This window comes from Dermochelys coriacea, chromosome 3 (genome assembly GCF_009764565.3).
Source record: "Dermochelys coriacea isolate rDerCor1 chromosome 3, rDerCor1.pri.v4, whole genome shotgun sequence".
NCBI lineage: Eukaryota > Metazoa > Chordata > Testudines > Dermochelyidae > Dermochelys > Dermochelys coriacea.
In genome coordinates, this window is record NC_050070.1 from 204,993,587 (window position 1) to 205,249,004 (window position 255,418).

Consider the following 255,418-nt stretch of genomic DNA (forward strand, 5'->3'; position numbering starts at 1 on the left):
AGTCTCCCCTGCTGCATGCCCAGGCCCATCTGCTTGGCCCCACTGCGGCCATGACACCAGTCCCACCTGGCAGGGACCTGCACTGCCCCCAGAGACCACCACTGTCACCCTGGGGCCTGGCTCCCTCCCAATTTAACATCAACGGCAGGCTGCTCCATTGCCCTGCGGGGGGGGGGGGGGGGGAGGGGAGGAATTTGCCGCTGTTCCTATGGGCCTTGCATGGAGAGATGCTTTGCTGGGGTTGTTGCTGCTGCTGGAAAAACCCTGATCCCTGCACCTCCTTTACTTCTCGCCTTGCACTGCACACCTGCCCAGAGAGGGATGCTTGGTCTCTGGGGAAACCTGAGATTCCATACCAAGGATTCCCATTATTGCCCTGCTGCAAGAGAGCCCTTCAGGGAGGGGGTGCCACCGGGATTGATTCTACCCCACCACTAACACTGCTGCATCTTGATCGGATGTTACCTGCCTGTTTAACTATTGGCATGCAGGCAGGTGTACCTCTTGGCGATGCCAGCTTGTGGCAAGCTCAGGCACCTGGAGTCACCTGCCCATTACAGCAGCCATGACCCAGGCTTCCATGTAGTCTCATGCTGAGGGAGCAACTGAAGCAGTGCAACCCCCTAACGAAGATGCAAATGGGGATCATGCTGGGATAAGTTATACCCATGCAAGTCCTGTTTTGAACCAGTGCAGCACATCTTTGTGCTAGGTTTGGAGTGCTGTAGCTCCAGCCGTGCAAATGTCTCCAGTGCAGATAGGGCTTAAAAAAACAGACTCCAAAAGGAAGGACTGGAAGAAGGAGAGTGAAGTTATGCAATTCACGGGATCAGGGAGGAGATTCCAGTCAGGGGGGCAATATGAGAAAAGGCCCAATCACTTGTGAAGGGAGCAGAGGAGGGGTGTAACCAGGGGGGCTTAGATGGAAACAGAAGGCACAAGGAGTGCAAGGGAAATTAAAACAAGGAGTAGCAGAGTTGACTCTTCAGATGTGGTTTGTGTGTTTTGCATGAATATCAGCACAAATAACAAACTGCACTTATCTGTTACTGTTCCTCCCTTGTAAGTGAACCTACTAAAGGGGTAGGTGGCCAAGCATGGTACCCCCTCGAGACAATGCACATGAGAGCATAGGAAGGTGTTGATGAGATGCACTTGGCTTTGAGGTGATGTTGGTGACAGCCCGAGGACTTAAGAACCGTCCCCGACAAGTCCCCTTCCCACAGACAGATGCAGCACTCCGTGGAGAGGCCCATGGCGATCCAAGCACTGAGCTCCCACAACATCACTCGGCCCAGCAGAAAGCTAGGGAGCTGGTGTGGGAGCAGGAGAAGAGGTGGCCAGTGCCACCTGTAGAGAGAGGCAGGCGGGGGAAGACAGGAGATGACAGGAAGGCCCAAGGTGGGGAGAAGGTAGCAGCAGGTACCCTGCCCAAGGCACAGGAGCTGGAGCGTGCTGTGGGGTGCGTCTGCACCTTAGCAGGCCCACTCCATATCATGGGGCTGTAACATCGCTGAGGGATGGTGGGGATCGCTCTCCCCTCATCCCTGGGTTCGGAGTGGCTGAGGCTCACCCAGGGGAAGAGGCCAACGGCAGAGCAGAGGAGTGCTGGGGAGGACGGCTAAGGGGTGGGGGCGAGGGCTGACAGCCCCCCTGAATGTACCAGTGCAAGGGCCCAGCCCCCGCCCCCGCCCTGCAGCCCCCTCCCCCTCCATGCACAGGGGCAATGGCCCAGCATCCCTGGCACAGTGACAGCCCCCTCCGCTCGTACCAGGGCAATGGCCCAGCACCCAGTTCAGCCCCCTCCAGCATCCCCTGCCCAGGGCAAAGAGCAAGACTCCCTCTCCTGCCGAGCTCCAGCCCTTCCCCAATCCCTTTCTCGGGTTTCGATTATTTTGGGCTGGGCGGAGCGGAGGGATCGGTGCTCTCCGCGTCCTATGTATTGAGCGAGTCCGCGCACGCGCGCGCGCGGCCCGTACAGAGAGTCCCGCCCCCGGCAGCCGCGGGGGGCTGGCACGCACGCGCATGCCCTGGCCGCTCGAGCTGTGCGGCTCGCGCTCCGCAACGGCCGCGTAGGGGGAGGGGATGTCGACGGCCTCCAAGGTGGCGCTGGGCGTCTCCGTGCTGCTCTCGGCCGGGACGGTGGCCGCCGTCCACATCCAGCAGAGACGCGTCAAGGAGGTGAGTGAGCGTCACCTGCCGCCGCCCTGGCTGAGGGACTGGGGGGGAGAGGGGCGGCCCCCCGTCACTTGCTCCTCCGCAGCCCCGCCCCCGGCCTACGACCCTGTCCCTCACTCAGAGCCCCGCCCCTTCACGTCTGGCCCCGCCCCACTCGCACGGTCCGCCCTTACTCAGCCCCACCCCCCACGAGGTTCTGGCCACGCCCCTCACTGAGAGCGACTCCCCCCTCCTGTCCTGCTCCCTCACTCAGAGCACCGCCCCTCGCTCATAGTCACGCCCCTTACATTTGGCCCCGCCCCTTCACGTCTGGCCCCGCCCCACTCACACGGTCCGCCATTACTCAGCCCCACCCCCCACGAGGTTCTGGCCATGCCCCTCACTGAGAGCGACTCCCCCCTCCTGTCCTGCTCCCTCACTCAGAGCACCGCCCCTCGCTCATAGTCACGCCCCTTACATTTGGCCCCGCCCCTTCACGTCTGGCCCTGCCCCACTCACACGGTCCGCCCTTGCTCAGCCCCACCCCCCACGAGGTTCTGGCCACGCCCCTCACTGAGAGCGACTCCCCCCTCCTGTCCTGCTCCCTCACTCAGAGCACCGCCCCTCACTCATAGTCACGCCCCTTACATTTGGCCCCGCCCCTTCACGTCTGGCCCCGCCCCACTCACACGGTCCGCCCTTGCTCAGCCCCACCCCCCACGAGGTCCTGGCCACGCCCCTCACTGAGAGCGACTCCCCCTCCTGTCCTGCTCTCTTACTAAGAGCACCGCCCCTCACTCATAGTCACGCCCCTTACATTTGGCCCCGCCCCTTCACGTCTGGCCCCGCCCCACTCACACGGTCCGCCATTACTCAGCCCCACCCCCCACGAGGTTCTGGCCATGCCCCTCACTGAGAGCGACTCCCCCCTCCTGTCCTGCTCCCTCACTCAGAGCACCGCCCCTCGCTCATAGTCATGCCCCTTACATTTGGCCCCGCCCCTTCACGTCTGGCCCCGCCCCACTCACACGGTCCGCCATTACTCAGCCCCACCCCCCACGAGGTTCTGGCCATGCCCCTCACTGAGAGCGACTCCCCCTCCTGTCCTGCTCTCTTACTCAGAGCACCGCCCCTCACTCATAGTCACACCCCTTACATTTGGCCCCGCCCCTTCACGTCTGGCCCCGCCCCACTCACACGGTCCGCCCTTGCTCAGCCCCACCCCCCACGAGGTTCTGGCCACGCCCCTTACTGAGAGCGACTCCCCCCTCCTGTCCTGCTCCCTCACTCAGAGCACCGCCCCTCGCTCATAGTCACGCCCCTTACATTTGGCCCCGCCCCTTCACGTCTGGCCCCGCCCCACTCACACGGTCCGCCATTACTCAGCCCCACCCCCCACGAGGTTCTGGCCACGCCCCTCACTGAGAGCGACTCCCCCTCCTGTCCTGCTCCCTCACTCAGAGCACCGCCCCTCACTCATAGCCACGCCCCTTACATTTGGCTCCGCCCACACATGGTTCTGGCCATGAGCCTCAAGTAGAGGGACCCCCCTCCTGTCCCACCCATCACTGAGTCCTGCCCCCTCATAGTCCAAGCTCCACCCAGCACGCTGCTCTTCTGCCCAGTGCCCTCCAAAAGTGTCATCGAGTGCCTGTCCTGCAAGCCTCCCCTCTCCCCCCCCATATCCAGCTGGTCTGTTTCCATAGGGTGCCCAGAATGCTGGGGCCACTAGTTGGAATCTCGTGGGGCCCTGGGTAGCGATCTCAGACTCTCCTCATGCTCATGCTCCATGCCATCCCCTTCCTCCAAGGCGTGCTGAGAGTGTCTGTACCTGATCATGCTCCATGCCATCCCCTTCCTTCGAGCTGTGCGGAGAGCGTCTGTACGCACTCGTGTTCCATGGCATCGCCTTCCTCCCAGCTGTGCCAAGAGCATCTGAACCCACTCGTGCTTCACGCCATTCCCCTTCTCTGAGCTATGCTGAGAGATTCTGTATGTGGGACCTCCTCGTCAGCCTCCTCCTGGAATGGCCAAGATGGCCATCGGAAGCTGAAAAGTGGGGTGCTCTGTTTTTGTGGGGCCTATTTCTGTTCCCTTGTTTGATCACGTCTCTTTGCAGAGTTCCTCTGGGCAGTGTCCACTGAGTCCTTAGATGCCTTTGAGATGCAATGTGTGCTGTCCACGGTTCTCTGCTTGGGGTCCCATTCTGGTTCCTTGATTTTCAACCTTTGACCTCACTTCTGTTCCTGTTTTTTCATTTGTTGCCCTATTTACTCACTTGTGGCCTGGGCTAGCAGTTCCTCGCCGTGAAGGCCTTTGGTTTTGGGCGGGCGTAGACCTGTCTGTCCCATATCCAAATAATACCCTTTCTCCCAGTCTTGCCTGTTCCCCCTGCCTCTTCCCTTCTGGAGTCCTGCCCATTCCTGTGGCTTCCCCTTAACTGCATCCACCCCGTTCTGTGCCCAGCCCTTCTTCTTTCATGGCCCTCCTCTTTTAGTTCATATCAGCATTAGGCTAGTAAGTTTGACTGTTTGGCTAGTATATGTCCAGTAAATTTTCCAAGCGCCTATCACATTCTCAATCTCATCTCCTAGAAGGGCTGTATATAGGCACTCAGGTATTAAATTGATATGGGGGTAGACTTCTGTCTTGTTTAAGGTTGCACATTGGTTGCTGATCTGGGTGAAGTTCCGGGAGGTGGTTGAGGAAAGGAGTTCATGGGAGATGGGGCATTGACTGACTTAACCGCTTGTTCCTTTGCTTTTCACGGTTTGCACTGATGGATATGCAGTCTAGCAATCCAATCTCATAGCTGACAAAGATTTTGCATATGCTTTAAACTTGAGAAGGTTCTTGCCTTCTACATGAATATCTGAAAGCTGCTGGTGAACTCCAACCCTGAAGGTAGTTTCCTACAAGCTATGAAGTGCCACTTGAGAAGATGCTGAGTCCTTGTATGGAGGAACCTGACTAAAAGTGTTCTAATTCTGAATGAAATACTTTCTTGTAGGTGGGACTGGGAACACCGCCTATAGTTAGGGTTGTCCAACAGTTCCCATTATAGGATCCCGTTTTCAGTTCCTTATAACTTTGCCAAACTGTAATTGTTCAGATTGAAATTTTCAATGCTGGTTGTATGTCTTAGTCTGGTGGTTTTTTTTTTGAGCTAAAATCATTCAGCCATTTTCAAGGACAACAATGGGGAAAATGCATTGTTTTGTCCATGTTAAAATAATTCTTTCAAACAGTTTATTGAGAAGCACAAGCATCTCCTTGCTTGGGAGCAAAGAGTTGGCCTTTGGCCTTTGTATCATGGATGTACCTTTCTGCTGTACTGTGAAAAACTGGCCAAATTATAACCCTCTGAAATATTTCATTTTGCACATGCTCAGTAGAGAGTTGGTGGCGTTTAGCAGCTAATTTAAGTGAAGATTCAGTCTGCGCTGAGTATGCTCCATCGTGGGGCTGTAGATTAGAAGCTAAGCAGAACTTTCGCTGCAATTGCTGCTCCCCACTGCTTTGTGCTGGGGTGGGGTCGGGCACCAGAACTGAGAACAGGGCGACTGTCTTGTGCTCTCATTCCTCACGCTGCTTCATCACCAAACAGTGTGGAGGAGGAAGCTGCCTGACTTGTATGCAGAAGGTACAAGAGCCTGACTAGGAATAGGGTTGTTAAGGGAATTGGATTGAGACAATCCAATCCAATCCTGGTGGCTGTGCAAAGAAATAGGATTGGGATGAGAAGGTAGGGGTAGGGTGAAACTAGGACTTGGATGGGAAACCCAGAAGGGAAGATGGACTGGGTAGGGCATGAGACTTGGACTGGATGGGGGAGACAGGACTGGGACAGGAATCACACGTGCGGAGAAAAGGTGTTCATTAAGTCAGCACTATCCATTCTGTGCACAGGGGATGCTGTGAGGAAAAATAGTATGTGATCATGTAATTAAAGGCTGTATCATATTGTGTCCACAAGGGGCTGAATTCAGGTGGTACATCTGGCATTTCCTCTCTCTTGAGTGCTTAACTATGCAAACTTAGTGTTCTTCTAATGCAATTTGTGCATGTATGTGTATGTAAAAGGGGAACTGTGTAGTGGATAAATTCATGTGGTTAGTCCCTCAAGATGGCTCATATATTTTTTTAAAGTTACAAAAAGTATGGGGACATAGCCTGATTCCAAAGAGCCCTGTCCCCATCTTTCTCTGTATCATTTCCAATGCCCGTTCCCTTTCTATAAGTTTCCGTAGCCCCAGGCCACAATTCCTCCTTTAGACTTTCTCTGTTGACCGTAAGGCTTCTCTCCCCAGTCCCGTTCCTTAAAACTGTGAAGTTTCCTGTAGGTTCAGCAGTGTTTCTGCTTCAACTTCAGCTCCAATCACAGAATAGTATTGTGTCTTTGGTCAGGCACATTCAAGATTGCCACTGTACTTCTAACTGGAAATCCCAGAGGATGACTAATTGAAACAGTTGTCCAGCTGCCTAGCAGACGTACTGTATTGCCAGATCTGATGGACTGAGTGAAACCCTCTAAAGGTGGAGGTTATAGAGGAGCTTGTTGCTTAGCTGGGAAAATCTGTCTTGTGGAGTACAGTCAGCATTAGCATTTTGTTGAGTGGCCTGCAAAACAATGTTATGTCCCCATCCCTTTCCACCCAAATTGTAGTCTTTTCCTCCATCCATCAAGATCACACTACTTTAGGCACAGACAGCTGGCCTAGAGATTTTAGGGAGGGTTAGTGAGATGATTCTTCGGGATACACCCCAAACTTAACTGAATTTTACATGAAATGATTGTGTGCACTGGGTGATATTTAGCATTCCCCAGAGCCCTGATGCAGAAATGGGTTCCAGCTGCTTGATCCTTTCAGCCCTAGTGATCAGCTTAAATTGGTTCACATTTTCAAGGCTCTGTTCACAAGCAATAGGGCCAAAAACTTATCATTCTTAAATGAAAGGTGAGATTCTCCATTACATTTCTAGTTACCCCAAATCCAGGGACTGATGACCACAGGCTTTATGGGGACCTAAAGATTACAAGGAGAGCAGAGTCCCTGGTTAGGGCTATGAGGGAAAGCAGAGGCATGAAATGAAAAAGATGGTGTAGAGTGGGATGGAGGGGTGGATGGATATAGCCTTCAAAGGTTCACATAGATTCCCTAGTTTCTTAGCTATAACTAAGGCCTTGTCTGTACTTAAAAGTTAGGTCAGCATAGCTATGGTACTCAAGGGTCTGAAGCATGCTTCCGTCGACCTAGCTACTGTTGTTTGGGGAGGTGGTGTCCTGCAGCAATGGAAAAACACCTCCTGTCGCTGTAGAAAGCATCTACGCTATGATGCTACAGTGGCATTGTTACGACACTGTAACTGTGCTGTTGTAATGCCCATAGTGTAGACATGGCTGAAACCTTGCACATCTGTGTACTCTTCATCCAGTTCTCCTGCACTATATAAGCAAAAATGGCCTGTCTAATCCAGGGCCTGATACTCAGCATTTACTAATGCTTCATCTATGCTCAAAAGTGCACCAGTTTATCTAGATTCATAGATACTAAGGTCAGAAGGGACCATTCTGATCATCTAGTCCGACCTCCTGCACAACGCAGGCCACAGAATCTCATCCACCTACTCCTATGAAAAACCTCACCTATGTCTGAGCGATTGAAGTCCTCAAATCATGGTTTAAAGACTTCAAGGAGCAGAGAATCCTCCCTCAAGTGACCCTTGCCCCATGCTACAGAGGAAGGTGAAAAACCTCCAGGGCCTCTTCCAATCTGCCCTGGAGGAAAATTCCTTCGCGACCCCAAATATGGCGATCAGCTAAACCCTGAGCATATGGGCAAGATTCACCAGCCAGATACAGATCTAAATTGTTTTAAAAATTAATTTAGTTAAACCAAGGCAGACCCCCGAATGTGGACACTTTAATTCAGTTCATGTCTGGTTTATGTTGATTTAATTTAAGAAATTTTTGGCCTTAATGAACTAATTTTTCAAATAAATGATTTGCCAATGCATTTTTAGTTCTATTCAGCCAGCCCTACATCGTATCAGATGATATTAATCAAATAAAGTATTCATCTTTTTTGTCATATGGCTATTAATTTATTCATAAATTATTTTTTCCAGTATTCAGCCAGTCAGCTGTAGTGCCTGTGAATACATTTGTGTCCTGATGATCATAGAATCATAGCACTGGAAGGGACCTCGAGAGATCATCTAGTCCAGTCCCCTGCACTCAAGGCAGGACTAAATATTATCTAGACCATCCCTGACAGGTGTTTGTCCAACCTGCTCTTAAAAATCCCCAATGATGGAGATTCCACCAGCTCCCTAGGCAATTTATTCCAGTGCTTAACCACTCTGACAGTTTTTCCTAATATCCGACATACACCGCCCTTGCTGCAATTTAAGCCCTTTGCTTCTTGTCCTATCCTCAGAGGTTAAGAAAAACAATTTTTCTTCCTCCTCCTTGTAACAACCTTTTATGTAGTTGAAAACTGTTATGTCCCCTCAGTCTTCTCTTCTCCAGACTAAATAAACCCAGTTTTTTCAATCTTTCCTCATAGGTGATGTTTTCTAGACCTTCAGTCATTTTGACAGGTTTCAGAGTACGTTTCAATCATTTTTGTTGCTCTTCTCTGGACTTTCTCCAATTTGTCCACATCTTTCCTGAAATGTGGCGCCCAGAACTGGACACAATACTCCAGTTGAGGCCTAATCAGTGCGGAATAGAGCAGAAGAATTACTTCTTGTGTCTTGCTTACAATGCTCCTGCTCATATGTCCCAGAATGATGTTTGCTTTTTTTGCAACAGTGCTACACTGTTGATTCATATTTAGCTTAGGATCCACTATGACCCCCAGATCCCTTTCCCCAGTACTCCTTCCTAGGCAGCCATTTCCCATTTTGTATGTGTGCAAGTGATTGTTCCTTCTTGAGTAGAGTACTTTGCATTTGTCCTTACTGAATTTCATCCTATTTATTTCAGACCATTTCTTCAGTTGGTCCAGATCATTTTGAATTTTAATTCTATCTTCCAAAGCACTTGCCACCCCTCCCAGCTTGGTATCGTCCGCAAACTTTATAAATGTACTCTCTATGCCATTATCTAAATATTTGATGAAGATATTGAACAGAACCAGACCCAGAACTGATCCCTGTGGGACCCCACTCTTTATGCCCTTCCAGCATGACTGTGAACCACTGATAACTACTCTCTGGGAACGATTTTCCAACCGGTTACGTACCCACCTTATAGTAGCTCCATCTAGGTTGTATTTGCCTAGTTTGTTTATGAGAATGTCGTGCAACCTGGTATGAAAAGTGTTACTGAAGATATACCATTTCTACTGCTTTTTCCCATCCACAAGGCTTGTTACCCTGTCAAAGAAAGCTATCAGGTTGGTTTGACATGATTTGTTCTTGACAAATCCATACTCATTGTTATTTATCACCTTATTATCTTCTAGGTATTTGCAAATTGATTGCTTAATTATTTGCTCCATTATCTTTCTGGGTTCAGAAGTTAAGATAACTTATATATTCTATAATTCCCTGGGTTGTCCTTATTTCCCTTTTTATAGATGGGCACTATATTAGCCATTTTCCAATCTTATGGAATCTCTCCAGTCTTCCATGACTTCTCAAAGATAATCACTAATGGCTCAGATATCTCCTCAGTCAGCTCCTTGAGTATTCTAGGATGCATTTCATCAGGCCCTGGTGATTTGAAGACATCTAACTTGTCTAAGTAATTTTTGACATGTTCTGTACCTATTTTAGACTCTGACCCTACCGCATTTTCACTGGCATTCACTATTTTAGACATCCCATCGCCATGAACCTTTTTGGTGAAAACCAAAACAAAGAAGTCGTTAAGCACTTTCTGCCATTTCCACATTTTCTGTTATTGTCTTTCCCCCTTCATTGAGTAAGAGGCCTACTCTGTCCTTGGTCTTCCTCTTGCTTCTAATGTATTTGTAGAATGTTTTCTTGTTTTTATGTCCCTAGCTAGTTTGATCTCAGTTTGTGCCTTGGCTTTTCTAATTTTGTCCCTACATACTTGTGTTATTTGTTTATATTCATCCTTTGTAGTTTGACCGAGTTTCCACTTTTTATAGGACTCTTTTTTGATTTTTAGATCATTGAAGATTTCCTGGTTAAGCCAGGGTGGTCTCTTGCCATACTTCCTATCTTTCCTACACAGTGGGATAGTTTGCTCTTGTGCCCTTAATAATGTTTTTTTGGAAAATTGCCAACTGTCTTCAATTGTTTTTCCCCTTAGACTTGCTTCCTGTGGGATTTTACCTACCAACTCCCTGAGTTTGCTAAAGTCTGCCTTCTTGAAATCCATTATCTTGATTGTGCTGTTCTTCCTCCTACCATTCCTTAGAATCATGAACTCTACCATTTCATGATCACTTTCACCCAAGTTGCCTTCCACTTTCAAATTCTCAACCAGTTCTTCCGTATTTTGTCAAAATCAAATCTAGAATAGTTTCCCCTCTACTAGCTTTCTCCACCTTTTTAAATAAAAAATTGTCTCCAATACATTCCAAGAACCTGCTGGATAATCTGTGCCCTGCTGTTATTTTCCCACAGATGTCAAAGTAGTTGAAGTCCCCATCACTACTAAGTCCTGTGCTTTGGATGATTTTGTTCATTGTTTAAAAAAACCCTCATCCATGATGCAAAGCTTAACTTTACATATATCAGTTAGTAAATTAGGTGGGCATATGAGCCTTTCAAGGATCAAGATCATACATAGATAGTAAAAAATATGGCCCTGATCCTGAAATTGGATCCATGTGGACAGAACCCTGTGTTTGTTACAGTATTGGCTTCCATGCAACCATTCATGTGTTTTCCTAATCAAATATCATATTTTAATATCTTCTGTTAAATATGCCACCATCAGCTTGAAATCTACTAGGGGTTATAAACAGTTTCAGGAGTTATAAACAGTTTCCTGCCACATAGTTCCTTTGCCAACTTTCATGGTTTTGCAGATGTATTTTCTTGTTTTCAATATGCCTTTCTTTCCCCTATTGTTGTGCAAAATACCCACATAAACAAAAAAGGAAATTGGCAAAGGCCCAGATTCAGCAGTTGGATCCACTTGCAGGGATCCAGTTTCAGGATCAAGGTCTGACTGACTATACAGGGAAAACAGTTAAATTGACTATATACAAAGTATTGTGAGCTCTGTGTGGGTGGACCCCATCTGTGCATTGGAATCCCCACTGAAGTCTGGGGGCTCTGCATGGGTGCAGAGGTCTGTCCCTGGGATTAGGACCAAAATGCTGTCAAGTGCACAAAATAAAAAAGTGGAAAAACTGTTTCTCTTTCAGTTATAGTAATCCTATTAAATTTTCATTTAAAAAAAAAGTAGCCTCCATGTTGTGTATACCAATGTCTATTTAACTTTAATAAACATTTTGAAGAAAAGATGCAATTCTTCAAATACATCCTACTTTTTCAAGAGCCCACAATAAACGAGCTGTGGAACCTCCAGTGGAACTCCCGCAAAACCAGGGAAGACTTTACACATGAGAGATTTTTAAGTTTAAAAAAAAAAACAAGCTGAAATAAACTTTTTCAGCCAGCTTTTATACATCATAAAGAAGCAGAAAAGTTCTTCTTAACATTTTTTTCAGGTCACCTTAAAAATTCTTCGCAAGCAGAGGAACATGGGTTGAGAAATTTGGGGCAGATTAGTTGAGTTCTGGTAAGGATGGGGGAGAAGTCAATCTTCTATGGAGAGATTGCTGTCTCTCCATAATATTTTAGAGCTTATCAAGATACAGTATTTACAGTAGTCCAACACTTTATCATTATATTAAGATCATACAGCTAAGCCAACAAATACAGTATTCCTGGCATACAACCAGTAGTTTATCAACATCCACACATGAGATCTCAGCTCTTGTAATTTTAGACTCCAAAAGTAGCTCAGGTCGCTAACAGAGAATTAAAGGTTTGTAACAGTTATACACTTGGCAGAGCTGTGACAGAGGTTGGAATGCAAATGGGCATTAGTCCTACGCAACCCAGGACACACTATAATGAACCGTCTCTTGTATTTTCAGAGGCTGCACGAAGGAGTAATCAGAGACCTTGAGAGACAAAGCCGTAAACTGGAAAACATTCGTCTTTTACAAGAACAGATTACTCTGACCAAGCAACTTGAAGCAGAAAGAGACAAGATATTAATGGAAAAGGGGTCCCCACAATCCTAGACCTAGAACTGAAGTATTAGAGTTTGGACTGAGGAGCACAGCAAGGATTTGTATTTGACTGTTCCCAGGTGTTTGAGTAAACAGAAGTCATTTCTGAAAGTCCATCTCTTTTAGATACATTTTAATCAAGTCCAGGAAATTGTATACATTAAGAAGTGCAAACACAAAGTTTTTTCTCTAGCTTCTGTATTTTCACTTGTGCAGAACTATTGTGTAGGAGGCTTCATACCTGGCTGGCTCACCTTATATGGATAGTATTTTAAATGCTGGGTGGGAGAGCCCTATGTAATGTAAAAAAAATTTTCCTCTACTTACCAAGAAGGGATGGATAATAACGTTCACATGAGTGGGCTGATGAGTCGTCATGATGACGAAGCTACAAGGACATCAACTTCAGAAGGGCTGGAGGAGGGTGAGGTGGAAGGGGAGACTCTCTTGATTGTTGAATCTGAGGATCAGGCTTCAGTGGATTTATCCCATGATCAGAGTGGGGACTCCTTGAACAGTGATGAGGGGGATGCATCCTGGATGGAGGAGATGTCCTATTACTGTGAGAAGTGTCAGAAGTGGATACCAGCAAGTAAGAGTCAAGATTTTCCTGTTATCTTTGTCACTTTCCTTTTCTGGGTTTACTTGTTCTTTTCCTCCCAGAAAATAATGCATGTTCTTTTCCTGAATGTATGGGAGGCAGGGATGCCTAGTGGATAGAGCACTGGTCTGTGACTCAGGAGATCTGTGTTATATTCCTAGCTCTGCCACTGGCCTACCGTGTGACCTTGGGCAAGTCAGTTCCCCTCTCTGTGCCTCAGTTTCCCCATCTGTAAAACAGGGATATTGACAATTCCTTTGTAAAGATCTACCAATGAAAAGTGCTACGTAAGAGGTAACTATTATTATTTTCCTGATTGGTTTGTCATTTCAGTGGGATATATGAATAAATTTCAGCCTTCCATATATAGGAATGGTTCCGTGGTATCCTGAACTTAGATTAGCATTCACAGAACAATATAAAACCAGTAGCAGCAGCCCTGAGAAGAAGGTATTTTGTGCTAAATAGCTAAAATGATCTTTCCAATATCTCCATTTAACATTATATAAACTCTTTTAGCTTTCTTCATATTCTAGTACAGCAGTTTTTCCTTTCCAAAATCAAGATCTACCTGAGCAGTGTTCATTTTGTGGCAGGAAGTACTGAATTCTTCTGGTTTGCTCCACACCTGTCAGTTAGTTCAACTGCCCAGTTTGCCAAAAGCTGTAGCATGAAATCCTTTCTCCAATGAAGTCATTGGGAGTTTTGCCATTGATTTTACTAGAGCCAGGATTTCACATTTGGTGTTCAGTAGGAAGAAGTTAAAGGGACATAGTCAACTTGAAATCTAGTCTGTTTAGGTACTACATCTTATCCTGTGTCCTTCTGCCAGTTATTGTGGTTTGACAATCAGTTTTTATGTTTAAATTGTTTGAAAGACCCAAACAAGGGAAATTGATCACTAGAATGATCAGTGAAAGTGACTAGACACAAAGTGCTGTCAAATGCACAATGTAAACAAGCTGAAAAAAATGGAAATATATTTTTTCTAATCTCTTTCAGTTAGTGTTTCAATTACAGTCTGAGAAAGGTACTGCGTGTGTCAGTGTCAGTACCTTTCCCAGACTTGAGAAGAGCTCTGTGTGGCTCAAAAGCTTGTCTTTCTCATCAACAGAAGTTGGTCCAATAAAAGTTAATAGCTCACACGCTTTGTGTCTCTAATATCCTGGGACTGACTTGGCTCCAATCACACTGCATGTATTACAATCTTTGCCTTTTTACGTGTATTCAAGTATTAGGTAGGAAAGCCCCTCTTTAATGTGTGGTTTTGTTTGCTATTGATCCCTTGTTGACTTCTGTAACTGTAAATTAAGCATCACACTGAGTTTCTATACTTCTGTTATGGAATTATCAGGGTTGCTGATCTCTTGCTCAGCTGATAAACACTGTTCTGAATCCAAATTTACTTTGCTCCATTTTTCCTATAAAAGGACTGAGGCATATATCCCTTTTGCTTGTTTGTTTTAGGTCAGCTGAGAGAACAACTCAGCTACCTCAAGGGAGATAACTTTTTCAGGTTTACTTGCTCTGATTGCTCAGAAGATGGGAAGGAGCAGTTTGAACGGCTGAGACTAACCTGGCAGCAAGTAAGTAAAAGCATTCACTCAGGCATAAAACCAACAATACCTTCAAAAGTTGCTGTGTGTACAATGTACATAACACCTAGAAATTCGGAGTTAGTCACAGGTGGTGAAGAAATTTACCTGTGAGTTTTTTGTGGATTGCTATGTACCTGCTTATCAGGAAGTGGGACTTTTGTGAGTAAATTGAAAAGATTGTCTTAATGTGTTGTAAAAAAGCCAAATTCCCCATTTTTCATCAATACTGTGCATTGCTCAATACAACTGAACACAATTTTAGAAAAGCAAAGAGAATGTGATTTAGCTGCTGTGCATTTAACAATTTTTTGGCATATGGGCATTGTTGGAAAAGTAATACAGCAAAACACAAAATGTCCAGTAAATTCTTGGAATGTTTGGGGACAACCATTTGTTTCAGATAATAGAGGGAGTAACCAGGGGGCAGCCATTTTAAATTTGATTCTAACAGGGAGGAATAGGTTGCGAATCTACTGGTGGAAGGCAGTTTGGGTGAAAGTGATCATGAAATGTTAGTATTCGTGATCCTAAGGAAAGGAAGAAGTGAGAGCCACAGGGTAAGAACAATGGATTTTAAAAAAACAGACTTTAACAAACTCAGAGAACTGGTAGGTAAGGTCTCATGAGAAAAAAATTCTAAAGGGAACAAGGAATTCAGGAGACCTGTTAGTTTCTCAAAGTGACAATATTAACATGACAACAGCAAACTATCTTTCTGCAAGGATAGGAAGAATAGTAATGGGCCAATATGGCTGCATCAGGAGGTCTTTAATGACCTGAAAATCAAAAAGGAATCCTACAAAAAGTGGAAACATGGACAAATAGTTAAGGATGCGTACAAAAGAATAGCATAAGCAGGTAGGGACAAAATCAGAAAGGCTAAGGAACACAAACAGAGGTATACCTAGCAGGGGATGTAAAAGGCAATAAGGAGAGGTTCTATACATATATTAGGAACAAGAGAAAGATGAAGGACAGTGTAGGTTCACTACTTAGCAGGGAAGGATAGCTAATAAAGGAGGATGACAACCAAGCAGGTTGAGGTGTTTAATGCCTATTTTGCTTCAGGCTTCACTAAAAAGATTAATTGTGACCAGATGCTTAACCCTGTTTAACAAGGGGGAAGTAACACAAGGCAGAATAGGGAAAGTGCAGGTTAAAGAATATTTAGATAAATTAGATGTATTCAAATCAGCAGGGTACTAGGGTACTTAAGGAACTAGCTGAAGAAATTTTGGATTTATTAGCAATTATCTTGGAGAACTCATGAAGGACGGGTGAGGTCTTAGAGAACTGGAAAAAGGCAAATATAATACCTGTCTTTAAAAAGGAAAACAAATGGGACCTGGGGAATTATGGATGAGTCGGCCTAATTTTGATACCTGGAAAGATATTCGAACAAATTATTAAACAATCAGTCTGTAAGCACCTAGAGGATAATAGGGTAATAAGTAATAGCCAGCATGGATTTGGCAAGAACAAATCATGCCAAACTAACCAAATTTCCTTCTTGGACAGGGCTACTGAGAGGGGAAACTGATAACAGCCCTCAAATACATTAAGGGCTACTATTAAGAGGAGGGTGATCAATTTTTCTTCATGTTCACTGAAGGTAGGACAAGAAGTAATGGGCTTAATCTGTAGTCAGGGAGATTTAGATTAGATATTAGGAAAATCTTTCAAGTATAAAGATAGTTAAGTACTGGGTAGATTACCTAGAGAGGTTGTGTGATCCCTATCATTGAAGTTTTAAAGAACAGATTAGACAAATGCTGATCTAGCTATACTTGGTCCTGACTTTGGGAATGGACTAAATGACTTCTTCCAAACTTATGATTCTTTGATTTGGCTATGATTTAAAGCTAGTGGGATGTCTATGTACAAACCAAAGGGCTGTTGGGTCCCTGAAAACAAAGAAATCTCTGCTCCACACAGCTAAGAAAAGCGCCAGATTGGCTGCATGCATATTAGTAATAGTCTTTGTGGGATTTACTGTTTTAGCCGGTCATGAAGCCACAACCTCAGATAATCTCTAATTTATGTAGCAGTAACTTTGGCCCTACAGTGACATCTCTCTGAAGGATTCCTTACATGATATGCAGCTCAGTTTTGATTGCAGTTGCAACCAAGAGTCCCAGTTGTCCTCATTGCAGGACTTCAAGAGTTTAGTAAATCTGACAGACTTTAAGGCGTTTCCCCAGTTTCACTTTTGTTTTTAGGCAAGGTTGGGATATTCACTCAGCTGGAATAGGACTGAGTCTGACTGAGGTACATCATCTGAGTATAACAGTTAGAATGTTTGTCTCACCTTTCCATTAGGGAAACGGAAGAGAAGGATTTAGCCAACTTAGACATGCTGCCCCAAATCCGTGTATGCATCGCAGAACGGTGAATCTGATCCAGCCATGGTGACTGCTGCAGTTCAGATTTATTTCAGATACAACATCCCAGCCAATATATAAAGTGCTGTGGTGCTGAGGCATATGTTTGTGCCCTCTGAGCAGTAGTGATGCTTTGTCTTGGCATGGATCATTAGAAATGTCCACTTCACTGTCCATTGCTACTGCTCATGGGCCCAACGTTTTGTGTGTGCACATCTTCTAAATGAAGTTAGGAATAATACTCGATGCCCCAGAGTACTAGAGCTGCTTTGTGCTACTTCGGCTGGCACTAAGCAGACACATAGCTGGCAGATCTAGCCACTTGAGGATTTGTCCTCCTTCAGGTGGTTTAGAGCTTCTGTAGTAACTTCTATGTCACCCTCTTCTAGCAACCAGCATGGGCCTATGGCCTGGTGAAAAGGGCTACAGACAGGGCATCTTGAGACCCCCGTGATCATCAGCAATCCCTGGATCCAGAAAAGCCTCTAGGGATCATTGGCAGCAGGTGGAAAATAGAGCAGCCTGACAGCTGAATTTATGCCAGGGATTGGGCTGGTGCCAGGAAATCATAGGATCTTGGGGATGCACAGGTGCCCCCCCTCCCCACCTCTCCTGCTCTAAACGTGCACTGAGCTCAGCTTGGTCAGTTTGGAGTTTCTGTCCAATAAATGCTACTAGCATTAGACTACATCGGTTTCTACGATAGCAGAAGAAGAGTGACAAAGGGGAGAGAGAAAAAGTCAGAGGTAACAAGGAAGAAAGAGGAGAGAAGACAAAGAAAATGCAACTTCTCAGAGGCAGTTAGGCAAGAAACAACGCCTCCAGGATAGCCAAGTCTGGTGTTGGGAAGTGGCAGAATCACCTTAGCTCGCATATGAAAAAACCCAGATTCCTTGATCTTAAAGTGAGATTCCTTGGATTCCTTCAGCTTAAGGTGAGAAGGGACTATTGTGACCATCTAATTTCACCTGTTGAAAGGAGCAGCATTTTTAAAATTCTGACCTGTGTTTTGTCATTGGTGGGACACACTCCTACCTAGCTGTTTGTGCAGTCACCTTGGGGCAGTGTGTAAAGTTCTAGAGCAGCAGTTAACAAACATGGAAAGAATTTTTGGAAAAAACGTAAAGAGTGTATGTATTCTCCCATTAGCATTAGTGGGAGTGAAGCCTCGAAATCCACAGTACTTGGTTAGGAGACCATATCCTGCCAAAGTAGGTTCCAGAGCCCTAAGAAAGAAGAGAATAAGACTCTGTAGGAGACAGCCTCCACAAGTGTTGAGTGGTTGTCAGCAGGAGCTCCAAACCTATCTGCACCATTAATATTTGTATTCCAGGCTGAAGTGGTTCAGTGTAATTGATAGTTTGTCCTCTTAGATTTATTCACAAACAGACAGATTTCCAAAACTTTAATTTAGGCTCTTAGTGAGTCAGTTGAGTTTATTTATGATGTATGTAAATGTGCTCTAAAAGGACTGTGTTCAATAAAGACAAAGCAAAAGCAGAGTGATCCATGGGACGCAATGTATCTTTATAGACTGCTCTGCTTTTATTGGATTCTAAGTGGAAAGAAGACATTAAGCAAATAAAAACACCCGAAGAGTCTGTCCTTGTGCACACATTTCTACAAGATTAGCAAACTGAAGCATTTGCTACCCATCCTTTCTAGAGAGAGAAGACATCTTGTTCCCAATCTGGATCCTCACCCCCTGCTATAGCTCTTTTATGCCACTCAAGCTGTGCAAGGGGGCTGTAAAGCAGCATCACCAGATAACTGAGGATTCTCCTGGCATGAGAGAGTACCTGGGTGAATAAAGCAGGTGAGTGTGACAAACAATAGGAAGGAAGAAAGGATGAGTACAATTAACAAGATCATGGGTTACATAGATTGGCTGTGTGGTTGTGAATTAATTGGAAGCTTTACATAAATAGGTCAAATCAGCAAAGAGTGGAGGGGGTGTTTCCCCGCCAGATAAAATGGTAATGGACCATTTGAATCCATTCCCTTTTGTGTTCCAGGTTGTCATGCTGGCGATGTACAACCTGTCTCTGGAAGGAACTGGCCGTCAAGGATACTTCAGATGGAAAGAAGATATTTGTGCTTTTATTGAGAAACACTGGACTTTCCTATTAGGGAACAGGTAAAGCCAATATTTCCCTGAAACTCGGAATGGAGATCACAGAGGGAAGAAATTGTGTTACTCAGTTAGGAAACAGGAATTCCAGATTATTCAGAGATTTCTCTCTCAATTCAATTCAGGGCGGACAAAAAGGAAGAAAATGGAGGGTTTGATCTGCAGAGCTCAAACAGGGATACGAAGCGATTTCTCAGGAATAAACCTGTTACACAGTGAAAGAGAGTTAGTGTTGTACAGAACTGGACACAGAGCTTTGTACTTTTGTGGGAATTTCCCAGATTCCGTTCAGTGTAACCCTCCAAAATCATAACCCTAAAATCTCACTTAATTGCCTCTGAACACATAGGGCCTGATTCTAATCTCATTTACGCAGGTGTAAATAAGGGAGGATGCCATCAAAATGAATAGAATTACACTGACACAAAATTGATGTGGGATCAGAACCCACAGAGAAAGAAACTAATTTTTCCTATTTCATCTTATTTTGGATCTTTTCTTAATGAAATCTCTTGTTTACTAGTCACTACAAAACACTGTGGTGTTTTTCACAGTATATGTAGGGCCCTACCAAATTCCCGGTCAACAGCTGCCTCTCTCCAGCTGCCCAGCTCTGAAGGCAGTGTCGCCAGCAGCAGCGCAGAAGTAAGGGTAGCAGTACCGCAGTCCACTCTCTCCCTCCCCCCCCCGCCAAATAACCTTGCGACCCCTTTCCCCCCAACTCAGTTTTTGGGTTAGGACCCCTACAATTACAACACCATGAAATTTCAGATTTAAATTGCTGAAATCATGAAATTTATGATTTTTAAAATCTTTTGACCGTGAAATTGACCAAAATGGACTATGAAGTAGGTCTATGGTAGGGCCCTAAGTATATGTTTTAGCTATAAATTCAGGGGGTTAAATAAAAGTGGCTCACTTTACAATTTTTAACCACTCTGGGATAGCCTACAAATTTCAGGGATGTACACCAAAGGTTGCTTATACCATGTGTGACGTTTGGATGCGTGTGATAAGGAGAGAGTCAATATAAGATTTTCCTTCAGCAGCAGGGATCATTCTATTTTCTAATTGATTTAATGGTGTCAGGAAAGTAGCTAACAGAATAAAAGGTCCTGTTCAAAATTGATAACGCTTTTCTCTCTCAGCACAGTAGTTTGACATTGTTAGACACGCAGAGCATGGAATGTGTTTTTCTAAGTGTGCCCTGCAACTCACAGAATCTGTTCTGATTCTGATGGAAAGGGACACGCATATGCCAGTGGGGACACAAGGGAGACAAAACAAGCCTCTGGAGTCATAGTTTGGATTGACAGAATGGACATAAGTATCTGGCCTTTCTGTCTAATTGGAATGTATTTCTTTTGCGTTATTGTTTCTGTTTAAAACACAGGTACCTGATTTCTGTGTTACCCTGACCACCGCCATTGATGGTACCAATAAAACAGGATTCAAATGAGGCAGCTGTCCCACCAGGCTCTGCTTCTAGAGGTTTTAGGACTGACTTCTTTGCACGCAGCAGCATCATGATAGGAAGACAGCTGATGGCTCATTCTCCTCACTGTGAAATCCATCACTTCCTGTGTGTGCTACTCGCTTCTGGGACGCGTTGCATGCACTTTTCTCCTTTCCTTGTTACACCTAGCCTCCAGCAGGAATGCTTCCTGTCCTCCATGCATGCGCCCCTGTGGGAGAATGGAGGATGGTTCCTCTTGCTTGGAGGAGAGAAACCAGAACAGTCTCCTGCAAAATGACTTCTGCCCTGCATGTTGTCCCAGAGCTTGGTGGTGCAGCTGCTTCATTTGAATCTAATCACAGGTGAGGCTGAACCCAGAACTCTCTTAAATGGCTGGCTTGCCCTGTGGCAGCCTACAACAAAAACTCAACACCGTCTGACCTGCTGTCACAGGGTGAGGTGGCCATTTAAAGGGAGTCCTGGATTCAGTCTCACATGTGACTAGGTTACTTCTCCGTCCACTAGATCATGTGATGAGAGCATGTGACTCAAAAGCAGGCCTGCTGGGAAATGCAAAGGCAGCCTGAGAGAGAGCACTCAGAGAGAGTTCAGGGAGTCTGCTGGAAGAGGGCAGATTGGTAACAACTCTCCAGTGCTCCCAGGCAGAAGGCCTGAGAGAGAGAGAGACAGACAGACAGACAGACAGACCTGCAGGGAGCAAGAGCCTATTGAGGAACAAGTCTTAGCTGAGGGACTTGCAGGAGCGGCTGCTGCTGGGGGAGAAGCCACAGCTTGGAGGTCTGCAAAGGATTGTGAGCCTGAGGAGAACAGCTGTAGCATGCTCAGAACTAAGTACCATGTATGAAAGGTGGGAGCCAGCTAGAAAGGGCTGGATGGAAGATTTGTGTTGTTGTGAACTTCGTGTTCATCATGCCAATTCCCCCAAAAAGGGGAATTAGCGAGAAAATGCCCACAGGGTGAAGTTGGATTAACTGGGGAAGAAGGGGAAACCGAGGAAGTGATAGTGCCTCAAGCCCGAATGGGGTAAGCCCTGATACACAGGCAAAGAGCGCATACTCTTCACAAGTGCAGAAACAAAAGCAAAAAGGCAGTTTAAAAAAAAAAATCCCACCAGCGGTAATACTCAGTGGAAGCAAAGCAAAGGAAGGAGAAGTTCTGCTCCTTTCCTCCTCCTTGTTCTTTGTCCTCACCATGTCTCATTGCTTCCCCCTTGCCTGACTCCTGCTTCAAAATACTACGGAGGTGACTGCCATTTCATCTTGAAGTGGCACATTCCCCAAGAGCAGAGGGGGGCGAGGGCAGGGTCGGGAGAGAGCATCCCCACTACCTTTCCTCAAACAGCATCATTGTGCAGCCACCCCTCAACCAGCACCTGCCTCCTCCACCTAGAACCAGCTATGGGCTCTCGCTGTGCCATCAAGCCCACACTCCCTGCTGCTTTTTTCAAGTGCCCACGGAGCATAAACAGACGAGGGGGCCTGTGCTATACCCATAGAAAACTTTCGCCAAATACACTGAAATCCAGGTTCTCAGAGCAGTTTTGTCAGGAGTTTAAATTAGGGGGAAGATGTAAAACGGGTCGACAACCTATGGTATGCGTGCCAAAGATGGCACGCGAGCCAATTTTTAATGGCATGCTGCTGTCTGCAGGAGACTGCAGCATACAATTAAAAATCCGGCCCGGCCTGGCCCACTCTTCTCAGCCCCTGCCCACCGCTCTCTCCTTGCAGGGCAGGCAAGCTTCCCCCGCCTCTTCCCCCAGTGTGCAGGGTTCCTGCCCCTCCTTCTCTCCCTCCCTGCGGCTGATCAACTTGACAGCCCTTGCTACGGAGGGGGAGAGGGAAAAGCAGAGCCGCAGCACGCTCTCTGCTCTGGGGACCTTGGGGAAGGGAGTGGAATTGGCATATCCCCTCCAGCCTCCTTCTGTGAGCCGCTCAGGGCAGGGGACTGGAAGCACATCCATGACCCCAGCCCACACCCCCAACCCTCTGCCTTGACCCCTCCACCCCCCTTACACAGCCCCAGCCCTCTGCCCTGACCCCTGCACCTCCTTCACACACCCACAGCCCTCTGCCCTGACCCCTGCACCTCCTTCACACACCTACAGCCCTCTGCCCTCACCCCTACAACCCCCTGCCCTGACTTCTGCACCCTCCTCACACACCCCCTGCCCAGACTCTTGCAACCCTCACACAAACCCAGCCCCCTCACACCCCATGCCCTGACTCTTGCACCCCCCACATCCACATCCCCACCCTGAGCACCAAATGGCAGCTCCTGCACACACCCCCCACATTCCCACCTGCACCCCTCGCACCAAATGGGAGCTGCCCAGGTAAGTGCTCCACACCCAAGCCTCCTCCCTCATTCTAGCTCCTGGCCAGACCCTGCACCCCAATCCCCAGCCTGCTTCTCCACTCTGTTCTCAGTGCACTCCCACCCTCATCTCAGTGCAGAGAGAGGAAGAGAATGGGCCAGAACCAGGGAGAAAGTAGGTACCTACTCTATGTGGACAGGGCTGGGACCCCAGACCAGCAGCAGGCTGAGCGGGGCCAGCAGCCGGGACCCTGGCTGGCAGGAGCTGGCGGACGGAACCCCAGACCATCAGCGGGCTGAGCCGCTCAGCCCACTGCTGGTCTGGGGTCCCAGCCGCCGACCCCACTCAGCCCGCTGCTGGTCTGGGGTTGTGGCTGCCAGCCGGGGTCCCGGCCGCAGGTCCCGCTCAGCCTGCTGCCGGCGTAGGTGAACGGAACCCCAGGCCGGCAGTGGGCTGAGCAGGCCGGTGGTGTAAGATCAGCATTTTCATTTAATTTTAAATGAAGCTGCTTCAACATTTTGAAAACCTTGTTTACATACAACAATAGTTTAGTTATATAATATATAGACTTATAGAGAGAGACCTTCTAAAAACGTTAAAATGTAGTATTGGCATGCAAAATCTTAAATTAAAGTGAATAAATGAAGACTTGGCACACCATTTCTAAAAGGTTGCCGACCCCTGATGTAAAATGACACCTTCTTACTCAGTAGATCTCTCCCTTCTCTCTCTCCCCCTTCCAATACCCCTCTCCCTTATGTATCTTGAGTCCTATCTACTGACTTTAACAACAGAATAAGTTTTTACTCTTCTTAGCACTGTTAAGTTAGCACAGCTACTGGAGAGTGAGCTGGATTCTGTTCTGGCTCTTGTATTGTCAATAGAACTGTTGATTAAGACCCAACTGCAGAATCTTTATAGTTGGTGATGTGAAAGCCGGAATAAACAAAGCACCAGCGGTTAGGAAAACCATCTCTTTACTTGTAAACTCCGCATATTTGATTTTGCGAGTCCCTGAGAGAGAATCAAAATGGAATCACTTTTCAGAGCAGAATCTAGTTGTTAATTCATAGCTGGGTCTTGGAACTTGGTGCCCCAGATTCCAGCTGGAAGTCACCCAGTGGAAATTAGAAAGAGTAGCACGGCTGAAATGCTTCAAGTCTGGAGGTCAAGTGAACTACTACATCAGAGTAAATGGCACAAGCATTCACCCTAGTCTTTTTGGCAAAGAAGAATAAAGTCTAACTAAAAATGTTCTTGGTGTCTCATTTTTCCCTCTCTTGATTTAGGAAGAAGACTTCAACTTGGTGGAGCACTGTTGCTGGTTGTCTTTCTGTAGGGAGCCCCTTGTTTTTCCGCTCAGGGGCACAGGAATTCGGAGAACCAGGATGGTGGAAACTTGTTCACAATAAGCCTCCTACGATGAAACCTGAAGCAGAGAAGCTCTCTGCATCTGCACTGAAAGCAAAAGGTAACTGTCATGATGACAACACACAGAATGGAATGGCACAGCTGTGGATGGGGTGGGTGGGGTTACAAGGCCTGATTCTGCTCTCATTTGCACTAGTTTTACACTGGTGTAAATCCACTGACTTCAGAGGAGTTTCTCCAGATTTATACCACTGTGAGAAGAGGTCTGTAGTATTTTACACCCTCTTTGTAGTGTACATACACGTATTGTCATTTAAATGATCCAAGTGCTTTTGTATTTTGTATTGCTTTCCTGTCTCTCTGATTACCACAATTTTTCTACTCCCTGTTACCTTGATGTTCTTCTCTTTTTAAAGCATCTTTTGTCGGTTTAGTCACAAGGAGTGAAATTCACTCCTGTGCAAGGGGCCAATGTTGGACTTCAGTGGTGCCTAATCTTTATGCTGGATGCTCTGCACAGGGGAGAATTTCAACCATGGCTTGAAGGCCCATCTTAAAAGACTACTATCAAAACTTGCTCATGTGGATACAAATGATGAGTAAAGGGGCATCAAAAGTTCAGTGCCTTTTAGAATAAATAAGCTATTTATTCTCTAGCAGCTTCAAAACCACCTCTGGATCCCATCATTACAGTGGAGGGGCTGAGGAAGCGGGTGAGCCGCAATCCTGTAGAGTCAGCCATGGAGCTGAAGGAGAAGAGGTCTCGCACTCAAGAAGCCAAGGACATTAGGAGAGCCCAGAAGGAGGCAGCTGGCTTCCTGGACCGAAGCACCTCCTCCACTCCTGTCAAATTCACCAGCCGAGGCCGTCGCCCTGACATGGTCCTGGAGAAGGGAGAGGTGATTGACTTCTCATCTTTGAGCTCCTCGGATCGAACTCCTCTGACAAGCCCGTCTCCTTCCCCATCTCTGGACTTCTCTGCTCCTGGGACGCCAGCTTCCCATTCAGCTACTCCCAGTCTGCTCTCAGAAGCAGATCTCATCCCGGATGTAATGCCGCCACAGGCCTTGTTTCATGGTAAGAGATGCCCTGTGTTTTGTTTAATAGGAAGTGACAAGCAGTTTCTAACAATAGGGTTGACATAGTTACCTTGACAAAAGAATACCGTTTGCTTTACTTCAAGGCATGATGGAAAATAACTGGCAAAGCGCAGTTTTCTTCCTAATTACATGACAATCTAAATTAGATTTTCACAGACAGATGTAGTCATAGATTCTAAGGCAGGAAGGGACCACTTGGTCATCTAGTGTGACATCTTTTATAACACAGGGCAGACAGTTTCACCCAGTAATTCCTGCATAAAACAATATGACAGGTAATAGTGTTGCAGGGTCAGGTCAAGGCAAAATTAGAGAGCTCTCTTAAAGGAAAGAGTCTTTCAGATCAGTAAAGTATTGAGGTTTTTTTGTTTGTTTGTTTTCTAGTGCTTTCATTTGTCTGAGTACAGACATGTAACATTCCCTAATCAAAGAGATGAATTCTGGGTCAGGTTGTGAGATGCTTACTGAAGCTGAATAATATTTTATACCATGAGTAGTCCATTGAAATGAATAGGGGGAGCACATGGAATAAGCACTACTCACTGTAAGTAAGGACATCACATCAGCTTTGCTCCATTAACTTAAGCGGAACTTGTCCAGTTTACAGCAGCTGAACATCTGGCCAGTAATCTGTAAGGCTTCAGCTCAACCCTGCCATTTTATTGCATCAGTTTTCATGCTCTTAAGGAATTTTTAAGGAAGCCATTAAGTAAAGAACAATTTTAAAAAGTGTTCCTTTAAAATAGGGGGGAAAAAAAAGAGTCTACATTTTGAAGGGACTATTGGTTTCGGTTGCCCCTGTTTTAAGGGGCCAAACTTTAAAGGGACCTTAAATGGCAGGTGCTCAGCACTTCCTGAAATCAGGATCCTTTCAGATTTCTCAAGTTGGGCATCCAAAATCACTAGTTACTTTTGAAAATGTAGGCCTAGGAGTGTCTGGCAGGCAGGATATTACAGGTAAACGCCACATTATATTTCCTTCACACTTAAACCACAAACCCCCTGGGCTGATGATGATCTTGCTATGCTGGGTTTGCATTTGTGTGTGTCTACTGAGTTATTTTGGTCTTCTGTACAGATGATGAAGAGATGGAAGGGGATGGAGTCATAGATCCAGGAATAGAGTACATTCCCCCTCCTAGTGGGCCAGTGGGTGCTGGGCCTATGATAGTGAGCCGAAAGAAAGTGAAAACGCCTGAGCAGATCAAGCAAGAGGTGGAGAGTGAAGAAGAGAAAGCAGAGAGGATGGAAGGTGACAGCGAAGACCCTGAAGATTCAAATGCATCCCTACAGGCCAGGGGACGAGACAAGAGGAAGCCACAGGTGGAGAAGGACAGTAAGCCCAAAGCTCCCAAGTACACATCTGTTAGCATCTATGAGGAAAAGCTACTTCTGAAGAGGCTGGAGGCCTGTCCCAATGCCGTGAGCATGACCCCAGAGGCCCGGAGGTTGAGGCGCAAGCTGATAGTCCGGCAGGCCAAGAGGGAAAGGGGACTGCCACTCTTTGACTTGGACCAGGTTGTGAATGCTGCTCTGCTTTTGGTTGATGGGATCTATGGAGCCAAAGAAAGAGGCATTTCCAGGCTGCCAGCAGGGCATGCAACATACAGAACAACTAGCCAGGACTTCAGGATCCTGGACAGGTACCAGGTGAGTGCTTTCAATTCCAAGTTATCTCCTGGGGCCAGCTGTATCAGGGTTTCTGTTACATGCAGTAGACAACAAACTGAGGAAATCTGGCTCCCAAAGTAAAAAGGATTACAAGAATGAGCTTCATTTTTTAAAGGACTTGTATCCACACCAACACACTTCCCAGCTCCATTCTACAGTCGGTTAATACTCTATAACAGGGGTAGCCAACCTGAGCCTGAGGAGGAGCCAAAGAGCCACAGTAATATGTCAGCAGTCCCCCATCAGCTCCCCCACCGCTCCCAGCACCTCCCACCCACCGGCAGCCCTGCTGATCAGCACCTCCCCATCCCTTCCCGCACCTCCCAGTCAGCTATTTTGTGGCGTGCAGGAGGCTCTGGGGGGGAGGGAAGAGGAGCAAGGGCATGGCAGGCTGAGAGAAGGGGGCGGGAAGGGGTGGAGTGGGGGCAGGGCCTGCAGCAGAGCCAGGGGTTGAGCAGTGAGCACCCCCTGGCACATTGGAAAGTTGGCGCCTGTAGCTCCAGCCCCAGAGTCGGTGCCTATACAAGGAGCCGCATATTAACTTCTGAAGAGCCGTATGTGATTCCGGAACCACACGCTGGCCACCCCTGCTCTATAAAATACAAACACGTGTAGATGCCACCGTTGCTAAGTTCCAGTTGCTCATGCTCCTTCTACTCTCAAACACTATGGTGATGGAGCCTGTGTAAGTACCTTGACAAATTGCATTACTTTCTTGCCATCCAGGACCATGGGCACTCCCAAGATGACAGTGAGTGATGGGTGCATTCAGAACCTTGCAGGATCAGGCTCTGAAATTGGGGGGAGCTGTGAAGTCACTATAGGCAGGAGCACTGGACTGTAGGTGCCAGACTCCCTGGTTGGACAGGTGGAAACCCTGACTGTGAGAAGTCTTTTCCCCCTGTAGCTTTGGGTTCCAAACATTAGGCTGTTGGCAGCTCCCCTGACATGACCGTTTATTTTTGTCCTGCCATGTAGACAATGCTGCCTGCTATGAAGGGATATAGGCACCAGACAACAAAATTTCTGTACCGACTGGTAGGCTCAGAAGACTTGGTGACAGACCACAGCATCGTCAGTCCCTACACGTCTCGCGTCCTGAAACCTTACATCAGGTACAGACTCCTAGAGTCTGAATCTCACTTCTGTCATTCTCTCCTCCCATTCTTAGGGGCAGACTGGTGCAGGATGCTCAGGATTGCAAAAGCATCCTGGCTTCTGGTGAATAGCTTGTATTTTTGCCTGGTTGGGCGCAAGTTTCCACATGAATGAATGGAACACAACATCCTCTTGTAGCACTTGTAGTATATCAGAGAAATATTTCCTGTGCAGCAAACATTTAGCAGCAGTGGCAGTTATTGTTACCAACTTGTCTTTCACATTGTTGATTGTTTTTGTGGTACTGGCAGGCGTGACCATGAGACGAAGCCTCCTAAACTCCAGCTGCTGGCAGAAATCTGTGCCCATCCACACAAGAACGATCCCGACTGGAAGGCTGAGCCTGAAGCACCCATCGATTACTGCTATGTTCGCCCGAACCACATCCCCACGATCAACTCCATGTGCCATGAATTCTTCTGGCCTGGTAGGATTCCCTCAGTACTTGGTTTTCTAGGAAGGAAAAGGTTTTGTTTCAAAAATTATTTTTGGAGCAGGTCTGTTTCCTCAGTGGGTATTTGTTTGGCTCAGTTATTCTAGAAATATTTATTTAAGAGGAATTCTGTCAGATGGTCTGTGCTGGAATGACATGTCAGCCTCTACATTTCTGAGACCAAACCGTACTGGGCAATTGGGCCTTGAGTCAGCAAAGCACTTAAGCATGTACTGTGCTTGTAGCGTGTGAGCTAAGAGGACTACTTGCATGCCTAAAGTTAAGCACCCGCTTAAGTGTTTTGCTGAATCAGGGCCCTATCATAGTAAACAGAGGTTTTACCAGACACTGTTCCTAACTGGTGTGAGAAGAAAGTTTCTTCCCAGTAAGCACACAGCCACAACGCACTGGACTGGAACTCAGGCGATCTGGGTAGGATTACTGCCTCTGCCACATGCTCCCTATGTGACCATGGGCAAGGTCCTTAATCTCTCTGGGCCACAGTTTCCCTTTGGTAAAATAGGGATTATAGTATTTATTTGTCTGTGTTGCTTTTTATTTATTTTTTATTGTAAGCTCTTTGGGGCAGGAGCTGTGTCTTACTATGTGCACGTCACATTCAGCCCTGATCTTGGGTGTGGTTCCTAGGCAGTAGAGACTTAGTAATGATGATCTGCTATGTAGTTCAGCATCTCTAACACTGCAAACTAAGTTTTTCATAACACACAAGCAAGCAGTCCTCACCTATATTTTAAAATCAATATTTGCACTACACTTGGCAGATTATTATTATTAGATATTATTTGTATTGCAATAGCACCAGTAAGTCCTAAATTGGCATGTCTGTCTTTACACATGCCACTTTGGAAAGCATGAGACACCCTCTGGTTCTCACAGAAACTGAACACCTTTATCACAACTCTCCCCCACGTCCCTCCAAATCCCTCAATCCCCCATCCACTCAGTGCCTATCCTTATGGCACAGACAGGAATTTGTGATAAGCACCAAGGCCCAAATACACAAAATTATTTAGGCTCCTAGTGGAAACACATCTATCTAGTTTTAATTTAGCTAGCTCATGTACCAGAGCACTGAAGATGCAACAGAGTGGGCTAGCCCTGTGAGTAATTACCCAGGGTTTTGGTCAGTCCTTTGCCCTGGCTTCCCTGCTCTGGTACCTAAGCTAATGAGATTAAAGATAGCTTGAGTATGTGTAGCCAAACTGCAGTCACACTGGGTGTCAGTTAAAGGTGTGATTTTCTACTGAAATAGTTATACCAGTACAGCCCTTAGTGTGGATACAATTATACTGGTATAAAGGAGCCTGATACTGATACAAGAACCTCCAGAAATAAGGCTTGTCTACATGAGGAAATTATACCAGTATAAGGAAGGGTGTGAATTTAAAGTGCTCTAATTATACCAGTGTGACTCCCTATGTGGACTATAAGGTAGATAGAAAGCTGGCTAGAGCATCAGGTTCAATGGGTAGTGATCAATGGTTCCACGTCTAGTTGGCAGCCAGTATCAAGTGGAGTACCCCAAGGGTTGGTGCTGGGGCCAGTTTTGTTGAATTCTTCATTAATGATCTGGAGGATGGCGTGGATTGCACCCTCAGCAAGTTTGCAGATGACACTAAACTGGGAGGAGTGGTAGGGATAGGTTTGCTGGAGGGTAGGGATAGGATACAGAGGGACCTAGACAAATTAGAGGATTGGGCCAAAAGAAATCTGATGAGGTTCAACAAGGACAAGTGCAGAATCCTGCATTTAGGAAGGAAGAATCCCATGCACCGCTACAGACGAGGGACTGCGTGGCTAGGCAGCAGTTCTGCAGAAAAGGACCCAGGGGTTACAGTGGACGAGAAGCTGGATATGAGTCAGCAGTGTGCCGTTAGCCTACTTGGCAACAAGGGCATTTTGGGCTGTATAAGTAGGAACATTGCCAGCAGATCAAGGGACGTGATCGTTCCCCTCTATTTGGCAGTGGTGAAGCCTCTTCTGGAGTACTGTGTCCCGTTTTGGGCCCCACACTACAAGAGGGATGTGGAAAAATTGGAAAGAGGCAAAAGTGGAGGACAACAAAAATGATTAGAGGGCTGGGACACATGATTTATGGGGCGAGGCTGAGGGTACTGGGATTATTTAGTCTGCAGAAGAGAAGAATGAGGAGGGATTTGATATCTGCTTTCAGCTACCTGAAAGGGGGTTCCAAAGAGGATGGATCTAGACTGTTCTCATGGTAGTGGATGACAGAACAAGGAGTAAAAAGAAAAGGAGCACTTGTGGCACCTTAGAGACTAATAAATTTATTTGAGCATAAGCTTTCGTGAGCTACAGCTCACTGCATCCGATGACGTGAGCTATAGCTCACGAAAGCTTATGCTCAAATAAATTTGTTAGTCTCTAAGGTGCCACAAGTACTCCTTTTCTTTTTGCGAATACAGACTAACATGGCTGCTACTCTGAAACCTGTGATTCTGTGTGGAGCTGAAGTTATGGCATAAGAGTGGCTTTTTTCTGGTTTAGCTTATGTAGCTTTGGAAGCAGTTTAAACAGCCTAAAAAAGTTACTCATTCTGGAATGTGTGTGTCTAAACAGGAGAGTTATACCAGTATAATGTACAGTGCTTTAACCATACTGGTATAATTATACTAGCATAAGTGAAACACCTCCCATGTAGATGAGCCCTAAACTGTACTATATAAAGCCAGTATACACGCCATGTTGGGGGTTGTACTGCTTTATAACCAGTACAGTCAAAGCCATACAACTTTGTGTACAGACAAGCTCTGAGTCATTTCACAGTAGACTGCAGCCCTGAGATAATTAACACTTCTCCTTATCACTGATTCCTCTCCACCCAGCTCTTTCTCAAACAAGAGATTGGTTAATTCCACTGTTTGCTCCCAGTGTTCCATGAAGTTTTAAATCTCAAGAATAATACGTGTTACAGAAAAACCATATGCTGTTACTCTGTTATTCCACCTTTGGAAATACATCCATTGTTGGCATTTTTGTGATGGTTTTAATGAGCATATGAGGAAACAAGAAGGGTCTGATTCTTTCCTGCCTTGCATCTTGCTTAGGAATTTCCATCTGTGGAAAATGGGTGTAAAATATTACCAAATTAGAATGGTAATGGCTTACATGTACTGGACACTACTTTTGCCCAGGTGTAATGGAGAGTCTGGCCCTTATATTTATTATTAATTATTTCTGTTACCATAGTGCTTAGGAGCCCCAGGCATGGCCCAGTATCCCATTGCACTAAGGACTGTACAGACACTGATCAAGTGCACTGTTCTACTCTGAAAAGTGACTTAAAGGATAAGTCTATTGCCACTTAATTAAAAGGTAGTTCGGGCCTTTGTAAAGGCTCAGAGAATTAAAATTTTTTGTTTACAGGCTAGGAGGGATCAGCAGAGGGTAAACCAAAAACATGTGAGGAGTGTCCAAACTAGCTTTTACAAAGGCTATGTCTTCACTGCAAAAGGTTTGGGTTTTTTACACAGAGATAATAAAATCCTACTAGAGATAAGGCAATATAGTTTTCCCCCTTGAGGTACTAGTTGAAGTAAACCCCAGGTGGGGATTGTAGGGCTGATTAACTGACTATGCTAAGATAAAAACTACAATGCCTTGTCTCCACTAAGATTGTGCATCAACAAAACTAACTTAAGTTAAAAGAAAAGGAGTACTTGTGGCACCTTAGAGACTAACAAATTTATTAGAGCATAAGCTTTCGTGAGCTACAGCTCACTTCATCGGAGCTGTAGCTCACGAAAGCTTATGCTCTAATAAATTTGTTAGTCTCTAAGGTGCCACAAGTACTCCTTTTCTTTTTGCGAATATAGACTAACACGGCTGCTACTCTGAAACCTAACTTAAGTTAGTTATCTTGCCATAACTTTTTTTTTTCCAATGAAGACATAACCAAAGATACTCACTTCCTCTATTTAACTGATGCAAAAAATCTCTAGTGAATCTAAACTCCATAAATCAGATTTAAATTTGGGCAGGATCATCTTAATTTCTGTACTTCATTTCAAAACCTATGAACCCTTTCTTGCATGTGCAAAAAGTCCAGTGTTACTCTCTCATCCTTCTTCATGAAAAGAGGTCTCATCTGCAGAAGAAAGGAGGTGGCTTCCTTACACATGGCTTCTTGAGGTTCCACATTGATTGTATCTCCCTGGCTCTAGACCGGATCTGACCAGTGTACAAATACAAATACAGTTTTTCAGTCTGCAGCCCTGGAATCTCAACCTGAGATCTGAAATTCTTTTGGAGTCGCATATTGCCAGCAATACAATCCTGTTGATGAGCAAGCTGTAACAGAATCCATTACACTGTCCCATAGCTTTATTGGCTATGCAGGACAGAAGTACTATCAGAAGTAAAGAGCAGTACAAACACGTTTAGGACCCAGTCCAGCTACCATTTACACATGTAACTTTATTCGTGTGTGTGTTTGGAATTGGGCCCTTTATGAATTCAGTAGCTGTGGCTCTGAATACACACGATAAGATCATCAGTTGGGTAACAAGATGCCATTTTTACCATCACTTTTTAGAACAGAACCACATTTTAAGTTAGTTTTTTGTCTTTATTTTCATACCGTTTGGGTGTGAATCAGTGTTGTTAATTTCTTAGCACCGGCTGCTGTAGAGTCTGTTTTTAAGGATTTTTTTCTTCTGTACGTGGGCTAAATGCTGCTCCCGTTGACTTCAACAGTAAGACTTCTTTTTTGGCCCTATAGACTGATAGCATCTTTTTATGCATAAGAGTTTGAAAATGACAACAAAAAGTAGTAGTTGAGCAGATTCTCCTGAAAAACATGCTTTTTAACACTCTTTAAGCTGTTAATTTCCCTTAAATTCCATCATGCCCTGACTGTATGATACTGTATGAACTGTTTTGTATTGAATTAACATTTCCCTTTGGTTTGCAGTGCTTTATAGCTGTGCTCTTCTCACACCCTGTAGGAATTGATTTGTCAGAATGCTTGCAGTATCCAGACTTCAGCGTTGTTGTCCTTTACAAAAAAGTCATAATTGCCTTTGGCTTCATGGTGCCAGATGTGAAATACAATGAAGCTTACATCTCTTTTCTGTTTGTTCACCCTGAGTGGAGAAGAGCAGGGATTGCAACCTTTATGATCTACCATCTTATTCAGGTAGCTGCAAGATTCTTCTCCTTGATAAGGAGCCAGTATTGTCCCCATCTTTATGTATGGATGCAAACAGTGCTGAGTCAATACCGCTTGTTTTTATCCTCTCTCTCTCCGCTTCCCATCCTTTGTTATCTTGTTTGTGTATTTACATGAGTGATGTGCTACCATGTGTGAATTTTTATTGTGAAAATCATTATACTCAAACAGAATTTTTTAATGGATTCAAAAGGACATTGTCAAATAGGGTAGGCTATGGGGGATTGGATGGCTAGGAGATTAACCGAGTGATATAGGCCTTGTCTGTATTTGGGTTTGGCTCTAATTCATCCATCAGCAGCCAGTAACTGTGCAGCAGCAACACTGCAAACCGCAAGCGTAGAGAAGAAAAGTTGCGATCTACACTGGATGAGCTAATCCCAGTTTCAAGCAGGGGAAGGCTCAATCAGTACCAGTATAGCTTTCCTTACCTATAACTCAGCTACACCAGTCACTGGCCACTGATGACTAGATCACAAGCAGAGTTAATGCCATAGACTCTGACATGTAGGGTGCTTGTTCAAATGTATCTCGGTTTAGGTAAAGAACAAATGTTTGTCACCTGGATCAAACGTGAGGAATGCCCACATTTTACAAACATGTTAACTGCCTCGAGTTCACTGGCATCAGTGAACTCAAGGTACAAAAGTCTAGTGAGGACACATCCTTAGAAGAGATGCCAAAATTCAAAGGGGCATGAAAACTGAATTAGGTCTCCTCTATGGCAGAGTTTCGGCCCATTGTGGAAAATTACCACTACTGTTTGCAGGATCTAAAATAAACAGTTCACCAAATTCTGCTCACAGTTACACTGGGATAAAACCAAAGTAGTACCATCAAGTTCAATAGAGCTAACCAGGATTTGCACTGGGGTCCCACAAACCGACGCCAGTCATACGAGAGATTGCCACTTCACATTAGGCTTCTGTTTGACTGCCACTGATCTGCTGTGTATTTGTGTCTATGGTGGGAGGCAGGTTATATTCAGTTTGAGATGAACTGCTGGCAGTAGCATAATCTACAATAGACTAGATTCCATCCTCTGATGCAAGCAGCACACTGTGAATTGTGTGAATGCAATTCCAAAAGATACACATTTCACTGGGGGCAAGGCAGCATATTTCTAATGTTCTGGTTCTAATTTTTCTTTTTCAAAAATGTCCCCTAATTTTGATTGCTTTATTCTGGCCTCATACAGGTGGGAGTCTTATTACTAGCTTCTGAAAACAAGAATTAATTTTTCTGCACGCCAAGATTCAAATGCTCTGTCATTAAAATTCTTTAATGGCTGTGTCCTGCTCCATCCTTGTACTTACCATTTGGATGTAATGGATGCAAAATGCTTTCAGAGCATGGCATGAAAGGAGTTCTAAAAGTCAGAAGAATGATTATATTAAACATATTGGAGAGTTTTTATGAATAATCTGATTGCTAAATAACAAGGAACCTCCAAGTTAATGTCAGAATTGCCACTTACTATCTGCACACAGATATTTAGCTGGGCTTCTCAGGCTGTGAGCCCGGGGGCTCAAGGATGGGAGTGGATCAGGCTGGGATCTACTGGAATTCCAATGTGACACACCTGGAGGTAACCCAGTGGTGCCAGTGTGATTCTAGCAAGTCTAGGTGTATTTGATGACAGAGGTGTGTCTCTAGTCCCATCCTACTCTTTTGGATGTTTGTTCTTCAGGTGACTGTTAAGTTGTTGAGATTATTTTAATTAACAATTACACTGAAAAAGGAGATAGAAAATTGATAAATTACAGTCTAGTTTCTGTTCCTGACCTCAGACTGCTGATTACTCAATCACAAAGGTTTTTGATAACCATAGGTTCCCATCTGATTTCAGCTGTTGCTATGTGTTGTAATTTCTCTGTTCAAGGCCTCTGCTTTCTCACATTTCCCTAACTAGTTAAATTCTAGATTTAAGAGTTCTTCACCTCCTCCTTTTCCCTGGAGGCTCTCTCATTGTCTGGCTGTTTTTTTCTTGGCAGACTTGCATGGGCAAAGATGTTACTCTTCACGTCTCTGCAAGCAAACTCCGCTATGCTGCTGTATCAAAAATTTGGATTAAGACTGAAGAATACATTTTGGATTTTTACGACAAATATACCCCTTAGATAGCAAGGAGTGCAAGCATGCATTCTTTCTGAGATTGCGACGATAATATACCACGGATACACAGAGCTCTGTGGAAAACCTGACAGGCTGTATTAAGAGTTGCCATGGATTTCAGCTCAGGAGGTTGGCTGTTAGGGTGCAGTGATGCCTTTATCGCTAACATCAGCAGTGATATACTGTATGCTTAATTTGCAATCTGAGATTGATTTATAGCCTCCATGGGGGTGTCAAGCAACAGGCCTGAGAGTATGAACTGGGACACAATGGAAGGGGAATTTCCTGCCTCTTTTTGGTGAGCCCTTGACAAACAATTAGACTTCAAAGGGGCTGGAGGACATTAAATTCTCAAAACTAACAGTGTGTTGCAGTGGTTGTGTGTTCAGTATGAAGTTGTGCAGTGCACAGTATTCTGTAGCAGGAACAGGATGTCAGGTGTGTTCGTAGCTAGGTGAGGTTAGCTACACAAGCTGCTAAGTCAGCTCTTTGAAATCTTTAAAATCCATCTATCAGTTTCTGAAGGCTATAAAGCACCCCTCCAACCATGGGCCCAGCCTTGCTGGCTCCAGCACCCCACCCCCTTATGCCATAGGCACTCTGGCTGGAGGAATCTTAGCACAAGAGCTGAGGCAGTTGTGAAATTTGAAATCTGATCCTTGCTTTATGGCATTAATCTATTGTAACCTAGCGGGAACAGGGGGCAAAGATGAGGCAGTAACTTTCCTCAGAAGAACCCAGTCTGTGATTGCAAGGCTCTAAATGTTATCGGGTATGCCAAGAAAAGTGTTAAGGCAACAAAAGAAGCAAACACGGGGCTTGCCTCACACTGAGGACTAGTCCTTTTCCTATATAGTTTAGCAACTCCTACTCCCCTTTTACTGCAGGTGAACAGTAGCTTGCCAGGTTGTTTTACAGTTTAGCCGGTTGTAGATACGGCAGTCTGTGCATCTGGAACATGAGCCACACCTTCTGCATAGTCTTAATGTCAAGGCCACATAGCTGCAGAGAACAGATATGGTTTTTTAAATCCACCTTGTATACATTTCAGGTGCCTAAGTATGGTAGTTGTTGCCTTAATGGAGTCTGCATTCTAATCTGGGCAGAGAGACAGACACTGTGTCTGTTTTTGTACAGCCAAGGTAAGCCCTCCCTGAGACACGCATGTAATTGGTACTAGAAAAAACTCATGACTTTTGAAACCATTTGAGAACTATCTGCCCTGCCATCTGTGCACATTTCCAAATATTTTATGACTGTATGTGAAAATCCTTGATGTTACTGATGTTAAGAGTTAGCTGTTTCTGGAAAGTTCTGTCCTCAAGTGAAATTAAAGACCTTCTCTTGGACAAGCCCAGCTGCAGTCATATAGTGTGTTCATTTATTTTTCCCATCATTCACTTCTACCGTCTTTTTTTGATGTCGGGGGCTCCGTACACTCGCCTCTATTGCGCAACTGCATAAGGGCCATAGAGGATCTTGCCTTAACAGGCCCTTTCCACACTCTCCAGAAGACAACATAAGTGTTTGATTATGATATCAAGCAGTATCTTAAATAATCCATGGAAATGAAACTGTTTTTTGGATTTTAAGACAAAATATGCAGTGAGATTAATTTTCAAGACACCCTTAACTTTGTATGTGCACAACTGTGCCCCATCCAAGAAAGGAAGGACGGGCCAGCGATTAGGGCACTAGCCTTGGACTTGAAGATCCAGCTTCAATTCCCTGCTCTACCAGACTCCTGGTGTGACTGTGAGCAAGTCACCTAGCGTCTCTGTGCCTCAGTTCCCCATCTGTAAAATGGGGGGAATGGCACTTCCATACCTCACAGGGGTGGTGTTAAACAAAATATATTAACGATTGTGAAGTGTTCTGACACAATGCCGATAGAGGACAAATAAGTTAAATAGAGTCCTCTGCAGTTTTGTGGGCAAGTGAAATGTAGGCACAAGTGACAATACAGAGATGGCTACATTCTCTGACTTGTAAATATTGCTTGTCCATGTAAAGTCAGCCAGTTAGCTGTCTAAATTCTGTGCCTGGTTCCTACAGTTTACTGTACTCCCAGAACTGTGGGGTTAAAATGAGATACCTGATTACCATGATTAATATACTCTGCAGCATGCTATTGTGCTGCCTACGCATACACAAAATCCCTTTCACATAGTGCTACCTTGTTGAGGTCCTTTGGAAATGTGGTTCTCATCTACTGCATCATAATGTTCTTCTGGTGTGAAAGCAGGATGCCACCAGAACTGGCAGTAAAATCGCTCTCGCAGGCAGTCTAGCAAGACATCGCTAGCACTGAATGGCCATGGAAATGAAAGCACCCTTGAGCCCCGTGAAAGTCCTTCCGAGTTGAGTCTGAAGTACGTGGGTGGGGCTATGCTGCTCGTGTTGTACCTGTCCAGGGATTCATGGCTCTATAGGATATGGAGTTTGTTTTCACTTGTGACTCAAAACTGCTATAGTGTCTCAAAATTCAGCTGCTTCTATTTTTTCAGCTAACCAGGCAGAATGCAGAAAAGCTCATTAAACTGAAGTTTCCTTTAGAGATGATGGGCTGGGCTGTCCCCACTATGAGAGATCAGGGTCAGGTCCTTAGGCTGGTAGCACTGAGGAGGCAGCATGTCCAGTCCTGGGGAAGGACTTCCTTCTCTATGGTGCAGTTTTGATGGGTTCCAAGGGAGCTGTGCACAGCCTTTCCCCATTAGACAGTCACCACACCATGAGGCCTTTGAGGGGGTGGGAGTCCAATGTGGGAATTCTTTGTGCTCAGAGGACCCACCTGAAGAGGTAAAAAGGAAGTTTTATATCCCAGAATGTTAACCGTTTGTCTCCCCAACCACCAGCTATGGTTGTACTATGGGGTGACTCCAGTCTCCTTTCCTCTCACACATTGAATCTATTGTAGACCTTGTCTACGCTATACAGTTTTGTCCATAAAAGTTATGCCGCCTTAATTAAAGCCACTGTTCCATGTCCACCCTAACTCCTTGAGGTGGCAGAGCACATACACACTAACAACTCTTGCATCAGACCCAGAGAGCAGTGCACTGTGGTACCTATCCCACTGTGCAACTGGCCGCAGGGGGCTTTGGGAAGGGTTTCCAATGCCTCATTGGGCAGGTACAGCATCACATGATGTAGGTTTCTCAATCCCATCCTTGTCAGCCGCTTTTCAACTGAAGTGTGGTGGGGGAGGGAGAGGAGAGCAGTGTGTCTGGGGTGTGGGAGACAGCAGACTGACTGACCGACCTACCCTGCAGCAAGGTGCGGGGGACACCCTCCCATGTCACCCCCCAGCTCTGCTTGGCCCAGCAGTCTCTCCCGAAACAACTCGCTCTGCCTGTCTGCGTACCTATGGGTCTGTGATTCCTGCCGAGGCCTCCCCTAGCCGCCCCAGCTGCTGGGAGCTGCATCCTGAGCAGCTCCATGAGCTCAGCTCTCCCTGCTGAGGAATGTCAGAGCAGCACAGCAGTCCCCTCTCCTGTCCTCCCCCACCCCCGCCCCCTGCAGCAGCAGCCTGCCTGCCCCTGTGTTCCCAGCGCGGGGCAGAACAGCAGCATTCCCCGGTAATTATTTGCTCTTTGTTCCCCAAAGGGAGCAGCAGGCTCAGCTGTCAGATGCTTTCCAGAGTTTTGAAGGAGAGGGGCGCGTGCCTGCAGGGCAGCAGAGATCAAAACACTGAGCAGAGCGGTCACCGCAGGCATTGTGGGATACTGGTGGAAGCCAGTTATGTCAACAATACAAACAGCAGTGTCTACACTGATGCTTTGTTGCTTTAATTTTGCTATAAAAAGCTCTATGCCTCTCCCGGAGGTAGTTTTATTTTGTCGGGAAAACAGCAGATTTTTGACCCCTAAAGTAGCTTTGTAGTGTGTACACGTCCCCTGTTTTGTCAGCAAAAGGCAGCTTTTGCTGATAAAACTTTGTTGTGTAGAAAAGGCCTTACAAAAATGGAAAAAAGGGACCCAGAACTCTGAACTTCCAATTGGCTCTGCCATTCAAGGCCACTAGTATGAAAACAAGCACACACCCAAATCTCCATGGGGCAGCTGACTCTCTCTGGAATAGCTAGAGCCCTCTGGTAGAGTGTAAGTAGAGCATGCTATTCACTACTGAGTTTTCCTTTCGTTTCCTTTGTGCCTCAGCCATTTGACTGCCAAGCAATCTTATCACTGATTAAAAAACAACACCCCATCAACTTGAATTATGTTGCAGCTCCACTGAGCTGTACAGTGACTGTGCAATTCCAGTTGCTAAACCAGCATCTTGGCACAGCCAAATTCAGCTGAGCAATCTTACCTTTGTGACTAATAACTGAATTTCACCTTCCTCCTACGGGACAAAAATCAATCTAAGGGGCCTTACCTGTGTATGTTAATATTATGTGATAGGGAAGCTGCCTGTGCCAGCAATGCCCCTCTGCTATGTACATTGGACAGTCTCTACGTAAAAGAATAAATGGACACAAATCAGACGTCAAGAATTATAACATTCAAAAAACAGTCAGAGAACACTTCAAGCTCTTTGGTCACTTGATCACAGACCTGAAAGTTGCACTTCTTCAACAAAAAAACTTCAAAAACAGACTCCAATGAAAAAAGAAAAGGAGTACTTGTGGCACCTTAAAGACTAACAAATTTATTTGAGCATAAGCTTTCGTGAGCTACAGCTCAATTCATTGGTGCATCCGATGAAGTGAGCTGTAGCTCACGAAAGCTTATGCTCAAATAAATTTGTTAGCTTCTAAGGTGCCACAAGTACTCCTTTTCTTTTTGCAAATACAGACTAACACGGCTGCTACTCTGAAACCCGAAATATTTCATTGGGGTCATCTTGCATCTAAATCTGCAACATAAGATGAGCAGGATAGGCAAAAGAGATTGTTTTATAATTATCTGAACATTAATAATTTGGGCAAAATCATGCTTGGCACTTCACCTTGACAGAGGAATCTAATTACTTTTCGGATAAAACAAGGCTGGGAACTGGCAAAGTCTGGTACAGATACTTGCACTGGTTCTCAAACTCCTGTATTGGTGACCCCTTTCACATAGCAAGCCTCTGAGTACGACCTCCCCTTATAAATTAAAAACACTTTTTAATATATTTAACACCATTATAAATACTGGAGGCAAAGCGCGGATTGGGGTAGAGGCTGACAGCTTGCGACCCCCTATGTAATAGCCTCAGAACCCCCAGTTTGAAGACCCCTGATATAATGCTACAATCTTTTGTGTGTATATGTACTTACACAACTACAAACATACATGGTGGAGCGTTCTGACTGTTTGCAGACTAACAGGATAAATTGCCATCACCCATCTCACGTGCACTATGGTCACTCATCCCTCTCCACCAAGACTAATAATATTCCAGACCAATGAGCAGCTTCTAATAGCTGTCATTTAAAAAAATATCAACCTGACACAAAAAAATGTTTCCTCCTTTCCCCACAAAACTGGATTTGTGCCTGTTTTCATTCGGCTGTAGGAAGCACTGAATGGCCTAAGGACAAACACAGAGCATCACAAGCAACATATAAAGTAACATGCCATGGGATGTCCTACTACAAAGAGCTGGGGCAAAGAAGGATGACTGTCCAAACCCATTACACAGGCAGTTAGGGGACCTGTCCGTATCACACAAAAGCAGCATGCTGAACTGGTTACAGAGACAACCATATGGCAGCCAAGGCCTGTGACAGGAGCAAAACACCATGAGCACTTGAGGGCTACACAGAATGTTAGTCATGTTCTGTGCTGTCACAAAAATCATGTTTAGAGCCAGCCATACCATTAACTGGCTACAAATTCCATGAGATGTTATTGTATAGGTAAGGCCTTAGTACTTGAGCCACAAAATTCTTATTCACTAATCCGTACTCATGGGAGAAAGGGCTTGCATGATTCGGCCTGTACAGTGCACCTATCATTGTGTAATCAGAGACAGCTTTTCAAAGCCAACTAGGTGATTTTGCCACACAAATACCATTGAGTTATGTGGCTAAATGCCCCAGTCGGCTTTGAACATTTCAACCTTGGTGTAAAACACTAAGTTAATGTATAGTTAAGGTTCCACAGGGAAGCACTCCAAAGTCAGGAAATGAGAAAGCTAAGGTTTAACATGCAACTTTCATTCTATCATTTTGCATGCAGGCATTTATAACGGGATTTTTAGTCATGTGAGCACATAGGATTTCAAATACCATTTTCCTTACAGCCTTACATACACTCACAAATCTAAAATAACATATGGGCGTGTATTTAAAGGCTAATTTGATACATACATACAAGTAGCATGATTAACCCTAACATTTGTATTTTCCAACTTTTGGCTGCATTTTGAGTTACACAGGAAGTGCTTTGCAACTTGATCTGCAGCAATGGCTGCTGGTAGAAGCACTATGTCTTTTTGTATTGAATAAGAGTAAATAATTAGCTTTCCCCATAAGATAAGCATACAATTGTGCAAAGTGCTGTAAAAAGTTCTTCAACCCAGCTGTATAAAACTCTTCTTTTTCTTTTTGTTACATTCATTCAAAAATGTTAAACTTTTCCCTAAATATGCTTTTAATAGTCCGTGTTATTTCTGGGTTTGATATTATTTCTATTGCAGTAGCATTGAGAGGCCCCAGCTGAGACTGCAGTCCCATTATGCTGGACTCTGTAAAAACACTTAGGACTTGTCTGTACACAGATGTTGCACCAGTTTAATTAAAAATGTGATGTTAAATCAACTTAGTTAAACCAGTGCAAAAGTCCTTGAGGACACTCTTATTTTGGTATGGCTTCAATCAATTACTTATTGACTGAAGTTAACCAAAATAAGACTGCTCACTATTATAGTTGCACATACAACTGTCGTCACATAGAAGTCACATTTAGAAGTTGTACTGGTTTAACTAATGGAGTTCACTGCTCCACCCACCAGATAACACTGCCTTGATAGGATTTGTACTACATTTTTTTAATGCCTATTTTCCTTTATAATATTTTCTGTGATATATAATGTATTCATAAGAACAATGTCTATACAGGAACTCATCTATTCCTAACTGAGTAAGCCAGATTCTCACCTAGTAACAAAAAAATGTTCCCAGCCAGTTTATTGCTTGGCCTGGAGGTAAATACAGTTGGCAGGAAACTTCTTCATCTCTCCTGAGAATACAATTACAGATTGTTAATGTCTAGTTTGTAAGGGATATTAAAAGAAACATGTTCAAGTTTTGTACTCAGATCCTTGCATCTATTGAAGTGGACAGGAAAAAAACACCTCTTTAGGAGACTTTTAAGTTACACAGTTCTATTCAGACCCTTATAGTGTGATCACAGTAATCATTCTCAATTATTGTGGATTCTTGCTACTGAAGTACTATAATCTTATAGGAGATCTTTTTATTCAGTTGAAAGGCATGGGCTTTATCATGGTATTCCAAAAGAAACCTTTCCACATGTATTGAAACACACATGCTGTTGACTCAGATTATACTTATATCTTGATGACTGATAAGTATAAAATCTTGGATGGCCAATCAGAAAGTTCTGTGACCGAGCCCTGTTCATGATTTTTAAAAAAATCACTTTAAATATGAAGTTAAATGATCACATTTTGGGTTTAACTGACAGCAGGCATCCCTGAATGCTGTCTTTGTGGTAGCACACACCCATACCCGTAGAGAGTATTCATGCCAGCAACAGAAATAGTCCTCAGAACAGGGGTATGTGGGGCTACAACAACATCAACCAGGCCTCACAATGTGACCACTAAACCCCACCAGGCTTCCCTTGTCCTTTCAAGAGAACTAAGAAACTTCAACATTCTTGTGTGCCTGGCTGCTGCCGACTGAACTTCACCACACTTTCATCATGAGTACACCAATTCTTATGTAATTTTTCCCATAAAATCAAGAAGGGACAACAATCCTAGCACTCCGCCATAATCCCACCCTACAGAGCAAGCTTTCCTAGAGTGTGACTATTGTGGAAGTGACATTGTAATAACCACACTGGGGAGGTTCTATGTCTGATATGTCTTCATGATTTCCTGACCAAACTTGTTCAGTTTACAAGTAAAACAATGGATTTTTAACTGCCAGTCCTGCAGACTCAGCCTGGCATCTAAAACTCAAGGATGTTTTTTTCTGCCTCATGTATTACCAACCATAAAAATTCTGCAATCAAAATTTAGCTAAATTGTTGTACTGATTATGCACAAACAAAAATACAATCCAGCTTACTCTCTTGGCTCTGGAACGTTTACAGGAATAAAAAGTAGCATAAACTTATTGATAGTCAGTAAGGTCAGCAGCTTTGACTACAAATGGGAACATGTTTTTAAGTAAGATAGCACCACTTTTACAGAGTTGCTTTTAAGATTGGAGTTGCCCTTTAAGAACTTCTCCATCTTTGCTGTTTCTGAAGCTGGAAAACAAATTTATATGGGAAAAATATGAGGCCTGCACAATCAGCACAAAAACTGAAGCCTGAAGGAGGACAGACTCAGAGACCACCTTCAAAGGGCCGATGTCTTCACTGCAGAATTAGCCCAGGCTCTTACTTGGTGTTGCCTCTCTAACCCCTTTCCCGACCACACAGAAACTTCTCATACAAATTTAGTTATACTTTCAGTCTGACACAGCTGGGAATTTAGAGTAGCATGTTAGTCTGTATTCACAAAAAGAAAAGAAGTACTTGTGGCACCTTAGAGACTAACAAATTTATTTGAGCATAAGCTTTTGTGAGCTAATCGAACGCATCCGATGAAGTGAGCTGTAGCTCACGAAAGCTTATGCTCAAATAAATTTGTTAGTCTCTAAGGTGCCACAAGTACTCCTTTTCTACAGCTGGGGATGTGGATTAAAGGCCGGGTTCCACTTTCAGTTGGGCTGGCAACCAGCCCACTTTGAATTGAAGACACAGGTAACCCACTTTTGTTCAGACAGTTCTCCAATGCCTTCCCACACGCCCCCCATGTTCTCAAAAAGACACGCAAGTTCTCACACAATTCACTGGGAAATAATAAAAGAGCAGCTGACCTTACTGCAGCACAAAGAACCACGGGCAGTCAGTCCCCGCAGTTCTAGCCACACACATGGGTGAGCGTAGCACCAGTGAGGGTGCAGTAACTGGGGTATGGGTTTGAGGTGTGGCAACTCAGGCATTGGCCAGGCTAACCCAGCTGCTGATCACCTGGGCTAACTCTGCAGTGAAGAGCTGCTGAAGCGCATAGATGAGGAAATATCCACAATTACTGCAATGGGTTCTGTGCCAAGAGCACAGCCTTTCCAAATGCCAATGCATTATCCAAGTAATGGTATACCAGAGAACCCCCTCTTCCTCCACAGCAGAATGGCCAGCTGATAAGTAGAATAATTCCAAACCTTGATTGTGCCATCATTCACTCATTATTGGGGGGGACAAACAAGGCAGTTTCTTCCATGTGATTGGCATCTGAGTTCAAAAACAGTGCAGCCTGCTTTAAAATAGATCTATTTCCATTTACAGGAAATAATGTTGAGAATCTGGATTACAGACATATTCTTTCTGACACAGGGATGAGGAGGACAAAGCAGTTTTGATTTCTTTGCAGAAATAACAATTTTATTGAAAGTTAAGGCCTACATTTGCAGCAGTAATCTCTGATTTTCGATACATGTTTTGAGACACCTATAGTCTGATTTTCAGAGGCGCTAAACATGCCCACAGCTCCATCTGAAGCTAATGGTGTTACACCTCTAAAAATCCTGGCCTTTGGGTCTCAAGTTGGGTACCCAAAAACTGAGGCACCTAAAATTAGTGAATATTTCTAAAAATTTGGGCTGGATGCTGGATGCCATCTGGATGCCAGATATTCCACTTACTTAAGGAGAAATATCAAGGGCTACTACCTGGGTACTACCTGGCTATAATATTAATTCGCAAGTTCAGTGCACTATGAATTATGCACACACTACGGAACAAGTTTTTAAACACGAAGACTTAAAGTCCATAGGTAAAAATGTGTACCCAGTTGCACTTCTATGTTTGTATGTGCAATCATTGTAACTGAAGGCACAACCTGGGTATCTGCTCAGAAAAATGGTCATTTAGGAATCAATAATACAATTTAAAGGTCAAATAATCAAGTACTCAAAAATTCCAAAGGCTGAGCAACAGTGCTCCCTTGTGCATCTGCCTCAAGGCTCCCCCAGCACCTCCACAGCATCAATGAGCAGCTCTAGCTGAAATGGACACACTACTTGGCATTTATCCCCAAGACACTGCTCTGTTTCAGCAGCAGGAGATATCACTCAGATCCACCGTGAGCTATTATCTGCAGTGTAACATGAATACTCTTCCCAGTGAGAAAAATTCAACCCCCCCAAATCAAATAAATGATTAACCAACCTTTTAATCACCTGGAAGAGTTCTGCAGTGTGTAACTGTGGACACTATAATGGGAAAAAAGATGCCTTCCTTCCCCTTCACCATAACAAGATCCAATGGCAATTAATTAAGGCCTGTGTTGTGCAGCAGATCAGATTTCAGGGGTCTGCAACCTTTGAGAAGTGGCATGCCAACTCTTCATTAAGGTTTCACGTGCCAATAATAAATTTTACATTTACAGGGGTCCCCCGGCAGAACCTCAGACTGGCAGCAGGCTGAGCGGTGCCGGCGGCCAGGACCCCAGCTGGCAGGGGCCGGCAGCAGGAACCCCAGACCGGCAGCGCGGGCGGCAGACAGAACCCCAGACCGGCAGCGGGCTGAGCTGCTCAGCCCGTTGCCGGTCTGGGATTCTATCTGCCGGCCCCTGCCAGCCAGGGACCCGGCCGCTGGCCCCGCTCAGCCCGCTGCCAGCCCAGGGTTCTGTCCATCCAGGCAGCAGCTCGCCAACCCGTTTGATTAGATGGTCCCATCTGGTGTGGTAACCTGCAACCCTAGAGTTTTGAACATCAAAAGCTCTTTATTCTGCAGATCAGTCAGACTCGCCACAAGACTTCCACCAGGAATATTCTCTCTCCACTGTTGCAGGGAATTAGTCTACCATCATGACCTATGAAGGTGAAGCTAGTATAGAAAGTGTCTGAAGCCCACCATATCAATAGCAGAAGACAAAAGATCACTATAAAATCTTACCACGCCACTGATAGAGCAGTCATTCAGCTGAACAATATTCTCCCTCATGGTGGTCTGAAAACAGAACCAGCAAAAAAGGTTCATTGCCCTGACAGAATAAAAAAGATAATGGTCAGCCCATGACAAAGAAATAATATTTTCCTGCTCAGCTTTCAGGCTGGAGCCAAACACCAGGAGTGAACTATTGGCCTTATGAAGGCAATGGAAGTTTTGTCATTGATTTCAAAGGGGCCAGGATTTCATCCTGATTTGAGCGTGTCCAACACTATGAGTAAAGATGGCAACTGTCTACATGACATGTGATGGCAGCCATAAAATCTTGAGACGATCCGGAACAAACATCATGTAAATTACATTGAAAGTTTTCGTCAAAATAGTTGTGTAATAGCTAGGTGTATTTATAATGAGTTTCAGTGGAACTGAGAAACAGGGTTTGACTAATTCCCTGAAAATAGCGACAGCATAACCTTTGATTTCTTGTGAATTAAAGACACCCACACAGGGCTGTTATTCATCTGTCAATTGTGGCAAACATTCACAAAACAGAACTCCCTTTGGACTGGGTTGTTAAGGATTAGCCTAAGGGGTTGAGTGCCCCACAGTACCTGTTATTAAAGTTACAGAATATTTTCCATAAAAGCTTGTTTTCACATTAAATAAGGAGTTAAGCAGAACATACCAGTAAGAGCTAATTTACTATGCGAATTCAGTACTGATTTTAGCAGGCAGTTATTACACTTGGACAGCTACAGCTTGTATTGTTCTTTTTCAAACCAGTAGCAACACCACCATCTTTCGCAGTGTTATTCTGTGAGAACCAGCACATATGAATTAATACACAAAAGCACCACGTTGTGCATCAGATAAGGTTGCTCTGTACATAGCATATCTAACAGAAGGAAATAAGTTAAGACATCAGAAGTATATATCCCAAGATCCCTACTCAAAGACACACCTCATCTTTAGCATAACCATCATATACTTCAGAATATTAATCAAGCCTCAGTCGGGATGCCAGCCTATCAGCAACCTTTCCCCAAACGGGCCACAATTCTCCACCCCCTCCAACCCCGAGTTCTGTGGTCTGAGGTCAGTCTTTATTGTTGATGCTGTTTGGAGCTCCCTGGACTGTATAGAAGAGGGAGACTAGCAACTACAAGCTATACAAGGGTTTCACTCCCGCCTCAATTATAATATAAAAAGTTCATCTTTAGGTAGCAGTAAACAAAACTGGCTTTCATGATTAGATCATAAGCCTCTTGGGGTGGGGACTGTCTTTTTTTTCTGTTTGTACAGTGCCAAACATAATGAGGTCCTGGTTTGTAAAGGGCTCCTAGGCATGATGGTAAAACAAATAATAATAGTGCTCAATTAAATCCAAGAAGCAGTGAAACCTGAATCAACTGAGGTTACACCTGTTTGTGTCCGTTCCCTATAAGGGCCCAATCTCTGCTCCGAGCACAGACCCAAACCCATCCTCTCACTCCAGCCTTTCATTTTCTGGCTACAGGCTCAGACGGACGGGTAGGGGTTGCGATTTACCACCTCAAGTATTAGGGAGTAGCCGTGTTAGTCTGTATCCACAAAAACAACAAGGAGTCTGGTGGCACCTTAAAGACTAACAGATTTATTTGGGCATAAGCTTTTGTGGGGAAAACACCACTTCTTCAGATTCACCACCTGTGTCACTGCTCATGCCCCGTTCCCGGGATGGGGTGAGCTCTGTCCTGCTCCCCAAACTACCAAGCAGCAGGGCTGGGGCAAAGAAAGGTAACACCACCACTCAGGGCAGAGTGCCTCAGCCCCTCCCCTGACACCCCAAACATCCCCCCTTGGCCCCAATGCCCCCCCACAGGTCAACAATCCCACAGCCCTAAAAAGCCCTAATATCCCCCATGGCCCCAACATCCCCCCAGAACCCCTCCCTCAGCTCAAGATTTCCACAGCCCTGATAGCCCCCACATCCCCCATGCCTCCCCCCTACAGCCCCTCCCTCAGGTCAACACCCCCACAGCCCTGACACCCCCATGTCCCCAACATCCCCGCAGAGCCCCTCCCTCAGCTCAAGATTTCCACAGCCCTGACACCCCCATGTCCCCAACATCCCCCCCACAGCCCCTCCCTCAGCTCAAGATTTCCACAGCCCTGACACCCCCCACATCCCCCATGCCTCCCCCTACAGCCCCTCCCTCAGGTCAACCCCCCCCACAGCCCTGACACCCCCATGTCCCCAACATCCCCCTCACAGCCCCTCCCTCAGGTCAACCTCCCCACAGCCCTGATACCCCCATGTCCCCAACATCCCCCTCACAGCCCCTCCCTCAGGTCAACCCCCCCCACAGCCCTGACACCCCCATGTCCCCAACATCCCCCCCACAGCCCCTCTCTCAGCTCAAGATTTCCACAGCCCTGACACCCCCCACATCCCCCATGCCTCCCCCTACAGCCCCTCCCTCAGGTCAACCCCCCCACAGCCCTGACACCCCCATGTCCCCAACATCCCCCTCACAGCCCCTCCCTCAGGTCAACCCCCCCCACAGCCCTGACACCCCCATGTCCCCAGCATCCCCCTCACAGCCCCTCCCTCAGCTCAACCCCCCCACAGCCCTGACACCCCCACACCTGCGCATGGCCCCTCCCTCAGGCCAACATCCCCCCACGGTCCCGCTCTCGTCTAAACACCCCCACAGTCCCTCCCTCACGTCAACCCCCCCCCATCCTCCCTCCCGCGCTCCCCCAGGCCCCGCCCCGTCCCTCTGTGACGCGCTATTCACGCACGAGGGGGCAGCCGCTATAACGGCCTTCCCCGCGCAGCCCCTCCCTCCGCAAACTACAGCTCCCAGGGTGCCCCGCGCGTGCGGCCGCGCCCCGTCCCGGCAGCCCCCGCGCCCCCGCCGGGATTTGAAGATGAAGCGCCCCGCGGCCGCCGCGCTCCTGCCCGCCGAGTGGCAGCTCTACCTGAGCGAGGCCCGCCTGGCCACCTACCGCAGCTGGCCCTTCACCGAGGGCTGCGCCTGCACCCCGGAGCGGGTGAGGCTGGGAGCCGCCCCCCCCCCACCCCCACCCGCGCCGCGAGCGGGCGGCGACTCCTCCAGGACCCCGGAGCCTGCGGGACTGGGGCCCCGCCCTCTCCCCGGGCCCCTGCTGTCTCCGCCTGCCGCCCCCGCGGGGTGGGGGGGGTCACTCCCCCCCCCGGCGGGAAGGAGCGCGGTGGTCTTGCTAATCCGTCTTTCTCCCCCCCCCCCCCCCCAGATGGCAGAAGCCGGATTCGTCCACTGCCCCAGTGAGAATGGGCCAGATGTGGTTCAGTGCTTCTTCTGCTTCAAGGAGCTGGAAGGCTGGGAGCCTGAGGATGACCCCATGTAAGTATCCCACTCCACGGGGGCCACCATCGCCCTGCACTCTGCCCCCCACAGGGCCCTCTTCAGAGAGAAGCTGCCTGTAACAGGGGAGACTAGACCCCCTGCAAACCAGGATGCTGATAAGGTCCCATGTTTCAGAGTAGCAGCTGTGTTAGCCTGTATTTGCAAAAAGAAAAGGAGGACTTGTGGCACCTTAGAGACTAACAAATTTATTTGAGCATAAGCTTATTTGAGCTCACTGTAGCTCACAAAAACTTATGCTCAGATAAACTTGTTAGTCTCTAAGGTGCCACAAGTCCTCCTTTTCTTTTTGATAAGGTCCCATGGCAGCATTCATTTTCTTGGCCATGTGGTACATTGTCCAATTACACGTCACCGAAGCTACCCAGCATGTGCCTCTTGGGTGGTGGTGTCTCCTGATTATTGCAGGAATACAGGATTATGTTTTGAATTTATGCTCCTCAGAGGAGAATAAGGAGCTTTTGCTGCCCCAGGCCTGCTTTGGTAGTGGGGCCTAACGTTCTTCTAAGTATCACAAGGAAAACGAATGTCCTTTGTGTGTCCTCAGTAAGTAACTTGAATTTTTACTCTGGAGTGGAGCCAGTCTCTTGGACCTCCTCCATAGAAGGAGTTCCACTGTAGGAACCACAATAGCTTTTCTGCTCTGGGGGCGTGTGAAAGTCACAAACACAGAGGTCAGCTAAATATGGGAGTGAAGCCAGAGTACCATACTATGCAAGACAGCATGTCACTGAGCAGCAACGGGAACACTCCTGTCTTTAACCTCCTCTAGGACCTTGTTCTTCACTCATGCCAAGTGAGACATGGTTATGTTTTACTTTTCTTAACTAATAGCAATCAGAACAGAGGACTAGGATCCTTTAAATAGTTCCCTTAACCCACAGCCCAGTTGCTATGGGTTTGGGACTGAGCCCTAAGGAGACTGAAATGGCTGAGAGTGAGGAAAGTACTTTAGGATTGAAATGCCAGCTGAACCTCAATGGTGGAGTGTTTTAGCAAAATACCAGTAACTTGCTATCTTCTCAGTATTGCAGGGTGTGGGGTTGGGGAGTGACTCACTTGTGGCTCTGTGACTAGTGGACATATGGTAGAGCAGAGGTTCTCAAACTTTTTGTTGACAGACCCCTTTTCAAATGTAATGTTAATCAGACTCCCAACTGATTGACAAAAGTATGTATACTTCATATAAACATGTACTGTTAGTAATGCTTTAAGAAAAAGTGTAAGATCTGTGAGGTGGGTGTGTCTGCTTCTTACTGCAGCCTCTATCCAGAGGCAATGGGTGTGTGTGTGTGCGCGCACAGATGTGCCCTGCCAAATTTCTGTCTTCCTTTTGGCCCTGCTACCTGAAGAGCTGATGTAGCAGGGCAGAACAGTGGTGTCTCTCCTTGGCTAGCTGCTGCCTGCTCATGCAGACAGTAGTTGTGAGGCAACTCCTTCTGATGGCAGGGGGAGATCTCTCTTTTGCAGTGACACTGCAATTTTTAGTTGCGTGACAAGTGAGGTGGAGGTGGCGCTCCCTCCCTGGGCCCATGAACATTTTGATGGCTCCCCCTGCCATCAGAAGGGGTTGCCCCACACCATTGACTCCACAAGCAGGACCCCACGTGGCCCCCCAGACATCGCCTCTGCTCATAACATTTTGTGGAGACCATGTGCAGTCTCTGAGGACCCCAGTTTGAGAACTGTTGTGGTGGAGGATGGGGTGAAAGCAAGTAACTATTTGTGCCTTTAACATGAGCCTGGTCTCCCTTTCCTAGGGATGAGCACAGGAAACACTCCTCTGGCTGTGCTTTTCTCTCCCTCCGTAAGAGCCCTGTTGACCTGACACTGCAGGAGTTCCTGAAACTGGACAAGGAACGAACAAGAAATGTGATTGTACGTACAGTTCAGAATTGGGTTGTGTTAGATCTCTATTCCAAAAGGCTAATGTAGTCTCCAGTCCTAGGACCTGTTGGGCCAGCCAACATGTCATCTTGCCCTGGGAGGAGTGCCGAGCTGTAATACCTTGTCCTTTTCCCCCAAGCTGAGTGTGATACTGCCTGTACTAAGCTGAAGGAATTTTATTTTTGATCTTTCCAGAAAAAGCAAATCTCTCAGAAAGTGACGGAGTTTAAGGAAGAATCAGAGCGTGCACGTCGTGATATTGAGAAGCTGGTCTCCTAGGCCCCTGCGACTTGCCTATGTGCAGTGTCTGACTTGTATATATGTTCTCTAGAGTTTCCTCTTTGTGCCTGCATGGTGGTAGTAGTTCAGGTCCCTTTCCTGCAAGGATTAAAGGGATGTATACTTGTAAACAAAGGGGGAGATTTTCAAAATCATCTAAGGCATTTAGGATGGCAACTACCATTGATGTTTGTGTTCCTAAATCTCTTACATGACTCTGCAAACCTCTTTTGAAATTATTTTGTCTCGTGTTGATATATAAATGTCTCAAGGAAACAACGCACAATGATACACTTCACTAGAGAATACTCAGTTTGAGCAATAAAATAAATCTCTCCTATTAGAATAGTTCACATTTTATTTTAAAATGTAAGTTAATCACAGTAATTGCTGTCTTAAGGGCACCACTGCAAAAGTGGTGAATGATCCATTTAAGATATTTCCAACAGCACCCTATCTTAAAGGCACAATTACTCTCCTTGAGCTCAATCCTGTAGTTCTTGCAAGTATAAGAAGATTACTTGTGATTTTGATATCACAAGGTGTCAGTTACTTGCTTGATTCAAAGTCCCTGAGTCAGTTTTAAAAATAAAAAGCAAGCCTTGGTGATGCAGTCTTTTAAAAATAAAAAAAAACCACTTTCTTCCTCGCACAGTATCTAGCTCTACCTTGGATAAGAGAGCTCCCATCAAGCCATGGCCAGACTGATATTCTTGGGCTTGGTCAGTCTGTCCAGCATTCCCTGTCCAAGTTTACTAGCAAACAATGAAATTATTTCCTCATTCCCAGTCTTCAGGGCCAAGTCATATGCTGATAAGCCTTTTCCATTCTTCTTTTTAATGTTTGCATTACAGCTGTAAATAAAGAACAGGCTGCTTAAGCTAATCTAGAAAAGGAATCTGTTTCAATTTACTACAACTCAAAAGTAAATCACAGAGGGTCAGATTCTGATGCTTACCCATGTTACAATGTAAGTGATATCTCAGTCTGGCCCTGGGTCCTGTTGTACATGTACAGCACAATATTAAGTCCAACATAAGTTGAGGGCACTCAGCTCCTTGCAGGATGAAGCCCATACCTGTTACTGATTACTTCTGTGTGATGCACGTAGATTACATGTAGCCCAGAGTTGCACTGGATGCCACAATAGCAGAACTTACCCTAACAAGACTTTGATGCATTTCTTTCCCTCTAATCCAAGCAAAGCTGCCTCATGAAGAGCAGTGTTGTTATGCCTGTATAGGTGGGAAACAGGGTGTACTCAAATTCATATTATTTAAAAAAAGTCATGACTTTATTTAAAGGAATGTTTTATCTCTACTAGTATATCAACTGCCTCAAACTAGATAGGAAAATCAAGGACCAACAAATATATCCTCTGGTGAGATGGCTATCATCTTCTTTTTGATAGGGAGAAGACTGTGGCGGGGGGGAGGGAGAGAAACAAGGAAGGTACCAGTGACGGGAAGGGTTTAGGAGGAGGATTGAGGCTTTGTAGAGCTAAAATGTGGGGCCACATTTTCAAAGATGGCCAATTAAAGTGAAGCATTAAAAGGGGGAGTTGTCTATTGATTGACCTGTTTTCAGCGGTGGGTGGGTGTGGTTTTGAAAATTTGATTCATAGTCACTTGAGGAGATTTTAGTCCCTTTTGGTGAAATATAAATCTCAAGTCCTCCTGCTGGTCAAGCTCTATAGAGGATTCTTGTTAGAAATTGCTCACTTACGGTCCTGACTGCTGGTCAATATCAGCACCTTTCTGGACAAGAACTGGAACCACGTCATCATGTCTGTTTAGGACAGCAACTGTTAAAGCAGGTCGGTCTTCGCTGTTGGTGCAGTTTGGGTCAGCTCCCTGTAATGTGCAGAAAAGGTCTAGCTCTTACAAGCTATACAATGCATCCAATGAAGTGAGCTGTAGCTCAGGAAAGCTAATGCTCAAATAAATTTGTTAGTCTCTAAGGTGCCACAAGTGGCCACATGCCACAAATACATGTTTCAACTTGCCTCCCCTGATTTAATATAACAAATTCAGCTTTAGTTGTCACATGTACTGTCACAGTCTCTCTCAAATCTGTTTTAACATTCCGAACACTAAAGAAACAGCCAAACCTGGAAAATTCAACTTTCATGTATTTGTCTTTTTTCTGTCAAGCCCTTGTAGTTGTGCCTGGCACAAAACCAGAGTAATCGCATGGGAGGGAGAGAGGGTCAAAGGCTTCCCCACCCATTTGGAGGAGAGACATTGCGGCTGCTTTGTGGCCACAACTCCAGGCAGAGGTGGTGGTAGTGCTGTGATGATGGATTTGGCCAATGGAGAACTCCCCAATCTGCTTTCACCTCAGAGCTCTTGCTCTTCTTACATTATACTGTGCAGTATATCAACATGCAGTTAAGGTGCATGCCCTACTTTAGGGCAGGCTTGTGGCAGTTCTTCTAAGGATTTGACCGTAACCCATAAAATGGTTACAGAAAAGGTTACCTTTTTCCTTACTATAATGCTGTTGGTGGGACCAGGGCGAACTTCTCATGTATCTGTTCATTATCAATTTTGGAAGAGGATATATGCAAATAGATTTTACTATTTCTTTTTATTTAAACATTCATTTTCTTTAATACTAGGGGCAGTAAGGCCAACAGCCTCAAAAATATTTAGGGCTGGTCTACAGTACACAGTTAGGCTGACTTAACTACATCGGTTAGGGCTGTGTAAAACATCATGCCATGTGTAATGTAATTAAGCTGCTCTAAGCCCCAGTGTATCACTGCTTGGATGATGGAAGAATTAATCCGTTGATTTAGCTACAGCATCTTGGAGAGGTGGATTTTCTATACTGACAGAAGAACCCCTTCCATTGCTGTAGTAAGTGCCTATGCTACAGTGGCACAGCTGTAGGTTCCCTTAGGCTTCTAACTTCCATTGAAATCAGTGGAAGTTAGAAGCCCGAGTACTTTTGAGGATCTAGGCCGAAAAGCTCTATTGCAGTGATCTGCTCTGGGAACAATTGTGTCGGGTTATGTTTATTATTTTTCTTATTAAAAGTCATGACGGCAGGACTAAAGTTTTAAAAAAAGTAATTTCTAGTTCAGGTTTTCAAGACACAGATCCAGGCCCATTGTCCATTTACTTTATGAACTTACTTCATCAAGCAATTGTTCTACCAATGAAATTTTTCCTTCCCCTTCTGGACCCACTTCTTCCAGGAGCTGTCTAGCCTCAGGCTGTGAAAATACAGAAATCAACAACACTCGACAACATTTCACAGAGTAGAAATATGATCATAGGGAACTCACACTGGCAGAGTAGTGCAAATGTAGCTGAGGGCAGAATTTGGTCTTATGTATGTTAGGCATTTGAACCTCACTAATCCACACACAATTTCTACAAAAAAAAGGCTGTCTCTTCCTACTTCTGAGCAGATATTGAACAGCAGGGTGCTATCGTCAACGGTCATATTACTAAGGTCCTAATCCTGTAATCGCTTATACATGAGCTTAATATTACTACCATGAGTAGTCCTATTGAAATAAAATAAAACACAAAATAATAAGGTTAAGCATATGCATATCTTTGACAATTCAGGGCCTTCGACTTCCTGTTTTTACAAAATACACTGCATAATATTTACTAGCATACTATGAAGTTTTATCAAATAAAACTAAACTCCAATTGCCAAAACACTTTAAAAAAATACACTTTGTGATTTGCTAGCCTTGCTTTTTAATTGTGTTTGTTCACTTAAGCCAAACTCCAGCATCCAGCTTGAAAATCTGGGCTGTACATGGGTGACACGAGGACAGAAAGAGGTGGGAAATGCAACTAGGCCTCGGAGTCACTCTCTGGCATGCAAACTCAAGCCATGGCGGGATTAGCCTATACAAATATTTTCACCCTACATTTCCCTAGATCTATGTCCTAGTGGCTTTCGGCTGAGCCTGAGTGTGTGCTAAGTCCAGGAGAGACTATAAATTAGCAGGGAGTGAGGGAAGCACTTCAGCATGTAAAACGCATACTGTGGCCCCATCATATTGCCACACAGAGGTTCCTGTGAAGTACGGCTTGCAGAAATGTGATCTTTTATTCGGGGTGTAATTCACTGGAAGTGTTTTTATTTTTGCACTGAAAATCAGTTATCTGGTTTTTTGTTCGTTTATTTTTTTAAAAGCCATGAAAATTCAAGTACTCAAGTTATATTTCTTACAATGTAACATGGAAAGTCTCTTCTTGTCCCCACTAGATAGACGATGTAACCGTACGTCCATGGTACCTTGTCTTTAAAGGTTTCCATAACACATTTTCTGTAGCATTAACACTCCCAATTAGTAATGGTGACAAAGATTCTGGACCTGATCCTGTTCCAATGGGAGTGCTACCATTCACTTCAAAGGGAGAAGAATGGGTCCAAAATACTTTAATTAAGCTACTTGCATACTGTCCAGACAGAAATGCTGTCATTAAAAAACGAAAGCTATCTAGTTAAAAAAAAACTTTTTCAGGGAGTAGGGAAAAATTTGGTTAAATCCAACTTCTACAAAAATATATACATGCCAACCAACCGTTCCTGTTTAGGAAAGAGAGTCATTTTTTAAACAAAATTTGACTATGTTCCACCTTTTCCTTCCAAAATGTTCTCCTAGACCAATGCATTTAGAAGGTGTTAAAAAATAAAGCAGCCCAGGTTCCCATTGGATGTGTTGATTAGCATTAGCACTTTGGCAGTCCCAGTACCCTTCCTACACTCACAGGTTGTACATATACATACAGAGAGCTTATCTTCTTTTTCTAACACTTTTCTTGTCTTCTTTGTTCTTTTTACTTTTTCTCTGGGGCTCGTGATGCTGTGACCCTCTTCACACACTAAAATGGGAAAATCCAGAGTTAAAACTAAAAGTCATATTAGTGGTGTAGCAAGAACTCAGGAGCCGTATGTGGTACATACATTTATAGGTTGTTGTGGCAGCATAAAATCAACCCCTATCCAGAGTGCCAGCATGAAGCCTAAACCCCATTTAAGTGGCCCCTTGTGCTGGCCATTTGCACTGGAAATGAACTTCAATTGGAGTGTTTCGGATTTGAATAGCATTGAAAATGGGTTAACTCCACAGACCACGCCACATCCCAAATCTCAAGAGACTTGGTGTACAACAGCTCTAATAAGGAAAATTGACAGGAATGTGTAAATGCAGTGCTGTTGTAATCGTGTTGGTCCCAGGATATTAGAGAGACAAGGTGGGTGAGGTAACATCTTTTACTGGACCAACTTCTGCCGCTGAGAGAGAGAAGCTTTCGAGTTTACACAGAGCTCTTCTTCAGGTGCACGCTTGAAAGCTTGTGTCTCTTACCAACAGAAGCTGGTCCAATAAATGATATTACCTCACCCATCTTGTGTCTCTAGGTATATATAAAAGCATTTAGAAATAAATAAGGCACCATGATAATTCACATGCATGTGCATTTATAAGACTAGTGTTAGTAAATGGCAATAAAGCCAGAGTCCAATAACAGGTGGCCTGATTTTCACATATGTTGAGCATTCACACCTCCTACTGAAGCCCATCGGTGGTACAAGTGCTCAGCCCCTTGGAAAATTGAGCCCTAGGATTATACATGTAATCAGTTCTGTTTCATTTGTCAAAAGTAGTAAAACCAAAACCCCGCAAACAACAGCTCAAAAACCTAGAAGTTGTGGCTTTCAGATATTAAACAAACACCTGTCAGGGATGGTCTAGATACACTTAGTCCTGCCTCAGTGCAGGGGGTAGGACTTGATGACCACTTGAGATCCCTTCCAGCCCTACATTTCTATGATTCTATTACTGCCCAATTAGAGCCATATAGTGTCACTGTGCATGGATTTTACAACTAGGATTCAAAAAACTGAGCTTCAGCTGCACTTACATGATCTTTTCAGCTATTCTCTGAAGATGTAATTCAGTGTCTGTGAGCACTCAACACAGCCTGCACAATGCCTATAAATCACTTAGGCCCAGATCCACAAAGATATTGAAGCACCTAAACCCCAGACTTGCTTGGTGCCTGTATTTCACCCTCTGGGCATGCACACTGCTGCCTACCGTTAGGTGTTCAGACTCCTGTCTCTCCACTTAAGCCCTACAGTGAGTCACAAGATTGGTGTATGGACGCCTAACCTTCATGCAGGGCTCAATCCAGTAGGCATACTCGGAGGCCCCTGACTAGATCAGGTCCCATTCAAAAACTAGAGTGGGTGACAGTGGTGCCTGCCTTATAACTTTTAGTCCAGTGGTCAAAGCACTTGCCTGGGATGGGGGAAAGAGGATTTGGACAAAGGTCTCCCGCCGCTCAGGAGAGTGTGCTAACCACTGAGCTATGGATATTCTGAGGAGGGTAGGGTCCCTCAGTCTGTCCTGCTGAAGCTCTTACCCTGTGAATAAATAATGAAAGAGTGAGTGGAGCCCAGTGGCTAGAGACTCTGGGTAACACAACTCCCAGGTGAATGCCCTAATCACTGAACCACAGAGTCATTCCCTCTGTGGCCCAATGGCTATATAAGAATTTATCCACAGTGGAAAAGCTCCAACATGAGAGCTCAGGGATTACAGCATTCCTGTGAGAGGCAGGAATTGAACCTGGGTCTCCCACATCTCACAGGAGTGCTCTAACCATTAGGATAAAAGTTATAAGGTGGGTACCAGCAGCACCACCTCCTTCTCCAGCTATTTTGTGTGGAGAAAGGCAGGCCTAATTCATTCCCTCAAGAAACACTTCAGGAGCCTAAGCCACCTTACTCCAGGAGAGAGGTTCCTGGTCGTACACCACTAAGTAAAGACAGGTGCTTCTCTGCAGCCCTTAAATCTCTAGGATTTAGGTGCCTACATCTTTGAGAGGGATGGAATTTAGCACAGCCCCCTCTCGTTGGCATCTCCCATTGGCTCCCTGCCTAGCATGCTGGATTTTGTGGATTGCATTCTACGACACCGCTCTCTTCCCATTCCTAGGCACCTAACTAGGCTTTATGGATTCCGTTGTTGTTGTTTTGTTTTTTCTAGGCACCTAAGAATTAGGTGCCACAATGCTTAAGTCCCTCTGTGCATCCCACCTCTAAATACCACTTACACCCTATTTTGAGGTTTTAAATGTTACAGGCTGTCTGCACAGTGATAAATTTCCCTGTTTGAGCATCTAACATGTTATTCATAGGAGACAGGTTCCTATTCTTGAGTGCTGTAGTTAGGTCAGATTATAAAGATATAGGAAAACTCACCCAAACTAGCCTGACTATCATACCGTCCATCTCTGCCTTCTGTCACAGTGCTCAGATAATGATTGTCAAACTTCATTGGTTTACCAGTGAGAATATTCTGGGGAATCATAACATGTAGACATTTAATCAGATGATCACATAATTCAGTAATATCCTCAGTGGCATGAAATGGGAGGAAGTTATATATACGAAAAGATATACAGCTATTTAAAGTCTTCAATCTTAGTTAATCCTGTTTCAACACAGGCAAAGAAAACAGGTTTTTAAAGCACCTCATTATTCAAAACTTGTTTTAACACAAAAACTTGAACATCACCTCAATATTGTGAAATGAAGATACACATCCAAGGAAAAGCATTATATATATTGATTAAGAAAACCTCTTAACGTATTGCTTGTCAAATGAGATACAGCAATAAGAAGCCAAATGATACACCTTCTGAAACACTTTTCATCAGGGTGCCGTCCAAAAGAAATAATCTCTGAGTTGAACTGGATTCCTTGAAAGGATTGGGAACGTGGGTAAACAAGGTAATATTGCAGGAACATGCAGAGCCTCAGAGCAAAATTAGAAAAAGCTCTGGCATGTGCTGCCTCTGACCTGTATTTAGAATTAGAAAACCTGTGCTACAAGACAACCAGTTGCAGTTTGGAGAGTAGGAAGATTTGAGAGCAGGAGGAAAGTGGTATTAAGGCTATTAAAAATCTTCTCAGTTGAAAGAAGAATGTTAATATGAATAGCATACTTTATAAGATGCCTTGGCAATGAATACAAGATAACAGCAACATGACCATGAAGCCTGGTTTGATCAATAGGGATTCCTGTTTACTTAGCTCAAACAGAAAAAGAAAAGACTTTCACTTTAGAAAGGAGTAACACTCTCCCAACAAGAGTCATTCTGGAATAGGGTTAGAGATGCATATTAGTGCTGAGCTGTCAAGCAATGGCTATTGGCTCAGTAGGTCAACTTCTCCAATGATTAGCCTAAACTGACCTTGTTTATGGCAAGAGTATAATTTAATCTGAGACTGACTTCATAACCATCTTCATGGACTGTAGCAGAAATAATCTATAAGGAAAAAAGCACAAGTTAGCATCTCTTCTTATAAAAGTACAGGAAGACAGTTTCAGTAATGCTAAGTAGTCCTGATGTGGGCTGAAAGTGTTTATCAACTGAACCAATACATTCATAAATAAATAATACAGTAATAATAATAATTAATAATTCACACTTTACTTCTTTACAGCACTGTATGCACATTAACTAATAATCTTTCCATGTAACTGAGTGAAGGGGTAAGAATTTATAACAGGTGATATTTTGAGATAAGTAGAGAAACCTGAATGACTGAAAATGCCAAATGTCTAAAAATGATATTAATGATTCCTTATACTCTTATCCCAAAATGTTGTACATGCCATGAAACAGATTCACACCCATGGCTGCAGATGGCATTTACATACACACACACCCTGCACCCAGAGGGGCAGCTATGTGCAAATACTACGGTGCACAGTGCTCCATAAATACAGTACATGCAACGGATATGATAAATAGAGATGCTTTACCATGAAGGAGGGCTGGTGCTAAGTAAGCATATTTCTCAGCTGACTTGGCCTCTCTCCCACTTACTTTTGGGCTGCACCATATGGCTACAGAATCCCAGTGGAGCATAAGTTATGGACAGCTTGTGCCACCCTGCTCCAGGAAGACTTATCACCAGTGGACAATTGCCACCTGAATTGTGTCAGTTTGCGCCAGCTCATGAGCAGAGTAATGTACATACAGGGCTAACTTCACCCACTACTGAAATGCAGTGTGCTGTGGGGAGGAAACGGCACCATTACTTATGTTCCACTGGGATTCTGTAGCCATATGGTGCAGCCCAAAAGTAAGTGGGAGAGAGGCCAAGTCAGCTGAGAAATATGCTTACTTAGCACCAGCCCTCCTTCATGGCAAAGCATATAACACTCTATGAAAATTATTTCAAGAGGAGAAATGATGTTATTTATAAAATTGAAACTACAGGGAAATTTTAGACAAGTGGCACATAGCTGGTTGGCTTATGAAAGCTGATAAGATTACAATGCAGGTTGGCATCACTGTAGGCTAAGAACTTTGATTTTTATACATTTATATATAGATATATATGTATATATATATTCTTCATGAAACATGAAAAAGCATTAATAAAAGACCAAATATTGGCATTTGCCTTGAATCAGCACTGATACTTTTCTTGGCAGAGATGATGATAGAGGCCTCGAAATTGCAGGAACATTGCTCCTGGAGATGTTTTCCATATCTTTCCACACTGCATATGCCTGAACCTTCTCTCAAAGAAAACAAATGGTAATGGGCCTGAGTCTCATTTCACTGAAGTCACTTTACACCTCTCTGGCAGTGTAAAAAGGCTTTAAAATAGACACCGCTCACATTTACACTCATATGCAGGACCCTGCGCAATACCAGAGGGGTAATAAGGACGTGATGGAATGCCACACCTCAAAAGAGTGGCAAATGGCCATGCCATTCCTGCTCCCAGCCACCTGCATTTCCAACTGTTTCTGTTTGATATGATTTTTGCATTTGTGCCATTGAGAGCAGTCATGGCACGTAGACGGAACCTCAAATTTCCATCTCCCCAGTATGGCCATTTTAGCCATCAATACAGGCACAGCTAACCATTTTTTAGTAAAAAGAAAAGGAGTACTTGTGGCACCTTAGAGACTAACAAATTTATTAGAGCATAAGCTTTCGTGAGCTACAGCTCACTTCATCGGATGCATTTGGTGGAAAAAACAGAGGAGAGATTTATATACACACACACAGAGAACATGAAACAATGGGTTTATCATACACACTGTAAGGAGAGTGATCACTTAAGATAAGCCATCACCCACAGCAGGGGGGGGAAAGGAGGAAAACCTTCCATGGTGACAAGCAAGGTAGGCTAATTTCAGCAGTTAACAAGAATATCAGAGGAACAGTGGGGGGTGGGGTGGGGGGGAGAAATACCATGGGGAAATAGTTTTACTTTGTGTAATGACTCCTCCATTCCCAGTCTCTATTCAAGCCTAAGTTAATTGTATCCAGTTTGCAAATTAATTCCAATTCAGCAGTCTCTCGTTGGAGTCTGTTTTTGAAGCTTTTTTGTTGAAGTATAGCCACTCTTAGGTCTGTGATCGAGTGACCAGAGAGATTGAAGTGTTCTCCAACTGGTTATTGAATGTTATAATTCTTGACGTCTGATTTGTGTCCATTCATTCTTTTACGTAGAGACTGTCCAGTTTGGCCAATGTACATGGCAGAGGGGCATTGCTGGCACATGATGGCATATATCACATTGGTAGATGCGCAGGTGAACGAGCCTCTGATAGTGTGGCTGATGTGATTAGGCCCTATGATGGTATCCCCTGAATAGATATGTGGACAGAGTTGGCAACGGGCTTTGTTGCAAGGATAGGTTCCTGGGTTAGTGGTTCTGTTGTGTGGTGTGTGGTTGCTGGTGAGTATTTGCTTCAGATTGGGGGGCTGTCTGTAAGCAAGGACTGGTCTATCTCCCAAGATCTGAGAGAGCGATGGCTCGTCCTTCAGGATAGGTTGTAGATCCTTGATGATGCGTTGGAGGGGTTTTAGTTGGGGGCTGAAGGTGATGGCTAGTGGCGTTCTGTTGTTTTCTTTGTTGGGCCTGTCCTGTAGTAGGTGACTTCTGGGTAGTCTTCTGGCTCTGTCAATCTGTTTCTTCACTTCAGCAGGTGGGTATTGTAGTTGTAGGAATGCATGATAGAGATCTTGTAGGTGTTTGTCTCTGTCTGAGGGGTTGGAGCAAGTGCGGTTATATCGTAGAGCTTGGCTGTAGACAATGGATCGAGTGGTATGATCTGGATGAAAGCTAGAGGCATGTAGGTAGGAATAGCGGTCAGTAGGTTTCCGATATAGGGTGGTGTTTATGTGACCATCGCTTTTTAGCACCGTAGTGTCCAGGAAGTGGATCTCTTGTGTGGACTGGTCCAGGCTGAGGTTGATGGTGGGATGGAAATTGTTGAAATCATGGTGGAATTCCTCAAGAGCTTCTTTTCCATGGGTCCAGATGATGAAGATGTCATCAATGTAGCGCAAGTAGAGTAGGGGCATTAGGGGACGAGAGCTGAGGAAGCGTTGTTCTAAGTCAGCCATAAAAATGTTGGCATACTGTGGGGCCATGCGGGTACCCATCGCAGTGCCGCTGCAGTGCCAACATTCCACACAAAGATGGACTACAAGCCGTCAGGAACAGTATCCCCGATACTGTCACGGCTAACCTGGTGGCAGAACTTTGTGACTTTGTCCTGACCCATAACTATTTCACATTTGGTGACAATGTATACCTTCAAATCAGCGGCACTGCGATGGGTACCCGCATGGCCCCACAGTATGCCAACATTTTTATGGCTGACTTAGAACAACGCTTCCTCAGCTCTCGTCCCCTAATGCCCCTACTCTGCTTGCGCTACATTGATGACATCTTCATCATCTGGACCCATGGAAAAGAAGCTCTTGAGGAATTCCACCATGATTTCAACAATTTCCATCCCACCATCAACCTCAGCCTGGACCAGTCCACACAAGAGATCCACTTCCTGGACACTACGGTGCTAATAAGCGATGGTCACATAAACACCACCCTATATCGGAAACCTACTGACCGCTATTCCTACCTACATGCCTCTAGCTTTCATCCAGATCATACCACTCGATCCATTGTCTACAGCCAAGCGCTACGATATAACCGCATTTGCTCCAACCCCTCAGACAGAGACAAACACCTACAAGATCTCTATCATGCATTCCTACAACTACAATACCCACCTGCTGAAGTGAAGAAACAGATTGACAGAGCCAGAAGAGTACCCAGAAGTCACCTACTACAGGACAGGCCCAACAAAGAAAACAACAGAACGCCACTAGCCATCACCTTCAGCCCCCAACTAAAACCTCTCCAACGCATCATCAAGGATCTACAACCTATCCTGAAGGACGACCCATCACTCTCACAGATCTTGGGAGACAGACCAGTCCTTGCTTACAGACAGCCCCCCAATCTGAAGCAAATACTCACCAGCAACCACACACCACACAACAGAACCACTAACCCAGGAACCTATCCTTGCAACAAAGCCCGTTGCCAACTCTGTCCACATATCTATTCAGGGGATACCATCATAGGGCCTAATCACATCAGCCACACTATCAGAGGCTCGTTCACCTGCGCATCTACCAATGTGATATATGCCATCATGTGCCAGCAATGCCCCTCTGCCATGTACATTGGCCAAACTGGACAGTCTCTACGTAAAAGAATGAATGGACACAAATCAGACGTCAAGAATTATAACATTCAAAAACCAGTTGGAGAACACTTCAATCTCTCTGGTCACTCGATCACAGACCTAAGAGTGGCTATACTTCAACAAAAAAGCTTCAAAAACAGACTCCAACGAGAGACTGCTGAATTGGAATTAATTTGCAAACTGGATACAATTAACTTAGGCTTGAATAGAGACTGGGAATGGAGGAGTCATTACACAAAGTAAAACTATTTCCCCATGGTATTTCTCCCCCCCACCCCACCCCCCACTGTTCCTCTGATATTCTTGTTAACTGCTGAAATTAGCCTACCTTGCTTGTCACCATGGAAGGTTTTCCTCCTTTCCCCCCCCTGCTGTGGGTGATGGCTTATCTTAAGTGATCACTCTCCCTACAGTGTGTATGATAAACCCATTGTTTCATGTTCTCTGTGTGTGTGTATATAAATCTCTCCTCTGTTTTTTCCACCAAATGCATCCGATGAAGTGAGCTGTAGCTCACGAAAGCTTATGCTCTAATAAATTTGTTAGTCTCTAAGGTGCCACAAGTACTCCTTTTCTTTTTGCGAATACAGACTAACACGGCTGCTACTCTGAAACCTGTCATTTTTTAGTGTTGGCTGGTGACATTAAGTCAGCTAATATCCCTAATATGCACAAGCCAAGTGACTGAGGTAAGAACACATTGTTCCAATAATGGCATAGTTTGTGGCAGAAATAAAGTATATGACACAAAGTGACTTGCTGCTGTCTACTGGGGAAATTCATCCCTGTGCAGAGGGCCAGCCCAAGGCAAATGCAGTACTTATAAATAGGACTTAAATAGTGCATTGGCCTTGTGCTGACCCAGGGCACAGGGATGAACATCTGCTCTGGGATATAATAAAATCAGCTGAACAACACCTCTGCTCTGATAGGTCAGCAAGGCCTTTAAGGTTGTTGTGACCATCTCCCCTAACTTCAGGGGTGGTTCCAAAGAGAATATGTGAGCGAAGGAAGGAAATTATAACTAGAGAGAAAGCAGAAAGAACTCAATAGCAAACTAAGAAGAAAAAACTGCAATAGAATGAAAGAAGTGAGAAAGAGAGAACAAAAGGGAATTAGAAAGAGCAAGCAGGAAAAAACGTAGGACAGAAATAAAACACAGGTAGATGAATCAAGACAATAATTGGCACAGTTATTTAGGCAAGGTCTATACTACAGACTTTTGCTGTGTAGCTATGTCAGTCAGGGCCAGAAGAGGTGTGTGATCCCTGAACAACACAGCTGTGCCAGCAGAACCCCCTAATGTAGATGTAGCTCTACTAGCAAAGCAGCACTTTAACCGGTGTAGCTTGTTTCATTCATGGGGGGTGGTTTTACTATACCCATACAAAGTGCTGCTTTGTTGGTATGGCTGCATCCACACTAGGAGCACTGTGCTGGTATAGTGCACAGGTATCCCTATACTGGTAAGTTTCAGAGTAGCAGCCGTGTTAGTCTGTATTCGCAAAAAGAAAAGGAGTACTTGTGGCACCTTAGAGACTAACACATTTATTTGAGCATAAGCTTTCGTGAGCTACAGCTCACTTCATCGGATGCATTTGGTGGAAAATACAGAGGGGAGATGCTTTCGTGAGCTACAGCTCACTTCATCGGATGCATTTGGTGGAAAATACAGAGGGGAGATCTCCCCTCTGTATTTTCCACCAAATGCATCCGATGAAGTGAGCTGTAGCTCACGAAAGCTTATGCTCAAATAAAATTGTTAGTCTCTAAGGTGCCACAAGTACTCCTTTTCTATACTGGTAAAGCGCTCCTAGTGTAGACATGGCCTAAGGGGCTAATTTTCTAGAAAATAAAAAAGTATTTTGATCAGATTTATTTGCTCTTCAATTGTTCCTTGATACATCACAAGAAAAATGCTAGGTGCATAAACTATTTCTTACCTTTCCCATTCGAGGTTCTCCAATCAAAGCCCTGAACTCTGGGCTGTTCTGAGCATAGCTTCTAAGATGAGCACAGACATGATCTAACTGTTTTCTCCAGTACCCTAAAAAGTAGGAGTTATGAAAATGAAAATACCCTGTAATTGTCATCAATAAATCTTCCAGCGATGTGGTGGAGTAAGTAAAGAATTGTAGATTTTGACCAGGACAAAGAACACACGCGTTTTTCTGTAGCAAATCCAGCTTACCACGGAGGAGGAAGAGAAGCAAGCTGCACCCCATAAAGGGGTGAAATAATACACTTCCTCTCAGATCAAAAGTGGAGCACTGAGTCATTCCTTCCCAGTGCTCCTCTTGGGATGGAAAAGCTATGTGCTGGCCCATATTCAGTGTTGAGCCTAAAGACTCATGCTAGCCCTATGTGACAGAGAATATAAAACAATTTCAGGGGGAAAAAAGTTAGCGTTAGTGCAATATTAAGCTGGAGTTATCAGGCAAGACTGAACTGATTTTCAGGAAATTTGGCTTGCTTTGTAGATCTCACAGAGAGTTAAAAACAAAGCCAGGTCTGAAAGCTGCATACACTGTAACAGCATAAAAGGGTTTCCAGTTTGTATTATAGACTGTATTATTGGACAAATACTTTATAATTTCCTAAAGAGAAAGTATATTTTAAGGCATAAACAGAAAGAAGTACAGATAAGGTTGAGTTTTGACACGCAATTTGTGGGGAATGGGAGGAGTTCTAACAAATCAATATTGGCTCATTAACTCCAGATGAAACTGTCTCTGTATTTCCTTCCATGGGGCCCCTCCATTTGAAATGGACTGAGCTGATACAACTGACAATTGCCTTCTCATCTTTCGGAGCCTTTTTCCAGACCCACTTCTGAGACAACACCTACGAGAAATTAGCCAATTGCTAGGTAGCATCTAGGGGGTAGCTGGAGACAGTTTATGCATATAATGTGGAGCTGCCATTAGATGTTCCAGTCCTAACACTGATCTCTCTGCTTGTATATCGCAGGGGTGGCCAACCTGGGGCTCTAGAGCCACATGTGGCTCTTCAGAAGTTAATATGCAACTCCTTGTATAGGCACCGACTCCAGGGCTGGAGCTACAGGCACCAACTTTCCAGTGTGCTGGGGGGTGCTCACTGCTCAATTCCTGGCTCTGCGACAGGCCCTGCCCCCACTCCACCCCCTCCCCTGAGCCTGCTGTGCCCTCGCTTCTCCCCCCTCCCCTCCAGAGCTAGATGTTATTCACCCCTTCCTCAAAGAGCTTGTAGTCTGATAGACGAAGAGCAGACAGAAAACTGGGAAAAGAGATACAATATACCAGGGGTGGCTAACCTGAGCCTGAGAAGGAGCCAGAATTTACCAGTGTACATTGCCAAAGAGCTACCGTAATACATCAGCAGTCCTCCATCAGCTCCCGCACCGCTCCCAGTGCCTCCTGCCCACCAGCAGCCCTGCTGATCAGCACCTCCCTGTACTTCCTGATCCGTGTTTCATGGTGTGCAGGAGGCTCTGGAGGGGAGGGGGGGAGAAGCGAGGGCACAGCAGGCTCAGGGGATTGAGCAGTGAGTACCCCCCAGCATATTGACTCCGGGGCTGGAGCTACAGGCACCAACTTTCCAATGTGCTGGGGGGTGCTCACTGCTCAACCCCTGGCTCTGCCACAGGCCCTGCCCCCACTCCACCCCCTACCCCAGGAGGCACTGGGAGCGGTGGGGGAGCTGATGGAGGACTGCTGACGTATTACTGTGGCTCTTTGGCAATGTACATTGGTAAATTCTGGCTCCTTCTCAGGCTCAGGTTAGCCACCCTGGTATATTGTATCTCTTTCCCCAGTTTTCTGTCTGTTCTTCGTCTATCAGACTACAAGCTCTTTGAGGTAGGGATGAATAACATCTAGCACATTTTGGGTGCTGCCACAATCTAAATAATTAATAAGAAGTCAGAGTAGGATTTATTTTAAATTCTTTTGCAATCTGAATCCATTAATTCCAATGCAATATTCTGTGTTTAGTGGACAAAGGGATGGAAGGACTTGTTTTAAACCTTAAGTGGCTGTGTGTTAGGATCCAGCCAACTTTACTGTAGAGTGCACTTATAGAAAGTACAGAGAGTAAATAAACTGTGGAGACAGAGAGTAAAATAAGCTGTTATATACTTAGATAAAAAACAGTTGTCCCTGATTTAATATCAGTATGTACAATGGAGCCCAACCCAACGGGGGCCTCTGGACACTACTGCCATATAAATGTTATTTTATTATATATATATATATATATATATATATATATAAAAAAAGGTCAAAGTATAAACAAAGAAATGATTCTCTAAACATCTTTGCCCTTGAGGAAATCAAGCTAAGGAAGCTTAGAAGAAAAATCAACAAGTTCAAAGGTTGGCCATGTAGAAACTATGGTAAAGCAAAATGACAGACTTCTAGGTTATTGATCATCAAGATAAGCTTTAAAGAAACAAACTAAGAGGGGGTACTCATCTCCACAATACCCAAAATTGTTCCCCTAATGGCTTCCAAAACAGAGGCATTTTGCTTTAAACTAAATCACAGACTGAAATAAATACTAATTTAAAGTAACAATTAAACGTTACAACTGGGCTACTACTTTGTGGATGCAACGCCCAGTGAAGTCAGTGATAGTTGCACCAGGTAAGGCCAGGGTTAAATTGAGCCAGGGGCTCGTGACATAAAAATCAAGATGTAAAACCAGGACGCCAGAAATACACTTGTGCGTGCTTGGCTTTACGCTACTTATGTTTGTTACGTATCTTAAAGGATTTCTGGCAGCCTTGACTGAATATCTGAACTCATGTTGTCATTAACTGGTTACACCTAGATCGGACCGATTTACTGTATATTACAGTAAAAAAAAAGGGATGGCTTCCCTGTGATATTTACTTTGCAAATGCTTTTGGCTCCTGTTCAGAACCAACTGAAAGTACAACAGAAAAAATAGAGCTCAGATCAGAAAACCGACACTTCTATTTTGTTGTTATTTCTCTCTCTCTAAATTGTCCTATACTTGTACATTTTTCCCTGGAAGCATGATTGTATATTTAGTGCAGGAGGCTTATTTGTTTAGGGAGGAAACAATTACCTTAATTATTTAGCTTTTTAATTTAGCAATAATGTCATAAATCAAATACAGTTGCACTGAAGAAATGATGTATGTATGTGGCCAGTATAACTGAGACCAGCCTGGGTGTCACTAAATGGCTGTGGTTGATACAAGTGTCTCTGGCCTACGTAGCTTAGCATGAAGCAAGAGTGATGATGTGGAAGGCTGAGACCTGTGGGCTAACAAACAAACTGTTATGGATGTGTGGGACAAAGCCTAGGGGATTCTAATGGAGAACAACCTGCCAGCCCCCCCCACTCTATAGTCAGAAAAGGCCTCTGGGGACTCTAACCCTATGTCAGTTGGTGAGCTTCAACTGTAATACAAAGCAATTCAAAGCTTCTCCTCAACTTGCCCCTGTGAAGGGAGTTTTCACATGGTGAAAGCTGCACTTCTGATGCACAGACACAGAAGTCTTTAGAGTTAAATATTTTCTCAGCCCTATTTTGGGCCAATCTCTTACCATTATCTGATAACTTATTTGACATGTTGAGTCAAGTACTCTATTCACTGCAGTGATGGAACTATGAGGAGATTCCTCACTGCAAGGCAGTGTAAAGAGTTATTCCCCAAGTACTGTAATAGGTTAAAAATAAAAAAGCCTTGCCTAGATTTTTACAAAAAATTTAGGAAGGCCTGAAAGATGCATTAGCCCCTTTTTTTTACACTACAGACATATACATCATTCTAACCAGTCCTTTGGCTGGCACACTGAAAAACACCAGTGTTCTAAGAGTTAGGTACTCTACTGAATGGGAGAATAGCTACAGATGGGTGAGCCAGCTGGGTCAAAAATCAACCCACCGAACCACTGCCCATTAGTTGTACTGAGGCTCTAGCTCTTTAAAAGTTAAAATATCCTCTGGGCTGACAGACTGGAACACATCATGAGATAATGAGGTCAGTGGGAGCTGCTCGTGCTCAGCAGTTTTGAAAATTAAGCCACTTACTTAGGTGCTCAAATATAGCTATAGGAGTCTATCTTAAGGCTTCTTTTGGCCCTAAACAGGAATTTTGCCAGGACACGGGGGCTACGATCCCTAATCGTAAAGGATTTTTAATGACCACAAACAGTCAAGATGTTGGATTTAGGCTTGTCTATATAGGGAAATTGACCAGAATAGTTACTGCAGAATAATCTATTCTGCAATAGTTATTCCAGAAGAGCTTCCTGTGTGGACACTTTATTCTGGAATAACAGTGTCTTTTTCCAATTTAGTTTAATCTGTTTCCACAGTTTATTCTGCAATAGCTATTCAGGTCAATGTTCCTGTGCAGATAAGCCCTTATATGTTTTCCAAAAGACAGCACCTCGAGCAGCACTAAATGCCACTATTGCCAGAAAGAATAATAACACTGATTACGTGAACACCACTTTCAGACAAAACCTGAGTTTTCCTTGGTAGTCTCCAATCCAAATACTGACCAAGTCTGACACTTCGCTTGTGAGATTTGATGACATCACAGTCAAATGGTAAGGCTGCACAAAGGCCTTATAATGTAATTCTCGTGCATTCTGTGAAGGCTTGCTGTGCTTTAGAGAATGGCTGGGGTCTCAGATCAAAGCACCAGACACAGGGTGTACAGTTATTAGTGGGAAGAAAGACCAGAGTAATGACGTAAAAGAGTGACCTTTAAGGGATTATTCCACAGAGGACCTGTTTTAAAAGAATACAAGGTAAAATACTGTAGTTTTCTTTCAGAACCAGAGGAAGTTTTTCTTGCTGACCATGTGCAATCATGAACTATTTCTAACCTCTTCCAGGACTAATGGCTGTGCGCAGGGGCTTGCGATCACTCATCTTATCCTGTTTTTCTTTTTGAGAAACCAGCTCAAGTTCCTTCTTCTCCAAGAGTGTGCTGGATGGGTAGAACAGGCCAATGGTTTGGGTTCCTTTGTCTTTTCTTTCTGTTATATCTAGTCTTGACTTTGGTAATGAAACAACCAAAGGCTCCCAGGCAGCTCGAGCCTGTAATCCTTTATCCTATTGGGAACGAACAGTGCCCGGATGACAAAAGTGATAATAAAGTGTAATTAATAGTTATATAACTTTATACAAGAAAAAAGAATCACCAAAAAAGGAAAGAAACTATGTCTGTAAAAACAATCCTAGAATGAAAAAAAGTCATCAGAGATGCAAACTGTTTAAAGGAGGAATTTTAATAATGCCCAATTACAGTTAACATTTGGGAAAAATGTCACCCTCACATATCACAAATACTCAGAAAAACCCATGCAACCTATTTCTTGTAAATAGAAATTGACTTCTGTTCTGATACCTTACATTTGTGCTTGCTAAGTATTATGGTCTTCTCTTAAAATATAGTTTTTTAAAACAATGTGGCATATGAATTCATCAAAGAAAACCTTAAATTAGCCAGATATAATTTGTGAGTGATTGTGTCAGAATAAAAAGTACTTAAAGAGCAAACACTGTAAGAAGAGATGGATTGCTTCTCATGTTGCTCTATGTAATAATGATTAGGGATGAGTAAATATCCACAGCAAACAATTCCCTCAATGAATGTGTGTAACCTCTTTTTCTGCTCACAGAATGCTTGCGAGCAGAACGGTATCCTCAGATGGAAGAAGTCTATGGAGTTACATCAATTTATACTAGCTGAGGATACCAGTCTCTCTACTGTGTCTCAGCCTCGTTTGTGACGTTATGTGACTTACCTCAGAAAACACAAAGGTATCTCCAGCACCCAAAAGCATGCTATTCTGAGAGCCCAGTCTTGATGGAGGCTCAATATAAACACCACAAGATCCACAGAATCTAGCATATGGGTGGTTGCTTGCACCACACTTGAAGCAAGTAAAGTAGCTTGGAGGAGGACCTGGCTGAAAAGTACAATGAAACTGTTGTCACCATAGGAGCACATGAATATGTAGCACAATGGAGATCTATCTTCTTGTACTCCCAGAAATAAAGCTACTAATCAGACCAACCAGCATGAATTTAGAAAAACCAGAGTAATAGTGGTTACAATTGTTAGGCTGGTGACTTAGTTGCCAGTTCTAAACCAGGCTCACACCCTGACAAAAGCCAGACCAAATGTACAGCTCATCACCGTCAACTGTGACTGAACCAGGCCATGCAGAGGTAAGGCTTTGCAGATGGAATCAGCAACTACATAGGTTAATTTTTAGGCCTATCAACCTTAAAATATTGATATCAAATGCACTTTTAAAATATTTTTCTCCTCTTGGAAACCCTGTCATCAGTACTGCAGAGCTCTGGAACGTCAAAGCATCTCAGTTAATATTCTGTTCAACGGTACTCCTCCCCAAGCCCTCTCTCTATGAAGACCCATGATTTCACTTTCACCTTGCATCCGACGAAGTGGGTATTCACCCACGAAAGCTCATGCTCCAATATGTCTGTTAGTCTCTAAGGTGCCACAGGACTCTTTGCCGCTTTCACAGATCCAGACTAACACGGCTACCCCTCTGAAGCACGATTTCACTGGCATATATAGCAAAGTTTCTAATTGTTATAAAAAAACAACAAGGAGTCCTTGTGGCACCTTAGAGACTACCGCATTTATTTGGGCATAAGCTTTTGTAAGCTTATGCCCAAATAAATGTGTTAGTCTCCAAGGTGCCACAAGGACTCCTCATTGTTTTTGCTGATACAGACTAACAGGCTACCACTCTGAAACCTGTCTAATTTGTATGTGGCCCTAGAAGATACAGTTTGAACTTCCCTATCCTGGTAGAGGTGAATCTAGCACAAGAAGTTGTAGAAATACATAGAAATATGGTTGCAGAAATACATTACATGGAGACATCTTTACATTGACTATTTTAGGTAAAAGCTCCTCTGGTCAGGGAACATGGGTGAAATTCTGGCCTCTGCAAGGCAATGGGAGTTTGGCCATTGACTTTAATGGGATCACAATTTCATCCTATGTCTTTAATTTCTCTTTACTGAGCTCTGCACATCTATAGCACTTTATACAAACATTAAATAATAACAATATAAAAACTTGCCCTAACCCACAAGATTCCTGGGAATGGAGCTATGTAATTGCTTCAGGTCACAGATGAGTAAAACCAGGCTTGTCAACACAAACACCAAATGCCAATGAAACAGAAAAAGAAAACAGTCTTTACAGAAGCCTGAGCCTAAAAGCATACCTTGGCTCCACACCAGTCACAGAAACGAGCATCACAGTGGTTATCACGGCCACATTTTGAGCAGGATATTGTTCTCCCCAGATGACTAGATAAAGGTGGCGGTGTATCTCCATTGAGTGCAGGCTAGTAAAGCAAAACAAGAATTTCATAGGCTACAGTAAAAGAAAACCAAACAGGAAATAAGAGGAGTGCGAAAGCAAGCCAATTTGAAAGTACAAAGCAATGTTCAATCTAAGGGAATGCTCAGTCTAAAGCTATGCTTTCAGCAGTGAATTAACACTGGGTTTACTCTGATCTAATGTGGAATTTTCTTATTAAAAGGATACAATAAAATATGTTTTTAAATAGGTTTTTGTGCATCTAACTTTCCATTATTCATCCTTTGAGAAATCTGACCACAAAACCTTATTTCCTAACATATTTTGTCCTTTCTTAATAGTGCAATTATTTAGGTAGAAACATGGCAGCATAAGGAAAATCTGAAATTAAAACAGGCTATGTTGAAAAAATTACATTCCACAATGTAAAATGTGACCAATATTTTTCTTATTTGTTTGCAAGATTCGTGTACATCTTAAAATGTTGGCGTGAGTGGAGGGCCAGGGGGGATTAGATCACTTGTTTCACATTTATTTTGAGCCCTCATTTTCTATAGTTGTTTCACTGCCAGTGAGTCAGCTCCTCAGTGTAACCCTATTACAATGAACCAGTGAGAGTGCACAATGTGCTTAATTTAAAGCTTGTGAGTAGTCCCACTGAAATTTCAAGATTACAGGGATAGTCCAGGAAACCTCTATACCCAGGTCCCGGTAGTTTTAGCTAAGATTTAGCATTGTTGTCATAGTGACCAGTAGGAAATGAGATCCTAACTATTACTGTCTTCTCTCATCTCTGTATCTCTCCCTGCTTAGCAAAAGGAAATCTCTCCTTGGGCATGTAGAAGAGATTTTGCCTAAGGGGTAGAAATTAAAAATTACTCCACCCAGCCAAATGAACACAGCTAAACTGGAAGATGACACAGACAGCAATCTTAGAGGGAAAATTCACTGTTGTTTCTCTCACCTCTGGACAGAGTCACTGCCAAAAACAAGGATAGTAGTTGTACGCTGATGGGGAATGCAGGAAGTGGAGATAACAAAAATAATTAAAAGATCACTAATACACAAAATTTTAAATTGATATGAGTGGTCTTTCCTGCTGCAATTACCCATCATTGTTGTCAAGATTTATAGTTTTTAATTGCAATTTAAAAAGAGAACTGAACACACACAAGCTTCACTAAATTCAGGAAACTTTGAGTCAAGACCATCACCTTTAACAGACATTTTCAAAGCACCTTTTGGCAGAGATAGTAGCACTGTACAATTGTGGCTCCCACGGGAGAAACAAGAAGGTGTATGATGGGATTTCCAGTATTCTTGCAGAGCTCGGAGCAGGGTATTTCAAAGGGAGAGCTGCTAGGTGCCAGAATTCTGTCTTAGGCTATGCAAGAGAAAGCATAGTCCCCAGCACAGAACCAGATTTGGCCCCATGTTTTCAAGAATAAGAAAATTAAGTTCATTCACTGATCTCATGTAACCAAGTATGACTGTTTTGTACATGAACCTTACCGTCTGTATTTCAGGCAGTCTGCTTTCACAGGTCACACACTGTTTTATGTGAATAGGATTTCCTGTGCCACACACCCGACAGATTACTTTGCCCTTTAAAATACAGAAAAAACAGACTAATCACTGGATAATTTTAAATTGCAGCCAACAGGATGGTAAGGATAAACCATCTGCTCAACAGGGATTTGAGCCTGCAGAGGTACGAGTAGCTTAATCCTATAGATGAAGGAACTCCCTCAAGTGTGCACACACAGCGCTCAAATAACTCCTGTAATGTGGGCTTTAATAAAGTTAAACTACCATGCCCAGCTGCCATGCAGATCTGCAGCTGATGGCAGTGTTGTTGAATTGGCAAGATATTTGCCTCAGGGGCTCCAACATCAGTGTTCCCTTCAGGCTGTTTATACACTAATGCCAATTTGCTTAGTTGTACACACAGTTCCTTGCAAACAGTCTATTATTTGCAGGGAAAATCAAAAGAAAGCCACCTTTACCTTTGGGCTACTCTTCCTGGGGAGATCTCACTGGCCAGCCCTGGTTACTGCTACGGAGTGTAAGTTTCCACTGGTGCTAGGAATTATGAGTATGACAAATTCTAGTGTCGACAAGCGTGTCCACACTAGCCATGCTCAACTGGTTTAGGATTGCCGCTCTACCTAATTAGGGCTGATGTCTATGACAAATGTAAAAACAACAACGAGGAGTCCTCAGCCAGTGAACATCCTCAGTTCACTTTCTGACGATCCCCATTCCCACAGTTCCTCCTTCAGCAGCCTCCTCCCTTTCCCAGAAATGCCTCTGCAGCCCATCATACCCCACGATAACACGCTAGCTGAGAATCACCAGCTGAGACTGCATTCTGCATCCCACCGTACATCCCACAGGAACCCCCCGGAACCTGTCTCCCCCTCACCCCATCTCCACCAACTGCTCCAGCTGTGCCATTCTCATAGAATAAGTAATATTTCACAATCAAAAGAGGCAAATAGAATTGTGAGGACAGATTTATTAGAGTTAAAATAGCTATGAGTAAGGTATGAATGCCTAGACAGATCAAATTAACGTACTCTATACTGTGCAGAAGAAATGTATCCCTACCTCACTCAAATAGATATTTCTGACATACTGTGCTCTGTCATGCTTTGTCATGCTACTGAGGTCTATCTTTAATGACAGCTACTGTTCAATAAATATTTTAAATCCTACTAACTCAAAGTTGCAGCAAGGTAAAGACCCAAAGCCAAATGGAATCAAAACATCTGTTACAAAAAATCATCTATAGGAAACATACAAAGTTCTAGGTAATTTACTTATTAGTTACATTGATTCTTAATTACCTTTAAGCAGATGCTGGCCTGAGGCTGCAGCTGTGGAGCTATAGGGGCCTCACATACAATACAAGTTGCTGTGTTCATTGGTACCATAGTTCTGCATTCTACACATAGTCCCATCTGTACAAAAGACAACATGATGTTTCTTTATAATGGAAAATTGCACTATCACGAAAGTTAATATCAGACTTTACGATATTATCACTTAGCAGAGGGTAAAGCAGTAGGCACAGGGACCTGAAATTAGGAAGCACCTACCCTACATATTATTCCTGCTACAAACGGTAAAATGTTGTCATTACTAGGGTTCTTTATAAGCCAAATCCTGTAATCCTTAGTCTTTACTCAGGAAAAAAGCCTCACACTGATTCCAGTGGGACATTTACTCAGCATTGAGTCAGAACACACTCACAACGGACTGGCTCCTTTCCTCTGAGATATGGTGTCAGGGAATGCTAAGGAAAGTACACACTGCAGCACATGGAGCATTACAATGAAATATCTATGGCAATTCACACTGCAGGAAAGTGGAATGAAATTAAAAACAAAAGAACAACCATACTGGTTTAGACCAATGGCCCATCTAGCCCAGTATCCTGTCTTCTGACAGTGGCCAATGCCAGGTGCCCCAGAGAGAATGAACGGAACAGGGAATCATCAAGTGATCCATCCCCGGTCGCCCATTCCCAATTTCTGGCAATTGCTTCCTAAACACCTAAATCCTGGGTTATGCCCTGAGCAGATAAACCTTAGGCAATCCTTGGAGTAGCCCTCATGGTTGTGCTAGGGAAGGATTCCTTTCCCCTGACAACATCCTGCCTCTGTAGAGAAGCTTCACAGCTGCTATTATGGCTGCAACAGTAACACAGTGGGGAAAGGGAGGAGGAAGTGAACATCAGGGATCTCTGACCTCACCCTCACTTAAGCCCCCCTTCCCCCGCCCCAGCTGGAGTTTACATTGCACAGGGGTACACCCAGAACATCTATGGGTGCTTCAGGAGAAGGGAAAAGAATCTTCCCTCCAGACTGCAGAGTGCCATTCTGCAGCACTTATTGCTGCTTTAAGGTTCCAGTAGGCCAGGGAGATGATATGTGCCAAGGGCCACTTGCACAAGGAGAACTACAGTTTCTGCATATTTCCACACATCAGCTGCTCTTGCCACGCCCATAAATTACACCTCTGCCATGAGCCTCGTAGAAATGCGCCCTGTGCCAGACAGGATCTGCTGCAATCCACCCACCATTCAAGGAACCATGTGAGTTCCAAAGCTTTCTACAGCCATGCAATAGATGGGGCAAGATTTTCCTCAATAATCATAACCACCAGTGTATAATACACAGTGAATACTAAAAAGTGTCATGAACCATAGCTGTCAAAAGGAACTATTCCCATTAGACAAGTGCTCTGCTAAAAAGTGGATTCTAAGCTCCTTGGGGCAGAGGCTGGTCTTCCTATGCCTAGCACAAAGCACCTAGCACAAAGTCCTGATCAAGCCCTCTGGCACCACTACAGTGCAAATAATAAAGATTATTGTTACTTTAGCTGGGGGGAAAGGGGAGACAAAGTAGAGACTGGAAACCAGTGCAGGGACGGTTTTTCAGAGTCCTGTAAAACTAAGAAAACAAAAACAAAGGCCAAACTCATACAAGGTAAGTTTTGCTCAAAAAATAGATGCCGGAGTGGAAATTTGTAACTTCGTCAACCCATTTATATGCATTTTAGAGCTAAATTTTACCCCCCTCAAAATAGTTTTTTCATTGGAACTGATGATGAACTCTAATGTTTCCATTATAAGAGTGAATTCCAGAGTAACGCTGCCATTCAAAAACAAGTCAATTCACATTCTCGTCTAGATACACATCTCAGCAGATTAAATAAGGAGGCTGTTGCTGTTCTGAAGGCCTGGTGTTTATTTACTATTATTAGAGGAAAACAAGTCCAACATAAGCACTGTACTGACATGTAAGACAATGTTTGAGGGAGAATATTCTCATTTGTTTCAAACAATCTCTCTCTCCTCATATGTGATCTCAGAGATTATAGGATGGGTTCTTACCAGAAAATACCAGTTGCTTTTCTGTGTCTGTCATTCAGCATTACCCCACTATGAATGATTTTTTTAGGATAATGGGACAAGTGATTTGAATCCCACAACATTACTTATTTTGATCCATGCAGTCTTAACACAGCAGAATCAATGTTACCCATGCAATTATGGTATACTTATTCCATAGATATACCATATCATTCAAGGTCCCTAAAGTTCTTCTCTTTCCTACTACTGTAACTCTTGTCCAGGCCTTGGTCAGCTCTCAACTGATATAACCTCCTATTTCCTGTTCTCACTGCTTCTTATTTCAACCCCTACAGTCTATCCAAAATGCCACTGCCAAACTTGTTTTTCTTCTGTCACTCTGACCATGCCACCCCTTTCACTGGCTTTCCACTGGCATTCATGTCAGATTCAAACTTCGCATCTTTCCCTTCATTCAAGTTGGGCACTGCCTACATCTCTACTCTTATCTCCCACAAAATGTCCCTGTATGTCACACTTTTGTCTTTGCACTTTCTTCTATGCTTCCCCTTGTGCTTGGAACTCCTTCTTCTTCATCAAATCATCTCTACCACAAAGTAATAAGGGTCAAATCCTGGCCCCATTGAAGTCAATGGCCAAACTCTCACTGATCTCAGTGGGGCCAAAAGTTCATGCTAAGTGTCTAATGTAACATTTAAAAGAAAGTGAAATCTACACTTTGTCCATCATCAGGCATGTGTCTGCATGGTCTAATTATGGCCTCAATATTGCAAACACACACCTAAGTAGCTTTAAGTATGTGACCAGTCTCATTGAAATCAATGGGACTGCTTACATGTGTGAAATTACTTGAGTGTTTTCAGGATCAGGGACGTAGACTATTACTTGTGGCAATGACTATCTCTGTGTTTTGTACAGGACCAAACATCCTGATTATGCTTAATAGATAAGAAATAGCTATACAGAGCTCTAGGCTAAGATTTTAAAGCCACCTAGGGGATTTAGACACACAATTCCCATTAATTCCAATGACCATATGGGAATTGTGCATCTAAATCAGCCTCATTTTGTTATTGTGACTATTATATGTGTGAGCAAAATCCTAAAACTGTGACAGAGTGCTAGGAATCAGCACCTATTGAAGCACTATGATCACTGTTTAATCAATTAGGCCTAGGGGATTAAGAAGAGGAATTCCTGATGTTCTGATGGGGGCTGGGGAGCTAATGAGCTAATTAGCACATTACGGAGACTGGATAAAAGAGCACAGGAAGGAAGCAAAAGAAAAAGCAAAGCAAGAAAGAGTGCAGAAGAAGGAGTTCTCTGGGAGGAGGGAGACAACTTCTCCCCTACCCTTTGTAACGGGATAGTAAAGCTGGATAACACAAAATGTTGTGACTGCACTCGTATACAGAAGGTGGTGGAGTAAAACACTATAAATGAACTGTACAGTGGTATCTACATGGTGTCCCTCGCCTCTATTTGCCAGAAGCTGGGAATGGGCAACAGGGGATGGATCACGTAACAATTACCTGTTCTGTTCATTCCTTCTGGGGCACCTGGCAATGGCTACTGTCAGAAGACAGGATACTGGGCTAGATGGACCTTTGGTCTCTTCCAGTATGGCCTTTCTTATGACTCTCTTAGCAGCTTATGCAAAGCAAAGAGGATGGGAGAAGGGGGTGCCCAATCAGAGAAATAATTAAACCATATATGCAGTCCATCAAAAGCATAATATTCATTTTCAACTGCAACAAGTTCAATGTGAATGATACTGCAGCAATGTCAAAACCTAACTATTGCTAACGGTGTGTGCTCCAGCTATAGTTAAAGTTACCTAAGTAGTTTCATTTTAAAGGCTGTTTCTTAATTACTGACAACTGTCTCAAACTTTCACTTTTCAGGCTGAAATTGTCCAGATCCCGTCTCTGCCTGAAGGCAGAAAGTTAAGCAACAGTTCTGAGAACTAAAAGAGTAAAAAAAATACACTTTTGCAATGATAAAATTATTCTTGGAACTCAGTGACCCTGGCTGAGTTATAATCACCTAACAGCACGTGCATGCTTGGTCCATTTTTAATAACAACACTTTAAAAAAAATAACAAGCTCACAAAATTCTAAAGGAAGGGGGCTGCACTATACTTTGTATCACCCTGTATTTTGTATTGTATTAAAATGGATCAGCATTAACTCCCAGGTTTATTTATCCTCAGAAATCCGCTGGGCTCAGTGGGAACTATACAGTAGCTGATCCTCCATTTTAGCTCCTCCTGTCTGATATATTACCTTGAGACCTGTAGAGGTCAAAACCCAAGATAGTACCTGAAGAGGGGTTTCTTGGGCATAGCGAGTTTCTTGGGCATAGCGGGAGCGTGATGAAGATCCGTTACTCTCTAGTTAAGTCCGTTACTCTCTAGTTAAGTCACACTCCCTTGTCCAGTCCCACTGACTTTTGTTCCCCATCATGAGCACAAGGGAAGGGTTACAACTGATCCTATAGCATTCCACTTTCAGTATCAGTTTGCTGATAGATTTATGTGTGGACTCTAGTCATTGCATTTGCTTTTCAAGTAGGAGCCATTTATAGAGCTGAAATAAACGAGACCTACTCTTCCCATGGTATTTAACACTATACATTGCTCACTGAGGCAAAAAAGCTCATGAATAAGCAAAATCTGAAATTGGTTTTGCTAATTCAGTCAGATTTCTGCAGAACCCAAGAGTACAATCCTGGGTGCAGATACCTTCTTGTGGAAGTTACACAGTTTGTTGGCCTGACCAGCTCATGACTGGATACTGCCCCTGTATGAGACAGAAGGAGCAAAAGCGTTAGTTGCAAAAGCAATTTATTTTCCAATCAGAGCCTGACAGTGCTCTCAGTGAAGCCAGTAGAAATGTAAGCATTTGTAACTTTACAGTTTCTGAAGATTTGTTGGTCACTGCAACTCTAATTGGAATCTATATTGTTGCTCTTTTCTGGCACAGATGAAGAGAAAATAATTTATTTTTCCAGAATATGCTTATAAGAACAGATCCCATTAGAAACTTGCCCTGGTTAGCTGAAAGCCACAGGCAAAACAAACCAGAAAGAATTATTGTTGTCCCTCCTGCCAAAGTTACTGACCGATATGAAGAATTGCAGAGAGCAGGATTTTCCAACGGAAAGTGTGATGAAAACACATTTCGCTCAGCAGTAACTTATATAATTTGTGGAGGCTGATTCTCGAAATAGGAGGGAGTTGGTTACAATTTTTTTGCTGACCTGAGCTCCTTCAGGGGGTGGAAGGCGACACCCTGGAACTGGCAGGATAGGAGAACCACATTCTTGACAGAAGCGAGCAAAGGGATCAGATGGGCGAGGAGCTAAGCAATATGCACACCTAGAAATAACAGCAAACTGGTTGAACACGTTCTCAATTTGTGCTGCTAAATCCTGCAACCTCCTGTAGTGAAACCCAGCGCAGGGTATCAAAGAGCCTAGACTGGTGGGCACTTACTCACACTCACTGTCTGGGACTACTCCTGGGCAAATGCTCACCAACACGAGAAAGGGCTACAAACTGGAATTTTAAACCCAATTCCTCCCCCTCCCCATTCCTTGGGCTGTCAGATCATTAATTAAGTTGACATCTCACTATAATAAGACACTGTCAGTAAGATACAGTAACATTAAAACAATATGACAACAGCAGTCCCCTTTTATTAATCAATGTCCACACTTACCTGCCTCATTTTAGTTTAACAATTGAAGGGACAATGCTGTTAAATTAAAGCAATTTCTCTGTGATTCCCCTACCACAAACAGCATGGGGGAAAAAACATCTTACTTGAGGAAGTCTGTTTCCCTCTGGATTCTCATTGTCTGGGTGCTTGTTAGACTTTTTCTGCTACACACTGCGGAACTAATGAGCTGAAATAAAGATGGTTCTTTAAGGTAGTGAAACATGCACTGTAAAAATATTAATTTGATTATAAATGACTTATTACCTATAGCCTGATCTACACTGAAAAGTTAGATTGGCATAGCTACTTTGGCAAGGGATGTAAGAAACCACACCCCTGACCAATGTAGCCAAGCCAACCTAACCCGCGGAATAGATGCAGCTATGGCAATGGAAGAGAGCTGTCAACACAGCTGACTTCGTTTGGGGAGGTGGGGTTCCGACACTGACAGAAAAACCTCTTCTCTCAGTACAGGCTGTGTGTACGCTGCATTAGTCTCCAAGTACATTTACAATTAAGAGACTATGCCAGCATAACCCCAAAGTGTATATGCAGCCTACTCCAATGAAAGGGTTTTTTCCCATCAGTGTAGGAAGTCCACCGCCCTGAACTAAGTTAAGTACGTCGATGGAGGTATTTTTCCATTGACATAGTTGAGTCTGCACTTGAGTTTAAGTCAGCATAGCTATGTCTGAGGAGTATGTCTTTTCCACACCCCTGACCAATGTAGCTATGTCCACCTAACTTTTCAGTGTAGAACAAAGGGCTGGTCTACACTGAAAAGTTAGGTTGACCCAGCTACATCCCCATATGAATGCTTATTGTTCAAGATAAAACTCACTGCAATTCAGAGGCTTCAGGTAAGGCCTGCTAAACCAGTGAATTTCATCTGTGATCCACAATAAGACCTCCAGCTCCTGATAAAATAAATGTGAGTCTTACTATTTACTTTAATGAGAGCAGGATCAGATCCTCCATTTTAACAATTTCACCTGTATTTAACAAACAGAAACTACTACTGCTGCGGGTCTATCAATCACTAACGAGTTAGAAAGAGAAACAGTAAGAGTCAGTCATCAATAATGTGCTCTGCCTCATCAGTCTTTACTGATGGCTGAGTTCTGCTTTGGACGTTCCTAGAATTGTGTATTACAGGCCTGTCACAACCAGCTTGTTTAAATCAGTACTGTACAGTATAGGCAGCGAAGTGAACTAGATGGAAAAAGGAATGAGGATGACTACGAAAGCTTCAAATATTTTTAATTGTTTAGGGCTCAGTTCTCATCCAGTCCTGCATGGCTGTGCAGGAGATCAGGTCTATGGGCTTTACTGTTCCCTCAGGTCACCCTGCAGGGCTCACTCATCATAAATCGTGACCTGGGGGAACAGTAAAGCCCATAGACCTGATATTGACCCCAGCAAGCGAGTGCATGGGGAGCGAGAAGGGCCCTCAACCTGCACCCTTTATACACCAGCCAGCAACCATGCTGGTTCTGGAAATGGGCCAACCCAACCAACTTCCCCTGCCTCCAACTGGCTGCAGGGCAGGAGCTCTGGAGGAACTGTGATTCATAGGGCTGTCTCTGACTCACAGCTCCTTTCTGGAGCTATTCCCTCACACTGGGCTGAGAGTCAACTCTCAGCCTAACCCTTATTGTTTCCCCTAGGTAACTGTTTCACTTACCTGGGACTGGTGTGTTGGTGGTGATGAGATGGACTTTTCTCCATAACCTTGTGTTTCCGAATGACCACTCACGAACCGTGGCCCTTTCAAAGACTTGTGTACAGTTCTTCTCTCTACCTCCAAGTCTAAAATTAGAGGAAAATTTCATCCCATCATTCCTCTATCATGCACTTCAGAAAAACATGGGATTTGGTTAACATTGTGCCATGTTATCCCAGGATCACATCCCAATATCTAAGAACAGTTCTAGCCATTTTGGAAAAGGTTATTTGGCAAACAGTTTTCTGGTAGTGGAAATCTATCACAAGTTCCTCACTAACGAAGTGTTTCCTTTTGCATTTTCCCCTAAATTAAGATTTTCTCCTTTCCTAAAACCTCCATCCAAAAGTAAATTAGTGAGCGATGGCATTAGGATCTTATGCTCTTAAGCAGGCTCATTTATCATAGCTATGGAACAATCAGCTTTATTTATAGCATGAATAAAATCTGAGTTAAGTTTTCATTTTTGCCTTGTGGTATAATCCTGCACTCCTTATGCAGGCAAAACTCTGAAGGCCCTTGACACAATTGTGTCTAAGACATCTGAAACTCCCATTAACTTAAATGTCTGTAGTGTTATTGTGGCTGTGTTGGTCCCAGGATATAAGAAAGATAAGACAGGTGAGGTGATAACTATTATTGGACCAACTTCTGTTGGTGGATGGTACAAACTTTCAAGCTTCAAAGAGCTCTTCTTCAGGTCTGGGGAAGGTAAACAGAGTGTCTAAGCTAAATACAAGTTGGGACAGATTGCTAAGCATAAGGGGTTCTACAGCACATGGGAACTCACAGAGAATGCTCAGTCTCTGAGATATCTGTGAGATTATCTGCAGTTTCCTGCAGAGAACAGTAAAATACACTCCTACCAACTACTTTCAGTGGGGTTAAGGTCCAATTTGGCTTTAATGCAGTCATACCTTGAAACTCTTGGGCTGTATCATTCCAGCTGGATTTGCTTTCCACATTCACTCCTTTCTTTTTTAATTTTGTGACAGACAGTCCACCTTCCAGCTCCTATGTATACAAAGATTACCTGTCTATAGTCACACATGCACACTCCTTAAAACACTGAATTCAAACACGTGCCTGTGCTCAGTCTAGTCATCACTCGCCTCAATTATTGTCGCCTCATCTCCTTCGGCTTCCCTGACAACAATATCATTTCCCTCCAGTATGCCTTAGGTTATGTCTACACTACAGCGCTATTGTAAAGTATCTCATGTAGCTCCTCTATGCTGATGGGAGAGAGGTCTCCAGTCGGCTTAATTAAACCACCCCCAAAAAGTGGCACTAGCTATGTTAGCGAGAGAACGTGTCTCGCCGACATAGCACTGTCTGCACCAGTGCTTCTGTCAGTGAAATTTCTGTTGGTCAGGAGGTGATTTTTTTCACACCCATGACCGACAAAAGTTTTACCAACAAAACTGTGTAGACATAGCCTAAAACACAGATGCTAAAATGATCATCCTTCCCTTACCCTAACTACATGAAAACTCCCCTGAAGTGACTTAGGAGGTGTCCAGGACTTTGGGTTGGGAAAGGAAAGGTATGGAAGGAGGAGGGTTGTCACTGCACTACCAGACCACCCTCAAAGTATAAATTTCTTCCTAACCAATGAGATTTGTACCCTGTGGAGATAGAAAGTGGGTGCAATCTCAGCATGTGGTGGAGTGCAAGAACTATAGTAGTGCCAAGCAGTTGCACTTGGTGGTGGTGGTGTACAAGTGGGACCAGATTTCTTGTGCACATTCCCCCCTTGCACACCCAAGCAGCAGGGCACAACCAGGCTCTGAGTAAGAATTTCAAGATTTGGCCCTTTCTGGACGTCTCGTTTTCAGATGGTTAAATTTTTCTAATGAGATCAGAACAATCCCAGAGAAAACATTACTGGATACGTTGAAGTATTATTTCCAAACAAAGTTTCTGTATAAACCTTTCAGTTAAACACAACATTCCCTGAGCAGGATGAATGGCAAATGTAAGTTACTAGCAACTGAAACAAAACCATTCTTGCATAATATCAGCAGCTCATAAGTAAAAGAGATGTATCACAATAGTTTTAATTGGCTGTCCCAATAAAGAACCAACCATTTGAACTTTCATAGATTTCAATACCAGAAAAGGCTGAAAACAACAAAGCTGGGCAGATAAAGAAATAAAAGTAATGAAACTATCCAGCTACCTGGATTTTGTCTCTCTGTAATAGAATACAAAATGTTATGGTTAAACAGGGATTTACCATTGCTGTAACTTGCCTGGTTGGTGAGGTCTTTCAGAAAATTCTCATCATTATCTTCATCAGCAAAGAGTATGTTTGGAGGCTCATATTCTACCAGAAATACCTTTGTTACAATGGCACTCTCCCTGCAGTCTCTGAAAGTTAATAATCAAAAGGCTATAGATAGCTATAGCACAAAATTATGGGTACTATTAGAAAGGAAATCAGTGGTGAAAATGGGTCTTTTATTGAAACTCCTCCCGCTAGCCAGATTACTATTTCACCAAGCTGCCATGATACCTTCATACTCCCAATCAATCTGTGCTTTTAAAAAACGATAGGAATTCTATTTATGATGAAAAATTACCAGTTTAAAATGATGAAAATATGGATAATTTTAATACCTGGTTCCCTTTCACATAAGATATTCCTGATATACCTTAAACCATGTCTCCTTCTGTCCTTGTTACTGTACAACTCCCTTGTGCAGGGGGGAAAGGTGATATGCTCCACATTATACATAATGCCACATGAAATGGGAGCACTTACCTCCAAAGAAGAAAAGGAGTACTTGTGGCACCTTAGAGACTAACAAATTTATCTGAGCATAAGCTTTCGTGAGCTACAGCTCACTTCATCAGATGCCATCGGACGCATCCGATGAAGTGAGCTGTAGCTCACGAAAGCTTATGCTCAAACAAATTTGTTAGTCTCTAAGGTGCCACAAGTACTCCTTTTCTTTTTTGCGAATACAGACTAACACGGCTGCTACTCTGAAACCTCTTAACTCCAAAGCTGAACCACATTTAGCTTGCCATTCCATACCATTCATTATATGTCATTGCTGACACTTGATACCACAGACATTCACTGTCCATGCCATTCATTTAGCAGGGAATGAAGAGCTGAGAATGTGTCTTTTCACAATCACAACAATAAAAAAAAAATGTATGGTCTGGACAGCAATACCAAGAACTATATATAAGCCTTGATTCTGCATGTCCTTGCACAGGGAATGCACGGTAGTTTCACTCCAGGGCAAGTATAAGCAAAGGCAATTTGTCCCTGATCCATGGTTGGGGCCCTAAGCACACTGCAATACAAGTAATTACTATATGATAATAATAATAAATGTTCTGGCATAGAAGATACTGATGTCCATACAGAGGAATACATGAATATTAATTAGATTGTAAGCTCTTTGGAGTAGGGGCTGTCTTTCTGTTCTGTGTTTATACAGCACCTAACACAATGGGGTTCTGGCCCATGACTGGGACTCCTAGGCACTACAGTAATGCAAAAAAATTACAATAATTATAATGCAATATAGACAGTGCTGCTTACTTGGTGACTGCCAAAGCTTTTACTGTTATTTTCCCATCAGGTAATGTGATAGGTCCTTTATACTTAAAAGTGTTATGTTCTCCATAGCCAGGTCTCCTAAAGAGTTCTGGTTTACTTCCATCTAAAGTGTAATATATAGTGACATCAGGAGTATCTGAAAGACATGAATAAGATAATTACCAAAACTTTATTAGAACTGTTCAAAAATAAGCCTCACTCCTGCAAATGCCTTCACATATGCTTAATATACTCACATGAGCAACATAAGGATGTGAGTAAGGGATTGCAAGATTAGGGCCATAAAGTGTGTTTTGTTTTTTTCCTTTCCCTCTCTCCTCACAAAATTTGGTGACAAAATAATCACAATTTCATTACAGGCCATTCATCTTCTCACAAAAAAGTTGCAAAAAGGGTATGTGAAAATATGCACAGGTTCTACATGTGGCATGTTCGGATATGAAAAATGATCATGGTTGAAATATAAAAGTTGGAATTTCAAAACTGAGACTCTTGCTAACAGATAGGACCTTTTCAGTGAAACTGACCCATGCTATTTTCAAGTACCAGTTTTGCAAAATCACAAAACGCAAAATTATCAAATTCTAAGGTTTTCATATTTCATTGTGAATATGGAACAGACACAATAGCACAGAAATATAAGGCCCGGATCCTGCAAACACTGACACATTTGAGTTACGTTACACACGAGTAGCCCTATTAGCTTCAATGGGACTAGTCACATGAATGAAGTTAAGCATGTGCACGTTTGCAGAATAGAGATGTAAAGGATTAATTTATGCAAGGTATTTATGAAAATACATACTCATCAAAATCACAATAAAATGTGAACGCAAACACAGTATCAAAAAGTGAGAGTGAAATGACAAAATAAAAAGAACAGGGTTTATAGAACAGATTTAAAGCTGTTGTTTATACCTGATTTTATTTCTACATGTGTATTTGTGTCTATTTCATGTTTAGCCTTCCCTGGCAGAGGGAGTCGAAGTGGTATAATTTGAGGCACTGACACTGAACCAGCAGTCATTTTTCTTTGTAGTGATCTGAAAAAATAGCATATGTTTCTTTTAAAACGTAAGAGTAAAGCAGAATGAATCTTCATGCAATTCCACACTCCTATTCCACCTCCCTGAAAAGAGAGAACATTAGATGCAGTAAATTGTTAATCCATATAACAACAACATTCTTATTTGTTTTGCTGTCCATTGAAAATTTTTCCTATTGAACCCATCTGAACATGCTAAAAGCTAATCAAAATTTTGACCAGTTCTGCAACTCTGGAATTTTGGACAGAGTGTGAGAAAAGTACCACTACTTTCATTTCAATCTGATCTTCATTGCACGAGTTTAATTGATCTCTGCATACACAGCTGAAACCAGTTTTGCCAAGCTCAGCCCAGTCCATGAGGTGTCAGTGATACATGCTGGATCTGAGTGACAGTTCATGAGATAATCATGAAGAGTGTTGGCCTTGTTTATAATAGATGTGGCTCCATCCATCCGATATCTCATGCAGGAGAAATCAGCTACTTATTTCACTATGTCTATATGAGTGCCTACATGGAACCCAAGATTATTTGCTGAAGAGGACTAAAATAAGGCACTCTCTGCTATTCCTGAGTGGTGTCTCGCCTGCAGTATATTAGGACAAATGATGCTGAACATGATTTTGTCCTGGTTTACAATGGCCAGCACTGTGTCAATGAACTTAATAGCGAACAACTGTGCTTAGAGATGATAAAAGTGTATAATATAGACAAGCCCCTAATGTAGGTCTTGGGTGGTTATGTTCACAGCCAAAGGCATTGTCTACACTAGCAAGTTCTGGTTTTACAATCAACTTTCTAACCCCCCAACATGTGTGTAACATGTCACACATAAAACTACTACCCATTCTGCACAGACATTCATTCATTCATGAGAACACTGGGACTGCACTTGTTCCGATCAAGGGTAACTATAATGTAAATCTGCACTTTTGTATTGCCTGTACAGATAGCAAGCACTGTTATAGCAATTTCCAGCAGTGCCATTACTCCTCCCACCAGATTCGCCCTGGTGCAGCACATTTGCCGGAATCTGCCACCTCTAGCACAGGATTAACAGATGGCAGAATCTTTCCGATTGGTTTTCTACTATCCGCAGGTGGCCAGCTGACCACGCTGGTTTATTTGAATAGCTGGATGGCTCTTATGCACCTGAGGGAGGCAGAACCAAAAATTGTAATTGTGTTGGCGTACCGAGTAGGTTATTTTACCGCATTCAGAATAAATGCCAAAGCCAGGCAGCCACCCGCACCCCCTGGCTCTGGTTGTTCTACACGGCTCCCCACGCCCCCGACTTCCCCCACAACTGTTCCCGCCTTGCCCCGGACTCTGGATCCCCCTGCCCCGCATCAGGCTCCCTGGGCTCTGGACCCCCCAAACTGCGCCCACCCCATTCCGGGCTCTGGATACACCCCCACCAGGCTCCCCGGGCTCCGGACCCCCCAAACTGCGCCCGCCCCATTCTGGGCTCTGGATCACCCCCCCACCAGGCTCCCCGGGCTCCGGACCCCCCAAACTGCGCCCGCCCCATTCTGGGCTCTGGATCACCCCCCACCAGGCTCCCCGGGCTCCGGACCCCCCAAACTGCGCCCGCCCCATTCCGGGCTCTGGATCACCCCCCCACCAGGCTCCCCGGGCTCCGGACCCCCCAAACTGCGCCCGCCCCATTCTGGGCTCTGGATCACCCCCCCACCAGGCTCCCCGGGCTCCGGACCCCCCAAACTGCGCCCGCCCCATTCCGGGCTCTGGATCACCCCCCCACCAGGCTCCCCGGGCTCCGGACCCCCCAAACTGCGCCCGCCCCATTCCGGGCTCTGGATCACCCCCCCACCAGGCTCCCCGGGCTCCGGACCCCCCAAACTGCGCCCGCCCCATTCCGGGCTCTGGATCCCGCCCCACTCCGGGCTCGTCACCCCGGCTCCCACCCCAGACTCCAGTCACCCGCCACGCGGCTCCCTCCCCGTTACTCACCCGGCTCCCCCCGCCTCAGCCCCCGTTACCAGAGACGCTGTAACACCGGCAAGAAGACGGCCCCGGATTGGTCCACCTCCTGCGGCGCCATGGCAACCGGGTCCCCTCTGTGACGTCATCTCCCCTCGACCCGGTTGCGGGAACTGGCTGGGGTTCGCGCCGCCGGGGCAGCGTATTGCCCCGCGTCACTGCGGGCTGCCCCCCTCCCCCCGCCCGGGTCCCGGCTGCCATGGCCGAGGTGAAGGTGAAGCCGGAGGTCCCGGACCCGCTGGAGATAGAGAGCAGGTGCGGCCGAGGGGCCGGGGCCGGGGCCGGTCTGGGTGGGGTGCGGGCCCCCAGCGCCCGGGGAGTGGCCTGGGACGGAGCTGGGGGGCAGGGACGGTAGGGGGATGGGCAGAGATGGGGGCAGGGCTGGAGTGCAGCTGGGGTTAGGGTTGGGGTTCGGGGGCAGGCCTGAGAGGGGTTGTGGTGGGGCTGTGTGTTGTGATCTGACTCTGCTCCTCCTCTTCTCGCCTCCAGGATCATCGAGCTCTGCCACCAGTTCCCTCACGGCATCACCGACCAAGTGATCCAGAATGACATGCCCCACATGGAACCCCAGCAGCGGGCCATGGCTATCAACAGGCTGCTCTCCGTGGTAGGGTTCACCTCCCCATCAGTACAGCCCGTTCTGCGGTGCTGGAGGGATCGCACTGCCCTTCCATATGCATGCAGGCCATGGACTTCATCAGCCATTACCAGCGTAGAGCAGCTGCAGGGTTGGGCGTTGTGTATTAATCTTCTGTGATTTAGCAAAGTAATATGAGTGCATTTCTGTTAGCAACTGTAACTGCATCTCAAACCGCATTGGTATTGTTCTGTAATATAGGGATAACATGAAAGAACCATAGATTTACCTACCATTATTGAATCCTGTTGGTATCTGCTTTTAGAGGGAGGGTGCATCCTGGCCCCATGGAAGTCAAAGGAAGTTTTGCCATTGACTACAGGATTTCACCCAGTGTTTATTAGATTCCAGCTTTTAGGTCAAAGTGTATGGGATTATCTCATATCTTTTGATTTACTGTAGTTTTAGTTGCACATATTATAAGGCACATGTAACATATTATAAGGCACATGTAACCAATATAACTGAGTGCCATTCATATGCGAGCATGGAACCAACCAATATATTGCCCAAAATGGCGACAATGTTTCCTGCATTTCTCTACAGTAGCCTACTCAGCATCCCTGTGAGGATTTGAAGTGGTGATTAACAATTTCGCAGACCATCAGGGAAGTCCAAGCCTTGCTGTTATAGTTAAAGCCTTAATAACAAGACATAGAATCATAGAATCATAGAATCATAGAATCATAGAATATCAGGGTTGGAAGGGACCCCAGAAGGTCATCTAGTCCAACCCCCTGCTCAAAGCAGGACCAAGTCCCAGTTAAATCATCCCAGCTAGGGCTTTGTCAAGCCTGACCTTAAAAACCTCTAAGGAAGGAGATTCTACCACCTCCCTAGGTAACGCATTCCAGTGTTTCACCACCCTCTTAGTGAAAAAGTTTTTCCTAATATCCAATCTAAACCTCCCCCATTGCAACTTGAGACCATTACTCCTCGTTCTGTCATCTGCTACCATTGAGAACAGTCTAGAGCCATCCTCTTTGAAACCCCCTTTCAGGTAGTTGAAAGCAGCTATCAAATCCCCCTCATTCTTCTCTTCTCCAGACTAAACAATCCCAGCTCCCTCAGCCTCTCCTCATAAGTCATGTGCTCTAGACCCCTAATCATTTTCGTTGCCCTTCGTTGTACTCTTTCCAATTTATCCACATCCTTCCTGTAGTGTGGGGCCCAAAACTGGACACAGTACTCCAGATGAGGCCTCACCAGTGTCGAATAGAGGGGAACGATCACGTCCCTCGATCTGCTCGCTATGCCCCTACTTATACAACCCAAAATGCCATTGGCCTTCTTGGCAACAAGGGCACACTGCTGACTCATATCCAGCTTCTCGTCCACTGTCACCCCTAGGTCCTTTTCCGCAGAACTGCTGCCGAGCCATTCGGTCCCTAGTCTGTAGCGGTGCATTGGATTCTTCCATCCTAAGTGCAGGACCCTGCATTTATCCTTATTGAACCTCATTAGATTTCTTTTGGCCCAATCCTCCAATTTGTCTAGGTCCTTCTGTATCCTATCCCTCCCCTCCAGCGTATCTACCACTCCTCCCAGTTTAGTATCATCCGCAAATTTGCTGAGAGTGCAATCCACACCATCCTCCAGATCATTTATGAAGATATTGAACAAAACGGGCCCCAGGACCGACCCCTGGGGCACTCCACTTGACACCGGCTGCCAACTAGACATGGAGCCATTGATCACTACCCGTTGAGCCCGACAATCTAGCCAGCTTTCTACCCACCTTATAGTGCATTCATCCAGCCCATACTTCCTTAACTTGCTGACAAGAATGCTGTGGGAGACCGTGTCAAAAGCTTTGCTAAAGTCAAGAAACAATACATCCACTGCTTTCCCTTCATCCACAGAACCAGTAATCTCATCATAAAAGGCGATTAGATTAGTCAGGCATGACCTTCCCTTGGTGAATCCATGCTGACTGTTCCTGATCACTTTCCTCTCCTCTAAGTGCTTCAGGATTGATTCTTTGAGGACCTGCTCCATGATTTTTCCAGGGACTGAGGTGAGGCTGACCGGCCTGTAGTTCCCAGGATCCTCCTTCTTCCCTTTTTTAAAGATGGGCACTACATTAGCCTTTTTCCAGTCATCCGGGACTTCCCCCGTTCGCCACGAGTTTTCAAAGATAATGGCTAAGGGCTCTGCAATCACAGCCGCCAATTCCTTCAGCACTCTCGGATGCAATTCGTCCGGCCCCATGGACTTGTGCACGTCCAGCTTTTCTAAATAGTCCCTAACCACCTCTATCTCTACAGAGGGCTGGCCATCTCTTCCCCATTTTGTGTTGCCCAGCACAGCAGTCTGGGAGCTGACCTTGTTAGTGAAAACAGAGGCAAAAAAAGCATTGAGTACATTAGCTTTTTCCACATCCTCTGTCACTAGCTTGCCTCCCTCATTCAGTAAGGGGCCCACACTTTCCTTGGCTTTCTTCTTGTTGCCAACATACCTGAAGAAACCCTTCTTGTTACTCTTGACATCTCTTGCTAGCTGCAGCTCCAGGTGCGATTTGGCCCTCCTGATATCTTTCCTACATGCCCGAGCAATATTTTTATACTCTTCCCTGGTCATATGTCCAACCTTCCACTTCTTGTAAGCTTCTTTTTTATGTTTAAGATCCGCTAGGATTTCACCATTAAGCCAAGCTGGTCGCCTGCCATATTTACTATTCTTTCGACTCATCGGGATGGTTTGTCCCTGTAACCTCAACAGGGATTCCTTGAAATACAGCCAGCTCTCCTGGACTCCCTTCCCTTTCATGTTAGTCCCCCAGGGGATCCTGGCCATCTGTTCCCTGAGGGAGTCAAAGTCTGCTTTCCTGAAGTCCAGGGTCCGTATCCTGCTGCTTACCTTTCTTCCCTGCGTCAGGATCCTGAACTCAACCAACTCATCTTGAATCTTGCTCTAAAAGTGACCAGGCCTGAGTCCTAATATAGATGTATATGTCAGAATTGAAGTCCAGATGCAAGAAGCCACCACTGAGAACACTCTGCACTTATCTCTCACATGCTTCATGCTTGGGATATACAGCAGGTGTTCCCTCTGAGCACAGTTATGTGGCACATGGGAAGAGCATTCTTTGAGATAACTGGGAGCCTAGAGTATTTAGGTTTCCACCTGTAAATTAATTGGCAGGCAATGTAGAAAATTATGCACTGGTGTAGTATTCTTCCGTCAGTTTGCCCTACCTAAAAAGGTAGATCTTCAAAGTTAGTCCAAGTTAGACCATCTTGAACTTTTCCTGCCTTGAGGTAACAGACATAGGTAATCATGGCAAAGCCTGCCACCATCTCTTGGCCAGCTGAAGATGAAAGAATGTGTTCTTACTCACAGCTGTTATATGGAAGTCTGGGAATGATAAGGAGGAGAATCTAGCAGTATCCTGAGAATGTGAATTATTCTGACAGTAGGTGGGTAAATTTACTCAACTGAAGGAACTGTCACAATTTTTACTGCAGTTTAGAACTCTTTTTCATACGTATGGCATCACCTCCATCTTACCTGAGCTGAGCCTAAGTAATTTTTTTTTACATTGACTTATGTTTTCAGGCTAACTGTTGGCTATGTAAATGAGCAATTAAAAAAATGATTCAAGGGACATGTTACTGCAGACTGAGAGAGGTGCATGCTGGAGCTTTACATTCTTTGTGCCATGTTGGAAGACGAAAGAGTAGATTTCTACATTTTAGTTAATGACACGTGTTGCAGAAAGAGACCAGGAGCAATGTCAATAACCTCTAGCAGCTGGATGATAAATGGACAGGATATTTCCTGAGCAGAGCTGTCTAAAATGGCCTTGTGTTTCCAAAGGATAAAAATGTATTTTGGTCTGTTTTTTATTTAGGCAAAACTAAATGAGATTTCATGTTTAAAAGGTAAATGTCAAGCTCTTAATAATAGTATTTGTGCCTGTCTCTTTCAGGGACAGCTAGATCTTCTCAGGAGCAACACTGGCCTTCTCTACAGGATCAAAGAGTCTCAAAATGCTGGGTAAGCTTTATTTTGTTGAAGGGTCAGGCATTTGATCATAGTTCTCATGCACTCTCCCAGTGCAATCGTGGTGATGGTAGTAATCATCAAGTGAAGTGTTATTCAGCCATTCATTCCAAGATGGCACATTTACTTGCTTTGGGCCCTATCTTGTAAATGCTCTTGGAGGTCATGCTTCCCACTGTGAATAGTTGCATTGAAGTGGGATTACATGGTGTGGGAAGCACTATTGCTGGTAGTAAAGCCCCCCATCAGGTGATCTGATCCATGCAGGCAGTCCTGTATGCCCAAGTGGAGTCCCACTGAAATCAGTGGGGCTCTGCTGTAGGTCCAGGGGTCTGCCTAGATGGAGCAGAGTGCAGGATCAGGCCCTATATTTGTAACAGTCATCCAACCCCAAGTATATTACTCTGCATACTAAATGGAGGTTTTATTTGGTTCATAAAATGTGCCTGTACAAAACTGAATAAAGACATACTCTGTTTGCTTCAAAGAAGGAAAATCCCTCAAACCTAACAGTCTTCCCCACTCCACCACCACCCTCAAATGCGCACACACCTAATCCACCCTTTCAAATGCTTCAAAAAAGAGATGAACCTCCCACTGTGGCCTGGAGCTTGGCAGAATCAGGCTGTCTTAGACCAGTGGGGAAAGCAAACTTCAGAGCTGAGAGCACTTTGCTGCACCTTCCCAGATGTTCCATCCAGAGGCTGCTTATTTTGGGTAAGATTTTATTCGGGATTGAGCTACTGCAGTTGTAGGTGAGCAATTGGTGGTCGTGGTAGTGGTGGGGAAACCAGAGTACTGCACCAACAAAATGCTGACAGTTACTTTGGCTGACTTGCCATGACATGTAAGAAACAATAAAAGCTGTCTGTAATAACAAGGAACTGCAATAACCAGCTAGTGCCAGCTGCTTTCTTTTTATGTAATTGAATTCATTTTATAGTTTTGCTTTCCACAGTTTAAAACAAATCTAGTTTACTTCTGTCCAACCTGCTGGACATTCACAATAACTAACACCTATCCCTTTTGTAATCTGTCCTTTACAGTAAAATGAAGGGATCTGACAATCAAGAGAAGCTGGTCTATCAAATTATAGAGGATGCAGCCAACAAAGGTGACTTATTCAAGGGCTATTATAATTTTATTCATAACTAGTTGCTTAGCATGTATTTGGGGAAAACTGTGTGTACTATTTCTCAATACTCAAGAATTAAAGGCATGGTAATAAACAACGAAAGCATTACTAACTCTAGCTTCTTTACTATAGTTGTTTTAAAAGCATCTGTTTGAGGTGTTACATGCTTAACTAAAGCTAAAAATAAACAAGTAAAGTATCAGTATCCACATTAGGACTTGAGTCAATTCCTCTCCCGGCTCCTTCTGTGACTAAAAAGTACAAATTCCCTATAAAATACGCTCCCCTGCTGGACTGTTTCATATCCCAAACTCTCTGAGAGAGCCTAGGAAAACAGATGAGCCTTGCAGCATACGAAGGCCAAGAAACTGGGATTCTATCAGACTGAGGAGTGAAGGGATGAGAGTTCCAGAACCAAGACAAAATGTTTTCCCCATTTTTTGGCCAAGTCTATTGACAAAATAGAACTCACCTGTATGAGCTCTCAGAGCAGGCAAGCTTTTGTTATAACAACTGTAGGGAGATGTTTGAATAATACGCTACACAGTGCATCCTATTTAGGTAGTGTTCAAGCAACATTGTGATGCTAATTCTGAATCGGAAAGGAACAGCTCGAGCCTTGGCTTGAACATAAGAACAAATGTAATGTGCCTGACACTTGTAATGCTCTATTCATATTCATTTGAATTCAGCTTTCCTTTTTTTTCATTTTAAACAGGTATTTGGAGCAGGGATATTAGATACAAAAGTAATCTACCTTTAACAGAGATCAACAAGATACTGAAAAACTTGGAGAGCAAGAAACTTATTAAAGCTGTTAAGTCTGTGGCGGTGAGTAATCTATAGTTTTAAATACTTGAAATACTGTATATACTGCAAAGTATGTTTGTTAGATCAGGTGACTGGCAGTCAAGAAACTTGGGTTATTCTCCCAGCTATGACACTGACTCTCTGTGACCTTGAGAAGATCATTTAACTTCTCTGTACCTCAGTTTGCTCCTCTATAAAATGGAGCCAATACTTTAACTATGTTGTAAAGCACTGATGGTCTCAGATATAAGGCATTATCTAAGTTCAAATATTAGAGAAGAGTAGAGGTGCAATAACTTTAGCAAAGCGTTGCTGGTATCCTTTATTCAAAACAGTAGGAATCATAATAACCCTTATCACAATTGTCTCTTCTGCTATTAGAGTGCACTGCTTAGGCCAAACTAAAACTTCTGTGCTTTGCTCTTTCCAGACTATCCCACAGTCAAAATTTTCTTTGGACATAATTTCTCTTAAGTGGGGGAGAGTTTTTAACCTGCTGATTATTATAACTGTGATTCAGGAAAACATTCCTATTCAGGACAGACTTAAAAGACATGCCTAAGTGCTTTCCTGAATCAAAGCCTATACTAATAACATGACTTCAATGGAGTTGAAAAAGCATCTAATCCAGTTTATAAATACTTGATTTGGAATATGTAAGCCATTTATGAGATGGCTTTGTGAAGTGTCTTCATCCTTCATTTATTGCAGAATCCAGGGGCTTTATTGGGGCTGCTGCATGTTCTGAGTTTTTTTTCATGTCTTGTCATAGTTAATGAAGCTTCAGAAATGCTCACTTTCAAATGTGTTCATTAGGCACTTGTGTTTTAGTGCAGTGTTGCTACAGCCTTCTTGTCAGTCCCAGGATATTAGAGAGACAAGGTGGGTTAGGTAATATATTTTACTGGACCAACTTCTGGTGAAGAGAGAGAGAAGCTTTCAAGCTACACAGAGCTCTACGTGAGGTCTGTGACTGAAGCAGAGCTCTGTGTAGCTTGAAAGCTTCTCTCTCTCGTCACCAGAAGTTAGTCCAGTAAAATATATTACCTAACCTACTGTTCTGGGCCGAGGTGCTCAAAGCACCACAGGCCTGGCAGGAGTACTCTGAAAACATGAGGCTTACACACAGCTGTGAGTTATTGGCTTTACTGAAGGTTAGTGACCCACCCGCAACAGGGACTCCAAGCGTTGCAGTCATGGAGGCAGGGAACCTAGCACACCAGAGCTCTGCCTGAGACGGAGTCCGACGGAGGGGCAGACGGTCAGCGTTAATAACACTACATAAAAACAGCTAATGAATATAGAATTAGGTACTTCCAAAAAGGGGGTTTCCGCTACCTGGTGAAAGGCCACGCAAAGCAACTGGAATCGGTCAACGGCCGGTTCCAGCTGGTTTCCTGTGTCCTGCAGTAACTTTCTATGTCCTACAATAACCTCTCAGCTGGAGAAAGTGGAAGTTCCCTAGCTAGGCCGTAACAAAGTCTTCCGCAGTCCCTTACACCTACGTTGTCTTTCTAACTTGTTTAGTGTAATAAAACCCTTTTCCTGTTCATAGTACTGAATTCATGTTCACCATCCTGTGCAAAACCTTGGGTACCGCTTATTGCCTACAGCATAATACATTGCTCTGGAATTACCAGAGCAAGATTTATAATTTATAGCTAAAGGTACACGTTTATATTTAAAAATCTTAAGATTAACTTCTCTAATTTAAAGATGCCATTGTATAACTTCAAGAATCAACCCTCTGAAGTTTTATAGTCCCACTGTATTGTATGTGTAAAGTTACCTGACTCTGTATTTCATCTCAGACAATGTCCCGTCGTAGCTGCCATGAGTCAAAAAGCAGAATGAGTGTCCTTTCCACAAAGAGTAAACTCTCAGAAGTGATTTTAAACTGGAGCTGATTTAACTGGGAAATGTTCATAGTGGGCCAAAACTGCTGTTTTGGCTATGTCTAGGACTAGTTCTGCATTAAACAATTTTAAAAGCGGTTTCTCATCCCCTTTAGACTAGGTCATCAGGCATGCTTAATCATCATACTATTATAGGAGGGATAGCTGAACCGCATTCTGACCTGAAGGAGGGCCAAAATCAGGCTCAGAACTTGGAAGGACATTAGATAACAGGCTAAATTCAGATCTTTTGCAGTTTCATTGAAATGAAGTTGTAGCGATTCACATCCGAGCCTGAATCTGTCCCATTTTCTTTAAAACCCTTTATCTTTGTGTAGTTTTGTTTCCCTTTGCCAGCCCTGCTCCATAAAACAATTTTGAGAGTCAGAATCCAAAAATACGACCTCCTCTTTAACCCCGGTATTCTTGGAGTGCAGATAGTGTTCATAATAGTTTGCTGCAGCTATGCACTTCCCCATGTTTCAGGGCATATGGCACTACATGGATTGTTCCTATGCATGTTTAAATAAAATTTTCCCTTCATGGAAGATTTTCAGCTATTAAAAAAAAGTGTGTATTGTTCAATAGGCCTCAAAGAAGAAGGTGTACATGTTATATAATCTGCAGCCTGACCGGTCCGTGACTGGTGGGGCCTGGTACAGCGACCAAGACTTTGAATCTGAATTTGTGGAGGTGTTAAACCAACAGTGTTGTAAATTCTTACAGACTAAGGTGAGGGATTGTTACAGATTAACCTATCTTTGATTGTTTTTACAAGTAATTGCTTTTCCTTTAAAAACTGGTGGAAGAAAAGTTTGTATACAGTTGTTAATATAAAAATAGGTGGACTTTGTTATGTAGTTGCTGGACCATAATTCTTTATTGGCATTTTTCTAATTTAATTGCCACTGCAAATGCATGCAATGGATCATTCATCTTAATAAACCCATAATTTGTAACTTTTAAAAGAAAAGAAGCATCATTCCCCCAGATTCATATCTCAAACTGAGTATCGAAGAATGTAGAAACAAATTAGCAAAGGTCAACTTTCCCATACTACCTCAGTTGTGCAAAAAAGTTGTCAGCCCTGATTATTGTGGACTGTGCCTAGAAAGTGTTACTCCCTATCCATTCTACAGGGAAAGCCCAACCTCCATCCTCTGAGTCCTAGTTAGATCGTGTCAATTTCCCTTTCCCTCCAAAATATACATTACAGGCCACTGGCTATGGCTGAGGCTTTTCCATAGTCGGGAAGCTCATAATGATGGTGCCTACGTTCTAACTCCTCATGTCAATATAGTGTTTCATGTTACTGTATATAGTGTTAACTTGTAATTTGCCACTTACTGTTCATTGTGCAATATGTATCTAGGATTATTCCATTTGTTGACAATCATCTGCTTAAAACAGCAGCGGGGAACCTTTTTTCTATCAGGGGCCATTGATCCCCAGAAAAAATCAATTATGGGCCACAAACAGCCCCGCTGGTGGTGGGGAAGGTGCGCGCGGAGGCTCTGGGCTTCCCCTAGGGTTGGCAACTTTCTAATTGCACAAAACCGAACACCCCCCCCCCACACACACACACACACTTCTTTTAGACCCCACCCCACACTCACTCAAGCCCCCCCTCCCTTAGTTGCTCCCTCTCCTCCACCTTCACTCATTTTCACTGGGCTGGGGCAGGGGGTTGGAGTGCGGGTGGGGGTGAGGTTTCCAGCTCGGAGTTCCGGGGTGGGGCCAGAAATGAGGGGTTCAGGGTGTGAGAGGGGGTTCTGGGATGAGGACAGGTGGTTTGAAGTGCGGGAGCGGGCTCAGGGCTGGGGCAGGGGCAGGGGTTTGAGGTGCGGGCTCCAGCCAGGCGGTGCTTACTTCAGGCAGTTCCCGGTCAGTGGCGCAGCGGGCCTAAGGCAGGCTCCCTGCCTGTCCTGGCTCCGCGTTGCTCCTGGAAGCAGCTGCTGTGTCCAGCCCCTAGGCAGAGGCGGAGCCAGGCAGCTCTGTGCAGTGTGCACTGTAGGCACTGACCCCGCAGCTCCCACTGGCCGCGGTTCCCAGCCAATGGGAGCTGCGGAGCCAGCACTGGGGGTAGGGGCAGCACACAGAGCTTCTCTGATCACCCATGCACCTAGGGGCCGCAGGTACATGCAGTCCACTTCGGAAGATGTGCGGAGCCAGGACCGGCAGGGAGCCTGCCTTAGCCCCGCTGTGCCACCGACCAGACTTTTAATGGCCTGGCAACCCTAGTTTCCCCCCGCAGTGGGGTGAGCCGGTGCTCGCAGCTCCAGCCCCGCGGGGCAGTGTGGAGGCTTAGGGTTTCTTGCCCATGGCGCCAAGACTTGCCACAGGCTGGATGAAATTAAGCGGGGGGCCAGATTCCCCTCCCGGCTTAAAACTTGGCAGAGATTGTCTGGAAATTGCCTCTACAATGGTTTAAAAGCAGCTTGTTGTATACCTAGAGACATTCTCTTCACAGGGAGCACTGACTGCGTATGTCGCACTCTCCCCTCCATGCTTTCCCAGGCAGAAGCAGCTCGCGACAGCAAACAGAACCCTATGATACAGAGAAACAGTTCGTTTGCATCATCCCATGAGGTGTGGAAATACATTTGCGAGCTGGGCATCAGTAAGGTCAGAATGGCGTTTAATTTACCACCTTTCAAGTTGCTGCCGAATGGCTAACCTTTGGAATTGGGCCCCAAGATCTAGTTTTGGTGCCTGACTTGATGCATCCAAGTTTGCACATTGGGCTCTTATATTGCAGTGTGTATGAAGTAGGGGGTTCGTGCTGCATTACAGCCCAGAGTCAATATAGGCTGGGATTTCCAAAGGCACCTAAGGGAGTTAGGTATCCAGTGCCCAGTCAATGCGAGTTGGGACCCATTTTCTTTTGGCAATCCCAACCACAGGGAATTTTATAATTGCTCTGTTGGAATTTTCCTATGAACATAAACTGAGATTCTTGAAGTCAGCTAGGAATTTAGCCACACAATTTTAATGGGAGATGGGTAACAAATTCCTAGCTGCCTTCAAAAACCTCCACCATAATAATGTAAGAGCAAGAAAACAGCCATGGGTTCCCTGTTAAGTAAAGATCTGGCACAGCCCTGGTCAAGCTTCCCCTGCTGGCCACTCACCAGGCTGCTGTGTTCGGACTCACACTGGATCTATATGCTCTAAAGCTCCCGTTGCTCACTGGGTAGGCTCTAGTTTAGCCGCACTCTCTGGCACCCTTCCTGGGTGCAGACTCTGTCTGGTGCCCTTTCTGGAAGTGGGACCCTATGGCCCTTCTGTCCTGGCCCTAGGACCGGTGCTGACCCCCAAGATATCTCAGTTGCTTTAGCATGCCCATTCCCAGAGCTTTTGCTTTGTGAACACTCTAGTTTACAGGCGTCACCTTCAGGGACGCATGATAGTTGAAGCGACTAGACACAGACTTTGTAAAAGGACTTCTAAAAAAGGACTTCTAGACAGTATGGAATATACAGATCCATAACAACAACAAATGCCTGTGTGCCATTCCCTGCCTCAGTTTCCTCACCACTCTTGAGAGTTCTATGGGATTTGGATCAGTGTCTCTTCAGGGTCCAAGTGCTCTCTGTTGAACTGCAATCCTCCAGCTCAAGGCTTCTCTAAATCATGGTGTGTGTGTTTCTCTCTCTCTCTCCCCTTCAGTGTCCTTCAGCTCCAGCTCATCTGACAGTCAACAAGGTTCCCTCTAGCTTATGACACCTGGCCCTTTATTCCTCTGTCTCCCTCTAAGTCCTCCTTCAACTTCTCACCCTTGTGTTTTTAAGTTTCTGCCCTGATACCTCTCTTTGTCCCCTTTTTGGGGATTTTCCACTCCTTAAAACCTTAACTATGTACAGACAAACGAGAAAAGTTGTTTCTCTGAGCATACAGCCATCCTGTTCTGTTTGGGCAAGATTATATTCAGGTGTTGATGGTCTCTAAAGGCCCTCCTAGTCAGAAATAGAGACTTGGCACTCCTCCCTGTTTCCTTAGAGGCAAGAACATCACAATGATAATCATAAGGGCTTAAACATTATGATTGAACATTAGATCATAATCTCAAACAGAATTCATAACCTGTACTTAGATATCCCAAATCATCAGAGGGTTATTGCATTGTATCTGAATTGTTGCAGACACTTGAGGAGTATGGGTGAATTCCACTTGGCAAATGTATCTGAAAGCTCAGCATTATTTTAAAAGAACTGTAAGAAAAACAGTGAAAACCTCACTCCTTGCTCTCCTCTTTTCCGCATAACTGCCATTCAGTATCCATGATTCAGTGAATTCTGTGCCTGTATCAAGGCTACACCAGACCTCGAAAGTCTTAGCAATGAGGAACGAACATCATCATTCATAAATGAGAGTTTATTTTCCTTTCTGCAGGAGTTATTGCTACACCTTTTCTCTAGTTGTTACCAATATTTTTTGTTATATTTTTACAAAACTGCCTTTAGGTCGAATTGTCAATGGAGGATATCGAAACTATTTTAAACACACTAATATATGATGGAAAGGTGGAGATGACCATCATTGCTGCAAAAGAAGGGACAGTTGGCAGTGTGGATGGACACATGAAATTGTACAGATCTGTCAATCCAATCATCCAACCCACTGGGTTAATCCGAACACCCTGTGGACTCTGCCCAGTAAGTTACTTAGTGAGTATGTGGAGGAAGAAGTACTTACTAATGTAGACCCGGGTCCGGCAAACACTTAGTCACATGCTTAATATTACACACAGGAGTAGTCCCGTTGACTTCAAAAAGTCAGTGGAGGTCACAAATGCTTTGGCTATGGAGTAAATAAAAGACTGATACTTTTATTTAGCCCATGATGTTTCCTATTTACACATTGCATCTCATCCCTTGATCGCATGGTAAAAGGACACTGTTAAGTCAAACATGCTCCAAAATGTAGTTTTTTATAAACAAATATCTGGGAGATCTAAGACCAGTAGAAACTGTTTTAATAATGTTTTGTTTTGTTTGATTTTTAATTCCAGTGGGAAGCTTATACAAGCACATGTCCTAGCTGAGTGACAGCCCAAACATTGTTGCATTGTTATAATGCATGTGAACCGAAAAGTGACACTACCTGGTTTATTTTCACTGTCCAAGATCAGAAATATAAAAAGCCTTGCCATAAGAAAGCAGAAATAAACACTAAATGGTTCTAAAACTCTTTAACTGTAATAATCGAAGGCTTTGAAAACATGAGTAGGAAATGTTTTCAAACCAGGGTTTTAACCGGACAATGTCCATTTAGCTTCTTTCAAGCCCCTCTCTCATTTTTAATATCTTTACCCTCATCCTACTCATTTATTAGTATAATGTTGAATGGAGTTTTTACAATGGGCTGTTTGTATTGATGTAATGATTTCTTGCACATCAAAGCCCCAGCATAGCTGTTGATTATTCCTGTTCTTTGCGATGGCACTGTGGTCTTGCCTAGTGGATAGGGAACTGAATGGGGAGTCCTAAAATGGGTTCTAATCCCAGCACTGTTCCCCTGTTGTATGCCCTTGGGCAAGTTATTTCACCTTTCTGTACCCCTTTGTCTTGTGTGCTAATTTATAAACTGTCCAAGGCTAGGACAGTAAATCACTGTGTGTACAGTCCCTGGGACAGTGGGGCCCTGATCCTGAGTGGGGCCTCTGGTGCTAGTGTAATATAAATAATAATCTCTATCAGGGTTGGGATTAGATGATCTCCTGGATCCCAGTCTTGTGTTCGTTTTACTCCTCCATGGAGCAAACAGTTCAGTTTTTTACTTCCAATTGTGTTGTGCTCACCACGTGTAAGGAAGTCTACTTACACCTGGTTTCATTTTACCACAGGTCTTTGATGACTGCCATGAAGGTGGTGAGATTTCTCCATCAAACTGCATTTATATGGCAGAGTGGCTAGAATTTTGATGGCAAGATAAGAACCATGGATTGTACCACTCTTTGCAGCCTACCTTGATGAACCAGTTTGCTTTTTAATCGTGGACTTGATTTTTTTTGTGAGTGACTTCAGGACATGATGTTAATTTTTTTTAACTACATGCAGAGAAGCAACACTTTGGTTTGTTAGCAGTCCTGATAATGGACCAAAAGTGATGCACTACTTGAGGTCAGGTCATTGATGGCAACCTATTCCCATTCTCGCACCAAAAAGGCATAGTGACTTGACAAACATGACAAAAGGACTGGGATGTAATAGAAAATCTGGGAGGGTTATGTATAGCTCTGTACTGAAAGTTATATTTTGAACATGAGAAAAGAAGTTGCTAGCTCTGATGTTTACAAAGAACTCTGATGTTCAAAGTGGTAATACCAAGCTGAGAGCACAGTCCGAAAGGCAGCACCTTACTCCAGTGGTAACGAAAGTCTGGTTGGAGACAAACATTGCATAACAAAGGCTCTGAGCACATTGGAAAGCATCACTCATTGATTCTTCCTTCTCCTCCTCTAGTGTTATAAATAAAACGCTATTTTAATATCAACAGGTATATTTGGTCTTAGTTTTCTTTATTACTTCTATTACAGTAGGACAATGGAACAGACTGCCTCGGGAGGTTGTGGAAGCTTCTTCGCTGGAGGTTTTCAAAAGGAGGCTGGATTGCCATCTGTCTCAGATGATTTAGACACACCAAATCCTGCATCTTGACTGGGGGTTAGACTAGATGACTCTTGCGGTCCCTTCTAGCCCTATGATTCTACAGTAGAACCTGGCAGTGGGTACCCAGGATTGAGGGTCATTTAAGATTTTCATTTCACTCAACAAACATCCAGAGACATACTTTGTTAATCTTTGTGAGTGCATTCTGGGGATTAAAATCACATAACTGAGAGATAAGGCAAAGTCTTTGAATAGAATAACAGTGAGATTTTAAAAAATCTACACAGTCTAGTCTTACAGGTAGGAGAGTGTATTTCACATTGCTGGGTTACCATGGATTAATGTAAAATCACGTCCTCCAGAAATTTACACACATCCTTTAGCAAAGGCTTTTCTGTGGGATTGGGATAGAACTAGAAATAAGATAAGATCTTTTCCTTCGCCAGTGACACCCATTGCAAATGATCCAGCTCTTCACCCAAATCACGAACCAAAGATTGGGAGAGCCGTGGAATACTCACAATTGGCCAGCTATTCAGTAAAGAAACTTTTCTAACTTCTTTAGAGATGTTGTCATGATTGCTTTGTTGCTGATATTTACATAGGGGTGAGGGAGATGGGGGTGCAGATGGTGTTCTCATCGATCCTTTCAGCCAAGGGGAGGGACCCAGGCACAGACAGTCACACCCTGGTGGTGAACACATGGCTCCACAGATGGTGTTGCCAGGATGACTGGCTTCCTTGACCGCAGGATGCTGTTCTGAGAAGGACTGCTGAACAGAGATGGAGTCCACCTATCAAGGAAAGGGAAGAGTATCTTTAGATGCAGATCTGTTAATCTAGTGGGGCAGCAGACAAAAGCCCACAGGTGAGTCTGTAACATGGAGACCAGGGTGAAGGATTGGAATCTGGGAGGAACATGGGCAATCAAAATGTAAAAGGCTGTTCTAAAGAGGAGGGTGACAAATTGTTCTCCGTATTCACTGATAGAAAAGTAATGGGCTTAAATTGCACAAAGGATGGTTTAGGTTGGACGTTAGGAAAAAATTCCTAATTGTCAGGGTGGTTAAGCACTGGAATAAATTGCCTAGGGAGGCTGTGGAATCTCCATCACTGTAGGTTTTTAAGAGCAGGTTAGACAACCACCTGTTCAGGGATGGTCTAGATAATACTTCAGTGCAGGCCCTGAGCAATGTAACACAGTTGATCTAATTTTTAAGAGTAGACCAGATCACAGTTGCAGCGCAAGTTTCCAGGCAGATGAGCTGTACGTAGTGGAGGGATACTTGTCTTTCAGACTAATTTACCGTCATCTCAGGGTGTTGAGAGGATAACAGGAATGTTGATTCAGGAAACCTGAGCTACTCTAATCCTTGCTTGAGGATCCATTGTCTACTCAAAGAAAGATAATTAGCATTAAAGTACAAGGGAGAGACTTTTTGTTCTGTGTTTGTGCAGCAACTAGCACAATGGGGTCTAGTGAGTAGGGCAGTGAAAGGGGAGTCATAAGACTGGAGTCTCATGACTTCCAGTTTGTCATTTCTGCTATGTATGTTTGTGCAAGTTATTTCACCTCTCTGTACCCTTTGTCTTGTCTACTCAGGTTAACTGTCCAAGGTAGATTGTGAATGACCAGTGGGGTCCTGGTCTGAGACTGGGGCTCCTGTAATGAAAGGTTTTTTCAAACTAGAGCTAGAAACTGATTTGCCAAGAAATAACAAGTACCAGAAGCTGAAATTTCAGCATATTCTTGTTATGTGTGCAATATTATGAATGGATGGCACTGGAAATGAGAGAGACCTCCTGGTATGTGAATGTATTTTGGAAGTCTTGGAGCACATCACCAATGAAGAACTGGTTTATTAAGCAGTTCAAGTTGGCATCTGTCTACCTGTGTCTCTAAAGTGCCTAGCACAATGGGGCCCTGATTCTCATGGGAACCTGGGGTGCTACTAATTTTATTTTACTGTCTCTGAAATCAAACTCCTGCTGGGTGTAGCAAAAATGTGTTTGAGTAAATAAAGAAATGAAGAACAAGCTTTCTACCATTTGGGCCTTTCTGAACTTGGTTTTTGTTGCCTTGCTGTAGCTCACGAAAGCTTATGCTCTAATAAATTTGTTAGTCTCTAAGGTGCCACAAGTACTCCTTTTCTTTTTGCGAATACAGACTAACACGGCTGCTACTCTGAAAAAAGACTAAACACTGTCAGTATTCTTTTTCAAATTCCTTCAGTTTCCTCGGTCTGACTGAGAAAATGGACTCCAGTGTGGCAATGTATGGCTGTGCTTGCATTCACTAGTGGTTTATAATTATATGGTAAAAATGAGAAACTGGAAAATAGTGAGCTGTGACACTTTTTTGTATTTTTGTCTGATTTTGTAAGGAAGTAGTCTTTAAGTGAGGAGTAACTTGGGGGTACACAACACAAATCAGACCCCTGAAAGGGGTACAGTAGTCTGGAAAGGTTGAGAGACACTGGTTTAGAAGGAACCACAATTCTGGATTTTGTACTGAAAATGGAATATCTTATTCATATAAACTTTAGATCTTTGAGCAGCTTTAAGGAGGTCAGACCCTTTGAGGAGGTCAGACCCAATGATCACAGAGGTGCCTGCTGACCTTTAAATCTAGAATCTGACTGGATTTAAACTTCGCCTCCAAAGAAAAAATGTCTGAGCAGACTGTTTCTGAATCCTTTATCTAGCTGAGTAAAACCCGTGCTGATTTTAAAGCAGTTAGAAGAGTCAAACTTTAAGCAAAAAGAAAAGGAGTACTTGTGGCACCTTAGAGACTAACAAATTTATTAGAGCATAAGCTTTCATGAGCTACAGCTCACTTCATCGGATGCATTTGGTGGAAAAAACAGAGGAGAGATTTATATATACACACACACACACACAGAGAACATGAAACAATGGGTTTATCATACACACTGTAAGGAGAGTGATCACTTAAGATAAGCCATCACCAGCAGCAGGGGGGGGAAAGGAGGAAAACCTTTCATGGTGACAAGCAAGGTAGGCTAATTCCAGCAGTTAACAAGAATATCAGAGGTTTCAGAGTAGCAGCCGTGTTAGTCTGTATTCGCAAAAAGAAAAGGAGTACTTGTGGCACCTTAGAGACTAACAAATTTATTAGAGCATAAGCTTTCGTGAGCTACAGCTCACTTCATCGGATGCATTTGGTGGAAAAAACAGAGGAGAGATTTATATACACACACACAGAGAACATGAAACAATGGGTTTATCATACACACTGTAAGGAGAGTGATCACTTAAGATAAGCCATCACCAACAGCAGGGGGGGGAAGGAGGAAAACCTTTCATGGTGACAAGCAGGTAGGCTAATTCCAGCAGTTAACAAGAATATCAGAGGAACAGTGGGGGGTGGGGTGGGAGGGAGAAATACCATGGGGAAATAGTTTTACTTTGTGTAATGACTCATCCATTCCCAGTCTCTATTCAAGCCTAAGTTAATTGTATCCAGTTTGCAAATTAATTCCAATTCAGCAGTCTCTCGTTGGAGTCTGTTTTTGAAGCTTTTTTGTTGAAGTATAGCCACTCTTAGGTCTGTGATCGAGTGACCAGAGAGATTGAAGTGTTCTCCAACTGGTTTTTGAATGTTATAATTCTTGACGTCTGATTTGTGTCCATTCATTCTTTTACGTAGAGACTGTCCAGTTTGGCCAATGTACATGGCAGAGGGGCATTGCTGGCACATGATGGCATATATCACATTGGTAGATGCGCAGGTGAACGAGCCTCTGATAGTGTGGCTGATGTGATTAGGCCCTATGATGGTATCCCCTGAATAGATATGTGGACAGAGTTGGCAACGGGCTTTGTTGCAAGGATAGGTTCCTGGGTTAGTGGTTCTGTTGTGTGGTGTGTGGTTGCTGGTGAGTATTTGCTTCAGATTGGGGGGCTGTCTGTAAGCAAGGACTGGTCTGTCTCCCAAGATCTGAGAGAGCGATGGCCGCTATTCCTACCTACATGCCTCTAGCTTTCATCCAGATCATACCACTCGATCCATTGTCTACAGCCAAGCGCTACGATATAACCGCATTTGCTCCAACCCCTCAGACAGAGACAAACACCTACAAGATCTCTATCATGCATTCCTACAACTACAGTACCCACCTGCTGAAGTGAAGAAACAGATTGACAGAGCCAGAAGAGTACCCAGAAGTCACCTACTACAGGACAGGCCCAACAAAGAAAACAACAGAACGCCACTAGCCATCACCTTCAGCCCCCAACTAAAACCCCTCCAACGCATCATCAAGGATCTACAACCTATCCTGAAGGACGAGCCATCGCTCTCTCAGATCTTGGGAGACAGACCAGTCCTTGCTTACAGACAGCCCCCCAATCTGAAGCAAATACTCACCAGCAACCACACACCACACAACAGAACCACTAACCCAGGAACCTATCCTTGCAACAAAGCCCGTTGCCAACTCTGTCCACATATCTATTCAGGGGATACCATCATAGGGCCTAATCACATCAGCCACACTATCAGAGGCTCGTTCACCTGCGCATCTACCAATGTGATATATGCCATCATGTGCCAGCAATGCCCCTCTGCCATGTACATTGGCCAAACTGGACAGTCTCTACGTAAAAGAATGAATGGACACAAATCAGACGTCAAGAATTATAACATTCAAAAACCAGTTGGAGAACACTTCAATCTCTCTGGTCACTCGATCACAGACCTAAGAGTGGCTATACTTCAACAAAAAAGCTTCAAAAACAGACTCCAACGAGAGACTGCTGAATTGGAATTAATTTGCAAACTGGATACAATTAACTTAGGCTTGAATAGAGACTGGGAATGGATGAGTCATTACACAAAGTAAAACTATTTCCCCATGGTATTTCTCCCTCCCACCCCACCCCCCACTGTTCCTCTGATATTCTTAGAGACTAACAAATTTAATTTGTTAGTCTCTAAGGTGCCACAAGTACTCCTTTTCTTTTTGCGAATACAGACTAACAGGGCTGCTACTCTGAAATCTGATATTCTTGTTAACTGCTGGAATTAGCCTACCTTGCTTGTCACAATGAAAGGTTTTCCTCCTTTCCCCCCCCTGCTGCTGGTGATGGCTTATCTTAAGTGATCACTCTCCTTACAGTGTGTATGATAAACCCATTGTTTCATGTTCTCTGTGTGTGTGTATATAAATCTCTCCTCTGTTTTTTCCACCAAATGCATCCGATGAAGTGAGCTGTAGCTCACGAAAGCTTATGCTCTAATAAATTTGTTAGTCTCTAAGGTGCCACAAGTACTCCTTTTCTTTTTGCGAATACAGACTAACACGGCTGCTACTCTGAAACTTTAAGCAGAATGCTGGTCTAAACCTTAACTATAGTAGACCTGGAGAGGTTCACTATCATTCAAACCCTCAAGAGACCGAAGTTCAAACAACAGAAATTCATTGGCCAGAAGGCCCTATAAAAGCAGGCTGGGGATCTGAAACTAACAGTCCAAATGCAAGCTGATGATAGTCACACCCAAATACTGTTCTTATCTGGGAAATCAGACACAAGATCTGCTTTAGTTCCCGGTAGAAAAAATTAACTCCAGTAGCCAGGTTGCGTGGCATCTACTGATAGCACAGAGCTAACAGGTGCTCTTTAACAATGCCTACCACAGCCACCTTTCCATAGAAAAGTCCAAAGGTTACAGACTGTATCAATAATGATATACCAGGATCTTTGATAGAGAAACCACTTTCCCTGTGATTCTCAGGCTCTTTTCATTGTTACATTTGACTGGAAATAGTGAAGGGCTAGTTAGGTTTATCTGCAGCTCCTAGAGCACCATCTGCTGCCTACTCTGGGTAGTCCTGCATTTGTATCCAATGTCTTCCCTTTGGAGAATAGGGTGGGTCTTTAGCATCCAGTCTTAAGATTATTAATTGTATTATCATAGTGCCTTGAAGCCCCAGTCATGGACCGTGAACCCATTGTGCTAAGCTGTAGCCTTCAAAATGATTTTTTTTTAAAAAAAATCTTTTCCCCCTTTTCTACTGCAAGGTCTATTTCCGTCCATTTCATTACCAGCAGGAGCAGAGGTTTGGCACAGCCGTGACTTCTGCAGCACAAGCAAGACAAAAAGAAAAGAGATTGATATCCCCTCTGTATTTTCCACCAAATGCATCCGATGAAGTGAGCTGTAGCTCACGAAAGCTTATGCTCAAATAAATTTGTTAGTCTCTAAGGTGCCACAAGTACTCCTTTTCTTTTTGCGAATACAGACTAACACGGCTGCTACTCTGAAACAAGCAAGACAGGAAGCTCTTAAAAGAAAAACCCCATCCCCATTTGATGATGCTGCTCCCTGGCAATTCGGGCGGCCTTAGGCCAGAGCCTGCATAGGGGCAGTTGGGGGGGTGTAAAATGCCTGTGATGCGCTGGACCAATCTGCAAATCAAATTATTGACCCGGTGAAGTCTGCACTGGGAGTCTCCATTATGACAGTGAGACGGTGCTCAGTTTAATGAACAGTGCTTCTGCAGAGGGCTCGTCCCCGCTACAGACACAGCGCCTCGTTGTTTCTGCTCGACACAAGGCACACGCAGTAGAATGGCAGAGAGGTGCCTCAACGGGTGACAGGAGATCCATAAAACCCTCTGTTGTGCTGAGCCCTCCCCTGAGCTGACATCTCAAAGTGCGTGAAAAGCGGGAAGCAAGTCAGTGGGACTAGCTGGGATGTTACAATTCTCGTTGACAGGACGCCCAAAAGGGAGACAAAGAAATGATGTGACGCAAAGGGAGTTTGAACTAAAAGATCTACTGACTACGGGGCTCAGGCAGCTTGTGAGGCTACCCAAGCGAACGGGCAAATCGTTTCAAGATGAGGGAAAGTTTGTACATGGACCATCAAAAATGTGCTTTGATTGGGTCATTTAGATGAGACCAGCTTCCTAACCCTTCTGGGCAATGCACATAGCTCAGTGGGGCAGCGGCATCAGTCTCGCAGGGGCCGTTCTCTTCACTGTGGTCATCACTACGGCCACTCATGCTAGGACCTGGGGCTTTACCTGTAGCCTTTCTTGCTGACCCTGAAATGGATATTTGTTTCTTTGTTCAGACAAAGAAAGGCAAGCCAATGACATCACCAGGGCCATGGTGATGCCCTGTATGAAGGTTCTTATCTCCCCCTCCTAGCATGAGAGTTTGCACCCTCTGTCTTATTCCTTCTTCCGACATCTTGTCTTTTTGCCAGCACAGCTCTAACCTTGCAAGGCTTTGGGGCCAGTTCTCCAAGCAAAAAGCTGTCCTGGGCAGCCCAACCTCAGTGAAAAAGATTGGTCTCCCCCAAATTGGCCAGAGGAAATTAAATGTAGATCAGCCAGACACTTCTCAGAGCGGCGGATTAAAGCCAGATCCTGGGGTGTTGGACTGAGTCTTGGGACATGTACTTTGTTTGTAGCTTTCCAGCAACTGAACTGCCACCCAAGCAGGAGACAAAGCAGCATTTACCGAACTTCTTTTATCCCTCCCCTGTTGTTAATTCTATGTACTGCACACCAGGACCCCATTGTTGTGCTAGGCACTGTACAAACACAGAACAAAAGGACAGCACCGGCTTCAAAAGGTATGTCTACATAGCAACTAAACACCCGCAACTGACCCTGGTCAAGACATTAGGGCTCACTCGAGCTCTGGGACCCCATGGCGGGGGGGATGATCCCAGAGCCTGGGTTTCAGCCTGAGCCCAAAGTCTACAGAGCAATTTTTAGTCCCACAGCCCGAGCCCCAGTGTAGACATACCCCAAAAGCTGACGCTCTCAGTAACCGTGTGTGTTTATCCTGTTTTGAGAGGAGACACCACAAGAGTTTAACATCAGGGCCTGAGTGCTAACACCTCAAAATGATACTTCCTCACCAAGGACAATTGATGGCCTCTGAGAAACTTTCAAGCAACAGTTATTGTTTTTGAAAAACTTCAGACTCTAAAGTTTAGAGGCATATGCTTGGGCCTATGTGTGCATGCAGGCCTGTACACACGCACATATAGTGAAGAGGAAATTACGCACAGTGATACACAGATTAATTTGATCATTTTTATGTAAAATGTTTAATGTATTTTTTTTCTTTTAAAGCATTTAATAAAAGTTTGCATTGTCCCGTATACAGCAAGACAAACCGCCACCGTGGCAACAACACCCTGAACCCACATCCCGACTCATGTGAAGTTGGAAGAGCAGTAAATAGGTAACCGAAAGAATGCCCTCACATCTCCGAACTAATGCAAGAGGGACCTTTTAGTGCTGCACTATGACAGGTTTGCATAGCAAATAGAAAAGGAGACTATTTGAAGTACAAAGCAGTATCTGAGATTTTTATTCCATACCCTTTTTCTTGCACAGCCTGTGATTTTTTCCCCCAAAATATCCATGCCTATGCTATAGTTTTAATTACCAGTATTAGTTGTCTGGTCTGGAGTAATAGCTCTTTGTGACTGGTGTAACTTCATTGACTTTAATGGCGTGGCAGCTACTTAGTTACATTGCCAATTTTCAGACCAACCTGTCAATATTTTATCGGAAACAATAATATTAAATAACAGCCTGACAGCAATAATGCAGAAGATGTTCCTTTAAAGCACACCATCACAGGGTGTTAGGGGATGAGGTTCTTTGGTCTGTGTTCTGCCAGAGATCCCTTCTGACGTTAAAATCTGTGGCTCTATCTCCATACCTTGAGCCACAGGTATTGGAATAGACCCACATAACAGCCTAAACTCCTTCAAAGAAACAATACGCATTTTGTGTAACAAAAGCCATGTTATTGTGAGATTGTAAAGGCTTTGATTTTTTTTTTTTAAGTATGCAAAAATTATCATCACCCTTGAAACCGTGAATCTAATCAGCGCAAAAAGACAGGGCTAAAGAATTGGCATGTCCTACAAGCTGCACAGCAAAACTGAACTGGGAAAGAGAACACATGGAAGTATGGTCACTACGCTATAGGAGGTCCTGATTCAAAGCCCCTTGGCATTAATGGAAAGGCGCCCATTGACTTCAATGGCTTTTGGCTCTGGTCCTTAAAGCAGAGTGAGGACTTCCCAAACAGTATCCATCCAGCCCTTGGATTAGCTGTTCTCTTTCAGATTTCATTTTCTTCCCACTGCATTTCCTTACACATTCCATCCCTCTGTAACCTTTACATGAACAGTCAATTCTTTCTTAGTTCCCGACAGTGTGGGGGCTGAGCCTGCTGCCAGAGAACAGGCAAGCTGATGATTCAAGCTTTGCTCACATGGTACATGGTCTTAATCATGCTTTGTGACTGCGAGTGCTCTAGATCAGCGTTTTTCAAACTTTGGGTCATGGCATGTCAGGCACCGGGTCGCTCTGGTCAGCAATGCTGACTAGGACGTTAAAAGTCCCATTGGAGGTGCTGCCTAGCTAAGGCAGGCTAGTGCCTACCCGTTTCGACACCGCGCTGTGCCCTGGAAGCAGCCAGCAGCGGGTCCAGCTTCTAGACGGGGGGGTCACAAGGCTCTGCGTGCTGCCCCTGCCCTGAGCACCAGCTCCGCACTCCCATTGGCTGGGAACCGGCCAATGGGAACGGCGGTGCCTGCAGGCGAGAGTCACATGAAGCCACTTGCGCACCTCCACCTAGGAGCTCGACCTTCTGCTGGCTGCTTCCACGGCGCAGCGTGGTCCACGGTGCCAGGACAGGCGGGAAGCCTGCCTTCGCACCCCAGCTGCGCCGCTGACCGGGAGCTGCCTCAGGTAAGTCCGCACCCCAACCCTGCACCCCTGCCCCAGTCCTGAACCCCCCCAACCTGGAACCACTTCCTGTACCCCAAAGCTCTCATCCCCAGCCCCACCCCAGAGCATCCCCAGCCCAGAGCCCCCTCCCACACCCTGAACCCCTCATCCCTGTACCTCTGCCCCAGCCCTGAGCCCTTCCTACAGCCCAAACCCCTCATCCCCAACTCCGTTGGGTTGTGGGTATCAACAATTTTCTTCAACTGGGTCTCCAAAAAAAAAAAAAAGTTTGAAAGCCACTGCTCTAGATCTTTCCTGTCGAATTGCTCGGAAGGAAATACAGCCTGCACCTCCTGCCCCCAAGGTAAGGAAATACACAATGAACAGGTTTCAGAGTAGCAGCCGTGTTAGTCTGTATCCGCAAAAAGAAAAGGAGGACTTGTGGCACCTTCGAGACTAACTAATTTATTGGCACATTATGCTCAAATAAATTTGTTAGTCTCTAAGGTGCCACAAGTACTCCTTTTCTTTTTACACAATGAACAGGCCCTGCTTTAAGCAGCCATGTTGAGTATTCCCTGGACCACACTGATTAGCTCATTGAATTCACTGCTCTGAAAATGGCCTCTGTCTGTGAACTTGTAAAGCTCTGCATTGAGCTCATTGGCCACTGCCTGCTGCTCACTCCAGGGAAGAAAAGGATCATCTGTGGAAGCAAACTGCACAATCCGATTGCAGTTAGCCTTGATCTTCTCCCATTGCCAAGGCCGGTTAAAGTATCCTGAAGGGCACAAAAACAATCATCATGAAACTGACTCTAATTTCTCTGTAGTATCTTCAATGTCCTGTTTACTTCCTTATAAATTTCCAATGCAAATAAATTTCTTCTTGGGACCAGATGCAAACTGAGAGCAGTCACGGATTTAGAAGATTTCTGACTGCCCAGTGTCAAGCAAGAAGTCTCCGATTTGGCAGCAGGCATATGTGAAAGGACAGGACTCTCCTTTCAAATTATAGTGAATGTCATGCTAGTAATTTTATTGGTTCAAGAGAATGCCACACGTAGATCAGATGAGATCAACTTACCGCTCTCTCTTTCATTCTCATCTCCCAAGTCGGAAACGTAAGCAGACACTAAAATAATTGCATACACCTTGTGAGTTTCTGCAAACCTGAGAAAAAAAGGAGCCAGGTGACTAAGCCGGCTGTATATCATTCTCGTACACAATACATAGTTCCTGTCATTTTAAGCAGTTTGCACCTTTGGGAGATGGTTTTTACCTTCTAATCTATCATTTAAGAACATGAAAAAAATCCAGATTGTTTTTACATTTAAAGGAGAACAAGAAGCAGGGAACAGCAGAAGCCAAGACAGAGTAACTGATTGAATCTGACAGCAGGGCTTTACAATGTCCTTTCTGCAAAGATGAGGTGATGTTCATGTCAAAGATTTGGACAGGTTACAGCTACAGGCATGTCACCCAAGGATTTTCAGATGGATCATGCAATGCCATAGCACCCAAACTATTACATTCGATTGAGGTGGGGGTGTTTTATAGTGGTATTCCGTCCCCATTGTTACACATCCAGTTCTTCAATGGCAGATAAGAGGCCCAATACAGAGCCAATCCTGAATCCCTTATGCATGGTTCTAATCCCATTAAAAGGATTCTACTCACACTGATGTTGGGGGGGTAGTTTTGCCATTGATCTCAAGTCAAGCAGAACTGGGATAATTAGCTTAAATTGGCCTGATCACCTTAGAGTGTGAAACATGCAGCTCTGTGCAATGTCCCCTGTACTGTACCTCATGGCAGCAGCAGCACCAGAACTGTGTCCAATAATGATAGTCTGCTCATCGCAATGGAGTTCTGATTCCATGAAAGGCAGCCAGATTCTTTCTCGAGCTGTAACTGATTTTTAGAGAAGCGATTCAATTGCTTTGTGCTTCCTTATCTGGCAAAGAATGAACTCTTCCCCTCCTCCCCACCGCGGCTAGCATGTTCTGTGTGCATCTCTTTCAGGGATTTTCTCTCTCTTTAATTCTGAGTGTACTTATTGCTTGGGAAAGGGGTTAGGTTAGCAGCCCTGGAGACCAAAGGCCTCTGTTTATCCCCACTATGCATCAAGTATACACTGCAGCTATGCAAATTCCAACCATGCTACCCCACCAAAAAGTGCTTCCACATGGAGCTGGAGGTGCCAGGTGTAAGAGTCAGTGTGTAGTTTAACCTTCAAGGTTCAGTCTTTGGCCTCTTGGCTGAGATTGCCAACAAAGACACCAGTCCTGATGGTGGTGTAGTGTTGTGGACACTGATCTGCTGGAAACTGGGCTGAGACAGTGACTATTTGTCTAGAACTACTGGCAGAAATAGCGATCTGGAATGTCAGCCTTCATGAACACTTCCCCACCGAGCTCCCCAGTTTGCTCCAGCTCCTCCGGGGCCCCGTGGAATCTCTGGGGCTTGCAGGTCTTAGTCAAGCATAAACTGTCTGTGCATGAGCAATGTTTTGCATCACAGTATGTGCACGTAGCGTTCAGATGAGCATCCCAAGCCCTCTCCCGATTAAAGCATGTGAGCAGGCTATGCACTATGGATCTCCTTGTGGGCTGGGGGTGCACCAACTCCCCAAGCATGAAGACAGCCACAGAGATAGTGCATGCTCATATTCATTTTCTGGAAATATTGAGCATGGAATAAGGCAAAATAAGGGGACAAGAAAAAACAGACTTACTTGGATCAGGCATATTTCGAAGTATACACTGGAATCCAGGTATCTGTGTGGAGAATACCAATGATTGCACTGTCAAAGGTTGTCTCTTAGCAAGCAAAGTTAGACAACTACTGCATTGCTCACTTTCCTCCAAAGGGTCTTAAGGATTATAAAGATGGGCCTTGCTACAGTGTGTCAGGTTGAAAGGTTAAATGTTTGAGGTGCACTGGGGAACACAGAGAAGAGTGAGTAGCTAGTATTTACCTAGTCCTTTGAAAATGTAAAGCACTGTACACACTGTGAATTATTATACCCTGGGTGGAGGGAGATTGCTGATTCTACAAATATTCCTCATTTGAATTATCAAGAATCTCTCTCAAACATACCTTGGGGGACCAATCACTGTACTCTTGTGCTTGCATCTCACTAAGAGCAATCCCTTATTTCTGTGCTAACTTTCTCCTCCATATGATGTCAAGTGGCTGAACGTCATAACAGAAATACCTGAGTGGAATTACAGGGAACCGGGTGAGAGTCCCTAGAGGAGCAATAAAGCATCATACACTGCATCCTTCATGCATCATTCAAATCAGCGTGCTGGATCTTCCCCCAAAAGGGAGCTCTGAACAAGCCTGAGGGGAGTGGGGGGATGTTATATGACAAAGACAAGAATCACAGAGAAAGTCGCTTACTTCTAATGTTGAGCAAGGAACTTTATTAGAATAAGAAAAACTATATGATCTCTCTCTCTCTCATTCACTGCAGAAGTTCTGCCTAGACCAGAGATTCTCAAACTGTGGTCCGTGGACCAAGCTCCATTCAGATAGTCTGCGGATAGGTCCCTCTAAGGTGCGCACCTGGGCGGCCACATGTGAGAGAATGAAGGGCCACCCACCTATTTAGTGGAGCTCCGCAGGCAAGGGGTAGGTGGGAGGCGGCAGTGGGGTGAGAAGTGGGGGTGGGGAGAATTTGGGACGTGCAGGGCTGTGGCTGCCAGGGAGAAACACCCCCCCCCTTCCCAGCCCCAGCTTGGGGGCTGCCCCGGTGCGGGAGAGAGGGCACATCCATCGCATTCCAAAGGTAAGACTACTGATATTAAAATATGAGTTGTGTGCTTTTATTTGTAGAACAAAAAAAGTTTTATTATTATTATTATTATTATTATTATTATTATTATTAAGGTTTTTTTTATATAGCACTTTCATGCAAAGCGTGACAATAGTTAGCTAACGGTACAAACACCATCTGGAAAGATCATTAAGTGGTCGGCCGAGACCCTCAGCAATTTTCAAGTAGTCGGCGAAAATAAAAAAGTTTGAGAACCACTGGCCTAGACCCTTCCCCAGTCCCCCTCCTGCTTGCCAGCTATGGATTTAAAGAAAGGGAACATAGATACTAAACCTCACAAAAGGGAAGCAGAGACTGGGGCACGCAGCTTGACAAGGAAAAGAAGCCAGGTGCCTGATCCCGGGTGTTCCAAACAGCTGGTGGGGAGAAGAGTAAATAAATACAGTCAGATCAAACCTTTTGTCATCACCATGCCTCACCTCCTCTAGTCTTTCCCGCACCCATCTGTACCAGTTGGATTGCTCGATATCGCCTGACCCGTTCCCAGGCACGATAACGGCTTTAGTGGCAGGAAGCTTCTGCCGCACCTGGGACATGCTGCCGCCACACAGCAGCAGGAGGAGCAGATGCTTTTGCTGAAACAGACTAACAGGGCTACCACTCTGAAGCCAAGAAGAGGGGATCCTGGGATGGCTGGGAAATGGAGGCAGAAAGGAGGCATCTTGGGAGTTGAAGTTTTCTTGGTAGAAAAATTATTCAAAGTGTGGTCGTTGCTGTCATTTGTGGCTCTCTGAAATGAGCTAATTTAGAAACCCCAAAGAACAAGTTAATGAGACAAAAGCAACACGACAAAGACCTGAAAATCACAATGGGAGCTAGCGCCTTATCTGCTACTTGTCAATTTTGTTTGCAGTGTTGTAGTCATGTTGGTCCCAACTCCCAGGATATTAGAGAGACGAGGTGGGTGAGGTAACACCTTTTACTGGACCAACTTCTGTTGGCGAGAGAGACAAACTTTCAAGCTACACAGAGTTCTTCTTCTTGTTAATTTTGTTATTTCCATCTTTTTGTTGGATGTTTGTATAGTGCCTAGCACAATGGGGCCCGTCCTGGTCCACAATTGGGGGTCCGCAGACACTAATGCAATGCAAATTACTATTAATTATTATTTTCAGTAGAGAATATTATCAATATACTTAAGTGTGTATGCATAAATTTTAATAAGGTTTGTGTATGGTTTTGTTTAGCAGAGTGTATTGGATAGCTAATATAATTTTTGAAAGATGTAGTATAAATATATTACATAGTACAGGCTTATATTTTTGAGAATGTAATCAGCCTTTGGGGTCTCTGTCTGTATGTGAAGGTGCTAATATTGTCTTTCTTTAGATGATTAAATAAACTAGGTTGGAATGTCAAAGTTAAGGTTGCAAATTATAGTGTAATTCTGAGTTCTTTGATAAAAGCACTGAGTTGAATTGAATGTGTTAGAGACGGTGTTAACCTCATGGTATAGCTACCTATACCATTGGTGGCAGCGGGCAGATTGTTATTGTGCAGGTGTGAATGTTGCTTTAACATATGCTTTTCTTGCTTTATAGTGTTTGCATTGATGTGAGGAAATACAATTGAGCAACTTTATCTTTAAGATTTTAGTGTGGGAGTGACTATAAGGAACAGTATCGCAATGTTTCAAATATACTACCATACCCCCTGAAGACATATCTACACTGGGTGTGCTAGTCCACTTTCCTTTTGTTGCTGCCATTGTTTCAGCTCCACTTGTGGAAGCAATAACATGTATTATCTGCACCATATATATGTATTTTCTATGCATTAAGCATAAATAGTATTAAGCACAAATATAATAGCAATTATATAGCTAACATTGGCCTTTGCTTTTTATATAACCCTATTTACTTATGCTGAAGCAACGAAGCTGTCAAAATCAGGACTGATGAATCCTTTAGCACAGCACCAGAATGGGAGTTATTCTCACAGGCCAGTTCTGGAATGTTCAAAAGGAAGAAGACAAGACATATGACTATTTTACCCTGGTACAAACCTAGGAGGTACCTTCATATGCCCTTGGTACATGGAATGCATGTGTTCAGAACAAAGAGGTAAGCAGTACACCCCGGAACCAGAAAAACAAGGTAGAAAGCTGATTGTTTAATCTAGTTTCAGATGATGTACACAGTACCTTTTACTTGTAAACAGGGTACAAAAAGATGGCTTTAGGGGTGTAACTTGGGGAGAACATCTGCTGTGTAACGTGAATGTAACCATGTTGCATGAGACGGCTTCCTGGAGACTGTTATCATATAGGACTTTTTCCTGTACTGTATTCTTTTTGTCTTATAGCAATAAAACTTATTGATGTTGGTTATTTGGTCACTTGAATACATTTCATAATGAATCAAAGTGTGGTCAAGCAATTGACTATACAATTTATCAACAGGACTAATGTTCTAAGCCCTGTGCAATCTAACTCTGCTCATGTCAAGGCTACATGACACAATGTTTAAAGTACCACCAGACACCACTGCCCTGTCTATGCTATGGCTCCCAGTGTTGCTGCCACTGATGGTAGTAATGGCTGGGAAAAAAATCTTAGGGCATGGCTACACTTGCAGATGTAGAGCTCTTTGAGTTAAACCAGCCTTCGTAGAGCACAGTAGGGAAAGTGCTGCAATCTGTCCATGCTGACAGCTTCAAGCGCACTGGTGTGGCCACATTTGCAGCACTTGCAGAAGCATTGGGATTGGTGCATTATGGGCAGCTATCCCAGCATGCAAGTGGCTGCAATGTGCTTTTCAAATGGGGGTGGGGAGGGGTGGGGTGGAGTGTGACAGGGAGTGTGTTGTGTGTATGTGGGGGGAGAGAGCATGTTAGCATGCTGTCTTGTAAGTTCAGACAGCAGCAGACCCCCCTCACCTCCCCGCTCCTCTCTCTCACACACAGCATTCCACACTAATGGTTGCTTTGTCTCGGAGCAGATAAGCAGCCGGCTGTCAGAAACGGAGCTTTCAAAGGGCATATCCACATTCCTACAGCCAATTCCAAACAATGACAAGAGTGGCCACTTGATTTAAGGGGATTATGGGATGTTTCCGGAGGCTGATCAGAGCACAGTAAAGCAACACCTCATTCACACTGGCGCTGCGGGGCTCCAGCAAGGGCGCAGCAAACGTTATTCCACTCACCGAGGTGGAGTCCCAGCAGCTGTAGCCGTGGAGTCAGAGTGCTCTACGTGCCTTGCCAGTGTGGATGGGTAGTGAACTAGTGTGCCTATGGCTCCTTTATTGCACTGTAACTTGCAAGTGTAGCCAAGCCCCTTAGTATAGACTGGTCATAGAGAGTGTCACGCTGTCTGGAATGGCTCACGACTGAGAGTGCTAATCTTGGAGCAGACTGTCAAAAGCAGGGCAGATACCCCAAGCTGGTGGTATGTTCTATAATTAGATTTCACCAACCCAGTAACAAATGTGAACTAGATCACGGTAACAGTCTTACCATGGAATTCAAGACAGTCCCCTTGGGCTCTCCAGACTTTCATGCCACCCAGGAAAGCTGAACTTAGTGATAAATGGTCACTTGCACCAAAAATCACAAAATATTCAGGTTGCTTCTAGTCGCAAGAGACCAGTCACTTACCCCAGATCAATTTGTACCTTAGATCTCTCACCAAAGACAATACCTGTAACCAATCCTGTAACGAACTAACCAAAGGTTTATTAACTGGGAAAAAGAAAAGGAGTACTTGTGGCACCTTAGAGACTAACAAATTTATTTGAGCATAAGCTTTCGTGAGCTACAGCTCACTTGCTCAAATAAATTTATTAGTCTCTAAGGTGCCACAAGTACTCCTTTTCTTTTTTGCGAATACAGACTAACAGGGCTGCTACTCTGAAACCTGGGAAAAAGAAATGAGTCATTCATAGGTTAAAGCAAGCAAGCACATACACAGATGAATTTCAGTCTGTGATTCAAAAGGTGACAGAGATGTAGTAATCTGTTAGCATGCCACTGAATGTCTTTTTAGGGCTTAACCCAGGTCGACCCTGGGGATCTCTGCTTTTTGTTTCTTAGCTCCAGCCCTTGTGAGGGAGGAAAAATCTCCATGTCCATTATTTTTATATCCCTCTTCCAGCATCCAAACGGATGGGACAAGGCCTTCTGTACTACTTCTCCATCCGTGTGTACAGCAATTAACAAAGCTTTTGTCCTATGATGGCCCACTTAATTTTTGATAGTCCTGCTGGGTGGGCGTGGGTGTGTGTGGGGGGGAGTCTGAGTTCACAAGTCAGGCATTTTTACAATTATAAAACAAATTTATATTTTACCTTGTAGGAAGGAATACAGACAAGTGAGGTTAATGCATGCAGAAATTTTCAAGCATTTAATAGAGTCTAAACACTAAATACGTTCTTATGAGACTAATACCTATTTTGAACAAAATTAACACAGGTGAGCTGGCTTGGTTTCCAGCTATGAGTTTTGTCAGTTCTTAGCTAATGCATATGACCTTGGGAAGAGCTGGCACCTGGTTTACCAGCACTACAGAGAGCCTTACCCCTTTGTATACAAACAGTATTGGGATTATTTAGTGGTCGCATAGTCCATTAAATATTATTTCTAAAATAGTGAAAAATTCTCCTCCTACATCAGGTCTTGAGTCTCCAAAACTGGGTTCAGCCACTTATCCCAGTTGTGAGCTTGGCCCTTAGTCTTCCTGCAGACACCCACCATCACTGCGTGTGTTTTTTTTCATATTCATAGATATTCATAGAATATCAGGGTTGGAAGGGACCTCAGGAGGTCATCTAGTCCAACCCCCTGCTCAAAGCGGGACCAATCCCCAATTTTTGCCCTGGATCCCTAAACGGCACCCTCAAGGATTGAACTCACAACCCTGTGTTTAGCAGGCCAGTGCTCAAGCCACTGAGGGTTAAACATGACTTCTCCGTTGTTTTATAGCCATCTCTATAGCATCTACTGACATGGTGTCAGAATATTTATTCCACCCCACAAGTTTCCCATTTGTCTTGGTGTTTGTGCTGACTTTGTCTGGGCCACCCCACATCGCCTGGATCCTCCGTTCAGTGTCAGGGCCTGGGGCAATTTGTGGGGTGACATTTTGTTGCCACGGAAGGATGCTTTGGTACAAGACGGGGGCACACGTTTTGACGTGAGAAAGGGGCCCTTGAATGCGCTGCTTCTTTTAACGCCCCATAGGCCCAGGCCGAAGGAGGCTTTTGGGCGCCACGGGGCGGCGAGGCTTTGATGCGACTGTTGGGTGTCACTGCACTCTGAGTGGGGGGGGATGGTTTGTGCCAGGAGGCGGGCCCCCTCGGCGCTGGCACGGCGGGCTGGCGAGGTGAGCACGTTCGCCGGGTGGTCTCCACCTCCGGGGGGCGAAGGGAGAGGCGGCTCGGTGAGGGAACCTCAGGGGAGCCGCACCCATGCCCAGGGCGCAGAGAGCTGGCTGGCTGGCTGGGGGATGCCCCCCATCACCAGGACTCTCAGCTGCCCCGCCCGCCGCCAGCGCCCTCTGGAAGGGCGAGTCAGAGCTAACCCCGCAAGGCCCCGCCCCAGGGCGGGCCTTGCCCGCGACCGGGGGCCTCGTTGAGGCCGCCATATTGGATGCGGGCGGAAGCCCGTAAACGAGGCGCGGGTGCCCTCCTCTGAGACGGCGACAGCAGCCGCGCAATGGCGCCGCCATGTTGGGCAAGGGCAAGGTAGCCGGCGAGGCGCCCGCGCCGCCATCTTGCTGTCGGGCAGCCCCGCCGCTGAGCTGGCCTTTCGGGCGCGGGCGCTGCCGGGACAGGGACCGTCGGGCGCTGCGAAGCGGAGCCGGCAGAGCGACAGCACCGCGGGCAGGTGGGTGCTCGGGGGCGACGGGAGGGCAGGGCCCCCGGTGCTGAGGCTGGGGAGGGGGGTCCCCCAGGGCGGGAGGGTTCCCCGGGGGAGGGCGACGGCTCCCCCCGGGTCAGGGGAGGGGGTCCCCCAGTGGGGGATGGGAAGAAGGGGGTCCCCCGGCTCAGGGGAGGGGGTCCCCCAGTGGGGGATGGGGCGAAGGGAGTCCCCCGGCTCAGGGGAGGGGGTCCCCCAGTGGGGGATGGGGCGAAGGGAGTCCCCCGGCTCAGGGGAGGGGGGGTCCCCCAGTGGGGGATGGGGCGAAGGGGGTCCCCCGGGTCAGGGGAGGGGGGGTCCCCCAGTGGGGGATGGGGCGAAGGGGGTCTCCCGGGTCAGGGGAGGGGGTACCTTTCCAGTGGGGGATGGGGTGAGAAGGTCCCCCGGTGGGGGAAGGGGTGAGGGGGTCCTGTGGGTCAGGAAAGGGGCTTCCCCCAGTAGGGGATGGGGCGAGGGGGGTCCCCTGGGTCAGGGGAGGAAGTCCCCCCAAGTGGGCGATGGGGCAAGAGAGTCTCGTGGGTCAGGGGAGGGAGTCCCGCCAGTCGGGGGACGGGGTCCCCCAGTGGGGGATGGGGTCAGTTTCCCCAGGCCACTGTAGGAGGGGAAAGGGCCCCACTGTTGCTTTTGGGGGCCACCTCCTCTACGATTTGGGACCTGAGCAGGGCTGCTAGACTGCTAGTATTGTCCCTTTTCTGAGGTCACTGCCCTGGGAATCTGTCGGGGTGTTCAGTGCTCGCTGCCCAGCTTGATGTGCTCAGGATCATCCTGAATATTGTGGGGGTTTTGTACTTTGGAGGCGGCAACCCTAGGGCTCAGAGAATGGGGAGAGGATCCCCTGGGCCGCTGTTGTGGGCAGTGAAGGAGGGACAAGGTGGGGTTGGTGTGAGGCCACTGTGTTGCTGTTGGAGTGGGATGGGGGAGTCTCCCCCAGTATGGGGTTGGCATGAGGGGCCCTGCCTCATTATTGCATTTTCTGTGTAATTTTTGGTAAACTTTTACTCTCTTTCACAGAGGAAACAGCTAAAATTTCTCCTTTTTAAAAAATGTTGCCCTGATCTCCTCACTCTCTAACTAACACCCACAGTTCAACAAACTTCACAAAGACCTTCTGAGAACATCTTGGATACAGGCCACATTTAAAACTAAAGAGGCAAGGCATTCCTCTATTAACCCAGGATAAGCTAACTTCTTTTACGTCAGGTTTCCTCAATTCCGTCAGCTCCTGTTTTGTGATGCTGTCAGCCTGCCTATCTGACTCACAGGCTCTGCTCAGCACAGGGACCCTGGTGAGGGTGTCATGATGTTTAGATGCAGCTGAGTGGCTCACGGGAGAGAGCTCTGAACCCTGGGGATGCGGGTGTGTGTTGAGCACTGAGAGGAAGTAGTACTGTGTAGATGGTTTGAGGATTCCTCCTCACATCCTCAACCGTAAGACCGATGCAAAGAATTTATTTAGTTTCTCTGCAATTGCCTTATCGTCCTTGAATGCTCCTTTAGCATCTCGATTGTCCAGTGGCCCCACTGGTTGTTTAGCAGGCTTCCTGCTTCTGATTTACTTAAAATTTTTTTTTGCTATTATTTTTTTGAGTCTTTGGTTAGCTGTTCTTCATATTCTTTTTCGGCCATCCTAATTATATTTGTATACTTCATTAGCTAGAGTTTATGCTCCTTTCTATTTTCCTCATTAAGATTTAACTTTCACTTTTTAAAGGATGCCTTTTTGCCTCTCACTGTTTCTTTTACTTTGTTGTTTAGCCACGGTGGCTCTTTTTTGGTTCTCTTACTATGTTCTTTAATTTGGGGCACACATTTAAGTTGAGCCTATATTATGGTGTCTTTAAAAAGTTTTCATGCAGCTTGCAGGGATTTTATTTTTGGTGCTGTACCTTTTAATTTCTGTTTAACTAACCTTATTTTTGTGTAGTTCCTCTTTCTGAAATTAAATGCTACGTTGGCCATTGACCATTAACATGTATATGGATCCTAACAGGGACTGATATGGTCTTGCTTTTGAGTGGGTCTGTATTTTCTGGGATGCCTCAAGGATGGTGGGCAGTTTCTTATGTGTCGTGAAGGTGCTCTCATATAGGGTTCCCCAGGATTTCATCTTGTCTTGTCTTGTTCAGTGTGTATGTGGTGCTGCTAGAGAGTTTGGTAAGGCAGCAGGAATGAGGATTTCTTCAGTATGCTAAAGGAACTTAGCTCTCTTTCCATGCCATGTCTTCTGTAAGATGTCATCAGACAAATTATACTCTGACGGAGATTGGGACATGGATTCACATTAGGGTGACTGACACGCAACCCAGCTGTGACTGAGAGAATGCTTACACTGAGTATGAGGGAGACATTTCATCTATCTGCATCTCTGCTTAATGTTTGTTTGTGGTTGGTTTGTCAGGGCACCTGAGAATCTTTTTATCTCCACCACTGCTACTGGAGTCCCAGACTGCAGTGGTGGTCAAATGTATTTCCTTCCTGCCCTTGGTGAGGATGTTGTGTTCTTTTCCTTTTGGATACAGACTTTGGCCTGATTAGCCATGCTTGTGTCACCTGTAGGATCGATTATTGCAATGCACTTTACATGGGTCTTCTCCTTGCAACCCTTTAGAAATTGCAGCCTTGCAGAATCTCACATAGGGATTTCACATAGGGACCATGTTACATGATGCTCCATGATCTGCATGGCAACCAGTGATTTCCAAGTGAAAAAGCACCTTACAATTTCTACCTTGAAAGCCCTAAATAGTTTGGGATCTTTTTGTCTCTTGCTGCCACAGAGCAGAGATCATCTGAAGTGCTCAGGCTAACAGCTCCCCTTCCTGCTACAAACAGGGGAGGGCTGGCAGCAAGATGTCCTCTGTGAAAGGTCCTGTGTTCTACAACTTGCTTCTTCCTTTGGTCCACACACATTCTCATTTGGTGACTTTCAGGCTGTATTGCAAGCCTCATCAGTTTTCTGCAAGCCTTCCATGGGGTGGCTTGCAGCCCAGTCAGCACACAGCTGCAGCCCATGTGACATTCTCAGGGCCATACAGGTAGTATATATACTGTGTGAATGCAGCCCACATAACACATAGAGAGCTGCATACGTGGCCCACGGTAGTAAATGGGTTGAGAACCACTGGTCTGGAAGCTGTGAGGCTGAGGTCGGCAACAGAGTTGTGGAACTGGGATGTTTACTGCAAAGAGATACTCATACTTAATGGGGAGTAATCTTGTGTGAGGGTGAGGTCTACCTGCAGCATTTGGGATCTGCTGATTTCAGTTGGCCCTTAAATGTTGATAGCTTGGCTAGAGCACTGGGTGAGAGCTTAATAGGTGTGGATGTACTCATACTGGCTCATTTTATTGTGGGATTGGCTAATTTTATCATGTAGGGTCTGATCCTGCAGTGGCTTGTGTATGTGTGTATCTTACTCGTGTGAGTAGTCCCACTGATGGGTGTCCATCTTTGCAGAAATTCCGACTTTTGATGGTATTCTCTTTAGGTCTGGAATCTCATCATCTTGTGTTTATCTGCCAAGTGATAACTCCCTTGTTGTGCTGTCGCTTAAGTGAGTGGTTCCTGAATGAACATGTATCATATCAGTTGTCCTTTCTTTCAGAACCTTGAAGATTCCATGGCGACATATCTGGAGTTCATTCAGCAAAATGAAGAGCGAGACGGGGTGCGTTTCAGCTGGAACGTGTGGCCTTCCAGCAGGTTGGAGGCTACAAGAATGGTCGTACCCTTGGCCTGTCTACTGACTCCCCTGAAAGAACGTCTAGACCTGCCGCCTGTACAATATGAACCAGTGCTTTGCAGCAGGCAGACTTGCAAATCAGTGCTCAACCCGCTTTGGTATGAATTTCTAACTTAACTCTAACCTCTGAATGTTAACATTGGATGGAAATAGAGCTTATCACAATCTATTTTCCCTGATCTACATCATTTTCCTTCCCCGTCTCTCAGCCCAGGGCCTGTCCCAAGAGACCCTTCAAATTAGGTGTTCTGAAATTTTTCAAACACTTGCGCACGTAGTGATAAGTAAAGAATGCCAGCCTGTTAGTCAGGGCTGCCAGAATGAAAAGGAAGCAAAAATGGGGTGCAGAGGCAAATGGTTATCTGAGCTCAGGGGGCAATGATTCAAGGGAAGCCAGCATTGATGTGTAAATAGCTACGTTCTAATCACTGAGACATTGCCCTTGTGTAATGTTAGTATGCTATGCACCTTAAACTAAATGAAAAGCCTGCTTAGCGCCTAGAGGCTGCAATGATGGGCATATTAGTAGAGCCCTGCGCAGATACAAAATTTGTCTCTGCATCCAATCCAAAAGCCACAAAAATGGTCCATGGATATCCACATCTGCGGATATAAAGCGGTTATCTGTGGATTTGCAGGGCTCTACGTATTAATTAGGGCCAGGAATGTCTGAAGAGACTGGTCTCTGTGCTTTTGGTGGCAAAGTGGGATTTTGAATCAACGCTGTAGTCCTCCTGAATGTAGGTGAGGTTTGATGTAAGTAGAAAGGTTTTGTTTGTGGGTGTGCTTTTATTTTATGGGAGGAAACACTTTCTGTGTTCTCAAACTCCCATGATGATCTTATGAACATGCATGTCTTCTGACAAGTATTGGGAGGAAGATGTTGCCAATGAGATCAATAGGAAGTGTGATTGTAAAGGAAGGCTAGAGCGGGATAGGCAACCTATGGCACGGGTGCCAAAGGCGGCACGTGAGCTAATTTTCAGTGGTACTCACAATGCCCGGGTCCTGGCCACTGGTCTGGGGGGCTCTGCATTTTAATTTAATTTTAAATGAAGCTTCTTAAACATTTAAAAAACCTAATTTACTTTACATACAACAATAGTTTAGTTATATATTATAGACTTATAGAAAGTGACCTTCTAAAGACGTTAAAATGTATTACTGGCCCTCAAAACCTTAAATTAAAGTGAATAAATGAAGACTCGGCACACCACTTCTGAAAGGTTGCCGACCCCTGAGCTAGAGGAAGGAAAGTACATCCAAGTGTTACTGCACTAGCCTTCACCCTATAAAATTACAGGAGCTAAGGGGGCCAAGCTTTTTGGAGCAGGGAACCATCATTTTGTTTGTACATCCCTTGCACATTAGAGTCTTGCTCCAAGACTGTGGGTCCTAGATCCTGCTGCAATACAAATAATAAAAAATAGTAATATTCCACTGACTTGTGGCATCTGTTAACTATCAGCTAGTTACATGTTGGGAGCAAAAACACCAACCCCAAAACACAGGCTGAAAATTGAGAGGTGACTTTTTTCCGGTGTAAGGACCTTCCTGGGGAGAAAACACTGGGTACTAAAAGGCTCTTTAACCTAGTGGAGAAAGGCAGAACAGGAACCCGAAGTCAGACAAATTCAAATTAGAAGTAAGGCACAGATTTTTAACAGTGAGAGTGGTTAACCATTGGAACAAACTACCGGGTGAAATGGTGGTGCCTTTCTGAACTAGATGCGTTATGTTCTCTTGATGTCTTCAAATCAAACCTTGATGTCTTTCTGGCAGATATGCTGGTAGTCAGACACAAGTTATTGAGCTCAGTATAGGGGTAACTGGATGACATGCTGTGATCTACAGAAAGTTGGACTAGATCTACTGGTTCCTTCTGGCTTTAAAATCTGTGAATCTGAGGTCCTTTAACTCGGTCATTAGAATTAAGAAAATATATTGAGTGTTTTTATTTTCTTTCTTCTCAACTGTAAAGCCTGGTAGGTGTTTGGCTATAAAATTGAAACCTTTGTACTAAATGTCCCACCTTTCCTTTCTTATAGCCAGGTTGATTATCGTGCCAAGCTCTGGGCCTGTAACTTCTGTTTTCAGAGAAACCAGGTAGGTTGGGAAAGTGCTTCACTTTCTCATTATCTTCTCTATCCACTTCGTGCTCTCTTCATTGAGTATTCAATTGATAGCATTCTCTAGCGAAGGATAGTAAAATAAGTAGAAATTTCTGTTAATGAGACCCTTCCCCATGGCCTCTTTCTCTTGGTGCACCCAGTTCAGCATTTCTTTTTAATCAGTGTGATGTGAAAGCAGTGGAATCTCATCTCTTCTAGTCTTGGTTCAGTTTTGCCAGTGGCTGTTTGACAGCGCATGTGCTACAGGCAGCTGATCTGTAGTTATTTTTGTGCCTTACATTTTCATCATATTCTTTGTGCATGTTGAGGCCAGGGCTCATCATTGTCTTTTGTTCTTCTGAGTATGAAACTTGCTGTGCTGGAAGTGGATGTCTGCTGTCAGAAACATTGTGTATCATCTGATTAAACGATTCTCAGTTGCTTTCTAATTGAATTATGCTTCAGACCTATACACATGCTGCTGACCACCACTGCTATCCATTCATAATGAAAAGCAGTGAAGAACCAATGCTGCATTTTATTCAGGTAAAAGAGTTTGCTGCTGTATCAGGAAATAAGCAATTGAGCAACACATACTTGAATTTGAAAGCTTTCCTCCCTTGTACATCATCCAGCCTTCATAATGCAGGAGATATCCCTGCTGTTATTCATTTCTTCAAATAACCTGCACAGTTAACTTGCTTTTTCTCATCCTTGTTTCTCATTTTCAGTTCCCTCCAGCGTATGCAGGCATATCTGAAATAAATCAGCCAGCAGAACTTATGCCTCAGTTTTCCACAATCGAATACATAGTGCAGGTAAGTGCATCATGGTCATGCTTGGGATTCTCAGAAAACATTTGAAACACATATGTATGCTGTAAGATTATTCAAGATAACTTGAATAAAGTCTTTTCATGAGCAAAGTGCAATTGATCTTTAGGTTAATTAAGCACAGTTTAAACTCCCTGCTGTTTGTCTGATCTCTTGGGTTAAGCCATTCATTTTTAGCTTTTTAATTTAAATAGGTTTCCTCTAAATATCTGTGTATACAATTTTCATGTGAAGACTGGAGAGTGGAAATGGATGCAGTTTCTTACAGTTAGCATCCAGGTTCTCTATTTTAATTAAATAGAAGCCAAACAAGCCATATTCTAAGCATTTGTGTACACTTGGAAATTGACCGGAATAGTTATTCTGCAATAGCTGTTCCTGAATAACTCCATGTTCAGACATCCTTATTCCAGGACAAGAGTGCCTTGTTCTGGTTTAGTTTAACCCATTTCAGAGTTAATCTGTGTGTAGACAAGCCCTTAGTCTTGTTGTTATAGACTGTGGCCCAATCCTGCCAACCCAATGAGCAGTGGGACTCTAAAACCAATTTCATAGTTCAAATAAGTCAATGGAGAGGTAAGTGTCTCCCAGGTCATTGTCCTGCCTGCATTGTGCTTTGTTCTTGATGCCTCCAGTCATAAGAAAAGGTGACCATCTTTTGCTGATCCAGTTGCGGATCTGTTTTGGCTGTTCTCTATCGTTCAGGAGGAGCGCTGTGATATTCCCGAAACAAGATATTTTAACTTGCTGACTTTTTTAATAAATATTTGTGAGTGAAAGACATAAGTTTTCTTATTTCTATAACCATTGTGATTAAAATATTTTGTTTCATTATGATAATTCCCAGCCCAAGGAGGGTGGGCAGTATGTGTCACTGATAGCATATACAGATTCATAGTAAACCTTTTTCTTTCCACAACAGAGAGGTTCCCCAACCCCACTGATCTTCCTTTATGTTGTTGACACGTGTCTGGAAGAGGAAGACTTGCAAGCATTGAAGGAATCCCTGCAGATGTCCTTGAGTCTGCTGCCTCCAGATGCACTGGTGGGGCTGATCACATTTGGCAGAATGGTCCAGGTTCATGAACTGAGCTGTGAAGGAATCTCCAAGAGCTATGTTTTCAGAGGGACCAAGGACCTGACAGCTAAGCAAATACAGGTGTGTTCTGCCTTCTCTTCCTACGCTTAATCCAACATGTAATTCCATTTAGGTCTCTTATCACATTCCCCACTTTTCAAACTCTTGGCTTGTAGAGAGTAAATAGGAAGGATGGTCTAGTGATTAGGGTACTAACCTTAGGGAGACCTGGGTTCAATTTCTTGCCCTGCTGTAGACTTGCTGTGTGACCTTGGGCAAGTCACTTAACCTGTCTGTGCCTTGGTTTCCCCTGTCTGTTAAATGGGGAGAATAGCAAACTCACAGAGGTGTATGAAGATAAATGCATTAAAGATTGTGAAGCAGTTAGATACTAGGGGAAGAGGGGCTAGATAAGTACCTAGGATTGATAGCTAGATAGTAAATAATAGATCTGATGTTTAAGTAATCAAGTTTATCCTTCCCACTGCTTCCCTCTGTCTTGTAGGATATGCTGGGTCTTACAAGGCCTGTGGTACCCGTTCAGCAGGGAAGACCTCTTCAGCCTCAGGAACAGCCACCTATTTCAAGCAGGTAAGTGGCTCAGTGAAACACACTATCCCAGAAGGGCAGGACAGAGCCCATGTTCACATTATGACTTGTAGGACCCAAGCCCCTAAATTCGGGTTTCTTAAAGGGGATCCTTTGTAAGATGGCTTGAGTTCTCTAATTGCAATAACTTGTTTATAATTGTAGATCTATATTGATGGGGTTTATTTGAGCAGCCTATAGAGCTTTCATAGTGTCTGTTTCTTACAGACTTCAAAAATAGTGCCATCCAGGCTGGATTTCTATTTGGAGCCAGCATTTGAACACTTATTACTTAAAGTGTAAGCAGAGACTGCCTTTTTATTCTGTGTTTGTACAGTGCCTAGCACAATGGGGCCGTGGTCTGTGACTGGGTGTCCTAGGCACTCATGAAATACAAATAATAATATTGTAAAAGTCGAGCAGAATAATGAATTATTAGAAAACAACGGGACTTTGTTTCCAGATTAAACTGTTTTTCCCTGTGTTGGGTCCTAGTTCATGTGCTCTCTGTCACTCACTCACTCATAAAGCTCTCGTTCCGTGGCCAGCTCTCTTGTGCAGCTTTTCTAAGTCCTCATGCTATGTGCTCTTTGTATCTTGCTCTGATCAAATTGTTTATCTGTTACTTGTGCCTGTTGCTTTGAAAACTTCAGGTGTAAGAGGTGCATTACTTTGATACAGTTTTTGGCAGCAAAGACCAAACTAATAGGATTTATAATTGTTCATTTTGAATTCTTGCAGGTTCCTGCAGCCTGTACACAAGATTGACATGAACCTGACAGATCTTCTTGGGGAACTACAGAGGGACCCGTGGCCAGTGACTCAGGGAAAGCGACCCTTGCGATCAACTGGAGTAGCTTTGTCGATTGCTGTTGGTTTATTGGAGGTAATCCTAATTCACTCTTAATGTGAGATTACCTGGTAAAATTAAAATCTTACGGAATTATGCTGTGCTTGGCCAGTATGTCTCAGTATTTGAAAGACTTGGTCTGTGGCCTGATTGTGTATCAATAGGGTTCATGGTCCATTTTGGTCAATTTCACGGCCAGAGGGTTTTAAAATTAGTTAATTTCATGTTTTCAGATGGTTACATCTGAAATTTCATGGTGGTGTAATCATGGGAGTCTCTCCCAAAAGATGGTCAGGGTGGGGGTGGGTCGCAAGGCTATTGTAGGGGGGTCATGGGATTGCCACCCTTACTTCACAGCCAGAGAGGAGAGGACGCGTTTTTTACGGCCGTGAATTTGGCAGGGCGTTACATATCAGACATGAGTGTAGTTTGTCACATCCCTTAACTTTTGAAATACCTACTCAACTTTCAGAGTAGCAGCCGTGTTAGTCTGTATTCGCAAAAAGAAAAGGAGTACTTGTGGCACCTTAGAGACTAACAAATTTATTAGAGCATAAGCTTTCGTGAGCTACAGCTCACTTTATCGGATGCATTTGGTGGAAAAAACAGAGGAGAGATTTATATACACACACACAGAGAACATGAAACAATGGGTTTATCATACACACTGTAAGGAGAGTGATCACTTAAGATAAGCCATCACTAGCAGCAGGGGGGGGAAAGGAGGAAAACCTTTCATGGTGACAAGCAAGGTAGGCTAATTCCAGCAGTTAACAAGAATATCAGAGGAACAGTGGGGGGTGGGGTGGGAGGGAGAAATACCATGGGGAAATAGAAAAGGAGTACTTGTGGCACCTTAGAGACTAACAAATTTTTTAGAGCATAAGCTTTCGTGAGCTACAGCTCACTTCATCGGATGCACCGATGAAGTGAGCTGTAGCTCACAAAAGCTTATGCTCTAATAAATTTGTTAGTCTCTAAGGTGCCACAAGTACTCCTTTTCTTTTTGCGAATACAGACTAATACGGCTGCTACTCTGAAACCTGTCATGGGGAAATAGTTTTACTTTGTGTAATGACTCATCCATTCCCAGTCTCTATTCAAGCCTAAGTTAATTGTATCCAGTTTGCAAATTAATTCCAATTCAGCAGTCTCTCGTTGGAGTCTGTTTTTGAAGCTTTTTTGTTGAAGTATAGCCACTCTTAGGTCTGTGATCGAGTGACCAGAGAGATTGAAGTGTTCTCCAACTGGTTTTTGGATGCATCCGATGAAGTGAGCTGTAGCTCACGAAAGCTTATGCTCTAATAAATTTGTTAGTCTCTAAGGTGCCACAAGTACTCCTTTTCTTTCTGATATTCTTGTTAACTGCTGGAATTAGCCTACCTTGCTTGTCACCATGAAAGGTTTTCCTCCTTTCCCCCCCCTGCTGCTGGTGATGGCTTATCTTAAGTGATCACTCTCCTTACAGTGTGTATGATAAACCCATTGTTTCATGTTCTCTGTGTGTGTATATAAATCTCTCCTCTGTTTTTTCCACCAAATGCATCCGATGAAGTGAGCTGTAGCTCACGAAAGCTTATGCTCTAATAAATTTGTTAGTCTCTAAGGTGCCACAAGTACTCCTTTTCTTTTTACTCAACTTTGTTATGGGAAAATGACCCTACTTGACGCCTCCTGGGGTGTGATGCCAGGGATAGTTATGCTTCAATAATATTTGAAAGATGCTTTGCATGAGGGCATTCAGGAATCTCAGAGATATTTACAAACAATATTTGGCTTTCAGATGCATCAGGGCCTCACTGCATCTCTGTGGAATCATACATTGGTTTTGTGGATAGATCACCTGAGGCATAGGGGGGAAGATGGGAGCAGATACAATCCTGCTTCCTGAGGTGGGAGCATGAAATCTGACCTCCCCTGTTTTAGAAATTGACAGCGGTGCATCAGTCCCCACTATTCCATGTCAAGAAGGCAGGAATTAGTTTTTAAAGGAGCACCCAAACACCCCCATCAGAATCAGCCCCTTGATGTGCTAAGTGCTGTACACAGAGGTACACAGACCTTGCCCCAAAAAGTATATTAAAAGTATTGCTGTCCTTTAATCTGCCCACCTCTAAAATAAGGCTTTAATTTTATTTTAGGGCACATTTCCAAACACAGGGGCCAGAATAATGTTGTTTACAGGTGGGCCACCAACACAAGGGCCCGGCATGGTGGTAGGAGACGAACTGAAAACCCCCATTCGTTCCTGGCATGACATAGAGAAGGACAATGCACGGTATATGAAAAAGGCCACAAAGGTAGGTCTTGCTGTCTGCTAAAGCAAAGACACTGCTTCTGCTGCACAAACGATGTCGTGGACTTGCTGGGTATAACTGGTTTCGGTGTTACGGTGTATGTGGTGGCAACACAGTTTTGCCAGCTCATGGCTCTAAGCCATCCCTAGGGAACCAATAGCTAATCCTAGGTCTGTATTGGTGAGCTGCGCTTCACCTTACTAACCCCTTTGTGTGACTTTACTAGTGACAAGCACGCTGCTTCTTTGTGGTCCTGAGGCCTGTATGCCCAGACATGGACCTGGGGCTCCCTCAGATACAGGTGCTGCTTTTATTACCTAGGTCAAGGTATAAGGCTGGGTTCTGTTCTACCAAGTCCCAAACAAGGCTAAGTCCCTCAGTCCTAGTCTGCATCCAGCACAGGTCTTTCTCCAGAGAGCAAGAAGGTATTTTAGCATCTCTTCCTCAGCCATTCGGGGGGCAGAAGGATCCGACCCTCAGTTCCAGGAGTATCCTAACCCCTCTTCTCTTCCCAGCAAGAGAGTGAGTTTGCGTCTCCTGTTGAGAACCAGTTAGTCTCCAAATGCCTCCTGGGTCTTCTTGACACGTAGCTAAGTGGTTAAAATGTGCTGCATTTACTCTGAATGTACAGTGCAGTTTGGAGATGGTAGCAAAGGTCATAGCAGTGAAACACAAGCTCTAATGCAGTGCTCGTTGTGTATTGTGGCTCTGGGATTTGGGGTCCTTACTTTAGGGGTGGTATGTCACCATTAAAATAGAATATGCTTTCCCCAGGGGCAAATTCCTGCTTTGGCCCCAGCTGTAGAACCCAAGGAAATCCTTACCTGCCTGTTGGAATGTTTTAAAAACTCTGCGTGCTCTTTGTCTCCACAGCACTACGAGATTCTAGCTAATCGCACAGCAGCCAACGGCCACTGCATTGATATCTACGCCTGTGCTCTCGATCAGACTGGCCTTTTGGAGATGAAGTGTTGTGCAAACCTCACTGGGTATGTCCTCAGCCCTGAGCAATGAGCAAGCATGGCCCTGTCTTTTGGGGGGGGAGGAGTGGGATAGGAAATAATTAGTTTGATATAAAAGTATGGAGGGGAAAATTGTTGTCATTTCCCTGATTCTAAGCATTAGCAGTCTGATCTTGTGTCTGTTGTATTCAATGGCAAAGCTTCCCTTGACTTCAGTAGCGCAGGGTTGTACTTCAGGGCAGCTTGTATGGGATGAATTTTGATGCAGTCAGTGGCAAAGCAGATATCCTGTTTAGAGAAGGGTGATTTAATGTTTTAACCAACTCCTAAACCCTGGATGCTGTCTTTTTCTACAAACACGATTTATTTCACTGAGACTTAGCAAGGACGCTTCCAGAGAGGAGAGCTGAAAAACAGATTAAGCAGTCACATGATGAGCAGTGGCATTATGAGCATAATGTTAAATGCTTGTTAATCCTGCACTGTGTCCTGCAAAATGAAATGTTCTACAGGGACCAGGAGGGCTTGGTTATGGACTTGGTGCTAAGGCACTGGATTGAATTTGCTTCAGGGTAGTAGCAGAATTATAATTTCTTACGGATGCTTGGCCTCTCTTGAGTCAAGAAGCCAGTGCCAAGAGTCATTTCAGTCCCTAGTGGGCATGTATCCCCAATCCAACCATCATAATTTGCACTGAGTAGCACCCTTGCTGGTGGCATTTGCAGAGGTGCCAACCACTACATGGATTATTGTAGGGACTGCCTGTCTCTTTAATCTGCCAGTTGAGATCTACTGGGCCAGTTATCTGGAAAGTCCCTATGCTAGTCTTTCTGGAGGCAAGGTGTTTTTGATAGAAGACTCTTAGCTCTAGAATTGCCTTCCCTTTCTTGGTGTGATAGACCTTCAGTCTGCGCTGTCCATTTACTCGGGCTTTTTCTGAGGAGGTAAGTTAATTAGAAGAGGATTTAGTTGGTGGTTGGTTGTGGGTTGGGGAGTTCTGTAATGTGTCAAGCATCATCACTGCTAGGTCATCAAGTAGTTTGAGTTACGTGCACTGCATGCATTGGAAAATAAACAGATCAAGACAGAACTACCCTCCAGCCCTAGAATTAGGTTCCCCCAATCTCCATTCTAGCACACAGATGGGGAAGACTGCACTGCCATTGCAAGAACTGTTCTGTGGCCAAACAGACAACTCCCTGGCTGTCAATCTAACCCCTTTCATAAACACTTACTGTACTTTGCATTTTTGTGTTAACCCAGAACTTGCTGCTTTGTGCCCTGCCCCTGGGGGTGGTGCCAGCATGTTCAGATTTGAGGATTGGAATGCATCCATCCTGTAGCTAGTTCCTTACTTTGCACTTCGCCATGGAAACTTTTAAAAAGTGTGTGTCTGTCTGTGGTGGGAGAAGGGTAGGAGAGAGACATCCTTTGCAATTCTGTTCCAGTTACTTGTTGTTTAGTTCCCTTGTCATTTTCCCTTCCCAGGGGTCACATGGTGATGGGAGACTCTTTCAACACTTCTCTGTTCAAGCAGACGTTCCAGCGGGTGTTTAGCAAAGACTTCAATGGAGAATTCCGAATGGCATTTGGTGCTACGTTAGAAGTGAAGGTGAGAGATAGGGCTGATTAAACAGAATGAACAGATAAATCAGTAAAGAGCACTCTGTTGTAACAGGTTGTTAAATAGTTGGTTCTGTGTAGGATATAAACAATGAAATACTTAAGCTTACTTTGCAACATATAACATTTTAGTGAGTTATTTTAAATTTCCAGTGGCTCTCAGTGATGGAAGCAGCAACCAGAGAGAATGTATGTTTTGAAGCCAAGCCTGTTTGGAGGGAATTCTAAGATCCTGACACTTAGTATCTAACCTAACTCCTCAGCCCTCGAAGCTGTTCCATGCAGGCAGATCCCTGCGCTTGGTGCTGAGCCCCACTGACTTGAAGCATCCATGTCCCTTGGGCTGCTGAAAGGGAGGAGCTTTCTCTCTGGTCCCATCTTGGAGTCTGTTGAATAGTGAATGGCTTGGGCTTTGCTGCTCTCCCCTTCCCCTGCCTCCATATTTGGTGTTGTCCTCCCCACGCTGAATAGCTCCAGTGCCTGCCCAGGCTATTGCAGCCATGCAGCAGGAGAAAGAAATTGACCAGATTTTTGTCTCTTTCACAGACAATGGATATTTTGGGGTGTTTTTCCTTAGGGAAAGCTTAATCTTTGCAGAGATGAATGGCTTGGCCCTACTTGCCCTAACTTGTCAAGGACAATTTCCTACTCCCATAGGTAATTGTGGGCTTGTGGTTTTTGTCTGAAATCTGATTATGTAGATCAGAGGTTCTCAAACTCTAATCGTGGTGCGGCGTTCAGAGATAGTCACGTGGGCTACATTTCCTCCCCTTCACGATTGCACAACATCCCTGTGACAACTGCAACAATAGCTGCCGTGGAAAATTAGTGGATGTGGTTTAGCTGTCTTTTAATGTAACTTAGCAGCTGGAAAGGAGGAGGAGAAGGCAGCCCCATGTGACCTGCCAGGTTTCTGCAGAGCAGTTTGGGAACCTCTGATCATCAATGTCTTTTCTGATTAAAGCTGAGCGGTTGTGTACTTTATTTGACTGATTTGATTTTCAGACTTTTCTGACCGTATTTTAGACTTCTAGGGAGCTGAAAATCTCAGGGGCTATTGGACCATGCGTCTCACTAAACGCTAAAGGACCATGCGTCTCTGAAAACGTAAGTTACCAACATGGAAAATCTTTCATAAAGAAGCAAATAAACAGTGCAAAGCCTTTTGGCTAGCCCTGTGATCTGACAGCAATGCTGGGTTCTGTCAAGGAGGAGAGACTGGTTTGGGAGTGTCTTTAGAGTTCATCTCCCCAGGCTAGAGGTAAATTGGGTGCATTGTGGAGGTGACGTTCTCGGTCTTTGAATGAGGGGTGGGGTCTCCTGCAGGGCTGCTCTTAATGTGTTCCACGGATGGCTGACCAGTGGAAAAAGATGACTGGTGTCCTTGGAGAAGACAGCTGAATCTGGCTTCAGCTGTTACACAGTAAAGCTTTCATTTAATTATTTGTTTTCAAGTTCATTTTTGGACCTTAACGTGTATCTAGAAAGTGTGAGATCCAGTAGAAGGCACGTGCTGAGTCTTACCTTTGGTCAGAATTTAAAGTGATCTTAATTTATCTTGCACTAGAGAAAAGATCACCACTTTCTTTTTCTTTTCTTTGAACCCTCTCCAGGAACTTGGTATTGGAGGTACATGTCAGTGGAAAATCTGTAGCCTGGATCCCAGCTCAACGCTTGCCATATATTTTGAAGTGGTGAATCAGGTCAGTCCAGTTTTTTTCCTCATTCATGTAGAGTTACTGAATACTGTTGTCTATAGTAGCCATCACCTGCTTAGCAGATCCCCGAAGAGTAATTACAATGGTCCCTTTGTAACATATGAGATACCAATTAACAAGCGTCATATCTAGAAAAAACAGTATCACACAGATTGCATTCATGCTCCTACTTGCTCTGCTGATGAAAAGCACGATATAAGAGCTAAGTGATAAATGTTTTTACCTTGCACAATGACGCTGTTGTTTCTCTTTTCTCTTCCCTACCTGTTATACTTATTCAATCCTGCCAACTCCTTCCATGTGCTATTTTTCCACTGTTGTAGGGATGATAAACTGCTCCCATCCTTTATTGCCCAACTGATGTAGAGCCTGTTAGCAAAGTATCTAATTAACTTGCCACCCCCATTCTTACTCTGGGGTTGCTTAATACTCCTTATATTTTCCAGCAGCCCTGAAAAGTGACCTTCTTGAGCAGCGGGACTGAAGCTTGCAATTATACTCAGGCCTGACGTATAATGCACTGCAGTTCTTTTGCTGTTCTGTAACTCTACCCTATAAACTCTTCATGAGAGTAACACTTTATTCCTCTGTTTTGCAGCACAATGCACCAATACCTCAGGGTGGCAGAGGCGCCGTGCAGTTTGTCACTCAGTATCAGCACTCCAGTACACAGAGACGCATTCGAGTAACCACCATTGCCAGAAAGTGAGCTCCATAGGCCAATCCCTACTGTATTGTTCTTTGATGGCAGAAGCGCTAGTATAATCCGTATTTCTGAATTTTTCCAGCGGTCAGGGTGGATTGGACGCAGGGTGTTTTGCCTGTACAGCATGATCCAGTTTTTTATACTTGATAAAGATGAATGTATGTAGCACTAACTTTGCTGTTATCAGTTGGGCAGATGCACAGAGTCAGCTCCAACATATAGAAGCGGCGTTTGACCAGGAAGCAGCTGCAGTGCTAATGGCTCGTCTGGGGGTCTACAGAGCTGAGTCAGAGGAGGGACCTGATGTACTGCGATGGCTAGACAGGCAGCTAATCAGATTGGTAAATGTGATGGGCGAATCTTGGTGGGTTAAATCTGAAATAATGTAAACTACTAGGCTCTGTCTACACCTAAAACGCTACAGCTGCGCTGCTGTAGCTCTTCAATGTAGACACTCACTGCAGCGACGGGAGAGGAGGATATTGCTGTAGTTCTCCACCGCCCCAAGATGTAGTACTTAGATCAATGGAAGAATTCTTCCATCAGCTTAGTGCTGTGTATGCTGGGGATTAGCCACAACTACAACTCTCAGGGATAGAGATTTTTTTCACACCCCTGAGAGACATAGCTGTGCCAATGTAAGTTTCCAGTGTAGACCAGCCCATAAACATCAACTACTCCACTATTGATCGTTTCAGCAGAATCCTCCAGCTGACGTGATTATATTACAACTCCAGACTGCCTCCAACTCTTCTACAGGTGCCAAAAGTCCCAGCTGCTGAAATCTCCAGCTATGCCCCAACGGCTTTTAGGGCTGATCTATGCTAACAAATTAAATTGACCCAGCTACATTGCTCATGGGTATGAAAAATCTACACCCGGAGTGATGGAGTTAAGCCAACCTAAGTCCCCGGCATAGATGGTGTTAGGTTGACGGAAGAATTATTCTTTCAATCTAGCTACCCCCTCCTCGGGAGGTGGATTAACTACAGCGATAGGAGAACCCCTCCTGTCACTCTGGTAAGTGTCTATCCTGAAGTGCTACAGCAGTCCATCAGCAGTGCTGAAGCTGTGCTGCTGTGGCATTTTAAGTGTAGACATAGCCTACAATGCTGCTATGTTGTGTTCGTACAAAAGCCTGTGGCATGTCCAGTACTGAAAATATGGGGTCAGTGTAAAATAAAAGTGAATTGAATACTAAACAAATGCAGGGGCTGGCTACTGCTCTTATTTGCAGCGTTCATTTGCATATTTCAGGCATTAAAACCATCAATTTTCAATGACGCTGCTGCAGAATTTCCAGTCTGCTGTCGCAAAGCCAAGGAATATTGGGCCAGCCAGTGTTTCGTAGCATACAAGACACTTGGGCCATAATGAAGCCTAAGTGATGTGATATACAAAGCATTAAATGAGAGCCAGCTATCAGATCATAACTGATCCAATAAAAAACATTAATTTCTTGGAAGCAATTTTTTTCCCCTTTAGTTATTTTGAATCTGACCTTTGTACTAAGCTTGTGATACGTATTTACATGTTAAAATATGATAAGTGAAGATGGAGTCCAATCATTATTCCAGCAACAGCCCCACACATTAATGACTTAATTAATAATGTGAAAAGAACATAAGAACGCCCATACTAGGTCAGATCAAAGTCCATCTAGCTCAGTATCCTGTCTTCCAACAGTGGCCAGTGCCAGGTACTTCTGAGGGAATGAACGGAACAGGTTAATTATCAAGTGATCCATCCCGTGTCATCCAGTCCCAGCTACTAGCAGTGAGAGGGTTAGAGACACCACATTGTGTTATGTTTCTCTGTATTACCCATTGGTAATATGCATTCCTTTCAACAGTGTCAGAAGTTTGGACAATATAACAAGGATGATCCGAATTCCTTCAGACTGTCAGATTCATTTTCTCTGTATCCCCAGGTAAGGACTCCACTTTGCATAGACATGGAGATGTGGAAAAAGGCAGTTACAGGCAGAAATGTCAATAAAACACACAATTACGATTGTCTGATGATTTTTAAATTTGTTGTGATGCAAGTCAACACCCTGGCATGTAGTTAAATGCTGTAAATGATTGGTAGATGAAGCTTACAAAGAGTTAATTAGAGGAAAGACTTTGGCAGTAACTTATTGTACATTCAGACTGGACTTGTGAATAGGGAGATTGTTTTAAAAAAAAAAATCCATTTTTTTTTCTTTTCTCATTCATCTTTCTATCTAAATGTAGTTTATGTTCCACTTGCGACGATCTCCATTTCTTCAAGTGTTTAATAACAGCCCGGATGAATCTTCCTATTACCGTCATCACTTTGCCAGACAAGATCTGACCCAGTCCCTCATCATGATCCAGCCCATCCTTTATTCCTATTCTTTCTCTGGACCACCTGAGGTAAGTCACTGACTTGCTGTGTTGAGCAGAGAGCTTTGGAACAATCTGTAATGGTGTCTAGTCAGTCATCAAAATGGTACTGTTTTATACAAATGGTCCAGCTTGTAGTATGGTCTGCCTTTAATTAAGATAATTATTCAGAAAAATATTTGTATTTCAAAGACAAGGATATTCTTTTAAAATTCTAAAGTTGTGAACATATAGTAAACATAGTATTCTTTCTATGAGAGATTCTTGTCCAAGATCATTTCAAATCAAACTCATGTAGTTGAAAAATAGCTTTTCTACACATTATATTTCCTGCAGCAGCTGGTATCTTGATGATTCGTTCCGCGATACTTGTGTCGTTGGCTACACTCTGAAATTTGCTTATTCAGACTGATTGGCACTCTATTGATTCTGTTGTGTACCGCTGTAGAACAGTGATCTACTGCACTGAACTTGAAGTTTAATAAAGTTCTGAGGGCATCATGGTGACTGACTTCTCATTTCATCTTTCCCAGCCTGTACTTTTGGACAGCAGCAGCATTCTTGCTGACAGAATTCTGCTGATGGATACTTTCTTCCAGATTGTAATCTACCTTGGTGAGGTACAGTGGAAATCATGTGTCTGTCTTTTGTTACCCTACACCATTACAGTGTGTGTAAAATGAATTGTTTGAAAAGCTTGGGCTAGTGTAATGACACCAGTGTTAATTCCCCTGCAATATTGCCTCTAAAGGCATGTCAGTTTGCAATGGCTCAGTTATCTGCTTCCTGTTTTTCGAAGAGATTTGGTCTCCGCGAGAGATATGCACATAGATCTAATTAATGTGAATGAGAGTTGTATGTACACCTGAGTCAAGCAGGAGGAATCATCACCTTCCTGTAATGTTGCAATTTGAGCCAATCAGCTGTTTTGGTGAAATCTGTTGAGGGAAGGGATAAATTTGTATGTGAGTGGAGCAGTTGTCAGGTCTCTGTACCCTTATAAACACTACAAGAAAATGACTACTGCCATGGTATTTAAGTCTTAGTTAAACTCAGAAATAGCAGTTTTTAACAATGCTTGCATATCCCTCATAAATGTATATTTTGATGAACTTTAAACTATTCGTTATTTTCAACAAATTGCTCTTGCAGCTCTACAGAAATAAATGTCGATATTTGGCTGAGTTTCTCATCTTGTTAGCATGTTCTTTATTTGAATTCAGGATTAGGCAAATACAAAGTAATTGACTAAATAATAAAAATGTGTTTCCTGTAACATTCTAGTGTTTTAAAGCAAAGACACAAAAGTTACAAAGTGAGGGGTAACATGGAGACTTCTCTCCTACTTTCTCTCTTTTCCTCCAATAGACGATTGCACAGTGGCAGAAAGCTGGCTACCAAGACATGCCTGAATATGAAAACTTCAAGCATTTACTGCAAGCCCCATTGGACGATGCCCAGGAAATATTGCAGACTAGATTCCCAATGCCGCGTTATATTAACACTGAACATGGAGGCAGTCAGGTACGGCAAAGCCTTATCCAGGAGCACATGTCTATTAGTTTTGATTGAAGCAAGTTCATAGGTTTAGTAATAAGCTGATTCTGTAGACTAAATAACTTTGCAGTAATTCAACCCTCAAAGCGTACAGCCTATATATCTTTCCTTGTGAGCCCTTACCACTAATAGTCTGTTTTAAAAACGTAATTTAGAAATTGTTCATGGGACAGGCCTTTGAAATAAAAGGGTGCAAAAAAGAAAATGGTCAGAACACATACTGCATGGAGAATAAATGATTGTTACATATCAAAACGTATTTAGCTTAGGTAAAACATTCAGTGCAACTTTGTTTCTGAGTCACACTGGATTTGGAGCCTAGTCATGGCATTCTCTCTTCCGAAGCCTATGGCAGCATTCATAACTAGCAACAAGTGGGAACACTTGTGCCTCCAAAAAAAAACAAACAAAAAAACACAACAAAAATTGGTATAATCCATATGCCGCTGCTAATAAGAAGCTATTTAGCTTTATCTTCCTCTTATTCCCTTCTCTGCTTACCACACCCCCTATAAAAGCGGCATAACTGCTACATCAGTTAGCAGCAGTAACTGATGTCCAAAAATATTGGTCAAATGTTAGCTATTACAGTGATCAAGAGATGAAAACCATTGCATCATGTGGTTATCATAGTGATATCCATAATAGCTATTGCACTGGAACTTTAGTGGGACATCAGTTCAAGTTAAATGAGAAAAAAATATTCTCTAGACAAGGGCCTGAAAGCAAAGGCTAGCCAGACTGCTGTGGTAACCTGAGGTGTGGTGTTAAGTCCTGAGGGAGTTGATGTTTTTTATTTATTATTTTTGTAATATTTTGTTTGTTTTTTATAGGCCCGCTTCCTCTTGTCTAAAGTGAATCCCTCTCAGACTCACAATAACCTTTATGCGTGGGGACAGGTGAGTTATGGAGGAGTTACTGCTGTTGGAGGAAGGACAGAAGCATGCATATATAAGATACACACATTTTTTAATTTATATTTTCCTTCCCCATTCTATTTGCTTTCTAATCACATAGCATTAGACTATGAACAATGGCTTGCTTAGTTCCTGTGGTTTGCTTTAAACCTCTCATGCTTCTCCCCTGGCTAGCAACTTTCACAGACATTGATGCCTTGATGATTTGAAATTCTGTCATGTTTTGTGAGGGGAGAAAACATCTCCCTGTAACAATGGAGCTAACAGTGGAACTTCTGGGTGTTGGCTCTGATAGTCACAGTATTTAAAAACTGAGAAATGTACAACTCAGTTCTGAGGAGCCAGATTTTCTTTATAACCTAGACATATCTCATATGTGCATTACAGTAAATATCAATTGATTAGAATATACTAGCTAAACTAGATGAACAGGGAACAATTAGATGAACAAAAATAACTTGCACATTCAGGATAACATTTTCAAACCTGGATGTCTAAAGTTAAGCTCCTAATTTTTTTTTAAATTTAAGATCCTAAATAAAGGTAATGTGATAATTAGTGGGAACAGTAATCTGCTTGTTGGGTCCTGAGCAACTCTGAAAACAAAGCTACTTTGATTTAGGCTGCACTTCCAAAGCTTCAGGCAGTAAGGTTTGAAAATGTTGGCCACAATATCTTCTTGATCTACCCTTCACTAACTGGTCTGATACCATTAGATCACAGCTGGTTTACATTAGTACTCTGGTACTATAGAGTAAAAATATTAATAATAAATGAATCAACCCACCAGGTATAAGTGTACTGCATCTGAATATACAATGTGCTTGTTTTTGTGTCTATTCATTCTTCCTCTACCTTTATGTTGTCTACGTAAACTCTCCGGGGCAGGGATACATAGGTTGTTTCATGAATAAAAAATATTTCACTATTATGTGTTCTTTTGGGAGTCCACAATATGGAATGTTGTTGCTTTTGTTACCAAGCAGCTTCTTCCCAATATATCCATATGCAATTGATTTAGCAGGCAATTAGGGTAGAGCACTGAAGCCTGACATCCTTTCAGAACAGTCCTAGTGGTAACCATGTTTGCTTTGTTCTTACAGTTATTTACTAATTTATTTTATATTATTGTAGGAATCAGGATCTCCCATCCTAACAGATGATGTTAGTCTCCAGGTGTTCATGGATCATCTGAAAAAGTTGGCAGTGTCAAGTGCATCATAACGTTGACTTAACAAGGAAATGACCCCCAAAAAAAGCAAAGAATTACTGGGATCATGGTAACAATTAGTGTGGAAAAATGTATTACATTCCTTTCCCTCTTTGAGATTAAGGCTTTTAAATATTATGCAAAAATGAATATTCAAGGGGAGTTTTGTACTTAGTTCTTTTAGTTTTTAATTTATTTGTATTCCCTTTTTTATGTGATCTCTCTGATCTTTATTTTTTTCATACATTGCAGTCCAAGGATGTTTTAGCTGATATAGATATTAATACATTTTTAGATTAATTTTAATGGCCTGTGTGTAAAATAATTAAAAAACAGTAACTTGCCTTTCAGCAGCTACATCAGGTATCAGGGGGACTATATTGATGAAAAATAAAAGTGGAGGAGGAGAGCATTAATATTTAGTGCTGGACTGAACTTGTGTGTGTACGCTGAGAGGTTGCCTTTATCACACAATAAAGTACACTATGAACTTGAACTTTTTCTTTGTTCTTGAAATCTTAGAATGCTTTATCTTGTTACTTCATTATGTTATGGCTCAGACCTGCTCCTGTATATAGGGTTATGTTGATGGAAAAACATAAGGACTCTATCTAAATTACCTTTATTAATTTCCAGTTCTGTTGACTTGCATTGACTTGACTAAATTGACTTGCATTGACTTGTAATTACAGGCATTTTAATATTGGCTTTGTTGAATGTAACACTTACTTTATATAGACCAAAAATAACATTTCTTGCCCATAATTGTCATAGATTTTGAGGGTTTTTTTCCAGACTTGTTAATACAACAAGATTTTCTGCATTTCATTTTCCGTCTTCAAAACTGCTGATATGAGTCAAGAATGAAGAATGTGTCTGTAGCTAGATTTCACGTCACAAGTGTGTCGCTAATGGTAAAATGCTTTGTATAGCTCTGTGTGTAACATCTAATTTTAACACGTGCCACACCCTTGAAATGCAGTCTGCAGACCCCAACAACCCCTCCCCCCCAGAGCCCAGCCCTGATGCCTCCCAGCCAATACAGCCGCCCCCTTCCCTCCCAGAGCCGAGCCACAGGGCCCTCCTGGCCCGATACCCACACTCTCTCCCCCCTGAACCCAGCTGTGCCCCCCCGTTTTGCTGAGGTACCCACATCCTTTCCCCCCCAGAGCCCAGGGCTTCAGAGGGGTTCTGACCTGGGGCAGGGGGTTGGGGTGCAGGGTCTGGGAAGGAGTTTGGGTGCAGAAGGGGGCTCTGAGCTGGGACAGAGGGTTGGGGTACAAGAATGGGTGCAGGGTCCGGAAGGGAGTTTGGGGGCAGGAGGGGGCTCTGAGCTGGGGCAGGGGTATAGGGTCTGGGAGGGAGTTTGGGGGCAGGAGGGGGCTCTGAGCTGGGGTAGGGGTACAGGAGGGAGGTGCAGGGTCTGGGATGGAATTTGGGGGCAGGGGGATGGGCTACAGGGTCTGGGAGGGAGTTTGGGGGCTCGGCTGGGGCAGGAGGTGGGGGTTCAGAGTCTGGGAGGGAGTTTGGGGGCTCGGCTGGGGCAGGGGGTGGGGGTTCAGAGTCTGGGAGGGAGTTTGGGGGCTCGGCTGGGGCAGGGGGTGGGGGTTCAGAGTCTGGGAGGGAGTTTGGGGGCTCGGCTGGGGCAGGAGGTGGGGGTTCAGAGTCTGGGAGGGAGTTTGGGGGCTCGGCTGGGGCAGGGGGTGGGGGTTCAGAGTCTGGGAGGGAGTTTGGGGACTCGGCTGGGGCAGGGGGTGGGAGTACAGGGTCTGGGAGGGAATTTGGGGGCAGGAGGGGGCTCTGGGCTGGGGCGGGGTCTGGGGGGGAGTTTGGGGGCAGGAGGGGGCTCTGAGCTGGGGCAGGGGGTTGGGGTACAGGGTCTGGGAGGGAGTTTGGGGGCAGGGGCTGGCCCAGGGGAGCTGCGGGGATGGTGCTGGGGGGGGATTAGTTTTGCTGGGCCCCCCTTGAGCCGGGGCCCTCGGCTGCAGCCCCTAAAGCCCCGGCCCACGCCGCGCGCGGGGGCGGGGTCTCTGGGGCGGGCCGGCCCCGGGGCGGGGCTACGGCCGCCCCGCCCCTCCTCGCCTCAGCGGCCAGGGCAGTGCGCCTGCGCGAGGCCGCGTCTGCTGCTGGAAGGACCCCGCCTGCCCGTCACGCACTCTCGCAGCCTTGGGGTGAGGTCGCACCCGCTGGGTTCGCAGCGCGCCGCCAATAGGAGCGGGCGTTGCTGGCCGGCGCCCCGCCGCGCCGCCAATAGGAGCGGGCGTTGGTAGCCCGCGGCGCGGCGGGGGCCGGACGATGTTCTCGCAGCAGGCGTTGCGCTGGAAGGCGCGCTTCGCCGCCCTCTACGCCGTGGGCACCTGGAGCCTTCTAGGCTGCGTCTTCTACTACTACTGGCGCGACCGCCCGGAGCAGCTGCCGCCCGGTACGGGCAGGGCCCGCCTGAGGCCTCGCACAGCCGGGCCCCTCCCCCGCCGCGCCTGCCTGGGCCGGATGCGCCTCTGGGTGTGCGGGGGTTGATCCTGGGGGGCCTGGGACGCAGCGTGGCGCCCATCCCTGCCGCTGCGGCCTCCTGGGCAAGGGCTTCTCCTGCCCTGGCATTGCCCCGTGCTTTGTGTGAGGCTCGGTGCCGGGAGACTGACCCAGGGCGTCCCCCTGGCGAGCGCGAAGGCCCCAGGCCGCTCCCTGTTACGGGTGCCTGGCTTGTGTGTCCACAATTGAACGTCGGAGAGATCAGTGGAGGCTGGAAGTGCTGGCGTTCAGAAACGTGCAGAGCCCGTGCTCCCATGGGTGGTGGGCCTCCCGTTTTGCACCCGCGCTTGATTGTGCTTGTGTGTAACGGTGCCCGCAACATGAGAGGGGTCCAGTGGAAGCTCAGTAAATATTTAGGCCCCAGCTCAGTCGGTGAGTTGCCCTTGACTTGTAACTTGAAGGTGATCTACAAAGGGCATAAGATGGAGAGAAGCTTGCACCCATATTTGCTGCTGGATGATATATAAAGAAGTCTTGACAGTTTTGTTTCAAAAATGTTTCCTGTTTGCTACAAAAGCTGACTAAAAATACAGTTCTTACAGTATCCAGATACAATTGTGTTGGCAGCCATAAGCAGGGAAACAAAAGAATGCTGAAGAATAACTCCCCCCCCCCCTTTTTTTTTTACGTAGGTGAAGAAAGAACACCTCCAAGGGAGACACCAGCAGATGTCTTTTTCACATCAACAATAACATATAAACAGAATGCTGTACATCCTACAAGTGGACTGCATGATTATGTGAAATCCATCTTTGCAACCAGTGATGACCCTGGTCCAGAAGAGTAACTGATTCTGGAAATTAGGAATTTGATACGTATGCAAGAGAAATGACTTTCATCACGATGGCTTGCTTGGACATGAAAAGTCTTTAGTTGAAGTGCAGGTTTCATTCTATTTCAGGTCCCCCCCCGCAAACATACACACACTCTTTTCCTCCCTCTTCCCCCCCCCCCCCATATACCAAACAAACAAACCCCAGAATAATTTGCAAAGCCTAGTAAACCTTTTCAACTCTGTTAAAGGCAGCGTTTTCTCAAAAATTCTTAAAGGGCTGAAATATTAAGTTACAAATTATTAAACTTCCTATAATTTACATCTGTGTAGTTTGAAGTTTATTTTAATGATATTGCACACCATGTAGTGTCTACTAAATTAACATAATTCCCTCCACTAGAGCTTTATCTTTGATCAGGTAATAAGAAATTGCACAGAGTCAGTTTAGGGATTGTGAATGTGAGACAGTCTTGGACACCAACTGCTCTTCCAGTAAAGTGAATTATATTTTACTTTGTTGGATTTTGAGAGAGTCCTCATGTTATTTACTTCCCTTCCCAAAAACAAAATTAAGTGACTCAAGTGTACACCACTCACTAGGAGTAACTCATCTGTTTCATCTTTTCCTAAAGGAGTGAAGTTAAAGGTGTAAATAGTGCCCAATATTAACTGCACTCTCACCAACAGCTGTGTTCATTTTCATGACTCAACTGTTCTACCAGGCCACTTTCTTGAAGCAATTTTTATGTGTAAAGTTGCAGTAGCAACAACTTAAAAGTGTGACTCCCATCTGAAGAGCACATCGGTGAGAATGGCACTACTTTACTCCACAGATTGGTTCACTATGTGTATTCAGAGTCATCTCTGTGTGTATAGCGTTACTGTACTGGTAAATGTATTTTTTTTATCTTAGCATTGCAGAGACAACAGATATGGGAGTCTGAGTTGGTCTGTTTTCTGGCTGGAATTTCAGCAAGAGAATTGTTAAGAAGCACTACTATAAAAATCAAAATTATGCCTGGACATTTATTTTATTTATTACTGATATTGTAACACTTGCCTGGCATTCACCATATTCAAAGTACTGTGCAAACATTGACTAGCTGCCTTGTATTAAAAGTAACATCTGAGATCACTAACTGAAAAGAGTAGAGAAATATCTCTGTTTTCAGTTTGCTCATCTAGTGCTTTGACAGTTTTCCTTATGTTTGTTGCTCTTTCATACAGCAGTGGAGGAGAGATGCATACTAACTGCAAACATGGGGCAGGTGTACCTGAAGTTACTTAGGTTAGACTTAAAGTTGATCATGTCTTTTTACAAAGTACCATTTACAGAATCTTTACTAATGAGGCGTTTGCCATAATTACACCGTCACTACCACTATATTACATCTCATGTGGGTTAGGGAAGATCAGTAAACTGGAAATAACAGTTTGATTTTCAGAGCTCAGCAGGATTTTATAGTAGTAGCAGCTGTGGAAGCAATTTTTTTTTAAATTTATTAACTGAACACACATGATGTGGAAATTATAGACCAGTAAATATGAAATGCTACCTTTAGAATAACTTTTCAGATTGGGAACACAGTAAAATCTTTAATCTCTCAAATCTTGATTGTTTTGCAGTACTTAAAAAATCTTAAAATTATAATGGGTGGAGGGGAGAGAACATGATCTGGATTAATTGCAAAACTAGAAAATTTTAAAAGGCAGGTGCTTAAGAGCTGTTTTGTGCTTCCTCTGCTGGATTTATAGTATTAAGTAACTAATCAGTATTCCCAAATCCATGTTGACAGTAGTGATGCTAATCCACAAGTAATGCATTTTTATTACAGTTAGGCATTGTTTAAAGTGAAGTAGATTTAAAAAAAACTACAAGAAAAGCCATGAATTGATCAGTATTTGAAAAACAAGACAAAAAATCAACTTTGTTTAGGGAAAGAAATTTCTGCTTGAGGTATTTCCAAGGACTTCAAAACAAAAAACACCTAAGTGTGTACTATCTTCAGGATAGTCAAACTCCATAACACAGAAGCCTTATATGTGACCATTGACAGCTGCTAGTATGTAGTGTAGGTAAGGGATAAGTCCAGATAAGGGATAAGTGGAGATACTTGCATTTATTTTGAAAGGAGTGTCTGCTTCTCTGTGAAATGGTGAATGAATAGTCAAAGAAAGCTTTTAGTAAGGGAGTGGAGGTGTAGTTTACTGAATGAAACAATCTTATTTTGCAACCAAAGGCAGATTTCCATAAATACCTTTTAAATTGAAGTCTGTATTTAAAAAAGCATGTAGGTCTAGTTAGGGAGTAATTGTGGAGGGGAAATGGGTCTTTCTATTTAGCCTGCTAATCAAATGGATCTTCTTTCTTTAAATTATAAACCAGGTGAAGTCAGCATTCACTTTTTTTTTCTTTAAAATGAACACCATCAACTTGAAATCTAGTCATTTAAAAAAGAATTACAAGTAGTTTCAGGTACACCACCTGACCCTGAGTTCTGCTGCCAGTTTTTGCAGGCTGATATATTTTTTTTCTATTTGTACATGGTTTTTCTCTCTCTGTTAGCTGCCTGAAAAACCATGTGAACAAGGGAAACTGAACGTAAGAACAGTCATACTGAGTCAGACCAAAGGTCCATCTAGCCCAGTATCCTGTCTTCCAACAGTGGCCAATGCCAGATTCCCCCGAGGAAATGAACAGAACAGGTAATCATCACGTGATCCATCTCCTGTTTCCCATTCCCAGTAGACAAAGTGCTATCAAAAGCACAAGACATTTTTCAGATAGAAGTGTGATGGCAAAGCTTTACCACAGCCTTCCCTCCAATATTCTACCTCAGTTGTCATTGTCATCTTACCGGGTGTGGAGCTTGCCAAACCAATTTGCAGCAGGCTCAGTGAAGGTTAGATACGACTTTCCCTTGAAGAAATTATTCCCCATCTTCTGATCACACACAATTTATTAGTTCCATGCTATTTCCCAGGCCCTGCCCCTACCTACTCAAATCCACCACCAAGAATTAATTAGTTAATATTTCTAGCACCTCATACTTCCTCCCTTCTCAACACTTCGGACTCTTCAGAGTGACTCCTGCCTGTCAGTTGCTCCTTGCTTTAGTGGTGGTACCATCACCAATGTTATGCAGTCTTTGGTTGGGTAGAAGATGGGTCCTGGTGGTGGACTAGGTGGTCAGCTGGAGAATGAAATTTCTTGGTTTTTGAGATGGAGAGGTCTCTCCTGGAAGATGGGAGAACAGGTTTCCTCCCAGGTGGTTGGAATGGCTTTAGTATGTAGCTGGGCAGGTACAGCAGGGAGGAAGCCAGGAGGCAGTAGTGAGGGGATTACTACTTACTGTAGCAGCATCTTGATTCTGCCTCCATATGGTGCTATTAGAGTGGGGTGAGGTGTGGGGCTTACAAGAACTATCTCGTGTCTCCCCAATACACACCTAGTGGCACTAGTGAGGAACACAAGAAGGGACTTCCTCTGGCAATAGTGACTGCTTCCTAGAGAGGGTTGACCGCTAATAAGCGGAGCTGGCCTTGGCTGTTTGGGTAGATTGTGAATAATTTTTTTACTGCTTTTCCTTTCCCAAATTTACCCAGATTATATGATTATCCCACTACTTTGCACATGGCAGGTCTGCTGATCTAGGGTGGGTAGTAAAAATTATTCTTTAGGATACTCTCCAATCATGACTAATTGTGTGGGTGGGTACTTTAGGTCCTTTAAACCTTACTTCTTTCCCTTAGCATAGTGGGTTCATGTTTTCAAGGCTGACTTCTTAGGGGAAAAATCATGTCTCTTTCTTTTTTGTTTAACAAAGCTGAGATTCAGCTTTACAGGGCCCAAGGATGGCTCAGTTATCAGTGGTCTTGAACTACGATGGCTTATGATAGGGTAGTCGCACTCTTTTTTGGCCGACATTTTGTATTCCAGAATCTAGCCAAAGTCAGAGAAGACCATCCCAATTTCTCCAAGGGCAGGTCCACTGTGGGGCTAGGTGGCATACTTGGTATCATCCTTAAAAGATCAGAGCTGTGCTGAACTTGAGGCTCACCACCTCAATGCCTTCTGCTCTGTCTTTAAAACCACCCTTAGCGTATACTGTCAAGTGGGCAAGCTAAAGGCCACAGGGAAGTGGCGACAAAATGACTCTTAGGAATTTTGTGCTGAAACTGGCCATTTCTGTGGCAACAGAATAGCGGCTTGCACAGAGGGCTGTTTAATGTGGTCACGTGAGTGGTGGTAACATAAATGTGGAGGAAAACCAATCACAAAGCTAAAACCAGGACCTCTCGCCTGTATAGATTTCCTTTACATTAAAAACAGCCAGGATCTGTAGCAGCCTTTCTGCTGACTGTCGGAGCATCAGCGCCTGCTCGCTTGTGTCCAAGTCTGGCTTTGTAGCCCTGAAGAAGATCCTCTGCCGACCCTTGTACCTGAGCAAACCTCCTGACTTCATTTTCAAGGAAGAGATTAGTATTTCCCACTCCCATAAGGAGTGTCCCCCATTCTCTCTATGGGGACTGCCCCCCATTTCCCAGTCCTTTGGGAGTGTCCCCCATTCTCTCCATGGGGACTGCCCCCCATTTCCTAGTCCTTTGGGGAGGGTCCCCCATTCTCTCCTTGGGGACTGCCCCCCATTTCCTAGTCCTTTGGGGAGTGTCCCCCATTCTCTCTAGGGGGACTGCCCCCCATTTCCCATCCTTTGGGGAGTGTCCCCCATTCTCTCTAGGGGGACTGCCCCCCATTTCCCATCCTTGGGGGAATGTCCCCCATTCTCTCCATGGGGACTGCCCCCCATTTCCCAGTCCTTTGGGGAGTGTCCCCCATTCTCTCTGTGGGGACTGCCCCCCATTTCCCAGTCCTTTGGGGAGTGTCCCCCATTCTCTCTATGGGGACTACCTCCCATTTCCCAGTCCTTTGGGGAGTGTCCCCCATTTCCCAGTCCTTTGGGGAGTGTCCCCCATTCTCTCTATGGGGGACTACCCCCCATTTCCTAGTCCTTTGGGGAGTGTCCCCCATTCTCTGCATGGGGACTGCCCCCCATTTCCTAGTCCTTTGGGAGTGTCCCCCATTCTCTCTAGGGGGACTCTCCCCCATTTCCCATCCTTTGGGGAGTGTCCCCCATTCTCTCTATGGGTTCTGCTCCAATTCCTCCCCTATCTGGCCCGTCCCCTTCTATCCCTCTTTCTATAGGGACTGCTGCTCCCCACCCGGGCCTGTTCCTCCCCTACGGGAGTGTCCCCCGTTCTCTCCACAGGGGCGGTCCCGTTCCCCTCCCTCCAGCGGGGGCAGAGCTCAGCCCCGCCCCCCGCGATGGCTCCCGGCCGGGAGGCTGCAGCGCCCGCCGGGGCCTGGAGGGGGCGGCCGCGGCCGCTGAGTCCCGGATCCCGGCGCTGTCCGCGCCGCCGCCGATCCCCGGCCGGGCCCTGGCTCCGCCACCGCGGCGCCATGAAGGCGATAATCCAGCGGGTCACCCAGGCCAGCGTGACAGGTCAGTGCCGGGCCCGCCTCCGCCCCCGCCCTCCTGCCCGCGGTCATCGCCCCTCTGCCCCCCGGGCCCCTCCCCCCCCGTCCTTCCTCCCCCTGCACCCCGGACCCTCCCCGGACCCCTCCCCCCTCGTCCTTCCTCCCCCTGCACCCCGGACCCCGCCCGTCCTTCCTCCCCCTGCACCCCGGACCCCCCCGTCCTTCCTTCCCCTGCACCCCGGACCCCCCCCGTCCTTCCTTCCCCCCGGACCCCCCCCGTCCTTCCTTCCCCTGCACCCCGGACCCCCCCGTCCTTCCTCCCCCTGCACCCCGGACCCTCCCCGGACCCCTCCCCCCTCGTCCTTCCTCCCCCTGCACCCCGGACCCCCCCGTCCTTCCTCCCCCTGCACCCCGGACCCTCCCCGGACCCCTCCCCCCTCGTCCTTCCTTCCCCTGCACCCCGGACCCCCCCCGTCCTTCCTCCCCCCCGGACCCCCCCCGTCCTTCCTCCCCCTGCACCCCGGACCCTCCCCGGACCCCTCCCCCCCCGTCCTTCCTCCCCCTGCACCCCGGACCCTCCCCGGACCCCTCCCCCCTCGTCCTTCCTCCCCCTGCACCCCGGACCCCCCCCGTCCTTCCTCCCCCCCGGACCCCCCCGTCCTTCCTCCCCCTGCACCCCGGACCCTCCCCGGACCCCTCCCCCCTCGTCCTTCCTCCCCCTGCACCCCGGACCCCCCCCGTCCTTCCTCCCCCCGGACCCCCCCGTCCTTCCTTCCCCTGCACCCCGGACCCCCCCGTCCTTCCTCCCCCCCGGACCCCCCCCGTCCTTCCTCCCCCTCCCCCCCGGACCCCCCGTCCTTCCTCCCCCCCGGACCCCCCCGTCCTTCCTCCCCCTGCACCCCCCCCGTCCTTCCTTCCCCCTGCACCCCGGACCCCCCCCCGTCCTTCCTTCCCCTCCCCCCCGGACCCCCCCGTCCTTCCTCCCCCCCGGACCCCCCCGTCCTTCCTCCCCCTGCACCCCGGACCCCCCGTCCTTCCTCCCCCCCGGACCCCCCCCGTCCTTCCTCCCCCTGCACCCCCCCCGTCCTTCCTTCCCCCTGCACCCCCCCCGTCCTTCCTCCCCCTGCACCCCGGACCCTCCCCGGACCCCTCCCCCCTCGTCCTTCCTCCCCCTGCACCCCGGACCCCCCCGTCCTTCCTCCCCCCGGACCCCGCCCGTCCTTCCTCCCCCTGCACCCTGGACCCCGCCCGTCCTTCCTCCCCCTGCACCCCGGACCCCCCTGTCCTTCCTCCCCCTGCACCCCGGACCCCCCCCGTCCTTCCTTCCCCCCGGACCCCCCCCGTCCTTCCTTCCTTCCCCTGCACCCCGGACCCCCCCCGTCCTTCCTTCCCCTGCACCCCGGACCCCCCCGTCCTTCCTTCCCCTGCACCCCGGACCCCCCCGTCCTTCCTCCCCCCCGGACCCCCCCCGTCCTTCCTCCCCCTGCACCCCGGACCCCCCCCGTCCTTCCTCCCCCCTGGACCCCCCCCGTCCTTCCTTCCCCCTGCACCCCGGACCCCCCCCGTCCTTCCTCCCCCCGCACTCCGGACCCCCCCGTCCTTCCTTCCCCCCGGACCCCCACCGTCCTTCCTTCCCCCTGCACCCCGGACCCCCACCGTCCTTCCTTCCCCCTGCACCCCGGACCCCCCCGTCCTTCCTTCCCCCTGCACCCCGGACCCCCCCGTCCTTCCTTCCCCCCGGACCCCCCCCGTCCTTCCTCCCCCTGCACCCCGGACCCTCCCCAGACCCCCCCCGTCCTTCCTCCCCCTGCACCCCGGACCCCCCCATCCTTCCTTCCCCCCGGACCCTCCCCGGCCCCCTCCCCCCCGTCCTTCCTCCCCCTGCACCCCGGACCCCTCCCCGTCCTTCCTCCCCCCCGGACTCCCATCCTCCTCTGTCCTTCCTCCCCACCCCGACCTTCCTCTCCCGTCCTCCCCCTGCACCCCGGACCCCCCCGTCCTTCCTGCCCCCAGACTCCCCTCCCCCATCGTCCCCCTGAACCCCAGAAACCCCCCGTCCTTCGTCCCCCCCGGACTCCCCTCCCCCATCATCCCCCTGCACCCAGGACCCCCCCGGACTCCCCTCCCCCTACACCCCAGACCCCCGTCCTCCCTCCCCCGTCCTTCCCATGCACCCCTTTCCCCCTCTGTCCTTCCTCCCCACCCCAACCTTCCTCCCCTGTCCTTCCCTTGCACCCTGGACCCCCGTCTTCTCCCCCAGACTCCCCTCCCCCATCCTTCCCTTGCACCCTCTCCTCCTCTGTCCTTCCTCCCCCCTCGACCTTCCTCCCCCATCCTCCCCCTGCACCCCAGACCCCCCCGTCCTTCCCTTGCACGCCCCTCCCCCCGACTCCCCTCCCCCGACACCCCAGACCCCCCGTCCTCCCTCCCCCGTCCTTCCCTTGCACCTTCCTCCCCCTCTGTCCTTCCTGCCTCTGACCTTCCTCCCCCTGCACCCCGGACCCCCATCCTCCCCCCGGATCCCCCTCCCCCATCCTTCCCTTGCACCCCTTCCCCCTGTCCCCCCGTTCTCCCCTGTCTCCCTGTCCTTCCTCCCCTCCTCCGGACCCTTCTCCCCCGTTCTTCCCCTTGTATCCTATCATTCCCCTGCACCCCCCTCCCCTTGCACCCTCTGCTGTTCCCCTCCTTCCCCTTGCACCCCATCATTCCCCTTGCACCCCCAGCCCTTCCCCCTTCCCTTGTACCCCTGACACTGCACCCCTGGCCTTCCTTCTCCCCTTGCACGTCCTGTCCTTATCTCTCCCCTTGCACCCTGCCCTTCCCTGGTGTTTTTCCCACCCTCCACAGCACCCCGTGTCCTACCCTCCCCCAGCACCCTCACCCCTGGCACCTTGTGTCCTTCCCACCCCCTGCATCTGCTTTTCTACCCACATGCTGCCCCTGGCCCCCACCTTTCTATGCATCCACTGACCTTCCCATCCACATACCTGCAAATGCTGCCCCTGCACACCCACACACTGTTCCACCTCTGCACCCACCCACACTCCCCAGTACCCACCTATCCATGCACCCAGTGTTCCTCCTGCCCCTTCACCCACTATCCTACCCTCTCCCACTGTCCTTCTCATCCACATACCCATTCCCACATTCCCTGTACCCACCATTCATCCCACCTACTGGCCCCCTCAGCCCACGTACCCACATCCCACCCTCCCACTTCTCTTATGCATCTACAATCCGTGCCACCCAACTTTTCTCCCCACCCACCCATTCTCTTTACTAAACCTTGAGTAAACCACTACGAAGCTTTCCCAGAAGAGCCCCATCACCTTGTGCTGAGTCAAAGCTTTAATTCAAAATCTCCTTCAAGATTAAAAGCAAAACAAAACCCTTCTAAATGTTAGTGCTGCCTTCCCGAGCCTGCAGCCAGCCCCAGTGCCTCTGCTGCTGCTCAGTGCTTTGTTGAGTTGTGCCACAAAGAGAACAGACCAGGGCCCCATTGGTTCTCTCTGCTGATGTTTAGGACCTTTGGACAGCCACGGAGCTCAAAGCACTAAAGTGAAAACCATTCTGTTGCAGTTGGGTAATCTCAGAGCATCTGTGGGAGCAGGCACTATAGCTATTCACTGGGGAGAAGGACTCAAAGAAAAGGATGAGTAGTGGAGAGAGCACTGGACAGGGACTTGTGAGTCCTGGGTTCTATTCCTAGCTCTGCCCTTGGGTTGCTGGGTGACCCTGGGCAAGTTATTTCACTTCTACATGCCTCAGTTTCTCCGTCTGTAAAACAGAGATAATGATTTGTAACTCCTGTATATAGTGCTTTGAGATCTACCGATGAAAAGCGTTATATGTATTATCATTATTCTCCCGTTGCTACGTTTGGCTACGCTTGCTGTTTGGGAGCCTCCCAATTAAGTTCAAATTTTGTCATTGGTGTAGATTGTTAAAAGGCCCCTTTCAGAGAAGGAGCTGATTGATGTGTACTTCCAGCATACCTGCTACATTTGATTTGACTTGACCTGCTCATAACCTATCTCTTTCAGTTTGCATAGTCCAGAGGGCAGGTTGTCTGTCTTCTATTTGGTGGAATTCCCCCTGCAAATTAATTATTTTCTGTTTACTTTTAGTCTTAGTTGTTCAGCACACTTCTGTCTTTTGTGTCTTTACTGTTATTCACTGATACAAGGGAATATTGCTGCATAAATCAATCACAATAACATGACTGTAATTGCATGTTGGATTAACTGCTGACTGTTATTGATGGCAGTAGGGCTTTGCTGATCTGCATCTGGCCAAGAGGTGGCAGCTATCTCCTCTGGATGCAGACCTCACTACTGTGATCCATGCCTTTGTCACTTTTTGTTCTGTGTTTGTACAGCACCTATGACAGCAGGGCACTGGTACATGACTAGGAATCCTAGATGCTCCCTCAGGACAGATAACAATAATAGTGCAATACATTCAATTTGGGGCTCCCCTTAAATCCACCTGGAAACTGAAGCAGACCGTCAATACAGCAGCCCACTTATTAATCGGAGTATCTTACGTTGAGCATGGCACCAGTGCTCTGCGATCCACGCTGATGACATGCTGATTTGTGGATGGGATTTAAGGTGTTGGCTTTGACCCATAAAGCCCTAAGTGGCTTGGGACATGCCTATCTGAGGGAAATATAGTTGAGATAAGCAGAGGTGCTTTACTGGTGACCTCTCAGTATCAATCAGAAATGGCTGGGGACAAGAAGACCCTTCAACTCTATAATTTGCTCCTTCCAAACCCTCATTGGAAATTGTCCAAATCTATTGACCCTTCAGGTGCCTACGCAGCCAATCACTTGTAGGTTTTTGAGCGAGGACCTGCTGTAGGGTGTGTAAGGTTCTGTTTATGGCTTTGACTCTCATCTTTCATGGCAGTTTATATTCTGTTCCGTGGGTGGCCGCTGGCTTTTTTTCTTGTTCGTACAGGTATGGTTGTGTTTTTTAACAAATATTAAAATGCACTTATCTCAGTGGGTTTTCTTTAGATGTTGTATAAATCTAAATAAAATAATCCTAGCCATGGCCATGGGTTCTCATTAAAATCACTTTTTATCTCTTTCAGCATATTACAGTGGGCCTAGAGGGACATATTTTGTTTTAGATTTCATGAAACTGATATTCGTTTTCATGTGGTTGGATAGAATTGGCCCATTTATACCAAGATCTGTTTTTGTAGTCAGATTTGAAGGCCAGAAGGGACCGTTGTGATCATCTCATCTGACTTGCTGCATAACAAGGTCACAGGGTGTCCCTGTATTCATTCTTGCTTTGAGTTCAATAGCTGTGCTTGTGTTAGAGCATTACGTTTAGAAAAACACTCAAAAAGCTCGACATGTTAACATGACTGGGATATGAACCCATGCCTCCAGGGGAAACTATAGTCTCCCCGTAGCCTGCTCAGCCAACCTGAGAGCTGTAGAGAACACAGGTCTTGGTCTCAGCTTAGGGCCTTAGCCACTGCACCATAATGTACGTCTCTTCGCAAATCTTGAAAAACCAAAACATTGAATGCAACTTATTTTTTGCAGGGTGGAAACTACAAAAAAAAAAATCAATCTTTTAAAAATGTTAATTTTTTTAGGGACTGCTGCAATGCAGAAATCAAATGAGTTTATAGATTTCATACAGTTGGATAAATTTTCAAAGAATTTTTTCACGTTCTTAACCACATGACTCGCATTGACTCTAATGAGAATTGCAGTACTAAAACTCTTCATGCAATGTTTTGAAACGCTGGAGCAAGCATATTGAGCTGCCAGATCACCTCTTAATTTAGCAAATCAATTTCACGAGAGGCAAGGGGCTGATATTTTGTAACTCACAAAAAAAAAAAAAAACCAACGGTGCCACTACATATTGCCTTTAAATGGATGATAGAAATGTAAACATAGGGAGTAAACATTTGGAATGCTGGTATGGCATGTGTACATGTTCTGATTTTTCTTACAGCATTGCAAGATGCTAAAATTACTTGTAAGGTAATTTTCCTTTCACAGAAATGACTTTCAGTCCTCTCTGTAAAATTGAATTGGTGTACCTGAGCCAACATGCTGTGGGCAGCTAGTTAACTCTTTAAGTTCAAGTGACGTTTCCAGAAAGTGTTTATTGTACCATTACCTGTTAGAATTAATGCTTGCATGTGACATAAAACCAGATAGGTTGTTTAATTTCACTCTTTTTGTTGTTGTCCTGCAGTGAGTGGGGAACAAATAAGTTCCATTGGACGCGGTATCTGTGTGTTGCTGGGTATTTCTTTGGAAGATACGCACAAAGAGCTGGAACACATGTAAGTCATGACATGCATTGAGTGTTTCCTTGTAATTCCTGTTTATTCATATGCTACTAACTCCAAATCAGTAATATCAGAACTATCTTCAGAAAGTGGGGCCTCTTGCTGTAGGAAAATGTGAGCTTCTCCATGTTCTTTTTTTTATGTTACACTTTGCGTGTGGGCCTCCTAGTTATAGTTTAGCTTCATTTTATGCAGCACTGTGGAAAAGTCTCCCCAAAATAAATAAAGCAACCACTACATGTTTTTCCCAGAAAATAATCTCCCATTGTTTTTTTTTTCTTGGGTGTTTTAAAAATTTCTATCTATGTCACTATAAACTGTTTACATTAACATACAACATATTTGAAGGGTTCTGTGATACTAGAAATCTTAGGATCTCTTTTCAATCTGCACATGAAAACTTTAGCGCTTCTGAAAAGTTAAAAGGGACGTGAGGGGACCATCAAGGTTTTTGTTAAGTTGACAAGAAAGAGTAAGAAAACTAAAGACATGTCTAGAGAGGGAAGGGGAATGAAATAGGTGGAGTCATAGGTGATTAGAGAGAAGAGTGGAGAATGGGTGGAATCAATTGTAATTAGATGCTGAAGAGAGAAAGTGCGTGGAATTGTGAACTGTACCGGGGCTTGACTTGTTAGAATCCAAATTTCTTAGAAGATGGGCAGGAAATTTGAAAATGTGCTTCTGTGTAAAGCTGGGCTATCTTATGTCACTTTTCTGATCTTCACAGTGTGTTCAATTCACTGAGTCACTGTATCTCATATTTGCTTTAGTATCTGTGAAAGCTGGTGATCAATACTGCACATGGGTGATTAGAATGTACAGATTCCCAAACTCCGAGGGATTAATTTATCTGACTCAACATATATGAAGTTGAATAAAGAGTCAGGAAATAAACAATTGAATGGACTGAGCTATTGAAGAGAGAGAAAAAAGAAAAGGAATACTTGTGGCACCTTAGAGACTAACAAATTTGTTAGTCTCTAAGGTGCCACAAGTACTCCTTTTCTTTTTGCGAATACAGACTAACACGGCTGCTACTCTGAAACCTGAAGAGAGAGAATTATTCTTAAATAAAATATAAACATGGTCCAGAATTGCTAAGGAGAAAAAATGACACACTGGTTTAACCAGTTTCTTCAAGTGCCATTGAATGAAACTTTCTCTGTTGCTCCTGCAAATGAGACAATTTCAATGCTGTCATCGTCTGCAAAGTGCAGCAGTGATGGTGATGATTTAAGTCCCTGCCTCAGGCCTTTCAGCAGCCTTTAATCAGCAGCTCGATTCAGGAGCAGTTTCTGTTTCTTTGACACCCAGAGGTTCTTGAACATCAATATATGACTGTGCCATAAAAACAGCTGAAAGGCAAAGACTTATGCTTGATGATAAGTGCATTCTAAGTTTAGGCTAATAACATCCTCTTCAATGTGGGACAAAATGATCAATTTAAAGTGATGACTGTAGCGTTTTTCCCTGGATGTACTCCTCCAGACAACTTAAACTCGCAGGACTCATTACTAGGTGCCGCAAGTGATGAAACAGAGGAAAAGTTAAAGGAAGGACTTAAAAGAATCAAGATGGATGGGAATGGAGTATTATTATTGATTGAACACTAGAAGTGATCCAACAATGCATTATATAGAGGGAGCAATTGCATCTCTGCTTATGACTATTGTTGGGCCCAGTTTATAGTTGCTCGGTGGCCCATTTGTGTGTCCAGTCCAGGCAGTTGGTTCTGTTTTCTAAATCAGTTTTAACCCCTCAAATAAATAATTGTCCTCCCCAATCAATTAATTTTCATCCAAATTATTTATCCCCAAATCACCAATTTGATTCCCCAAATAATTTTGCCCTCCCCTAACTCCACTGCCCCTGTTTCTGCTGCTTTCATGGACTCTCAGCCTTCCAGCTTACCCGCTCCTCTCTCCCCGCTCCCTTCCTGTGCAAAGCACAGTACTCCCTGCTCCCTTCCTTCCTTCCTTCCTTCCTCCTTGCTATGTTATCGAAGCCCTGACCCCTGATGACTTGTTGTCCTCCCAGGGACTCACTGCACCTGTGCAAGGGGGCAGAGCTCACGTTGTGTGTGGCCATTTCCTGACTTTTGAGATCTTCCTTTTCTAATCTAAATTTTCTTGTAATAAGTCTAATTTCTCTACGCAGTGAGAGGATCATAGTCCTCAATGTCTGTTTACATCTTAAACCAGACAGTCCTGTCTTGATTTAGCCAGTGAAAGGCAAGCTTTCAGAATTTGGGGTTTTCTCATGGTACTCTCTGGCCTATTGTTTTATTCCCATCCCAATCCCACATTCTGTAGCAGGATGTTTAAGAGAAGCTTTTATACAAATAGTGTGATGAGTTTGTAAGGGCTTTCATGCCTATGGTTCTGTATGTGTGATATTGATAAGATCCCCCCTTTTTAGGGGAAGGGATGAATGAATGGCTTGTAACTTTGCCATTTGAGATCAAATACCTGTACAGATATATTATAATATATATCTTGCTACCTGTGCTTATATCAATACTTGTGTGCCATTCACATCTGTTAACCTTATGCATGATGATTAGGAACGAGCCGAGGTCATGCAAGTAGCCTTCCTTGTTCTATTTCTCCTCACAGGGTTCGCAAGATTTTAAACTTGCGTGTGTTTGAAGACGAAAGCGGGAAACACTGGTCTAAAAGTGTGATGGATAAACAGTATGAGGTGCTTTGTGTCAGCCAGTTTACTCTGCAGTGCATCCTGAAAGGAAACAAACCAGACTATCACATGGCTATGCCTGCAGAGCAAGCAGAGTCTTTCTACAACAACTTCCTAGAACAACTTAAAAAAGCCTACAAACCAGAGCTTATTAAAGGTAAGGTAGACCCGATATGTTTGAAAAAGGGGTACTTTAAAAATGTTGTGGGTGACTTTTGTCTTTCCCATTTAGGGTAGAACTGAGTCCTTTCTGGGACTTAAGCTCCAGTTTTTAATGTCCCAAGCAAAAGCTGCTTACATAGACAGCTCCCTAAGAGTTGCCATCTTCTCTTTGCCACTTCGTAACGTTGATGCTTTGCTCCATAGACGATGCCTCAGTCTTTCTTCCCAGGTGTGGCCATGCATGGTGCTATCCCCAGACAGCTAGACCAAACCAGAATCTTCTCTCCTTAAGGTTTTTCTACTAGTTTCACTTAAAAGTGAATGGGGTAGTGAACATTATGACTTTCACTTTTTACTCCTTCATTTCCCACCATGTCACATGTTGATGATGGTAATAGGATATGCTTTATGTTGCTGATACTAGGATCTTATCTAATCAGTCTGTTCTCTGCTCCATTCATAGTTACTAAACAGCAGTCTTCTCTTGGCTAAAGGAAACATGGTGGGTGCCATTCTTCCTTGTTCTCAGGCCTCTGTTCATCTTTTCTCTCTGCTTCCTATGGTCCTCTCCTAATTTGTATTGAATTTTTAGTATAATTGTATAGCAAACAAGTGTATACAGAAAGAACATTGGTGTCAATATTGCTATCATTAATAAGGTAGATTGAAGTATAAAAATATAACTCGTATTATACAGGTCTGCTTCATCCTGCTTAAGAGTAAAGCAGTAAAGTAAGGAGAAGAATGGTAGATAGGGAAAGGTTTAAGGGTTAATCTCCTGATTGACAGTATATGAACCGTAATTATCCCAGATACTTGTGTATCGTATAGACTTTCAAAAGAGATCGTGTCTGCTAGTGATGAAATCCATTCCTGAAATGTCAATCTCGTGTCAGCTTTCCAATGTCTTAGTATAATATTTTTTGCAGTTAATATGCTGATAATGATCTAAGTAATGTTGTTCTCATAGACATTTCAGTTTTGACACATAATATAGGAAACCTAAATCTGATGAAATTGCAGAGTTCTTGCGTCCTGAAATTTTAAACTGTAGCTTTCAGACTGCTTCTTATCCACCATTGTTATAGCCTAAATCACATATTTTCTTTTATGTGTATGTCAAGTTATTACTAAGTTAGGGGCCTGTTTTTGTTCTCACTGAAGGCAGTAACAAACCTTCCCTTGAAGTCAACGAGACCAGAATCTGGTCCAGTACTGACTTTGTTTGGTTGAATCCTCATCTCTCGGTGAAATTAAACTGAAAAACATAAGTGTGTTTTCCCCCAAAGAATGAAATATAGAAGGTTTGGCATATCTAGCCTTGTTTTCTGGCTTTGTGGAATATTCTATTTCATTGTTTCTGAATTCTCATACCACAGCGCTTCACTTTGAGGCTTCTTATATTTTGACAGCCATATTTTAAATGCTCTCTCTTTCTCTCCCCCCTGTTCCCAAGTAACATAATAGTTGAAATAAAATAGTAGTCACCACTGTCTCTTGAATGTCTGTTTTTACTTTAAAAATAGCTTTAATTTCTGCTCTGTCTTGCTGCAAATGTATGTTTAAAAATGCACACTGTCTGTAATACTGTTGTGTGATGAGTTGGGAATTGCTGTCCTCACTACCGTGCCAGGTAATACACATTTCAAACTAGCTCAGTTAAAAGAGCCATCTACTAATTTATACTTTCAGGAGGCTGTTCCAGTCTGTGTCCTATTGAGTCTAATTCTGCTGATGGATATTAAAATCTCCTCCATCAGTTTGTGGCTTACAAAGTGCTATGCCTTTGCCAGAATATTTGTAAACTTTCTGAAGTTTGTAAACAGTCTGTGAACTGCCCCAGCTCTGTGCAGACAGCCGGCACCACAGACATTGAGTGAACCACCCAATGACCAAAAGATCTGTTAAGGTATGAAGGCACCAGGCCAGGTTTATTGTCAACAAAGCACGGTAATAGCACCTGGCAGACTCTACGAGGATACTAAGACACGAATGCTTGTGACAAAGGACGTAGCTCAGTGAATGGCGGGACTTTCCATCCCCCCCTTGGTTGGACAAAGATACTCCCTCTGAGATACATCTTTATACCCTGATACAACAAATTATGTGCTGCCTCTGACATAGTTATTGCCTCCAGATATGGCTAGTTATCACCCGCCACCTTGTACATGTTGGTTCGATCGAAACATTTCTATTATGTACTGTCATCCTGACCTTATCTTTTAGGAGGTCAGTGTGTTCCTGTTATCCTTGGGGAATGTTTTTGTACCATCCTCGATATTGGGATGTTTTGGTACCACTTGATATTGGGGTATGTTTGCATGAATGCTCTGTCCTTAGCACTTCTTAGAAATGTGTATTTCTGCAATATTAGCCCTGTTTTTGCTAGATTCTATGAGCAGGTCCTGCCTCATACCAGGCCTCTGATGCAAGGGCTTATGTCTCAGGCTTTCTTCCTACTACACCCGGTAGTTTGGCTGATGGCGGTCGCAAACTGTAATAATCTTGCTGAGCTGGAGCACTGTAGCTAATGGAGCTTTCATATTCAGTGAAGCCATATACCAGTGGGACTTGTGGAGCTCACCAGACCTTTGGCAAAGTTGTAATAACCAGTCTAGGACCTGATGGAGCATTCAAACATCCTGACATCAGTACTGAAAACTTCCAAAAGTCAGCAGCCTACATTGCCAGAAATTATTCTGTGCCTTAGATTTTATGAAGGTTAATCGGAGGAATGGTCTACTGGCCAGAAAACTAGTTGGGGACCCAGGTTCCTCGAATATATTACGGAAATGAGGGCCAAGGGAGGAGATAATTACCTAAGACTATGTCTACACTACCCAGTTAACCCATGTGATTGGAATTCAGGTTAGCTTAGCCCAGATATGAGCGTGCCCACTGCAAAGCAATACTTGAGTTACTGAGGCCTCGCTGTTTCTGCACTTCCCCCATCTGGGGGCATAGCCTATGGTTCTTTGAGAAGCTCTAAGATTCTTTTTCAGTTGTTGGTGCCAATTCCAAGAGAACTTGTCTGTCCTTTGGGAGGGAGAGAATTGTGGGAAGGGTATTGGAGGGCTATTAGCACTTGAATGATTTAGCCTGAAGGTTACAGCCAAAGTCAAACTGGAACCCAGGCTCTAGCCCACATCCCCAGCTAAGCCAGCAAGCCTGGGCTTAAAACACCTCCAAACCCAGGTCAGAGGTCTTTGTGTGGACAGTAGGGTAGTTTAAGGCCAAAACCTGGATGAGAACTTGGGTTTAATTGTGCAGTGCAGATATATCCTTAGATAGATTTATGAATAAAACAAATATGAAGTTTCTAGGCCATGCTGTCTGAGAGATGTGTCCAAAGAATATTCTAAAACGAAATTACTTCTATTTTTAAAGTCTCATATCTCAGAAATGGCTTGTTTGTTTCACCTTAAATACAGAAAAGAAACAAAAAAAATTCCATGTCCCTGGAGGTACCACACATACAAACCTCTAAAGGAAAAGGATTTTAAAAAACTAAGAGGGTGATGATGTAAGCAAAAATGAACTTGTGATTTTAATTAAATTTTTACATATAGACTAATGCCTGTAAGCTTATTGTATCAAAGAGAAAGTGGAAAGGTATTTTGGTCAATTGATAAGTGCATAGGCAGGGAGAAGGTATTTGATGAGAGGGCTCCTAAATCTAACAGATATAGGCATACCAAGATCCAATGGCTGGAAGTTGACGTAAAAATATTCAAAAGGAAATAGATGTATATTTGTTACAGAAAAGGAAATTAACCATTGGAATAGCTTGCCAAGGGATGTAGTACACTCTGCGTGACTTGGAGTCTGCAAATCAAGACTGGCTGTTTTTCTAAAACAGTGTTTCCCAAACTAGAGATGCCGCTTGTTCAGGGAAAGCCTCTGGCGGGCCGGGCCGGTTAGTTTACAGGCCGCATCCGCAGGTTCGGCCGATTGCGGCTCCCACTGGCCGCGGTTCATTGCTCCAGGCCAATGGGGGCTGCGGAAAGCAGCGGCCAGTACGTCTCTCAGCTCGTGCCGCTTCCCACAGCCCCCATTGGCCTGCAGCGGTGAATTGCGGCCGGTGGGAGCCGCGATCGGCCGAACCTGCAGACGCGGCAGGTAAATAAACCGCCCGGGCCTGCCAGGGGCTTTCCCTGAACAAGGGGCGTCCCTAGTATGGGAAACACTGCTCTAAAACATTCACTAGCTCAGCTACAAGTTTTTGTGTTTGATGCAGGAATCACTGGATGTGGTCTGTGTTACGTAGGAGGTCAGATTAGATGGTCATCATGGTTCCTTCTGGACTAAAAATCTTGTTACCTCGTCAGCTGTCTCAACAGGCAGACCTGAGAGCACAAGGGAAGCTAGGCACTGCCTTCACAACTCCCTCTTCCTTCATTCCTGGTGCAGCCCCAAAGTGCTAAAGTGGGTTATGCTGACTCTGAGCAGACAAGCTAGTTTTCTCCCTCTAGCTGTAGCCACTCCACAGCTATCCTTTCCCAAGCCCTGGTCAGGATTATTACCCAGCAATCCCTTGGTGCTTCACAACACTTCAGAAGACTGAGGGAACTGCCTCCCCCTAGAAAGGCCTTGTCCAAGAAATAGCACCTAGATCGTCTTGTCTCCATGTTTTCTATGGACAATACAAGAAGTCCACCAAAAACATAAAAGAAATCCAGGAAGCATCGCAGGGATTTGGACTCTTCCACAGAATCTTATGCTTCCCTCCCTTGTCAAAGGAAGAAAGGAATTATCAGAACTCAAGAAGTCATATGCAGGGTCAGAGAACAGTCTGTTCTCCGTTGTCTAGCTTGGCACTGTGTCCAGGTGTGTTGGTACCGTGTTATGCAAACAGCTGGCAAGATGGAGAGAAGTACTGCTGTCAGGCAAGTATTTTTCCCTCCTCTTGTCTTGCCTCTCAACTCACACCTTCAGGAATCATTACATCTGAATGAGAAGCACCCGCTAAGAGCGGATATCTGAACTGACAGGTAAGGAAATATCTCAGCTTTTGCTAAAAGGAGCAACTTCTGGTACAGGTACCCAAAACGGAGGCAGCAGTTGCCACATGTATGAAGAAAATGGTGACTCCTGCTGAAGGAGAATACGTGCCTTAGAAACAGGTAGAGAGAACAAAACAAAACAAGTCTGTCTGTGAAGGCTGTAGTGAACTCGTAGTTCCTTCATCTTTCACTTGCTCTTCCAGAGCAGTATTGTTGAGGTGCAAGGAAGTGATAGAAATCCCATCCCTTCTGAAGCACCATGCTATCCAGTGCAGCTGCCAGAGCATGGTCTGTGACCGAGTACTTGGAAAGCTGACTTGCAAGCCAAATAGCTGCTAGCAACTTCCCCCGGGAGGGATGACAGACTCTCTGGAGACTTTCTAGCTAAGGTGGTCTTCCTCCTCACTTTGTCTGTGAGATCCCATGAGAGAGTGTAGCTGCATAGAACGAAAGCTGGCTTTCCTTTCATTATTATGCCATTTTGAAGTACCACTCTGACCTTTCTAGAAACGGAGGCTCCAGGGCAGGGAGATATAGACAGTTAGGGCAGTTATATAGACCAGCAGCATTACAGCGGTGCAGCTGCACCGGTGCGGTGCATCTGGTAAAGACACACCATGCCAATGGGAGAAGCTCTCCCACCGATGTAGCACTGTCCACACCCGCGCTTAGGTCGGTGTTACTTACGTCACTCAGGGATGTGGATTATTCACACGGTGTAAGTCATACCGAAGTAAGCTCTAGTGTAGATCAAGTCTTAATGTATAAGGAGCCAGAGCACTAGCAGCAAGTGTTTCCATTTTAAGATGATGTTTTCAGTAGCTCTTATCTTTTCTAATTCTGTATATCTTTTGGACTGAAATTGGCCAAGCTTGGCTTCTGCCTGAGGTGAATGTTGTTTGAATCAAAACAATTCATCCAATTTTAAGTATGGGGCTGTAAACCTGGTGCCATCTGTGTAGTATGGGAGTATGTAATATACAAATAATAATCACCTTTTTGGTACAAGTTCATCCAGAGTTTATAGTCATTTCCTGGGGAAGCTATGTAAACATGTAACCACTTTGCATACTTTTTTGGGTATTAGTGTGGACCATCCCTGCTAGCCTATGTTTAATGCTAGAGTTCCAGATTTAATGTGTTTATCAGAAACAGGAAGCTCTCCCTCTGAGTGGGAACCAAACCTGTAAGATGTACTGTGCCATAATCCATATAAATGCAAAGAGATTTTCCCTAAACATTTGAATAGGTATTTAAACTTTAGGTCTGTGAACATGGCTATTGGTTAACCATTGTTAAATTCAGTGTTCTGAAACTTATTTTTCATCTGTGAATCATTTATAATAATCCCAGAAAACATTTGCCCATGTGATTCACCAGCAAACCTCTGGGCCACAAATATAGAAAAACAATCTGGGGTTTCTCTGTGGGTTTTAATCTGTTGTGGGTGGCAAAGAGTTTAAGAAATGTGCAAAAGAATTATAATGACTGTGGCTTTTTGATTGCTCTGACGTCATTTCCCTGTGGGGGACCCCTTTCATGTTCCAGTCTCCTGCAAGTTTGCAAATTGAGATAGGGGCAGTACAAGGGAGATCAGGTCTGTTTTTCGCTTGCTTGGTAGCAATTCAGTCTCTTAAATTGTTTTATTTTCCATTATTACTTGGTATTTTTGCTGCATAGCTAGTTAGCAATTGAGAATAGAATGGCATTTCCTCAGGATAGTGAATAGTTCATGACAGGTTTCAGAGTAGCAGCCGTGTTAGTCTGTATTCGCAAAAAGAAAAGGAGTACCCGTGGCACCTTAGAGACTAACAAATTTATTAGAGCATAAGCTTTCGTGAGCTACAGCTCACTTCATCGGATGCATTTGGTGGAAAAATGCATCCGATGAAGTGAGCTGTAGCTCACGAAAGCTTATGCTCTAATAAATTTGTTAGTCTCTAAGGTGCCACGGGTACTGAATATTTCATGGTATCTTTTTTTTTGAATGGGAAATAAGGTTTGTCATAGCTTTTTTTTTAAAGCAGTAATTCTTCATAATTGTCAGTCCTTAGGGAAGTCATTAGTGAGTTTCCATTGCAAGAAATCTTTTTGCTTTGTGTTTTGGAACGTTGTGACTTTTAGCTCCCAAAAGAGCAGCAGTGCATTGTTACATCTTTGATCATCAGAAAGAAACTAGCAGCTTCGGTACTTATCTGGTTACCATTGTTCAAAGTAAGTTGCTCCAATCTGTGTGGAAAGATTTGGCCAAATCCCCATCTGCAGTTCAGAGCCCAAGCAAAGGACTGGGGAACAATATGGGAGTTTGGGAGGGCGAGTGTAATCTTCAGCTTCTCGGCCTGAAGGGGGGATGTGAAACACTGTGCATGCTGGCTTCAGCCACTGCTACAGAATGTGCAATAAAGGCAGTTGTGTTCTGAAGACCCTCTTCCCATGCACACACAGGGTGGGACCTGCTGTGGACAAGCCCATGCCACTCCTCTGCCTCACAGGTAGCCCCTTGCACTTTCTCGGAGAGCTGTCTTGGAGCTGGGCTCTACATGACACAGGACCGCGCGGTACCGTTGGATGGACTGTTTGTGGGGTGGCCTGCTGAGCAACAGAAACATGGTATTTCTGCTGAGATTCCGAACGTATGTGCCTGCAATGGGCCGGTTGGGATTCATATTCGTAGCGAAACTCAGCTTTTATCTGGCAAACAGAAAATGGGTCTCAGAACATTTCTTCAGGTATATTATGCAGTCAGAAATGGGGCTTTCCCACGTCACCTCTACTGTCCGCTAACTTCTGATCTATTAGATGTGGCTTAATGCACATCTGTGCTGGGAACACTAATCCAAGGTCAGGGGAAATATTTCCCCCCCAGGGTTTTTCACCACTTTGCTTTGAAGAATGGAAGAAGCCCTTGTGCTTGGGCAGCTTTAACTCATTTTAGACTGTAATTTTGAGGATGCACTTGCTTGGCATCAGAAGTTCTGTCAGAGACTGGCTCAGCATGCGCAAAAACTTGGAGTAGCGAATTTTGACATATGGCTATTTCCTATCTGCTGAAAATCCTTTTCAAGCATTATCTAAAATAGCACAACGTTTTTGCAGATGTTCTTCACCAAAACAATTAAGCTCTGGTAGCATTGACATAAGGCAGCGCGTCAGTGATCTGTCTCAGCGTAGGGGTGCTCCAGGCTACTTAAGGGGTTTCCAGCTACCCGTGTTCAGTGGTAAAGAAGCCTCTGGGTAACTGTTCCTCTCTATCTGTCTTGTATCCTCTTCCCTCTCCCATGAGGCATTACACAGAATTTTTCTCTCTGTGTTGCCACCTGCTGTCTCTACGGCAGGACTAAAAAAGGAGATTGAAGCTCATGCATTGGGAGAGGGAATGTGTTGAGCCTAGCATAGGAGCAGTCTGAACTGCATAGGAAGGAAGGGAGACAAGGAGAGCACGGGGGGCAGGGGGACAAAGTTGGGATGGAGGAAGCTGAAGAAATGTAAAGAGCTGCAGGAGAAATAAAGAAGGGACGAGAAGGAAAAGGAACAGGTAGAAAAAGACAGGAGAAAACGTGTACAGAGAAAAACCTGAAACTGCAGCGACTCTTTTTGAGACCAAGTTTGGTGGGAAATGGAGTGCCCAGGCACCAATCCATGGTGTAGTGGGCACCCTAGGAAAAAATGCTGTAAATAGATAAAAGAAAAGGAGGACTTGTGGCACCTTAGAGACTAAAAAATTTATTTGAGCAGAAGCTTTCGTGAGCTATAGCTCACTTCATGAAAGCTTCTGCTCAAATAAATTTGTTAGTCTCTAAGGTGCCACATGTCCTCCTTTTCTTTTTGCAAATACAGACTAACACGGCTGCTGCTCTGAAACCTGTAAATAGATAGTGTCAAAACTGTGCCAAAAAAAAAAAGCGTCAGTTGAGGTAATTCATTATTGAGGCTTACTCGAGCACTTTGGCCTCTCTGGCCCCACCCTGTTGCAAGCTAACGTCTACCCCCCCCCACTGCCTCCTATATCTTTCCAATATGAGCGATGAACCTTTATCCAGCCACCCCATAAAGCCTGTATGCCACCCTCCATTTTAGATGTTTATTATTGTTAAATACTGTGTTCTTGCCTCTTATCCTCCAAATACAGACCAGAAACATGGCCCTCTACCACCCTCACTTCCTGGCATGGTTTCAAAAACACAAACACATGCTGCATCTTTATTCTCTGACCGAAAGAACACTGTCTCTTGTCTGCCATTCTAGCATGAACGAAGAGCTCAGTCCACCCATCCAGTTTCTCTTTCTGTATTGGAAGCTCTTTTATACTTTCAGCATTCACCTAGCTGTGTGACTAGCAGACCCCCTCGGTCGTAAACCACATCCCTACCTTTTTCCACTTCATGCAATGTGTATATCAGAGGCCACAGACTTCAGAGAGCCCTCATTTACCAAAACAGGCTATGAAACTATTTATTGTATTATCATAGTGCCTTGGAACTATTCCAAGAACTCCATTCAAACACAGAACAAAAAAATGGTCCCTTCCCCAAATTACATTGCATTACATTTTTATTAGATGAAAGCATGAGTGTTTATTTCTGCTTAATTTATTTATAAGCATTTAAGTTCTAGGAAGTTGCTGGATGCTCAACACTCTTGAAAGTCAGGCCTTTTATCTAGGCACCTACATATAGGAATAAAGGCTTAACATAAAAAGCCATTTAAAAAAAATGTCGACCCCACTTTTTCCATAGTGTGAACCCTCAGGGCGCAGCCTTCTTTCAAGAGTCTTGTGACATTTTTTTTCTTTTCATTTTCAGATGGCAAGTTTGGAGCCTACATGCAGGTAAACATCCACAATGATGGTCCTGTGACTATAGAACTAGAATCCCCTGCTGCCACGACAGACCCGAAGCAGGTAAGCCATTAGAAGGCTCTAATTCAGAGTGAGGGGAAACACTTGTACAGTTCTCAGGGTGGACGTGCCCTGCTGACAGTTGGGTGGCTTGGGGCTTTACTTTGTTCTGTATCACACGGTACAGCTGATTTTTGTCATAAAGTCTTAATGCTTTCTGAATTGTCCCTGCAAAGTTAAATAATTTTTCTTCAGTTCCCTGGCTTCTTGGAAGCTGCCTACCGTCTTGCTAAAGGTCACGTATGTGTCATGTGGAGCAGCATTTATAGTACATTCTTCTTCATCATTAAGGCTGCCTTTTAATCATGAGTCATAGATCTTTTTTTTTTTAATGTATTTGGCTTTTTATTTTACAATCAAGACTTTTGACATTTTGGGGCTATTGTACATTGGTGGGTGCATGGGTGATCAACAAGCGAACTAGTTTTTCTGAGAAACTAGAGTGCTGCCAGATTAAACCCTGAGCAGCATGGGAGGCTAATGAGAAGTAGGGGCAACACTGCTGTGTTGCATTGGATCAGACTAGAGAACTCTGAGAATTTAATTCCTCTCAGGTGATGAGGTTTCCCTACCCTCTAGGATAAAAATAATTATTTGTAGAGTTATGTTGGGGTTTTCAGTTTCATGCTAGAATGACAATTGCTGTTGCATATTCATATCAGTCCTCTTGTATTATGGAACTGACACGGTCTAACATCTCTGGAATACAAATGGTGGCTGTAATACCTGATGTTTTTTTACTATTGTATACTATTATAATTCTCTCCCTTATCACCATGATGACTCTTTGACTGTTCCTAAAAATTGGCATGGTAAAGCAGCACTGTTTTAGTAAAACTGTTCTACACTTCAGAGCATTAATGAGACAGTGCATGTTGAGTCTGTTTTTTAGCACACAGGCTGATTTTCCAGCATTACAGACTTGACCTGCAAAAGGCAAGCAGCAGGCTTTTATTTCATGATGAGCTGGGTAAAATGTATCCAGTAATATGACTTTCAGTATTTTATTCAATAGCACTTTTAGATTTATAGGCTCAAATATTGTATTGTTGTTTGGAGCATATTTTTCTAACTCTCTTCTTCCCAGTTCAAAATAATTTGGTATTGCAGTAGCATATTTATATTTAAATATATTTTAATACTTATTAGCAATTGTCTTTACTTATAAGATTTTTTTTTTCTAGGTAGAAACTTTTATCTTTCAATTTATTTGTACAAATGCGAACATAATTCTTCACACGTCTAGGAAGGGTTTTCTAGGAAGGGAAAAGGGATGGCCTTTTAAATAATATTGAAAAGTGTGTAATATAAAACCTATAGATAGGCTTGGAAGGATTAGATTTTTATTGATAAATGTCAGTGAACATCGATTTCACCGAACACGCACAAAGAAAAAATATTTCCATCAATAATCATCGAAATTCACGATAGGCCAGGTAAGAAAAATGCTGCTTGAGATGTCATGAAATAATTATTGTCTAACGTGCTCATAGTCTGAGCCTCCCATATCTTTCCACAACTGTGAAAATTTAAATGGATAAAAATAGCAAAAAAAAAAAAAAAAGCTCAAATGTAACTATCAGTATCTGTTGAAATGATGATAAATAAAATTGAATTTGGCTAAGCCTACCTATAGAGTTAAGTTGAACAGTTATTAGCTGCCTTTTGTACCATTAACACGAGGTGGCTGTTTTTGCTAAGCCGTTTCAAAATGGAGTGCTGGCTCTCACGTGGTTCTTCACAGTTCCATCTTGTCTCCCCTTTTCTTTCACATGCATATAAGGCCACCGGGAGGGGTTAGTGAGGATATGTGGGTTGTTGTGTCGTCAGCTTGCTGATGACCCCCAGCTCTGTAGCCCAGATGCAGCAAGATACTTAAGCATGTGAGTAGTCCCCCTGGAGAACCATGCTGTATTGGGACTTGCTTCTCATTCTCCTCTGATTTAGCCATAGTAGATTATATCTTAGCCAGGCCTTGTCTACATAACAGTGCTTTGCCTGTATACCAATCCCAGCAGAGGCCTCTAATGTAGACGCATCTTATGCTGATCAAAGGGGTTTTTCTGTCAATATAACACCATACTAATGCTATATTATTACGGTGGTTACTACTACACTTCTGGTGGCACAGCTATGTTGAACTTTGTCATGTAGACCTGGCCTTGGTGTGTGTTTGAGATTTCGGTATGGCACGTAAATAAAGTCAAATACTACAGTTGACACTTACATTTTCTGATTTGGTACTTTCAGCAGAGTGGTCAAGGATGGAAAAAGCTTAGAGGCTGAACTTCCCCCTAATCTTTCTAGTTAGCCCCTGTTAGATCAGGATTCAGGTACGATAGCCAGACAGTGTGAGGAAGGTCATACTACTACCATTTCCAGACTAACCCAGGTCTGCGGATTGAGTACTGCAGTCTACATAGTACAAAGTCCACTTCCTAGAGCATCTGGGTTTTTTAATTAACATAAAAAAATAAAGTACTAAAACAAAAATGTGATCAGTAAACACATTTCATGTTTGTTTTGTTTATAAATATATTGTTAGCAAAGCTGAAAAAATCTGTGTCCCAGATGATGCATATCAATTTATAAAAGTCAGAGAATAATAAAGAAAAAATAGATTCTCCTTATTTGGGAAGAGGTTTTCATGGCTTGAAGTTGATGTATAATTTATGAAATGTAAATATGAGATTAGAAGATGCTCACTCTTGAGGCCAAGTGGGGATTTCTCAGTGCACAGAGCTAAAATTGGAGTGCCTTTATGGAAATTGCATAAGGTCAAAGCTTTTTAGTAGCCCTTTCATACCTAACTTGTTACACACCCTTCTTGTTTTTATTGTTATTAATACAACATATTGAGGCATTTGCCAGAACTCTTTTGAGTATTTAGCATGAAAGTGTGTTGTTTTTCTTCCATTTTAATCATAGACGTGCAGCCCTAGTTTTCTCTGTCCTAAGGAGATTCTCTAATGTTGTAAAGCACATGTGTGAAATATTTCTTCAATAGTTGAAACAATACCTGATGACACAACATATGAGCCCTGAGCATTAGAACCATAAGAGATCCAAAATCAGTCCCATAAGTTCAAATAAGTAGCTGTTCCAGTTTGGAAAACAGAATGACAAAGTTCTTATTTCAAATGCATGGAAATAAATGTCCTGACTGTTCCAGATATTTGTGATATTTGGGAAGGAAATAATTCGGGATTTACTGCTGTAATAGGACACTTGAGGTATGGAGAACTGAATCTGTTGTTTACTAGGTCCGGGGACCACATCTTACATTAAAGAAATCTGTGTTACTCCATGAGGAATTCCCTAGGAAACCTTTCTCCTGATGGCTTATTCAAGTTACAGTAGCTAATTTGAGAGCTCGTCTACACATCTAAACAGAACAGTCTATACCTAATGCAATATCTGGTTGACTTTGTTCATTTTGCGTGGCCAGTGTCAGCGTCTATCAAGACAAGCATGGGAGGATAGGGAACTTCCAGTGTACAATGGACAACATCTAAAATCACATCTTTGTCTGCCTTCCATGCACTAATGAAAAAGAATCCAAGTTGGGGTTGCACATGGACCATTATTCCATTCTCTCTTATTCTAGGCATTTAAACTGTGCCTATCGCCATAGTACCTGAGTGCATTACAACTTCTAAAAGTTAGATTGAATACATTTCTGTTTTTCTCCCTCTCCCCTTCTCTACTCCATCCTTTTGGTTTGGTTTGTTGTGGGGAAATGACACTAAAGCCATGAGATGTTTGTTTTGAATATGGCAAGGTCTGTGGCCATTCTGATCTCTTGCAGAAGCAAGTTCCTCAGTTGGTTACCAAGTTATTTCACCTACCATTGCAAGGTAGGCTGTTTCATTGCTTCTGAGGTATGTTGCTGTTGTGGGAGGTCATGACTGCAGCGGAGAGAGGTGCCCATCTCCATGGAGGGCCTTGAACATCAGGATTGAAATCTTAAATGTGACTCTTCCTCCCTTTCCCTGGGGAGTTAGTGAAGCAAGTGAGCTCCAAGGAGAGAGGTTGACTGACCTGTATCGTTAAGGTGGGGGGCTGCATTCTGAACTAAATGGAATCTCTTTTCAGGGCTGGTGTCTGCATTCCTAGGTACAGTACATTAAGATTGTGGGACCTGGAGCTCACAAATGCATGGACCAGAATGACTAGGTTGGAGCTGGGAAAAGGGGAAATAAGTTACTTACACAGACTGATAGATGTGGGGTATAAAAAAAAAACAAAAACAAAAATATAAATACCACAAAGCAAAAGTTCTGTCCCGAAGAACTTAAAATCTAAGGGTATTCAGCTAACTTCTGCCCTTGGTTAGAGTGGTTCTGCTGGGGTTCAACTGATGTAAATGAGAACACAGGTCAGCCTATTACGCTGTAGTTTCATTATTAATCTTGGCAGCTCAACTTTTGAGGTGTGCTTGGTGTAGTGAGCCTTGGATTTCCAGATGTGTGGTGTAGTGTTATATTTTCTTTGAACTTTTCAGAGCACTTGACTTCTGAAGTGTCACTGATCTGTCTGCCAGCATCCTGGCAGACCTTGGAGTGGTGTTGATTCCAGTTTAATGAGTAGGAAATAGCATCTGGCAACAATACACTTGAGAGAGACCCAGCGGAAAATAGCCACTCCCTGGGGACCATAGGCTGGGGAAATCAAATCTTTCTGACTGTACCTCAGATAGTGTCTAGCCTGTAGTTAAAAATTGGGTACGAGATAATTAATCTTCTTTGGCCGTTAATACCAGACACGCTGAGAAATACCTGTGCAGCCTTGCCCCCAGCACTCGGATGGAATGAAAGTGTCATGTGCTGTGTTAATTAGTACCTTATTGTCAGAACAACTTTCCCTTTTAATAAAACATGTAAAATGTTGCTTGCGAATGGCAGGGAGGCAGTGAGGACAAACAGATAGTATTTTTTGGCTGCAGCTTTGTTGAACCATAATACAGGAGCTCTGCTAAAAACAACCTGTCCTGGCAGCAATGAAGGGAGTGGGGGGGCAGGCCTCAGCCCCCCATTTTCTGTGCTGTAACTGGGTCTCCTAATGAGCCTGCCGTATTCCCAGGCTTGGCAAAGACCAGAGACCCTTTTGCAGCGATGGCGACTGGATCAAAACAAGGAACACTCCAGCTGTGGCTCCCTCGTTGACAAGCTAATCCCAGCTCCTGGAAGAAGTGCTGGGCACGAAGCAATAGCAGTTTCCTTAACAGAGGGATGCCATTTGCCAACAGCCATTGTCAATCTTTCATGGGGGTGACACTGCCCCTCCTCTCCACCCTGCATTCTGGGCAGGCCAGGAAGGACCAGCCTGCTTCACTACTTCTCTGGCTTTTATATTTTCTTTCCCTTTCTGCTACTCAAATATGAGACTTGAAAACTTTGCCAAACACCCAGTAGGCACTAAGATGAGCCACACTCCAGAGGCAATGCCCAATTCAGAAATCAAGCCCTTCCCACACTCATCTGCAAGGAAAGGGTAGCTATTGGGATTCCTGCAAGGATGCTGTCCTTGGACCCTTTTCAGTGGCTCCCTCTTTTGTAGCCTCAGACTACAAGCTTCAAACATCTACATCATCTACCTCTGGTTGCTGGATGGGATATTAAATGGTTTCAGAGTAGCAGCCGTGTTAGTCTGTATTCGCAAAAAGAAAAGGAGTACTTGTGGCACCTTAGAGACTAACAAATTTATTTGAGCATAAGCTTTCGTGAGCTACAACTCATGATGAAGTGAGCTGTAGCTCACGAAAGCTTATGCTCAAATAAATTTGTTAGTCTCTAAGGTGCCACAAGTACTCCTTTTCTTTTTGGGGATATTAAATGTTCACATGCTCTCTCCTCCCCTCTCACATTGTGCAGGCTCCTGGCTTCTACAAGGGAGGATCTCTACTAATTCATCCTTCTCCCAACCTCCATTGTGGGTCCCCCTCCCCCCATCCCCATATAGCCCAAGTTCCTGCCTCTCCGGTTGCTCAGAGCTTTCCCAAGATGCAGGAGGATGCAGCTGTCTTGAATCTGGTTGGTTTTACTGCTGCTTATGAGGTTCAAACAGCAGCACTAAAAACGGACCAGACAGTTCTGTTTTCCCTCTATTGCAGCAGAATCACCGGAGGCGTGTGCAGACGTAAGAAGACTCTCAGGTTTTTTCTGCACAATTACTGGAACCATACTGGATGGAATCTCTCTTTTTTTTTTTTCTTTTTTTTAAATGAAAGCCTACATTCTGCAAAAATTGATGGCACTTGAAAAGGGAAAGCTCCTCTTTACTGTGGATGATTGGATTTTTCAGCCTCAGATGCCCTATATTTTAAAGAGCTAAGCTCCTGTTACTCCTAAGTTGCCACTTAAAAAGAAATAATCATAACTATTGACGGGGGAGAAGTGACATTATATAAAATTGCAGTATGTTCATTTTTCTTTTAATAACTATTTTCTTGTTTTGTCCATGTGGCTGTTTAAAACCCCCGAAAACATTCAAAATGTTGATTAAAAAAATTAGACCTGTTTATCTGCTGCAGAAAGTTGTACCTGGATTCATGCTTATATTTGTGACTGAGCAATTGGAAAGATTCTTTGCTGATTCAGTCTGCTGAGGATATAATGTTTCCGTTATTTTTCATTCCCAATGTTTTATTTTAAAATCTTTCCAGATGACACGCTATTGATATTGTGTCAGTATTGCTTTGTGCCATACTTAAGAACTCAAGTCCTTGCAGTTCTGTTTGCACTTTTATCAGCCAAAGCCATGGAAATCTCAATTTATAATCTCCACAGTCTGTCATATTTTATTAGTTCCAAGCAGCTTTTTGATGAGTGGAAAAAATGGTAATATCTGTTTAATAAAATGTTCTGTGCAATTAGGCTAATAAGAGACATTCAGCGTTATGGTTGCAATAGAGAGAAGCTGATTTTGGTGGTTTTCAGTTTTTCTGAATACTAGTTGATGCTACATGCATTAGCTCTTCAGTGAAATTAAATTCTTTATATCAAAACATAAAGGGCCATTTTATATCTGAAAACAAACATCTCTGGAGAATAGACTTGCACAAGGAGTAAGCATTGTTTTGTAATGGCTCTTTATCTAAAATGTAAATTAAAAAAAAAAGTAAGCTACCAATAGTTTAGATAGAATATTCCAGTCTAAATATCTGTATTACAGTTGTACTGTACAGTAGAACCAAACTAGTTTGTGCTTCGGTGAGCTGCAAACTGGCAGATCTGCACTGAAAACTTTCAGGTGAATCAGATTCTAATGCCATGCTCTGGGCCAAACCCGTATGGGCCATATCATGCTGTTTGTGGGTTGATAGGGGAATGCTATGTAACCTGTCCTGGGCCAGGGCTCAGTAATGTCCAGAAATGGAATAAGAACATTTGAATACTGCATGCACATCTGGTTGCCCCATCTCAAAAAAGACATATTGGAATTGGAAAAAGGACAGAAAAGGGCAACAAAAATTATTAGGGATATGGAACGGCTTCCGTATGAGGAGAGATTAATAATACTGGGACTTTTCAGCTTGGAAAAGAGACGACTAAGGTGAGGGTATGATAGAGGTCTATAAAATCATGACGGGTGTGGAGAAAGTAAATAAGGACGTGTTATTTACTCCTTCTCATTGCACAAGAACTAGGGGGTCACCAAATGAAATTAATAGGCAGCAGATTTAACACAAACAAAAAGAAGTATTTCTGCACACAACACACAATCAACCTGTGGAACTCTTTGCCAGAGGATGTTGTCAAGGCCAAGACTATAACAGGGCTCAAAAAAGAACTAGATAAGTTCATGGAGGATAGCTCCTTCAATGGCTATTACCCAGGATGGGCAGAGATGCAAAACCTGTGTGCCAGAAGCTGGGAATGGGCAACAGGGGATGCGTCACTTGATGATTACCTGTTCTGTTCATTCCCTCTGAAGTACCTGGCATTGGCTACTGTCAGAAGACAGGATGCTGGACTAGATAGACAAGACCAACAGTTCTTATGAAATAAGTTGGTGATGCTGATCTTTCTCCTTATGAGTTGTGGAATTTCCATATTGGATCAGATTGATGGCACATCTAGCTCAGATATCCTGACTCTACCGTTATGCAGTAGGTTTTCTATTTGTGATATTTCAAAGGAAGCTATGCAGTAATATGCCGATGGGTTTTCTTTCGCTCTGAAGCATGAGGGCTGGTGCCTCTTACACATTCTAGTCCTAGCCAGTGTAGCTGTAGACGATATACTTAGTATGCAGATAAATGTTTTCCATCTTTTTATAATCATTCTCAGTACTTTGCCTCAATATTTTGTGACAATGAGTTCCACATTTTTATGAAATTAAACTGTGGATCGCCTTTTGTCAATTTTCAGAGTGCTGCCTTTTAATTTTGCTGGATGTTACCATGCTCTAGGATCGTGCAGCAAGGTAAATGGGAGTATCTGACTGATCTTCCAAAGACTGATTATTTTATTCAGCTTCAGCATGCTGCTACCTATTTGTTACCTACCCAAATTAAATACACTCTCCTCCATATGCAAGTCTCTCCATGATTTTTCTGGGCTTTGTTGATTTCTGCTGTATCCTTTTTGAAATGGAGTGATCAAAATTGAACACAGTACTCAAGACTTGCCTGTACTTAGCATTGGAATTTCAGTGATGGGTTTTTTGCTACCAAGCCAGTGCTATAGTATGAACAGATTTCTCAGAGTTTTGCAATTTGTTCTAAAGAACGTGTATTAAATAAAGCCATAGCATATATGCTGGTTTCTACAAAGGCTGTAATGTCATCTGCCTTCCAATGATGAAGAATCACATTGTCAGCAATGACAGGTTTCGGAGTAGCAGCCATGTTAGTCTGTATTCGCAAAAAGAAAAGGAGTACTTGTGGCACCTTAGAGACTAACAAATTTATTTGAGCATAAGCTTTTGTGATCTACAGCATCTGATGAAGTGAGCTGTGGCTCACGAAAGCTTATGCTCAAATAAATTTGTTAGCCTCTAAGGTGCCACAAGTACTCCTTTTCTTATTGTCAGCAATGTCTTCTAGGCATACCTCTGTCTTCTGTATAGTTCCTGAGCATTGACCCAGACTGGGGTGACTCCCCCTCATGTATAAATGTATTTCTTCCACAAAATGAGACCTAGCTAGAACCAAATATCCCAGGGTGCTATTTAAAGTGTGTGATTTGACTGAAGTAGGACACTGTATTGGCAAATGATGTATAAAGTGGACTCCAGAGACTCCAAGCAGCTTTCATTCCAGTATACCTTCATCCCTTATTTCACTAGAAAAGTTTTAAATGATCACTAGTGCTGTAAGGCAACAGAGTTTTCCACTGAACTCATTATGTGGCAGGAGATGAGGAGCCTCTTTGCATTTCCCATCTATTTGGGTGTGTAAATTTCTGTCAATTTCTGATGTAGCTGACATACAGTTTCCCCTAACTGGCAACTACCCTTTTCAGCACTGTCTTACTTTTTACCTATGCATACCTATGCATTCTTTTGAACAGTGCAAACTTTTAAAATTTGGGAAACTGAAGGAATTGAATACAGGTCTGCAAGGAAAGAACACCCACATCCTTCAGCAAGTGATCAACTCACAGGATTCATGAAGCAAATTGTTTTCTGGAAAAATAATCTATTGAGGGCAAACTATGAATCCTTCCCACAGCTTTGCAAGTTCCTGGCTGACAGTGAAATTATTTAGCTTTCTACATAATTGATGGCTGAGCGCATCTCAGCTAGATGGAGGAACAGTTTGCATCCTTTTTCCCAGACTTGGACATGACAAAGTATAACTGGGTGCAAAGCCCCTTTGCGTGCAAGCCTGAGGCCATGGATTTGCCAGCAGCTGAAATTGAACAGCTCATTGAAATTTCATAAGAACGGCCATACTGGGTCAGACCAAAGGTCCATCTAGCCCAGTATCCTGTCTTCTGACAGTGACCAATGCCAGATGCCCCAGAGGGAATGAACAGAACAGGTAATCATCAAGTGATCCATCCTGTCGCCCATTCCCAGCTTCTGGCAAATAGAGGCTAGGGACACCATCCCTGCCCATTTTGGCTAATAGCCATTGATGGACCTACTCTCCATGAACTTACCTAGTTCTTGTTTGAACCCTGTTGTAGTTGATGTGATCGATTCTTTCAGGGAACATGTGCTCAACTTTCTCTCCCGGAGTTCTGGTTCAATGTCAAGAATGAATATCCTGCACACTCAACACATGCCTTGAAACTGATGCTACCATTCGCGAGCACATATTTGTCTGAAGCTGGATTCAGCGCCCTTGTGTCCATTAAGTCTCAGTATCAATCTACCATTGATGTCACATCGGAGATTAGATGTGTAATTTCTCCCACACAGCTGGACTTCGAGAAGCTGTGTTGCAACATTCAAGCCCATGTGTCACATTAGAGGCATTAAATAACATACTTAATGTGTAAATTTGTTGGTCACTGTGTTGCTTCATTGCTGTCTGGGGTCACCGGAAACAGTCTCCAAGTGGGGTCATGCAGGCAAAAAGTTTGGGAACCCCTGGATTAAATAAATGCATAGCTAGAGTCTCTTCCTGATTAGCAAAAAAGAAGCATCAAATTTAGTGGTAACTAAATGTGCAACTATGTCTAGTTGCAAATCAACATGTTTTAATGGTTACCAACCAATGAGAATCAACCTTTCTTTAGCATTTGTACTTTTAGTTATTTTCCTAAACACGATTCAAATCGATGGTTTAAATCAAGGTTTCCTGCTTGCTGATTTAAATGATTAAAATTGGTGATGTAAATCACTTCAATTTAAATCAATCCACCGTATGGTAAAGTATGGTAATGTCAGGATCTGAACAAGGGTAGACAGGAGCAAGGATCAGAGCAGGGTCAAACCTGAGGCTGGGAGTAGCAGAGGAGTTCGTAGTCAGCTTCTAGGTCAGGGTCAATACCAAGGGTCAGAGTCCAAGCCAGGTTTCTGGGTCAGGAGGCGAAATCTAAATCAAGCTGAGGTCGAAGTCACGAGTTCAAGAGCCAGAATGGTCTTTGCTGCTACAGGAAATCGGCAATTACCTTTGCTTGGATACTTCCTGGAACACCCCTTTGGTTCACCCAGCATGGGAGCCAATCAGGAGTCATGAGGCTGTAGCCTGTCAGACCCCTGAGGTGGGACTTCCCATGGTCTCTGTCCACAGTGCGTCATGAGTAGTGGAGAACAAACTGGTTGTGGCTGCCACTGGGTGGCAGCCTGGAGATGTCTGCAGGCCCGTGTTCTAGACCTGCTGGGCCTTATAGCTAGACCTGATCCAGTGGTATGAAGAGATACAAAATAATCCTGGTGCTTGAGGAGTTCACATTTGATATTTGGTTGTCGAAATGTTGTTATAGAATACACAATCAGTTTTGGCCCAATGTCTTAACAGTCTCCCTGCAGTTGGCATTCACGATCGTGAGCCACTCTAGACAACCTGACACACACTCTCTTGACTTCTGCAGCAAAGCTGTTGACCATGTTGTCCAGATAGTGGTATCCGACACATGGGCTCCTGCCTGACAAGGATTGGCAAGGAGGCCTGTTAAACTCTTTGTGACTGGTGGGGGTGGGGGTGGGGGACTACTGGGGGTGGGGGCAGAACCCACCAAACAAGAGGCAGGAGAGTGACGATGACTGATTCTCAAGGTCAAGTGGCTAGTGCTTGCAGCTGGGCAGACAAGGATATGGAGGCTGAATTCTGGGTGATGTGGGAATCCACAAATAACCCCTCTGTGGTGTTCAATAAAGGATGAAATTAAGATATTATCTGTCTAAAAGCTCTGTTTTAATGGGCTGTCATAGTAAAAAATTAGGCAAAGGAGGAGTTCCCCAGGAATCACAGATTGCTGAATAAATGTAATTTTGTGTGTGTGTTAGGGAGTAGAGGGTCAGGAAGAGCAGAAGATAGTATATATATTTTTTTCAACAGGCCTTGGCTGCTGAGACAAGAGAGAGCCATTTCATGCAGAACTTGGCAATACTGACTAGCTCCTGTTTGCTTAAGCTCCTTCACTTTTCCTGCAGGTGTGAAGGAATACCAAATAAGAAGATGCGGAATTGGAGTGAGCTCTTGGTAGAGGTGTTTGGTGGAGAGGGAGATGATTTGATACACTTCAGCTTTACGAGAAAAGCAGGCCTGTTGTTGTTCCCTTGACATGGGCCTATCCTATCCAGATGAAGTTCTTTTCCATTAAAGAAGCAATTCTAATACAGCAATTATCTTTTGTAGTTGGCTTTCAGCTGGTGCCCATCAAATCAATGCCTGCTTCTCATCAGCAGCTTGTGTTCTATGAAACATCAGGGAATCGAAACTTCCAAGATTCCTCACTTCATCCTAGGGGAGAAACAAATGACCCTCCACAAGCACAGAGGCTAACCTTTCCAGAGGCAGAGATGCAATTGGCCTCATTAAACACAGGCTGTTAGATCCCAAACAAGACTTGTGGAGTACTGAACACTTTCATTTGTAAAGACTTTTGAGAGTCTAATAACAATGCTGCAATCGTAATACTAGTGAAACCCTTTTGAAATTTCATTTATAAGAAGAGTAGTGCTAGAAATAATACATATTAAGGCATATGGTAGGGAGCTCATGAGGTATATCGTTATTCCAAAGTGTTCTAACACCATTGTGGAGTGGTACTTTCCAGTGAATTTCATATAATTTAAAAACATCTGTTCTCTTTGATGACAGTTATTTTCTGACTTTAGTTTATATTTTTGTAAACTTGTTAAGATATAGCTTGGTGATATGGGAGCCCTTAAGAGGAGGATTAATACTCCTAAAAAAACAAAACAAAAAGAGGGGTAGGAATGAAGAAAAAGATCTGTTCCTTTGTCAATGCATCCATAATTCCAATTCACATAAATGTTATTACCTTTAAAAAAAAAAAAAAAAGGCAACACTCTGCAGTTGTGTACTGGGTATTAACTCTAGACTAGGTTATTACCAAGTTATCAGAAAAGATACTCAAATTTTATTATTTTATTATTATGCTTATACGTTTTGCAACATAATTTGGGTTGAAGTATGTTTTTGAACTGAAAGAAAAGCTATGATAAAAAGTTAGCCAAGTTTATATCTGTGGACATACGGATATTCAGTTGTGACCACATTAGCAAATCAGAATTCAAGGATTTGCATACTCTAGTTACAAAAAGATTGTAAATCCGTAATTATGGGGGTGGGGGGATCCGTATTCTCTGACTAGCTCAGACTGTAATTTACATCAGTGACTTAACTTACATGTGCATCAAGGGGAGTAAAGATGCCTTAGTGTTCAGATGCTTTTTAGTGCTTATAATTTTTTTTTATTCATAATATAAGTGAAAAGCTTTCAGTTCAATAACTGCAATTACGTGCTGGAAAATAAAATTGGCATTTATTTTTTCCAGTGCAATGGTTAAAGCTAAAATCTCTGATGGAAAATATATTTTGAAAAGTAACTTTGTAAAAACACCATAGGGTTCCACGTATGTTTTCTTGGTAATTGTTTCATATTAAATCCTTTTGTTAACAAGTATAAAATTATATTTTTAACTTTAGCCCTGTGGGTTGAATTAGGAGATTTGAAAGTTGGACTGGTTAAAAGTTCTGTTGCCAAAGATCAAACCATAATAGAATCCAGCATGCTCTCTCCCTATTTTGTAGCTGTGGTGGTGCATTAGCATTGTCAGTATTTTTTTTAAGTTTATTTTTGTCAGTAAAGTAAGACTGTTTATAACTCTGAATATTCATAGGGAGCAAAGCCCTTCATTATGAAGGTGATATTTTAAAATAGGGCCAGGTATTTATCTCCTGAACAAATACACGTGGAGGAGGAAGAAAGCTAATACAAAAAGTCTGGCTTTTGAATAGCTGTAGAATCAACACATGATCTCTTCTCCCCCGACTAATCTAAGGGATTCACAGTGGCAGGACCACACCAGGGTACTATGGAATTCTAAGGATCCTGGACAGCTGCATGGAAGGTCCCTCAGTCACAGCAGTGTGGCCAGGCCAACAGCCATGCTGCCATTGGCTTGATGGCTTGCATTTCATTGTGTCTGTGTCTATGCTAGGGAATTCCCATTGGGGCTACCACCTGTTAAGATGCACTGATTGTAAGCTCTTGGGTGCAGGGGAAGTTTTTTTGTTCTGTGTACAGCACCTAGCACAATGGGGCCTGGTGCATCACTGGGGATACTGGCGCTACTGCAATATATGTAATAATAGGAGCCCTAGGATGGACAAAGATCTGACGACTTCCAGTATTTTTGCCACCATCTCATTTAAACCTGCTGAGCAGCACACCTTCTGAGTGGGCTCAAAGCCACATTAGCAGCCTTTATATTTTACTGTTGAAGGCATGAAGTTCTTGATAGCAGAGAGCTTGAATTCAGTTATTCCTCTTCATCCCAGACATGCAGAGTCTTTCTACTGTGTGGATCTTTCGTGGAGGGTCGTATGGCTGCAATAGGGAAGGGAAAGATAATCCCATGGTCATCTTTTCAACGAGGGCTTTTTCCATAGATTCGGTCCCCTCTGTATCATAGTCAGTTATCTGACTGTAACCACACTTTCATAGATTTAAGTCCAGAAGTGCGCATTATGATCATCTAATCTGACCTCCTGCATAGTGCAGGCCAAAGATCTTCACCCAGGGACTTGTGTATCAAACTCATAACTTCGGTTTGAACAACAGCATTTGTTTTGGAAAGACCTCCCCTTTAACTGTAGACTTTTTGTACACCTAGTTAACTTAGTATTCTTAAGTAAACTACTCTGCTTTCTTCTAAGGCAGTTTTTTGGCTTTGCCAAAGTTATCACGAAGAAAGATCTTGGCACTGATCCTTTCATCTTGACATACAGTCTAGTAAGCAGCACTTTAAACAGGCAGTTGGTCTGGGCAGTCAGATGTGAGACAAATAACAGGTTGGATAGCATCATGGTAGTTTGCTGAGTTATAGGAACATATTGCATAGCAATTGCTGAATTCCAGAGAATTGCTAAGGAAATATCAGCTCAGAATCAAGCAATTTGTTTGACAGTTTCTGTCAGAAGATAAATGACGTCTATTTAGAGTATGAGTACTTTTTTCTTCCCCCTGTGAAGCATGTTTTGAAACTAAAAAGCACAAAGGGTATTGCTGTAGAAGGGAACGCCATGTTCAGGATAGTTGTAGCATAAATTGTGGTACATTATATCTTTAGATCTTGATTATTATAGAATGGTTGATGAACCAGCACACTCAGTCATCCGCATCACTGTAGTATCTGAGCACCTCCCAGATATTTAAAAATAGATATAATAATTTCTCCTTTCCTTCCTTCCCTCCCAATCTAGTCTGACCTCCCGCATAGTGCAGGCCAAAGAATGTTACCCAATAATTTCTGCTTGATGAGTTTTATATGGTTATTTTGCTTGCATGCTTGCTTTGTTGTTTGTGAGTGTGCTGAGCATCTCTGTTTTGAAGAAATTTACTAAGGAAAGCTAGGGCAAAGAGATGAGTTTTGAATTTAACTGTGGAAGTGTCAAGGTCCATGGTGGTTCTTATCTCTTGAGGTTGTGAGTTCCATAGCCTCGCTCCAGCTCCTCTAAAAGGTCTGTCTCCTCTGTTTGCAAGCCCCCTTGTAGGTGGTGGATGTTTTTTCCATTGTTCTGGTAGAATGTAATTATTGCAGGAGTTCATGGCCTTGGAGGCTTTGTCTATACTAGAAACACTACAGCATTACAGCTGCACTGCTGTAGTGTAGACCAGGGGTTCTCAAACTGGGGTCCACAAAGGTACTCCAGGGAGTTTACAAGTCATGTCCGGCTCTAGGGGATCATGTCTGGGACCACTGGCCCCACTGATCAACTCCTCCCCCTCCTTTCCAGTGCCTCCTGCTCACCACGGAACAGCTGTTCAGCGGCTTGCAGGAAGCACTGGGAGGTAGGGGGAAAGAGCAGAGATGGGGCATGCTCAGGGGACGGGGCAGAAAGATGCAGGGAAGAGGAGGGGCGGGGATGGGAAGAGGTGGGGCAGGGGTGGGGTCTTGGGGGGAAGGGATAGAGTGGGGGCAGGGCCTGGGGCTGAGTGGGGGTTGAGCACCCTCAGAGAAAATTAGAAGTTGGATTGAGGGTCCGAGAAAAAATTTAAATCAAAATGAGGGTCCTCAGGTTGCTAAAGTTTGAGAATCACGAGTCTAGACATTAACTACAGCAGCAGAAGGGGTTCTTCCGTAAATGTAGTGCTGTCTTTAGGTTAGCTTGATTACATCTCTCAGGGGTGTAAAAAAGTCACACCCCTTGAGCAGCATAGCTGGATCAACCTACCTTTCTAGTGTAGATCAGTCTGGAGAAAGAGATGATTTCTCTGGTAATTGGGGCCAGAATGAAGGAGGCATGAGGAGTTCGGAACATCTGAACAGAGACCTTGACTTGAACTTTATGCACTGAGGAGCATTTGCAGAGAGTAGAACACAAGGTGACATTCATGGAAATTGGTGTTGCTAAGCAAATAGGCTGTTGCAGTTTGAACCTACTGGGAGTTTTTTGAGATATAATTAGAGCTGTAAATATCACCAAGATTAGTAGCTTAGGTCTGTCTCTCAAACATCACATTTGTATCTAGGAATTGATATTTGTAAGAGGAAAATCCAAATTGTATTTATTTACTGCACTTTAATCAAGCTGTGCCAAAACTCAGTTATGTAATTTTTTTGATCTGAGGGCCCAAATGCAGATCTGTGGTTTCCCCTTTTGCTTATGGGACAAGTTTATACGACTGTCTCTCAATGTACACAAAATATGAGTTGTGACAGGCCAAAACAGGCTTTTATCCATTAAATGTTGACTGGTCTTTTTATCTAGGATTTTCTGACACTCCTATTATTGTATCTTTAGGTCTTTTATCTGTTGTAACCAATGTCCACATTGTTGTCAGTGGCAATTGATAATTGTTGTCAGTGGTAAATGTGGAAGTCACCAAGTACAATACATTTTGATTACCCCAGTGCTAGAGTCAACAAGATCTCAAATGGTAGCAGGAATCTAGGGGAGAGGATGAATGACCTGTACACCACCACAGCTATGTTAATATCATGTAGAGGGTTAGCCAAAGTAGACACGTCACATCTGAACAAATGCCACTTTTGGATAGCACACATCTTACATCTCAGATGGAAATCCACAGTCACTTCCTCTCCTTTGCCCATTCTAGGTGCATGCTAAACTGAGTACCCATGCAAGCGAAGTTAGCGATCTTACGCACAATTGAACCCAGACCTGCATTGCATAGCACTGTCCTAAGGGGAAGGTGTCAGTCTCTTACTTGAGTCATGACTACTGCATGTGGAATATGGACAGATTAGTAACTGATTTGTGCTTGCCTGTTAAATTTATAATCCCTAATATCTCCTGGTTTGTTACTACAAAAATCTGAGGACACTGATGCTCCAGATTAATCAATCTTCCAAACTCCGATTCAATCCTCCTGGCTATCCTGATATGGCCCTCAAAAATTCACATCTTCCTTAAGGCGAAGGCCCAAAATCAACCTCACAGCAGAGCACCAAGGCCAAATGTCTTGGATTGACGATATCTCAACATGTAGCTGGGTCATCAGAGGGTGTCTTCAATATCCTCTCTTTACCCAAACCCCAAGTCTCCACCATTAATTGACAATCACATATTTGCTCTGTTGGGTGATATAGAATTCCCATTTAGTCTCCCTTTCAGTACTGAAAAGTTGTATCTAACCTCTGAGTAGATTTCAGAATCCCTGTCTGACATGGGCTGTTCCAAGTTCACCTTCACCTCCTGCGTTATCGCCAAAGTCAACTGGGGAACCTCATCCACAAGGTGGTGGAGGCTGTGCCAATGATCCAGGAGACCTAGTTTTACAGTAACTTTTGCTCTTTAGGTTCGCTTGTATTTACAAATTGTATTGTCATTACCATCACTTTAATAAAAAAAAAAAAAGAGAGAAAGAGAGGAGAAAATGAGAAGGAGAGGAAAGCTGCCAGTTCATTTATAAATCTTTCTGTAATAGAAGTCTTTATGATGCTTCTGCTGTGATTAATTTTTCTGCAGCTTGGCAGTTCTTGCCCTGGAATATAAATTTTAATCACATTTGAATTCTCTTTTCTTTTAATCACATTTAAATTCTCTTTCCTTTGTAGCCTGTTCATGCTAGAATCTGCCTTCTCCAATCAAAAGTCTTTTATTAAAAAACAAAAGAAATCTGACTAATAAAACATAATATGAAATGTCAGAGTATTTAACACCTTCCCATAATAAATGTAATTGATTAGTAAAGAACTGTTTTTATAATTTCTTGACTCTGTTACGCTATATTGAGCAAGACAAATTCAGCTTGCTTTTTTGGCTGAGTAGACTCCATGCTATGCAATTTTTAAAGCATCACTCTTCCTAACCTTATTCCTATAGCCAAGAATAAGAGCAATAAGGTATCCTTGTACTGTTTATTACATAGTGTAAAGTACTGAAGCGGTTTTCTGTCTGACTTCTAGTGGGCTTTGTCATCACACTTTAACTTGTTTGTTGGAAGAGGTGTTAAAATATTTTTGACTTTTGTCTGTTTTATGTCTCTGCCTGCCTGTCTGTCTGTCTTGCAATTTCTTCAGAACTGAAATAAAATTAAGAACCATACCTATCCATGCCTGATTTGGTCAAATTTATTACTGGATTACGTAGAAAAGAAACAAGCCCGTTGGAATAAGCTTCCAGTAGAGAAGAAGGTCGGGAAAAATACTCCATTGAATTGTTTAATGTTTAGTTAGGCCCTTGTCTACACCAAGGGTATGTTTACACTTAATATGCTACAGCAGCACAGTGGCAGCTCCGCAGCTGCTCCGCTATAGCACTTCAGTGTAGACACTCACTGCAGAGGCAGAAGGGGTTTTCCGATTGCTACAGCTAATCCACCTCCCGAAGAGCTGGTAGCTAAGTTGATGGAAGAATTCTTCCATCAACCTAGCACTGCCTAGGCTGGGGCGGGTCTGTAGGTCCGCACCCTAAGCTATACCGATGTAAGTTTTCAGTGTAGAACAGCTCTGAGATGTGTAAGCATTAGCACCATTTTAGAAAGCCTTATTAAAACACGTTTCTCCAGAAAGGTGCTAATGTGGTATCCCTCATCATCATAGATGATACTAAAGTGCCTTTATAAAACTGTCAACAGATAGTCTTTAACCTAGGTAGGGATCTCAGGTCTGGTCTACCCTACAGATCTATATCGGTATAACTACATTGCTCAGGGATGTGAAAAATCCACACCCCTGAGCAATGTAGTTATGCTGACCTAACCACCCATCTAGACAGCATTATGTCAGTGGTAGAGCTTCTCCCGCCAACATAACTACTGCCTTTCAGGGCGGTGGATTAACTACGCAATGCAGGGTTTTTCATGTAGACATGCCCTAGGTAGCGGGGGGGGGAGGGGAGAAATGTTGGCTAATGGTTAGTACAGGGAGCTAGGAGTAAGGACATCTCAGGGTTTCTTCTGAGTGTTGCTGATTGACTGTATGACTTTGGGGAAGCCAGTGAATATTTATGTATTCATTAATGGTATTTACCAACCCTCCTTGCCACCCTGAGATTCTTGTGTGAAAAGCGCTTTATAGGTGGAGTAGTCCAGAATTAAGTCACATCTGCATTTTTTTTCTAGTGAAGGAAGCCTGAATAAGTGATGGATTTTCAAGACCAATAAAAACCTTAACAGCAAATATTCAATATGTTGGTTCCCCAGCTATAGTCTGATGGATTAGTAGTTTTAGAATTTTTGTAGGTTTTGTAAAGAAAAACAGTGCAATGATTAGATATTATTAATTGCAAAATATTTGTTGCATATATACTGGAACATTTCATGACTCTAATAGGTGGACTGTTATGTAACAAGTTATTTTGCAATTTCAGAAAATAGTATTTATAAAAGAATACAAATAAAGTCATTTAAGAATAAGTACTTCTTTCTGGTAAACCTAATAATTCAAGGTTCATAGACTAGAAGTTTGCTGATAATACATGGATATGGACCATCTGAGCACTCGGGCCAGATTATGCTTTATGTGGGAGTAGCCTGTGTCACAGTCTGGAAGCTTGCCGAGTTTCTCCTCATGGAATGTTTCTGGAACTGTTGCCTCAAAAGTGGCCAGGACTGGCTGGGTTTTGCCTCTTTAAATAAGATCTGTGTGGGGCACAGGGTTATCTGTGGGGGGACAGTCTGTCCCCTGCAGCCTTAGTGGTATCATGGCTCCAGTTGCAGTATGAATACAGTGTCTGGTGCTCTCAAAGAGCTTGACAAACATTAATAAGTGACGTGTGTCAACACCTTTGTGAGCAAGGGAGATCTCAGCCCCAATTTACAGACAGGGAAATGGGCCCAGAGATGGAGTGGACGAGACTGGGATGGAACCCAGGTGGGCTGAGTCCCACTCCTGTACTTATTTAGAAACAGGGATGATTCCGGAATGAATGAGTACTGAGCATTTTTTACTCACTGAAGCCTATTGTGATTTACGTTTTCTTTGGCTTTGGCTTGAAAGACCAATTATCTTGGTAACAGTTGCTATGGGAAACATGCTGTACTGTTACATTAATAGCTGTAAATTACTGAACTTCATGATCTAAATTCTCTGCTTGTTTGGTTTTTAAAAAAGATCTTGTTTTGTATTTCCTGACTCATAATTCTGTACATTATTGCTCTCAAAGTTGCTTTTTATTGCTTTTATAATAGCTGCTTTTTATGAGGGATTTATAGCTTATTATACTTTCACTCCACTTCTAGAGATGCAGTCGGTCAATGAAATATCTACCTTTGAAATAAGGTAAACAGTTCTGTAGGCGGCTGTGTTGTGTTTGGTTAAATTCTCCATTATCCAGTACTGCTGAAATGAAGAACAAAATAAAGCATAGACCTGAATATATTTTAGAAGAATCATCCCTAGGTTCTAGATGTTTGAGAACTGTACTAATGGAAACCCCAAAGGCTTTCAGCTTTAAGCTCAGTCCAGTGTGACCTCCCAGAGGCCTTGTGCCCAATGAATGTACAGGTTTCAGAGTAGCAGCCATGTTAGTCTGTATTCTCAAAAAGAAAAGGGGGACTTGTGGCACCTTAGAGACTAACAAATTTATTAGAGCATAAGCTTTCGTGAGCTACAGCTCACTTCATCGGATGCATTTGGTGAAAAAAACAGAGGGGAGATTGATATACACACATGAATGTACAGTCTCAGGAAGATTAGCTGCTGCCATAGCCTTTGGAAAGCTAAGTACATGCTCCGCACACAGGACCAGCTCTGTATGAGCTTCTTGTGCTCCCTGAATGCAAGGACAGATATTGTGTCAAGTTCCTGCCCATGGATGAGTGAATGGAAGGGTAGCCTTGTGGCTAAGGCATTGGACTGTGTATTGACAAGTCTGAATACGCTCCCCAGCCCGAAAACAGACTTCCTGTGTGACTGCAGGAAAGTTGCATATGGCCTGATTTTTTTTTAGAGGTGTTGCACAACCATAGTTCTCATCACCTTCTGTGGGAGTTGTAAGTGGTCAGCACCTATGAAAATTAGGTCATTCATTTCTCTGTCCCTCAGTTTCTCCATCTGTAAAATTGAAGTAATAACATTTCCCTGCCTCACAGGGGTGTTGGGAGGCTTAATTCATGTTGGGTTGGTCAGATACTGCAATGATGAGCACCAAAGAAAAGCCTGTAAAAATCAAATGGTAGGAAGAGAGAGGTGAAAGCTTTTTTTGCACCTTCTTCTACCCATTGCCCTTGCACACCTATATATGGCGAGATGTGGTTTGGCCCCAAACCTGTTCCTTTTAGTTCAAACTGAGGTCAGGTTGGGGGCACCTACTGAGCAAAACTAGTTACTATCTGAACCTCTTTAATGGCCTCTCTGAAAATGAATTGGTGGCCTTCATCCAGGTCCTAGTGCATAGATGTTCACAGTGCAAAACCTACCACAATTGACACTAAGTTGCACACTTGTTAGCAGACACTTACAATAGTTGCGCCAGTGAGTGCCAGTCTTGGCTGACAGGCCAAGAAGGAATGGGCACGCTTACCAAGTTTATTCTTTTTCATTATTGCATGTTAAAGCCCTTAGCAGATTTAGAGAATTTGTTGAATAAAATCTCTTTGCATATAATCTTGGATAACATTTGTTCTAACATCAATATTTCACCAGGGGAAAAAAGTTAAGGCAAACTTTGGAAAGAACAACGTTAGTCCAGGGTACCAGAATTTCCTTCAAATTGCTCCAAGAATGAACTGTTACATGTAAACTTTAAATTTTAAAAAGGTCTGAGAGCTTATCAGCAGACAGAGTAATCTCTCTAAAACAGAATGTACATCTAAAGCCAGTGGAAAGAGAATGCTTGAGAATTAAAACTATATAAATAAACTAACAAGCTTAAATAATATGTAGCTGATACTTCTGCTGGCATAATGTTTGTTTGTATCCAGTACCCTCAGCATTTTTATTCTGTGTCTTTTGCGTGACCATTTCCCCCCCAGCAGCTGCATCATAGCTTTGGTCTCTGTTTGCTTAGCATTTATGGTAGAATATAGGATTGTCAAGACTGGGACTTTAATGTAGAGAGCCATTGTGGCGAAGGGGGCATTTTGAGCTTTGTCCTACTCTTTGGAAAACTCAGGAAGGGAAAACTTCTTCTGCATACTAGCTAGTAGTCATGTAAACTTGAAAGTGTCTTGAATATCTTAAGTTCACGAAAGATCTTTGCAGAGGAAATAAAGCTCCAGTAGCATCCACATCTGCATGTGTGTTTGCTATATTTTTGCTTTGTTCAGCCTTGGTATTCACCATCAGATATAGTTTAAAGGGAATTCCTCTGTAGCTTGTACTGAGATTTCAACGCACGTTGTCAGAGGCACTGTCACTTAGGCTCTCTTCATCATAATATTGTTTGATGTATCTGCTGTCACTTAGGATTGGTTGTAGGGGAGGTGAAGAGATGTTAGATAAAGAAGAATTATGGGTATTTTATGTTTGTCACCCTTGTCTTCCCTCAACATCCTAACACCGTGTTCTTCTCTGCTATAATATAGTCTGGTGGCATGTTTGTAGCATGGGAAATGTTGTAACTGCAAGTGAAAGGCAAGTGCTCCTTGCTTCCTGTTCAGCAAGTAGAGACAAATTGCTCGATAATGTGTGATTGTAAGATGGGCAAAAGGAGATTAAAACAATTGCTGAGAAGTAATTCATTCATGTCTTTATGTATATTTCACTATCACTTAATTTTTAAAAGGGAGTGGCTATTTCAGATTATAAATGGTAATTCTAATCTTTATAATTCTTTTGTAATGCTGATTTAATCTAATTCGGCTATTTAAATATACTTCATATTTCTCTGGACTACACTGTTATAAATAAATCAGTTAAAAATTAAACTAAGGGCAATAAGTGTCTTCTGAGAGGTTGTATAATAAAAATTAGAAGATGGAAGTGGCCCAGTTGTAGATGAAACACTAGAAAAAGCAGTAGTCAGAATAACTTTTAGTTTTAAAATGCCAATCTCTTTTTCTGATATTGTTAGAAGGATGGTATCTTTAGTACGAGGTAAGTCGGTTGAAACAATACGTAAAAAATAAAATTAGAAAATACCTATGTGATCATGAGAGAAAAGAACTAACCGCTGGCTTTTACAGAGAAAAAGTCATGACTCACTAATGTACTAGAATTCTATGGACATGTCAGTAGAGTAGGACATAAAGGAGAGCTGACTGACAGTTTATTTGCACCTTCGAAAAAACCTTTTGAAAATGTCCCTCAGGAGAGGCCATTGAGAAAACTAGGTAGTCATGGGATGAGAGGCAAAGTACTGTCATGAATCAGAAACTGACTCAGAGACAGAAAACAGAATAGGAATAAAAGGCGTTTTTTCATAAGAGCAAGAGGTTAACAGAGGGATGATGGAACAATACTAGGAGCAGTGTTTAATATGTTTAAGAATTTGGAAAAATTTGACAAAATTATTTCAGTTTTCTCAAAACCAGAGAAGAGGATGAGGTAGTTCAGAGGGACTTAACCATATCAGGTGCCTGTTGACAAGTGCAAGGTAAAGCACATTAGAAGGAACCATTTGAATACTTGCACACCTTACTAGGATATAAATTAACTGTAACCACTTTGGTGTGTGGTGGAGAGAGAGACCCAAGGATCATTGCAGAGAGATCAATGGAGATTGCTGCTCAATGTGAATCGCCAATCAAAAAAGCAAATAAAATTTTAGGATTCTTAGGGAATTTGGAAAGTGCTTAGTGCATAGTGGGCACAACCACAGAAAAAATAACACTATAAATTATTACAATGTCACTATATAAATCAGTTGCACATTGTCTGGAATACTGTGTTCAGTCTTTGTCAACCTATCTCAAAAAAGGATGTAGCAAAATGGAAAGTGGTGGTGGTGGGTATCCAAACAACAAAAATGATTTGACACATAGAAAAACTTCCATAGAAAAGGTTTTTAAAACAGTTCCAGTGTTTCACTTAAGACATGTTTACAAAGGCATTCAAATTAATAAATGTTCTAGAAAAGGTAGATCAGGGATTTCTGTTCATGCTTGCTCATGATACAAAAGCAAAAGGATGTGCAACAAAATTGAAAGTTACAAATTTAAAGCTGATAATGCTTTGTGTGAAAAGTTCTTTCATTTGCTTGTGGAACTTACTGCTCCAAGCCATCTTTTGAGGCCAAGAGCATAGCAGAATTTAAAAAAATAAAATAAGTTGGACGTATCTCCATGTACAAAAAAAGTCACAATTAGAATCAACACTGATGTCTCCAGGCATAAGCAAGCGACTGACTAATGGGGCTTAGATAGAAACTTTACCTGTGGATAGTTAATCCATAACTGTCTCCAGTAAGATTTCTTGTAACTTTTTCTGAAACATCTGGAACTGGCCACTGTTGGAAACAGGGTACTGTGCTAGATGCACCACTGTTTTGGTCCTAATGGATAACATGGAAAGAATGTCACTGTAGGAGGTTGGAATTAGCAGAAGAAGATAAAAGGGTAGGAAAGAACTAGAAGGAAGAAAAGGGAAAAGATTGCATAGGATGGGAGGGCAGAGGGGCCAGAGAGAATATTTTCTTGTCTTCTATTTGTTACTTCCTATGTACAGTAAAAAAAAATAAACTTTAAAACAAAATCTTGAGTAGTAACATCATATTGTTGCTTTTGCTATTATATTACCAGAATCCACTTACTTATTGTAGCTTTGGAATATGTGACTACCTGTGTGATGTTCAAAGAGCCATCTCTGAGATATGGACTGAAGAGATGGTCACCTTGAGTAGTAAAATACTAGGAGCAACAAAATATTCAGTAATTGCTTGCATTGGAGACTGCAGCCCTGTAAGCAGCAGAATATACCTAGCGCTGGCCTCATCCTATAGGTACTATCTCACCTATGGGAGCCAGCCATATGTTACAGAAACAGAGACCTGAGTGGTGTTTCAAACACCCTTCTCAGAATGTTAAGTTTTTGTAATACCATCCATCAGTTAAAGAACAGAGACAAGTCTCAAAGTTAGCACTTACATAATGTTGTATGTTGACAGTTGTGTATTGCCCACATCCATATAGAGACTGCCACCAGGTAAAGCTGTTTCAATAAACTGTATTCAGTGCTGACATATATAAATTAGTTTACATAGTAATCTCCAAAAGACTGATTAGGACAGTTATAGCCAGATAGAACACTTATGTCATGTTTTGGGGAAGGCTTGGGAGAAAGAATCTTCAAGATTCTTTTGAAGGAGCATGTGTTTAGCAGGAGATGCCAGCTAGAGCTGGGGTCTTAGGAGGTTTTAGGGTGAAGGGATGGTGTGGTGGTGGTGGCAGCAGCATAGTGACAGATCAAAAAATAAAAACCTTTGAAAGCATTAGGCATAATTATGGAAGTTTAAATTGGAAATGTACAGTGCATTTTTAATACTTCTACTAGGAAAGAGTATAGCAGTTTTAATGTTTAATGCATGTACTGTAATGGAAGACTGAATTGCTCTCCAAGGTCCCCATTTATTCCACTACTGTCCAGAAGGAAATAAATTGCATTCTATTTTAGACCCATATTTTGGAACTGGACACTATCGTGGGAGAGAAGAGGGGAAGGAGAGCATTGCAACAGGCTTTGTCTTTGCATCTGGCGCTATCTGTTCTGTGAAGCACTGCACCCATCTATGCTGCTGTATAAGTAATAAATCATAATAATTTAGTGCCTCTGTGAATTGAGTGAAGAGGATTTTGAACGGGGGTGGAATTGCTTAAGAGTGAGATTTAATTAAGTTACACTTTCAATGGCAGAATGATCTTGATTCTAGAAAATCCAGTAAGTAAATTCCAGATAAATTTTCTGTTTATATTATTAAAAATACCATAACTCTGCACCAGCGAGTGATTTCTTTGCTGAGTGCACCACTGACAATTTTTAAATCACAATTTGATGTTTTTCTAAAAGATAAGCTCTAGGAATTACCCTTCTGGCCTTGGAATCTGTGAAATCTATGAAAAATGAAACCTGGTATTATAAATGTGTTGCCCTTTCAATGCTGTCATTTGCCTGTCATTTTTAGTTTAGAGTCCTTTAATATGGTTTTGTTCAAGGCACTCAGATTCCGCAAGGATACAAGCAGAAGAGGTGGGTGATTGTATTTTATGTAGGGTTGGCGGTTGACTCTGAATCATGTGAGTAATAGCTTATTGTTGGGCAGTTGGTATAAAATGGTATAACATCAAACGAACATAAAAACAGAATTATCTTGATTACTTGCCTTCTCGTGGCTCATGTACATGATATCTTGGATGTAGGAAGCACATTAATCGCGACTGAAGTTCTATTAATAAAGGAAGAGAAGGGGAAAAAGAAATTGCCTGCCTACAAATTTGACACGAGATTGATCACAGCATATCAAGGTGATATACTGAAAACTTTCAGGCCTGTATCTGTAGGCCTTCCCATCCCATTTTCTTCCCTTTTTTTAAATTTCAAGGAGAGGCGTTTCTGGGTTCACTCTCCCCTTCATTTTTCTTTCTCACCATTACATCATGGTGGGCCTCTTGACTCCACTGAAAGAGGCGTCCATTAAGTGTCCTCCCAATGCCGAGCATAGGGGATTGTTTAAAGGATATGAGATGCCTTCTCCCACCATAGGCTGGATAAGTTGCCTCTGCAGTGTTCACAGTCCCTGACAGCTTGGAACCCAACATTAGCTTTGCCACTGAAATGCATAATCTCCTGCTAGATAACAAGCCTAGCCTGGCACAATAAGGTATTTGAGCCATTTCTTAGCAATCTGTTAAATCTTAAGGATATGATTCTGACCCACCTGCACACTGGTATAAATTAGGAGTAACTTTACTGAAGTCCATGCAATTAGATTGGTATAAATGAGATGAGGTTCAGGTCCTCAGTGGTTTCTTTAAACCGATATTACAGGTATTAGACCAAAAATTACACAATCTGCGACAGTAGTCCAGACTGGGAGGTTTTATGTTGCGGTCTCAAAGATCAATGCCGAGTAGGAAAATTGAACTAAAACCCAACAGTGGTCAAACTAAGTATGAACTCTTCTTAGGGTTTCACATTAATGTAGTATCTCAAGGCTTCTACCTAAAATAGATTGGCAGGAGAGGCGTGTGGGGTTATAGAAAGTTCTGCCTGAGATAGAGGTTTGTTTGTCTGGTTTTTGTACCGGATAGGGGGCAAAGGGTAAAAGAAAGGTGGTTGATGTTGTGAATGTTCTGGTTATATTGGAAAAGCTTTATCACCTTGGAAGGTTTTCTGGCATTTTTGAAAGGTGATCAGGCACTGGATTCACCTAATCTTCTCTAGAAATTGATTATGTAGCTGGATGCCCCTAACTTAGAATGCTCTGCTTCATTCTGGGCTTTGTGATCTGCGTTCTCCCAGAGGCATGCAACTGTGCTGGCAGTTGATAGATGGAGATGTGATCTCTAGTGTAGCTGGGACATGACCCATTAATTGCTTTAAAGGTTAGGGCCAAGGATGCATGCCATTAAAATAAATGTAACTCTGCTCCTTCTGTTCACCAGTTATGATGTAATGAGTTGTTCATATTGCCTCTGGCAGCAACAGCTACCAACAACCTGTCTTTCTGATGCTCCCTATTGGCGCCTCTCCCTCTGTGACCTTTCTGCTTGTTGTTGTGGCTCTCGCACAGATAGTCACAGCAAGCAGCCCTGATAAGAAAATAAGGAAAAATCAAACAACTGAAGAGACAAACAGATAAAGTGCCGAATTCTGCACAGTGTGTGGGGAGACAACCCCGGACCCCAAAGGAGAATGAGACAGAATGACAAATCTAAAGCTTTCTCACCTGGTCATGGGCCTACAGGTGTGACTGAACAAAACAGCAAATAAACTAGGTTTTGTCATGCAGTTATCAGGCTAGAAGTATGGCTTCCAAAACTAGTGAGCCTAAAACTTCTGCTATGCTGCCAACAGGAATTCGGACTATTCTCCATATGATGCAAGCCTTCCTGCCTCTGGGCTTGCTGAATAATTTGTCTCTCTCCTCCTGTCTGATCTTGCTGTAGTGTTCCTCTCTTACTTTTTTTAAAGGACCCAGCTCATGCCCTTCCCTCAGTGGTCCATCACGCCATCAAAAAGTGCCCTGGTTTTTAAAGGCAGTTGAGGAAGATTAATTCCCTGTTTATTGCATGCACCCCCGAGCTATTATCAGAGAGCTGAAGGTGAAGACTTGTCTTGGGATTCAGAGAGAGGAGTGCTCAGTTTAGAAACCGTTCTGAAAGGAGACACTGAAGTAAATAGGTTAGCAGTATAGTCTGCTGGAACTAACAATGTTCCTAGGCTGTAAATGTGGCAGAACTGTATAAACCTCCCAAAAAGGGGACTCTTCCCTTAAACAGCTCTGTCAGTTATCCATGGCTCTGGGAAGCATAACCTACTTCTGCTCTGTCCTTCTGACTGTCAGCAGGTTGCCTTACCAGCTCCTCCAGTAGGGAGCCTTCTACTCTTCTGGGATGCAGATTACCTCAGGCAAAGGAGGCCTGGCAGTAGCTTCAGCATGACATTAGATAGACTTCTCCCAGTTCTGTCTGTTTCAAGACAGAAAGTTTCCTTGCCTCCCTTGGTCTAGGAACAATCAAAAAAGAGAATTGGCATGTTTGTTTGTTTATAGTTTCACCTCCTTTCTGTAGGGACAATATTAGAGTTCTGCAGATAGAGCTGCTGAGATGTTTACTCTATTTTATATTTCCTAAAAGCTATACTAGATGTCAGGTACAAAGGCACCCCAGGATGGAGCTGGTGAAGTCTGCATTCATTGCCATAGGTCCATATAAATTACTAGCATCTGGTGCTTACTTCAGATTCCCATAGTCAGCACTACCTAGAGTACTGTCATCTCCAATACAAAGCACTGCCACACAGACTATCAGCAGCTCCTGGAGGCTACAGAATACAATGAAAGTCATGGTAGCAGCCTTGATAGGCATCTGTGGTCTAGATGATTGGTGTTAATCCATGCAGCTTTGAAACAAGCAATGATGTCAGCAGTTCAGTCCACTACTTGGACTTTTTCAGAGTCCAGGGGCTTGATTCATCACTGCTTTGCACTTTGTAAAATGTTATTAGATCAGAAATGGTAGTTGGACACCTGCTTTGCACTCAAATTGAGCAGATGGGAATACACAAGATGCAAGGCACTTGAGAATCGGATCACGTGGCAAACAAGACCCAGCTATTTCCCCTTAAATTCCAATTCAGATGATGAGTATTTGGAAATATGATTCAATATATCTCTAAGAAAACTGTTCTCCGTCCCACCCAAGAGGGAGAAAATAAAACACAACATCAGATCCTCTATCTAACAGAAAGTGCTCTATGAAAAGAGGTGTAGCTCTGATCGTTCTGTTAGTTTAATATGTGGAGGTAGTCCTATGATCCAGACCCCACACCAGAGGCTAGTTGATAATTCCCATTCAAAAAGGGGTTCAGTTTCCAGAAACAGCAGTACACAAAACACATTGGGGAACTTGTAGTGTGCAGCATCAGGGTCCACATGGATAGTTAGTGCGTGTGTGCTAGAATGTTGTAGATTTACACCCCAGTTTGCGACGGAATAACTTTGTTCAGACCAGCCCTAAGTACTGTATATAGATGATTATCACTCTACAGGTATCAAACAGATCATGAACGGAGTCCATTCCGACCTCAAGGCAATCTTAATTCAGCTTCCTTGGAGACTATGATTTCATTCTAGGCCAAATCAAGCAACTCCAGCCCTATTGGTCTGATTATTGAAAAGAAAAGCTAAAGGCAAGTCTACACTTCAAACGCTGCAGTGGCACAGATTCACCAGCGCAGCTGCGCTGCTGTAGTGCTTCAGGGAAGATACCACTACACTGAAAGGAGAGCTGCTCCCGTTGCAGGAGTTAATCCACCTCCACGAGAGGCTATAGCTGTGTCAGTGGGAGATGCATTCCATTGACACAGCGCTGTCCACACGGGGGTGGGAGGTCGGTATAATTGCATGGCTTAGGGGTGGATTTTTCACACCCCTGACTGACGTAGATATACCAGTGTAAGTTTATAGTGGGCTAAGGCTCCTTACAGTTCTTTGATGGTGTAAAGGGGCTGTAAAGTGTCCTAAATTACATTCACACTCACTCTAAGACTCTTTTATGCTTCCAGAGGGGCATAAGGATCTGAGCCTGGTCTACATTGGGGGTGGGGTCGCAAGTTACGCAACTTCAGCTACGTGAAGTTGACTCTGCCTGCACCTCTCACAGCAGTGGAGTACAGGAGTAGACCGGAGAGCGCTCGGGGATTGATTTATCGCAGCTAGACTAGACGCGATAAATTGATCCCTGCTGGATCGATCACTGCCCGCCGATCCGGCGGATAGTGTAGACATACCCTTAGTGTGAATGAGAATCGGGAACTACGAGGGCTAGATTTTTCTGGCCTAGTAGTTTGTTACTGCATTCTTTGTACACTGGCACTTGATTGCTGAGTCTGAAAGAAATTTTGCACATAACAGTAGCTTGAGTGTTACTGAATTGTTGAAAGTCGTTGGATTAAAACATGTTGGGTGGGATTGTCAGAAGCACTCGTCTTTGGCCTAAGTCAGATCCTATTGAAGTCGATGACAAAACTTGCCCTGCTGCTTAAATATATTCAGTAACACTCATAAGTACTGGGATATTTTAGATTTATCCAAAATCTCGCTGATGGTGTCATTGGGCAATATGTAGTAAGGTGTAAAAGTGGAAAACAAGACACAGGCTTATTTACGTTGTTGCTAAAATGACCCCATAATCCTTTCAGGTCTTTTCCAGACTTTCACCTCTTCAGGTAGATGCCTTCTTTTTACAGGTGTGCTGTTTGTTTCCTCTCCTTAACCATATGCCTATACATTTGTTAATAACAAATTGTACCTTTTGGTGTACAGTCTACAGGTCTGCCACATTATTTGTAGTTTACTTCTGTCTTCCTGTGCATTTACTGCCACTCTCTTTTTAGTGTGGTGGGGAAATTCGCTCATGGCTTAACTGTTACCTTTCATGATTGCTAATGAAAATATTAAGTGCAAGACTTTGGGTCCCTATTATTGACTCCACCCTTCTCTCCCTTCCCTGTAGTATAGCACATGCTATTGTTTCTTGCTTTCCGGTTTTTACTCTCATTAATGTTCATTAAAAGTGAAACTTCTTGTATCCTTTCCAGTTATTAATTCTTTTGACCTTCAGTAGCTTCATACATTTTTGCGGGAGAGTTTTTTGCCTACTTTAAACTAATTATATTTAAAGAGATTAACTTGCAAGATGTAGAAGATGCCAATAGCCTATCTCTCTCACCCCCAAAATAATTTTGCAGCTGCCAAACAGGAGCCGTAGAAGCAGCCTGAGTGTTTGAATTAAATGCCTTTATTAGTATTACACCTCTGGCTAATAATCAGAATTTGATATACGTGAGACATATATTAATTGCTGGAAAAGACTCATTTTCCTCTTCCTTTATGGAAGAAAAACAATATTCAGATAATACTCTGTTCTTCTAGCTTTTTCATAGATGACAGTTAGTTAATGAGATTCTTATGTTTGAACACGAGGAGAATGAAGCAATAGTACCCTTTCCTTTAACTTCGTTTTGTTTTTAAATGCGTACTCCAATAAATCATTATAATCCTTATGAAGTAGATGACTGAATGGTGTCAGCAGAAAATGGTATACCCAGAATGCATCCAGTTGTTTTGGAAATGTCATTGAGAATCCTTTACGTAGGCTAAGATTGGTTGGTGTCTGTTTTTGGTATAGTGCCTCAGTATTCTCTATGAAATCTTAGTCAGAGGGTTAGTGATAATAAATTCATGTGATTGTAAATATGTCATTATACGAAGTAAAATTATTTCTACATGTTTATTTCCCCCCCTACTGTTCCTCACGTTCTTGTCAACTGCTGGAAATGGCCCACCTTGATTATCGCTACAAAAGATTTTTTTTCTCTCCTGCTGGTAATAGCTCACCTTATCTGATCACTCTCGTTACAGTGTGTATGGTAACATCCATTGGTTCATATCCTCTGTGTATATAAAAACTCCCCACTGTATTTTCCACTGCATGCATCCGATGAAGTGAGCTGTAGCTCACGAAAGCTTATGCTCAAAGAAATTTGTTAGTCTCTAAGGTGCCACAAGTATTCCTTTTCTTTTTGCAGATATAGACTAACACGGCTGCTACTCTGAAATCGGAAACGTTCTTGTTTTGATATCTTTAATGGTTTGGTGTGGTTATCAATTGGTAACCTTTCTTATTCTGCTCACCCCAAAACCTTTGTTTTTTTAAAAGTTGAGCTATACAGCATGCTATCACTGACTCACTGAAATACATTCGCTTTCCTACCAATATTATAATTGCAGACCACACAGCCACATATAACATACAAGAGTTGATGATGTACATCAGCCTTGAAAGCCAGAAACATTTTTGCATGCTTGTTAAAAAATAAAAAAAAACAAAAAAAAAACCCCACCCCAGCAGCAGCAAATACAGAATTAGCATATATATTTAATTGCAAGTAGATTTAAGAATTTACTTTTTTGGATTATGTTAGTTTTTCAGAAAGCTAGGATTATAATCCTTGCAAAATATTCTTGAAGACTTTCTACATTCTCCCTAGTTGGTAAAAGGAGGTAATTTGGTTCTAATTCCTTCTTTACTGTATGGTTTGTATTGCATGTCTCATTTAGAAGACTCTCAGAGCACTATATGGATTCTCAAAAAGAAAAGGAGTACTTGTGGCACCTTAGAGACAAACAAATTTGTTTGAGCATAAGCTTTCGTGAGCTGTAGCTCACGAAAGCTTATGCTCAAATAAATTTGTTAGTCTCTAAGGTGCCACAAGTACTCCTTTTCCTTTTCTTTTTGCGAATACAGACTAACATGGCTGCTACTCTGAAACCTGTCATTATGTATGGATTCTCTGTCACTAATATCTTCTGAAGGCCCTGATTTAGAAAAACATGTAAGCACGTGCCTAACTTTAACTCCCTGATTCTGAGGGCTGGTCTGAACCCCATCTCATATGACGTTTAGAGCAACTGTTTTCTCCAGCCTCCTAACAGTTCCCTGTGTTATTTTATTGATGATAGCTGTTCTTTTCCAAAGCCTTACTCTGGCTGGGATCAAGCTGGTGATCAAAACAACAGTGCCTGTTTAAATTTTAATATGAAAAGGACAACGTAAACCTGTTAGTTTGTCCAATGTTATAGTTTGCTTTAGTACGGAAAGTGTGTCTCTATATTTTTTTTGATGTTGGAGTTTCCAATTTAAAAATAATAATCTTTCAACAATGTAAAATAAACTGCCTCAGAAGAAATCAATAACTAATCTGATCTAAGAAAAACATATGAACTGACCTTTTACTTACGTTCTGTAAGGACTATCAGGTGGTATATGCTGCTTCAGAAGAAAAACATTGCGTAAAATAATATATAGTCAAAAGACTATAATTTTTTCTGCAATGTTTAATACAACCTTCTGCCCTGTTTCTCAAGCACTTACCCAAGTATATAACTTTAGCTATCATTATTCAACTGCTTTGGTCTGGTCTGCACTATAGACCTATATTGGTATAACTGTGTCGCTCAGGGGTGTGAAAAATCCACACCCCTGAGCAATGTAATTATACTGACCTAATCCCCTGTGTAGGCAGCTCTATGGTGGTGGGAGACTTTCTCCCACCAACATAGCTATCGCCTCTAGGGGCGGTGGATTAACTACGGTAGAACCTCAGAGTTATAAACACCTCGGGAATGGAGGTTGTTCATAACTCTGAACAAAACATTATGGGTGTTCTTTCAAAACTTTATAACTGAACATTGACTTAATACAGCTTTGAAACTTTACTATGGAGAAGAAAAATGCTGCTTTTAACCATCTTAATTTAAATGAAACAAGGACAATAACAGTTTCCGTACCTTGTCCAAACTTATTTTTAAACTTTCCCTTTATTTTTTTAGTAGTTTACATTTAACACAATACTGTACTGTCTTTGCTTTTCTTTTTTGTGTCTCTGCTGCTGCCTGATTGCATACTTCCGGTTCTAAATGAGGTGTGTGGTTGACCGATCAGCTTGTAATTTTGTGTTTGTAACTGTGAGGTTCTACTGTACACCGACGGGAGAGCTTTCTCTTGTCAGCATAGGAATGTCTTCACTTAAGTGCCAATGCAGCATTTTAAGTGTAGACCTGCTCTTAGTTGTGTAACATTATTCTCATGCATAAGGCTATGTCTACACTTAAAATGCCAGAGTGCATCACTGTAGCGCTTCAATGTAAAACACTTATTACAGCAACAGGAAGGGTTCTCCCATCACTATAAGTCATCCACCTCCCCTGGAAGCGGTAGCTAGGTCAATAGTAGATTTCTGTTGTCGGCCTAACGCTGTCTACTTCAGGAGTTAGGTCAGCATAACTACGTCTCTCCGGGGTGTGGATTTTTCACAGCCCTCAGAGACGTAGCTATGATGATGTAACTTTTCAGTGTAGACCAACCCTTAGTTTCTCCCTGGCATAAATGAAAACTATACTGGCACTTTAATTCTTAACCGTTTAACTAGTTCACAAAAATATTGTCTTTGCTCACATTTTCTCAGAAGAGGGTGCATTTTGAGTTTCTATCATAACTCAGCAGATGTGTGCCAGCTGGAATCTGTACACCATCAGCGGATGATAACTGGCTAAACAGATGAATGAAAATAAAGCTAGTGGAGAAAGGAGTGAAAATGTCTGGCATCATGGGTGATCTTTACAGTACGTGCCACATGTTTGTTTTTTCCGTATAGCCTAGACATCAAAGCTTCCGTAATGCCATTGTGAAGCGGTGCTTTAAGCTTGAGCTACCTGGCCCAGGGGGGCCTGCGTGGGTTGGAGCTAGTGTGCTACTGAAACTCAAGGTTGTAATGCAGTGCAGATGCAGCAGCTGAAGTTGCAATCACCCATCAGCTGCTAATCCAGTCCCTCTGTGCAGCTCGAGTGTTTGGAACTGTGGTGACTCTCAGGGTACGTCTACGCTGCAAAAGCTGTGCATGAGCTAGCCTGAATCCAGCTAGGGGGGGTAACCATAGCAAGGAAGACAAGGCAATGTGGGCTTCAGTACAAGCCCGGCACAGACCCTGCTAGCCTGCACTGAAGCCTGTGCTACGCTCTCCTCCCTGCTATTGTTAGCAAGGCTGGAACTGAAGGTAGCTACGCCGTGCCCAGCTTTTGCTGTGTAGCTATCCCCTCACTCTGCTCTTACGGAGCGAGGGTAGCTCTCAAGTGGAGTAACTCAAGCAAACTCATGCAGTGAAGGCAAGCCCCTAGTGTGTATTTAAAATCTTGCCTAAAACTAAACCATAAAGAAAGCAGTAAATAATAATAAATGAAAAGCTGAGGACTGCTTATTTTTTCTTATTACACTGTAATTTAATTCCATCTGTGCTGACTGCTGCATTTTGTTGCATTCCATGCTGAATGCTGGCATGTCAAAAGGAATATATCACGGACAGAAGCTACTACGTGCGGATATTGCATCCCTTATCTGGCATATTATGAACCAGAGAAACAGCTAATTTATGTAGTATATCTGCCTTACCAACAATTTGAGGTTAAGATTAGGTTTATCATACATGAAGCTACTTCTAGAACATACTATTCTGAAAACAGTCCCATGATATTGGTGTTATTCTTAAAACCCAACTGTTAGAATCAGTAGAATTTATGAGAGTCTCAGCTTTCATTAAAACAAAGTAAATTTCTAGTAAGTTTCTAGTTTTTGTGGCAAAAAGCTTGAAAACATAAAACGGGGGCACTCCAGAGGCTCAGGAACTAGAAGGCAAATAAAGAGTCAATTTTAAAAAAATCTCATGATTTTTAAGCCAGTCTCATGATGTTGAACTTGAGGTTGGCAATACTGCAGTGCTCAGTATTGAGACGAATCTGTTTGGCAGTCTCTCTCTGTTGTTAGGATAGGTGAAAATGTGACTTTTTCTTCAGTTCTCATGATTTGACTCCTTGGTGACTGAAATAACTTAATGCTTGTTCCTAGTGGTTTTTCGGGCATGATTCTGTACCTGTTGAAGTCAGCTCCCCCTGAATTCAATGGCACAGAATCAGGCACTTTGCAGTATACTGAGCCATGGTTGTGTCATTGGCTTTTTTATGGGGTAGAGGACTGTTAACTGCAACTTTCAGGTGTAATACTTTGTGAAAGGGATGGCACGGTTGCAAAGTAATCTTGTATTTTGTCTCCGAGACAAAATGGAGACTGGTGTTTTGTGGGGTGTTTTTGGTGCGTCATTAATTTGTGTAGGGTGGGGAGAACTAGTAGGCTAATAGACAGTGGGTTATTTTTTTTTTTATAAAGGCGCAATGGGCAGACTAGTAGTCAGTGCATAATCTATTGTTCTGCATGTCTGCTTATTAGATAAAACTTTTCTGTTCAGATTTGGTAATGATGCTCATGAACAAAATCTTTTTACTTTGTGATCTAGCAGGCTTTGAATTTCAGAATTGAAGGAGGAGCAAATAGTATTGGGGTGATCCATATTAAATACCTCAGGGTAAGTTACAGTATAATTAAACAGGAGTTATAGACCATTATGCCTTGTGGTTGTATATCATCTGCTTTTTATTACCTTGGTGAACATTTTATTATTTTTCAGGCTCTAGAGTAACAGTGCTGGTATCACTTTTCTAATCAGCAACAGATTAATTGCCTGCAGATTTATAAAAACAATATGAAATTACAATTCTATGTTACAGAGAAAAATGTCAGCTAGTGGCAGAAATGTATAATTATCTACCTATCATTATACATCTTCAAATTATTTTCCATTCACTTTTAAAAACTGAGCAATACTAGTTAAGGTATGAGCATGACCCGGAACATCCATTTTACAGTAACGAAGAGTTAAAATTAGGGCTTTCAAGTGATTAATTTTTTTAGTCCCCATTAAGTTTTTTGAGTTAATCATGTGAGTTAACTGCGATTAATTGACAGCCCTAGTTAAAATTAAGGAAAGTAGCGTAAAACAGTTATGGCTGGATTATATTTTTAAATTACAGTGCGCTGGTAGGGAAGGGTTCAAAATTGCAAAACACCAGCTGCAGCTCGTAGAGGCATTGTGCCCCGAGTCAATCACAGGGGGTCCTATGGGAATCACCCAGAAAAGTGGCTGCTTCTCCATCCCTTTTAGAGGGTGCAGAGTGCATTTCCCCACACATGCATACTGGCCTAGCTCTGCTGGCTGGTGCAGAGTGCTTCACCCCTTTAAGCTTGAAAGGTGGTCAGTTTATGAATTTGCTATGGCGCCAGTTAGATTTTAAAGCTGAAATCTAACAAACTAAATTTGCCAATACATTAGATTTCCAATAGGATAACCTCTTTTATTGAGTCCAGGGAGCATTAGTGTATTAGTTTAATGCTGGTTTTTTTCCGGTCAAGTCAAATCCTACTGAGGAAAATAGAAAGGAGCATAAACTCTAGCAAGTCAAGTGTAAAAGTGTAATTAGGCAGGCCAAAAAATAATTTGAAGAGTAGATAATGTGTATTTAGATTTTCAGAAAGCCTTTGACAAGGTCTCTCACCAACCATTATCCAGTGTAGCCTTCCATCACTACAACATTGTTACCAACTCCTAGTCCCTTTCGCACATGCTCCAGCCCACAGAGGTCATCCAGTGGGCAGCTTGACCGACGGCTTTAAACTGTCACCAACCTTCTGTTATTCTCTCGACCAGGTGGAAGTACACCCTACTTGGATGAAAGGGAATGGATCATCTGATAAAGTGCCCTGTTTTGTTCATTCACTCTGAAGTATCTGGCTCCGGCCACTGTCGGATCCTGGACCATTGGTATGACTCAGTATGGCTGTTCTTATGTTCAGCTTTTAACTTGAACAATATGTCTCAAATCAGGACACTTGCTTATTCTTAACCAACCACAATTTATTTATTCTCCCAGAACCACATTAATATAGATAATCAACGTTTCCCCACTCAAATATACATGTAATCAGTGTTGTGTATTATTATGCACAGAATACAGTCCTGCAAGCAATTATCACAGACTAGAGTTGAGGGTCAGTAATTCTATCAAACAACAATGCAAATTACCAGGATTTCTTATTACATTTATTTATGATTAACAATTCTAAATTTTTTAGTACCTAACACATTTATCAGACTTCCAATGGTGCACTTGTCTTAAAGGCACTGTGAAGAGTGTGGTTATTTCTCTTTGACTAGATTAATCCAAGAGGGACAAGTTGAGAATGTTAAAAGAAATTGCTTAAAACTGTTCTTTTCAGTCTCTCTCAGATCAATTTGCTTGGATTTATAAAGGAGTAAAAATCTAAAATATGGTTACTTGCAGTCTCAACAGAGAGTGTAGACTCCGCAAGATAACCTATAGTTATTTATATCAAAGAACAGAAGAGGAAATACAACCTTTTGAGATGAAATCTCACCACCACTTCTTATCCTCTCAACCCAGGGACGGGAGAGACTCCTTTTCATGTGGTTGGTCATGGCATTATTTACACTTAGGATTCTGCAGCTTCTTGTGTTGGGTTCAGTCAAATCCCCTGAGTGCATGGTAACTCCATTTTATATACACTAATTTCAGGGCTCATTGGAGGGGGCACCCTCTGATTTCCATTGGGCAGGTGCCAAGTGATTGCACAGATTTCAGCTCTTAGTTAGTTTAACTGGCAAAGTATCACAAATGGACAAATCACCATTTTACGCCCATTTTCCAGTCTCATTTTTAAATCTTTTTTTGCTTGTTATGTAAATAGCATAAGAGTAATGTTAACCATGTGCATACAGTAAGCTGATTTACTTCCTTCTAGATATCATATATAAAAGCACTCTACGGTTTCATTGGATTTTTTTTTAATATGTTACTTCTGAGCTCTTATCTAAACAATGGGATGTAATTTCTATATATACTCACATTATGCAACTGCTTAGATCAGCCATGTCAAAAGAGATTTAATTTTCACATGGGTGGTTTTTTAGTAGAGGTGATGAAGCATGTTTTTTTCTGCAAAGCACAGAAACTGATAAAATAAAACCAGTAATACAAATATGACAGAAATAATAACACTAAAAAAGTATTTCCAGGCTGCAACACTATTTATGGCAGCCTTCACTGTGAATGCATGATTGATTGATCAACCAGCAATTTATGGCTTTTTAGCTTGTTGAGTAAATCTGCTGTTTATGGAAGGTTCATTTTTATTGAATGGCTCAGCATTGACATCTATTTTACAAACCCCGTTGAGTACATTCATAATTTATTATTGATGAAACATGCTTAGTTATAGCAGGTCTGTTTAGCAGGAAAGCACTGGAAGGTATTGCTGGAAATGTGTTCATTCAGATTTCTAGGTTAGTGTTTTAAAATGATGAGCAATTTCAGCATATTTGTACTAACTGCTTTTCACAGTTCATTGTTCAAGGGAGGTATAAAAGCACAACATACTCTAGCTGTATTCTGTGTGAACTGTTTTCAAAATGAAACTTGGATTTTCAAGAATGAGGTGTAAAAAGTGCTTTTCTCCTCCGTTTAAACAATTTTGGAAATTTAAAGTATGATCTGTTTTTTAAAATCAGGTTTCTCTCAGCTTGTGGTCTATTTTATTTTATTTTATTTTATATAGGCGAAAACTCCATTAACCCTCCCAAAGATTGCAGAATCAAGCACTCTAATGCTAGGAATGGCCATAATAAAGTTTTTCTTTATGCAGCCTTAATTGGGCCCTCTTGTTTGTGTGCGTTATAATAGCCTCCCCTAACATCACACAGAGTCTGTGGCAAAGCCAGAGGTAGAGTTCAGCTATCCTGGGTCCCAGGCCAGTGCCATAACAACAGGAGAACATTTTTTGTCTCCTCATTGCCCTCTGACTCATTTGCTGTCCATCCCATACACTGAGGCTGGAATCCTGTAGAACAAATTGGAACAAATAGTGCATGGTCATGTGATTAAAGGCAATATCAATTCATACGCACGGGCGGGCTGAATTAAGATTGGATAGGCACCCCTAATTCTGACACTTCCTAACTTTGGAATTGTTGATTTAGCAATATTAACATTCTTTAAACAGGAAAAGGTGTGGTGCTGACCTCAGGATTATCACTCAAATTTTGAGTTTCTTTTTAAAGATATGGAAGTGCTAGAGCCCTTCAAAGAAATAATTGGAAACATTTTTTAACACTGGCAAAAATACTTATTTTTCCCCTATCCGTATTAGGAAAATGTCCAAGCCATTTGTTGAAACGTAAAAAAAAAAAAAAAAAAAAAGAAAATCACCTTGAGACAGTGATAATGGAAGACTCCAGTCTGAAGAATTAAAGTTTGGCAGGTTATAAATGATTGAAAGTGGGGTTTATAATGTAAAGTGTTAGACAACCTTAGATAGGCATCACCACCAGCTCTGCTTATAATTATATTGTTCAGAGAGCTTATATAACTTATGGAAAGCTTACCCTCCATTTTCTTGTTTGCATATGGTTTTGTGAACAATATTAAAACAGTTCTGTATATTCCGTGAGTTGTATTCTGCCATATTTACAGCATTCCCCTTTAGTTGTCTCAGGTTTATGCTTAATTTAAGTAAGCCATACTATATGAAGCTTTTTTTTTTCATTCCTTGTGCTGACTTTGTTTTGCACAGCAGCTAGACACTGAGGGCTCTTAAAATTCGTAGTGCTTTAACTTCATTTTTGTCTGTAGGGGAAGATCTCTTGCTCCTCTCACAGTCAATAAACACCATGTCCCTTTTACATTTTTTTTTTAAATTGTAGTTGCCTCTAAATTTCCATGGTAGTAATAACCTTTCCCAGGGAAATTTAGAGGCAACTACATTTAAAAAAATTTCTCATTCACATTTTCGTGTGTGTGTGTGTAATATTATGTATGTGAGTGAGAGTCATTTTGAATGGAATTTGGCTTCAGCCTCAGTTGAGTGCAGTTCAACCTGTGTGTGTGTGAGAGAGAATTTTCCATGTCCAATAGACAGTGTGGTAAGTGAGAGGAGTAGCTGAGGGAGGAGAGAGGGGCAACTCAAAGGATGGGAACTCTTTCAGCGGGTTTGGTTTGTACAATCGTAAAACTTAAATCCTTTGGGTTATTTGGTCCATTTGCTGCCAATGCAGTATTGCTACCTACAGTATTTGTTAGTACTTTGTCCAGTCTGTTTTCAAATGTCTTGCCTTCGGGCAACTAATTCACAATCTAACACATTACTCTAAATATTGGAAAAACTTGCCAAGTTCCCAGGCTGGATTGATCTTCTGTAGGTGTGCAAGGAAGGAGGTCCCAAGAAGCCTTCCTCTCTATTGCGCCAGCCCCTGCAGGTGGTACAATTCCAGTCCTGTTACGATTCCAGGCATGGCTCCCTCCTAGCACCATGGAGGATTCAAGACTCCCCAAAGGTGGAGGGAAGAGCTGGGGCCCAGGGGTTAATGTTGTCAACCTCCCAGAATAGAAGTCTATAAAGTACCTTCATGGGGAGACGATTTCTGATACTAGAAGGCTCTTATACCTAGCAGTCAAAGGCACAAAAAGATACAATGGGTGGAAGCTGAAGCTAGACCAAAATTTTATGTGAGGGCCGTTGACTGCTAGAAGAGCTTACCAAGGGATATGGTGGATTCTCTGTTATCTGAAGTCTGTAAATCAGGATGGGATGTCTCTCTGAAAGGGGCAGAAGTTATAGACTTGATCCAAGCATCGCTGGGTGTAGTTCTGTGGCCTGTGTTAGGCAGGAACTTGGAACTAGGCAGGAACTAGATGATCTTAAGTGAAGCTTCCATGCTAAGATAAACTGCGCTGGCCTATTGTTTGTTCCTATCTGAGGAATCTGCCATAGACCTGGTTCCTAAAAATGCTTTTGCACAGGCTTCGCTTCACTTCACTCGTGTGATCACTGGCACTACTCCCATGGATAAAGTTAATGGTATGCAGAGGTGGTTTGCAGGAGCGAGGTTTTAGTTTCGTGAACTTTTCTTTTAAAACACGAACCCCATGCTTTGTGTGTGTGTGTGTGTGTGTGAACTATTCAGTTCGTTCAATCCAGTAGTTACAAATCTTTTTACGACCAGACAGTACCACAGATGTAGTGAAGGGGAAACATGCTGTAGGGGAAATAGATTTCAGTGTCAAGCTTCCAAACTTGTGATTATAAATGAGAAATGGAACATATATTTTAAAAATAATGAAAAATACCATGGCCATAGCCAGTTCTTGACTTGGCAACTTTGTTAAAATGCATTTGGGAATGATAAACTCAGCTGCTGTAGTTGATTATTGTGGTAAATGTTCATTTCTGGAACCTTTTACTTTGAATCCAATAACATGTGAAATGGACAAGATGGCCCATCCCCATGAAAAAAAAATACCACAATACATTAAGAAAAAACTAAAACACCATGTCAAAGGATATAGCTTCCAGATTATTGGCTGACAACAAAATAATTCAGATTTATTTATTTATTTTTAAGCCACAGATATATTCTTTCCCTATTGCAGCATAAGTACATTGCTGGCAGAATAGAGCCAGAGAAACAAAGAAGCCCGGCAGGTGAGAATATTAATTTCTTTTGCCTGTAAATGACAAACTGAAATGGAAGTCTAGGCCATAAGTTTCAAAAGTGGGTGCATAACGATGAGATCTTCAAGAAGTTTGGCCTAAGTTTTTTCCAAAAATGGTGAGCCACTCTCAACTCCACCTGAAATCAGCAGAAGCTGAGGATGCTCAGCAGTTATGAAAAATCAGGCAAACTTTTATTCAGGAGCCTTACTTAAGGGTTCATTTTTAAAAAAAATATTGGCCCCTGTTTTCATACTCAGTTTAAAGTCAGACATTTTGGTCAGTCGGTGCAACTGGGATTAGGACCTTGTTTGGTCAGAAGTTTGTGTGAGAGATAAGTCATTTAAACTTAATTTCTTTGGGCTGGGATTTTGATCGTTCTTGGCCGCTCAACAAGAATGGTATTTAAAACAACTGAAATATTTAAAAAGGATCATATTTTTCTTAACAGTATGATGACATTCCTTAATCAATAGAATAATCCCTCCCATTCACATTTAGGCCTTTTCACTAGACACAAGAACAGCTCCTGAAACGTTAGGTAATGGGACATATCAGAGAGTCATATTAAAAAGAAACTCTCCTTTAAAGAGTACATGGGCTCAAACTGGAAATGTTGCCATGCTCTTCAGCTTTTTAGCATTCTATACAATCAAATGCTTGATAGATGAGTTATTTAACAGTGCAACACTGTATTGCTACAGTTTTTTTCATTCATTTCAACAATAAGTGAATGTTATGTCGTGTTCTTGTTGGACCTCATCCTTTTCCATGGATTAATATTTCATATCCTGTGCATAATGTTGTATTAATTTGTATATTAGTTCTAAAGTTAGCTGAATTATTTGTTGCCAATATTATTCACTGGGCTCATAATATTTTTTTCTGTTTGCAAAACATTTTCAAACCAGTGCTGATTTCTGAGGATGTATTTGTTGTCTATAACTATCTGTTGGATAATTGGGGTGGATACTTGCACACTCTTCAGTCTATTTGCTGTTTGTTACCTGTGGTATGATTGGTCACCATAGTCGCATGGAATTGTTTCTGTTTCCTGATTGGCTGGACCATTTTGAGCAGGAGGATAATGTACAGTGAGTGCCATAGGCTGTAGGAGAAGTGAAACTACAACAAACTGGCTGGGTTCAGTTGTAGAGCATCTTTGATAGGGGTTTACTCAGGTTTGCGGAGGCCTGTCAGAGGCATGGGAGAACACCCTTCATTCCTGTTGGTTTGAGAAGTACCTAGTGACGTGTATGGCTGGTAGATTTCTGGATTGCATTCCCTTCATAGTCAGTAGATGGCGATGTCTTGCAAATGTTTTAGTCCATATTTAATCAGAGGAAGATGAAACTCTGAAATTTGAACCAACTGTTTAACATGTTATAAAACTGACTATATAAAAATATAGTTGATACATATGCAGTTTATTCCTCAAACCTAGAAGAACTGCAGGAAAATCCCGAAGAACTGCTTCATAAAGTTACACTTGTGAAAGACAGAAGGGCTAAAATTCATCCCTCAAAAACAAAAGTGCTAACTTCATTTTATCATCATTAACTTAAAAAGACAAAAAGAGAAGAAAAGAAAAATGAAATGATAAAAAGTAGAGCTACATAAATAATAATACACTTTGGAAGAAATGTTAAAAAAAAATCTTCTAATAATCATAGAAAATCTAGCCCACCTATTTGACTTCCGTGTTTTGTAAAGCAAGTATTCAGTTCTTCACGTGGAAACCCAAAGGAATTGAAATTTACATTAGAAAGAAATATATGAATTAAGCAAGATAAACAAAGCATATATTATATAGACCTATTTACTTAGAGACTATATGAAAGAGAGATTTCCAGCCTTAAAACATTAATTTAAATATTTTAATATCTGAGGCAGAGGCATTTGACTTGCAAGTTCCTCTGCACGAGAGCAAGATAACGTTTGAAAAAGAAATGACGCTTATTTCTTAGGACCTTTTCTACCGTAGACACTTTTTCTTAAAATTTCCTGCTATTGCTACCACCGGTACAATTATATTGACATGTTTACTTCTGTGTCAGCTAGACCTGCTCTGAGCAGGGTCAGAGGATGTGGTAAAAATATCTGAGCCCTATATATGGTATGTCATGTGGTGGAGCTGTAACCATGATGAATTACAGGGTTTAATTTTTGTAGTGTAGATAAGGAACTTTGTTGTAGCTGAACTTCAAATGTAAGTCCAGTCAGCCCTGGACTATATCTCCTTGTCATTGCATGCTTGTTGCTGAGACTAGTTAGTTAGATGGTTTTGTTTGGAAATGACTAAAAAATTATCCTTCTCTAATTAACAGGTTTGTCTCAGAAATGAAAATAATTAGCTAGCCAAGACCTTGCTTCAGGAGCATGCTATTGTCCCAAGAAAAGGAGCAGGCAATATACACCATATAGAAAAAGTCTTGATCCATTATTAACCATAAAATTGATGTCTTTCTCTTTTATGTAATATTTTTGCTTGCCACATAAAACTGATCTGTTCTAATGAAAAATATACTTCAATGAACAAGACTCTAAGCAAGCTCCTATCTGAATTTTGGGCCAAATTAATCCCTGGTGTAACTCTGTTGACAACAGGGATGAGGTTAGCCCATTTAGATGAGACTTTGCTTTGCCTGTTGCTATCCAGTGCTTGTCATCTTTCATTTTTGAGAAAATTTAAAACTTGCTCAATGAAAAAAAACAAGTTGAATTGTGTAAAGTAACTCCTTTTCTTTAAAGAAATCCAACAAAACACACTTCTGCTTCTATGTGGCAATTTAGTCCCTGTCAACGGTGCTGGATTGACAAACTTGGAGACTTAAGTTTCCTCTCCACAGAAAAAGTTCAACATGAGCAGTAGCATGCAATCTTCCTCACACTGCTCTGCCAACGGGGCTGAAATCTGACCTGGCGAACCCGTCTTTCAGGGTTGGAGTGTAGTTCAAGGCACCTGATGGGATTGTCTTGCGGGGTTGGAGTGCATTTCAGTGCCAGTGCCCATTCTCACTTGTCTGGCAAGACTGCTCTGAGCATTATCAGTTAATGCTAATTTTGGTGGTGCTTTTTCACGGTGTGGACACTGGTAACTGGACTGATAGCCCTGTACACTGATCTTATAGAACAGGTTTCTAAACAGACATCAGGTAATTATTTTTGGTTACTACTGACCTGGTCTGGATTCACATCACTAAGTGAAAAGCTCTATATCCTGTTGCTAGTCCCCTCAGACATCTTGTCCTTCCGTAAATTATTTTAAAGCATAACAGACAATGATCTAATGGATTCTCTTTTTATTCTGTGTTGATACTGCACCTAACACGGTGTGGCGGTCTGGGTCCATGATTAGAGCTCCTAGGTGTTAACGAAATACAAATAACAAATAATGAGGTTTGTTTAATTTGCAAGGTTTCTTACTTTTAGGTGAGTTGTCTAGTTCTTTTTCTTCTAGGTTGCTTATGAATACAATGTGTTTTGTAGAGTTTCCTCTAATACAAGTAACTAGAAGAAATCTGTTAAGACTTGCAATGGTCTAGACACACAAAAGCCCTCAACTTATTCTTAAGAATACATTACCCCTAACTATCAGAAGGTGCTAGCAACAAAACTTTGAAGCATTTTTGTTTGTTTTATTTTGCTTTGGGAACTTTTTTCCTCCTGTTCAATAAACTTTATCTACAAACATCTCTGAAACATTGTTGGAAAGCTTACAATGTGTAGGAATCATTCTTAACTCAACACCTCATATAGTGACTGATCCTGCAAAGGCAGAAGTTTGTGGGTAACTTCATTCACATGAGTAGTCTCTTTGACTTCGATCATTAACTTTTTGTCAGGATTGGACAGTAATCCATAACCTGTCCTGGTGGGATCACTCCTTGTACTAGCAAGAAGTAATGCACTTCCAGTGGAAGATTCATACCAGTTGCATACTTTTCATCTTACAGTGATTAATATTGAGGAATTAGAAGTAGTGGAATATGTTCACTAGGAATTGAGCAAAGGCAGCCTTTGCTACTAAACTCATTTCGGTTAATACCAGAAGTTGGATTTGCACAGGTTTGCAGAGTTGAAAGTTCAAGCTGTTGCCCACTTAATCCTTCTAATCTGGTCAGGATTCAAGAGAAACACTTTGACTGGCCATTTTTTGTTAAAATCCACTTGTTTTACCAATTTTATTTGTGAAAATCTATCTGAGCTGAAGGTTAAATAGAAGTGGAATTCATGTTGCTTTGCTTCATGAATAAAGGATTTGAGAAAGACAGACTATTTTTCTTTTATTCACAAAGTTTTGTAGGGTTATGGTTTGTGGCATCAGATTGTTTTGCATCTTGTAATAGCAGTAGAATTTAAAGCAAAATGCAAGGGCTTTTCAGCACTAATCATGAAGTTTATCTGACAGCTGTTTTATCTTTGTGCAGCTTTGCATAACTGTTAAGAATGATACCATAATACCACATCATCCAATTATAATTTTTTCCCCTTTTCATTAGAAATATGCCTTATCTAAATCCCTTCATATAAATTGTGTGCTCTTAGTTTATAGCAATGCAGGGGAAAGCTGGCTTATTTTTAATTTTGCATAATAACATTTTTGCATCCCAAATGTAATCTGTGTATATTTGGACATTTACATTGCTGGAGGCAAAAAGCAGATGCCATTCTTCTGATGTATGGGCAGAATCCCTTAACCGTTGCTTTTTCTCAGGATCAGCTAATTGTGCTGCTTCCCCAGTCTCTGTATATAAAGCCAATCCCACAGTGTATTGCACATGTGAAAAACAGCCACAGCCCTCTGCCCTGGCACTAACAGTTGCTGTTTTCTCCAGAGGCAGTGTTTGCTAACTCAGACGATTTGAATCACAGGTCTCAGGATATCTGGTATTTCTCTGAAGGATCCATTCCAGTCATACCGTTTCATGAGAATCTCAGCTTTCATTAAAAAATACTAATAAATAAATAAAAAATCTCTCCCTCATGGTTGCAGTGGAAAGCTTAAAAACGTGAACACGAACGCGAAAGGCTCAAATGCCAAAAGGCAAATAAGAACCACCCTTAAATGTATTAGTCATAAAATCTCAGTGTTACTATTATATTGACATGTTCTTATGACTGCATGGTAGTTGAATGCATCAGTCTCATTCTAAACTTTGACCTTCCTTAAAATTATCTGGCAGTGTATATCCTTCACATTTGAATTTTTAAAAGTATTTATTACACCTCTATTTACTTTTAAAATTCTGTATCCAAAGACACTATTCTGGTGTGAGACACCAAAACCAATATATGAGCTCCATCAGTGAGTCTGAGGCAAGCAGCTAACAAAGTATCAATATTGCCAGAATTGTTCACTTCCTACTGACGTTATCTGTGTTTCTAGTGTGCATCCAAAAGAGAAATACTGGATCTGAAATAAAGAGACTCAGCTAAATTCAGATGTTTGCCAAATGGAAAAGGAAAATATTGGGAGTCACTTTTCCGTGTTCTAAAAACAATGAAAAGTAGAAGAAATTTGACAATGCAAGGCCTAGGATTGGAAAAATTAACTTTGTTCAAACAAAAGACTCCTGGAGTTATTAACATCTGTAAGTTGGATACTTAAGAACATAAGAATGGCCATACAGGGTCAGACCAATGGTCCATCTAGCGCAGTATCCTGTCTTGCAGTAGTGGCCAATGCCAGGTGCTTCAGAGGGAATGAACAGAACAGGTGATCACTGAGTGATCCATCCCCTGTCGCCCACTCTCAGCTTCTGGCAAACAGAGGTTAGGGACACTTCAGAGCATGGTTTTGCATCTCTGCCCATCCTGGGTAATAGCCATCGATGGACATATCCTCCATGAACTTATCTTGTTCTTTTTTGAACCCTGTTATAGTCTTGGCCTTCACAATATCCTCTGGCAAAGCATTCCACAGGTTGACTGTGCGTTGTGTGAAGAAATACTTTTGTTTATTTTAAATCTGCTGCCTATTAATTTCATTTGGTGACCCCTAGCTCTTGTGTTATGAGAAGGAGTAAATAACACGTCTTTATTTACTTTCTCCACACCCGTCATGATTTTAAAGACCTCCTCCTTAGTCATCTCTTTTCCAAGCTGAAAAGTCCCAGTCTTATTAATCTCTCCTCATACGGCAGCCGTTCCACACCCCGAATCATTTTTGTTGCCCTTTTCTGAACCTTTTCCAATCCCAATATGTCTTTTTTGAGATGAGACGACCAGATCTGCACGCAGTATTCAAGATGTTGGGTGTACCATGGATTTATATAGAGGCAATATGATATTTTTGTCTTATTATCGATCCCTTTTTTGATGATTCCCAACATTCTGTTTGCTTTTTTGACGGCCGCTGCACATTGAGTGGATGTTTTCAGAGAACTATCCACAAGGACTCCAAGATCTTTCTTGAGTGGTAATAGCTAATTTAGACCCCATCATTTTATATGTATAGTTGGGATTATGTTTTCCAATGTACATTACTTCTGTGTAGTTCCCTTCTCTGAAATTAAATGCTACTGTAGTGTGTTGCTTTTGTGTCTCCCCCATCACAGGGATGTTAAATTTCATTATGTTATGATCACTATTATCAAGCGGTTCAGCTATATTCACCTCTTGGACCAGATCCTGTGCTGCACATAGGACTAAATCAAGAATTGCCTCTCCTCTTGGGTTCCAGAATGAGCTGCTCCAAGAAGCAGTTATTTAAGGTATCAAGAAACTTTGTCTCTGCATCCTGTCCTCAGGTGACATGTACCCAGTCAAGATGAGGATAGCTAAAATCCCCCATTATCATTGAGTTTTTTATAGCCTCTCTAATCTCTTGTGCATTTCACAGTCACCATCACCATCCTGGTCAGGTGATCAATAGTATATCTCTACTGCTATATTCTTATTATTAGAGCATGGAATTACTATCCAAAGAGATTCCATGGTACAGTTCGGTTCATTTAAGATTTTTACTTTATTTGACTCTGCACTTCCTTTCACTTGATATGCCAGCTCGTTTCAGAGTGTTTTTATTAAAGGCAAATTGATTTTTAAAAGTGACATGACATGACACTTCAACTGATATAATGACAGACATTTCAGTGTTGATGAAACCTCCTGTCTTAACGTTCTGTCAAGGTTTCCATTATAAGAATTCCGATTTTAGGATTTCAGATCTGTCATGTACTGTTAAATTGCCTTATGCTAGAATTTGGCACAGAAGTTGTCAACCCAGATGTAAATGCTGACCTTTTTCAAAATTGTTATTGCATACATCAGTTAATCTGTGTGTTGATTATTTAAGGGCTTTTTTTTTTAGTGGTGGAAAAAATGTGTATTTACATAGTTCCAGCTGATTTGATTATCAGCTCAATCACAACGAAAGAAAATATCAATATTAAATGGAAGAAGTTGCCTTCTGTGTAGTGAGGGCTTTTGCATTTTTATATGGGATGAGGAGAAAAATAGCTGTACAACACCTGACATATTTCAAGACACTTTTGACTCCTGCCATGCTCCAGGAAGTCAGCAGTTGAACCAGAACTGAAGCTGATATTTAAAGAAATAACCATGGGTTCTTGATTCAGAATGCATGGGTGGAATTGGAGGATAATTTCTGTATAACTGATTGGTTTGGTATGGTGTGTTCTCCCTTCCCCCTGTCCCTCTCTGGCTGAGGGCCAGAAAGATATCACAAATGAGCTCCAGGACACTGCATCAGTAGATTGGATGGTCAGAGTTTCCAGGATCTACATTTGAAAATTATGGTTTCCTAATTAGTTTTAAGGCTTAATTGCTCCCCTTGCAGCCCATACTCATTTAACAAGGTATGTAGTCTGTGATCCTCTCAGGATGTCTTGGAAAATATGGAAATGTTCTTCATTGACTACAGCATTTGCACACAATAACAAATCAACAAACACAGTGTAATGTTAACAATAAAATGTCTTATGCTTGTTTTTAAAACCATCTCAAAGGACATTGTGATCTTTATAAAAAGTTCAATAATACATTGAAAGCTTGCAAGATGTGATTTGTTGGACTAGAATGTTTACAATTCAGATTATATTCTATCCAAAGCCAAAAAATGGAACTTCCTTAACTTTTTTTAAAAATAGTGACAACATTGTACTTGCTTATCACATCATTTTAACAAACCCAAGCACTTAAAAGCAAGGAAATGAAAAGCTAAGATCAAAATAAGTCTTGTACTAGGAATATTTATTTGGTCACATCCCAAGTATCTGAACTCGGACCCACAGATTAATGGTACGGTGATGGCAGCATATAAGTACATAGATTGTTGTCTCATACATGTCATTCACGAGTTCTTTGTATTTTTGTTAAAAGTAACAATCTACTTTTTAATCTTTTAATAAAGTATTATGTAATAGATACTACATCCCATGTATGACACAAGTTGTAAGCTAATTTAGCAACTAAAAAGATGGGCACCTTCTTTTCTTCAAGCCATTTGTTACATCTTTTTCCATTTTGGGGGGAAAATACTGCCATTTCGACCACTGCAACCCAGGGACAGGACTGAATTACACGGTTATCTCAGTTCCCATTTTTTGTCTATTAAAGGTGCCACATCCTATAAGAAAGGGGTTTATTCTGACACCTGGATTCTTGACCTGCTTTGGGATGGATCTGGAGTTGACTTTAGATCTCTAGTTAATTTTCTATCTGTAGTGCCTTATTCTGCTTCGTTCAAGTCTATTTGATTTTTAGAAATATGAACTGTTTCAACCAATAAAAATGACCTTTGCAAATATTCATCAAATATACATGGGTCTTTACTATTTCTTTCGAGGTTGTATTTTTGTTTTCACATGCATCTATATCATAACTTGAAGACTGTTATCCTAAGAGCATATCTGGTCCATTTGCACATCAAATATGTAATATAAAAATATGGAATAAACATTGTGGTTTTTCTGCTTCATAATGCAAATTCCACAATTTGCATACACTGCTGCTTTCCAAGTTCAGGAAGTACAGACTTAGATTTCTTAGGTTGGTTCACAGTGTTCTCAGAGAAAATTTTACTGTTTGATTCATGGTGCCATATGTTGTTTTTTAAACAATTGAATAATATGAGGAGCAGGAGAATATTGGTTACAAAATAATGGGTTTCATCTGATTATCTGAATCAAATCATTATCACAAACTATTAAATAAAAGTTATGGAAGGTACGATTACACAGTTGGAGCAGAGATGGTTTCCGCCACCATTATTTAAGGTAGGTGGGTCATTGTTGCAATTAAGTGTGTTTCAGTAAAGGGAATGATTGTAATTCTACAAGGAAACACATTGATAATACGAGTAAGTTCTTAGAGGTTTGTTGTAGTGGGTCTTGTGTACCATCTCCTCATGGCACCTTTGCATTGGTGTAGCTAGAGGTTAATATCGGATTTATAAATGTAACTGATAACCGCTAGGTTGAGGGCCAAGCGATTGAAGATTGCTGGTATTTATTTATTTAGTTTTTATTTATTTATTATTTGCACAAACTGAAATACATATAACATTTTTTAAAACTAGTTGGGAATGTTTGAGTTCTTCATGTTAGCATGTTCCCATTCTGTTCCCTCACCCTTAGTTTTTCCTTCCTTTGTGCAATTTGTCACATTTGTTGTGTTGCTTCTTAAATTAGATTGTAAACTCCTTGCAGTAGGGACAGTCTTGTTTACACCAGGCTGAGCTCAATGAGGCTCTGCTTCTGATTTCGGCCTTTGGAGTTTACCATTACCGCAACATAAATAACCACCAGCATGAACTGCATGTGCCACCTGTCAGTGCTTTGCGAGAGGCTGAACAGCCAAAAATTACAAAGGTTCTTAAAATAACAGTTCTACTTTAGGGGTACAAATACTCTGCAGAAGAAATCCCATGGCAGCGAGCCTGAGTCAACTGACTGGGCTCTGAGACCCAGTGAGAGGGCAGGATCTCAAAACCTGGGCTTCAGCCCAAGTGGAAACATCTACACTGCTATTCTGAGCCCTGCAAGCCCAAGTCAGTTGACCTGGGCTCTGAGACTCGCTGCCGTGGTTTTTTGTTTGTTTTTTTGCAGTGTAAATGTACCCTAGATTTCCTTGGATGCAAATGTACCAATTTTCCATTATTACCTAAAACATTCACTTGCTATATTACCTGTAGTATTGTTGGGAAAATAATGCACATGTTATATAATATGTGATTTAGAATGTTGTACATATAGGCGATACATATACACTGGGTGAAATATTACAAACTTGTCCTCATGACTTATCAATATACTGTATGGCATGAATTAAACTATTACACTATACCATCTCAGACAGGAAAAAGAAACTGTTTCTCAGCTTGCTGAATAGTAACACGTAAACTAGCGCAATTTGTTCTCTGTTGATTTCATTCCCGAAAAGTTCTGGTGGCCTTGAAATGATGATTTGCAGCTAACACATTATTAACCCAAAAGAAATTGGAAAAAGAAGTTTGATAAATTACAGTAGATTACAGAAAATCAAATCAACTGATAAACTAAAATCATGAAGTGTCTCTAGTCAGTAGGGTAGCTATTGATAAACAACATACCTGAAGCGTGTTGCAGGCTGTTTCTCTGAAATATGGGAGATAAATGCCAAAGTGACACCTTAATTCAACTTAATTTGGTTTTTACACATTGGGTTGAAGGCTTCTATATTGAGAAATGATTTCTTCATTATTTTCCTTTTGAATATTAGCTCTACAGTGTTAGCAGAGATTTCTCTCTGATGTGGCTGAAATTGGGTGTTCTGTTCCCCTCGCTTTGGAGCATACAAATGTTTTTTTCTGTAAAGATAACACTCCCCTCTAGCATGGTCCTGTAGGCTGGGTCTCAGAACATGGGATGTCTTTATTTGGTTCCTGGCTCTGCCTTAGTCATAACATTACAGAATAAGAAATGGCTGAAATTATGAAGCCCCTCTAAAACACAAGGCTGTACAGCTGGTGAGTTTCCACTGGAATTCTACAAGAGCTTTGGCCCAGATCCACAATGGGACTTAGGCATCTAAACTCCAGACTTAAACAACTAAGTTTGGGGATAGGCACCTATGTCTGGGATTTGGCTCCACCGCAATTCACAGAACTCCTGCCGAATTCTGTGGGCATCTAAGCTCACTTGGTGCTTAAGTTTTCAGGGTAAAACTTCCCTTAATGCCTAAGTTTCTGCCTCTGGACATGCACGCTGCTCCCTCCCTCTAGGTGTCCAGACTCCTTTCTCCTGCCGAAGCCCCGGAGTGATTCACAACCCAGGGAAGACAGGTGTTGGCCACCTAACCCAAGTATGGGGTCTGATCTGGTAGGCATGCTCAGAGGCCGTCTACCGGATCATATCCTATTCAAATCTAGGAAGATGAGGTGGTGGTAGTGCCCACTTTTTAACTTTTAACCCAGTGGTTAGAGCACCCCCCTGGGATGTAGAAGACGTAGGCTCAATTCCACCCTCTCTCTGCCAGAAGGCGGGAGAGGATTTGCCCAGGGTCTCCCACCTCTCAGGAGAGTGCTCTGACCACTGAGCTATGGGATATCCTGGTGTGTGACGCCCTCACTCTCTCCCATTGAAGCTGTTCCACTGTGGATAGATAATGAAAAAGTGATTGGAGGAGGCTGATTGGACCCTGGGTCTCCCAGGTGGCCACCCTAACCTCTGGACTACAGAGTCATTCTCATTGTCTCTCTCTGGTCCAGTAACTGTTTCACTGTGAATAAATACTTAAATAGTCATTGGGTCAGAGGGAGTGAGCGTGACTGACTCCAGGTGGGTTCCCATTCATGGATCACTAAGCAAAGATAGGCGCCTTCATGTAGCCTGGACTTAAGAGCCTGTCTCTGAGAAAGGGTGAGGTGTTTTAGCACACCCACCCTGTCCTCGTTGTTTCCCTGCCCAGTGTACTGGATTTTGCAGATAGCATTCTAAGGCACCCATCTCCCAACTCTGGCTTTGTGGATTGCAGTGGTGTTCCTGTGATTTTTCTACATGCCCAAAAGTTAGGTGCCGAAGTGCTCTGCATTGTGATGCCTAAGTCCCTTTGTGGATCCGGGACTTTGTAATTAAACTCTTCCTCCTTGTTTGATCCAGGTCTTGAATCAGTTTTCCGTATTGCCAAATGACCAGGTACTGCACTCCCAAAAGAAGGGCATGAGGATGAGCGCTCTTCTATTCACCTCCAATCCACTGAGATCATATCTTATAAATTATTCATGTTTCTTGTGACGTTAGGAACCATTGAAAATATTTTTATTGTAGTTGCAGAAGAGAGGTTCAAATTCAGGAAGTTTTTGGTGCTATTGTCTAATATTCTGTTTGTATTTTTTAAAGTGTTTCTTTTCCTTTCTCTTTGTTAACAGCTGACAAAGCTTGAAAAACAGCAGCAAAGGAAAGAGAAGACCAGAACTAAGGCACCCTCTGAATCAAGCAGAGAAAGAAATGCCCCTCGTAATAAGGACGACCCCAGTGCAAGCAGTGGAGCAGAGGGAGATGTGTCTTCTGAAAGGGAACCTTGATCCTCAAAAGCAGGCCTCAGGTACGAGACCTTGACACTTGCCCAGATACTCTGACAGTCACCTTGCAAATGCCTAAAGGCCTAATAGTGATACCCTTGTTCGCAGTGACTAGCCTAAGGGGCTATTTGTTGGGCGAGGTACTTATTCATTGTGAACAAAGGTCTCCTCAGACTGGCCCTAAAGGAGACAGCTAACTTGGAGATGACAGCATTTTTGATTTAGAGAATTCAAAAGTATATCTCCTCTTCAGTTCAGCTTCTTGAACAGTCACTTTTTTCTCGTTTATTATTGGCTGCAATTCCAACACCTCTACTAACCCCAAACCCAGACTGTGGTGTACATGACCGAGTGAGATCCTCAGCCCCGTTCTGCCCCACATTTATGCTGGGCGAAGGGGTCCAAGCTCAAAGAAGCTCTGAAAGCCCTGGTTCCAGCCAGGAGAGGACTCCCATAATAAAGAACTCTGGCTGCCTTCTCAGGACCCCACTACAAGCCCGGGTGTAGGGGGAGTGCCAGGGGTTGGTGTAGGAGGGGTGTGTTGAAGGCAGAGTCACAACATGTAGTCCATAGGGAAGCCAGCTGTCTCTCCAGCACCCGGAGCAGACGAGGATTAGGAGAGAGCAAAATTGGTTAAAGTCACCGCCACCATAGCCTTCACCCAACTCCTCTCCAACAGGGTGGCAAGTTCTGCACTGTGTCTCGTAGAGGTGGAGCACGAAATCTCACCCCTAGCAGTTAAAATGCTGGAAGTCACTCAAAACCTTGCATATACTAAGGTTTCCACTAGTACTACCAGCAGATATGGTGGCAGCACCAGTAGGAGTTGTCTGTAGACAAGGCCCAAGTGTGAATTTGGCCTGCAGTTGTGACTATTGGCAGGTATACTTCTGAAAAATCCTTGGCTATGTAGAAAAAGGGACAATCTTTTCTAAAGCTACCCTTATATTAGCCTAGGTTATGGAATCCTCTTGGGGCTGAAACTAGGACCCTCCCAGCTGCTCACCCTCTGCCTTCCATTCAGGATGATTCCTCCTGCTTGCTGCTTGTACCACTAACATGGGGTGCATTGGGAGCACTGGAGAGTGACTCCTTACTCTTAATTAGGGTGCCTGACTCTACAGTGATTTCTGGCTGCCAGACGGAGCAATTGCAGGCAAAATCCGGCTCAGCCACCACAGCCCTGGCATGGAACATGCTCAGTGTAGATAGGATCTCCAAAGAATTTAGCTGCCAAATTCAAACAAGTCTCTACTGCTCACGTGCGAACTGAGATTTTCAGAGAGTTATAACTTGGCCAAATGTGGGTGGATTTTCCTGGGGACAACAAAAGGCACACCCCAGATACGGCGGGGAATCCCTTACCAAATTTCAAGTCCTTGCTGCAAAGCCTGGGAAAAGCTAGAATGTCTCAACAAAACAATTATAAATTTTTTTAAATGGACAAAACATCTTTTTTCTTAATCTCATTCTCTGAAACAGCTAAACTTGTTTACGTGAAACTTTCCCCAAAAAATTCAGCCCAAGGTTGAATATAGGAATGCACATATTTATATACATACACATAGCATTTCAAGATATCTTTGAGTTTTATGAACGCAAGTAGCAAAGTTCTTAAGCATTTATTTCCAAACAATATACCCTGCTTCTTTAAACCCAGACACTTCAAACATTAAAATGAACTCTAAAGTTGTATGTAGGTTTTGCATTTCAAACTACAAATATGTATATAAAGTGGTCATTTTGTGAACCATGTTCACCTGCAGGTGATAGGGTGTTTTTGTCTTATCATTTTCCTGTGAGAGTTTGTTGGAGTGTAGAGATTGTCCGGTTTCACCCACATAGTTGTTGGGGCGTTTAGTGCACTGGTGAAGTACACCACATCTTGTGATAGGCATGTGTAGGACCCATGGATCTTGATGTGTGTTGATCATTGTAGCAGTGGAGATAAGTCTGCAGGTTTGGCATCTGTTGTTCTGGCAGGGTCTGATGATGCTTTGAGTTGTTGGGTCCTGGTCTATGGGGAGCTTGCTTCTGATGAGGAGCCTAGAGAGGTTGGGGGGGTGTTTGAGGGCCAGAAGAGGGGGTTTAGGAAAGATTTCTTCCAGGATGGTGTCCCGATAGAGTATGGGCTGTAGTTCTTTGATGCTATCCCATATGGGTTCCAGTGTGAGGTGGTACGTGACAACTAGGGATGTGGTTAGAGAGGGTTTTATTTGTGTTGAAGCAGGTTCTCTCAGGGTATTTGGGTGGCCTGTTTCACAATGTGAATGACTTCTCTGATGGAGTGTCCGTGTTCGGTGAATGTGGTTTTGTGTGTGCTAAGGTGTGTGTCCCGGACTTTCTCCTTGAAGCATATCACTACGCTCTCGAATGAACTCGCACAGAAAAATGATAAAAAACAAAACCACCCTATCACCTGCAGGTGAAAGCTTTTCACGAAGCGATCACTCTAGATCTGACCTATCAGCTCTCGTCCTCAAAGGAAATCTGCACAACACTTTCAAAGATGATCCTGGGAGCTTAAATTTATTACTCTGCTAGACACTAACAATCATGGACTGAACAGAGACACTGGATTTATGACTTATTCCAACAATCTGTAACCCATTAACCCCATCTTTTTGTCCTATGACTGCAGGGGTGCTTGAATGGTCCCTTACAATATGTGCTAACTACTTATGCTAAACAATCTGTTCCACCTTGTATTTTGTGATGATGCTGGGAGTTCCTTTCCCATCCCTGAAGAAGAGCACTGTATGGCTTGAAAGCTTGTTTTTCTCACCCACAGAAGTTGGTCCAACAAAAGATATAACCTCACCCACCTTGTCTCTCTAATATCCTGAGTTCGACATGACTACAACTACACAGCATTCATTAAAGATATGGCAGAAATAGGAGTTCACAGACAGGCTTCTGTAAAAAGAGAGACTGTCAAGACTGGGGCTGTTAATTTAGAGGAGATGAATAGGAGGACATGGTAGAGGTATGCATAATAATGAATGATATACAGAAAATAAATCAGATGCTCCTGATTTATCCTTTCTTATAATAGAAGAACAAGTAGCATTCAAAGAACAGAAAGACAACCCATTTAAAATGTATTAAAGGAAATATTTTCATACAGCTCTTAATGAACCTGCGATAGGCATTGCCACAATATAACATTGAATCCTAGATCTTCGTAGGAGTCAGAAGACCCATTCATATGACTTATGCAAATGTCTAAAAGAATTAGACATAGATATCGTTTATGAGGACATCCATTTGGCATTAGATGGTATTTAAAATAGGGATATAAACCCTCATGTTTTAGGGCATCTTTTTTGTTTTTTTATTCACAAACAAAAGAAAAAGAAACTGGCCATTAACTAGTACCTGGAATTGACCACTTTCAGCGATGGGATACTGGAACAGATGGACCACTAGTTTGGTGCCGTATGTCAGTGCTTCTTTTCCTATAAGAAGAGTAGATTCATAGGTTATAAAACCATTGTGATCATCTTGTCTGACCTCCTTTACAGCACAGGCCTTAGGACTTTCCTGAATTAGTACCTGTTTTGAACGAGAGCATATTTTTTAGGGAAACATCCAATCTTGAATTAAAAATAGGTGGAATAATATAGGAGTTGTCATACATCTTTGAAATTAGATCTTTGGAAAAGGAATGTAAGTAGTAAATTCTTTTGTGCCTGGGATTAGTGGAATAAATGTACCTTACTCTTTTGGGTTTAAGTCTTCTTTTGTTAATGTATTGTAAATGTCATTCTTAAGCTTTTTGTAAGTTTTAAAGCTCTTATGTTCCACATTGGTGGAAATGCAAAGTGCCACTTAATTTAATAAAATCATCTGAACGAAAGGAGACCTCACAGATATGCAGTGCAACATTCTGACAGGACCATGCTTTTGGTATTTGAAAACTTTGAAGCCAGGTGACTGGCATCTGCCATTTTCCTGAATGAGAAGCAGCAGCACGTGGAGAAAATGGACATCTTCTGTGTAAACTGAACAAACAAGAATAACGAGGCTTCTTTTCTGGAGGAAAAAAAGGAAGGTCTTTTTCATTCACAATACAGATGGACTTTCTTCAGTTCATGATAATTATCAGATACAAACTTTTGCTTATACAATGTCACCAAAGACCTGTCTGAAATTTTCAGTGACCAGTTAGACAGTAGTTCATCATCGTCATTGCATAGCTCCATACTTTTGCTTTTCAGACCCTCATGTAGGTATCAGGAGGGGTCAGTGCTCTTGTGGACTTTTTTTCTTTTTGTCTGGAATGTTTTAATCCTCAACTAATTTTGTTCTGTGGGTATTTTCCTCAATTATTGATCATTTTCTTGTATTTGTGGAGATACATGAAATAGTCAGAGGTGTGGTAACATCTTAATTGGTGGTGTTTTCATTTACAGAAGCTTTCATGTCTCTCTTGTTTTCCGGAGTAGGATGTTCCTTACTCTCATTTAGCCAGAATTTTCAGACGGCTTGTGTGGAAGAAATTGGACATGTGGAAGGGGTAGCATGGTGGGTTAAAGGGTAGAAGAATAGGGTGGGATTGAAAGATTGATGGTTTGGGAGATGGAAAAAATGTATGATCTTGTGCAAAATTTCCTGTGAAGATAAGGAAATGTCTTCAGGTTCAGTTAGTGTTCCCAGGCGATCAACAGTTCTACGTATATCAGGAAGAAATGTGACTTGCTTATTTTGTCAAATGGACACAAAACTGCTAAAAGCTACATCTCTTTTTCTTATCGTGTTGCTTTAATGCACATGAGCCAGAAGGTTTTATAGGACTTTTCCATTAGCAGCAAAAATTATACCATCCCCAGCCTTGTTCCAGCTTGCGAAGCCTGGTTTATGGTGTCTCCTTTAAAAGATTCTGACAAAGTCAACTCTATCTTAAAAAAAAAAAAAAATCATGTATGTGGAAGAAATTGGACATGTGCTTGGAAGGAGGAGCATGGTGGGCTGAAGGGCACAAGGATAGGGGAGGTGTTGAAAGATTGATGGTTGTGGGGGAGAATGTAATTAATGGATTGTGGGGAAATAAGAGTATGGAATTGATGGTCAAGAATAGCCAGATTGGGTCAGACCAAAGGTCCATCTAGCCCAGTATCCTGTCTTCCCACAGCGACTGATGCCAGGTGCCCCAGAGGGAATAAACAGAACAGGCAATCACCCAAATGCTCCACGCCCTGTTGCCCACTCCCAGCCTCTGGTTTGTTAAGAGGTGAGGTAAGAGTAGGGAATAAATAGGTGGATTTGGGTCAGTGGGCAGGCTGTTGGTTGCGGGGGTGGTTTTTTGCTTAGGGGACATTACATGAAGCTCTAAGGCTAACATTTTTAGGGAAGCCCCCTGTTAACATTTTGGCAGCACATCTCTGGTCAGGCGTACCTTTTGTCTAAAATGGGCTTTTTGGAAAACAGTTTCCCGACAGTGAGGTGTGTTACACAAGCTTTATAAAGTAGTGGCGAAAACCCCCGTGAGTGCCTGACTCAAAACTCGATTGGACAAAGCATTTAAGGTTATACAGTAGGGGATGGTCATAGGCTGAGCAGTGAACTATGTTTGTTACCTTATATGTTTCTTTCATTTTTAATTTCTCTTATTTTTATGAGACCTGCTCCAGGTGAAATGATGGTACTTTAAAAAAAAATTGCTCAGTATTTCAGCTGAAGAATCAGAACCGTGTGTACCTGAATCCATTGTCCAGGTTTGCATCTTGTTCTTTATTTCTTTTTGTGGCATTTGATGACTTGCCAGCCTGCCATGCATTAGCTCAGCTGCACTGAAATGGCTAAATCCAGTGGCGAGTGCGTGAAGCAAAATTTAAAACAAAGAGGGGACTCCTAGACAGTAGAGCGTTTTGTAGCTGGTGCTGCAGTTGCCTGTATGCTGTTCCTGTTTCAGGAAGCCGACAGAGCCTGCTAAAGTGAGCCACAGATTTCTCATAGCTTTGCACTGGAAACTGACACTGAAGAGCTGAAAAATCCTTGGAGGCCTTAACGTCACATATAACAAGAAAGATCTAAGAAAGTGAATAAAATGAATGTACAATCTTGTGCAAAATTTCCTTTGAAGATACAAAGATACTTCCCAGTTCAGTTCGAGTTCTCAGGCGATCAACAGTTCTGCATTCATCAGGAAGAAATGTGAATTGGTTATTTTATCAAATGAACACAAAACTGCTAAAAGCTGCTTCTGTTTTTCTTATCCTCTTGCTTTAAGGCATGCCAGCCAGTAGTCCTGCAGGGCTTTTCCATTAGCAGAGATAAGCATACCAGTTATATCCATAGCCCTGTCCCAGCTAGTGAAGACGGGTTTGTAATGTGTCTCCTTTAAAAGATTCTGACACAGTCAAACTCCATATTCTGACTCTTTAAGCAGAATAAGATACTTTTTTCAGCAGCTCTTGTCCTGATCTGACCTTGGTGTGACTAGAATGAAATATCCTGCCCTGAGCAGATTAATCTTGCTCCCACCTTATCTTATTCTGTCACTATGGATTCACAAATCAGCTGTTGAGTTGTCACACTCCAGGTTCCGTCAATCAAGACCTACCAGACCAATTGTAATAATCATTTGTTTTCTCTCTCTCTCCCAGCTAAAGCTTTTCCTCATATTTATATCCATTGTGTACACTAACTGCATCATCAATTATACTTTTTCATCCTTCTTTTCCAGACACAACACCTCAGGCTTTCCTGGTATGTTGTTCACTGCTTTATTCCTCAAAATCCCTTGTCTTTAAAAACATCTGGGCTTGATTCTCATTCACACCCAAGCTGTTTTACACTACAGTGGCAGCAGGGAGCAATAAAGTGGGTACAAATGTAATTTCCTTCCATTTGAAGGCCCCTTTACTCTGCCAGAGAAGCGTAAAATAGCCTTGGTGTAAATGAGACTCAAGCCCCGCTGGGTCTGTTGTTAGTTTGACCCAAGAGACCTGAACTTTGTCTTGGCCTATAATATACTTACGTGAAAATAATGCACTCAGTGGTAAGTCATAAAAATATTATTTGTAAAAACAAAAACAGGTGTAATTCTTTGGGGCTGAGAGAATATCCCACATCCTGACAGTTGATAGGGTTATCAGAATCCATTCCCCACAGTTCTGAGTGTGGTAATAAATGCCTTTGGGAGAAACTTCTTAACTCCTGACAGCCACTCATGTCTGCCATAATCCAGATCTAGTGTATAGAGATTTAGCTGAATCTGGACCTGATTCTAGCTGGAGTCTAATAAATTCTTATTGTCAAGCTCTCTGGTGGCCTGTCTGGAAATCCTATTCTTTGTCCTCTTCAGCGTTAAGAGGCACTGAGATATTTTGCCCCCCTGGCTTTCCCTAATAGTGAGACGTCTCTGTGAAAGGAGTGGCCACCATAATTTATCTCCAGAAAACATTGTCTCCAAGCATTGCTATGGAATCAATCTAAAAGTGCAAGAGAGACCAGAAATGAGTCTTCCAATTATGACTCCCTACCTTCCTAATATTTCTAAGTATTTTTGAGGATGACTTGGACAAATGGCTCTTTCCGTTCTTCCTGGCAGCTGCTATTGAGACGTTTTGGTCCGACATGTAGTCCTCTTTAATTGCCATATCCCTGAATATCTTGTAATCTCAGACATGGTTGAGGTCTCTAAGATAGGGCTTCCCATCCTTTCTTTGAACACTTCTACTGATCTGGGTAGAATTTTCAAGGTGCCCAAGTGATGTAGGTGCCTGCTTCCCACTGAAAATCAATAGTACATAGTTGCTTAAATCCTTAGGCACCTTTGAAAATTTTCTCCTTTACTAATAAGAAGGCAGTGCTTCCCTTGAATGGCTATTTGAGATCTCAGTTTGTTAATCATTTTAATTTATTACCACAGACACTAAATTAGACCTGCCCCTTCCTCTCAAATGCTGTATCTGTAGAGCTCAGGCTGGACTATGATTTGTCAGGTATTGGTTAGAAACTGCTTGGTGCATAGGGCTACAGGGATGAATTCCACAGTATGGTAGAAAGAAAAGGAGTACTTGTGGCACCTTAGAGACTAACAAATTTATTTGAGCATTAGCTTTCCTGAGCTACAGCTCGCTTCATCGGATGCATTCAGTGGAAAATACAGTGGGAAGATTTATATATACACACACAGAGAACATGAAACAATGGGTTTTATCATACACACTGTAAGGAGAGTGATCACTTAAGATGAGCTATTACCAGCAGGAATGGGGTGGGGAGGGGAAGAAAACCTTTTGTGGTGATAATCAAGGTGGGCCATTTCCAGCAGTTGACAAGAACGTCTGAGGAACAGTGGGGCGGGGGGGGGGGGGGGGAGGAAGGAAATAGTTTTACTTTGTGTAATGACCCATCCACTCCCAGTCTCTATTCAAGCCTAAGTTAATTGTAACCAGTTTGCAAATTAGTTCCAATTCAGCAGTCTCTCGTTGGAGTCTGTTTTTGAAGTTTTTTTTTGTTGAAGAATAGTCATTCTTAGGTCTGTAATCGAGTGACCAGAGAGATTGAAGTGTTCTCCGACTGGTTTTTTAATGTTAACTAACACTAGCACGGCTGCTACTCTGAAACCTGACAGTATGGTAGGTCCCATACTTATTGGATTCAAGTAAATGAATGAATCAAGTTGCATGAGGAGGTTTTCTATAAGGGCTTTAGTCTGTTCAGGGAAGATCTTGAGAAACCTTTAAGTCGAAACTTTTCTTTGTCTTGGAATCATAGAATATGCAGTCCCGTGCTCTAGTTCTCAGCTCTGTTAATGTTCTCTGTTAACGTCCTGCTGGCTTACTAACACCAGCTAGCCTACAGTTCAGGCTTACAGTTCACTCTTCAAAATGTCTCCTGATAAACTAGATGATCCCTTTGTTTTTAGTACTGGAGTGGCATATTACACATTCAGTAAATCTAGGATTTCCAATGGCCAATTGCCATTACTGTATTTGTGCGGACACTATTTACCATGTACTTTAGTAAACAAAAGGAGCTCTGACTCATGGCGGTATATATGCGGGGGCTTGCCAGGGGGTTTGACAGACAAGAATGCAGGATTTCTAATGAGATCTAATTAAGTGCTGTTTATCGAAGAAGTTTTGTTATGCGTATGAGAATTATTTGTCTCTCTTCGCTGCAATCAAAACAAATGGGGTTTCTGTTACATATAACTGCTGAAATCAAGCCAGAAGGTAGAGAAGGTTACTTTAAGAGCTTACTATTATATGGTCTATACTTCAGAGCAACAGAGGCTGGTCGTGTTTGCAACATCTTGTTTTAATATTGGGGGAAGGGGAAGCACTTAGTAAATTTTTGCTACATCATCTTAATAGCCCAACAATTTTGGCCTCACCATTACACTGCGTGGATACAAATCTGCATATCTTCCACTGGATGGGGGCCGTTCCTTTTTGTGGGGTGCCATTAGTTACTTATTTTAGCTACTCAGCCATGCATTTTTGTCCTGGTTTTTAAATGGAGCTCTGATCTAGAGTGGTGTAGATAAGTGGGGTGTGCATAGCAAAGGGAAAAACATTCATGGAGGAGACTTCACATGACTGCAAGCAAAGGTATTTTTCTTCATATGGTTTGAAAGAAGCCTGTAAGTTTCCTGTATGTCTCTAGTGATATTCTTATTTCTTTTTTGCATTTAACAGTTTGTCATACGAAGGCTATGTTGGATCCTTAAGAATTCATAGTTTACGTTATCCTCAGAGTCGATCTTAAAAGACTTTGGAAAAGAAAGAAAAGCAGGAAAACAGAACTAAGAAATTGTGACTCTACATCATTCTGTACTAAAAACAACCAAAGGAATGTTACCAGTTTTAGGTAAAATGTATTCGTAGTAGTGAAAATGATTCACAGCTTTTTTCTGTATATCTGTTTTTGTTTTCACATGGTTAGTGAATGAAGGGTGATTGTTTTCATGCTGATTGTAACAGAACATATGATAACAGAGCACATGGTCAATTTCCAAAAATAAATCAGGTTTTTCCTCAAATTCTGACTTTAATTCTGAAGATATCTCAAAGCAAGCTTGAATTTTCATTTTCGTTGTGTGGTGTCATGTGCTGCCTGTTTCCATAGCAATGTATATATCTGTGTACATTACCATATATTGTACAATCTCTAAAAGAAAAGGAGTACTTGTGGCACCTTAGAGACTAACAAATTTATTAGAGCATAAGCTTTCGTGAGCTACAGCTCACTTCATCGGATGCCTCCGATGAAGTGAGCTGTAGCTCACGAAAGCTTATGCTCTAATAAATTTGTTAGTCTCTAAGGTGCCACAAGTACTCCTTTTCTTTTTGAGAATACAGACTAACACGGCTGCTACTCTGAAACCTGTACAATCTCTGTCTAACACCAGGTTTGGAAGTACAGTCTTTTTTCATGTGTCACTGATCATTTATCATGTGAAATACGTGTGTCTTATAAAACTTTTTTTTAAAAAAGAAAACTCTTTATTAAACAAATTACTCTACCTTATCGCCTGTTGGTGTTTGATATGGATTGCTGTAATCTTGGGGATGCAATGAACTTTAACAATACAACCAATGCAGAGCACAAGTATCTGTCCGAAAAGTTTGTAATCAAAGAGTATCGTATTCCTCTCACCCTTAAAAAAAATTCTATTGACAAAAGTTTCTGCCTTGGTACATTTAACTTTTTTAGGCATAGTCAATCTAGGTCTTCTAGACACTTTCTGCTGGCCACCAAAATTTAAAGGCAGCTGCTCCATCTACAGTATCTTGCATTTGGTGACATTTCTATCAGATTCAGAGGCAGAATAGTCTTTGAAAACTGGCAGAGTGCAGTAAGAACAGAGAAATAGCAGACTACGAAAACTGCTGTTGTGTGAAAGCCTAGGAAATTTTAGTCCTGTCCCTTTAACTTCTCTGAGAGGGGAAATTAAAGGCTGTGATGTTTGCTTCTTTGTTAGATGTAGTAGTACATTTATAAAATGTATTTGTCAAGGAAGGAGTTATTGTTACCAGGGTAACCCCAGGCAAGAACATAATTCCTGCTAAATAGCTGAATAGCAGTGATTCATGAACCAAAAAAAAAAAAAGTTTGTCGTACATTGGTTTCAGTGTTTCAGCATTTATTTTTAAAATTTACTTGTATGCCTGGATGGATTCTAAATTACTTGTGTCACTAGATTATTCCTTTGGAAGATGAACGATTTACTTTCTGAAGCCTTAGATTTCCTCTGAACTCTGTCTCTGTACCTTATGATGTGAAAACTGTTATATCCCCTATTGTAGCACTACCTCATTGATGACCTGTCATTCTGAATCCAGTTGTTACTGTATTGACCTAATTGCAGACTATAAAGCCGTCCGTGGTCTTTTGCTCATGTGGCATTTCCAAATGCTGCTCTCTGGTTGTGTTTATAATTCACAGTTTATTGTCTAATAAAACATTTGACAGAGGACAGGAAGAATTCAGAAACTCACCATGTATGGCTATTCTTACAAAGATTTGGCTGGCCACAACCCTGAGACTCTAAACAGAGCAATAAGTAGCTAACATTGGTTGAAAGGTTTCAATTAATCTTGCTTTTAATGGCTTACTTGATTGTAAACCCTAATCTTGCCACCATGCAGACCATAAACCATCAAGTCATTTCCTGGTGAGAAAGGCATTTTGCGTCTCCATGTATAAGTGGTTGTTTTTAATTTGGGAGGAAGGGGATCATCTCCTAATGTGTCTTGTCACTTTGGAGTCGTTTGGTATATAAACAGTGTCCTGACAACCTGGATCAGATCGGTGTTTAATCAGTTGTGAGGAATGAATCTGACCAGCTTCGGAGCAGAGTCCCAGACTTCCGAAACTCTGATGCTATATTTGAAGCAACAGCTCCACTTACTTTGGGATCCCTCAGTTGTATCTACCTAAGCCCTTCTGTCACACATTTGCCACAGCCCACATCTGAATTCTTGCATTCCGTCCTGTAGCTTGAAAGTATGGCATGGACAAAATCACCCCTTTTGCATTCGGGAAGGTAAATTGGGAGACATTAAATCAAAGAACAGCTTTTAAAATCCAAAGAGAAACTAAACAAACTTTGAGCGGAATTCTAGGGGGATGAGTGTGGTGTTTCTTTCCTGATCTGTCATTAAAATGAGGGGAAGGAGGATCCGGTGGTATGGGGGCTAGCCTGCAGCTTAGGAGCCCCTCAGTCAATAACCTGCTTTGTCACAGACTTCCTGTGTCTCCTTGGGCATATCATTTAGCCTCTGTGTCTCAGTTCCTGTACACTACATTGGGGGACAGAGCTAGGACAGGTTTCAGAGTAGCAGCCGTGTTAGTCTGTATTCGCAAAAAGAAAAGGAGGACTTGTGGCACCTTAGCGACTAACAAATTTATTAGAGCATAAGCTTTCGTGAGCTACAGCTCACTTCATCGGATGCATTTGGTGGAGCTAGGACAGGGAGTGAGGGGAGCTACTGAGACTGGGGGGACTGCCGGCTTCAGGCTGGGAAGGGCATCCTGGCAGTTTCTACTGCCTTTCCTGGGCAACTGGTGCCCAGTGCTTTCCCCTCCCTCTCGGTGACGTCCCCTGTCACCCACCTAGGTGCTGGTACCCTGGCCTGGGGGCTGGTCCATGTGCTCTGGCCCCTCCCCCATGTTGGGTGTCTCTGCTGGTAGTCCTTCTGCTCCCTAGTGGCTGGCCCAATCTCCTGCATCATGGTGGCCATTCCAGCCCCTCCTTTCGCTCTGCTCTTGTCTCTGCACCCCTCCCCATGTGAGTGGGGGGGAAACATAGCTGGTGCCTGCTCTTGCCTCTGCAAGAGTCATGGGGATGGAAACTACCTGGGGGGCGGAAACCGAGATTCACTCCCCTGTATTTACATTGCGGGGGAGCTAGCCTCCACTGCGCCTCTGCACCACATCATGATTTCTGGAATAGTCTGGCACCGATACCACTGTGTTTGTGACTAGGTAGAAAAGATTGATTTAGATCTTACACTGTGGATTCGCTGTCACAAGGGCATTATCAGGAGCCAGAGTCCTGATTCCACAGTGAATGCACATCACACAGTCTTCACAGCTCCTTGCTATCAATTTATACTGGATGGGTTTTCTTAGCTCCTTTCCATCCCAATATAGAATCCTGCTGCATTTCAACACTAGAAATCTTATGGGTCTTACAACAGACTCAAAGTTTGGGGAGGTGGGAGTGTTTCTAACCAAATAATCTGTTTTCATGTTGCAACAATGCCTCAGGAATCTGAATGGAACTTTAGAATGTCTCCTAGTTTTAATTATTCCAGGTCATGGCAAAACACAGTCTTGGGCTGTGAGGGTATCGGCAACCTTGGCAACACCCTAGCCAGGCAGAAGTTAGAAAACCTCATGATTAGAAGACTTACAGTGGGGCTTTCCTGCTATGCCAGGCCTATCAAAAGTACACTTTCAATGTTCAGCCCCCACATACAATATACGGTTGCTGTTTGAGTTAGGATTTTTTTTTAAGTATGCACCCTGATTTCAAGAAAGCAATCCTGTTCAGGACAGCAGTGAATTATGTGCCGAGCGTTAAGCATGCACTTCTGCTCCTCAGGTGGGACCGTGGAGAATGGACCTCATATGGTGAAGTTAACAATGTTTGCATCCCCCTAACATAGCTAAGACTTCTTGTGAGCTGTGAATATCTTAACTCTAATGTCCTACAAGCTTTCATTTACAAAAGCAACATCATGTTGACCCAAGGGTAGGTATAATTCCAAGTACTAATGGATTTGAAACAACCATCAGTTCTGAATGAAAGGCAAGACTGCTGTGTGATGCATGATGCTGTCTGGATATGATGGACTGGTGTCCATCAAGGCTAAAAAGTCTGATGGTTTCAAATACATCATCGATGATAATCCCACCCAAACCTTTTGTCCTTAACCCACTCCAATAAATATGATGCCACAGTCGGCCTACAGATAACTAATGCTGTCATGTTTGCAGCTGAGGTCAAAAGTTTTGTTTACTCAATTTTGATGAGGCCCAAGATACTGGCAGTGTTACACTGAAACAAGTTTCCACATGACAGCCTTTTATGGCATTAAACTGTAGCTGTTGTGCTTGATCCTTTGGCCCGTTTCTGTTGTGTAGCAACGATGACAACTTCTTGTTGAAATCTAGCTTTCATTAGGTACTAAATTGTTTTGTTCTCTGGATGGCGGTAGCATGCTACATGGTGGGAGGAAGAAAGGACTTACTGATTCAATGTTAATGTGCAAGAACCAGCAGTCACTGCCTTTGATAGGGTACTTCCCGACACAATTGGAAAAGGTAGAGTGACAGATGTCATTGAATATTTCAGAAACTTCAAGCTTGTACCTGTTTGTTGTGTGGTTGTTCTGGTACAAGGTACAAGCCTTCCAAAGGTTTTTTTGCCCTCACTGCTCCGTAACTTGTTTCAAGACTGAGCTTCATAAGTTTGCAGAGGGGATAGTATGAGGAGACTGGCTACAGTGGCATCTAGACTAACAGCGACTGCCAGCAGCAAATATCTCCAATGGCCGGTGATGGGACACTAGATGGAGAGGGCTCTGAGTTACTACAGTGAATTCTTTCCTGGGAGTCTGGCTGCTGGGTCTTGCCCACATGCTCAAAATCCAACTGATCGCCGTATTTAGGATCAGAAAGAAATTTTCTCCCAAGTCAGATTGGCAGAGACCCGGGGGTTTTTTTTTTGCCTTCCTTTGCAACATGGGGCACTGGTCACTTGCATGTTTAAACTAGTGTGAATGATGGATTCTCTGTCATTGGAAGTCTTTAAATCATAATGTGAGACTTCATTAACTCAGCCTATTACAGGAGTGGGTGGGCGAGGTTCTGTGGTTTGCGATGTGCAGGAGGTCAGACTAGATGATCATGAATAGTCCCTTCTGGCCTTAAAGTCTGAGTCTATGTGCACAAAAGTTTAATCCTTTCCTTCATCCAATGAATCTTGATCTGAGTCAACCCACCCAGTCAGCTTTTATCTCCTGTCTCTCCCTCTCTGTGGCATGTGTGACGTTTTGACATGGAAGGACATGTATGTGTATGTATGAGTGTTCCGGGGAGGAGGGGTTTAGCATTCCTTTGTTTGGCTAAAAGGCAGTTTTCTCTTTTTAATCTGTTTATAAATATTCAGATTCACAAGTGATGAATCAGGTGGTGGTCATTTAGTTTCCTTTACGCAGATTTGGACTTCTGAACAATCTACTCCTGGACATCTTACTTGTGCTCGTTCATAGGAGAGGAGGAAGCTGTGCAAAGGAGTGAGAAGAAGATGTGTGTGAAAGCAGAGAGTGGCCAATTAACATCAGCTTGTATATGAAGCTGCTTCTTACTCAGAAAGCCTGGTGTCTGTAAGCTCCAGCCTGAGGTTGTCTACCTTCACGCTGGCATTTCTGGAGTCAGAATTGGAGGAGGATGTTTTTGGGACACTGGGACATTCGTTCCTCATAATGCTGTATTGCAGGAACATGGATTAAATAATCATTACATTTTAACAATGGAAATGGGACCTCAGTTGAGTAACCCTGTGTCCATTTCTCTGTAACCCTCTTCCTGCCTTGCTTCATTCCCTGCTTATTGAGTAATTGGTCCCCGCCCTCACATGGCTGCTGATGCTGAATTGTGGGCCGTATGGGGCGAGGTTCGTGGTCTTGTTCAGTTAAGCACCTCGTAAGCTTTTCACTGCTGTAAAACCACAAGCCCTATAAACACCACTACAAATGGGCTCATTGCTATGAAAAAGTGGCTGCTGTCTTGTAAAGTCCTAGGAAATGTTTCTTCTCAGGAGTCCTGGGAAAGCCCTTTGGAGTTTGTATACAACAAATGGGACTGCAAGAAATTCTGCGTTTTGTTTTTTGTTTTCAGCTTGAAATGCCCTTGAGGGGTGAACACAACTTCAAGCTGAATACAAATGTCCTTCATCTCTTTGTCTAAATAGAATATTTGCAAATCATCCTGTTGGGATTTACACCACCACTGAGGCAACTTACCATGTATTTCTATTTCCCCACCTTCCAATCGTACTATTGGTTGCTTAACCAGGGGTGGGGGTGGGGAAAGATATTTTCTTGATAACTAGAAATTATGCTATGAGTCCTTTCAATTTACAGTAATTCTGTCACTGCCTATTATATTCAGGTAAGGCTGTAATTATAACAATAAAAAAGTTTATTGGGCATCATGCACGTGTTTGAGACAAATATTAAATCTATGATCTGGACTGGCAAAAAGAGTAGCCTAAGGCAGTATTGTTATGTCATGTTGTGGAATCTATACTACTGAAGTATGCTGGATAATACCGGTAACATTTGATCTTTATTAAGTCAATGGCTACTGAGCAAATTATTGGCTAGTTTAATTTGGCTTTGTATTTGATATATAGTATATTTAGAGAGAGACATGCACAAATTGAACACAGATAGCACTCTAGGGTTACAAACTTAAATAGTCCAAAAATCAGTAATGGCTGAAATTAAGGCTAAACACACAGAGCAAAAATTTCAAATTTCAGTGCCTAAAGGCAGGCACCTAAATATAAGTGGTCTGATCTGCAGAGGGCCTGAGTGCACGCAACTTTCACTGAGCCCAAGTTTGAAAATCACAAAATCTAGAAATGTAGGGCTGGAAGGGACCGCGAGAGGTCATCTAGTCCAGTCCCCTTCTCTGAGGCACCACCAAGTAAACCTAGACCTTCCTTGATAGGTGTTTGTCTAACCTGTTCTTAAAAATCTTCAGCCTACCCCAGATCTTAACTATCCTTATGGCTAAGTTTTCCTAATATCGAACCTAAATCTCCCCTGCTGCAGATTAAGCTTGTTACTTCTTGTCCTGTCTTCAGTGGAGATGGACAGTGTTGGATTGTTCTCCATTTTCCAACAGCCTTTAATATATTTGAAGACTGTTATCAGGTTCCCCCTTCAGTCTTCTTTTCTCAAGGCTAAACATGCCCAGTGTTTTTAACCTTTCCTCATGGGTCAGGTTTTCTAAACCTTTGATCATTTTTGTTGCTCTTCTCTGGGCTCTCTCCAATTTGTCCACATCTTTCCTAAAGTGTGGTGCCCAGAGCTGGACCCAGTACTCCAGCTGTGGCCTCACCAGCGCTGAATAGAGCAGGACAGTTACCGCCTGAATCTTACATACAACCCTGCTGTTAATACATCCAAGAATATTAGGCTTTTTCTCAACGGCATCACATTGTTGGCTCATACTCAGTTTGTGATCCACTCTAATCCCCAGACCGTTTTTCAGCAGTACTACCACCTAGCCAGCTATTTGCCACTTTGTAGTGGTTCATTTGATTTTTCCTTCCTATGTGTAGTACTTTGCACTTGTCTTTATTGAATTTCATCTTGTTGACTTCTGACCAGTTGTTCAGTTTGTCAAGGTCATTTATTAGAATTCTAATCCTGTCCTCCAAAGTGCTTGCAACCCCTCCAAGTGCAGTGGTGTTCACCAATTTTGTAAGCATACTCTCCGCGCCATTATCCAGGTCATTAATGAAAATATTGAGAGTACCTGACCCAGGACAGACCCCTGTGGAATTTCACTGAGTACGCCCTCCCAGTTTGACAGAGAACCATCGACAATGATTCTTTGAGTATGGTTTTTCAACCACTTGTGCCACCTGCCTTATAGTAATTTCATCCGGTTCATATTTCTCTAATGTGCTTATGAGAATGTCATGTGGGACTGTATCAAAAGCCTTACTGAAAACTACTGCTCCCCCAAAGACAGCAACCCTGTCAAAGAAGGAAATTAGGTTGGTTTGGCATGATTTGTTTTTGACAAACCCATGTTGGCTGTTGCTTATAACCCTGTTGTTCTCCAGGTACGGTACTTACAAATGGATTGTTTAATAATTTGTTCCAGTATCTTTCCTGGTATTGAAGTGAGGCTGACTGGTTGATATTTCCCTGGGCTCTCCTATGTTTGTCCTTCTCCAGTCCTCTGGGACCTCACCTGTTCTCCATTAGTTTTTGAAGAGAATTGCTCCAACAAGTACCTTAGGATGAATTTCATCAGGCCCTGCCAGCTTCGATAAATTAGATTTATTCTAGGGCTGTCGATCGCAGTTAACTCGTACAATTAAATAAAAAAAATTAATTGCCATTAAAACAATTAATTGCAGTGTTAATTGCACAGTTAAGCACTAGAATACCAATTGAAATTTATGAAGTATTTTTGGATGTTCTTCTACACTTTCAAACATATTGATTTCAATTACAACACGGAATACAAAGTGCACAGTGCTCATTTATATTATCATTTTTTATTACAAATATTTGCACTGTAAAATCAAAAGAAAGAGTATTTTTCAATTCACCTAATACAAGTAACTGGAGTGGAATCTCTTATCTTGAAAGACACCAATAAGTGTAAGGATCTATAGCCCTGTCCGACACGAAGCGACTGGGGTATTGAGGGAGGTTTCATTTCACAATGCATTATGTGATAAATAGTAGGTGATCATGCATGGACATGGGCAAGTACTTTGTGCTCTGCTTTTGTGGCTGCAGTGGCATTTCTACCAATGAGGCCATGGACCGACGGGACAGCACTGCTTTAAGCTCTGCGTTCACTGGTCCCCTGCTAGCAGGGGCTGTATGCATGTGCTGGGGGTAGGGTGACCAGACAGCAAGTGTGAAAAATCAGGATGGGGGTGAGGGGGGTAATAGGTGCCTATATAAGAAAAAGCCCCCAAAATCAGGACTGTCCCTATAAATCAGGACATCTGGTCACTCTAGCTGGGGGAGAGGAAAGGCTAGTTTGACGTTGCATACTCTAATTTTAGTTGATCAGAGCCCATGGGGCGCCTCCCAGTGTACGCTGCCTGGTAGGCATTAGTGGGGCACGTGTACATCCCAGGAATCGGTAATGCACGGGAATGCCTGAGCAGTAGCTACTTGTCTCTGACTCGGGCAGGTTGGCAAAGCACAGCACAGAAGGGCCAAGTTCTCCCTTCTAGGTTTTTAGCGGCCCATCGTCTCTCACAGTTTGCCCTGAGGAGGCTGACCTCCAGAATGGCAACGAGAGACACTGACAGTCGTGCACAGATATCAGCAACCAGCGTTTCCTCCTGCAAATGTGAGTTATACTAAAAAAAGGGAAGGAGAGCAAGGAGAGGGTTGGAGGGGGATTAAAGAGGGTGCCAGAATGTGGTTTCCTGGCAGCAGAGAAAAGGAACTTTGTATTATTATGGAAATTCAGGCTCCAGTAGCTATTTGTCTGCGAGTACATTGTGACAATCTCCTTAGAAGGCTTCCAAAGAAACATATTAAATATATTTCACTGCTGAATCATTAGCCCAAGCCAGACACATCGGGTCCTGGTTCGTGTCCTGGGGTTCGTAAGGCATTACAGGTGCTTGAGAATCTCAGAACTGTGACTGACTTAGTTGTTTTTACATAGCACCTAAGCACCCCAGTCATAGAGCAGGACCCCCATGCACTAGGCGCTGTACAAACACAGAATGAAGAGACAGTCTCTGCCCCCAGGAGATGCCAATCTAAGTATAAAACAAGAGACAACAGGTGGCTATAGTCTGTCAGAGGAATACAAGGAAACGACGAGACAAGATTGGTCTCATTGCCAATCTGTGGTGAGGATGCTGAAAATTATAGAAGACTAGCCTTCCCAACAAGAACAAAAAGAAGTCATTAAAGATACAGGGCAAATTGTTACTGAAATGCGGGGCACTTCTCTGTTGTCCTTTAATTGCCGATCCCGAAACTCTTTAAAACACTGTCAAGGCTTGCACCATCCCTTATAATTCATCTTGGCAGAATTTGATTTTGATTTTGTTATAATTTTAACAGAAAATATTAATGTTTAGCTTTAAGCATTCCACCCCCCCCCACAATTTTTATCGATTTATATTTTCCAAGTTGTGGGAAAGTGTAGGGTGGCTATCAGACAACAGTATGGGTAAGACGATTATTTCATGACAGCAGATGTAGATATTCAAGAAGTTAAAGCTGTATAAAACCATTGTCAATGTCACATGCAAAGCAAATAGCCTTACATCAAACTAATAAGTTCTCTAGCAGCATTTTTCTTATTGGGCTCACCTGTAAATTTTAATGGAAATATTTTTGCATCAGTTTGTGTGTACGGTGAGATTGATGTTTACCAATAAAAATCTAATCCTTCCACTCCTATTTATGATAAGTAGCTGGTGTTAGACACATTTTACAAACAGGTTAATTCAGAAACAGAGGTTGTTGCTATAGCTGGTTAAAAAGGGGGGGAAATTTGGCTTTTGTTAAATGTCAAATTTCAAGACCAGCTGTGAACTCTGTTATCATGTAATGTGACCTGGGTAATGCAAACCAGAGAAGCTCACTTTGATCCCTGCATCAAGTCCAGTGACTTGTGGTTGAGCTAGAATGAGTCTTTTAGAAAGAGTTGATTTAAAGACTGCAAGTGATTGAGAATCTGCCATGTCCTATGGAAAGACTGCTCTGATGGTTAACAGCCCTCTGTGTGTCTTATTTCCAGGTTGAATTTTTCTGGCTGCCAGGGTTGATTGATGGGTTATTTTTAGGCTAGAATGGCTCTAGTAGATTTGAAGGGAGGAGTGGGAGGGTATTACACACAGGGAATGTCACAGTATGGTGGAAAATGCCATGTTTGAGGAAGTTAAATTTCTGGCCACTGGCTATATCTATGTGGATGAACAGAAGGCTTCATTCTGCAGGGCTGCTAATCTGTCCTCTCTCAGGAGAAATGCATTTTTCCCCCCATGTTGAATGTAGCGTTCACTTGTTAGCCAATTGTCCTGGCTGCTGTCACTCCCCAAGATACTGTTCAGGAGACAGAAATGTTGCGGATCAGTTATCACGTGCAAGTCTCTGCTCTTACATGAAGCGATGCTCTTTGGAGAGGCACTGGGTGGAATTTTCAAAAGCACTCAAACCCAGAGCCTCAGAAGGTATTTACAAAAAGAAAAGGAGTACTTGTGGCACCTTAGAGACTAACAAATTTATTAGAGCATAAGCTTTCATGAGCTACAGCTCACTTAATCGGATGCTCACGAAAGCTTATGCTCAAATAAATTTGTTAGTCTCTAAGGTGCCACAAGTACTCCTTTTCTTTTTGCGAATACAGATTAACACGGCTGCTACTCTGAAACCTGTCAGAAGGTATTTAGGCATCCAACTCCAATTGATTTCAAGGGAAGTCAGGAACCTAAATGTCATTGAAGATCTGGGCCTTGGTGCTGATCTAACTTTGGTCCCATTCCAAGTTCATGATAAAATTCCCACTTGCTTGGGGTTAGGGTAATGCTGAGTGCTTTGAAAACTTGACTCATCCTGCACTGAGACATAGAACTGGCTGAAAACGTTGTCAACGTGCTTTTTTTTTTCCAGTGGAAAAGGGCTTTTTGTCAAAAATGACAATTCCCATTGGAAGTGTCTGTTTTCCGTCTTTTCTGGAGGTTTCAGTAAAAAAAACAAAAATACCCATTTTTGTTTGGTTTCTAGCAACTGAGAATGTGTCATCTGAAAAATGTTCAATTTTGGACAAAAACACAAAAATGTGCAATGGAAAGTTTTCATTTTCTTCAATAAATTTTTTGAGGGGGAGGGGATTATTCCCCACCAGCTCTACCAGAGCTGCTAATATGGCTTATTTAAGATTCAGGATGACTGCAGTTTGGCCTCAAGAAGATGTGTGTCTGTAATGACCCCGGTCTTGTAACTGCACCTGAATGGCACTGCAGGGGGTGGTGTTCACACCCCAGCTCTTCATTCAGCTGCACATTAATTCAATTTGTTCCTCACAGTATTCTTACTGTACTGTCGAGCCTCTAAATGAACTGCTTTATATGCCTGGCACTGGTCTCCTGAGTCAGTTGCTTTCTCTCTATCTGCCTCATCAACTGTGTTTTGCATACAGTATTTGGCAAAGGATGGCAAAAAATAAGGCTCTTCCAGGCTTTAGAAATCAACACTGTTTATTTTGTCTCAAGGGTTTGTGGTTAAGAACTGAAGGGAGCTCCCCTTTGCGTGATGTCCAGCTCGGACGGAACATGAACATATGCAGATTTTTTTCTTGCTAAGCAAGACAACTTTATAGCATAAAGAAAGTGTGTTTATCTAGTTGTTCCTATGAACTGAACAGCCGGCTCTCCTTGACTGTGGGGAGAATAGTTTCTTTTCAACAGACGTTTAGACCCCTTTCCACCACTTCTTTAAAGAGGCCTTAAAGTGCAGGTCACATGTCCTTTTGCAGCTGCCCTGACTGCTTGCCCTCGATAGTTTTCCTTCCCCATTTCCCCTTTCTATAACTAACACTGCCGGTGCTTCCCTGTTGGAATGTTAACTGGGTCACCTAACCTGCTTCAAAATGCTTCAGAGTTAGGAGAAACCTGCTTGCTTTCTGCTCCTGGGGGTGAGCTTCAGACAGGGCGATTCCTAGAAACTTCTAGGTGTAGAATTATAATTGTGCATCTGCACCAAGGTCCCAGGCAAAACAAATTCCCCTCCCTGCTTCTCTTTAGACAGCTTAAAGAGATATTTCCCTATTGGGGTGTGGGTTACACCAGTCAACCTTTTCCATACTTGGACTCTCTCCTCCCCCACAAATCTCCCTCCCACTTAGCAATGTGGGAACAGCAAGGGAGTCACAACCCCATGACCCCTGTTCCCCAGTCCAATTTAACTACATGCCTTTCTTGTCTTCTAAACTAAGAGTTTTTTAAAGAAAAGATCTGACCTGTTGGGTGACAGATGGGATCCACTCCAATTTAGGTTTAAACAGTTTTTTGTAGCCTTTACTTTGTATGTTTTAAGAACTTGCAATTATTACCTATGAATTACTTATACGTTGCAAAAACAGATCAGGCAAGAAGAGTAATTGATCAAGTTACCTCTCCTGGGGACAGGGTGACTTTTTTTTTTCAGATCTCTGGTCCTGCTATGTTCTGCCCTGTGTCTTCTCCACTCTCTTGTTGTCAATCATGATTTTTTATACCCTGTTCTGTAACTTTACGCAGACTCTGTTACTCCGCTACCTCATCTATGAACCCACCCATTGTAAACACCTTGACTAAAACTTGTTAGGCATAAATCGCAATAGCTAACACATTTTGGCTTACCCTGCTTAAACTTATATTTGTGTATTTCTACCACCTGTTCTCTATTAATCCCACTGGTTCCACCCAGTTGTTTTAGCTTGCTGGTCTGTTTTGGGGCCTTGGGTTTTTGCTTGTTGGTTCGGGGTCGGGGGGGGGGGAGGGGACACCTGAAATTAACAATTCCCTCATAACAATCTGTTT

The 255,418-nt window shown here is 43.4% G+C and overlaps 9 protein-coding genes and 1 long non-coding RNA gene across 18 annotated transcripts; 7 read left to right on the top strand and 3 right to left on the bottom strand.

Annotated features, from left to right (window-relative positions):
* The first annotated feature begins 1,969 nt into the window (after positions 1 to 1,969).
* Positions 1,970 to 12,777, top strand: LOC119853652 (protein PET117 homolog, mitochondrial). The gene is made up of 2 exons (XM_038396967.2): positions 1,970 to 2,181; positions 12,249 to 12,777. Exons 1-2 carry the CDS (start codon positions 2,086 to 2,088, stop codon positions 12,396 to 12,398), a joined length of 246 nt encoding a protein of 81 aa, XP_038252895.1. The 5' UTR covers positions 1,970 to 2,085; the 3' UTR covers positions 12,399 to 12,777.
* Positions 12,723 to 37,305, top strand: KAT14 (lysine acetyltransferase 14). 2 transcript variants are annotated; one of them, XM_038396958.2, is made up of 10 exons: positions 12,723 to 12,978; positions 14,455 to 14,573; positions 18,982 to 19,103; positions 24,181 to 24,362; positions 24,920 to 25,339; positions 26,441 to 27,012; positions 28,012 to 28,148; positions 28,443 to 28,618; positions 33,613 to 33,803; positions 35,831 to 37,305. In XM_038396958.2, the coding sequence occupies exons 1-10, from the start codon at positions 12,723 to 12,725 to the stop codon at positions 35,954 to 35,956; spliced, it is 2,301 nt and encodes a 766-aa protein (XP_038252886.1). In that variant the 3' UTR covers positions 35,957 to 37,305. The 2 variants fall into 2 exon arrangements, with proteins under 2 accessions (XP_038252886.1, XP_038252887.1); XM_038396959.2 differs by having other exon boundaries at positions 24,923 to 25,339.
* Positions 34,591 to 47,319, bottom strand: LOC119853653. Of its 2 annotated transcripts, XR_005292165.2 has the most exons (4): positions 47,078 to 47,319; positions 43,039 to 43,120; positions 40,329 to 40,405; positions 34,591 to 38,742 (listed from the first exon to the last, which is right to left on the bottom strand). It is a non-coding gene; the product is annotated as an uncharacterized LOC119853653 (long non-coding RNA). The 2 variants fall into 2 exon arrangements; XR_006280389.1 differs by lacking the exons at positions 43,039 to 43,120; positions 47,078 to 47,319 and adding an exon at positions 44,998 to 45,169.
* Positions 47,320 to 49,705: 2,386 nt separating this feature from the next.
* On the top strand, positions 49,706 to 53,511 carry BIRC5 (baculoviral IAP repeat containing 5). Its single transcript, XM_038396966.2, has 4 exons — positions 49,706 to 50,107; positions 50,330 to 50,439; positions 52,221 to 52,338; positions 52,543 to 53,511. The coding sequence occupies exons 1-4, from the start codon at positions 49,706 to 49,708 to the stop codon at positions 52,624 to 52,626; spliced, it is 714 nt and encodes a 237-aa protein (XP_038252894.2). The 3' UTR covers positions 52,627 to 53,511.
* DZANK1 (double zinc ribbon and ankyrin repeat domains 1) lies at positions 53,315 to 91,592 on the bottom strand. 3 transcript variants are annotated; one of them, XM_038396953.2, is made up of 21 exons: positions 91,462 to 91,592; positions 89,363 to 89,487; positions 88,427 to 88,580; positions 87,120 to 87,237; positions 85,782 to 85,878; positions 84,826 to 84,950; positions 83,246 to 83,328; positions 82,681 to 82,798; positions 77,389 to 77,502; positions 76,052 to 76,144; positions 74,442 to 74,564; positions 72,978 to 73,142; positions 72,054 to 72,282; positions 67,147 to 67,250; positions 60,864 to 60,938; positions 59,869 to 59,965; positions 57,388 to 57,482; positions 55,766 to 55,846; positions 54,352 to 54,479; positions 53,787 to 53,861; positions 53,315 to 53,480 (listed from the first exon to the last, which is right to left on the bottom strand). In XM_038396953.2, the coding sequence occupies exons 1-21, from the start codon at positions 91,578 to 91,580 to the stop codon at positions 53,315 to 53,317; spliced, it is 2,484 nt and encodes an 827-aa protein (XP_038252881.1). In that variant the 5' UTR covers positions 91,581 to 91,592. The 3 variants fall into 3 exon arrangements, with proteins under 3 accessions (XP_038252881.1, XP_043368085.1, XP_043368086.1); XM_043512150.1 differs by lacking the exon at positions 91,462 to 91,592 and adding an exon at positions 90,383 to 90,684; XM_043512151.1 differs by lacking the exons at positions 55,766 to 55,846; positions 91,462 to 91,592 and adding an exon at positions 90,383 to 90,690.
* On the top strand, positions 91,577 to 106,468 carry POLR3F (RNA polymerase III subunit F). Of its 2 annotated transcripts, XM_038396961.2 has the most exons (9): positions 91,610 to 91,746; positions 91,981 to 92,098; positions 96,060 to 96,127; positions 97,180 to 97,247; positions 97,987 to 98,099; positions 100,562 to 100,705; positions 102,491 to 102,598; positions 104,437 to 104,628; positions 105,819 to 106,468. In XM_038396961.2, exons 1-9 carry the CDS (start codon positions 91,691 to 91,693, stop codon positions 105,894 to 105,896), a joined length of 945 nt encoding a protein of 314 aa, XP_038252889.1. In that variant the 5' UTR covers positions 91,610 to 91,690; the 3' UTR covers positions 105,897 to 106,468. The 2 variants fall into 2 exon arrangements, with proteins under 2 accessions (XP_043368087.1, XP_038252889.1); XM_043512152.1 differs by lacking the exon at positions 102,491 to 102,598 and having other exon boundaries at positions 91,577 to 91,746.
* Positions 106,469 to 106,478: 10 nt separating this feature from the next.
* On the bottom strand, positions 106,479 to 120,801 carry RBBP9 (RB binding protein 9, serine hydrolase). Of its 3 annotated transcripts, XM_043512153.1 has the most exons (6): positions 120,581 to 120,733; positions 119,538 to 119,665; positions 119,055 to 119,097; positions 118,126 to 118,231; positions 117,405 to 117,490; positions 116,502 to 117,099 (listed from the first exon to the last, which is right to left on the bottom strand). In XM_043512153.1, the coding sequence occupies exons 2-6, from the start codon at positions 119,601 to 119,603 to the stop codon at positions 116,873 to 116,875; spliced, it is 528 nt and encodes a 175-aa protein (XP_043368088.1). In that variant the 5' UTR covers positions 119,604 to 119,665; positions 120,581 to 120,733; the 3' UTR covers positions 116,502 to 116,872. The 3 variants fall into 3 exon arrangements, with proteins under 3 accessions (XP_043368089.1, XP_043368088.1, XP_038252891.1); XM_043512154.1 differs by lacking the exons at positions 116,502 to 117,099; positions 119,538 to 119,665 and adding an exon at positions 106,479 to 107,378 and having other exon boundaries at positions 120,581 to 120,801; XM_038396963.2 differs by lacking the exon at positions 119,538 to 119,665 and having other exon boundaries at positions 116,504 to 117,099; positions 120,581 to 120,790.
* A 4,973-nt stretch (positions 120,802 to 125,774) lies between these two features.
* On the top strand, positions 125,775 to 148,617 carry SEC23B (SEC23 homolog B, COPII coat complex component). The gene is made up of 20 exons (XM_038396337.2): positions 125,775 to 125,984; positions 129,623 to 129,858; positions 131,809 to 131,866; positions 132,603 to 132,689; positions 133,627 to 133,863; positions 134,288 to 134,373; positions 135,112 to 135,256; positions 137,362 to 137,520; positions 138,391 to 138,506; positions 139,968 to 140,091; positions 141,129 to 141,209; positions 141,716 to 141,805; positions 142,419 to 142,525; positions 142,714 to 142,867; positions 144,379 to 144,456; positions 144,764 to 144,925; positions 145,429 to 145,515; positions 146,264 to 146,419; positions 147,286 to 147,351; positions 148,504 to 148,617. Exons 2-20 carry the CDS (start codon positions 129,638 to 129,640, stop codon positions 148,591 to 148,593), a joined length of 2,304 nt encoding a protein of 767 aa, XP_038252265.1. The 5' UTR covers positions 125,775 to 125,984; positions 129,623 to 129,637; the 3' UTR covers positions 148,594 to 148,617.
* Positions 148,618 to 150,742: 2,125 nt separating this feature from the next.
* SMIM26 (small integral membrane protein 26) lies at positions 150,743 to 152,200 on the top strand. Its single transcript, XM_038395817.2, has 2 exons — positions 150,743 to 151,001; positions 151,741 to 152,200. Exons 1-2 carry the CDS (start codon positions 150,875 to 150,877, stop codon positions 151,893 to 151,895), a joined length of 282 nt encoding a protein of 93 aa, XP_038251745.1. The 5' UTR covers positions 150,743 to 150,874; the 3' UTR covers positions 151,896 to 152,200.
* A 5,025-nt stretch (positions 152,201 to 157,225) lies between these two features.
* DTD1 (D-aminoacyl-tRNA deacylase 1) lies at positions 157,226 to 242,622 on the top strand. 2 transcript variants are annotated; one of them, XM_038396551.2, is made up of 6 exons: positions 157,227 to 157,384; positions 163,593 to 163,683; positions 166,305 to 166,540; positions 176,351 to 176,448; positions 231,985 to 232,160; positions 241,791 to 242,622. In XM_038396551.2, the coding sequence occupies exons 1-5, from the start codon at positions 157,342 to 157,344 to the stop codon at positions 232,138 to 232,140; spliced, it is 624 nt and encodes a 207-aa protein (XP_038252479.1). In that variant the 5' UTR covers positions 157,227 to 157,341; the 3' UTR covers positions 232,141 to 232,160; positions 241,791 to 242,622. The 2 variants fall into 2 exon arrangements, with proteins under 2 accessions (XP_038252480.1, XP_038252479.1); XM_038396552.2 differs by lacking the exons at positions 231,985 to 232,160; positions 241,791 to 242,622 and adding an exon at positions 214,756 to 214,869 and having other exon boundaries at positions 157,226 to 157,384.
* Positions 242,623 to 255,418: the final 12,796 nt, after the last annotated feature.

Excerpts from the sequence above, each read along its gene's own strand:
- LOC119853652 (XM_038396967.2), top strand. The coding sequence starts at position 2,086 with ATGTCGACGGCCTCCAAGGTGGCGCTGGGCGTCTCCGTGCTGCTCTCG. Across the intron at positions 2,182-12,248 it reads AGCAGAGACGCGTCAAGGAG|AGGCTGCACGAAGGAGTAAT; the intron begins GTGAGTGAGCGT and ends TTGTATTTTCAG.
- KAT14 (XM_038396958.2), top strand. The coding sequence starts at position 12,723 with ATGGATAATAACGTTCACATGAGTGGGCTGATGAGTCGTCATGATGAC. Across the intron at positions 14,574-18,981 it reads TGAGACTAACCTGGCAGCAA|GTTGTCATGCTGGCGATGTA; the intron begins GTAAGTAAAAGC and ends TTTGTGTTCCAG. Across the intron at positions 24,363-24,919 it reads ATCTGCACTGAAAGCAAAAG|CAGCTTCAAAACCACCTCTG; the intron begins GTAACTGTCATG and ends TTTATTCTCTAG.
- BIRC5 (XM_038396966.2), top strand. The coding sequence starts at position 49,706 with ATGGCCCCTCCCTCAGGCCAACATCCCCCCACGGTCCCGCTCTCGTCT. Across the intron at positions 50,108-50,329 it reads GCGCCTGCACCCCGGAGCGG|ATGGCAGAAGCCGGATTCGT; the intron begins GTGAGGCTGGGA and ends CCCCCCCCCCAG. Across the intron at positions 50,440-52,220 it reads GAGCCTGAGGATGACCCCAT|GGATGAGCACAGGAAACACT; the intron begins GTAAGTATCCCA and ends TCCCTTTCCTAG.
- DZANK1 (XM_043512150.1), bottom strand. The coding sequence starts at position 90,513 with ATGTGCTGCACCAGGGCGAATCTGGTGGGAGGAGTAATGGCACTGCTG. Across the intron at positions 60,939-67,146 it reads GAGAACCTCGAATGGGAAAG|ATTATTTCTGCTACAGTCCA; the intron begins GTAAGAAATAGT and ends TTTTCCTTATAG. Across the intron at positions 59,966-60,863 it reads ATACTCTTGCCATAAACAAG|AATATTCTCACTGGTAAACC; the intron begins GTCAGTTTAGGC and ends ATGATTCCCCAG.
- POLR3F (XM_038396961.2), top strand. The coding sequence starts at position 91,691 with ATGGCCGAGGTGAAGGTGAAGCCGGAGGTCCCGGACCCGCTGGAGATA. Across the intron at positions 97,248-97,986 it reads AGAGGATGCAGCCAACAAAG|GTATTTGGAGCAGGGATATT; the intron begins GTGACTTATTCA and ends CATTTTAAACAG. Across the intron at positions 104,629-105,818 it reads CACCCTGTGGACTCTGCCCA|GTCTTTGATGACTGCCATGA; the intron begins GTAAGTTACTTA and ends ATTTTACCACAG.
- RBBP9 (XM_038396963.2), bottom strand. The coding sequence starts at position 120,697 with ATGTCCCAGGTGCGGCAGAAGCTTCCTGCCACTAAAGCCGTTATCGTG. Across the intron at positions 119,098-120,580 it reads TGCGGGAAAGACTAGAGGAG|ATACCTGGATTCCAGTGTAT; the intron begins GTGAGGCATGGT and ends TTCTCCACACAG. Across the intron at positions 117,491-118,125 it reads GGTGCTGCTGCTGCCATGAG|GTTTGCAGAAACTCACAAGG; the intron begins GTACAGTACAGG and ends TTTTTTTCTCAG.
- SEC23B (XM_038396337.2), top strand. The coding sequence starts at position 129,638 with ATGGCGACATATCTGGAGTTCATTCAGCAAAATGAAGAGCGAGACGGG. Across the intron at positions 132,690-133,626 it reads CAATCGAATACATAGTGCAG|AGAGGTTCCCCAACCCCACT; the intron begins GTAAGTGCATCA and ends TTTCCACAACAG. Across the intron at positions 144,926-145,428 it reads CTTTCTCTGGACCACCTGAG|CCTGTACTTTTGGACAGCAG; the intron begins GTAAGTCACTGA and ends CATCTTTCCCAG.
- SMIM26 (XM_038395817.2), top strand. The coding sequence starts at position 150,875 with ATGTTCTCGCAGCAGGCGTTGCGCTGGAAGGCGCGCTTCGCCGCCCTC. Across the intron at positions 151,002-151,740 it reads CCCGGAGCAGCTGCCGCCCG|GTGAAGAAAGAACACCTCCA; the intron begins GTACGGGCAGGG and ends TTTTTTACGTAG.
- DTD1 (XM_038396551.2), top strand. The coding sequence starts at position 157,342 with ATGAAGGCGATAATCCAGCGGGTCACCCAGGCCAGCGTGACAG. Across the intron at positions 166,541-176,350 it reads CAAACCAGAGCTTATTAAAG|ATGGCAAGTTTGGAGCCTAC; the intron begins GTAAGGTAGACC and ends TTTCATTTTCAG. Across the intron at positions 176,449-231,984 it reads CCACGACAGACCCGAAGCAG|CTGACAAAGCTTGAAAAACA; the intron begins GTAAGCCATTAG and ends CTTTGTTAACAG.